Source organism: Puma concolor, chromosome B4, assembly GCF_028749965.1.
Source record: "Puma concolor isolate L17-30 chromosome B4, mPumCon1.1.hap2, whole genome shotgun sequence".
Taxonomy (NCBI): Eukaryota; Metazoa; Chordata; class Mammalia; order Carnivora; family Felidae; genus Puma; species Puma concolor.
Window position 1 is genome coordinate 64,661,036 of NC_141673.1, and position 237,552 is coordinate 64,898,587.

General features: G+C 46.5%; 6 protein-coding genes, 1 long non-coding RNA gene and 1 pseudogene across 28 annotated transcripts; 5 read left to right on the top strand and 3 right to left on the bottom strand.

The window, feature by feature from the left end:
* Positions 1 to 1,421: 1,421 nt before the first annotated feature.
* Positions 1,422 to 82,073, bottom strand: SLC4A8 (solute carrier family 4 member 8). 11 transcript variants are annotated; one of them, XM_086713343.1, is made up of 25 exons: positions 81,870 to 82,073; positions 66,472 to 66,553; positions 55,536 to 55,722; positions 54,900 to 55,035; positions 53,001 to 53,161; positions 49,301 to 49,489; positions 48,331 to 48,422; positions 47,209 to 47,366; positions 46,189 to 46,276; positions 44,882 to 45,028; positions 43,945 to 44,045; positions 37,880 to 38,054; positions 37,147 to 37,280; positions 35,863 to 36,108; positions 32,046 to 32,151; positions 31,283 to 31,444; positions 28,281 to 28,394; positions 25,745 to 25,906; positions 24,610 to 24,861; positions 20,933 to 21,001; positions 19,474 to 19,647; positions 16,303 to 16,440; positions 10,237 to 10,328; positions 7,981 to 8,088; positions 1,422 to 6,810 (listed from the first exon to the last, which is right to left on the bottom strand). In XM_086713343.1, the coding sequence occupies exons 2-25, from the start codon at positions 66,544 to 66,546 to the stop codon at positions 6,798 to 6,800; spliced, it is 3,279 nt and encodes a 1,092-aa protein (XP_086569469.1). In that variant the 5' UTR covers positions 66,547 to 66,553; positions 81,870 to 82,073; the 3' UTR covers positions 1,422 to 6,797. The 11 variants fall into 11 exon arrangements, with proteins under 11 accessions (XP_086569469.1, XP_086569465.1, XP_086569471.1 ...); XM_086713339.1 differs by having other exon boundaries at positions 55,536 to 55,703; positions 81,870 to 82,072; XM_086713345.1 differs by having other exon boundaries at positions 7,981 to 8,076; positions 55,557 to 55,722; positions 81,870 to 82,072.
* Positions 82,074 to 92,305: 10,232 nt separating this feature from the next.
* Positions 92,306 to 105,478, top strand: LOC112867475 (actin-related protein 2/3 complex subunit 3 pseudogene; annotated as a pseudogene).
* A 4,436-nt stretch (positions 105,479 to 109,914) lies between these two features.
* On the top strand, positions 109,915 to 147,631 carry GALNT6 (polypeptide N-acetylgalactosaminyltransferase 6). Of its 4 annotated transcripts, none has more exons than XM_086713349.1 (12): positions 109,915 to 110,121; positions 118,152 to 118,274; positions 123,779 to 124,372; positions 125,951 to 126,123; positions 137,789 to 137,938; positions 139,000 to 139,234; positions 141,428 to 141,545; positions 142,941 to 143,141; positions 143,896 to 144,027; positions 144,852 to 144,953; positions 145,973 to 146,125; positions 147,386 to 147,631. In XM_086713349.1, the coding sequence occupies exons 3-12, from the start codon at positions 123,882 to 123,884 to the stop codon at positions 147,497 to 147,499; spliced, it is 1,869 nt and encodes a 622-aa protein (XP_086569475.1). In that variant the 5' UTR covers positions 109,915 to 110,121; positions 118,152 to 118,274; positions 123,779 to 123,881; the 3' UTR covers positions 147,500 to 147,631. The 4 variants fall into 4 exon arrangements, with proteins under 4 accessions (XP_086569475.1, XP_086569476.1, XP_086569478.1 ...); XM_086713350.1 differs by lacking the exon at positions 109,915 to 110,121 and adding an exon at positions 113,923 to 114,631; XM_086713352.1 differs by lacking the exon at positions 109,915 to 110,121 and adding an exon at positions 113,923 to 114,560.
* A 7,434-nt stretch (positions 147,632 to 155,065) lies between these two features.
* Positions 155,066 to 172,643, top strand: CELA1 (chymotrypsin like elastase 1). The gene is made up of 8 exons (XM_086713368.1): positions 155,066 to 155,220; positions 155,900 to 155,982; positions 157,132 to 157,232; positions 158,335 to 158,460; positions 159,256 to 159,392; positions 160,655 to 160,800; positions 171,576 to 171,725; positions 172,489 to 172,643. The coding sequence occupies exons 1-8, from the start codon at positions 155,181 to 155,183 to the stop codon at positions 172,504 to 172,506; spliced, it is 801 nt and encodes a 266-aa protein (XP_086569494.1). The 5' UTR covers positions 155,066 to 155,180; the 3' UTR covers positions 172,507 to 172,643.
* Positions 161,260 to 174,919, bottom strand: LOC147579176 (uncharacterized). Of its 2 annotated transcripts, none has more exons than XR_015253627.1 (6): positions 174,807 to 174,919; positions 171,942 to 171,999; positions 169,186 to 169,306; positions 165,052 to 165,138; positions 162,097 to 162,213; positions 161,260 to 161,662 (listed from the first exon to the last, which is right to left on the bottom strand). It is a non-coding gene; the product is annotated as an uncharacterized LOC147579176 (long non-coding RNA). The 2 variants fall into 2 exon arrangements; XR_015253628.1 differs by having other exon boundaries at positions 165,052 to 165,991.
* Positions 174,920 to 175,466: 547 nt separating this feature from the next.
* BIN2 (bridging integrator 2) lies at positions 175,467 to 210,614 on the top strand. 4 transcript variants are annotated; one of them, XM_025930580.2, is made up of 13 exons: positions 175,467 to 175,584; positions 183,898 to 183,978; positions 194,133 to 194,187; positions 194,479 to 194,573; positions 195,153 to 195,248; positions 197,177 to 197,284; positions 197,595 to 197,680; positions 199,278 to 199,353; positions 200,808 to 200,890; positions 204,843 to 205,563; positions 207,532 to 207,612; positions 209,229 to 209,300; positions 210,103 to 210,614. In XM_025930580.2, the coding sequence occupies exons 1-13, from the start codon at positions 175,504 to 175,506 to the stop codon at positions 210,124 to 210,126; spliced, it is 1,659 nt and encodes a 552-aa protein (XP_025786365.2). In that variant the 5' UTR covers positions 175,467 to 175,503; the 3' UTR covers positions 210,127 to 210,614. The 4 variants fall into 4 exon arrangements, with proteins under 4 accessions (XP_025786365.2, XP_025786367.2, XP_086569492.1 ...); XM_025930582.2 differs by having other exon boundaries at positions 204,846 to 205,563; XM_086713365.1 differs by lacking the exon at positions 175,467 to 175,584 and adding an exon at positions 184,344 to 184,509.
* A 4,335-nt stretch (positions 210,615 to 214,949) lies between these two features.
* Positions 214,950 to 231,671, top strand: SMAGP (small cell adhesion glycoprotein). 4 transcript variants are annotated; one of them, XM_025930472.2, is made up of 4 exons: positions 214,950 to 215,083; positions 215,997 to 216,055; positions 230,109 to 230,189; positions 230,906 to 231,671. In XM_025930472.2, exons 2-4 carry the CDS (start codon positions 216,022 to 216,024, stop codon positions 231,082 to 231,084), a joined length of 294 nt encoding a protein of 97 aa, XP_025786257.2. In that variant the 5' UTR covers positions 214,950 to 215,083; positions 215,997 to 216,021; the 3' UTR covers positions 231,085 to 231,671. The 4 variants fall into 4 exon arrangements, with proteins under 4 accessions (XP_025786257.2, XP_086569497.1, XP_086569498.1 ...); XM_086713371.1 differs by lacking the exon at positions 214,950 to 215,083 and adding an exon at positions 215,144 to 215,282; XM_086713372.1 differs by lacking the exon at positions 214,950 to 215,083 and adding an exon at positions 215,406 to 215,686.
* Positions 231,672 to 233,059: 1,388 nt separating this feature from the next.
* Positions 233,060 to 237,135, bottom strand: DAZAP2 (DAZ associated protein 2). 2 transcript variants are annotated; one of them, XM_025930802.2, is made up of 4 exons: positions 236,982 to 237,135; positions 235,828 to 235,946; positions 235,268 to 235,436; positions 233,060 to 234,514 (listed from the first exon to the last, which is right to left on the bottom strand). In XM_025930802.2, the coding sequence occupies exons 1-4, from the start codon at positions 236,992 to 236,994 to the stop codon at positions 234,192 to 234,194; spliced, it is 624 nt and encodes a 207-aa protein (XP_025786587.1). In that variant the 5' UTR covers positions 236,995 to 237,135; the 3' UTR covers positions 233,060 to 234,191. The 2 variants fall into 2 exon arrangements, with proteins under 2 accessions (XP_025786587.1, XP_025786588.1); XM_025930803.2 differs by having other exon boundaries at positions 234,169 to 234,514; positions 235,191 to 235,436.
* Between the last annotated feature and the right edge of the window lie 417 nt (positions 237,136 to 237,552).

Here is a 237,552-nt window from a genome sequence, read left to right on the forward strand (position 1 = left end):
GAGAATACAGCCTCAGTGGTCCAAGCTACACAAGGGAATCCCGTCCCTTTTCCCATCTGAGAGATGGCAGGTGGCTCAGTGCCGACCAATGACATGGTGGGGGGCTCTGGGGAAAATTTTCCCCTTTGAAAGAGAGAGAAGCTGGAGAAATGCCCTTCTCTCTTGCTGCGTTTGGCTGATGTGATGCCTGGAAATTCTGGAGCCATCCCGTGATGACGATGAGGGGAGAGCCGAGAGAACTGCGGAGAACACGACCAGAGTCCTGATGTGATTGCTGCCGCATTTACCACCAGGCACCGCCTCCCTCCAGATTTCTTGTTACTTAACTATGTGCTTACCATGGGCCGCGTGCCATTCCAAGCACTTTTCACGTATTACTTAATGGAACCCTTCCCAAGCCTGAGGCTAGTCCTTGGGACACGAGAAGGCTAAATGCTCCCCCCCCCCCACACCCCCCAAGCCCGCATCAGAGCCGGCCCCACGTCCTGCACAAGCAGCCTTCCCATCCGCTGCCCATTACTCGATGCAATTTAAGCATGGATCTCCGAGACAAAATGACATAGTGTGTAAACCGTCAGGATGTTTTTGAATAGCCAAAAGACAGCAAAAGCCCCCAGAGCTAGTGAGTTCTAGGTCCATCGTCCAACTTGGCCTCGTTCTCCTTAATATTCACACTGCGCTCTGTGCTCAGGGTGCCCTCACGTGGTGCCTTTCTAGGAACTCCATGGTGCTTGCTGACTGGCTCTCCCCACACCCTTGCCTTTCACCCACTCACTGGTCTCTCTGTTCTTACGCCATTGCCTCCCTCTTCCCCTTTTCTCCAACCTTCCAACGGTTGGATTTGAGAAGAAGATAAATGGGGCACCCCCCTTCCCCCCCAAACCCAGAACACTCCAAGTGATAGTGATTGTTAAAATCTTGATTTCTTTTTTTTTTTTTGTTAAGGGAGGAGTAACTTCTTTTTTTTTTTTTTAAAGTAATCTCCACACCCAATGTGGGGCTCGCACTCATGGCCCCGAGATCAAGAGTCACATGCTCTCCCAACTGAGCCAGCCAAGCGCCCCTAAAATCTGGATTTCTAGGCAGTAGAGTTCTTAAATATTAGCAGTCGCTCTCGTCAGCCCGGTTGTTTCTCCAAGGGGGGCTATCTTTTCCTGCTCTCCTGTCCCCCACCCCAAACCTAAGTCTAGGCAGTCCCCAGGGAAAGGGCCCTAAGAGCCTCCCTCCGAGGCTCTGCCCCAAGGACTGCGCGGCGTCGACCCCAAGGAGGTGCATGTGCCCTGCTTAACGCACGCCCAGCAGACACCCCTCCCTCCTCTCTCCACCACCTTCATGACCCCCCTTCACTCTTTCCCACCTTCTGAAACTGGCCGGCCTTGGCTCAGCCCCTTGGTTCGGGCTCAAAAAATACCACAGGTGTGAACAGTTTACACAGACTTTATTTTTCACCCACTGAGCACAGGAAGGTCTGGGCAGGCAGAGGTGTCACAATCACCTCCCCTGGTTCACAGACACACACCGTGAGACCTGGTGGCAAGGGAGAGGGTCCTATTCCTACCACAGATTGCTATGGGATTATCACAACACATTTGTTCTCGGTTCTATTTACACCATGGAGGGTGGAGAGGGTCCATTTCTTACACTAAAAATATATACTTTGGAATCTCTAAAACAAAAATATCTCTATCTCTACACGAGACCTACTAGAAAGAAGAACATAGAAAACAAGAGAAATGTACCAGCACCTCGAGTTGTCCCCTTCCGCGGGAAGCGTGCTCTGCTCTCCACCTGACACCATTCGCCTAGGGCAGCCGTATCTAACCAATCAGACAGACAGAGATCAACATGAGGGAGGCTCAGCATCTTGGAGGAGGGAATATGCGAGAAAGGAGCGGGGAAGAGGATTCTGGCCTCTTTTGCAGAAGGAGTCATTGCACATTCAGTTTGGTACTTCTGCTTCCAGCATGATCGCATGTACGAAAACCTGCACGTTGGGGTCCGTTGCAAACCTGCTAGAGAAGCCCAAGCTACTTCCTGCCGGGCTTGGAGACATGCCGTGGGTAGCTTTTCTCTCTCTCTCTCTCTCTCTCGAAATATTAACGCCATCAGCTCAAAGAAAGCCTTCTGTACTCTCCAATGCTGAAAGTGGGTTAGGTGTAAGAAAAATGCCATTCCTTTTCAGAAGGATCAGAAACCATTCCGTTCCCTTTGAGCACAGAACGTCCTAGAGGAATTTTGCCTATGGATGAATCATTCCACTTTCTGAATTTTCCTATTGAAGAGACCCACATAACACCCCTTTCCTCTTTTCATGCTTCACGCACTGATACAGTTCCTTCACATCTCTTCTGGTTATGAAAATCAGCCTCCTTTCTAGCAAAGAAATGTTAACGGAGTCAGCTGCCCATTCTCTATAATTCGTGTAAGAGAACAAGGGCACCAAGAATCAAAAAGAGTAGATGTGGTTGAAAAACCACTCCGATTTGATTTGGGGATATCTTTTTCTGTTTCTATTAAAATATGGATGAGTGTGAGGGCTTGAGAATCTGTAGCCCCTCAGCGCAAGCAAGGAAAACAGAGAGTCCCCTTTCTGCCCAACATCCTCACCTCTCTCACCACCCCCAACTGGTGGTGGGTTTTAGGACCTCTGACTGCCATCCAAGGAGGAGTTGAAAGACCGAGGCAGAAAGGAGAAGAAAGGCTGCTCGACAAAGTGAGGAAGCCAAGGAAGCTGAGTCAGTAAAAGGGGCGGAACTTGGATGATGTCTCATTTGGCCAGTCAGAGCCCGCAGGAAGGATTTCTACATCACGGAGGCCTGACAGCCACAACCAAAAGAAAATCAAGAAGGCTGAGAACATTCAGTGCAGGGTTCCTGAATGTCCTGCCAGGATGTGGCTTGGAAACCTGAGAAGTCCGAGGGAAACGCAGTGACAAGCCAGCAAAGACCGCTGAACAGTCCTAGGAGGTGGTGCTAACGCTCCTGTAGAAGAAGAAATGAGGAGGCTGAAGCAGCAGCAGAGAGGACACACTGGATGGGACTTCTGATGCCAGTTGAAAGGAAAGCCAGGGTCCCTACCTTCTCCCCTGCTTCAGGAAAACCTAGAGGCTCAGAACACAGACATTAAAGTCCATAGAGAAGACGCAGGGAGAACCGTTGGTTCCTCTGCTAAGAGGGAAGTCTGGAGAGCGAAGTGGGTAGAAAATAAAGTAGACTCGGGAACTGTCTTGTTTGGATGCCCAGAAAGCACAGAGACTTCTTGAAGGTCACAGCTCTCACAGCCTGAGATGTCAACCAAGCCTGAGACTTAGCATTTACCAGATTTTTACCAAAGATTTGTGACTAACTTAAAAGCCAATCACATCCCAGACAAAGAGAAATAGCAACTATTCACACCATCTTTTGGAATAAATGGTTCCCTGCCCCTCTATCCCAAAGGCAAATTTATATGACTAAGGAGATGGGGACAGGAGCTGTATGTGTAAAGATCAGATCTCCCGAGAAGCCCGTCATCAGAAGTTGGAAATCTTATGTAGCCACAAAGAGCTAGCCTGCATTTTATGCAACCGAACGTATTTGGCAAGTTCATACTAGATTGCTAGGCTTTACCTTCTCTCTAGACCAACCCTTCCCTTAAAGGTCATGAGCTAGGAAGTAACCCAACCACTCAGCAACACCAGTTCTTACCATTAGAACCAAGATTTCACTTACCATCAGTTTCTTCAATCCCTGGCTTCCCTCCCTTCCTACTTTGACGTCACCAGCCCATCAGGGCAACAGCCTGCAAACGCTCAAACCGTTCCTGAAATCTCCCTTGTCATAAAAGAGGTGGACTGCTTCTCTGGCCCAAGGAGAAACCGTCAGTTTCTACTTAACGTTGAGTTTCAACATCTTTTCCTATAGACTAATCTGCCTATATTTGCCCTCAAGCTATTCTATCAGAGGAGTCTGAGAAGAGAACCCCTAGAGGGGGGAATGATCGTGTTTTTTTGATGTCCCCCTCCCAAATTAGGTACACAAAACTATTTAATAGCAGCAGTGACACCTCATGGACACACCCGTATTTGTCGATGAACACACATGCACACGCGCACACACACACACACACACATACACGCTGCTGCTGCTGCTTCACCTCCACTCCCAGTTTCCTGTCCCCAACACTGCCCAAACTGACTGTGCCACCATAGCCACCGGCCACAGTCCTGAGCAAGGAAGCATGCAGGTAGGACCGGGGTTGAGGGTTGGGTGGGGGTTGGGAAAAGGGAGACAATGAGAGTAGGGGGGAATGGTTTCTACCACTGAGATGTAGCAGAAATGAGGCTGGCTGTTATCTGAGAAAGATGTAATGGCCTAAAAGGATGGGCCCAGGCTTCCAGAGTAACTAACGTTCCTAAGGCGCAGTAACCTGGGAGGATGTGGCTCAGGAAGGCCTGAAAGTACACACATGGTCCGGTAACTGCACTGCACAGAGTTAATAAAGACAGGTTTCTGCTCTCGAGAGCCTACACAAGGAAGGCATGGTGAGACATCGATGAAATAGGAGAGATTTTTCTGAGTGATATCGCCACCTCATTTGTTGTACGATGGGCTCTTCCCTATCACATTCCTTCCAGCTGTGCTGAGACTAGGGGGATGGGAGAAGCAGCCACCAACCTTCCTACACAGAGGTGGCAGGAAAAGATGGGAGGGACAAGATGGAGGAAGAAAGTGGGAGTGTTCTCAGGGGACGAGGAAGCCAAAGGAGGAGGCAAGCTCAAGGAAGCTGCCGGAGAGAGGCAGGGAAAGTCAGCCAGCAGGAAAGCTTTCCCCATTGACAGGTTGCCTTTTGATTTTTCTACACTAGGTGGGTAAATGGGTACAATGATTACATTTCTCCTAAAGTGATCAAATGTGAAGCTTTGGTTCGCCAAGATTTTAATGCCCGTATAGTTCGAAGATGCATGCCTGTTCCTGTCTGCACTATATAAAGGGAAGCCAAGGCTCTGCATCAAACAGCCTTGTGAGCGGAAATTACACAAACCAGGAGCAATACCCACAGTTCAACGGGATGTCACTTTAATGTCCACAAGTAGCATGATGTTTGGTCACGAGGCACTGGCACCGCCTTGCACACTGCTTGCTTACAGCAGGCATCCGTTCTGAGTGGTTGGTGTCCATCCTGTACCAGTTGTTAAATATTTTGAAAACCATCTGTGTATTAAAACAGGTGTGGTCCTAGGAGATGTGGAAATGGTCAAGAAATGCGGGATTCCTTCCATTTCAAAGGCGTAAGGAGTCTTACTCCAAGGAGCAAGGCCAGAATACACTGATATGTTTTAAGAGGCTAAGGAATGCAACATTCAATGAAGTTTTGTAGCCAACTCTTCACCTACGAAAGGAGAGGAACCTGAAAGAACACCCCACTGTACAAAGGTCTTCCAGGATGGAAAACTGATAGGATCGAATTCCCTGGGTACCGACACGCTTACTAGTCACATTCTGTGCACAAAGGAAGGGAAGATATACACACTGGAGTCCAAACCCTTGATATTCATTGCAACAGAGAAAAGTAGAGAGAAACTATAAATATAGTTTTCAACCAAATACCAAAATTAATCTCACCACTTACAGTTCATTTCCCAGTGTGGTCTTTTACATCTGAGAGTCATACATCTGTCAACCGAAAGAAATTCATGATGATGAAGAAACCACATGGCTGAAGGTGGTTTTGGTCCATTGAGTTGATGACCGTTCGCTACTAAGGCAGCTAGGGAGACATTACGTAAGCACTTGGATCTCTCCAGGAGTGGAATCAGAATGCGTCCTCAAGAGACAGCGGCAAGACATGGATGTTTCCACAACGTGGCCAGTAAAAACACCTTATCTCTTTTTCTGCACAAACAACTATCATCAAACCTTTCGCAGGTGTCTAGAAAGCCGACACCATGACAACTCTTCAGGCTAGGAAGTCCTTCCTAGTGTCTAAACCAACTCCTTCTGTAGCAATCGAAGCTCGTTCTCTTGGTCTATCCTTAACGAAACCAAGAGAAGCTGCTCATCCTCGCTTATCATTATCGATTTCCCCCGACCTTCTTCCTGTCTGAGCTAAACAACTCCGGTGTCCCTCATGGCCCTTTCATCATCCAAGGCTCTTGCCGAGTCACACAGGCTGCTGCTAGGGAGCGATAAAGATGCTTCCGAGGCAGAGGCATCTTCTGGCTGTGGTGGTGGGCCCCTGCCGATGCCCAGGTTGCCGACTGTCCTAACGGCAGACCCTCCTGACAGCCTCTGGGTCTGACCAGCATCCCCCAGAGTAGGCATCAAACCCAGGCCCAGGGCTGCCTGGGGGCCTGCAGATTCTGCAGGGCGGGAGAGCCTTCCCTTTCCTCTCTGCTCTCCTCCTATTCCCCCATCCCATCCTTTAGGAAGAGGGAACTCATCGAAGGAACCCTCAGCGGCAGCATGGATCCATATGGCTCTGTTCACCAGCAGAGAGTTTCAGAGAAAATGTCTGGAAAATGGGAAGCTGGGTCTTCACTGGTGGCAATTCTGAAGAGAAAGAGAAAGGAAGAAGTACCAACAGGAGGTGGTCTTCTGCTTCATGTCCACATCTGGTGACTGGCTGCTGGTATGGGGATAGCTGGGTGCCCTCCAATGCACAGCACGGGTAACTGAATGCTTCGGCATGGCTTTGACATGACCACGGGCAGGGCCAGACTCGGTCTTGCTTCTTCTCTGAGAGACTCACATCTTCTCTGGAACCAGAACTTCCCTGAGGCACCTCACGGCCCAAATCTTCCTTCCCAGCGAAGACTTTTAGTTGAAGAGACTGAATAAAAGTGTTACAATTAGACAAAAAGGGAACACATGATTCATTCCTGCTTTTAACACAACACTTTGAAGATGTCACCACAATTTGGATCTGGCTATATTTTAAGTGCATTTACAAGTAGACTGGTTCTCAACTAAAAATAACCGTGTGCGTTATACATTTCGACAGCTGCCTGGATTTTCCTCTGAAGGAAACAAGATTCTATATTTCACTCACATTCAGCACAGATTTATTTTAACCCATTCGATGAAGAAATAACCTCCCACTACCGCCCGCTGGTGGCTGTGACTTTTCAAAGTACTTCAGCTCCTCCTCAGAGCATTCTTATGAGTGAGGCAGTTATTATTATCCCCATTTTACCGCTCAGTAAACTGAGTGCCAGAAACAGTAGCCTACCGGGTTACACACGGAATAAACAGTTAGACCAGGCCCCCTAATTCCTGGCCTATTGCTTTTTTTTTTTTTTTTAACTAGAAAAGTTGCCTTTAATAAGACCTAAGATTTTGCCTTTAATTAAAGGCTGACTTCTTAAAATGGTGTGTGGACTAAATTATTCAAGTAGTTTGGGTACATAGCCACCCTCGCTCGGTGCAGGCAAAGATGCCTCAAGTCCTTGCATTTTCTTCAGCAACCTGATTAAACTTGATCTATGCTATTGGCAAACGATACACAGAATTTTCATTTCCAAAATCGGAAACCTGTTTATAGTTTAATATTTCAAATCTTTCCTTGGCAACAGTTCTCATTATGGAATGACTGAAATAGGTGGAGTCTGTATTGGCATGATCGACACTCTCTGGACATTCTGGCCATTTTCCAGTTTGTGTGGTTCCGGTAACCAGAGAGATTTTGAAATGGGAACTTTTGGAAAGAGGATTCGGGTGACTAGATAGAGAAAGGCAATGTACGCATCCACATACTCCTTGGTTTGGGGGCTGGCTGTGTAAATGGGCAGCTCAAAACAGCACATCTGTGCAAATAGTTAAAAAAACATTTTTTTCCTTTTCTGAGGCATATAGCAATTCGCCAGGGGTTAGGCCCCAGTCCCGGAAGGGATATTTTTTAGACAAATTTAATTTTACAACTTAGATATATTTTACTTTCAACATGATTGCTATTTTTAAAAGCACGAAATACACAAAAATCAGCAACTATAGTTCTCTTTACCTCTTCTCCTTTGTATTTCCAGAGTTCATACTGAGAGCTTTCCAGACCGTAGTTTTAGGCATTTCATCAGATATATTAATCTCAGAGGGGTCACATCTGAAATCAATGCTTAGGACAATAAACATAGGACACACAAATAAAATACGTATCTCAGTCTATAGTGATCACACCCCACCAGGCGGGAAAGAGTAGGTCTGAGGGGGCTCAGCTAACAGTTCTCAGCAACACCAGGAGCCAGGTGGTTGGAATGTAGAGAGGCAAGGTGGCCCACGAGGTGGTGCTGAGGGCTGGGTTGCTGTGCCACGTGGCAGGCAGCCGTGCCACCGCCATCCTGCCCTGACAGTGCTATGATGTCAACAGGAGCCTCAGGAGCCACCCCCTACTGAACGCTCGCCGTGTGCTAGGCTCGCTGTGTGCCGGGCATGGGGCTAAGCAGTCTTCGTTGGTTTTCTCACTTACATGGCCAAATGCTTGCCATTTGTAGTTAACAAAGCACTCGTTACAATATCTTCACTATCAATCAGAGATGATTAACATCCTCATTTTGAAGGTACGGAAACCAAAGCTCTCAGAACTAAGTGATCACCCAAGGTCAAACGTCAGTAAGAGGACAATCAAGGCCTTGAATCGAGTCCTTGGTCTCCTAGAAGCCCAGAGTACTAGGAAATTTTCTACAAGCCAGTCTCTTTTTAAAGGGCCAAAAGATGGGGCGCCTGGGTGCCTCAGTTGGTTCGGCATCCGACTTCAGCTCAGGTCATGATCTCATAGCTCCTGAGTTTGAGCCCCATGTCGGGCTCTGTGCTGACAGCTCAGAGCCTGGAGCCTGCTTCGGATTCTGTGTGTCCCTCTCTCTCTCTTTCTACCCGTCCCCTTCTAGCACTCTGCCTGTCTGTCTCTCTCTCTCTCTCTCAAAAATAAATAAACATAAAAAAAATTTTTTTTTAAAGTCAAACTCCTAGGAACAGACAGTGGACTGGTGGTCACCAGAGGCTGGGCAGGTGGGGTGGAAGGGGAGATAGTGATCAAAGGGTATATATTTGCAGTTATAAGGTGAATAATTTTTAAAGACCTGTATACAGCATGGTGACCTAGTTGATAGTAATGTACTGTATACTTGAAATCTGCTAAGAAAGTAGATGTCAAGTGTTCTCACCACAAAATAAGGAATGATAACTATAAGAGGTAATGAATATGTTATTACTTTGATGACAGTAACCATTTCACAATGTGTCCAGATATCAAAACACCATGTCGTGCACCTTAAATATATTTTTTTATTTGTAAAAAGTAAATAAATCAAAATTGAAAAAAAAAATCCCAACGACGTGACTTTCCCCATCTTCCCCTCAGTATAAACCACAATGGATTCAATGATTTGGCAATAAATTATCCAGGATCTAGATGACCAAGATCCCCTCTCTCTTCCTTTTCTGCCCCCTCTCAGCCTCTGGGCTTCTTTCAGCTTATGTGTACCTCTTCCACAGTGGAAACAAAATGCCGGGAATAAAACCACTAACGGACCAATTTAGTGTCCCGTGTCCCGTGGTGAGCAATAGCTTAGCTAGAGAAGGCAGCTAAGAGCCTTGGCAGAAATTAAGGAATTTGGGGGACCCCAGTTTGGTTCCCCCTTGGCTTCTAGGACCACAGATGCCATGAGTCAAACTGAAGGGGCTGCCTCTGCCCCTCGACAAAGGCTTGCCCAAGCATGGGAATTCCACACCCCCCAGGCTGAGGACTCTCTGGAAACAAAGGCCATATCCTATTCATCTCTGGAAAATGGCAGAGAAAGGCAGAGGGAGCACTGATCTGATGAATACAAAGACTAGGGTTTGTCTCTTAAACTTTCTACTTAGCAGCATTGTGACCTTGGGGAAATTACCTAAAGCCATCCAAGCCTCAGTTTCCTCATTGGACAAATGTGGATAATGAGGCTTTTATCAGAGAGCTGCTGCAAAGATCAAATGAGAATACATAAGTAAAGCTTCCAGCACAGTCCTAGCACAGAGAAGACGCTCAGTATGTGGGCTCCCTTACCTCTGTTCTCCTTTCCCAGCATCTGGGGTGGTACCTGGCGTCTAGCAGGTGCTCAGTAAAGCATGGAAGGAAAAGGTGTTTTCCCAGCTTGGAATGGAGAGGCTCAACATTAGCTCTTTATACCAGTGATCGCATTTGTGACCACCCCCCACCACAAAGCCAGATTGTTTCTAGAACAACCAAAACAACAGTCAACTCCTTGTGGAGTTTGGGGAGTTTTACCTGAAACTGTTGTTCTTTCCAGGACTACTTAGTAACTTCCTGCTCTCTAAGGGGAACTTGTCTCCCCCCATTTCTAGCATCTTCTCAGCCTCCTGCAAGAGAAGAAGACATTACATCTGAGACCAAGGAAAACCATGAGTCTACACCACCCATTTTTCTCTTACCACAATTTCTACCTAATTTCTCTCACATTTATTATGAAAGAGTGTAATTATGTTCTTTCATAGATCTGACTCATCACAAAAAAAAGACAACCAGATATTTGTACCTGCGGAATAGTGTTTTTTAAAAGAAGAAAGAAAATGAATCTGAATAAGCCTCTAGATCCAACTACCAATTTACTAGAAACATAGGGGACAGAAGAACATGTTAAATGACACCAAGGGACATAGGTAGTAAAATCTAAATGGTGGGAAATCCTACAGGTCAGAGGCCTAGTTTCTTCAACAAAAAGAAAAAAAAGATAGAAAGGGACCCCTAAAGAAATTTGAGGAACATATCAACCGCTGCAATATTTAGGCCTTATTTGAATCCTGAGTCAAACAGATTATTAAAAAAATAATAAGGCAATTGGGAAATATGAATACTGACTGTTCTTTCTACTTTTGCATTTATTTGAATGTTCTATAACAAAATGTTGTCTTAAAAAAGAATCCCACTAATTTAAAGAAAATTACAGAGAAAAAAATACATAAAAAGATGTTTGAAGTAGTATATTTAATAATATATCCTAAAACAACTGTAAATTTTCACAAGGGAAGAAAGTTTAAATTAATTATGAGAAAATACTATAGAATATTATGCAGCCATTAAAACAATAAATATGATTATCTATTATATAGACACATAGAAACATGAAAGTGTCATGAAATCAAGATGAGAAGAAAAAAATCAGAAAAAAACACCTCCCCCACACAAATAAACAATTATTACAGTTACATGAAAACTATGTTAAGGACGTAAAGAGAACATAAAGAAATGAACATAAATATTGGATGCTGATGTGAAATTTTGGGGTGAAGTCTTCATTATTTTTCATTTCATTTTCAAAATAACTTCATTTTCATTTTCAAAATACATATTGGGGCGCCTGGGTGGCTCAGTTGGTTAAGCGTCCAACTTCGGCTCGGGTCGTGATTTCCCAGTTTGTGAGTTTGAGCCTTGCGTCAGCTCTGAGCTGACAGCTCGGAGCCTGGAGCCTGTTTCAGATTCTGTCTCTCCTTTTCTCTCTCTCTGCCCTTTCCCCACTCATGCTCTGTCTCTCTCTGCCTCTCAAAAATGAGTAAACATTAAATGTGAAAAAATAATTTAAAAAAATACATGTTTACTTCAGAAACTTTGCAAAAATATGGAGTAGAATGTTTACCAGCCACTTCAAACTTAACATCCCAAAGAGACGCCTTGGTTTTTCTCCCAAACCTGCTTCATAAGTAGCATGACCGCTCAACCAACTGTTCATGCCAAAAATCTAAGAGTTGTCCTTGATTCCTCTCATGCTTGCTATCCATTAGCAAAGCCTGTCAACTCTGTCTTCCAAATAAGTCCCAAACCAGCCACTTCACCACTTCTCCCCTAATGTAGGCCACCTTCACCTCTTGCTTGAGCTATTGTCACAGACTTCTAACTAGTGTCCTGCTACCTCTCTCCCTTACAGGCTCCCTGGCTTTCTTGTATTCCTTAAGCACACTGAGCTCATTCCTGCTTCAAAACCTTGGCATTTGCCATGCCCCTGGCCTAGAATGTTCCTACTCCCAGATAGTCTCACGACTTGCCCTCACTTTATTCAGATTTCAGCTAGGATGTGTCCTTAGAGTCCTCCCTGATCACCCTAAATAGAGTAACTCCCTCACCCCTTACTTTCTTCTTAAAACATATCACTACTGGGGCACCTGGGTGGCTCAGTTGGTTAAGCATCTGCCTTTGGCTCAGGTCATGATCTTGAGCCCTGTGTTGGGCTCTGTGCTGACAGCTCAGAGCCTAGAGCCTGCTTTGGAATCTGTGACTCCCTCTCTCTCTGCCCCTCCGCCACTCATGCTCCGTCTCTGTCTCTCAAAAAAATAAATGTTAGGGGCGCCTGGGTGGCTCAGTCGGTTAAGCGTCCGACTTCAGCTCAGGTCACGATTTCGCGGTCCGTGAGTTTGAGCCCCGCGTCGGGCTCTGGGCTGACGGCTCAGAGCCTGGAGCCTGCTTCCGATTCTGTGTCTCCCTCTCTCTCTGCCCCTCCCCCGCTCATGCTCTGTCTCTCTCTGTCTCAAAAATAAATAAACGTTAAAAAAAAAATTAAAAAAAAATAAATAAATGTTAAAAAAAAATTATGGGAATGCAAGCTGGTGCAGCCACTCTGGAAAACAGTATGGAGGTTCCTCAAAAAGCTAAAAATAGAACTACCCTACGACCCAGCAATTGCACTACTAGGCATTTATCCAAAGGATACACTTGTGCTGTTTCGAAGGGACACATGCACCCCCATGTTTATAGCAGCACTATAACAATAGCCAAAGTATGGAAAGGGCCCAAATGTCCATCGAGGGATGAATGGATAAATAAAATGTGGTATATATATATATATATATATATATATATATATATATACACACATACACACACACACACAATGGAGTATTACTCGGCAATCAAAAAGAATGAAATCTTGCCATTTGCAAGCCATTACATGGATGGAACTGGAGGGTATTATGCTAAGTGAAATTAGTCAGAGAAAAACAAAAATCATATGACTTCACTCATATGAGGACTTTAAGAGACAAAACAGATGAACATAAGGGAAGGGAAACAAAAATAACAAAAACAGGGAGGGGGCAAAACAGAAGAGACTCATAAATATGGAGAACAAACTGAGGGTTATGGGAGGGGTTGTGGGAGGGGGGATGGGCTAAACGGGTAAGGGGCACTAAGGAATCTACTCCTGAAATCATTGTTGCACTATATGCTAACTAATTTGGATGTAAATTTTAAAAAATAAAAAATAAAGTTTAAAAAAATTTAAAAAAACATATCACTACTTAAAATTTTATATAAATCAGGAAATAAAGGTATGTATGTACATATGTATGTATGTTACAAGCATACCTCAGGGATATTGTAGGTTTGGTTCCAGACTACCACTATAAAGCAAATCAAATCAATTTTTTGCTTCCCACTGCATGTAAAAGTTACATTTGTGCTATACTATAATTTATTAAGTGTCTAAAAGACATGAGGTCTAAAAACAACGTACATGCCTTAATGAAAAAATACCTTATCGCTAGAAAATGCTAACCACCATCTAAGCCTTCAGTGAATCATAAATACTAATCACATATCACCATAAAAATATAATAATAATGAAAAAGTTTGAAATACTGCAAGAGCTCCAAAGTATGAGACAGAGACACAGAGTGAGCAAATGCTGTTGGGAAAATGATGCTGATAGATTCACTTGACGCAGGGTTTCCACAAACCTCCAATTTGTACAAAACACAATATTTATGAAATGCAATAAAGTGAAGCATAATAAAACAAGGTAAGCCTCTGTGTGTGTGAGTGTGTAATTTTTAAATTTTGTTTATAGAGTTTTGGGATGCTTGAAAACTTCACATTTTGTGTAGTGATTTTCAGCAATCTTTAAAGTTTTCCTCCATTGCTTTTGTGCATCGAATTGTTAAAGCTTATTTAACAAGAGAAAACACAGGGCGCCTGGGTGGCTCAGTCGGTTGAGTGTCCGACTTTGGCTCAGGTCATGATCTCACACTCCATGAGTTCGAGCCCCGCATCAGGCTCTGTGCTGACAGCTCAGAGCCTGGAGCCTGCTTCAGATTCTGTGTCTCCCTCTCTTTCTCTCCCTGCTCATGCTCTGTTTCTCTCTGTCTCAAAAATAAATAAAAACATTAAAAAAATTTAATAATAGAAAACACATAGAACAATGTAACAGAATTAAGTGTCCAGAAATAAACCCATGCATATACAGTCAACTAATATTCAACAAGGGAGCCAAGAGCTTTTGGTGGAGAAAGGACAGTCTCTTTAATAAATGTTGCTGGGAAAACTGGATATTCATAAGCTACACCATTCACAAAAATCAACTCAAAATGTTATTAAACACTTAAATGTAAAACCTGAAGCAGTAAAACTCCTTGAAGATAGGGAAAAGACTCTGACATTGTTCTTGGCAATGATTTTGTGGATACGACACCAAAAGTACAAGCAACAAAAGCAAAAATAAATAAGTGGAATGACATCAAATTAAAAGCTTCTGTGCAGCAAAAGAAATAGTCGATAAAATGAAAAAACCTATGGAATGGGAGGAAATATTTGTAAACCATAGATGGTAAGGAGTTAATACCATAGATGGTAAGGAGTTAACTCCTGGTAAGGAATTAATATCCAAAATATATAAGGAATACATACAACTCAATAGCAATAATAATAATAATAATAACCCAATTTAAAAATAGGCAAAGGACCTAAATAGACATTTTTCCAAAGAAGATATACAAATGGCCAGAAAGCACATGAAAAGGTACTCAACATCATTAATAATTAGTGAAATTTAAATCAAAACCACAATGCGGTATCACCCTACACCTGCCAGAATGGCTATTATCACAAAGACAAGAGATAAGTGCCGGTGAGGATATGGAAAAAAGGGATCTCTTATGCACTGTTGGTGGCAATGTAAATTGGTGCAGCCACTATAAAGGTTCTTCAAAAAATTAAAAATAGAACTACCATATGATCCAGCAATCCCACTTCTGGGTATACATCCAATGGAAATGAAATTACTATCCTGAAGAGATATCTGCAGCCCATGTTCACTGCAGCGTGATTCATAATAGCCAAGACATGGAAACAACTGAACTGTCCATCAGTGGATGAACGGACAAAGAAAAGGTATATATATACAACTGAATATCATTCAGCCATAAAAAAAGAAGGAACTCTTGCCATTTGCAACAACATGAATGAAACTTGAGGGTATCATGCTAAGTAAAATAAGTCAGAGAAAGACAAATACTATATGATCTCACTTACATGTGAAATCTAAAAAAACAAAACAAAACAAAAACAAAACTGAAGTCATAGAAACAGAGAACAGACTGGTTGTTGCTGGGGTGGGGGAAAAGGGTGAAGGTGGTTGAAGGGGACAAACTTTCAGTCATAGGACGAGTAAGTTCCGGGGATGTAACGTACAGCATGGTGACTATAGTTAACAATGCTGTATTGTGTATTTGAAAATTGCCGAGAGAGTAAATTTTAAAAGTTCTCACCACACACACAAAAAATGTGACTATGTGAGGTGACAGATGTGTTAGCGAACCCTACTGTGGTGATCATTTCACAATATATACCTATATCAAGTCGTTATGCTGTATACTTTAAACGTACATAGGGCTATGTGTTTATTATATCTCAATAAAGCTGGACAAAATAATACAAGATTTCAAAAACTCAAGATATTAGAAAAAATGCCATTTAAAATGCATTTCAAAGGACCCTATTTCAGGCCCTAACTGTATTTGGAAACACTTTCCGGCTCATTCATTTCTTGGTCTGGGATTTTTGTTTTGCTACACATCCATTCTTGGCACGTACAGGCCATTGATTGAGGGTCCATTGTATGGACAGCAGATGCCAAGCGCTGAGGGAAATGAGGAAGGACAGAAAGTCCTATGCAAGTTGTCTTTGCATGGTGCCAACAACAATACCATCTGCCATTAGGTACATGACAGATAATAGGTTTTGTATAGTTGTCAAATTAGGCCTTTTAGGAGAACATGAACCCTTAGATCTGATAATAAGAACAGACTCTATGTTCATATTGTAAGCATGAACCTGGTGAGTAGACTGTAGACAAAGGGAAACACAACGGGTTACCGTGTCTAAAAATAAAGGACAGATAGGGACAAGAATCCTTGCTCCATTCTCGGCTAAAAACATCTTTGGAGTAATCTTCCCAACTCCTAAATATAACCCCTGGGATTCTAGACATGCTGACTTCTCATGTGGCCCTTCCTATGTTCTGTAATTTGAAGCTGCCCCCAAGTGTACAGTTGGTCCAAGAACTACGACCTCTTCCTCCTTGGCCTTCTTTTTGGCATCATCCAGCTTCTTCTTTTTACTTTCAGGCATGAGATCATCTAACCAGCTCAGCTCTCGTTTAGAGAAACAGAGATCCATGACTTTCCTGACAAAGACCAATGCCAAAACCTGAAGAAAAATAAAGACAGGGGATGAAAAGAGCTCATTTTCTTCCCGGAGTTAAAAGCAAAGTCTTATCTTCACAGCACACTAGGACATGTCAAGGAAAATCAAACTAATAATAATAATAATTAATAATAATAATAATAATAATAATAATTGCCTGTTACTGAGTGCCTTCTTTGTACCAGATACTAAATATTCACCTTCGTGTTTTATATACAATATTTTATTAAACTATCATAACAACCCTACAACTTAGAAAGCAACCAACTTAATTCCCTCCTTGAAAAGAGAAACCCTTCATCCTCAGATGGCCCTAAGAGTTGCCCTTCCCTGTCATGGGATGAGCAGGAAGGGCTGCTGGGCAGCAGTGGGCTGGAAAGCCTTTGCGGGAGCACAGCTATGGTGAGGCCAGCTGCACCCAGCCCAAGCATGCCTCACCATGGGATGAAGGGACCTTGAAGGATCACCTCAATTCCCTCTGATCCTCTGCCTATACATTTCCCTGCAAACTCCTTGCTTTATGCCTGCATCACGAATCACTAGTGGTTTTTGTCTCCGCCCTCTGGTCTGGCCTGACACTCATTTTATAAATGAGGATACTGAGGCTCAGGGAATAGAAAGTGACTTGCCTCTAATATCTGACAGCTAATTTCCTCAATTTTACAGGACAGGGTGTATCAACTGCTGTTCCACTTTTTTTTCCCCCGTAAAAGGCCATTTTTGCCAAAGGGGAATTCATAATAACCCAGAATGACCTGCCTGGATTGACAGGTGCTCACTAGCTACATCTGGTGGCTTAGGGAAGGAATGAGGCAAATCAGGCTTACTACCTTCAATCATATTTCTCCCTCATTTCCATAACTATTTCCCCAACAAATCCAAAATTGATGGTATCCCTCCCAAGAAGTTGTCAGGAATTTGCTGTTTCTTTAACCAAATGGTCAACCCCTGAATATAACACTTAAATACAGAAACCTATGTGTACTCTGACAAAATTGAGAAACCCATCAGGAGGTATACATGCAGAAGATTAGAGAAAAAGAATTCCCTGACCCTAGTTTCTTCACCTTTGAATATTCTCCGAGTAAGACAGAGCTCAAAAGTCCCTAAACAAATACCAAACATTAGCCTCATTGACTTTTCTCTCTAGAGGCCCACCCTTTGGGTAGTTTTCAAACAGCCCACAATTCTCAGCGTCCCCGTGAACAGGGTGAGCCAGAGAGAGGAGGCAACAGGAGGAGAAGATGAGACAGTGTGCTGGTCAGGTGGCAAGAGTTTCATCACCATCCCAGTGGCAGGAAGCAGCCTATCACCTGTTACACCATACACAGTTCAGCTTCTCTGGTCCCTTTTCCAAAGCCTCTGCTTCAGTTCGAAAGAAGGTACGGATGTCTCAGTCACTTATCAGTGATGGACCAACCTCTTCCTCTCTTCCAGTGGCTTAAAATAATGCATTTCCACCACTTTAGACACTTCTGACTGTAATAAATTCTAAACTGGAACTATAATATGCAAATTATTATAAACATGAAGAATCCTCTCCATGTCAGATTCATGAGAGAGAAGACAGAAGGAAGGAAGGAAGGAAAAAAGGAAGAAGGAAGGAAGGGAGGGAGGAAGGCAGGCTGACGGACTTGAAAGTAAACATGGCAACCTGCTACACACATGTATTCACACCTCAAAGTCCCCAAATAATACTGCTCCTGCAAAAGACAAACAAAAAACTCACCATTAATAAGGGATTCATATCCAGAATATACAGAGAACTCCTAAAACTCAACAACAACAAAAAATCTGATCTAAAAATGGGCAAAAGGGGACGCCTGGGTACCTCAGTTTGTTGAGAGTCTGACTTCAGCTCGGGTCATGATCTTGGTGGTTCACGAGTTCACGCCCCGCATCGGGCTCTGTGCTGACAGCTCAGAGCCTGGAGCCTGCTTCAGATTCTGTGTCTCCCTCTCTCTCTGTTCCTCCCCTGCTCATGCACTGTCTCTCTGACTGTCTGTCTCTCTCTCAAAAATAAATAAAAACATTAAAAACATTAAAAAATAAAAATTAAAAATGGGCAAAGGACTTGAAAAGATAGTTCTCCAAAGAAAATATACAAATAATCAATAAGCACATGAAAAGATGCTCAGCCCCACTAGGAAATGCAAATCAAAACCACAATGAGATAGCACTTCACACCGGTTAGGATGGCTGTTATCAAACAACAACAACAACAACAACCGAATGAACAAACAAACCAAACAAAAACCCCTCAAACAGAAAACAAACATTGGCAAATTGGAACCCTGTGTACTGCTGGCAGGAATATAAAATGATGCGACTGTTCCTCAAACAAGTAAAAATGGAATTACCATATGATCCAGCAGTCCACTTTTAGGTATATACCTCAAAGAACTGAAAGTGGGAACACAGATATTTGTACAATTCATGTTTACAGGAGCATTATTCCCGATTGCCAAAAATCGGGAGCAATCCAAGAGTCTATCAATGAACAAACAGAAAAACAAAATGTGGCATATACATATATACGTATATATACATAGATACACACATACACATATGTATATACGTATATACATATATATATATACGTATATATACATAGGTACACATAGAGGAATATCAGTCAGCCTTTCAAAGAGAAATCCGATGCATGTTACAACATGGATGAGTCCCCGGAGGCATTATGCTAAGTGAAATAAGCCAGCTACAAAAACACAAATACTTTATGGTTCCACCCATACGAGGTACCTAGAGTAGTCAGAGTCATAGAGACAGAAAACAAAATGGTGGTTGCTGGGGACTAGAGGAGGGGGAATGGGGAGTCATCGTTCAATAGGTACAGCGTTTCAGTTGTGCCAGATAAGAACGTTCCGAAAACGTACAGTGGCAACGGTTGCACAGCAATGTAAGTACCTAATGCCACTGAACTATACGCTTGAAAATGGTTAAGATGGTAAATTTTATGTGGTGTGGGTTTCACCACTATTTTCAAAAATAAATAATAATAATTTTTTTAAAACTCACCATCATTGGGAAGACAATGGCAGCCGGAGAGGCCTTGATGACCCAGAGTAGGACAAGGCAGGTCAGCTGAATGAGGGTGAAGAGGTGCACTTTGCGCAGGGGCACGTGCCGAAGATAGATAAAATCTGGCTGGTGCTTTGCAGGCATCCCAAAGAGCTTCAGACGGTCAAAGAACTGAAAGGAGGGAACCGGCATGTATTTTCAGGAGGTTTCTCTGGGTCAGAAGCCTTGTCAGGCCCATTCTCGTCTCTTATATCACCCGCTCTGAAAGGTAGGTAATACAGTTTCCACTGGACAGAATGGAAACTGAGTCTCAGAGAGGACAGGTAATTTGGCTAAGGGTTGGTAAATGACAGAATCAAAATTTAAATCCATCTTTTTTTTTTTAAGATTTTTTTTTTTTAAGTAATCTCTACACCCAATCTGGGGCTTGAACTCACAACCCTGTGATCGAGAGTCACGTGTTTTACCTACTAAGCCAGCCAGGCACCCCTAAATCCATCCTTTCTAATTCTAGAATCAGAAAATGTCTTTCTTCTATCCCACACTGGCTCCTGAGAGATCTTTCTCAGGGAGTGCTGAATACAAAATAAGCCAGTTCCGTATTTCTGCTGAGTATCAAAACCAAATCTCCTACTTGTTCTTTGAGGAGTCTGGAGTTTTTCATTGATTATTTATAGTAAGAAAATAAAATAAAACTTTGTAACATTCTGGAGATAGAATATATGACCAGCGTTATATTAGCAATAGGAAAACAGAGAGCTAGAGGGATTGAATAACCTGCCGAAGGTCACATGAAAACTCAGGGGGTAAGAGTGACCACTGGATATTCCATAAAAACAAAGAGGAACCAGCCACCAATAGAAGAAGAAACTAAGTTATCATATCATCTGGGGTACCCAAATGATCAGTGCCCAGTCCTGATTTTCCATGCAGAGGACTCAGAGGAATGAGTTGATGGATGGGAAAAGGCAGAGTAGGGCAGGAAGTAATGCCTGCTTACCTGGAGCAGCCCCCACTACTGCCGATCTCTTCACCAGCAGACCCCCAGTTGAGCTCCCTCTCTCACACTGTAGCCTAGCGCTAACACTAGTGTGGTCCATGTGTGGAAGCCAGTTTGGCTCTTGACAAGCCTTTCAGATCTAAGTTACTAGCATCTGACAAAGCACCTAGCAGTTAATACATGCCCAATAATTGTCTGTTGAATAATTAATGGATGACGGGTACCCTGAAATCAAGCCAGGTCATCCTATAAGTCTCTGTACCATCATCATGCCAACTTGACTGTCCAAATGACTTAGCGAATGTCCAAAGAAATATCTAAAATAGCTTAACCAGTAAGACTAGGAAATAGTTTCTCAAGAATGGATTTGTGCTTTTCCGGGAGAGCTCTCCCTCCCTGGTCAGGACAGATGAGCTCCCAGTGCAAAAACACTGCCCTGGCAGAAGCATGCCATACCTGAATTCCTTGTAGAGAAGAAACTCCCATGTAGAGGAAAACTCCATAGAGTACTGGCATTGGGATAAACTGAAGACAAAAGGGCAGAAAGACCAGAAATTAAATTTGGTACCATAATGCACTCAAGACTACATAAACTTTTAAATCTCCAAGGAAACAAAGTCACAAAATCACCACGTAAACATTGCATTAGTTTCTGCTGCCTTTGCATGATTTAGAAGTAGAAGCAAAACCAGAAGCTGACAATGATAACAATTATTTTGTTCTGAAATGAAATGATTACACATATGTGTAATCCAGCCCTAGTTAAATCCTAGGCCTCACATTTTATCCGTCAGGTTCTTTTTCCTCCATGGGGATGGGCAGACACACACACATCCCTCTTGTACAGAACCGATACCTTTCAAATTTTGTCTAATCATACAAGCAATCATCTTAGGGATTTGGTGTATTTTAACATGGACTAAAAAGTTTCCTTTTTGCTAACTAGAGACTTGAGGGTAGAAATGGGGAGGTATCAGAGGGAGAATGATTTGGGGAGAAACAGCAACATTATTATACTGCACTTGAATATATATACGCACCTATCATATCACACCTAGCAATCTAGGTAATCTTCAAGGCAACGCTATGAGGTAGGGAAATGAGGCCTATGGAATTAAGGCAAGGGAAGTCTCATAGCTGAAGACTAAACTTGACTTGCTTTTATTCTGAGGCTAAAGAACATTCTCAAACATAATTCTTCTCAGAACTAGAAAGTCCCCATTGGATTTTACGCTGTTTCAACTGTACAGTGAGTAGACATCTCAGTTTGGTGCTAACCTTGCTTGTTGGAACTATTGAATGGTTTTCTGAAAGAATCCTTCTGAGCCAGTTCTAGGAAGGCTAGGCGATGCCTACTCCCATGGCTTCGTGGTTACCTTCCTGGAGGAGCGGCAATCTTTGGGCTCCTCCAGATGGCAGGCAGACCAGAGGTGGGAGCAGGGGCTGGGCTGGGGACAGAGAGTAGGAGGGGGCAGGGGGTATGAGGAGAGGTGGCGAGATTGGGTGGAAAGTAAGGAGCCAGGAAGATGGTTCCAAATCCCTTCCCATTTCTCTCAGTTGTCACCCCTAAATAGCACTTGCAGTGCAGGCTGGGGTGGTTGAAGATTCACCAAAAAAGAAGGGGAAAGGAGGCAAGGGAGCCAAGTAAGTGCTCCAGAATGTTTGGGGTTTGGCGTTACAGCCATAGAACTTTCCTTTTCACCCCATTTTTCCCAGACACAAGCCTTCCACCCACAAAACTAAATATTTTTTTCTCATGTTTGAGGTGTCTGCCATCTTTCAAAAAATCCTCTTTTAACCCCACACCTCACACCAGCCACTGCCTATTTTCCATTCCACTTCACAGAAAAATCTCTTGAAAGAGTTGTCTGCCCACGCTGTCTTTACTTTTCACCTCCTATTTACTCTTCACTCCCCTGTAATTCAGCCTCTGCCCTATCACTCCACTGAATCTGCTCTTGTCAAGTCATGTTAGGCCTCCTCATTGCCAAATCCAATGGCTTGGTTTAGTCTTCATCTTTCTAGACAGTTTCTAACCAATCCCTCCTTCTGGAAAAATTCCCCTCATTTGGCTTCCCTGACACCACGCCCTCCTGGTTTCCCTTCTACCTTTCTGGCAGCTCCTTCTGAGTCTGTGTTGCTGTCTCCTCCTCTACCCAACTTCTAAATATTGGAGCTCCTTAGACTCTGCTCTTCTCTCTGGTCCTACTTCTGTTTTACATCTACCCTGCTCCCTGAGCGATCTGATCTACTCCCATGGCTTTCAATACCACTAACTGCTGTTGACTTCCACATTTATATTTTTAATCCAGAGCCTCCCTCTAGCTTTTTCACTCAGTTGCTTCCTGGATATCTCACCCAAAATCTGCCCATAGACCCACCACCTCTCACAAAATCATTTCCTCCTTCAGGCAGTCTTCTCCATCTTAAATATCACTACTCTCCATCCAGATGGTCAAGTCCAAAACCTGGAAGGCGCTTTGATCTTTCCATTTTCCACACTCCATTCCACATCCAGTCAACCGGCAAGATCCTTGGATCTGCCTCCAAGATACACAGAAGACATGCCTTTTATCCAGCCCTACTACAACCTTCTTTAGCCAAGTCACCATCATCTCCCACCTATAATATAGCCTCACTAGTCTCTCTGTTTTTCCCAACCCTAAAAACTTATTCTCTAGACATCGCCAGAGTGATCTTTTAAAAATACTAAATGGGGGAGGGGGGTGCCTGGGTGGCTAAGTCGGTTGGGGGTCCAACTCTTGATTTCGGCTCAGGTCATGATCTCACAGTTCATGGGACTGAGTGCCACATCGGGGTCCGCACTGACAATGTGGAACCTGCTTGGGATTCTCTTTTTCCCTCTCTCTCTGTCCCTCCCCGGCTTGCACGCATGCTCAAAATAAATAATAAATGTTTTTTAAAAAGAAAAAAAAAGTAATAAATAAAAATACTAAATAGATCATGTCCCTTGCCTGCTAAAACTCTTCAAAGGTTACCTTTACCAGACTCAACAAGGCCCTGCACGATCTGCCCCCACCTAGTCTTCACTCTCATCTCATTGTGTTCCTGCCTTGAGCCACATGGCCCTGATATTTCTTTTTCTTTTTTAATTTTTTTAATGTTTTTATTTATTTTTGAGACAGAGAGAGACAGAGCATGAGCAGGGGAGGGGCAGAGAGAGAGGGAGACGTAGAATCGGAAGCAGACTCTAGGCTCTGAGCTGTCAGACAGAGTCCGATGTGGGGCTCCAACTCACGGACCACGAGATCATGACCTGAGCTGAAGTCGGACGCTTAACTGACTGAGCCACCCAGGCGCCCCGGCCCTGATATTTCTTAGTATACATATCACTCCTTCCCATCTCAGGGCCTGCCTAGACTGCTTCTCTCCCTTCACCCATGCCATCTCCCACCATCCATGGCATGACCAGTTCCATCTCATCTTAAATACCATCTCTGCAGAGAGGCCTTCTCCGACCACACGGACTAAAACAGCACTCCCTTAATTCTCTATAGCACCAGAGAGCACCAAATATTTCCATTAATCATTTATCATATTCTATAATTACTATGTTTGTTTTCTTTCTTTTCTTATCCTCCCCCTCCTCTTTTTTTTTTTAAGATTTTATTTTTAAGTAATCTCTACACCCAACATGGGGCTTCAACCCACCACCCCAAGATCAAGAGTCGCACCCTCCACTGACTGAGCCGGCCAGGCGCCCCTCGTTTTTGTGTTCTTAACTAAATTCCTTTTTTTTTTTTTTTTTAATTTTTTTTAATGTTTATTTATTTTTGAGACAGAGAGAAACAGAGCATGAGTGGGGATGGGGCAGAGAGAGAGGGAGACACAGAATCCGAAGCAGGCTCCAGGATCTGAGCTGTCAGCACAGAGTCCAATGTGGGGCTCGAACCCACCAACTGTGAGATCATGACCTGAGCCAAAGTTGGATGCTTAACTGAGCCACCCAGGTGCCCCTCTTAACTAACTTCCTTATCTGCTTTACTCTGCTAGAGTTAGCTCTTTCAGGACAGATATTTGTACATGTATCTGTTTGACTATCACTGTATTCCCAGAATTCCTGACACAAATCAGGCAGTCAATATCCATCTAACGGGTGAATGAATAATTACCTTTAATATGGCCGTCATGAAGACTGAGCAGCCCATCAGCACAAAGATCATAAGGCCCGTCACTCTTTGTTCTCGGATGCCCAAGAACTTGGGTTGTTCTCCAGGAGCAGAGCACTCAGATTCTAGTTTGAGGCTGTTCACATGTGTGATGGACAGGACAGTTGCCGCCACAAACCAGGGCAAGCCCATGATGGAGCAGACACCCAGCATGATGGCCACCATCAGCAGGTCCAGGTGGTAGCCACAGCCTTTCTGTGGGGAAACAGAGTCTCTGTCACCACCAATGGGCTGGCTGTAGTGGGACACAGAACAGTGAGCTAAGAGCTTCAGGCCCAAAGCAGGAGGGAGTGGGTAAGGAAGAAGGGGTCCAGAGATCCCAGATGAGTCTTCCAGCCCCTCCTGGTTTGGAGGGAACAGAGAAGAAAAAGAGAAACCTTACCCTGTCATATACATGCCATATCCATTTTTCATTCAAGTGCCCCCAGATTTCACCCTGAGTCTCATGCATTCAAAGATTCATCCTTTCTTGGCAGAGTAACCAGAGGCCAAGGCACACCTTGACCATTCTAGTGGTAGACAATATAGGAGTTGGAGGTAAATGGCTCCACACAAACACCCCCAGATCCTTGCCAAATATGGATTTGCCTACTCTAAGTAAGGAAAGAACAGAGATGAAGGCATGAAGCCTCTCACCGATAAATGTGCTGGGCTCAAACCTACCTCCTTGGAATCCTTGGACTCAAGGTTCAGTCTGGAAACTCCAGTAACGGACACCAATGGGAGAATACTTGACTCTCGGAAACAGTGGCCCAAGCCCTGACCTGAACCTCAGAAAGACAAGCCTGTATAGGGACCACAAGGAACTGTGCCCACCCACCTGCCGCACAGGTTTGAGAGGAAACTAACAGAGTCCAAGCTCCTTTCACACCATTTCATCATGTTCTACTCTGGTTTCATCTCCAAACCAATCTTTGTCACTAATTGAGGAATCAGAACCTCTGGAAACATTTTATGAGCTCCTTCTATGACTGCTTTTATCCAGGTTCTATAGTTCCTTGTCTAAAGGGGCTTACCCTAAAAAAACAAAAAAGGAACCGGCTACCATTCGTCCTTCTAGGTCAGAACTTTTTGTTACCTTGAGCTTGTGTTCCTTCCTGTTAATGATGACAGCTGTGATCTGCTGGTCCATGAATATTAAGATAGTACAGAGAAGAGCTGGGATAATTGCAGCTATCACAGTCCACCAGGGATTGGGGCCAATGGGACTAATAATCCACCCTCGATCATCTCTTGTTGGCTAAAGGGGAAAAAATAAAGTTTTGTTTTGTACTTTTACTATAGTCATTAGGGCAAAAGAGATTAAACTGAATCACAATATCCATATTGTTTTTACTCCTAAATGAGAATCCTAACAACAACAACAACAAAAAGTCAAGAAAGTAACTCCTTAGTAGCAACTTCTTAGGAAATCTATGACCTTGTTCCAAATCCTCTTTGAGTCAATCCTCGATTATCAACTTCCTGTGAAACACTCATTAATACTTCACTTCCTGCCCCTACTCTCCAAACCCGCCACCACCTTTAATTTAACATTAGCCCAAGTAAAATAACAAGTCTATTGCCAAAAAAGAATTTAACACAATTATAATTAAAGCAAATATAAATAATTTAGAATATCCTCCTCATTGCTCCCCTCCAGAAGCCATATAATGCATGTCTACAGCACAAATAAAGGCAAAGTAGAGCCAGTTGCATGGAATCTCATGGGCTTAGATTGCGTCGGCCCAGGGGCCTTCTCCCATCAGCAGTAAAACAGGAGCCCAGGTACTAGAGATTTGAGAGAGGAGCCCAAGACTACTGAACTTGGGGCTTGTTTAATCTAGGACCCTCTCCAATGCTCCTATAAGACCACTACTGTTCATATCTTATTTGGGTGTTCATGACATACCTAAACTCTCTTAGGGTACTTTTGACATCCTCAAACTCCCCCAGGTACTCTGGGGAAGAAAAGTTCCCCTTGTTTGGCAAGTAGTAATGGAAGATGAAAGGCTGGGCATACAAACTGGCTCAGAATTGAACCAAATTCAATGAACAAAGCAAAGACTGTTGCATCCAAAGTACTTGGTTCCCCATTGGTCGTGACTCTAGGATTCAAAGACTCTTCAACAATGTCACCAGATCCCAAATCATGAATGGGCTAAGTTCTGAAAGTTTATAGGATCTATGTCTCCTTAGTAACAATGTTCTATGTGACAGTTAAGTTCTTAGGCCAACACAAAAATTTACTAAACTCTGACTGACATTAACACATTAATAATAGTACTAGCCTTCAGACTGGGTTTTCATCACTGGGGGCCATGTGGTATAACAGGGAAGGAAAGAAGGAAGAAGATTTCTCCTCTGCTTCCTGAAAGCAAGGCCTGCCAACAAGCAGCATTGTCTTTGACATTCTCCCATTTTCCCTTCCCATCTCTCCCCTACCTCCCGGGGCCCTTCTTCCCAGATGTCCCAGAAATTCAGCACTTTCTGACTATCTAAGCCTACCCGTCAGGGAACCTTTCCAAGGACTGCTTAAGGTTCTCAAATTACTTATTTTTACACAAAATCCATTCCTCCTGGAGGGCTGACCTCAGCTAGGTATTAGAAAGAAAGCTGATTGCGCTCATTCACACAAAGGTGAGAATGACATATTCTCAAAGGAATTATATTTTTAAGAAGGGTGTTTTTCAATCCACAAATTTCTAGCTGATGGCATTTCAGTGCATTTAACGAAATAAAATAAAAAATCTTCAGGCAATATGGAAAGAGATATTTTTAACCGGGCCTATTTCAGGGAGGGAGGGAGGGAGAAAGGGAAGACAAAGGCACAGGGTACAGGGATGTTTACAAGTCAAGGGCTGCCTTTCTTCCTGTTTTCTTTCTCTTCCCCAGCCTCTCCTGTTCTTCTCATCTTATGATTCTTCTCCAGTCACTGAGTATGCCCAGGCTTTCCCTCCCCTCTGGTCTGTGGGGCTCTATGGAACCCAGCTCAGCCTTCCCATCTTCTCTGTTACTCGGTGCCCCTACACTGAAACAGATCTGGAGTCCCCACATACAGATCATTTGTTTTAGTTCTTTTATGTATACATTTTCAGCAACATACTGTAGATTGTAGAGAGTTATATAAAGAAACGATGAAATAGGGTTGAAGAGCTGTCCCGGTTACTCTGGTAGGAGCATTAGACCGTGGGTGAAGCCCCCAGGCCGGCTCACCTTTTCACAAGGCAAGATCCTGAAGGAGAGGGGCCAACCCTGATTTAACTTCTTACCCCTTCCCAGTGCCCATACACAGCTGAAGCTCAAGGAAAGTGCTATTAATCAGACTTGTTCCAAGGACCCACATTTCCACTGTATGAGGTATGTATTTAAGTAAACATGCACATCCCACTATTGTAAATCTTAACTTTTCATTCATTAAACCACCTTAGATGTTCTGTTCTTGGAGTTTTGTGGCTGGAACTCAGCCAAGCCTTAAGAGTTTGCTCTTCTGAAAGGTAAGGCATGAGGGACAAAGTTTAGATTTCGGGGACTGCAGAATGCAGGATTAGGATACGGAAAGGCCTTTGAAATTTACTTGGGACCAGATTCTAGGAAACCACATGAGGGCACCAAGTACCCTGAAAGCTGTTTACCTTGAACACACTGGGAACTTGAAGTTTTGGTGATGGGATTCCAATCAAAAAATCAATAATCACCATTGTGAAGATAGTGAGGAAAACAGCAAAGTCACTCACCATGGAGCGTACCTGGCATGAGAAAGGATTGGAAAAGTGTTTTATTAGGCTCAATGCAGTAGAAGAGAATTTTGCATTGTAAAAGGTTTACAAGTCCTCAGAAGAATGCTTTAATGTTATAATTGAATTAATACAACCACATGTAAACAACAGGAATATGTTAATATGCCCAAGTTAATACCCCCAAAGGGTGGATATGATGAGAGAGAATGAACCATTTGGCAAACTCTAATGTAACCACCCTGACTGGGAAGAGCTCTATTTGGAGCATTTGTGCCCAGGTCTGGGCAATAGTTCTGAGAACTTGGAATAAGATTTTCTGGGGCCAGTTAAGGTCCATTTGTACCAGCCAAGGGCCTTGGTGACAGCATCGACTCTTCTCCCTCATGCCCGACACCTCATCTACCTGCATCCAAGCCCTGTTGGCTCTACCTCTAGAACAAATCCCGGATCTGAGCACTCCTCACCACCTCCACTGTTCCCATCCAGACCAAGGTCACCATCAGCTCTTGTCTCTCTTAAGTACAGCAGACACTTGCTTCAGCCCCCCTTTAAAGCCATTGGACTGACTATACAAGTTGGATTATGTCAATCCACAAAAACCCTGAAATGGTTCCTCATTTCACTGAGATAAAAACCCAAAAGACCTCGGCCTATGAGGCCCACACATTGAAATCATTAGAAGCCCAGCTTCTAACGCTCTCCCACTCGTTCACTCTGCTCCAGCCATACAGACCACTCCGTTGTGTATTTTCTTTTCTTTTTTAAAAAAAATTTTTTTAAATGTTTATTTATTTTTGACAGAGAGAGACAGAGACAGAGACAGAGACAGAGCATGAGCGGAGGAGGGGCAGAGAGAGAGGGAGACACAGAATGGGAAGCAGGCTCCAGGCTCTGAGCTGTCAGCACAGAGACCGATGCGGGGCTCGAACTCACAAACTGCGAGATCATGACCTGAGCCGAAGTCGGACGCTCAACCGACTGAGCCACCCAGGCACCCCCCCCCCAACTCTATTGTTTGTTAAACATCCCACCTTAGGGTCTTTGTACTTGCTTATCCCTCTTGTCTAGAATGCTTTTTCTCCAAGTAACTTCTTGGGTAGCTCCCTCACCTCCCTATGTTCATACAAAGATCACCTTCCCTATGAGATCTTCTCTGATGATCCTACTCGCAATTGGTCACCATTCTCTACTCCAGCACTGCCTATGCTCCTTTTCTGCTTAATTTTCTCCAAGCAAAACAGATGGACATAAGGGAAGGGAAACAAAAATAATATAAAAACAGGGAGGGGGACAAAACAGAAGAGACATAAATATGGAGAACAGAGGGTTACTGAAGGGGTTGTGGGAGGGGGGATGGGCTATATGGGCAAGGGGCATTAAGGAATCTACTCCTGAAATCATTGTTGCACTATATGCTAACTAACTTGGATGTAAATTTTAAAAAAAATTTCTCCATAGCACTCATCACCATTTTGTGCCTAGGAGGATGTTATAGTTTAGTTCAGCTTTAATAAAATACAATGCCTCTAAAACGCCCAGTGTCTGCCTTAATCTGAACTTCCAACAGAGACAGAGCAAAATATATCTTAGCCAAAATATATCTTAACCTGACTTTGCTTTCCTTTGAAACCTGAGGTTTGCAGCTTCCTGGCCCTGGTTTTGTCAATTCTCTTCTGAATGTTACACAATTCTCTGAACCTGTACCTGCCCCCACCGTCATGAGCCATCTTGGGTCCATCTGACCATCCTGGGGCCCAGTGGCCCTTCCCTCCTCTGAACTCCTATGACCCCTTGCATCCCAGGTTGGCGCCCAACCCTTTACACTGTATCATATGGACCTGTACATTTCGTATATTTCTCCTTCCTGTATGATGGCAGAGACCATGTTTTAAACTTCTATATCCCTGACAGCACTTAACCCAGGCCTCAGCAAGTAGCTAGTAGAGAACTGCCCTTATTAACTATTTGTCCACATCAGAAACAATGACCCAGAACTAAGTCAATATGTTTCCCTTAACTACAATGTAGCATCGCGGAAGTCTAAGAATGTGTTTTTCCTGCATGAGTGTACCATAGCCAGCTAATCAACTGAGCTCCCCACCCATTCGGACTTCCTGCCCTGCAAATGTACCTGACCGAACCCTCACTTCCAGAAAACCCACCATTTCTCATGCTTTGAACTCCTTTTCAAAGCAAAAGTGGCCCCTTTTCGCCGCTCTACACCCAGCCTCTGATTCCGCTCTACTAGAACTGGTCATGATCAAACAGCACCATTTGTATCAGATTACTGAGGCTTCAAAGAGTCAAGCAAACCAAGTCAGGAGTATTCTGGCCGCTGCAGTCAATGTCCCTGGTGATTTCACAAACTGCCACAAGAGACATCCCTGGGAAGAGACTTTGGGGTCCCCTACGTATCCAAAGTGATCATCCCGCTTTACTATATTTAGCAGCCAGCTCCAGCTATTGCATACTCCATCTCCCAGCATCCTGGAAAGGACACTTCACAGCACTCTGGAAATTGAGGGTTAAGAGCTTTTGCAGAACCCCCTTAAACTCCCCTGACACTTTTTTCTTTTTTTAAAGCAATCTCTACCCACCAATGTGGGGCTTGAACTTACGAGCCCAAGATCAAGAGTTGTGTGCTCTACTGAATGAGCCAGCAAGGCACCCATCGCCCAACACTTTTAATCGAAAAAATCCTGAGTATTAACCCCTCAGCGCACACCACACATTTATGAAAGGCTGCCAGACACTAGAAGAGAATGCCACAGTGGGGCTTGCCGGGACATCTGGAACTTGCCACCTGCCACTCTACTCAGCAAGCAGCATGGAAGCTGAGAATAAGGCTGTTATATTAGAATTCTAACGCGGAAGAAATGTATGAGGGTGCTACCTACTCTGGTTGGGAAATAGCGACTTGTCTTAAATGTCTTTAAGGTGCTCGAGAGGATGAAGGTGGTGAAGAAGAGAATGCAGGACCAAAAGAGCACATCAGGAGTATAGGGTCCATGATGGCCGCACGCAGATCCCGTGAACTCTCCGTGCATCTCCTGGCACTCCTGCGGGAACAAGCATTCTGGGTGATGAAAGGCAGGCACAAGGGAATAAATAGCTCTGGCCTTCTGAGCCCACCCCTCCCTGTTGTTGCTGGGGAGCGCAGGCTGCCGGCAGTGTCCATTGACCCGTGTGCTTGTGGCGCTCTCGCTTGCACAGGCCCCTTCTGAGTACGGTGACTACTTAGAGTCCTTAGACGCTTTGGAAAATGAAACCAGGATGGTCCCAAGCAAGCATGAAGCTCTGGGAGGGCTCTGGCAATTCGTATTGTTTATCTTACAGAGGACTTCCAAATCGGAATGTTCTGCCAGCCTCAGAAACCTGGGTGTGCCCCCGCCCTGCCTGGTTTCATCCCCACATATCCCTAGTGCAGGGACCCTGGGTAGGGTGTACGTGGGAGGGAAGAGAAAGGCAATCTTCTTTTCCCTTTATGTACAAGAGAACTTTTGCTGGGGAAAAGGGTCAGCAAGAATAGTTTAAATAAATAAATAAATAAACAAACAAACAAACAAACAACCTTTATTTTTGAAAACGCCAGACCATGCTGAAGGGCTACCACACTTAAACTTGGCAGTCACAGTGCTACAATACAACTCCCAGACTTACGCTAACAGTCAGGTTGGCCCAGTGGACTTCTGTTGTCACGATATTGTGGTCCTTCCAGTACTGCAGGGTATGGTTGTTTGGATTTTCTGGGAGAGTACACCTGCAGCTGAGGGAACAAGAAAAAAGGATTCCTGAGGAAAGCAGCCAAGTATTTGATTAAATAGTTTTAGCCATGACTGGACTAAAGCCCCTGTCAGAGCTTGCCTCGTTTCTCCTTTGCCCATCTCAGGTCCCTGAAATTGGTCCTGTTGCTTGAGGCCCATGGGTAAGCCCAACCACATCCTTATTTTTCAGTCAGCCATTATAAACACAGACACAAATCAGCACATTGGCCTTGAATTAAACTGTGCCGACCACCAAGCTTGGCACAGAATGGTTCTTGCTGGTCTCCTTGCTTAGTTTCTTTCGCTTAGGCCCTTCCCGTGAAATTCAATCTATAAAGCAAGGAGGACCTACTACCCCATTTGGCTCTCAACAGTCTTCTCCAAGCCTGGATATCTCCTGCTATCTATACCCTGCCACATTCTCAATATGCTCTCAATATCAGAGGCTCCTGGAATTGTGATGCAAGCTTGTCCCGACACTGCATTATTCCTGGTAATATCCCACCACCATGGCCTCCTCTTGTACCTAACCAGACCAGATCAGACTTGTCCCTCTGGCCAACATGCGGCCTCCCAGTCCCACAATGAACATAGCCATTCCCACTAATTTTGTATCCTCTGTGGATTTAATGAGCATACCTTCTAAGGATATAGTACAACAGAATTAAAATACAAAAAGATCTCAGTAGATTGTAATAGGAGGAAATCAACAAAATAAAACATAATAGGGAAAGCCATAAAGTCCTACATTTAGGTCTACAAAATCAATCCCAAACTTGGAAGCAACGAAGATGTCCTTCAGTAGGTGAATGGATGCACTATATCTATAACTACACAATGGACTATTATTCAGCACTAAAAAGAACGAACTATCAAGCCATTAAAAGGCATTAAAGACCTTTAAGGCAATAACACTAAGTACACAAAGCCAATCAGAAAAGCCTACATACTGCAGGATTACAACTATATGACATTGCCGAAAAGGCAAAATGATGACGACAGTAAAAAGATCAATGCTTGCCAGGGTTTGGAGTGGTACCGAGGGATGGGTAGGCAGAGCACCAAATATGTTTTTTTTGAGAGAGAGAGACAGAGAGAGAGAGACAGAGAGAGAGCATGAGCAGGGGAGGTGCAGAGAGAGAGGGAGAGAGAAAGAATCCTAAGCAGGCTCTACACTCTCAGTGTGGAGCCCAGTGTGGGGCTCCATTTCATCAACTGTGAGACCATGACCTGAGCTGAAACCAAGAGTAGGAGGCTTAACCGAATGAGCCCCCCCAGGTGCCCTCAGAGCACAGATCTTTAAGGCAGTGAACTATTCTGTATGATATTATAATAGTGGATATATTATTTATAGATTAATCAAAACTCATAGAATGTACAACACCAAGAGTGAACCCTAATGTAAACTATAGGCTTTGGGTGATAATGATGTCTCCATGTAAATTCATTATTTGCAACAAACTTAGCACTCTGGTGCACGGGATGCTGATAGTGGGGGAGACTGCACATGTGTGGGAGCAGGGGGTGGATGGAAACTCTCTGTATCCTCTGCTCAACTTTGCTGTGAACCTAAAACTGCTCTTAAAAAATCAGTTCCACATACTTGGAAGGTATTATGCTGAGTGAAATAAGTCAGTCAGAGAAGGACAGATATCATATATCTTCACTCATATGTGGATCTTGAGAAACCTAACAGAAGACCATGGGGGAAGGGAAGAGAAAAAAAAAATAGTTACAAACAGAGAGGGAGGGAGGCAAACCACAAGAGACTCTTAAATACAGAGAACCAAGGGTGGATGGGGGGTGGGGGAGATGGGAAGATGGGTGATGGGCATTGAGGAGGGCACTTGTTGGGATGAGCACCGGGTGTTGTATGGAAGCCAATTTGACAATAAAATATATTTTTTAAAAAATCAGTTCCACATACTAACATAAAATGATTTAAAGAGCTGGGGAGTTCTAGCTTCACAGCTCCTACGGTAGAATGCAACTAAGAAAAATCCCACCTTGAGCTGTATTAACACAGAATTACAGTGTCCAGATCCAAAGTCTACTCAGTCCAAGGCTGGTCACTTTTGTCAATCTTCCCCTACTAGGTCTCATGAGGGCAGATCCTTTGTCTGCCATGTTCACTGCTGTCTCCAGGGCCTAAAACCATGCCCGGCATATAGTAAGTGTTCAACAAATGTTTGTTAAACAAATAAATGAATGATTGAGAAAAAGGTCGAAGAATGAACCTTACTCCAATGCCAATCAGCAATCCACTAGGCTTCAAAGATTATACTCCCCTAATGGTTGTTATTTTGTAATAAAATAATTTCAAATTCTAACAAAAGTTTTTTATGAATTCTGACCTTAAAAGGGGGAATAAACGAATATGCAGAACCTACAAAAATGTATCCGTGACTAGTTGGCAGACCCCTCCATACAGTGTGCTCTCTGCTCAGACAGTTTCGGGTTGAAATTGTTCGCTTTACAACCAGGCCCTCCACGTCAGAAATTACAGCTAGAAGGCAGGGAATTTGATGTATGGAGCTAAAGGTTGAGGATCTTTAGTCATAATTTGGAGAATACTATTCCGGAGAAGAAGTGTTTCTAGGACCAGACTCTCCTGGATGGTTGACAACATGGCGAAATACCATGTTTCTTCTCCCCCTGATCCAAACTGTATCAGGCATGGGAAGAAAACAGTCTCTTGCGTTGAAATCTATGTAAGTAAATAGATTACTAGATCCTTAGGAAACAGAGTAAGAGACCTGTGGATCTGCAAAGAATTGTGAGTATATCTCTACCTAACGATTCCTAAGAGGAGCCTGTACATACATTCAGACGATCTTGATAACATGCTTCAGGGACTCACAAATCCTTGTAAAAAGAAGGTCCTCCCAATAACTCACTTGAATTCTCCCTGCTACCTTTGCAGCCTACTTTTGTCTCGTGCCTGGAACCAAAAGCCCGTGCTCTGGAAAGCATTCCTCATGTCCCCTCTGAGTTTCGTTCTTAGTCCATCCTCTCTGTCATCACTTCTGGCTGTTCTCTGGCAGGCCCCCTCGGGTCTCCACATCCCTATCTAAGCCTTATTTCCCAGAGGGGCAAGACACTTCCTTAACAAAAGGTGCAAGTACTGCCGGGTACACTGCATCAGCCAGTAAACGCAGGCCCACTGCTCAATTTAAAAAAAAAAAAAAAAAAAAAAAAAAAGGTGGGGCGCCTGGGTGGCGCAGTCGGTTGAGCGTCCGACTTCGGCCAGGTCACGATCTCGCGGTCCGGGAGTTCGAGCCCCGCGTCGGGCTCTGGGCTGATGGCTCAGAGCCTGGAGCCTGTTTCCGATTCTGTGTCTCCCTCTCTCTGCCTCTCCCCCGTTCATGCTCTGTCTCTCTCTGTCCCAAAAATAAATAAACGTTGAAAAAAAAATAATAATAATTAAAATTTAAAAAATAAAAAAATAAAAAAAAAAGGGGGGGTGCCTGGGTGGCTCAGTCAGTTAAGCGTCCGACTTCAGCTCAGGTCACGATCTCGCGGTCCGTGAGTTCGAGGCCCGCATCGGGCTCTGGGCTGATGGCTCAGAGCCTGGAGCCTGCTTCCGATTCTGTGTCTCCCTCTCTCTCTGCCCCTCCCCCGTTCATGCTCTGTCTCTCTCTGTCTCAAAAATAAATAAAACGTTAAAAAAAAAATTAAAAAAAAAAAAAAAGACAAGCAGAAAGCATACTTACTAATACAGGCTAAGGTGGTCCAGCTGGCTGTGCATGTGGATGGGGTAGGTCTCTGCCAGGTGAATGAGCTTTTCTATTGCTTCATAGATGAAAATAATGCAAATCAGGGAGGCAAATGCCTCTTCAGTGAAGCGGGTAATGTAACAGACAAGGGAACTGGCATCAGTTGCCACAAGGACAATACACAGGAAGGCAGTCCACAGTCCGATACAGGCTCGCAGGGAGAGGTACGAAAGAGCGTAATCTCTGAAACAAAACCAAAGTTCATCAAAAAGCATGGATGGGTGAATTACAAGACAAAGGGTCAGAAATGTGGTTAGTTCATCTCATCTCATCCATTCCAGTACCGCAACCCAGTTTACCCCTAATTCTGACTGTATTTTACTCCTAAATGCTGCCCAGGGACAGCTGTGACCAAAGATTTGCTCCACGGGTAATATTTGCCCCACAGGTAGTATCTGCCACAGCAAGGACACGGAAAGTGGAGAAGGAAGGAATCGGCCACACGCATTTCTGCCATTACTGCCCAACTTGATTCAGATCTTATTCTTACAGTTAGGAAAAAGGGGCTGGCCCATGTTCCACATGCTCCTACATCCAATCCAAAATGAAGAAAAAATTTGATAGGGAAAGGAGGCATTGCTAAGCCCCTACCATCAGTAGCGGGCTTCGTAGGGGGCCCACTACTAAGGGGGCGTCTTAGGCCAAATTAAAAATTCACTTGAAAGGGGCGCCTGGGTGGCTCAGTCGGTTGAGCGTCCAACTTCGGCTTGGGTCATGATCCCACGGTTCATGAGTTTGAGCCCCACATGGGCTCCGTGCTGATGATGGGGAGCATGCTTGGGATTATCTCTCTCTCCCTCTCTCTCTCTGTCCCCTCTGTGTGCGCTCTCTCTCTCTCTCAAAATAAATAAATAAACTTTAAAAAACTTGATTTGAAATGAAAATGAAGGAATTTGACTTAGCTAGAGAAAGAAAACTCCAGTACGACACTGTGTGTTAACTAACTTGAATTTAAATAAATAAATTTTTAAAAAAGAGAAAAAGTTAAGACTTCAACAATGGCTGAGGGACATTAATAAAGCTCTTTAAGATTAGGAGATCTACTATTTTAGGTACAGTACTACCTGGGGGCAGGGCAACAGACCAAATGATGTTCTTTCGTTAGGTTTTTACAATCCAGAGTAATATTTGCCTGATTATGCTCGCCCGGGATCCTGGCATTCAACCCTAACGGCACAATAACACATCCAGTTAGAGTTTTCAGAAAACCAAATGTCTTACTTGCAGAATTTGAACAAAATCTTTTCAAATACAAGCACTGGCCCAGTACTTCCCAGGATGGTGAGAGCCTGTCCCGCAAACAAGGAATAGGCAATCCCAGTCATGGAGGCTCCAAACAAGGATTCAATTGCACTCTGAGGGGGGAAAAAAAATCATCAGAGTCCATAGCCCATCTGTAACCAGTAGTGTGGGCTTATACACATTCCTGACTTAGCTCTCGTGTGTGCCCTGACAAGCCATTTGCTTGTATTTCATTTTAGCAAGAGTGAAGTATACACACGGTCTAATATTCCTGTAAACGGATACCGTCTTGATAATCCAGGTGCCCAAATCCAACCACATAGGACTCCTTAACTAAGTCCTGTTCTTCAGTGACTCAATTCAGTACTTAAATATACACAGAAAGCACAGTGATACCATTTGTACTATGAGCCGTCATTCAGAGTCACATTAAATTTCAAATGACATTGATCTATCATTTTCCACCCTTTTGAGCACCAGGCAATTCAACCGGGCAGTCAACTAGTGACATTGATGTGCTAGCAGACGAGAGTCGGTTCTAAAGGGAAAACTAGGTTGCTGCTTGGTATGAAATCAGAAGACCACAGTATTCAGTAGAAAGAATCCAATCTCCTCAGTCCTAGCCCGGGGGATTTTCCTCTCAGCAGACTTCCCTGCCAACACAATGTTTTAACTCCTGTTGGGGCCAAGAGAAGTGGTAAAAAGTCCTTACTATGCGTCCCTCAGTGGCTTCTCCGAGCAATCCCCCAAAGGTGATGACAGGTGACATGCAGGCACAGTACAGGAACAGAAAGGAGGCCAAACACTGTAAACTGAGTGCATCCCGGTAGTCGCTCCAGTACCAGGGGGCCTTCCGCTTGATGTCCAACACCAAGCCCCCAAACAGCCTGTGGAAACATGGCAAACAGGCTTCTAACGCAGTCCCTCTTCCACGGAAGTATTTGAACAGCGCACATTTGAAAGCCACTTCAAATGTGCTCTGAAGACATGCTTTGGCTTCGATTTGAGCCCCAGTACAAGAAATCTCTCCGGGGTCAGCACACATTCCATTTGCAAACAAGGGCATGAATTTGAATGATTATCCCGAGCATAAAGAGAATTGCTTTGGGAGTGCATATTGCCCATTCAATAAAGAGTTCCCAAAAAAATTAACGTGAAATTAAGTAATCGCTTCAAACCGCAAATTCTGAGCTGTTCGGAGGAAATGTGCAAAACCCATTCAAGGTATTAAAATCGTTAGTTTTATTATATATGTATTCTAGCCAAAGAGCCCCATCACATGCACTTCCCTACGCTGAACAGCTACCCACCTTACTGTTGAGAAATTAGCATAAGAATTCGTTCATGTGGTCGACAAGTAGTAGCAGATACTGTGCCAGGGACCGGAGATGCAGCAGGGAGCAAGACAACGCAGCCCTTCTCTAGCACAGGCGATAGGCAGTGCTGTGAGGGTGCCACGGCAGCATAGAACAGGAGGGAGATTTCAACGGGGACTCAGAGAACGGACCAGGAGCTAGCCAGATGGGGCAGAGGGGCTAGCGTGGGTGACACCTGGAGGTGAGAGTGCATGGCGGGGTCCAAGTGCTAACGCAGATAAAGCTCGGTAAGACAGTGTGAGGGGCAAATACCAACAGACGGGAACGGTGAAGCTGGAGTAGCCAAGTCACAGAGCGCCTTGCAAACTGTTTTAAGGAATTAGAACTTTATCCTGATGGCATGTCAAGTCACCGAAGGATTGTAAACAGGAGAACAACATAATTAAACGTGCATTCTGGAAGGATCACTCTGGAGGGGGTATAATGAATGGAACGCGGGGCAAGACTGGAGGCAGGGGATTGGGAGGAGGAGAAGTGGAAGGACTCAAGGGCTGAATCAGGAAGTCGTAGAGTCCACAGGACGTGGTGGCAGGACTTCTGGACCCCTCTCCAGTTCCCAAGGATGAGACAGATCAAGAGCAAGATATCCCACACCAAGAAAGAGCGTTCTCAAACTGGGTCACTTTTTCTAGAGTGAGGTCTTTGCACCAGAGTGAAAGTTGATAGGGGAGTCACAAAAAATGCCACTCAGCATTACAGGACAGATCATCTGGTCTCTTCTACAAACCAATGGCGTAGAAAAAAAGGAAGGAGAGCTAGTACAGAATGGGATCATAATAACCAAATGCAATCCCTGACTGGATGCTATGTGAAGAAAAAAAAAAAAAAAACTCTAAAAAGATGTGGCTAAGACAATCACAAAAAGTTAAATGTGAACTGAGCATTAGACAATTTAAAGAATTATTGTTAATTTTGTTAGATTTCATAATGGCATGACCGTTGTTTTTTAAAATGCCCTTATCAAACAGAGATACATACTGAAGTAGTTACAGGTAAAATGACACGATAGCAGTGATTTGGTTTAAAATAATCTAGAAAACAGAAAAATAAAACAATTACGTGGGGAGAAATAGACAAAACACGACTGGCAAAATGTTAGTCACCGTTGACGGGCACATGGGGGTTCATTATACTGTTCTCTCTTCTTACGTGTTTGAAACTTTCTATAATAAGCCAAAAGCAAAAAATGAGCTACTCTTGCATGAAAGAAGGCTTGGCCAGCTCTTTCCATCTCTCTGCCTGGGAGCCTGGAGGAGAACCATGCGACCTGGGGCCTGTACACCAGGGGGAAAGGCCCAGGCAGCTCTCTCTTTCCATTTGAATGCTTTCTCTCCCTAGCCAGGTGCAATGAGCGTGTTCGTGGACATGGGGCGGACACTGTTCTATTCTACCTATTTGTTCTTTTCCTCTGGTTTGGGTGGGTATAGCTGGGATTCACCGTCGTCAGTTTATAGCGGTAACATCACAATCTGGTTCTTGGCTTAGAGAAGAGAGGCAAAGCTCGTTTTGTTTTTAGTTTATCTGGCAAACCTAGCTTAGGTAAGGGGCTATCTATAGGGTCTAACCTAGAGTGTGAGAGTTCCACCTCAGAGTCTGGAACCAAGGCTCCAGTTTGTAATAAAGTGTCACTAGGCCTTGCTTTCTCCTCTGTGCAAACAGGACCTCACAGGCAGTTTTGATTGGTCTGGGGCAAGACACAAGTGTTTCTGGGTCTTTACCAAGACAGAACTAGTACCACGTGAATATCACCTCTTGATCACCCATGACCTTCCTCTGAAGGGTATTATTCTGGGAGAAGAATCTCCTTCTGTAATAATGAGCCTCACCCCACTTGGCAACCTGAGATGCTGCCACGATTGCTCAGCCCCTGGATGCAGGAGACCCTTCCAGGGAGGAACGTCTGTGAGTCAAGACAAAAGATGTATGTGAAATGGATTTATAAGAAGCCACAGAAAGGGGGGGGCATCTGCATGCCTAATAGTGATTAAAAGGGGAAAGAAAAGATCTGAGGCTCTTATGGATAATGTAACTATAAATTAATAAAATGATTTCTGACTACTATTTATGGAGTCAGCCTTATCCCTCACTCATGCATAGAATCAGACCATAATTGCACAGCTACCACAAGATCAGGCATGGATGCTTCTCTCCACATTTGAGACTTCCTTTCCCTTTCAACACTACCTTTGATGTTCAAGTTTTTTGGGGGGTAGGAGGCACACGGGGATACGAATTTCAGCTTGATGCAAGAAAGGACTTACCCGTGTAGAGGGTCACTAGGCTCTGGAGCACTGACTTAGGGAGACCTTCTCTGGAGGGTTTTAAGGACAGGCCAGCCATCCATTTGTCTGGTGTGCTTTAGAAGAAACCTGTTTGAAGTGTGTGTGTTGGGGGGGCGGGGAATCATCGAGATAGCAGCTCCTGGTTCTTTTTTTCATTAACCCTTCCCAAAAGCGGCAGCCCCAAAGAGGTACATAAATATGCCTTGGAAAAGCCCTTTCTTGGAAAACCCTTCTCTTCCCTGCGGTGAAACTTGTGACCTAGGAACACTCTAGTCAGACTTTTGTCTTTGTTATGTATGGGAATGCATCAGCATCACGGAGGTCCAACACACTGTGCTCCAGCCCGGCCTCAGGTTAATACAGGACTGATTTCAACTTGCCTCCTTTCCTGCCTTAAGAGTCTACACGCCCCCATCTTCATATACCTCCCCGTCCGACAAACAGAACATCCCCTAAGTCTCCAGGTTTTGCCCCAGGCCTTGCAACATGGTACACACAAGGCAGGTTTTCCACCTCGGAGAAACACAACTAATGGTATGAAGAATTATTTTTTGTCTGTGCAGTCCAGGCGGGTCCAGAAAGTTCTAGGATGTTCATCTATGGGGGAGGGTTTGCTTTGACTCCCTACAAACTTTGAGATTTGGAAAGAGAAAAGGGTTGGCACAGAAGCATAATCTCTGATGCAGGCATGAAGTCACCTGACCTACAAGGCTATAATAGGAGAAAGGCCATGTGTCTTGAGGTCTTTTACTAAGGGCTCTGAGGAAAATTTGGGGAACTCAGGAAGAGGAGGTATCTCCCATACCAAGCAGCCCTGGGCCCTGAACCTAGATAACCCTTCCTTTCAGCTTTATCAACTCCATTAACTTCCTGACAAGACATGAAGGGAGAACTTCCTCAAACCCTAGATGAGTTTGTGAGTAAAGGTACTTTGACACTGTGAGTAAGCATGTGATGATCCTGGCCACATGAGATCTTCTTTTGGGATGTCAGGCACCATTTCTGAGAATCGACAATTCTAGAGATCTAATCTAATGGTCTCCCAAACTCCCACGTGGACTGGATTATAAATGACCCCCTCAAAAGGCCTGGGACTTTAGTTTATTCTCCTCTAACACCAAAAGAAACCTGAAACCTCAAATCATTTGGAGGGAACCCTGTTGCCCTCATTTCCACTACCTTCAAACTCTAAGTCCTGGGGTATGAACACCATTTATATTCAAAAGATATATCACCACCCTGAAATACCATCAAACACCCAAGACCCTTTCCCTAAAAAACACCACCTCCTCTAGGACCGTCTCAATCCTGGAACCTATTCTAGGGACAGATGCTTCCCTTGAACTGCTTCTCAATACCAGGCCTCCCCACCCAATTCAGACCTCTCCCAACTTTAAAGAAAATGTTAAATTTGCTCTTGGAGGTTGCTCCCTCATTTCAGTGATCCCTTCCATCAAAGAACTGTTCTTTTCCTCCATGATCACTCCCCAGAACCCAATTATCTTTCCCCACCCTCAAATACATTCCTCCAGCCAGGAAACACACCCCCATTCTGGACACTGCTAGCTAAGTGCCATCTCTCCTGCTTCTAAGCCCCCTTTCCTATCTTCTCCCTGAATTTCTAAGAGTAGAAAAATAGATGACTGTCTACAATTCTAGAAAACCCGGAGTTTCCACTGGGTACTGAGGATAGAAAAATAAGGAAAGCAACTTCAAGCAAAGAAGAAAAAAACTAAGGTGAAAGCTAGGAAGTAGAGGACGTTACAAAGCTTCACTCCATGATCTGAGTCCTGTCCTGAGACTCTCCACCCAGCAGATCCTCAGAAACAAGTACAACTTATGGAACCAGAACTATGGTCTCAACCATCTCCCACCATCTGGGGAAACCCTAGATGTCACTCCAACCCAAAATACCATCCTCTTTCACCACCTTCTTACCTGGCAAATCAAAGTTAGTCTGGGAACCTGCTTCCCTAAACTTCCATAGAGGACCTCCTCCTTGGACATCTGTCTTTAGAGTCTGGGCCTAGAAGAGTAGATTGACTATTCTGAGACACACCCACACCCCTAAAATACTACTTATTTTCCTACCCTAGGGGAGTTTCTTTACTTAAAATAATCACTCAAGGGGCACCTGGGTGGCTCAGTCGGTTAAGCGTCCGACTTTGGCTCAGGTAATGATCTCATGGCTCGTGAGTTCAAGCCCCACATCAGGCTCTGTGCTGACAGCTCGGAGCCTGGAACCTGCTTCGGATTCTGTGTTTCCCTCTCTCTCTACCCTTCCCCACTCATGCTCTCTTTCTCTCTCTCTCTCTCTCTCTGCCTCTCTCTCTCAAAAATAAACATTAAAAATAAATAAATAAATAACCACTAAATATTTATCTATATTTAGTCCACTCATGCTACAGAACAGGGATCACTCTAAAAGTATTCATTCATTTGTTCATCAGATACTCAGTGCCCACTCTGTGCAGGGCACCGTGCTGGGTGCTAGGATTATAATGGGCACCCTGCCCTTACGGAGCAAACATTCTAGCAGGAAGGAATGAAGCAATAATGAAGCAATAATGAACAATGAAGCAATAATAATAAAGTACGGGAAGCAATAATAGCAATAATGCTATTGAAGCAATAATAATAACAAATGAAGCAATAATAATAAAGTATGGGAAGGGCTGTAAATCAAGGGGTAGGAGGAAGGTGGCAGACAGGTGAGGGACAAAGCTCAAAGTTGTGACACCACACAGTAGGAATACCTAACCTCATCTAGAGAGAGTCTTAGAAAGCTTCCCAAAGGAAGTGACCCCTAAGCTGAGACAAAGGTAAGTAGCAGTTAGCCAGGAGATGAGGGAGGGGACGAGTGTTCAAATCAGAAGGAACAACGTGTGGAAAGGACTGGAGGTGAGACAGACTGTGGTCAGTGGTTTGAGAAACTTGAATGAATGAATACAAGATCTGATAAATTCACAATACTTATTACAGTCAGTGGTTCCATTTGAAAAGTCATTCCCAGCCAAAATACTAGAGAGAAGAAGGCTGAAAGTGAAGACTATGACTCATTCCTTTACACAACTTCAGCCCAGTAAGCAGCATGAGCTGTGAAACGTCTCAGAACTTACCGCCCGGTGCGCTGAAGTTCTGGCCCGCTGTGGCCCCCATGTGGTTCCGGTTCTATGTGGCAAACATTTCCATTTGGAACTCCAGGCATTTTCCGCTTCTCCTTTCAACAGAGGAACACAAAATTAGTAAAGTCAGCCATCTATCCTGTCCTTCCTGTTAACAGCGGGGAGTGATAATGAGATCATCCAAAAACAGCCCCCAAATACCCATGTGTTTGTAGTTTTCAAATGCATTTACTGATTTGGGGCAGTTTATTGACTTTCCTGAAAAACAATAACAACATATAATTTCTCGCCCTCTCTACTAGTGCCTAACTCCTAAACCTGCGTTGCTCAGAGACAGAAATATGGAGGCCTGGACATCAGGTGGGACCTAAGTTCCAGTTTCAAATCTGCCTCTGTATAATCTCACTTCACCTTAAAACTCTGAAGATAGTTTCATTGAAGATAGTTTTATTTATTTGAAATATTAAGGATAAAAATACCTGCGTGGGGATGTTGCCGGGAGGGCTGAGTTAGCATCTGTAAAGCGCCAGGCCTGGTGTCTCGTGTACAAGGGCTCCTTGGCCACCTTCGATCTGTCCCAAAGTATGCGGGATTCCACCTGTTCTCTCTATACAACTTGCTCTTTTCGTCGCGTGGCTTCATTCACAATATACTCCCAAGAAATGTGCTTTCCTCTCCTATCCCATCCCACATCAAACCTCCAAAAGCTGGCTTTAAAATTATCCTAGAGTAATCCTGACTGATCGCATCACACCTGAGCCAATCTATGTTACTGTATACTCATTTTTTATAACTGCTCTGTTCATTCTAGGTGCTCAAAACAGGGCTATAGCTTGAGTTATTTAGTATATACCCACATGGTCTTTGCTTTGTCCATGGTGGGTACTCAGTAAGTGACACTTAAGCCACTTGGCTTATGTGCATACATTACCTGGGAAGGGACATTTTTGGGTGGCTCGATTCTAATGGAGGGGTCCCACTCCCCTGGAGGGAGCACTGTAACCTGGTCTAGGAACTCATCAATCCCCGCCAGGAGATCGTCTCGCTCTTTTGCCTTATACGCCACATCATGAAAAATCTACAGAGAAGAAAAAGCCCTTAGGAAAGTTGAAAATAACTTTACTTAAAACAATCCCCAGTGAAGGGCACCTGGGTGGCTCAGTCGGTTGTGCAGTTGAGCGTCCAACTCTTGATTTTGGCTCAGGTCATGATCTCACAGTTCATGAGTTCGAGCCCTTGCATCAGCCTCCACCCTAACAGCACAGAGCCTGCATGGGATTCCCTCTTTCCCTCTCCTCTCCCCCTCCCCAACTCATGCTCTTGCTCTCAAAATAAATAAATAAACTTAAAAACAACAACAACAATCACCAATGAATGTGGTGAAGGACACATACAACCTCATGATTTTTATCTGTCATGGGGAATGACACGACAATGTGGAAAACTTCAGCATTTAAAAAAGTGCAAGGATAAAAGCATAAAAAAATGAAACTAAAGATGAGATGGGTCAAAAAAGAACTAGATATCTGTATGCTAGTAGAAGATGAGACTCTAAAGTTGTATAATTGTTATCCCCCCAAAGAATGGGACAAAAGACAAGATACATGGGAAAATTTTCCTATCATAATGGTTGGAAAAAGTGGATGAAATTCCTAATGAAGGTCCTCCATGAAATAAGCTTCCCAATCAAAGACAGATGACAAAACACAACCCCCGTCTCCCTCTGCCTGCTAACACATATGCCTTAAAAACCCTACCCTGCAGCTTACAGGAGCAGTACAGTCCTCGCTAGGGCATGTAGTGGGGATTCAGCACCATGGCAGCCACAATGTCTGGTTGCTTGGGACATTCACATCTCAGTACCCAAGCTCATACCCCTGACCCTCACGTGGAATAAGAGTGAGGGTTCTTTATGTAAATAGCTTTTATGTATGCAATTAGCCATCCTCTCTAGAAGGTTGTCAGCCTTAACACCTTTCTCTCTAGGCATCCTAAGAGCCAATGATAATTTTCCCAGAAAAAGATTTCTCTGCATCCTTGGGAGAGATGATATAGGAAGAAATAACCCCAGAAGGTTTGGGCTTCCCACAAAAAGCATTCAGAGAAGTGACCTGCCCTGCTTCCCAGAAGACACTGCAAGGGTGATTATTTTATCCCCAACAGATAACTCAGGGTCTAGCACAGAGTAAATACTCAATACATATTTACGGCATGAATGAAAAGCAGAATGGTGCATACCTCATCTGTCATGATGGTGGCCATGGATCTGCCAATCTCATGGTACTGCTGACCTTTCCCTACCGGACCCAATAGGATAAACAAAAATCTGGCAACACACACAGAGGATGAAATTATAAACTATGTAAGCAGACATAAAGAAGTGGCATCTTATTCCTCTCCAAACAGCGAAACCTTTCTCTCTCCTATCAACCAGAAATCACTGTGGTAACTTCAATGAAAGGAGACAGACTAATGATGGAGCAATATAAGTGGCCTTGACCTAACAGCTCCACTCTGAGCATTGGACGTATTTGTATGACTCCATTCAATAATGCGGTTATAATTGTTAGGGTTTCCATAGACACAATTCCTTGCTATAGGAAAAAAAATTCTTTTTTTTTTTAATTCTTTTTTTAAAACATGCCATTGTTGTGCAAATTCAAGGTTTTCTGAATCTCATTCATTGCTCTAATAAGCAAATGATTGGGGGAGGAGAGGGATAAGGAAGTTGACATGATCAAGCCCTGTAGAGGAGTCGAAATTGTGTTCTGGACATCTGAATACTCTGTAATTAATGGGGCTCCGAATCACCTGAATCACCACCTTCAGAGTGCACGAATAGCCTTTTGAACAAATGTGGACATATTTGCAAACCATACAAATCCTGCCAGAACCGTGGAAAGAGACATCAGTACTTTTGCTCAGACATATTTCCCTGAGACACGGCTCTGTGGAACTGAGAGGGTAAGACTCAGGCTTCCCACCATAACAAGTGATTAGCCTGTGATACGCCCTTGGGATGCTCTTCAGTTCTCCACTCCCAAGGCTATAGTTACTTAAAAGTCATAGCCTTAAAAGTCTTAGAATTCTTCTGCGTGGAGGTTAATCCAACATACCCCCAGTGAGATCGCTGCTGAATTTTAAACAGCATTCCCCAGTTAATCCCAAATTTTGGCACTAGCTGGTTTCTTCTACCAGAGCTCACACAAATCTGTGCTTTAGACAGAATGCGCTGAGTTTCGCTGTCCTTGTCTTTACCTTGTTGGGATGGGCACTTCTGTCAGACCCGAGAGAAGAACGGCTGGAGAGAGCCTCACAAAGGCAACGATGGGGCGGTCCAGAGAATCCACCTCACCAACCAGGACATTTGAGGCCTCCGCCCCAGTGGGAATTTTTTTCATGAAATGAAGATCCACCTGAAAGTCCAAAAGAACCCTCTGACAACCTAGGAGTTGTTCACCTGTCACTTCACACATCAACCACCTCCCTTACCTTACATTCACCTGTCGTCTCATGACTTAACAAACGTTTGCTCACACTCTTTCATTTGACCCTTGCAATACCTCTGTAAAGTGGATAAAATAGGTCTTATTAGCCTCATTTTTTATTTACAAAAAAAACGAAATGACTGAAGCCCAGAGAGGTGAAGTTGACTTGCCCAGTGGAGACTTTAAGAGAGAGAATTTAAATCCAGGTCCTCTGATTTGAATTTCATTACACCACGCTTTCTCACCGACTGTTTTTGAAGCTCTCGGTCAAATTTTTTCCCTTTTAAAACACTTGACTGCTTTGTCAGAGGTTTCAGCTTTTCTAAATAAAACAGGGAGCCTTCCCAGCAGAGAAGTGACGCGACCCCATCTGTGTTCTGGCTAGTGTCAAGGACAGACCAGGCCAATGAGAGGCTGGAGGCAGGGAGATCGAGGCTTGAGCCAGAAGCTGCAGCGAGGCACTGCTACCGCAGAAATCTTAGGATGCCCAAGTCACAGTCCCCAAGAAGAGCCTCGACCGCAAAGTAGTTTTAGGAGACAAGAGCAAAAATATTGTTTCCGCAAAACCCTGGGAGGTGAGAAGGGGCTGCTGAAGAGTAAGCACCAAAAACAACTTTGGAAGAATCGGGAGGTCTGTGTCAGGGAGGCTTATCGGGGGCTCCTCTCAGTTCTAGCATCGAACCTGGTGGAATAAACTTGAGTCCGCCCCATGCAGGCTGGAGTGCAAGGGAGAAGACCCAGGCAGAGGGGCCTCCTTTTCTGCAGAAAGGGTTCTGGTCTTAGACAAAAGGTGTTGAGCTACCAAAGCTTACCCGGCTTCCAGCGATTGGACTCTCGGTTCCACTAGGAATACTCTTAGGCCTACAAGCCAAGCTCCCGTGTCTCTGCTCACCTTGCTTAAATCCACGGGACTGTGTTCACAATTCACGCCATTTTTTACTTCAAGACTCGTAGTTGGAACAGACTGAGGAGACACAGTTTGACCTATTCAGAGAAGACAGAATCCTCTGAGCCTCTGCCCTTTCCCCCCTTTGACACACCCCATCCGTCACCCGTTGGCTATGGCTCTCTGTCCTGCAAGGCCCATAGAGAAGAGCTAAGAAGACTGTGCAGATAAGACCCACACATACATGTCTCCTTACGGACTAGTAAAGGGAGGGCAGAAGTCTTACTACTTCCGCACCTTCTTCCTGAACATATTTGTGGTCCTCTTTTCTTCCTCTATTAAGGCAGGAATTCTTAACCAGGAGTGCATATCAGAGACTCCTTTGGATAACGTTTCAAATACGTAGATTCCCAGGCATATCCCCTGCACGTTGTGATTCAGTAAATGTGGGGAGAGGGAGACATAGAGATTAGACCCTGCCTGGCCACAGAAAAGGAAACCAAACAGCAGCTGAGATTCATGGAATGTCTACAACCCGTCACGTACCTGATTAAGGGATTTACGTAGAATCACGTATCGAAACCTCACATTAAACTGATGGGGCAGATGCTATTATCATCCTTATTTCACAGAGGAGAAAGTGAGACTTTAAGAGGTTTAGGAGGCTGCCTGAGGTCACACACTTTGCAAATAGTGGAGCCTGAATCTCAAGCCTCGACGTCTGACTCAAGAACCTATACTACTGTATTTTGTGTCCCTAATCTAAGATCAATCTGAGGCAACATCCCTAGGGCCACAGAGATAGATGGTCATCAGTCCCAGCCCCCCATCTTGCCAGTAACCAAACCATATTGTGTGTAAGTGAGCATGGAAACATATTAGACAAATATAGCCTGTACCCTCTGGTAACTTAGCATCTTCAACCAGTTCCTAAGTGTCTTATTAATAAAAGAACAGTCACTCCTAATAATCTTACCATTTTTATCCATCGAATGTGGATCTGACTGCTTCTTGCCAACCTCAGCGAAGGAGCGAACAATGGGAATGAGGTTATTTCTCTTTTTTTCATTCTGATGATGATGCTTCTTGAGAAGGGCTTCCCGTACTTTAACCCTCATGCTGTCATTCAGGTCACTGAACAGTTCTTGCTGGTCCAGGATCAGGTCTGGAAAGCAGGTGCTAACATGAGCACTCAAACTGACAGTCCGTGAACTCAAAGAGGCCCGCGTTGGGTGGTATGAGGGGTGAGGGGCGAGGAGTGGGAGAAACAGTTCCACGAGGGTCATTAAGGTACAAGGTACAATCATACCTCAGGGCCTGAAAGATCTATTTGACGACAGCAGCTGTGACAAGTTATACTTTATGCATATAACAGATCATTATTATTAGAAACAATCAAGCATTTAATAGGTGCCAGAACTATACTATGAACTTTACACATATTATCCAATCAAATCCTAATGAAACCTCTGAGAAGGAGGTGGTATTGTAACAATTTGTACAGATCCAGAAAACTGAGGCCCAAACGTTACAAAATTTCCCAAGATCTCACATCTAGTAAGTCGCAGAGCTGGGATTCAATCCCAAGACTATCTGACTCAAAAGCCCACACTGTTACCCACTTTGTTCTGTTATCTGCCAAAGTTCCTCTATATTCCCTTCCTCCAACATTTCAACATCGCTATACTCGTCAAGAGGAACGACAACTGTAGAACGCTCCAAATGACAATTTGAAGGTGGAACCGGCGTGTATGATTCAGTTAACTAAGTGCCCCAGGCAATTACCATCAACCTTTAACCTGTCAGACCAACACAGTTGAGGGGGGTTAAAAAATCCCAATAATGAGTATGAGTTCTAGAGGCCCACATTCTGTCCCACTTCTATCACTTTCTGTGTGAGCTTGGGCAAGTTACATAACCTTTCTGTACCTCAGTTTCCTCATCTGTAATACGGCGCTAATATTATTAACCATCTTCAAAAGTTGTTACAGAAAATTAATGGGATAATAAATACAAAGTGCTGTATCAGTAAATACTTGATACAGTTTATCTATCCTTATCACCAATATGAATACATCAGGTGCCTAATGTAAAGAACTATAGCAATTATACTTCAGTCCTACATCCCTATCCCCAAGCCTCCCCAAAACTTCAACCTATTCTCAACCCCAACTCCATCCGTGACTATCCAAGTCTAGAAGAAAATCTATCTTGAATATTCAAGCTGAAGATCCATGGTTTCTCTATATTTAACCTTTATATTGATGGGTTTATTGCTCCCATATTATAAACATGCTTCAGAATCTTTCATCTTTTTTTTTTTAAGATTTTATTTTTAAGTAATCTCTACAGCCGATGTGGGACTTGAACCCACAACCCCAAATTCAAGAGTTCACATGCCCCACTGACTGAGCCAGCCAGGTGTCCCAAGATCCTTCATTTTGAAAAAAAATGTAAAAGAAGAAGAATGTCCAACCCAGACCCTCCTTTCACTCTTGCACTCTGTCTGTCTCTCTCTCTCTCTCCTATCATTTACAGTTTTCAAAAGAGGGGCACCTGGGTGGCTAAGGTTGTTAGCGTCCAATTTCAGCTCAGGTCATGATCTCACGGTTCGTGAGTCGGAGTCCCCTATCAGGCTCTGCTCTGGCAGAACAGAGCTTATTTGGGATCCCCTGCCCACTCCCGCTCTCTCTACCCCTCCCCCACATGCTGTGGGCACATGCACGTGCACATCTTCTCTCTCTCTCTCAAAAATAAATAAACATAAAAAATAATAAAAATAAATTTTAAAATCTTAAAAAAATAAAATTAAAATCAAAAAATAAAGTTCTCAAAAATTTCTCAGTCCCCTGCAAATTTGGCTCTCTCAATGAAATTGCTTTTGATAAAATCAATGGCCTTCCAGTTGCTAAATTCAGTGGATGTTTACGTGACCTCTCCGCAGCATTTGACACTGAGGAGTTGAAACTCTCTCCCTTCTTAGCTTTTGTAACGAGCTGAATGGTGGCCCCCTCGAGACTTCTATGTACTAATCCCCCAGAACCTGTGACTGTGATCTTATTTGTAAAAAGGGTCTTTGCGCATGTAACTAAGTTAAGGATCTCAAGATCATCGTGGAGGATATTGACAAATATTCTCACAAGAGAGACACAAATGAGAAGTCCATGCGAAGACAGAGGCAGACTGGAGTTACGCATTCCTGAGAAGGAACACCTTGAGCCACTAGAAGCTGGAAGAAGCAAGGAATAACTTTCCCCTAGAGCCTTTAGAGGGGACACAGGGTCTCATCAGTGCTGACCCCTCCCCTGTTTCCCCAAGTGATCCCAGAGAGGCAGAATCTCTTGGACACTTGCAGAAAAGCTTGAAGAAATCTTTATTTCACTGTCTAGCCAAACAGAGCCAAGCTGAGGGAAAAACCTTCACATGCACCCAGGTGTTTCCCAAACGCCATTCCTAAAACATGGTAACAACACTCAACATCAGGAAACCCCATCAGACGTCTCCCATTGCATCTTGCTGAAAAAATGGGGGTACTGTGGCTCAGTTTCTTACATGTCTTCCCCCGCTGCCATGTTTACAAATCTTTCCTTAACACCTTTTTCTCTGCACAACTCCCAGTTGCCCCTTCCTCTAATTATTACCAAGACATATCTCTGTTGTTGCACTTACTTAAATTGTTCCACGGTTATTTCCCCCGTTAGAAGGTGAGTTCCTTGAGAGTAGGAACTATATCTTATTTCCCTGTGCCTAGCATATTAGCAAGTGTAAATAGATACAAAATAAATGTGTGCTAAATGAATAGGCAAATGGAGGACCCAACATCCTGTCATTTGAAATAGGCTGTGAAGTAGGTAGAGTGGTTTCTTAGTTTAAAACCCATCCCACAGGGCGCCTGGGTGGCTCAGTTGGGTGAGCGTCCAACTCTTGATTTCGGAGTAAGTCAGGATCCCAGGGTCATGGGATCAAGCTCCGCATTGAGCTCCACACTGACAACACAGAGCCTGCTGTTCTCTCTCTCTCTCTCTCTCTCTCTCTCTCTCTTTTCCTCCCCCCCCACTCTCTCTCTCTCAAAATAAATAAGCTTAAAAAAATAACAAAATTCAAGAGGTTAGAGTGGGAGAGAGCCAAAGCATAAGAGACTGTTAAAAACTGAGAACAAACTGAGGGTTGATGGGGGGTGGGAGGGAGGGGAGGGTGGGTGATGGGTATTGAGGAGGGCACCTTTTGGGATGAGCACTGGGTGTTGTATGGAAACCAATTTGACAATAAACTTCATATATTGAAAAAAAAAACAAAAAACAAAATTAAATTAAAACCCATCCCACAGCTGAAGACATTGAGGTCGAGAAGCTTTGTGCCATAATGACACAAAGCTACTTTATTCTTTCCTCCACACTCCTTTTTTTTTTAATGATTATTCATTTTTTTAAGAGAGAAAGAGAGAGAGGGGGTGAGCAGCGGAGGGGCAGAGAGAGAGGGAAACACAGAATCGGAAGCAGGCTCCAGGCTCTGAGCGGTCAGCACAGAGCCCAACACGGGGCTCGAACTCATGGACCCCGAGATCATGACCTGAGCTGAAGTCGGACACTTAGCTGACTGAGCCACCCGGACGCCCCTCCACACCACACTTCTTAATTTAAACAAACATTCCTCTGTTTTCTCTCACCTACGCTTACCTGAAATTTCTTCTATGCTATTTGCACGCATATCCAGAAGGACTGTTCCATTTATAAGGCAGCTCCTTAGCTCAAAGAGACTATGCAGTGAAAGGGTCGCCACATAAGGCTTGCTCCAGCGCTCTCCCCCATCCTCGACATCTTCTTCAAACTTCAGCCACCTGAAAGCGTGACAAACAACTAGATGCCAGAGGTAGAAAATGAAGGATTTTCACGAGAGAATTTTCTTTTAATTTTTTTTAATGTTTATTTGTTTGTTTTGAGAGAGGGACAGACAGAGAGCAAGCAGGGGAGGGGAAGAGAGAGAGGGAGACAGAATCCTAATCAGGCTCCAAGCTCTGAGATGTCAGCGTGGAGCCCGATGCGGGGCTCAAACTCACGAACCGTAAGATCATGACCTGAGCCGAAATCAAGAGTCAGACGCTTAACTAACTGAGCCACCTGGGCGCCCCTTACGAGAGAATTTTTAATGTAAGCCACAAAGAAAGACATCTGAATAATCATACTGAACGTTGTAATTGAATCTATATGTTCAGGGTACATTGGTAAGTGAAAAAAAAGCAGGTTATAAAACAGTGCAAAATTGAGTACAGTTTGATCCCATTTCTATTTAAAGAAAGATTTAAAAATACAAACACACATGTATAAGACACCAAATGCTGTATCCCTCATTATACCTGGGGTAGTAAAATTATACATAATTTTCATCTTCTCCTTTTTGCTTATCGTTATTTTCCAATTTTGTATAATGAGCACATATTACTTGTGTGACAGATAGATCTCAGGGCGCCTGGGTGGTTCGGTCAGTTAAGCGTCCGACTTCAGCTCAGGTCATGATCTTGTGGTTCGTGGGTTTGAGACCCCGCATTGAGCTCTGTGCTGACAGCTCAGGGCCTGGAGCCTGCTTGGGATTCTGTGTCTCCCTCTCTCTCTGCCCCTCCCCTGCTTGTGGTCTGTCTCTCTCCGTCTCTCAAAAATAAACATTAAAAAAAAAAAAGATCTCATCGGTATCATTTCGGTATATTAATAAAATGATCGTATTTTTCTTTTTAAAAAGCTCTGTGTGACCTTTAGAAGTTGGCAAAGACAGAATAACAAGACGAATTGCCTTTTCACTTGGTATCAGGTTGATTGGCTTGTCTAATCCTCTCCAGCCATGGCAAACGTCCAAGGATATAGCAGGGTTCCAGGAAGAGCTGTTCCAATAAGAGCTAGAGCCACACTTTGCTAGTTACCCAATTTGCCTTCTTCCCTGAGGCTCAGGCATGCTGGCTTTGTATTGTCCGTGAGGCTCACTGGTCAATTACAGAGGAGCCCCAGACATGGCCCTGGTTAATCGGAGGGCTCTTTTGGGGTTTGAGCCTCAAGCAAGCCTGGTCACTCTGCGGCTACCCCCAGAAGCCTACTGTCAGGTTAGCTATAACCTCAGGGGTCTCCGTGAGGTTGGGCTGTCTCAAAAATTCTGAAACTCCCAGTAAATTAAAACCCAAATGAATTAAAATTCTATGGTTCACCTTCAGAAAAGTCTTCACCTATGCTATATTTTCTGGGCTGGGTCCAAACCAAGGCAGTCCCATGAAGCATCTTCTAAGCCAGACCTATAATATCAAGATAGCCCAGGAACAACTCTGGGCCCTAAATAAGTTTGAGGACTCCCTAAAGGTTCTGTTGTTTCTGCCACTAATCCCAGGCTCAAGGTCAATTGGTACAGACGTCACCAGAGACATCACAAAGAGGCCGACATCAAGACTTCGCATAGAAGACTCTGGAACATTAATCCCCACGTCAGTCATTACTTCTCCCATGAAGAAATAAATGAAAAGCAGACCTGTCACTTGCTGAAAGGTCCAAGTTGGTCTACCCAAGCAAATCTTGACCCAGTTTATTTTAGGGCCTTACCTGGCTGTCTCCTTCCATTCAGCATCTTCTCCCTCTTTCATACAGATCTCATCCAGCTCTGTGAACAGCTCGTGAGGTACATGCTCTTCATCTTCCTCAGTGCCCAGAATGAACTGAACACGCTGAGATGGTGTGTCTGGAAAATCAACCACAGAGAAAGGTCTGCTCCCAGCCTCAACTTAGAACAGAAATAGCATTCTGCTATACTTAGCACATCTGGGGGCCTTATAACTTCAGGAACATAGAGAAGACAATCCTGAATGTAGATCAAAAACATTTCTTTACCACCTACCACCCCCCACCCCCAAAATGCTATTCTATGCAAGCAGTTGAAGGGAGGGAAAAATTATGAGCTAAGACCACTTGAAGAAAACCCACAACAAACTGGAAATCTGATTAATTTGATCAAAAAGCATGGATAATTTTCCGGCAAATGATTTCATCTATATAGTCATTGATTTGGGGGGACCTGAACTATATGAATTTTTCAGGAAGGTATTTTTGATTCTTAGAGGCATTTCTTCTTGGAAGCAAGCTCTGAAAACTCTACAAAAGGATTAGAGAAGCAAGACCACCTACTTGACGTCCATCACACATTCCCTCAGCCTCACCGAGGTCCCAGCCATGGACACCCACCCTCTGTCCCGAGAGTGTTACCGTGGGCCAGGGCCTCTGGGCCTTCCTCCCCCTGGCTGGCTCCTTTGCCCCGCCCCCGTCTCCGGTGCTTCTGGCCATGGGTTCGGTGATGACGATGGCTCTGCCGGCCCAGAGGCATCCGAACCCCCACATACAGAGTTCTATGACCTAGAACAAAGCAGAAGGTCTGTGCAAAGAATGCCTTTTTCTTTTTTTTTTTTTTTTTTTTTTTTTGGTTTTTATTTATTTATTTTTGGTAATCTCTATACCCAACACGGGGCTCAAACTCACAATCCCAAGATCAAGAGTCTCACGCTCCTCTGACTGAGCCAGCCAGGCACCCCAGAGAATGCCATTAGTAAAAGGAATTGAGCATATTTAAGACAGAAAGAAAATCATAGTTCTCTGGCCTGGTCACAACTCTAGTGGCAAAACTTCAAAGACTTCCAGGACTAAAGATGTATAGAGACCTTGGAGTTGACGGACTCCTTCACCCTACAGTGGCTGCAAGCCTCACAGGAGTGTTAAGATCAAAGGAAGTAACGTGCATGAACCTGATTTGCAAACCATAAAGGTCAACACAGATGCTAGTCGTTGTTATGACAATTTGAGCAATTGGAAAAAAGCAATACAGTCACTCTGACAACCGCAGCAAGTCTTGGAAGGGAGGTAGTTTAGAAAAGTGGTTAAATGCCCAAGTTAACCTGCCTGGGTCCTACACTCGACGACACCATTCACTAACCATGTAACCTGGAACAAGTTATTTAATCTCTGTTTTTAAAAAAATAATACTAAAAGCTTATTATTTAAACTCAGAGGGTTTTTATGAGCAGTAAATAAGATCACGTATGTACAATGCTTAACACAATGCCAATACATTCTAGAACCAGTTTCCATTACTTTTTTCTCCTTCGTTGTAGAATAAACAAGCTCAAATAGAAGTGAGAGACTAGTTACAAACCATAAGAAGCACGAGTCTGCGGTTGTAGGGAGAGAGAGTAAATATTGTACAAGAAGAGAAGAACATGAGAAAACAAGCGATCCCGCAGCATACCTGCATAGGTCCTCCTTTTCTACTCATTTGTTCCTTCTATAGGCAATATTTTATTCTGCTCGTGACTTCTAGGCCTCTCTCACCTCCACTGGCTTTCCCTGCTTTCCTGCCAGGCCTAAGGCGCAAAATCAGTAGCTTCTGGGATGCTACCACCCCCGACACGCAGAGCCTTAGTCTTCCCCCCAGTGCTGCCCAGTTACTGCCACTAGCATTCTAGATCCCGGACTGATCCCCTGCTTCTTCCATTACAGAAGCATTCCAATCTTCAGTCACTGTCCTTAAATCCACAAGCCTGATTGACACTTCCTCCCTCTGAGCAGGTGACCTCACTTCATATGTTACTAAGAAGACTTAGGCTCTCTCATGTGACCTCTGTCCATCTCAGCCTGGCTTGCTTTCTCTCCCAGCTTCTCCTCTTTGCCAGGCTAATGAGCGTGGCCTCCCATGCATCTGGAGTCCTACTCCATCAGCTATCCCCAGTCTCTCCTTTCTACCTACCCCTTCCACAGCTTTCTCTTGATTACAAGTCTCTCTCTCTCTTTTTTTTTTTTTTTAAGTAAACTCTAGGCCCGACGTGGGACTCGAACTCATGACCCTCAGAACAAGAGTTGCATGCTCTACCAACTGAGCCAGCCAGGTACCCCAAGTCTCTCCTATCTTAAAAAGAAACTTTCCCAATATGGTGCTACCCTCTAAGCGTCTACCTGTCCTCTTCCCTTCTCCATCAAACCACTTTTGGGAACAGTCTACCCACCTAGCTCCCTTTCCTCACCATCTCCTCGTTCCATAGCATCTACATGTGGCTACTTTCCACTGAAAGTGTCCTCATTAGGGACCACCTAATCACCAAATCTCTATCATCTTATGTCTCTCTCAAAAGCCTTTCTTGAGAGCCCACCATGTGCCAGGCTATCCCGGTATCCAAATCCCTAGACTACTTCCTCTCATGGATGGTCCAGGGTCCCTTAGCTCCTGTACCCCTGCCCTCCCTTGCTCATTTGCACTCCTCTGACTATGCTTCTCCATCCCTTCCACAATCCCCCAAAGGAAAAATCCCTAGGTTTTGGTCTTGGGCCCTTCCCTTTTTCTATTGGCATCTACTCTCACGATTTGAAAGTTTACTTCTTCAAACAACACCCAAATCTTTATCTATGGCAATTCAATACATCCCAAAGCAAACCCATGATCCTCCACTTCAAGTCAGGCTCATACCCATTTCTTCCATGTTTCTGTTCATGGCATCACCATTGTCTCCACTTTCCAGGCCTGAAACCTCAGAGCTATTCCCCATGCCCCTCAGTGTTACATCCTCCAGATTAGGGATGTCAAGGCTTTCTCTCCTCCCACTTTGACAACAGCAGGAGTCTCCTTCCTCCTCCCATATCGATTCATTCCTACAAATGAGTCTTCCTGAAGCACTGCTCTGATCACAGCTCACTTCTGTGCAGCCAGGACCCTCAGGCCCCAGTCTCCTTTCTAGTCGTTTCTTTACTAGGACAAATCGTGCATTCACTAGGAAAAGAAAGGGAAGGGGCTTCTAAAAGAACTGAGTGATCAGCTCAAGAGAGACTCAAGTGGAAATCCCACACACGGTCACCTCATTTAAAGATTCTGGAGGTTGGGGGTGCAGGTCTAGAGATGTACCCCTTCTGCATCCACCCCAGACACCCTGTCTCCTCTCCACAGCCTCAGATGCTTACACCTGCCACCATCTCACGTTCTTTACCTGAACCAACCTGCTATTCCACAAATGTGCCAATGCCTTCCAGACACGGACTTGGCTCACCTCCACAAGATTCACAGCAAACGCACCTTCCTTCCTTCCTGCTATTATTCCTGATCTCCCCAATCAGATGTGTTGTCTCCTCCTTCTAAATCCCCAGAGCCCTTGGCTAACATTCTCTCATGCACTTATTTTATGCCTTGAACTAGAATTAATACCGCCCACTATTCATCTGCAGGCTTCTCAAGGTCCCAGGTCAGACTTTCTTCCTCTTGGAATCCCTCACATAACAAAGCACAGTGTTTTACAGATGGCCATTGCCGCACAAATGTACAGAAAATGGAACATCTCTTAAGAGCCTCTCTCGGGAAGATAACTTCTCAGGAGTCCAAAATCTAACCTAAGAGGGCCTCTAATCTGAAAGGAGCCACAAAAGGAATGTGTCACCAAAGTGAATGTGTTTAGGGTAGAAGAAAGACTCACCAAAGCATGAGAGGATTGAGAAGGTCCAAGCCAACCTGAGAATGTAAACCTTAATCCAGGAAGACTTCCTGGATAGGGGAACTTTATGGAAAGAGTTACCAACTCTTCATCTTCTTTCCATAGCAATGGGGTTTCCTAAGACTGCGCTCAACTCTTTAGGGATTCCTCAGTAAGTGCTCTCCACTTCCAAGTGGAGTTAACATGCCTTTGAGTGCAGCTCTAACAGTCCTTTCTCTATGTCTCCCTCCTTTTCTTTAACCTCTCCTGCCTTCCAAATTCCAAAGCGATAAAGAAAAATAAAAAGAAACAGGATTATATATACATCTTCTCTATCCATTCATCTCTGGATGGACATTTGGATTGCTTCCATATCTTAGTTCTTGTAAATAATGCTATAATAAGCATAGGGGTGCATATATCTTTTTGAATTAGTGTTTGCATTTTCTTTGGGTAAATACCCAGTAGTGGAATTACCGGATCATACGGTAATCCTATTTTTAATTTTGGGGGGAAGAAACCTCCATACTGTTTTCCACAGTGGCTATACCAATTTACATACAAACGATGGAATATTCCTCAGTCATAAAAAAGAATGAAATCTTGCCATTTGCAACAACATGGATGGACCTAAAGGGTATATAATGCTAAGTGAAGTAAATCAGACAGAGCAAGGTAAACACCATATGATTTCACTCCTGGGCGGAATTTAAGAAACAGAACAAACGAACAAAGAAGAAAGAGACCAAACACACACTCTCTTAAATACAGAGAACAAACTAGTGTTTGCCAAAGGGGAGGTGGTGGTGCTGGTGAAGGAGATGATGGAGATTAAGGAGCACACCTATCATGATGAGCACTGAGTACTATACAGAACTGTTGAATCATTACATCGTGTACCTGAAACTAATGTAACATGGTATGTTAACTATACTTCAAGAAAAAAAGGAACAGTACTGGAGGGAAAGCTGACGAGAGATTTATTTGAATGCTGAGAGGCAGGAGGATAAAATATTCAGTATCCAGTGGAATCACACCTCCCATCCTCATCCTGTCTCAGGGCAATCCTGTGTTGACTCATGCACATCTCAGGACATTTCTGACAGGCAGATCTCCGAACATAGTGTAGTCACCTCATAACTTTATTGAGATAAAAATACAGAGCCAGAAGAAGTCGTCTGCTAAGATGTGGGATTCCAAACCTCTGACATTGTCAGTGAAAACTATAAAATGTGAAAATGACTAAGTTGAATGCCATCTCAATAAAATACCATCTGTTAACTAATAATGTTCCACTATAGTATGTTAATTAGTTCCCCGTAGTATACCGCTGAGACCGACCTGGGCTGGAGTCACATAACTGTTCCAGGTCCTGTTCCAAGGGCTGGGGATACAACAGCAAAAAGTACAAGGTCCCTGTCCTCAAGACACAGATTCTAGTTAGGGGAGACAGACACCATGAAAACAACATATTATTTCAAGTATTGATAATTATCCCAAGTAAAAACATGCTGAAGGATTTGGGGTAGAGGGTAGGATGAAGAAGAGAGATTGTAGCTAAGATGATCACAGGCGACATCTGAGTGATGAGGAGAGGCCATGAGAAGAGCAGTCCAGGGCAAGGCAAGATCAAGTGCATAGGCTCTACAGTGGGAATGTGCGAATTCCAAAGCCAAAGTAGGGCCAGTAGGGCCAGAGCAAGAGGAAAGAGGAAAGAAGAGGAGGAGGAAAAGGTCAGAGAGGCAGGCAGGGACAGATCATGAAGAACCCATGGGCAGTGAAAAGCATAGTTAGATCCCAGAGAACCACTTCAACCAGCCCCTAAAATAGTGACCTAGGGGGTTGCCTGGCTGGCTCCGTCAGTAGAGTGTGCAACTCTTAATCGCAGGGTCATGAGCTTCAGCCTCATGTTGGGTATTGAGAGTGCTTAAAAATAAAATCTTCAAAAAAAAATTTTTAACAAGAATAAAAAATAAAATAGTGACCTACGTGTTGTAAAACTGTGTCCAGGTCGAGCTTGGCTTGCGTGAAGAAAGGCCTCACCGAGGGGTGACTCTCAGTCCTTCAACAGAGGCATCCCAACCATTAGCTTCCTTTCCCAGTAATTCCCCCAGACGATTATTGGGCAGGCTAGGATCCCCACTTCTCCTTAAGCACATTCTAAATACTTCCACTGGGGGCTTTTGTTGGTATATTGCTAGTATTATGTAATTTTAAGTACATTCTAAATAGGAATTGAGGGGCAGTGGTTAGGTGTTAGAACCTGTTTTATCAGATCTCATTTTCTCGGCGAATTTGCTGTCATTATTAAAGTAAAACAAAGAGGTTGGATCAAATGACTTCTCATGTCCAGTCCAGGTTCTACGTCCAAACTAGGAAAGGCTCAGGCAAGGTCATTTTTGGAGAAGCCAAGATGGTTCACTTCTTCCCACTCTTCTTACTTGTTGCTGCAAAAAGGCACTCCAGCAGAGTCTCAGTAAATGTTGAGCGACTGATGCATGGTTTTGCTTGGTATCCAAAATTCCCACTGGGCAAGTCTAAGGATAGTGGGGAAGACACCCTTCAGATGCCTTTGGCGCCTTTATAGGAAGGTAAAGCTTAAATCTTAGGGAAGGAAGACTCTTCTTTCTCTAAGAATTTTTTTGGTCCGATCAGTTCTCACAAACACTAACCAACCACAGTGCCTACCTTTTGAAAATGCCAGAGACAGGCGGAAATGAAAACAAGCCCCAGCAGGGGTCAGAGCTAAGAAGGGCCAAGCGGCTGTCAGAAAATCAGGCCTCAGTTTCTAGGCTGAGGACTCTGAAACAGGGGCTTGGATTTTCTGGGTGAGATCAGCAGAGGTGAAGACAAACAAATGGACACTAGGAAATGAACACAGAGTCAATAAAATCTAGTCCATTTAACTGGACTCTGGCCGTCTGGTGACTTCACTAAACGAATCCTATGGTCAGTTCGCTGGCCATTCAACTGCTTTCCCATCCACAGTCTTCTTCCCGCTACCTACCTACCAACTCACCCAGACTCCACCTTCTAAATCTACTCTTTGGGGGCTACTTTTTTTTCTATGGTGGTTTAAATTTATTTTTGAGAGAGAGAGAGAGAGAGAGAGAGAGAGAGAGAGGCACACACACACACACACACACACACACACACACACACACACACAGAATCCGAAGCAGGCTCCAGGCTCTGAGCTGTCAGCACAGAGCCTGATGTGGGGCTCAAACCCACGAACCACGAGATCATGACCCGAGCCGAAGTCACATGCTCAACTGACTAAGCCACCCAGGTGCAAAGGGGGCTATCTGTACGCAAATACAAGTATTCGTTTGAAAGACTTATGGGAAAGGTGTGACGTTAGTGTGTTTATTTTTTATTTTTTATTTGTTTATTTTCCAGTTAGTTAACGTACAGTGTAGTCTTGGCTTCAAGAGTAATGCCCGTCGCCCACTTAACCCACCTCCCCTCCAACAAGCCCAAAATAAGTACACATACACGTACAGAGAGTAACCATCAGTGGACTGGTGCTGCATCGTGTGGAGCAGGACAGAAGTCACAGCTGTGACCTACCTTGCGGATGGAGACCAGGCCTACCAACACAGAGGGCATGTCATACACACTGTTTAGCCAGTGCCCACGCAGAACTCATTAGCACATACAGAAGACTGTTCCACCCCCTGGGCTAGAGGATGACTCAAAGTCAATAACCACAGGGGGGAATCTAACATGCGAAGCAGATGCAAGCCTTTTTTTTTTTTTTAATTTATAAATAGGATCAAAAGGCTCCTACCTCTGTTACAAACTTATTAGAGGACACTAAACCTGTTCTAGGATCCTTAAGTCTAGTAGTGAATCAGGAATAATGATCCGCCAGGAAAAATGGAAAAAGCCATTATTCCTGTAACTAAAGCAATGTTCCGTGTCCCTCTGGGGGCGGGACAGTCCACTGGAGCACATCATGGACGACTACTGCTCTTCATTGAGTTTATCTTTGGAAATCCGTTCCAATATTTGGTTTGGACTCTTCTTGTATATAAAAAGAATCAATGTCATGGTTTAATGTGCCTTCTCCTACTAATGGAATTAGCTTACGCCAAAAGACGCACACTTCCAAAGTCTGTAGCGACGTCCCAAGACTAAATCTCTGAAGTAATTCTGAAAAAGGGCGAGGGAATGATTTATGTGATGTGGAGCAGAAGGTAGAAAATTAAGGGGAAAGAAGACCCAGAGATTAATCTGCAGCCACAGAACCCTGTATCACGGCATACACATTGAGGTGGAACACAATTTACTTCTGTCTTCTATCAAAGTGGGACTGACTTTATTTCATGCCTTCGAGATGACAGCACTCAAGTGCAGCCCGAGTCCTAGGGCCTCCGTCACAGTCAGTCAGGGCAGAGCCTACAGCATGAGCAAGCCTATAGCAGACCCCGGCTCCCTCTCCCGAGCTGCTCGAGAGCCACATGAGGCCTGAGAAGTGGGCACCGTTTGTCCTCCATTTGCCAACAGTGTTTGATTTAAAAAGTGCTAACAGGGCACCTGGCTGGCTCAGTCGGCTGAGTGTCCAACTCTTGGTTTCAGCTCAGCTCATGGTCTCACAGTTCGTGAGTTCAGGCCCCGTGTCGGGCTCTGCACTGCGGAGCCTGCCTGGGATCCCCTCTCTCCCTCTCTCTCCCTGCACCTCCCCCGCATGCACGCACACTCTCTCTCTCAAAATAAAAACAAATAAACTTTTTTAAAAAGTGCTAAGATAAGATTCTAGTTTCCAAAAAGCTGTATGTATAAAGGACCATTTCCCAAGACACTATCCCTTCGAAATGACGTGATAGATAGCTTTCTTTTAGAGCAAAATGGTGAGTGCATAAGGAATAGATGATGTCGTCTGGAGAAGATGCTCCCACTGCCAATTACTCAGCTGACCTCTGTGAATGGAACCCGGTCCTCAGGATCCAAGAGGATTTACTCATGTTTATTATTCTACTCCCAGGCAGACAAGAGTGTTCATCAACGGTTACCTCCTTGCTGAGGGCAAAGGTCTGGTGAGCGCAGACAGCTGAACGGAGAACAACAGTGCTCTCGCGGTGCAGTGAGAAGGTAGAGAGGCAACAGGATTATCAGGGCTGAGGGAGGGGTGAGGCAACAAGAGAAATTCCCTGTGATGTTTATACCCTATAAAAATGTGTATGTGACGGAGCAAGACGTTGAGGCTGCGGGGCTCATGCTGAGTACTGTCCTTCCTTGCATTAATGCTGAGTGCTGGCCTCCCTCACAGGCCGTGTGCTGGAATAGAAAGGGCAGAATTCGGGGCGCCTGGGTGGCGCAGTCGGTTAAGCGTCCGACTTCAGCCAGGTCACGATCTCGCGGTCCGTGAGTTCGAGCCCCGCGTCGGGCTCTGGGCTGATGGCTCAGAGCCTGGAGCCTGTTTCCGATTCTGTGTCTCCCTCTCTCTCTGCCCCTCCCCCGTTCATGCTCTGTCTCTCTCTGTCCCAAAAATAAATAAACGTTGAAAAAAAAATTTAAAAAAAAAAAAAAAAAAGAAAGGGCAGAATTCCAGCCCAGTCTCACCCGCCATGAGGCTAAATGACCCTGAGCAGTTTCTCCACCTGTAAAATAGGGATGATACCTACCCACCGGGGCTGCCGTGAAGATGAAAAAGACAACGGGTACAAAGTGCCTCATCAAATGCCTAACACATGAGGGCCATTCAACACATGTCAGCCTCTCACCTCCACACCCTCCCCTTCTCCACTTTCTCCCGGTCGCTGAAACCCACATTGGCTCTTCTTCCGTCTGGTCAAAAATAACTTAGAAAACTTGACCTTGATATGTCCAACCTCCACTGACCTCCAGGAGCCACCCACCTAAGTTCTCATGGTAACAAACCCAGAGGCTGAGTCAGCCTCTACAGCTCTCACTCTCCCCATCCAGAGGACAAGTTTTCTCTGAGGATTACACAACTTTGATGAAAAAAAAAAAAAAAAAAAAGTCATGGGAACAAGCAGTACAGAGAGAACATTTTACATGCTGTTTCAGTCATTAGAAAGTTGCTGTATCATAGTCTTCCACATTGCAGGGGACGCTGCAGAGACTTAACGAAGGTTTTTGAGCCAAATGTGGGTTCTCATTAAAGCTATACTGGACACAAGCCTTTCTCTAATAAAACCGAACATCACCACTTATCAGGAAACCAGGTCCTATGGGAAAAAGAAAAAGGGAAGGGCACTACCGATGGTCATGTGGGGATCTAGGGGTGGGACAGGAAAAAAAAAGAGCCTTAATAAGGTAAAGTAGACAGAGCAGATCAATAAAAGCCCCTCTCCTTTCCCTTGCACTTGAGTTGGGTTTTTTTTTTTAAGTTTATTTATTTATTTTGAGTGAGAGAGAGAGAGAGAGAGAGAGAGAGAGTATGTGTGTGTTCTCGAGCCAGCGTGCATGTGAGCTGGGGAGGGGCAGTGAGAGAGGGAGAGAGAGAATCCCAAGCAGGCTCTATGCTGTCAGATGTGGGGCTCCATCTCATGAACTGTGAGATCGTGACCTGAGCCAAAATCAAGAGCCGTACGCTTAACTGCCTGAGCCACCCAGGCGCCCCTCAGCTGGGTTTTTTTGATGCCTGTTTATTTTCAGAGAGAGAGAGGGGAGGGGAGGGGCAGAGAGAGAGGCAGAGAGAGAATCCCAAGCAGACTCTGCATTGTCAGTACAAAGCCCGATGCAGGGCTCGAACCCGCAAACCATGAGATCATGAGCTGAGCCAAAACCAAGCGGGACACTTCCTTGGCTGAGCCACCCAGGCGTCCCCACTTGGGTTTTTTTAAATACAGTTCTGTGCTGTGAATTAGAGAATAGGGGTGTATGTCTTCTCTTGTCTTAGTTAGATAAAAACACCAGGCAGAAATGGGTATCATTAGAATGGGAAACATTGGAGATGGGGCAAAAACAGGGTTTTATAACCAAGCTGAATTTTTTAAGCTATCCGTATTTTATTTTCTTGTACAAACTGTGTACATGTTTACATTTATATTTGTGGGCAATTGCCAGGAATTGACAAGCTGACCCGAGTCCTTCACAGTCTCAAGAAGAGATCACTTGTTAATATTTCTATCGGACTTAACAGTGCTCAAAGCGCTGCCTCACATGTTATTAGAACCTACTAGTAAGGTATTAATATCCCTACTTTTAAAATGGAATTATAATTAACATACAGTTAATTATACAGTTAACATACAGGTGCACAACATGACGATTTAGCGATTCTGTGCATTACTCCGTGCTCATCATGGTAAGTGCAGTCACCATCTGTCACCAAACAACATTATTACAATATTTATTGTCAATTGTCACTTACAATATTATTGACTACATCCCCGTGCTTTTCATCTCCATGACTTATTTATTTTATAACTGGAAGTTTGTCCCCTTTATCTATTTCATCCATCCCCACTCCACCCACCTCCCCTCTGGCAACCACCAGTTTGTTCTCTGTATTAATATCCCTAGTTTTATTTAACAGATGAGGACATTGAGGCTAAGGGGAATTGAGTGATTTTCCCCCAAGGTCTGACAGGTAGTGAGAAAAGAGTCAGCGGGCTCAAACGCAGATCTCCTGATGGCAAAATTCTCCTCCCACACCAGGCTGCCTCTCATTTATTTTCCCCACCACAAAGAAGGGCAGTTCTTACCTTCCAACTCTTCTTTCTCATAGTGAATGTTAAGAATTGTACTGGTCCCACCCTGATCCACCACGGCTTCTTCATCTGGTCTCTGTTGAAATATAAATAAGTAGCCATAGTAATAAGCATACGTTCATTCAGACATCCACTTAAGTACCACATGTATGCCAGACCCTTTTTGCAACCCTTGGGGGAGAAAACACAATGGTTTACATACGTTTTTCATTTGAACCTCACAATAACTTTGAGATGCAAAAATGACAGCCATTCTCAGGGGTGCCTGGGCGGCTCAGTCCATTACGTAACCGACTTCGGCTCAGGTCATGATCTCACAGTTTGTGAGTTCGAGCCCCACGTCGGGCTCTGTGATGACAGCTCAGAGCCTGGAGCCTGCTTCAGATTCCGTGTCTCCCTCTCTCTGCCCCTCCTCCGCTCTTGCTGTCTCTCAAAAATAAATAAATGTTTAAAAAAAATTTTTTTTAATGACAGCCATTCTCTTTCTCATTTTGTAAATGAACAGCCAGAGACTTAGAGAGGATTAAGTAATTATTGCCCAAGGGCACAAATGTGGTAAAAGGCAGGGGTGGGATGAACTCTGGTCTTGTGACTGCAGATATCACGCCTTTTCTACCTCCCCACAAATGCAAGTGCATAGCATGTCTGCATTTTGCAAGCGGTGTCAACCACATGGTTTTTTTTTTTTTTTTTTTTTAAGTGTCGACTTATCTCCTTGATCTCTCTTCAGTATTTGAGCCTGTTGTCCTTGAAATTCTCCATCCTGCTCCTTTGATCAAGTCTCCCCTGTCTCATTCTAAGGCTCGTCTTCTTCCTCTAACCATAAATCCCAAGCAAGAGCGCTCTACCTTTGGTTTCCCTCACTTGAGTCTTCCAATTTCAACTACAGCCTGAGACTGTTGACTCAGTATTTGACAAACCATTGGGATGTTGACCACAAGACCCACGTTGTCTAAAACCAAACTGATCTTCTTTCCAAAACAAGCACCCTGTGCTCATTTACTTACACTTACCCACGGCAGGACTGTTTCTTAGTCCACATCTGAAATTTCAAATGCATTTATTTATCCGTTCCACGTGTATTAAGTGCCTATTATATGCCTTCAGGGAGATAGCTTCCTTTTCTTATCAGGTCCTCCTGTGCGATTGCTCTCAAATCTACTCTCATCTCTCATCTACTCTATGCCACACTCCTGTGCCCTTCAGTCATACTGGACGTGTTTTCAGTTCTGGAACCAGACTCGCTTTCTTCCTTGAGTGTTGCTCCCTCGGTCTAGAACTATCATCCTCTCCCTGCTAGCCCCACCTCCTACCACCAGCGGCCAATACTTACTCATCATCCCACAGATCTCAGCCTCAATGCACTTCCTTGGAAGGCTTCCCTCATCTGAACTAAGTGAGGTCCCCCCATTGATAAGCCCTCATTGCACACTGCGCTTCTCTGTAATGACATGTCTCTGCTCCTTGAGGGAGGAACCCTGTCTGCCTTCCTCACCACTGTTCCTCCAACACCCTACACAGACTTTTCACAGAGTAGGTGCTCAATAATTCTTTGTTAAAATCATGACTATAATGGCACCTACCTTATCAAGACCCTGAACTATTTTTTTAATTTTTATTTTATTTTATTTTATTTTTTTAATATATGAAATTTATTGCCAGATTGGTTTCCATACAACACCCAGTGCTCATCCCAAAAGGTGCCCTCCTCAATACCCATCACCCACCCTCCCCTTATTTTTTTTTTTAGTCTTAACTGATTTTCCTGTCAGTCTATTTCTCTGATCAAACCTGCAGCTCCAGCCAAGTTCACTGATCCCATGGGCACTCTGCATGTTCCCACTTTCACGCCTTTGCTCACATGTCCTGCATCTAACGTTCCCCCACCCGCCCCCCAACTCTCCATCAAATCCTTATCATCTTCCAGATCCTGCTCAAATTTCCAGCTTACTGTTCTAACACTTTTTCAAGCTATCATCTATGTCCTCAAACGAGGCAACTCTGAATATAAAGCAATCCATTTCCCCGATAAGATTCAAAAAAGTTCTTGAGGGCAACTTGAATAGACTAACTTCTAGGGAAGTAGATGAAAGTCAAATGTCTACATATATATGTATTTTTTTTGCTGCCCCCCACCCCGCCCCACCTGCGCCTCATAGGATTCTCTCTTTCCCTTTCTCTCAGCCTCTCACTCACTTGTATCCTCTCTCTCTCAAAAATAAATAAACTTAAAAAAAAAGAGAGTCTGGGTTTTTTGTTTATTCATTTGTTTCTTAAATTCCACATATGAGTGAGATTATATGGTATCCTTTTCTCTGACTGATGTATTTCACTCAGCACTATACTTCCTAGATCTATCCACGTTGTTGCAAACAGCAAGATTTCATTCTTTTTTATGACTAAGTAATATTCCAGTGTGTGTGTGTGTGTGTGTGTGTGTGTGTGTGTGTGTGTGTGTATGTGTATACACGATGTCTTCTTTATCCATTCATCTATCGATGGACACTTGGATTGCTTCCAATACTTATATAGTGTTTTACTTATGAATTTAGTTTATAGACATTTAAAATTTCATATTATTACTATCATGGAATAGTCTCCAAGATATAATATTAAGTTTAAAAAGCAACATAGAGAAAACTGTTTGCTGTTTGCTAACTTTTATCAGAGAAAGGTTGTTGGGATGGCTCAGTCTGTGGAGCATGAGATTCTTGATCTCAGCGTTGTGAGTTCAAACCCCAAATTGGGCATAGAGCTTACTTTAAAAAAATTATATATAAAAAAAGAAAGGGTGTTAGAACATAAGCATCTGCTTATACCTAAAAACCTATAAAGGAAGAATAAGTCATGAAAAAAATTTTAGGAAATAAATTCCTGTTGTTTATTTATTTATTTATTCTTTTCTTATTTTTTGAGAGAGAGAGAGAGCATGAGTGAGCAAGGGGCAGAGAGAGAGGGAGAGAGAGAGAATCCAATGAGGGGCAGAGAAAGGAAAAAGAGAGAGAATCCTGAAGTGGGGCACAAGCTCATCTGATGTGGGGCTTGAACTCACGAACCCATAAGTCCATAACCTGAGCTGAAGTTGGATGCATAACCAACTGAGCCACCCAGCTGCCCCACCATGAAAAAAATTTTTAAAGAGTTACCCATAGAGGAGTGAGGGAATAGGTTAGAGGAGAAAAGGACAGAAAATTAGACTTCTTTGAAAATACCTTATTTTGTAAATATCTTACATAATTTTATTTTATTTTTATAATATTTGCTTTTGGGGAGCGTGCACATGGGGGAGGGGCAGAGAGAGGGGGACAGAAGATCCCAAGCAGGCTCTGCACTGACAGGCTGACAGCAGCAAGCCAGATGCAGGGCTTGAACTCGCCAACCACGAGATCATGACCTGAGCCAAAGTCCGACACTCAACCGACTGAGCCACCCAGGTGCCCCAATATCTCACATAATTTTAAAACAACTAAAAATTTTAAAAGCAATTCCTAGAAATGAAAAATCAAATGAAAGCAAATGCCAAATTGATGGCATAACTATTCCAAGAGATATTATTCCAAGTAACTGTAAAATACAATAAGCTGCCTGAACATCCTCAGTGGTATATACCCTAAGACAAAAAGAGTTTAAGAATATCTTAAACTACCGTTTAGTTATCTGTTGGTGGGAGTGTTGGTGCTATCACTCTGAGGCTGTTGTGCATTGTGAGATAAACATATTCGTGATCATGTCAACTTGTTCTGTCACTCTCAATGTCATTGAGAACTGGCATTCTCAGCAGGGGTAAAAGGAAATACAGTCTTAGGACAGAAGTTAAGTAAAAACCATTCAGTCCTGATTTTGAATTGGATGGGTCAACAAGAATATAGAATACATTTTTATCTTTAAATGTTTTTAAATTTATAAATTTACATTTCCTAGCTCCATCCACTCAAAAGCCCTAGAAAAAATGATCAGCCAGTAGCAATGAGTATCCTTAGCACCCAGACTGTGGTCTCTTAAAATACCATTGTCGGGGCGCCTGGGTGGCGCAGTCGGTTAAGCGTCCGACTTCAGCCAGGTCACGATCTCGCGGTCCGTGAGTTCGAGCCCCGCGTCGGGCTCTGGGCTGATAGCTCAGAGCCTGGAGCCTGTTTCCGATTCTGTGTCTCCCAATCTCTCTGCCCCTCCCCTGTTCATGCTCTGTCTCTCTCTGTCCCAAAAATAAATAATAAACGTTGAAAAAAAAATTTTAAATACCATTGTCTACTAAAAGGCACTCACAGACCACTAGGGAGTCAACTTAAAGAGATCCCTTGCCTTTTAGGATAATTTGAGCATCAGTAAGAGTAGTAACTGCGACGGATTGAATAGATCAGATATGTTAAAATCTATGAGTTCACAATGTCACTTTAAAAATTAATTGGTGGGGCGCCCGGGTGGCTCAGTTGGTTGAGCGTCAGACTTTGGCTCAGGTCATGATCTCACAGTCCGTGGGTTCGAGCCCTGCATCAGGCTGTGTACTGACAGCTCAGAGCCTGGAGCCTGCTTCAGATTCTGTGTCTCCCTCTCTCTCTGACCGTTCCCCGCTCATGCTCTGTCTCTCTCTGTCTCAAAAATGGATAAACGTTAAAAAATACATAAAAAATAAAAATTAATTGTCACCATTGGAGAAGAATGCTAACAAACCAACCCATTATTTTCAAAACTGTTAAAAATGTATCCTAGCTTTCCTATATAAATTGTGCCATAGAGTAGTACCATAGAAGAGATGAGAGAAGTTTCCTATTATAGAAAAGAATAAACGAAAAAGGAATGTTAGAATTAGGACATCACCATTTCTCAATCCCTAATGGATTGCATTGATTTTCAACAGCCACTAACATCACAAGGAGAGACAACCAGATATTATATGCCTCCTAATGGGAGACTATATCACCACCCATTAGGTAATCTTAACAAATAAATTGTCCCTGAATCTGATCAAGCCTCTAAATCGAAATACCAATTTACTGAAAATACAGTGAAACAGAGTTCCACGGAAAAACACCAGCATGAGAATACAATCAGCAAAATTATAAAGCTATAGAACAAATCCTCTCTCTCCCTCCTCCTACCCCTTTTTTAAAACAAACAATTGCAAGAAGAGAAAGACAGAGACAGAGAAAGAAAGTAAACCAGTAGTTTAAAAGAGATTGGTTTAAAAACCAATCTCAATGTGCAGACTTTATTTGAATCCTGATTCAAACAAACAAATAATTTTTTAGCTATTTTTTAAATGATTTTTGTGAGACAATTGCCAATTTGAATATTGACGAGATCTTTTATGATAGTAAAGAAATTGCTATTTTTTCTTTAGGTGATACTATGCTTATTTTTTAAAGAATTTTTATCTTTTTTTTTTTTGTGGAAGTGTTAAATTGCTATATTGTACACCTGAAACTAACTGTACGGAAATTAAAATAATTTTAAAAATTTAATTGAAAAAATAACTCTTATCTTTGAGTGATACAGAAATATTTACTGAATACTAAATATTTCAATTGAAAATTTAATTGAAAAAATAACTCTTATCTTTGAGTGATACATAAATATTTACTAAATACTAAATATTTCAATAAAACTGAAAGATTACAGATATGTAAAATAATATATTAATTTAGAAATATTAATTTTTCACATTTTATAATTAGTTAAAATTATTAAAAAACCTTCTAATACATCTTTAACATCAATGTCTTCCCCACCACCATAGGCACTTTGAGTCAATTTTCCAAAGCTTGTCAGTTTCACTTCTATCTAAGCTCTAAAAACTCTCATGTAAAGATCTTTCTAAGGAATAACTTTTAGGTGGATAAACTTGCCTTTATTTTAGATTTGTCCTTTGTTTATCTAGCTTACCTTTTATTTATTTTTTTTTATTTTTTATTTTTTTAATATATGAAATTTATTGTCAAATTGGTTTCCATACAACACCCAGTGCTCATCCCAAAAGGTGCCCTCCTCAATACCCATCACCCACCCTCCCCTCCCTCCCACCCCCCATCAACCCTCAGTTTGTTCTCAGTTCTTAACAGTCTCTTATGTTTTGGCTCTCTCCCACTCTAACCTCTTTTTTTTTTTTTTTTCCTTCCCTTCCCCCATGGGTTTCTGTTAAGTTTCTTAGGATCCACATAAGAGTGAAACCATATGGTATCTGTCTTTCTCTGTATGGCTTATTTCACTTAGCATCACACTCTCCAGTTCCATCCACGTTGCTACAAAAGGCCATATTTCATTCTTTCTCATTGCCACGTAGTATTCCATTGTGTATATAAACCACAATTTCTTTATCCATTCATCAGTTGATGGACATTTAGGCTCTTTCCATAATTTGGCTATTGTTGAGAGTGCTGCTATAAACATTGGGGTACAAGTGCCCCTATGCATCAGCACTCCTGTATCCCTTGCATAGATTCCTAGCAGTGCTATTGCTGGGTCATAGGGTAGGTCTATTTTTAATTTTCTGAGGAACCTCCACACTGCTTTCCAGAGCGGCTACACCAATTTGCATTCCCACCAACAGTGCAAGAGGGTTCCCGTTTCTCCACATCCTCTCCAGCATCTATAGTCTCCTGATTTGTTCATTTTGGCCACTCTGACTGGCGTGAGGTGATATCTGAGTGTGGTTTTGATTTGTATTTCCCTGATAAGGAGCGACGTTGAACATCTTTTCATGTGCCTGTTGGCCTAGCTTACCTTTTAGATCATGGATTTCTTGATGGTGCCAGCCACAATTTGCCATCTTTATATTCTTAGAGCCCAATACAGTAGCTTACCACTGTAAGTAGTTTGCACGCTTGTAAGTTCCAGAAGTGGGGGTGCTGTCCCTATGTCCACCACTATGTACCTAGCAGCTAGTATAATGTCTGGTATGTGGTAAGTATCTAAAAATTGTGATGAGGGGCGCCTGGGTGGCTCAGTCGGTTGAGCGGCCAACTTCGGCTCAGGTCGTGATCTCGCAGTGCGTGAGTTCAAGCCCCGCGTCGGGCTCTGTGCTGACAGCTCGGAGCCTGGAGCCTGTTTCAGATTCTGTGTCTCCCTCTCTCTGACCCTCCCCCGTTCATGCTCTGTCTCTCTCTGTCTCAAAAATAAATAAACGTTAAAAAAATATATAAATAAATAAAATTAAAATTGTGATGAATAAATACTAGTTTTCTGAACTCTTTATCTATCATATGATCATATATTTTCTCATAAAACTTCATATATATGAATAATTTTTCGTATTGGCTTCCCCGCAGGTTTGTAATATCCAAAGGACAGGGACCAATTGGTAACAATGCTTAGCACTATCCACAGATACCTGGCATTACATAGAACACAGCAGGAATCTAGAGGAAGGAGGGGAGGGTGGCATAATTGATTTTATGACTCTAAGAACTATAAAAGCAAAATATGGAGAGCAAGGTCAATCACCTGAAATATTCAGGTTGAAAAATCGACTTGTTTCCGTAATTTAGATTGGTTAACCACAGCCTACATTCACTGAATAATTGTTCATCCACTTTCTTTGTCTTGCCAAAGAAAACAGAGCCACTGTCAAACACCATTAGCCAAAGCATTTGAAATGTCAGGCTTGAATGTGAATGTGTGGACCTCATTTGGATCCTGGTTCAAGTAAACCAACTATTTAAAAAACTAAAAGGCACTCCTAAATTAATTTTTTTTATCTTTTATTTTTTAACGTTTATTTATTTTTGAGAGACAGAGAGAGACAGAGATAGAGTGTCGGGGGGTGGGGGGGAGGGACAGAGAGAGAGGGAGACACAGAATCTAAAACAGGCTCCAGGCTCTGAGCTGTCAGCACAGAGCCCAACACAGGGCTCGAACCCACGAACCGCAAGATCATGCCTGAGCCGAAGTCAGATGCTTAACTGACCGAGCCACCCAGGCACCCCTGGCACTCATAAATTTAAACAACTACACGGACATTTGATTGTATTAAGGAGTTAACTGTTAATTAAAAAAAATAATAACAATATTGTGACATGGTAGTGATATCATAAAAAGAAAGTCCTTAATCTTTAGTGATACATACTAAAGGTTTTTTTTAAGCGTATTTATTTTGAGAGAGAGAGAGCAAACATGGGAGGGGCAGAGAGAGAGAGGGAGAGAGAGAATCCCAAGCAGGCTCCATGCTGTCAGCACAGAGCCTGTTGCAGGGCTCTATCCCATGAACCATGAGATCATGACCTGAGTCGAAACCAAGAGTCAGACACTTACCCGACTGAGCCACCCACGCGCCCCATACTGAAGTTTTTACTGATGAAATAATATGATGTCTGGGATTTGGAGAGTGTGTGGGGACATAATGAAACAACATAGGTGTGTGTTCATTGCTGAAGCCAGGTCATGGGTACATAGCAAGTCACTTTTACAACTCTTTCTACTTCGTTGTCTGCTTGAAATGTTCCATAAATTTCAAGTACTGTGTATACAAAGTTTGTTTAAAATCATAAAAAAAAAGTAAAGAATATCAAGTCTCATTGGTCTGTGCTTGTTACAGATTCCTCCCCAGTTGGCTATTATGTCCTCTGATACCACCATTATTTATGGCAGAGAGGATTTCTTATCCATAGATTTCCAGGGTTCCCATGAATGAACTTCAGAGGATTATGTGTGAGTGTACATTTTTCTTAAGAGGGTCCATAACATTCACCAGATTCTCAGGGAAGCTTGTGACTCAGAAAAGATTAAAATCATGAGAACCACGTTATATAAGTGTGGGAGAAAAAGGAAAGAAGGGAGGAGGGAAAGGAGAGTGAACTAGAGAAAAGGCAATGTTTCTAAGTCTCCTCTTTTCTGTCCTTCCTCCTAGCTCACTGACAATGACCCACTATGTAAATGTGAATTGATTTGGGTGCCTACCTCAAGGACTAGATAAGATAAAAAGAACTAAGGGGGTTAAATACACATTAAAACATTGAAATTTCAAGGCACATCTTGTTATGAGCCTTGAAAAATGAATGAACTATACCTGAGTAGCAGACCAGATTCTTACTTACAGTTAATGGACAAATTAAAAGGCAGGGTCAGGGCTGAGTCTTACATAATGGCTCCAGCTCCTGGAAGCAGCCTCGGAGGCTGCAGGGGAGGGGGAAGGTGGCAGGCAGTGGAGTCCATTTGGAGCCCTCTCTCTGACTCGTGCCCCCTGCAGCGCCACTCCGGACCTGTGGGGTGGTGGACCTGCCCAACTCAACTGCCCCTCCATGCCTGCAGTCAGTCTCCGACTTTTCACTTCCAGAGACCCCTGTCATCTTTTTTCCTAAAGATCCGATGTTTTCAGACATGGTGTATGACATCCTTCCACCCCTCCACCCTCCCATCCTTACCCCCAACAAAAAAGAGTCAAGCAGTTATTGAGTTCTGACACATTTAACCATTTTTAAAACAGCAAATACAGAAGTGACTTCCAGGGTTTCTGATCAGCAAATTGAGTTGACACAGTGAGTATCAGGAACAAATATTTATTGAGCACTTCCTATACGCCTAGCATTGTGCCTTACATATGTATATTACCCCGCTTAATCCTCACAACAGTCTTAAAATCAAGGCTAAGTAAGATCACACAAGAGGGAAGTGGGATAGGAGGAACTCAAACTCAAGCCTCTCTGTATTCTTACAATTAACATTACACGCTATCATTGCCAAAAGCAAAGAACCCAGTCATTTCAGAGAGCTCAAGTCACCCAATCATGCATTCATGTCCACAGTTCAAGATCTACATTATTGCCATCTTAAACCCATAGTGTGCCAGAACCTTGTACTTCAAACTTGTACTTTGCCCTTTTACTGACCAGACTTCCAAGAGTTCTCCATCTCATTTCCTTTCTCTTTAGCCAGCAAAGTCTCTGAATTCTGGTCCCTTAGACACCCTGTCAGTGAATCTGGCCCACAGATGCCCATGAATTTGACTTCCTCGCTGAATTCAGACTGCTATAGCGAGGGGGAAAAAAAAGGTTCCGCAAGGACTCGTGCAGCTGTTCCGGACCTCCTCTCAGTGGCCATGAGATCCTAAATACCCATGAGCTTCCTATTCTGACTCTTCAGCAACCTGCTAGGGCCTCAAATTTCAAAGTAGCTATGGTTTCTAAGTGATTCTTTTATTGAGCCCCACCTAGAGTAACTCCTGTTCTGTATTAAGATTGCTAGTTAGTACATTGTGGTAGGCAGAATAATGGCCCCCCAGTTAAGGTTACTGACGGAAGTAATGTTGCTAATCAGATGAACTTAAAATAAAGAGATTATCCTGGATTATCTGGTGGGCTCTATGCAATCACAAGAATCCCTAAAGAGCTGGGGGGGCGGGGGGAGCGGCAGCAGAAGACTTGAGTCAGAGAAAGAGATGTGATACCAAAAGTAGGGTTTGAGACACCCTATGCTGGCGGCTTGGAGTGGAGGAAAGGAACTAGAAGCCAAGGAAACAAGGTAGCCTTTAAAAGCTGAAGAAATCAAGGAAACAGATTCCTCTTCAGAGCCTCCAGAAAGAAGCACAGCCTTGCCAACATTTCGATTTTAGCCCAGTGAGAGCTGCATTGGACTTGTGAAGTAGAGAACTGAAAGATAATCAATTTGTGTTGTTTTAAGCCACTAAATTTGTGGTAATTTGCTATGGCAGCAATAGAAACTAATACACACATTAGGGTTCCCTAACTACCAAGACCAGAGTAAACTTATTACTTACTACCTTACAGGGAACAACCAACCTCCCCATTATCTAAGATTTGTTGCCGTAACCTGGCAGCAGATCTAGAATAAACACGGTTGCTTTCTGTGTCCTAATGATTACTAACTACTACCGCAGTCTTGACTGAGAGCCCCGGCTACCCTGCCAAGGCAAACTATGAGCTAAGGCAATTATCCACAAATTTTGAAGGAAGTAAATTTGCAGCCTGCATTGTCCCCCAGACTACCTCAGTTCTCTGTTTGTCAGGACCGCCCACCCCTCCCCTACCGAAGCTCCCCAGCAGAGCTGGGAAAGCCAGGTACAGAGAATGTTCGGTTTTCCCCACTCACTCCTAGGAAAGGAACACCTCCCGTCTGTCGGGAGGGGGCGGGGCCATACGGATTTGTACACTGCAATGTAGTGCGAGGCGAAACCGCTATGGCTGATGTTTTTATTCAACAACAATCAGCAGGTGTTGACTGGGCTCCGACACGTGCCAGTCATTGGGCGCTAGCATTCGGCCTCTGTCACGAACTCTTGGCTTAGAGGAGTTTTTTCAGGTCTACCATAAGGTACGGAATGTGACTGTCTTCTCATCGGCCACCCTTCCCAATCATCACCCATCTCCCAGGGCTCACTATGCTGAAGATTTCTGCAAAGCTTTCCATTCTGAGCAGGCCTGATTCACATAAAAACCTTGGTGAATACCCAAACTCACTTGCTCCCCCCTCTGTCACTTACACCGTCCCTGAACCTCCCTGCAGTTCCCAGAACCACTTGGCTGGAGTGCTGATGGTTCCAACCACTCCGGCCTTCTCCTCCAGTACTCCTTTCTGCGCAGTTCTGAAAGTGCTGATCAGGAGGACTCAGAAGATACAAGATGTCCTCAGTTCCAGTCCAAACTAGGGGCTCTCCCTAGAGCTTTCTGCTCTTTTTTTTTTTTTTTTAACGTTTATTTATTATTGAGAGACAGACAGATATAGAGCATGAGCATGGGAGGCACAGAGAGAGGAGGAGACACAGAATCTGAAGCAGGCTCCGGGCTCCGAGCTGTCAGCACAGAGCCCGACGCGGGGCTCGAACTCACAAACTGTGAGACCATGACCTGAGCTGAAGTCAGACGCTCAACTGACTGAGCCACTCAGGCGCCCCTGCCCTTCTTCCTCCCTTACTACCTAACCCCTTTAAGAGTTCACTGACTCCTAAAATTTCGATAACCACCTCCAGAGATCCCATCAAAATTCAGAAAGGCAGGCCTTCATTAACTCATCCTAAATTACAGCCTCCTAGCTGGCCTCCCTCAGTGCAGTCTCTTCCCACTCCAATGTAACCTTTGTATACCTTGCCACATAAATCTTCCCAAACAGTTATTAAGTGCTCGCTGCAAGCCAGGCATTGGTGTAGGTGTCAAAGACCAAGCTACAGTAATGCAGAGTGATTAAAGGCACATACTTTGGAGACAGTAATGGCCCTTGGTGGGTGCTGTGAGCAGAGAAGACTGAGTGATGAATTCTGAGAGTGATAAAGAGCCAGACCCTGAAAGCTAAATGGGATATTCTAGGTGAAGAGGAGGGGAAGGATTTCCCAGCCGGAACACCTGAGTAAAGGCACAGCCGCACACAAGGGACAGCTTTTGTGTAAGCAAGCATGGGCACCTGATGTTCCGTGCTAACCCCAAGACCGCAAGCTCCTGAAGGAGAAGCACGTTGACTTTGGATACAGGAAAGGCATTCATTCACTCATGCAACTGAGCGCCTATCTTATACCAGGAACTGTGCTATATGGCAAGATTTTCCGCCTAGTCCTTGCCCCCGTCAAGCTTCTCTCCAAAAAAGAAAATATAGAGATCAAACAAGAACACGTCAGACAAGTCATAAGTGCTACTAAGAACATAAAACAGGATCATATGAAAGACAGTGACTGTGGGGGTCAGGGAAAGCCGCTCTGAGGAGGTAATATTTGAATTAAGTCCCATAAAACCCTGGATAGAATCATGTCCTAGGCAGAGAAAACAAGAGCAAAAGTCCTAAAGTATGAAGGAGCTTGCCATATTGAAGAAACAGAAAGAAAGCCAGCGCAGGGGTGCATGGTGAGAGAATGGGGGAGAGGCAGTCAGAAAGGGTGGACAAGTCCCTGAGCACATTAAAGTTTGGTAGGCCATGATAAGGAGATTGGATTTTACTCTAAAATGCACTGGGGAGCCACTGAAGGGTTTCAAGATGGGATCAGGCATGGTTTGTGTTTTTGAAAGCTCTCTCTGGCTGCCATGTGGAAAGTGGACTATAGAAGGGCAAGAGAGAAAGCAGAGGGAAGTGTAGGAGGCTAGTGCAATAGTCCAAACCAGAAAAAACAGCCTAGACTTGTGATATTTAGATGTGATGCCTAGAATCTCTTTACAGCAAGTTGCACAATCCCTCTCTTTGCAAGGTCCATTCCGCCCACCCCACCCCCCACAGGCTAGTTGGCACATAGGAGGCTTCATTGGCAATTTTCAATCGGTTGACTTTTTGTCCCCCAAATCACCCCTACTTCTTTTCCCCCTATATCTCAAGTATCCATTTGCCCATCACCTGACCCAGCCTTCATGAGGTCCTACTGTTCCTACCCTATTCCTTTTTGTCTCCTCACCCCACTGATCATGAAAGTTACATGAACTAGATGTAAAGGAGATAATTATTTTCTGTGCGACCCCAGAAGCACTCAGGAATTATCAATTTCACAAAGCACTAACAGAAGCTTATGGGTTATTATGATCTCGACAATACGACTGGTACACATTCTGCATGTTAAGCACACTGTCTCCTCACACTCTTTCCAGCCTATTCTATTCTCCCCACTGCAGCCAGAGAAATCTTTCAACAGGAAAATCTGATCATGATTTCATTGGCACTTGCTCTCTCACCCCTCCCCACTCACTCTATGCACTTGCTCGAGCGTTCTTTCTCTCTCTCGCTCTCGCTCTCGCTTTCTCCTTCCCCTCCCTGCTTAAACCCCTTCAGTGGCTTCCCCTCGCTGCTTAAATAAATACCAACTTTCTCAGGATGGGCTATAATGGCTCTGTGTTTTGACCCCAGAGTATATCCCACACCATTCCCCTCATTGCTCTGTGGCTCCAGCCACGCTGACCTTCTTTCAGGCCCTCTAACTAGATGTGTTCCCTTTCTGCTATTCTCTTTGTCTCCAAGGTCCTTTGATCTCCCTCTTCCCTCAGTTGATACTTATTCTTTAGATCTCTAATTTTCTTCCTTAGCAAAATCTTCTCTCGTCTGAGACCAAGGCTGGAAACACTGAGAGACTGCCTCTCTGTCTTTGAAAACACTTATCACAGTTCATAATAATACACTTGTGTGGTTATTTGATTTAAACATGGTTATTTCTCTCCACCCTCCAAGACAGGAAGCTCCAAGGGGACAAGAACATTGCATAGTTTTGCTCATCACTGTATCTCCACCACATAGATTGAGTACGCTTTTAGGCCTTAGGGGGATCAGATATGGAAAGATTTTCCAAAATCTTAGATGTGGTTCCTTTTTTGATGGAGCAAGCAAAGAGGGAATCAGGGATCGTCTAGAGGCAAACTAGTACCAGGAAGAAGAGGAGAGTCCATGCCTGATGCCTAACTCAGAATGTTTCCCCTGCCTTCTTACAGAAACCATCCCTGACATCAACATGGCACTTGTTTCCAAGACTTACCATCCTTCCTAAGAAGGCCCATCCATCATCGCCAAGCCCCCCACTTCAGACTTGCCCCCCCCCCACAATCTCTCTTTCCAGAGCAGTAACAACCACCTGACAGTACAGGAAAGGGGGGAGTGAGAATTCAGTGACCTACCACTCTCTTACTGGTTGTCACACAATAGACATTTGACAAATAGCACCTCATTCAGTCCTCAAAACGACACTGTGAAAGCAAAGCAGGTATTCTCATTCGCATTTTACTAGATGGAGATACTGAGGTTCAAGGAGGCAAGTGACTTACTCAAGGTCACAAAGCCAGCGCAAGGCAGATGTAGGATTTGAGCCTGCAGTCTCTGACACCTAGCCCGATGATTTTCCTTACATTTGCCACCCCAACAGTTGAGCTGTGGCTTACTTAAGCCTGGTTTCCTCATTCCCTTAAATAAACACCTGTTCCTGACCTCTCAACACTTCCCCAGCCCATTCCCCCTTCCCTTGCCAGAAGTTGTCAGCTGTCTGCCCAATGGGATGGCGAGACTCATAAAGCTGGCCACACTAACGGGGTCTGGCCCCAGCCTCCAGCCTTTCCAGCTCTTTCTCTGAGCCGCTGAGGAACCAGAAGTCTCCAGAAACAACACAAAGAGGAGACCTGCCCCACCGGAGCGAGGTCCCTGGCCACCCTTTCTCCCACGTTCCAACAGGACACCGCCAGGCCAGAAGCCAGCCTCTCTCCCAAGAGGGAGTACCCGAGGAGAACAGAGGTCACCGCCCGCCGCCGTCAGGGTTCCTCTGCCGGCCTCGCAAGGGATGCGGCAGTGATCCGCCGGCTCCCAGGTTCGGCCCAAGGTCACCCTCTCGCAGCCCCGGCCCGATCCCCAAACGCCCGGAGCGCCCCCTGGTGTCCCGGGCCGGCCTCCCCTCGCCCTCAGGGAGTGGCCTGCGGAGCCCCGCTCGGGGGCAGAGGCAGGAGGGTGGGCAGAGGATGAGGAGGCTGAGCCCCGGGGAGGGGCGGGAGGCGGGGCCCTACCTGATAGCTGAGGACGCCGTCCGGCTCGTTACTCCCGGCCGGCATGGCGGAACCCAGCTAGCTCTCGCCCGCGGGCTCCAGGCCGAGCGTCAGCAGCCCGCGCGCTCCGCTCGGCTCTGAGCCGATCGCCCGAGCGGCGACCCCTACCCCGGAGCCAACGGTCAACCATCAACCGCCGCCGCCTCCATTGCCACCGGCCCGCGAGGCCTCGCCGCAGCCAATCAGCGTGCGGCCTGTGCGGCCAATCAGCGCGCGGAGCACGGGAGGACGCTGTCCGGCGGTACCCTGGGCTACCGCGAGGAGGAGGAGGAGGAGGAGGAGGGAGGGAGCCCGGGGAGGCTACAGCTCCCGGCCCGGTTGCCTTGGAAACCGCCTCCCTCCCTTCAGGGGCCTCTGGGCTTAAAGGTCCTTCCAACCGCTTGCTAGAAATCGAAAATCTCATGCTTCTGTTTGCGGCTGCACCTGACCCTTGAAAACGGAGAAAGTTTCTGTCTAATTCTGATGTTATTCCTTAGGTAAGGGTTCTTAAATTCTGGGGAAGCATCCCTTGGAATTGAAGAAGGAAGTAACTGACGATGAGGGGAAAGGCCCTTCTCAAATTACTTGTCAATCTCTGAACTAGTGGCCAGATAGACGAAAGAGCATTAAAGAGAAGCGGGCAGGCAGTGATCCGACCCCCCTCCACAGACTCCGTACGACCTAGGTCTTCTCCGTGGGTCTTAGGTTGGCAAGGAAAAAAGCACAGAGTTGAGCTCAGGCTGATGGTTGAAATAATTCCACAAAAACGCTTCCAACTTTTCCGAGAAATGATGTAAGACAAATTATGATTTAACAACAGAACTACTGATCTAAGGCAAGGTTAGAAAACCGTAAGTAATGCATTCAATTTGATTTGGGCTTGAAAGAAAAGAGGCTGGCTATAATCCGACCAACCCTCTGTCGGGTTGGAAAGAGGAGGAAAGGAGTCTCTGCTTTACACGCACTATAACATCAGACTGTAGGTGAATCCATATTATCAGAGAGGAGGAAAAAAGGTTGCAAATAATCCTTAGCCCCGAAAGAAACTCCATCTGGAGAACATGGGTCCACGTTAAAGTTTCAACCCCTGCATACCACACCTTGCATTGGCCCTAAAATTTGAAACGAGGTTGTGCTTCAGTGTCCCTGGGGCAGAACCATATTTCTGATCTCCTGTATAAGCCCCTGGTCCTGTTTCTGAGCCTTAGCATTCATTGCCACAGTCTCTATCTCTTCACTAATCCTGTCTTGAATTTGGAATTCACCCCCCTCCCCGCCCATTTTTGCCCATCAAAATCTTAAGCATCCTTCAAAGTCAATCTCAAAGGCCACCTCTTCCAAGAAACCTTTCTTTATCCCACTCTCTCCAACACTTCTTAGAGATGTCATCTCTCCCTTCTGTGAATCCTCATAGCATTCCATACATTTCTTCTATCAGTTACCATGCTGTGGTTAGTTAAGTACTTTATTTTCTAATTTATTTTTGAGAGACAGAGACAGAGTGTGAGTGAGGGAGGGGCACAGAGAGAGGGGAGACACAGAATCTGAAGCCGGCTCCAGGCTCTGAGCTGTCCGTACAGAGCCTGTTGCGGGGCTCGAACCCACCAACCGTGAGATCATGACCTGAGCTGAAGTTGGACGCTTAACCGACTGAGCCACCCAGGTGCTCCCAGTTAAGTACTTTAGTATATGTTGACTTTAACTTACAATAATATTGTAAGTATTTTGAAGATAGTAATTATTTTTATGTCCTTCTATACTCCACGGAGTCTCAAAGAAGGCTAGACATACAGAAAGTAGTTAACAAATATACGTGCTTTTAATTCAATTGAAAATATTTTGAATGCCTGCTATTTACAAGCCCAAATGGCACCAAAGATGCAGACAAATTTAAAATATAATACTATCTCCAAAAGACTTACAATCTGATCAGGGAAACAGAAGACATGTGAACATAACGACAAGATAAGACATAAAATAAGAGTGATAGGAGTGAGGCGCCTGGGTGGTTCAGTCAGTTCAGCAACTGACTTCAGCTCAGGTCATGATCTCAAAGTTTGTGAGATCGGGCTCCGTGCTGGCAGCTGGGAGCCTGGAGCCTGTTTCGGATTCTGTGTCTCCCTCTCTCTCTGCCCCTCCCCTGCTCACGCTCTGTCTCTCTCTGTCTCTCAAAAATAAATAAATGTTAAAAAATTTTTCACAAAAATAAGAGTGATAGGAGTAATGTCGACAACAAAGGTAATAAACAGTCAGAAAAGAAAATGATCGGGGCGCCTGGGTGGCTCAGTCGGTTAAGCGTCCGACTTCGGCTCAGGTCATGATCCCGTGGTCCGTGAGTTCAAGCCCCGCGTCAGGCTCTGTGCTGACTGCTCAGAGCTTGGAGCCTGTTTCAGATTCTGTGTTTCCCTCTTTCCCTGACCCTCCCCCGTTCATGCTCTGTCTCAAAAATAAATAAGCGTTAAAAAAAAATTTTTTTTTAAATAAAAAAGAAAAGAAAATGATCTTTATGACTTGGGACACTTCAGGAACATGACACAGAGGACATGGGTTACAGCTAAATCTGCAAATAATTGAGCCAAGGTAAGGAGAGCAAGCATCTTAGCTACTGGGCAAAGGCTTAATAACAGAAATGTACGTGGCCCATTCAGAGTAGCCATGATTTGAGCCAAAGCAAAAAGTTACAGAGAAGAGTAGTAGTGAAATACCAATTGTGGTTAAAAAATAAATAAATAATAATGATAATAAATAAAACCTAGGGCCAAATTATGGAGAACTAGCTAATTAATTCAGACTTTATTTTTCTCATATGATAGCAACTAAGACACTGCTAAAGGTTTTGGAACGTGCTTCCGTGTACCAGGCCCCAGGCTTTGTGGTATACATGCATCGTGTTATGTAATAGTTACAATATCTCCATTATTTCTCCGTTTCACTGTTAAGAAAACTGGGGCTTAGAGAAGTTCAGCAGCTTTCTTAAGGTCGGGCAGGTGTGAAGCTGGGCTTTGGTCATTTATTAATTCAAAATACATTTACCGAGAACCTGTGTATTCAGGCCTGTGTTACACGGCAGAGAAAGCATAAGAAAACAGGGTCATGCCCTCTTGAGCCTTAGGATCTAGTGGGGAGACAGTAAGCAAGTAAACAAACAGTAATCACAGATCATGAGGGCTGCTAGGAACTCAATAGCAAGGCTATGTGATAGATGGTAATTGGCAAGGGGGTGTAGGGTGAGCTCCTCTGAGGACGTGAGTCAGGGATGAGCCTGTCTGACTCTGGAGTTCTTGGCCACTACGCAACACGGCTAGGATCCGCCACAGGGGCAAGGTGGGTTGCAGGGGAAAACCTGGGGCAGGAGGTCAGATGGAAGGACTCTGGCAACATGGTAACTGAGGAGGGGCCAAGAACGGTGTTCAAAGGGAAGATGTGCCCCCAGATTGCCCACTCCCCAGAAATACGGCTCCCAGCCATGGGAGTGGGCATGAGTGGGTAGACTAGGGAGAGGCCTAAGGAGGTAGACCATTCCTGGGAGCTCTGGTGGGTCTATTTTCTTGCAGTTCAAATGTGGAAAAAGTCAGAGCCTCTGGCCCTTGACTCCAAGGTCAAGAGCCCCATCTTCTGGTCTATTGTGCAAATTACAAAAGGAATTAGGCCACAGAACCTGCCTCTGAGGCTGCCTGAGGCAGCCACTATCCGAGGCGCTGCAGAAGACAGGCTCTCCCCTAGCAGCACTATTTTGGTCTCTCCTTCCCAGAGGAGGCTGGCTCACTTGGCTCCACGCTCCAGGCTCTAGGCTCCTAGGCTCTAATTCTCCCTAAACTGCTTGGAAAAGTGCAAATATGCAGCTCTCAACCCGGCCAGCAAAGCGGTCTCTAGAGGAGCTGGAAGGAGGATAATCAGCCAAGGACACCACGTCGCAATGATCACTTTTCCAAAGAAAGCAGAAAAAACAGTGGGATCGAATGCAGGGCCTCTTGAGGCCTATACAGGTGCTTGGCCCAGAAGGAGGCATACGATGCACAGGAAAAAGCAAAGTATGAGTAGAGAAAAAGACACACACACACGTGCACACACACGTCCACAGGGAAGCAAGGAGGCATGCTACATGGATGACCTCAATCCTTGCAATCACTCTGCGAGGTAGGTTCTATCATCCCATTCGCTAGATGAGAAAACTGAAGACTGAAGCTTAGAGATACAACTTGCCCCATCATACAGCCAGCACGGTTAATAAGTGAAGAGGATGCTAAGCTCTGAGCTCAGGTGTATCTGATTCCAGAGTACGCAGGCTTAACCACTCACTGCCTCCCATGGGTCTGTCCGGGGCTTGCTTCCTTCCCCAACTTTTTTTTTTTTTTTTTTTTTTTTTTTTTTTTTAATTTTTTTTTTTTTTCAACGTTTATTTATTTTTGGGATAGAGAGAGACAGAGCATGAACGGGGGAGGGGCAGAGAGAGAGGGAGACACAGAATCGGAAACAGGCTCCAGGCTCCGAGCCATCAGCCCAGAGCCTGACGCGGGGCTCGAACTCACGGACCGCGAGATCGTGACCTGGCTGAAGTCGGACGCTTAACCGACTGCGCCACCCAGACGCCCCCTTCCACAACTTTTATAGGCTCCATCATGTCTCCATGGCTTCCAAATATGGCTATCCTTCCAGATTTTGTCTCCAGATCCTTCTCTAATACCAGCGGGGTTTCTTTTCAAGCTTTTATTTATTTATTTTGAGAGAGAGAGAGATCACACGAGCAGGGAGGGGCAGAGAGAGAGGGAAAGAGAATCCCAAGAAGACTCCGCACTGCCAGCGCAGAGCCCGACGCGGGGCTCGAACTCACAAACCTCGAGATCATGACCTGAGCAGAAGTTGGACGCTTAAATGACTGTGCCATCCAGGTGCCCCTAATACCAGTAGTTCTTAAACTCTGGGGGAAGAGAACAGGTCTTGAACCCACTGGGGACATGATTAAAATCTATGGGACTCTCTTTTCAGATAACTACACAAAGCCTCAAATTTTGCATATAATTGTAAGGGTGTGTTCACAGCCTTCCCAGGGAAGCACCAAACACCTATATTATCTTTAAATATTGGCTGAAAAACATTGAAATTCTTTTATTCAGAAACAAAAAGGCAAAAACACAAGAAACTCAAAATGTCTGAGCAAATTGCTCAGTCACATAACTGCAACCAATTTTTTTCATCAAAAGCATCTTAATTTCCCCATCATTTTACCATATCCCTTGCTGTGTTCAAACCATCAGAAGAGCCACCAGAACAGATTCCAGACTTCACTGGCTATTAAGTAGCTCCCAATTTCCAGCTGTGTCTTATACCTGATTCTGTTCTCCCCCACCCTTTCTTCTTAATTACACATCTAAACCCAAGGAAAGGTTAGAGGAAAAGACATCAGGATCCGAGGAAAGACTTAATTAGGGCTTGTTTGTGCTGTGGTCTGGGAGTATTTCCTGGGGGGCTGGGGGGAGAGAGGATTCTTTGTCTAGCTAAAAAGGTCATGCAGGTGCATGGTTTTGCCTTCAGCCCTTTGCCAAGTCACAGCATATCGGAAGAGACTACCGCATACAATTTCTTTGTTCACAGCCTGCTGCCAGCCTGAAACACTACACATCATAAGGGAAGAACAATGAAACGCCACGAAAGTGGACTCCTGACTGGGAAAATCCCTCCCCCGCCATTCGTCATCATCAACGTGGTCCACAGAAATTCCCCAGACTGTACTCATTCACACCTTGCTCCAGACCAAGTAGAGGGAACCCCCATAAGATGGCAAAAACCAACACTCTGCCTCATGTGGAATCACGAGTAAGATATTTGCACAGAGGCAGAGGTAGGAGGGAGCAGACCACAAGAGAAAAGCAGGCCTTTGAGGAAAGAAGCCTTGAGATTTCCAGATCCAGGTGGGCAATCATTCAGGAATTTAGGAGAAGTGGGTGTTAACCAAGATCCATTTGCCAAGTCCTTGATATCAGATCCAAACACATCTGTATTAATGAAATACACCTGTTTTATCCGTTTCTCGTCAAACGCAGATGCTTAGAAATCAGGCAGTTTCATTCCACATCTTATCTGCTTGGGGATAAGACCTCTTGAGCTTGTTATTATGCTAAGCAGGCAAGTTCTTCCCTTCCCTTTTAGCCAGTATGCCTAGGATATCCTTAAGGTGGCAGCACATTCAACAGCTCACATTCCTAGAATTCTATATACTCTTAACTTTTTTGTATCCCCTTCTCTGGATCTGTCTGACACTGTCTTCACCCATTCATCTGTCTATGGATACTCACGTTGTTTCCATGTCTTGGCTATCGTGAATAATGCTACAATAAACGTGGGGATGCAGGTATTTCTTAAACATAGTGATTTCATTTCCACTGGGTATATATCCAGAAATGGGATTGCTGGATTATATGGTAGTTCTATTTATTTATTTATTTATTTATTTATTTATTTATTTATTTGGATCTGTAAATGCACACAGAACATTTGACAGATTCTAAAGCTGAAGTGTGGCTGGAATAGGGACATAACTCTTACCTACTTATCTCTAGAATCGCATTATCTGACATAGATATAAATCCAAGCCAAGCTACTCTTGCTCCTAGGGAAACATCCCTTGAGGCCTTTTATTTTGCAGTTAATAAAAAAGAGACCCATTCAGACATTTGGGCTGGGGCAAAAGGGAACAGACACAGAATTTGAACGTATTTCCCTGATATGTCTTTTTCTACCCCTAATCTTGTGCCACATTGAAAAGGCCAGCTTCCTCTTTAAAGAAGGCAGAGGTTCTCTGGTCTTTTCTCATAAAATATAAGAAAGAATGTTTGCTAGATTTACCAAGGACACCCAGAGCTATGAGATGGCCAGCCAATGAAGAGCTGAGAAAAAAAAAAATCCAGCCTTAAAACAGATACAGAAACAATCAACTTTGTTTGGCATAAGCAAAATGAACTAATGCCAGCACAATTTAATTCTAACCTATTAGTTTGGGTCTCTCCAGAACTTCTGGTCCCTGTCCCCTAAGAATTGTTGGAAGGGACTTACAAAACATATGTATGTAAATTTTATACAAATTACTTTTAAATGATAAACCAATATAGGGGCGCCTGGGTGGCTCAGTCAAGCGTCTAATGCTTGATTTCGGCTCAGGTCATGATCTCACGGTTCATGAGTTCAAGCCCCATATCGGGCTCCCCGCTGACAGTGGAGAGCCTGCTTGGGATTCTCTCTCTTCTCTCTCATTCTCCTCTCTCTGCCTCTGTCTCTCAGTAAATAAATAAACTTTTAAAAATGAATGATAGATCAATATAGATATAGAAACAGATATGACTAGAGAGAGAGAGAGAGAGAGGAATAAAGTAAATATGGCAAGATGTTAACAATTCTGGAATCCAGAGGAGGCTTTACCGATGTCCATTGTCCTTGTTTTTCATCTCCCCACTATGTTTGAAATTTTCATAATTAAAAGTTGTAATGTATATAATTGTTGGATCTAATTATATATTGTACACCTGAAACTAATGTAATATTTTATATCCACTATACTGTAATTTTTTTAAATATTAAAATCACACCGTTAGCTCTTAAAACAAAACACAATTTTCTCCTGGGAAAAAAAATGTCGGGAAATAGCCAAAAAAGGCAGGGGATGAAAGTGAAATAAAGACATTTTCAAAAACACAAATAATCAAACAAAAAAAGGCTTCCATCAAACAGCCAAATCCCTAGGCCAGTGGGCACTACTTCAGGACATCGCTGCCCTGAATTGGCCAAAGGACAAAAGTACAAATTGCCACCGAAATAGAAGAGTCTCGCCCAAAGCAAGATGACTCAGTACGTTTTAAAGATAAAGGATGGGCAAAAGTATGCCACATAGGGGCACCTGGGTGGCTCAGTCAGTTAAGAGTCCGATTCTTGATTTTGGCTCAGGTCGTGATCTCACAGTTTGTGGGTTCGAGCCCTGCATTGGGCTCTGTGCTGACAGTGAGGAGCCTGTTTGGGGTTCTGTCTCTCTCTCGCTCTCTGCCCCTCCCTCCCGCCTCTCAAAATAAATAAATAAACATTTTTTTAAAAGCATTAAAGGGGCGCCTGGGTGGCGCAGTTGGTTAAGCATCTGACTTCAGCCAGGTCACGATCTCGCGGTCCGTGAGTTCGAGCCCCGCGTCGGGCTCTGGGCTGATGGCTCAGAGCCTGGAGCCTGTTTCCAATTCTGTGTCTCCCTCTCTCTCTGCCCCTCCCCCGTTCATGCTCTGTCTCTCTCTGTCCCAAAAATAAATAAATGTTAAAAAAAAATTAAAAAAAATAAAAGCATTAAAAAATATACCACATAGACAAAATAAAGAAAGATGTGGGGGAAGGTGGGGGGAAGGAGTAATGGAAGGAATGAAAAGCAGGAAAACAAGATCCTACCTTGCTAATACTGGTTTAAGGTAAAAATTATAGGCACTTTATAACAATAAAGATTTACTTTACCAGGAGGATTTAACAAATACCTGTGCAACCAAATAACATAGCAACAAAGTTTACTGAAAAAACAAGAAGGAATCAACACACATATTATTAGTGTAAGAGTTTATTTTACCCCTCTTAGCCTGTGACAGAACAATACAAAAAAATAAAGACGTACATTTGAGTAACAAAATTGATATGATTGATCTAATTGATATATATTGAACTCTATACTTTGAAAACAAAAAATACATCTTTTGAAGGGCTTATGGAAAATTCACCAGAATCGACTATTAGACCAAAAGAAAACTGAATAAATTCTATAGCTTAATAGACATTCTATTATGATAATGTAATTAAACTTGAAATAGGTAACACAAAGTTTTTTAAACTCTACTAAATGGAATTTTAAAAAGTCTTAAGTAATTAATTCATAAGAAGAGAAATTAAAACTGAAATTGCAGAAGACTAGAGACAAAAATATTTTATTGATTTAAATAGTAAAACACATAAATGTGAAAATGAAAATAAATGAATTAAACATCCCACTCACAAGGTTAAAAAAGGAGCCACAGAAAAACTAAAGACTTCCTAAAGATAAAACTAGAAACTTAAATGAGAAAACAGAAAAACAATAGAGCTTATAAATGTATTTGGGAACTTTTCAAACTATATCACAAAGCTATAGTGATCAAAACAGTATGGTACTGGCATAAAATCAGACACATAGACCAATGGAACGGAACCAAGAACCCAGAAGTAAACTCATGCATATTCAGTCAACTAACGTTTGACAAGAAAGCCAAGAATACTCAGTGGGGAAAATAGTCTCTTCAACAAATGCAGTTGGGAAAGTTGGATATTCATATGCAAAAGAATGAAAGTCTTCATTCACGAAACTTAACTCCAAATGCATTAAAGACTTCAATGTAAGACCTAAAACCGTAAAACTCCTAGAAGAAAACATAGAGAAAAGGTCCTTGACATTGGTCTTGGCAATGATTATTTTGGATATGACACCAAAAGCACAAGCAACAAAAGTAAGAATGAATAGGTAGGACTACATTAAACTTAAAAGCTTCTGCCCATCAAAGCAAATTATCAACAAAAGGAAAAGGCAGTCAATGGGAGAAAAATCTCAAAAAATTAAAAGTAGAGTCTACGGGAATGGGAAAAAATATTTGCACACCATATATCTGGTAAAGGGGTTAATATCCAAAAGGTATAAGGAATCCATGCAACTCAATGGCAAAAAAAATAAATCCAATTAAAAATGGGCAAAGGATATAAACAGACATTTTTTCCAAAGAAGACATGCATATGGTCGACAGGAATATGACAAGATGCTCAACATCACTAATCAACAGGGAAATGCAAAACAAAACCACGATGAGCTATCACTTCACACCTGTTAGAATGGCTATTACCAAAAAGACAAGTAACAAGTGTTGGTAAAGATGTGGAGAAAAGGGGACTCTTGTGTACCATTTGTGGGAATATATATTGGTGCAGCCACTATGGAAAAGAGTCATAATATTTCCTCAAAAGAAAAAAACTAGAAATAGAACTACCATATGATCCAGCAATCCCATTTCTGGATATATACCCAATGGAAATGAAATCACTATGTTTAAGAAATACCTGCGTCCCCATGTTTATTGCAGCATTATTCACAATAGCCAAGACATGGAAACAACCTGAGTATCCATAGACAGATGAATGGGTAAAGACAATGTCGTGTACACACACACACACACACACACACACACACACACACACACACAGGAATATTAGTTAGCTTATATAACCATTAAAAAGAGAGAAGGAAATTCTGTCATTTGTAACAATATGAATGGACCTTGAGGGCATTACACTGAGTGAAATAAGTCAGACAGAGAAAGACAACTACTGTAGAGTATCGCTTATGTGTGGAATCTAAAAATGCCAAATTCATAGAGAGTACCATGGTGGTTGCCAAGGGCTGGAGGGTAAGGAAAATGGGGAAGTGTCAGCCAAAGTGCACAAACTTCCAGTCATAAGATACATAAGTTCTGGGGATCTAAGGTACAGCATGGTGACTGTATTATATACCTCAAAGTTATGTGAAGTAATGGATGTATTACTAACCTTATTGTGGTAATCAGTTTGTAAATATATACATGTATCAAATCATCACGTTGTACACCTGAAACTTGCACAAAGTTTTATGTCAATTATATCTCAATAAATCTGGGAAAATATATACTCAAGACTAATTCTTTTCCTTTGAGTAATCTCTACACCCAACGTGGGGCTCGAACTCATAACCCCCAGCTCAAGAATCACATGCTCTTCTGACTGAGCCAGCCAGGTGCCCCTCAAAACTAATTCTTTAGGGGGGAAAAAACCATCAGCTAACCAAATCATAGCATGGGGGAAGGGTAGGTAAAGGGGAAAACATAAATGCAAAAAATAGTAAACAAGAATATGTAAATGAGACTATTTCTTTGATGCGAAGAAATTTTGCTCAACTCTGTGTAAGTAAAAATATCAATTAAATGGCAAATGCTCTATAAAAAGGAAGACTGTTAGAAGAAAAAGAAAATCCAGTGGATGGCAGTGGGGAGAGGGAGAGACAAGAAAGTTTCAAATACTCTCCACTGAAAAGATGAATGAGGGGCACCTGGGTGGCTCAGTCGGTTAAGTGTCCCACATTTGGCTCAGGTCATGGTCTCATGGTTCGTGAGTTTGAGTCTCAAGTCGTGCCCTGTGAAAACAGTTCAGAGCTGGAGCCTGCTTCAGATTCTGTATATCCCTCTCTCTCTGCCCCTCCCTGCTCACACTCTGTCTCTCTCTCTCAAAAATAAACATTAAAAAAAAGGGGGGGGTGCACCTGGGTGGCTCAGTCAGTTGAACATCTGACTTTGGCTCAAGTTATGATCTCACAGCTCATGGGTTCAAGCCCTGCATCGGCTTCGTGCTGACAGCTCAGAGCCTGGAGCCTGCCTCAGATTCTCTGTCTCTCTGGGCCCCTCCCCCCACTCATGCAACACTCTCTCTCTCTCAAAAATAAACATTAAAAAAAAAAGATGAATGAACTCAAGCCCAGATGCATTCATGTGTGACTCTAACCAGAACAACAAAGCCACATTATTCTTAGCAGGAAAACACTACAAGTATTCCCAGGAAAGTCAGAAACTAGTTAAGGATGATCACAGTCACCTTCATTACTTAATGGGTAGGAGGGATTAGCCAATGGACATTACTAACAGAAAAACATAAAACATATAAAAAATCATAAAGGAATACACTAGGTAATCATAAACCTGGAAAACCTACGAGAATCAACTGAAAACTGCCACAGACAAAAAGGCAATTCAGAAAAGTGGCTGGGCACAAGATTATTGTACAAAACTCAATAGCTTTCCTATTAACACAAAGCACAACTGATTAGAACAAGAGAAGATTCTTGTTACAGTAATAAGCAAAGAGATCAAAGGTCTTAGCAAACAAGTAATATGCAAGAACTATAGGGAAAAAATCAAGTTCTGCCGAGTGGCACAAAAGCCTTGACTAAACCAAAAGGCACACCCTGTTTGGTAGGAAAAACTTTTATTTTATTAAAGATGTTAATTCTCCTTTTACTCATCTATAAATTTTAGAACATAATAAACTTATCAGCTGGGTTGATATGTGCTCCCTAGCACACAGCACTGTACCCCATACTAATACTCTCTATTTCTTTTAAGGGCAAAAACATCCAAGGAAACTCAGAAAAAAAAAAACAAAAACAAAAACAAAAAAAAACCCAAGTATCTAGTGAGATCCCTTCCTCACTCCTTACCAGTTCTGGAAGGAATATGCTCCAGAATGAGCTTTACACTGGGAGCCTCTTTCCTCGAAGAACACCTGAGAAAGGGCCCCGTGATGGGTCCCTTGACGGGAATTCAATTCTACCCTCTCCCTCCAGACCCACAGCACCGAGGTCTGGCTCTGGCAGCCCCTGCTCCCTGCGGCCCACACCTTCCTGTGGCCACAATGCTGGACAGCCTTGGATCTTGTAACAGCCTTGGAACACCATGTTCCCGAGCTGCCACCTCTGAGCGACACTTCAGAGCACGGGGAGCTCCAGTCCTTACCATCGGAAAGCTCTGCCTTGTGTCTGAGAGACGCTGTCAGGGGTTTAATTGTGCCCTCCGCACCCTCCCCCAAATATGTTGAAGTCCTAACTCCCAGTACCTTCAGAATGGGATTTTAGTTGGAAATAGAGTCACTGCAGGTGTGATTATTTAAGATGAGGTCGGATCGCAGTAGAGTGGGCCCCTGATCCGATATGACTGGTGTCCTTATAAAAAGACAGCCATATGAAGACACAGAGAGACAGTCACGTGAACACTGAGGATTAGAGGGTTGTGTCTACAGTCCTAGGAACCACAAAGAAGGAAGCATTCTCCTACAAGCTTTATTTTTTTTTTTTTTTTTATTTTAGAGAGTGAGGGCACATGTGAGCAGGGGAGAGGAGCTGAGGGAGGGGGAGAGAGAGAGAGAGAGAGAGAGAGAGAGAGAGAGAGAGAGGCTACACGCTCAACGCAGAGCCCAACTCAGGGCTTGATCCCAGGACCCTGGATTCATGACCTGAGCCAAAGTCAAGAGGCGGACACAGCCTACTGAGCCACGCAGGCACCAACCCCCCACCAACTACAGATTTTAGAAGGAGCGTGGCCCTGCAGATTTCCCCAGGACTGTGTGACAATACATTTCTGTTTGGAGTCACCTCGTTTGTGGTACTTTGTCTCATAGCAGCCCTGGAAATTAACACACGTCTATGATCAGAAGCTGTGCACTCTCCACTCTCCCCCACCGGGGCAGGAAACGGAGCTCCTGGTGGAAAAACAGAGGGTTTTAAACAGGGAATGCTGACCAGTTCAGCTAAGAGTGTGCTTTCCTAAGCAAGGAGCCCAAGCTTGAGAGGCACACCCTCAGGGCATGACATCACCCCAGTACCTTTGTCCTTTCAAATGCCTCCAGTTCACCCAGCTTCCACCTAAGGACTGACGGGTGGAAGTCAGTCCCTGGTTGACTACCAGCCCTGTGCTGCAGCAAGGCTGCTGGGCCAGCACCACACTGGCCCTGTGGTTACTCAACATTGGTAACCCAAGGGTCTTGGGGAGAGAGTGGGCCTCAGAGGACCCCAGACTGTACTTCGGGATCCTACATCATTGCATATGGTGCCTGGAGCGCTAAATTCTGTGGACTCGCCGGGGCATGTTTTTTGTAGCCCAAATTGGAAGGGCCACCCGGGTGACACATACGCCCCTCACTCTACCTGCGTCTCTCCCACTCACCCACCTGGCAAACTTTTACTCATTCTTCACAAACCAGGTCATGGCCCCTCTTTCTCCAACAGGCGAAGTTAATGGCTCCCTCCTTCGTGCCACCCCCGGATCCCCTACATCCGTTCTTCTGTTACAGCTCTTCCCGCATTCTGAAGACATTGTCAAATACATTAATCTTTCCAACTGTGGGCAGAATGGTAGAACATTCTCGCCTGTTCCAGGACAAAATCTCTCTCCTGAGATCATTTTGTTTGTAGCTGGTGATCTCCCTCATCAAAGAGTTCCCTGAGAGAAATGTCCTTTGCCTTCCTCTGGTGCTACCCCCGACTTGCACTGAAGTTACCCTCAGGAAATGCAACCACAGCTGCTGTCTGCAACACTTCCTACTTCCAAGAAGGCACCCTGAGAACCCCGTTACTTCTCTCCGGTGCTTTCTAGCCCTTGTCTCCAGGGAACCAGGCAGTCCAATTTGTTTAATGCCATGTGATCTGCTGCATCCACAGCACATATTATGGTCTTAATTTAATTTATTATAGACATTGTGACATGAGTCTGTATTTCTGAAAAACAGGTCACCTCTTACATTACTTACTTGGCCATCAGCCTTCTCCTAGTTGACAAGGGTGGAAATCTGTATGTCTGTTTTCTAGTAATGGATAATATTTTCTGCTGGTATAAAAATCAAAAACCTTGGTAATGTTCATAACCTTTGACCCAACAAGTTCCACTTCTAGAAGTTTACCCCAGGAAAATGACCAGACCCATGCACCCAGGGGGTTTACAGCAGCACTATTTACATGCAACAGAGGAGATTCTAGAGGGGAATTTGGGTATAACCTTTCCAAAGCAAACATGAGGGACATATTTGGCCATAGAACATCAACAGGCTTGAGCCCAAGGTTGTAATGAAGTAGAGAAATGGTGATGTCCCTAGGTTGGCCAGCACTAACAGGGACTGAGGTGCAGCATGCCCTGAGAGGCTTGGAGATAGGCCAGACACCTGACCAGGCTCTTGCCTCTCTAGTCTTGGGGTCATCTCACCCCCCAAGGGAAAGTCAACCAGTTCTCCTGGCTTCCCATGTATCTCCAAGTTCTACCAGGGAGATTGGCTGGTTCAAGGGCATCTCATAGGATAAAGCCTAGGAGGATGGGTGGTCCATCCCTCCCAATCCAATATGTCCTCACCTTCTCCACTATTAGTCACCACTCAGCTCCCTACCTCTGCTCCCTAGAGATCCAAAAGCATCATTTTCTAAGTTTTTCTTGGAAGTTTCTCTTTGCTTCCTCCCTGCCAGGCCTGGTTTTAAGTGAACATAGCTCCCCGCCCTAGCAATACATTAATTCAGTGCACACACTATTTATTGGTCAGATTCTTTATTTGGGTTGCAAGTAACAAAAACACACTCAAAAAAATTTCAACCAAAACAAGGAAAAAAGAAGAAAAGGAAAGGAGGAAATAAGAAAAAGGAAAGAAAAGAAAGTTGAAGGGGGGCCTGGATGGCTCAGTCAGTTGAGCATCCAACTCTCAATTTCAGCTCAGGTCATGATTCCAGGGTCATGGGATCGAGCCTGCATTGGGCTCTGAGCTGAGCATGGACCCTGCTTAGGATTCTTCTCTCTCTCCCTCTGCCCCTCTGTGAGTGCTTTCTCTCTCTAAAAAGAAAGAAAAGAAGGAAGGGAGGGAGGGAGGAAGGGAGAGTGGGAGAGTGGGAGGGAGGGATGGAGAAAGGAAGGAAGGGAGGGAGGGAAGGAGGAAAAGGAAAGAAAGAAAGAAAGAAAGAAAGAAAGAAAGAAAGAAAGAAAGAAAGAAAGAAAAAGAAAGAAAGAAAGAAAGAAAGAAAGAAAGAAAGAAAGAAAGAAAGAAAGAAAGAAAGAAAACAAAGTTGAAAAGGGAGAAGTCTAGGAATAAATGACTTCAGACACACTTCCTCTCACTCTTTCCTTTATTGTCTGCTTTCTCAGTATTGGCTTCATGTTCAGGCTGACTCTCCTTCTCCTGCTACGGCCATGGTAGCTAGCCATTAGCAGCTCTCAACTTAATCCTCTTCTCAGCTAATGATTCCACAGTGGTCACGTGGGTGGAGGGTAGGACGTATGGGCAGGAGGGAAAGGTTTTTTGTTTTGTTTTGTTTTGTTTTTTATGCTGGTTTCAGGAAATATCTCAGAGGAGGCTCTGAGTAGTCTGCTTTGGGTACTATGCCTAACCCTAACCCAAACACTGTGGCCAAAGGATCGCAGGTTCACTGTTGGTGCTGGGGAGTGAGTTGGGCCTCATTTGAATTTCATGGACTAAGAATCAAAGGGAGGTAGTCCCCTGATGATATGCCAGACAAAGAAGGTGTGGTCCTTTACACTTGACTGTCCCAACCCCTGTGTGTCCTTGTGCATAGTCAAGCTTCCCAATCTCTCCTGCATTTGGTCAGGAGTCAACTTCCACAGACTAACATTTTTGTGCTCAGCAGGCAGCCCCGGGTTCCAAAGCTGTCATCAGGCTCCATGCAGCTCCTGACATCAGATTTGGGTGTATTCTTAGGGAAACAGCAACACTGACTAAGCAGTGGGATTCCTAGAGTTTGCCCGTAAGTCAGGCTTCACCCTGAGTGAAGCCCGCTTCCCTTGTCTACCCGGAGACCGAGTCCACGACGGCAGGCCCTGGACAGAAATGGGAACTCTGTCCAACATGTGGTTGTACAGCTTGTGTCCTGACACAGTTCTGCACTGGCCCAGAGGAAGGGGGAATTTTTCACAATTCATACAGCTTTTAAGAATTCACCAGGCTCCTTCCAGGCTAATAAGCACCTGTATGCAACATAGGTACAGATAAGGAGTGCTTGCACCAAGGGTGATACAGGAAGAATTTCAAGGCTTGGACTTAGACCCGAGCGACATGGCTCGAGTATCAGAATGATTGCTTTATGAGATACTTTGTTGTTCCTGGGTATGACGTGGCAGAGGTAGAAAGGTAACGAACCCATGGTCCTGTACTGTCTGGTCTGGCCAACGTCTTGCTCCCCATTGACTGCCGACACCTCCAGACTCTGGAGTGAGGTGTTTCTCTGGGAATTGACACAAGAGGCCGTGGGGAGTGGCAGCCACCCACCTGGATGTACCTTTGTCTCATTTCCCTCCTGTGTACTGCTTTCAGCTGCTTTAGGAGTAAACCAAAATGAAAGAACTTTGAGCAGGATCCAAGTGGTCATTCTTGCCCACTCTCAATCCCAGACCAAACTTCATGGGTCAGTCAAGCTCATGGAGCTGCAAGGCTCCTACTGAAACTCTGAAAATGAGTAAATAAAACTTTCGGGTGGAGTTATAGTCACCTACCAAGAAAGCCACACCTTGGCTCCACTGACTGTCCTACTCAGGCTTAAGTGGCCCCAGCACTTTTAGTAGAGTTCAATGGCTCTCCTTAGGTGGGGAGAGAGAGTGGCCTGGTGTGCCTGTGTTGTTGTTGTTGTTGTTATTGTTGAACACAGAGTGTTTACCATCTCTGAGCAAGTAAGCGATTTGTAAATATTATCTCATCTAAATTTCACAGCAGACCCTTATCATCTCTGAGGTTAAACAACTTGCCCACATTACAGAACCACCAGCAACTGAGGGACTTCATGCAGTCACTCTCTGTCTCCTTGAATTGGGGGTAGTTCTATCAGCCCTTCCCCCCCACCCAGCCCCATATACCGAGCTGCATATACCCCATTGCATTATGGGTTCTGTAGATAATTCTAGTTTTCGTAGACTCAAGGCAAAATCTTAAAGCCCACAGAGGAGGTCTAGGTCCTTTAGGCTGGTGCCCCCAGATTTCCCTTTGATCCAGTCAGCCCACTGGGTTCTCTCATATCAGAGACACCAGGGAGGGATGGATCCCGTGAGCAGCATCAGCTCCAGCTCAACAGTGTCAACAGGGACCCCGGTTCTGTTGTCCCTCTGCTCCACCCTGACATTGTGTGGGCTTTATTCTCAGGTAGGCTTCTCAGGGGCTGTCTTATTCTTGAGACTGTTTTTTCAAAAGGAATGAGAGCTTTCTCAGAGGTTCCCAGCAGATACTCTTCTTTGCCCATCCCTGGCAAGGAGAATGGGACCACAGGGTTGAGCTTAGATTAATCACCAAGGGACCAATAAATGCCAAGGGGTAAACTGCCCAGACCACTCTAGATATTATGATTGATAAGAAATATATATTGGGGGGGGGGGCACCTGGATGGCTCAGTCGGTTAAGTGTCTGACTTTTGATTTCAGCTCAGGTCACGATCTCACAGTTCATGAGTTTGAGCCCCACATTGGGCTCGGCGTTGATGGTGCGGAGCCTGCTTGGGATTCTCTCATTCTCTCTCTCTCCCCCCGCCACTCGTGAGCATGCTCTCTAAATAAATAAATAAATAAAGTTTAAAAAAAAAAGAAAGAAAAAATAGATATATTTGGTCTTCACCCACGGTTCCTGGCTCACAGCTCCCAAAACCCTTGCCATTTCTGGAAGTGTTGAGAGCTTAAAGGTGTCTCTTGTGTAATGCTAATGAGGTGACTTTTGCACTGCACCTAAAGATGGGGGTTAGTTGCCACGGGAGCCAACCATGTGATCAGAGGGTTGGAACTTTCGGTCCTACCTTATGACCTCCAGGGAGGGGGGATGGGCTGGAGGTTGAATCATTTCGCCAATGGTCAATGATTTAATCAACCCTGCCTGTATCATGAAGCCTCCATAAAATCCTGGAAGGACAAGGTTCATAGAGCTTCCAGGTTGGTGAACACACGATTTGGGAAGAGTGGTGTGCCTGGAAAGGGCTTGGAAATTCCACACCTCTTCCCACATCCCTTGCCCTATGCAACTCTTCCTTCTGGCTATCCCTAAGTTATATCCTTTTACAATAATCAAGTAATCTAGCAAGTGAAATGTTTCTGAGTTCTGTGAGCCATTCTAGCAAGTTAATCAAAGCCAGAAAGGGGGTCTTGGGAACCTCTGATTTAAAACCAGTCCATCAGAAGCACAGGTAACAACACAGGCTTGCAACTGGCTTCTGAAGTGGAGGAGGGGGGCAGTCTTATAAGATGGAACCACTAACCTGTGAATCTGATACTGCCACTGTCTTCAGAACTGACTTGAATTGCAGGATACCCAGCAGGTGTCTGAGAACCACTTGTTGGTGGGAGGAAGCCTACACACACGCACACACACACACGGACACACACACGCACACCCATGCAGGTACGAGCGTGTGTTGGAAGTGGGGCCAAGAACTTAATTTACCTTGAAACTTAGCGCCTGTGGGTTCAGCAAGATATCAAATGCCAGGACAGGATGACACATCACAGAGTCCATCAGGGCCCTAAAACTCCCTCCCCAGCTCCCTGCAGGGGGCCTGCTGCCTCTATGCTTGAGGCATCCTTGTTTGGTACCTGCTAAGTCACTGGGTTTGGTTAAGCCTGGAATAGTTTTCCATGAACCTCTTAGAACAGCTGAACCCCAGGCTATTTTAAGTCTTGATCATTCATAAGTGGAGCCAGTACCTTTTCAAAGTTTGAGTTCACCCCTTATTGTGGCAAAACGCCTGTCACATCTTACTGTAGTCTGGCAGAATGCGCATGTATCAAGGCACCTCTTCAGGTCCCTCTTCTTTAGTAGAAGATATGAAGAAGTGCATTCCTGTTCCTCTCTGAGTTTCTGCAAGAATAATCATGTGTAGGCAAGCGAGATAATCTACATCCCAGATCATTTTTTACCATGGAGTGGTTAAAGGCATCAGGAGTCCCTGAGATGTTCTGGAGCATCCCTTCAAGTTGATAAAACACCACGGACCAGTAAGAATATGTGGGGTTTTTTTTTCCCCTCACTAAGCATGGATTTTTCTTATGCCATTCCCCACTAAATACCAACCCCCTCTCTGGCAATAGGTCCCACCTCTAAGAAAACCCATGCACATTCCCACTGTGTCCAACTGTTCTACCCACTTACCACTGCGGGGAGTTCATAGGGCCTCAATGATAGTCAGTAGCTCTTCAACGAGTTTCTGTAAATCTTTAATTTTAAACAATAAAATCCACTTTCACTTGCTCTCAGCAAACGTGACCGCCACTCTTTCACGGAGAAAGAAAAGGTTATTCTAGTTTAGGGCTGCCTTTTCAGGCTCCGCCCTTGATCTCGGGGTGTTTAGAAATCACTGAGATCAAATCGCCCCGGATTTATCCACAGGTCCACGTTGAACAAACCCAGAAGGGGGTGGAGGGGTGGGACCTGGCCCTGTGTGGTCTCTGCCTACTCCTTACCACACCTGGGAAGGAAGGACCATTTTGTACCTACACACTGCCTTTGGAGAGCGCTACATTTTATGAAGGCTGGATTTAAAAATCAGACATCTGGTAGCTGGGAGAGCCAGAATTCAACCCAGTTCTCGCTCCAAAACTGTTTCCACCTTGCCAATATTATATGCTGTTGATATGTCTGTCTAATAGAAACCCCCAGAGAATCCATTAAAAAGCAGAGCCACAAAGAGAGCTCAGTAAGCTGACTTCTTTTATTTTTTTTTTATTTTTTAATTTTTTTTTTAACGTTTTATTTATTTTTGAGACAGAGAGAGACAGAGCATGAACGGGGGAGGGACAGAGAGAGAGGGAGACACAGAATCGGAAGCAGGCTCCAGGCTCTGAGCCATCAGCCCAGAGCCCGACGCGGGGCTCGAACTCACAGACCGCGAGATCGTGACCTGGGCCGAAGTCGGCCGCCCAACCGACTGAGCCACCCAGGTGCCCCAGCTGACTTCTTTTAATAACAACTTTAACCATTTCAGACAATATAGTGAAACAATTTACTAGTTAAGGTAACTGCTACAATCAAGGTGACCCCCTCTCTGGGCTACATCTCTGGAAGGAATCAAAAGGAACTGGTAACGGTGGCTGCCTCTGGGGAGCAAACCTAAGCGACCAGGAATGGAGTAGGAGGGAAACTCACACCTCACTATTCAATGTCTGATTGTTGTGCCATATGAATGTGTAACCTATTGAAAATCAAAATTCCACAGGATTAATAAGCAGTGAGCCAAAAAGTGCAGGGCACCTGGCTGGCTCAGTCAGAAGCGCATATGACTCGATCTCAGGGTAGTAAGTTCGAGCTGCACATTGGGTGTAAAGATTACTAAAAAAAAAAAATAATAATGATAATAATAAAAACTTTTTTAAAAGTTCAGGATATTAAAAAGACACTAGGGGGCACCCAGGTGACTCAGTCAGTTAAGTGCCGGATTCTTGATTTTGGCTCAGATCATGATCTTACCATCGTGAGATCGAGCCCTGCATCCAGGGCTCTGCACTGAGTGTGGAGCCTGAGATTCATTCTCTCTCTCTCTCTCTCTCTCAAATAAAATAATAAAAAATATATATCATGTCCTTTTATTTAAAAAATAAAAATAAAAGGACATTAGAACTACTGTTGAGTTGGGGCACCTGAGTGGCTCAGTTGAGCATCAGACTCTTGATTTCAGCTCAGGTAACATGGGGCTCTTTTCCAACAGTGTGGAGCCTGCTGGAGATTCTCTCTCTCCCTCTCTCCTTGTCTCTCTCTCTCTCTCTCTCGCTCTCTCTCTCTCTCACACACACACACACACAAAATAAATAAACATTAAAAAAAAACTACTGTTGAGTTATTCTATCACCTCTCAATCATTTTCAACCTAAAACAATATTAAACAACATTCAGATGATATCAGATAGCATTTCAACCCTCTCCAATGAAATTTACTGTTTTTTCAAATGTTTAAGAAGATAGGAACCTCTTCTATCTTTTCGGAATAGATTAACGAAGATTTTGCTGTCACCTGGGGGACAGTTTATTATTCCTTTTATTATTTCCCTCTGGGTAAAATGACTGTCAGGCTAAGATCCAATTACCTCTGTCTCAGAAGGTTCAATGCGCATATCTTTTTTTTTTTTTTTTTTTTTTAAGGAAAGCTATTAAACAATAAGATATCATTAACTTGGGGCAGAAAATGTTCTCACAGCAAAACCTTGTGAGCATTTAGATGCTTTATTCTTTGCAATTATTAAAGTTCTCTTTTGCCAAAGGTCCACATAAGATAGATCCTGGGCATCTTGAGTGCTTTTTTGGTTTTAATATAATTTATTGTCAGATTGGTTTCCATACAACATTTAGTGATTTTAAGAAGCCCTTGTGTGATGTAACTAGAAGAGTCCATAGTCACCCTTCACCAATCCCATGTGATTTTCCAAGAGAAGAAAAATTACTCATTGAATGATAGAAGGAGGCTTCTGTTATACAGCAGACAAACTGACCAAGCATTTCCTGCAGTAGGTAATATTTACAACAGCACCCAAAATATAAAATACCAAGAGATTGGGGCACCTGGGTGGCTAAGTCAGTTGAGCATCTGACTCTTGATTTTGGCTCGGGTCATGATCTCACGGTTCATGAGACTGAGCCCCAGGTCGGCAAGGAGCCTGCTTGGAATTCTCTCTCCCTCCCTCTCTCTCTCTCTCTCTCTCTCTCTCTGCCCCTCCCCTGCTCCTGCTCTGTCTCTGTCTCTCAAAAATAAATAAATGTTTAAAAAAAAAAGTTTTTTAAACCAGGTTCCACAGAGGATGAAGATGCCAGCCAGTTCTGCCATAAACGGGGCAGAGGCCTAGAAGGCTGGGCCTAAACCTGTGACCAGCCGTACTTTCCAGTGGATTCTCCATACTCGCCCGATGTCTGCAGTCTCACCTCATGCATAACCACTATATTGGTCAGGTTCTCTGGAGACACAAGATATACAGAGAGAGAGAGAGAGATTTCTTTTAAGGAATTGGCTCACGTAGTTGTGGGGACTGGCAAGTCCGAAACTGGCAGGGCAGGCCAGCAGGCTGGAGACTCAGGCAAATTTTCTATGCTGTAGACTTCAAAGTTGTTTTTTTTTTAAGTTTATTTATTTATTTTGCGAGAGGGAAAATGCAAATGGGGGAGAGGCAGAGAGAGAGGGAGAGAGAAAGAGAGAGAGAGGGAGAGGGAGAGAGAGAGAGAGAGAGAGAGAGAGAGACTCCCAAGCAGGAGCCTGATGCGGGGCTCGAACTCATGAAACTCAAGATCATGACCTGAAGTCAGATGCTTCCCGGATTGAGCCACCTGGGCATCCAAAAAAAAATCTTTTTAAATGTATATGAGGTACACCTTTTCTTTTTGCCTCAGGCTTCTATACGGCCCAGCAGGTCACTATCGTTTATTTTAAATTGATACTTCGGGGCACCCCCAAGATGTCAGTTGATCACTCTTCTGTCGCAAGCCCTGCACCAAACTCATTGGAATCATGGCACTGCTGCCTATCAGAAGTCAGTTCAAACAACCCACCCCTAGACAGACAGAAGGATATAGATATGACGGACAAAGCCATCTATTGCTTGGAGGCCATGTCTTGTTCAGAAACCGTGAGATTAGAATGAGGCTGACAGAAACTTGGTATTCAGAACTCTACATTTTGGAGCATCTTGGTGTCTCATGGAACCCCAAAAATGCGATTCCAAAAGCCACGGTGAGAGAGAAACGCACACCATGGGAATCTCTAGTCTTCCCATGCCTGGAAACCCGGTCTTCCACTTAATTCGGTTTATGCCAAACTTGTCAACAAAGGGGAAGGGGAAATGATGAGGGCCCACGTATAGCAGCTAAGGCAAGAGACTGGACTCTGGCTCTGAGACGCCGAGAAAGGTTTTGACCTTCAGGAGGATAAACCCGGCAAGTGGTGGACCTGCTTTGTAAAGACACGGTTCCTGAACAAAGAGTCTTTCAGGCTCTGAGTCTGGGCAGACGCTGCCTCAACAGCCGGGGGCAGCATTTGAGGGCGGATGTACACGGCTCTTGGCCTTTATTTGATAAAGGGTTATACAGAGACAAGGGAGTATGTCTTTACCTCAAGAGCTCTTTATTATAAAGAATTTGGGTGAGGGAGGGAAGAATGGGCTGTTGAAAGATAATTTGAAATGTTCTGCAATATTAAGCTGGTGCTTAATAAGAATATATAATTAGGGGCGCCCGGGTGGCTCAGTCGGTTAAACACCTGACTTCCGCTCAGGTCAGGATCTCATGGTTTGTGGATTTGAGCGCCGCGTTGGGCTCTGTGCTGATGGCTCAGAGCCCGGAGCCTGCTGCAGATTCTGTCTCTCCCTCTCTCTCTCTGTCCCTCCACCACTCACACTTTGTCTCTCTCTCTCCCTCTCTCTCAAAAATAAAGTAAACATTTAAAAATTAAAAAAAAAAAAAACATAATTACAAAAAATTTCCAGGGGCGTCTGGGTGGCTCAGTCGGTTAAGTGTCTGACATCGGCTCAGGTCACGATCTTGCGGTTCATGAGTTTGAGCCCCGCACTGGGCTCCACGCTGACAGTGCTTGGGATTCTCTCTTTCCCTCTCATTCTCTACCCCTCCCCCACTTGCGCTCTCTCTCTCTCTCTCTCTCTCTCTCTCTCTCTTAAAATAAATAAACAGAAAAAATAGAAACTTTCTAACATTTCAAAAGACCATTGTTGCTACTTTGTTCAAGATAGATTTTTTGCACTAATTTGGGTGTATTAAAATATCATATTAAATATTACTCGATTAACTGAGGTTTGATGTCCCCTTCAATTTTGCACCTAAGGCAAATACCTCACTCACCTTACCCTAGTACCCATTTTACAGATAAGGAAATTATCTGTAATTCCTATTGAACTAGGAGGTGAGTTAACTACACATGAGGGATTGTAGCAGAACTTGGGACAGCTCTGCCTGGGATCCTAGAACGTTTCTGGCCTTGCGTGTTTCTCTTTGGGGCGTGGAAATGAGATGAGAAGGAGGAAAGGGGAATATAGGGAGAGAAGATAAAGAAACAGATGTAGGGGCGCCTGGGTGGCGCTGTCGGTTAAGCGTCCGACTTCAGCCAGGTCACGATCTCGCGGTCCGTGAGTTCGGGCCCCGCGTCGGGCTCTGGGCTGATGGCTCAGAGCCTGGAGCCTGTTTCCGATTCTGTGTCTCCCTCTCTCTCTGCCCCTCCCCCGTTCATGCTCTGTCTCTCTCTGTCCCAAAAATAAATAAAAAACGTTGAAAAAAAAAATTAAAAAAAAAGAAACAGATGTAACAGAAGAACCAAATTATCATGCTTTCACATCAGTTATCTGCTCAAGCTTTACAGCAATGTTGGGCATCATTAACCCCACTTCTACCTGCCTGGCAAAGTCATGGCCGCTTCCTCTGTAACCCTGGCCTGCGAAGTGCAGCCAGCACCTGCCCTAATGGGCAAGTCTCGGTCATTCTGCCCCACCTAGAGGTGGGCATCCCCCTCACCAGGGACTACATGCGGAAGGAAGACACCTGATAAGGGCCAGAGCTGATGTCCTGTCAGCTGCCCTTGTCTCGCTTGCTTCAACCGATCTGCTCTCCACCACATTTCCTGCCTTCTGGGGGGAATCCCCAAAGCACAATAATGTAAAAAGCAAAACTCAGAACGCCCAGAAACAGAATCTAAAATGACCGAGAAATAAAAACAAGACTGTGAGAAAATAATGAAATTCACAGGATTTCTTGAGGAGCAAGGAATTCAGACCTGTTCTACAGAAGAGCTTAGTGATGGGGAAGAGTGGATGACTATGCGGAGGTGATTTCTGGAGAGGACTAGAGGTCTAAGGAGGGGAAAAAATGTCACTTGCACCGCATACCTTTTTATAGTGCTTGAAAAAAAATGTTTTAACCACATGCCTATATAAGTTCTTCAATTAAAGAAAACTTGTTTTCTTGGGGCACCTGGGTGGCTCGGTTGGTTAAGCGTCAGACTCTTGACTTTGGCTCAGGTCATGATCTCACGGTTGTGAATGGGAGCCCCGCGTTGGACTCTGTGCTGACAGTGTGGAATCGGCTTGGGATTCTCTGTCTCCCCCTCTCTCTGCCCCTCCCCTGCTTGTGTTCTCTCTCTCTCTCTCTCTCACAAAATAAATAGATGAGCATTTTTAAAAAAGAAAAAAGAACACTGTTTTCTTAAGTGGCTGCAACCAGTGGCTGGCTGAGGTCACGGTCACCATTCTGCAGCGGCTCACCTCCAGACCTTCCTGACCTCCACACCATCCTTCCAGCTAGGAGAGAATAGCTCAGTGTATGACACATCAGGGGTGGGTCACGTATCCTGCAGACTACATGCACCTCCAAATTAGGCAGCTAATTATTCTAAGGACTCAAAGTCATATCTGAAATTTGAGTCAGCTGAAGTAAAATGGGATGAGTAATTTGCTTCTGGAATGCGGCGCACACGACGCAGACTGATGAGGCTTCCTTGAGAAGCCCGACACCACCCTCTCGGGAACTCCGGGTTAGGGTTAGTGGTTGTGACTCTGCCATGACTTGGGGGAAGAACGGAGGCTGTGAGTCCAGCCGAGCCTATCACCCTCAGGTCAAGTTGAGTCCCGACTAAAGCCCAAGGGCCCCAGAGCAGAGTTAGAGGAACCCCAAAGACCGAAGGGTCAGATGGTACAGGACTGTCTAGCCCCAGAAAGCACAAATGAGGGGCAACAGCCCACAGTCTTTCACAGGAGATGCCATTCGTCTGAGTAAGACACCTGTCGAATAAGGTAAGTGACAAGAATGGTGGCAGCTGGAGCGGTGGGACTTCCAGCCCTGAGGGTCTGTAAAGGATCAAAGTAAATTCTGTAGATCTGTCTTCAAAAGCTTACACCCCAGGGTCTAATGTGAAAGCAAGGGAGTTGGGGATGGGAGGGCCTGGAGTTAGGAGAGAGGGGACCATGCCAAGAGTGAATGGGTGCCTCCCTTTTCGCCTCCTTTGGGGAAGTCCATCCTTCATGGCTGGGCAAGGTCTTCTCCAGCCTCCACTGGCCTCATCTCATCTCTCCAGACTCCATCACCCAAAAACCTCCAGCCTCCTTCTGAATAACTCAATCCTGCCTCGGGGTCCCAGATTTGAAAACAAGATTACTTCCCTCAGGTGCACTGTGGATCCCCAAGGGGCTTCCCTGCCCTTCCCAGTTCTTGCGAGAGCAGTCTTCTTGCTCAGATTTACCCCCTTGTGTACACGATGGCTCCCAGGTCTTACAGACTTAGAAACACAAATGCATTTAAACACTCAGACAAGGTGCGCCTGGGTGGCTCAGTTGGTTGGGCGACTGACTTCGGCTCAAGTCGTGGCCTCGGGGTTCGTGGGTTCGAGCACCCCATCAGGCTCTGTCCGGACAGTTGGAGCCTGGAGCCTGCTTCAGATTCTGTGTCTCCCTCTCTCTCTGCCCTTCCCTTGCTTACACTCTGCCTCTTTCTCTCTCTCATTCTCAAAAATAAATAAACATTAAAAAAAATAAACAAACACTCGAACAAAAAGAAAACCAGAATTAGTGGTCCAAGTTTCTACCATAGAAAATTTCTAAATTACTAGCTATTTGTGGTCATCCACGTTACTTCTCTATTACTGCGATAAAGGACCCAAAAGATGACATCACAGGACCCTATAGCTGGAGGGAAATTCTGGGGCAGCCCCAGGCTAAGGCAGGGGGATTCAGAGCTTGTGCTTCGGAACTGAATGTATTGATTCTAATTCTAGCCCTGCCCCTGCTTGCTCAGTGGGTCTCAAAGTTGAGCAGGCACCAAAATTACCTGGCGGACTTTTAAAAACGCAAGTTGCCGGGCCCCATCCCCCAGAGTTTCCTATTATTTAGGTCTGGGGTGGGACCCAACAATCTACGTCTCTAACAACTTATCGGAGGATGCTGAGGCTGCAGCTCCGGAAACCACACTTAGGGCATCACTCTAGCTGTGGGATCAGCCGCGTCCCGGGTACATTCTGGCTCATAACCTTCGCGCTCGCTGGGATTGGGGTTGACTCGAGAGCTGGCGTTTCAGAAGCCCCGAGCGCCGTTCGCGGCCCACAGTTAACACCTGCAGTCGTCGGGGGATGGAGGGGAGGAGTCATGTGCCCGAGACCACCCCGCCAATGAGAAGCAAACCTGGGACGGAGCCCCGGGGCTTCCAGCCGCCCGGCCGCTTTCTGTTCCTCCGGCGCCGCCGCCTCCCGGCCCGGAGCGCTCTGAGCCGGCGCGCCGCACGTTGCGGTTCCCTGCGCACAGTGCTCCGCGCCGCCGGCGGTTCGGCTTAATGCCTGTCGTCTTCGGAGCCACTAGGACCCTCGGATCTTTCTCGGCGCCGAGAGCCTGGCCGCGGGGACGGTACCCCTGGGTGGGCTGAGACCAGGAGAAGCTGGAGAAGCTTCTAGCAGCGGCGGGGCGGGGGCGGGGGGAGCCTGGGGCAGGGGGCGCGCCCCAGCAGGCCGCCGGCCTCCCGGCCGCCCGCAGCAGAGCTCCGGGCGCTGCGGGTGGCCGCCTGCCCCTAGCCCGGGAGCGGCGGGAAGTGCGCGCCCCAGCGGCCGTGCAGGGCCCGCCCCGGCCCCGCCCTCCAGGACGTCCCGTCGGGAAACCCGCGAGCCACACCGCCGAGCGGCTGCGGCTCTCCCTCCGCGCGCCAGGTAAGTGGCAGAAGCTGCCGGCGACCCTCGCAGGCCCTCGCGATAGACGACCCCCCCCCCCGCCCCCTCCGCCGGGCCTGGAACTCAGAGCTCTCCCGCTGCTTTCCCCCAGTCGGACTGGCTTCTGCCAGGTCCTTGCTCCCCACCTCCCTCCTCCGCCGACCTTCTCCTTCACCACTTCCTCCTCGCCACCCCCAGTAGTGAAATGAAGGGGTTGGGCCAGACGGGTCCTCGTCCGTGGTGGCGGCCTCTAGCTCCTCCCTCGGTACGACCCCCCCCCCCCCCCCACCTCCGCGCCTCGCTTAAAGACGAATGAAAAGTTCAGACCTTTGGGACGTGAAGGGGTGGGGTGGGAGAGGGACGAGCCACAGCAGCCCCTCCGGGCTTCTACAGCCTTTTCCCTTTACCCACCCACGTCCCCGTATTCTTTCCGTCCCCCTTCCTCCCAGAGTGGGCCACCCCACGTGCTCCACCTCGGAAATCTTTCAGAGAGCCATCCTCCTGCCAGCGCCACCTTGCTCCTGAGTAGAGGTGGGGTCTCAGATGTCCTCTCTCTGGAGTCTTGGGCCTTTGGGGAGTGGGAGCTGTGTGGTTTTTATGGGAAGGGAGTCTGATGGGTGTTCATGACTGTGACTGTCCCCAACTTCCCTATTTCCCCGTCACTTGTTCCGACAAGCCCCAGGCTAACTGAAAGGAGGAACAGTTTGTTACTTGCCCCCAAAGCTAGTCACCCCAGACCCTGACTTCTGCGGAGGGTAGGATGGGGCTGTCCTGTGTCTATGGAGGAAGGGGGGGTTCATTTTACCAGCAAAGCTTAAAACAGACCCCCTCTATTGGCTACGGTCCCAGGAAAGGTTTTAATGCTGCCCCTCCAGACCCACAGATGCAGTTCACAGGCACTGGGTGAGGTTAATAACTCTGGACACACCAAGGAACCTGAGGCTCATTTTACCAGAGATGTGTGTGCACTACACAGGCCCTATTCACCTCTCCAACACAGGAGCCTCATCCCCTACCCCTCCTAGGAAGGGTAAAAAGGATGAGACAGGCAAATTCATGCCATGGATAGTACAAGGTAAGGTGAGGGGGTTGAAATAGACTTTGGTTCAAATTATCCTGCAGAAGCCAGTATCCTTGCAGGTACTTCCCTAGTTCCTCAACAGTTCCTTCCTGTTCTTCAACCATTAGACACGCAGAAAGAACAAGAGCAAACTACTTTCAGGGGTGTCAGGATGGAAAGGACAGGACTGTCAAAGACAGAGAAGAGCTCATCTGGAGCCGGTAGAACCGTGAAGGATATTGAGCTGCCCGAGATGGCCTGGTCCTTGGTAATCACTGCTCAGGACAGCAGATGCCCACCCACAGCAGCATGGAGGAACATCACGGCTGATAAGGGGAGGCACGGATGCATGCTGGATGCCCTCTGAGATCAGAAACATCTTAGCCCAGGTTCAGGTGGGAGATAAACGAACAGGAGATACGGCCACAGTCTTAGTCCAGCTAACCATTGCCTAGAACCGAAGTCAGGAATAGGAGGGGGCAGCTAATCCTAGGACCAGGGGTCTCCCCGAGCAGGGAGGCAGTAGGTATTGTGGATCCAGGCGGCTGACTCAGCTCTGTCTCTAATTTAGCTGTCTAACTCTGGCCAAGTCACATAAACACTCCCTGGGTGGGGAGCAAATGAGAAGGTGTATGTGAAAGTGCTTTGGCGAAGCTCCAAGCACCAGCCAAATGGGAGGCAGTGCGGGGTCATGGTGAAGACAGTGGGCTTTGGAGATGTGGGACTGAGTGCAAACCCTGCCTCTGCCCCTTCCTTGCTATGTGACCTTGGTCAAGTTACTTAACCTCCCTGTGCTTCAGTTTCCTTCTGTGTAAAATGGAAAAGATAACTGTCCCTTGACTTGACGTGGTGAGCGGTGATATTAAAAATGGTGGTGGTATTGCCCTTAGCCTCCTCTGGCTCATGCAGACCTCACCAGCTCTGGAAGTGAAGCTGAGGATCAGAGAGGGTGTCCGTACACCAGAGGGACCCAATGAATGGCCGTGCCAAAGACTTGGGTGAACTTGGCTCTTCATCCAGCCCTCTGTCCCACTCTGAGAAAGCCCAAAATGTCCGTTCTCATTCAATGGGAATGAGAGTGAGGGTTTGAATAAATGAGAGGTCAAGTGCAGGGCAGTGCCTGTCTCTGTGTTGTGCTCAATGCTGTAATTGTGCTGTGTCAAAGGCTTGCACAGTGAACAAGGTTGGGTTCAGTCTGGGGAGAAAAGGGACCGTCAGAAGACTCTTTTGTGGCACCTGAGAGCCCTGTGGGGTCACATTATTCTCCTACACCCTTGGCAACCTGGTCCTGAGCCCTAGATAGATTTGAAGGGAGGAAGAAACCCAATCCTCACCCTCAGCTCTACCCATAAGAGAGAACAAAGGAAAGACAGAACAAGGCAGTAGAATAGCACAACCAAATTCCCCAGGGCTGTGGGATGCTGTGGGGCTTAGAAGGCTTAGGTGGGTTGGTTGGGGCTTAGAAGGCTCGGTGGGTTTGTCGGGGAAAACCATTCTGGAGGCAGAAGACCGAGGCCCAGGAGATTTAAGGACTGGGAAGGAGAAAGCAAACAGGATGTAGGTAACCTGAGTCTAGGCCTACCGGCTCTCCCTCTCTCACAAAATCTAGTGGGGAAGTCCCACCAGGGGAAGCCTGGGCAGTGAAATTTGGAAACAAATGCACCAGGATCCTGAGGGCGATAAGAGGCACCTTAGTCTTAAGAAGGCTTCTTGGAGGAGGGGAGCCTGAGGAAGAATTTGGAAGAGAATAGAACACAGCTTGTTGAGCAAGAATATAAGGGAAGGGCACCTGGGTGGCTCAGTCGGTTAAACATCCGACTTGGGCTCAGGTCATGATCTCACGAGCCCCGCATTGGTCTCTGCTAACAGCTCAGAGCCTGGAGCCTGCTTCAGATTCTGTGTGTGGCTCTCTCTGCCCCTCCCCCACTCACGCACGTGCACTCTCTCTCAAAAATAAATATTAAAAAATTTAAAATTTTTTAAAAATTAAAAAAAAAAAAAAAAGAATATAAGGAAAAGGCTGTGAGGAGGAAAAGGTAGGCCAATGAGGGTGAGTGGCAAGCAGGAAGCTGACAGCCCAGGCCGTCTTTGCTACAATCAAATGTCACTAAAGGAATAAGAATACAGCTGTTCAGATTGTAAAAGGGAGAGAGGCCTGAGGCAAAGGAGGCTGCCGGCAGCTTCTGCTTATCCTCCAGATGTTGGGAGATAAGGATTCAGTCTCAGAGGACGGTTTTGAGTGAGAGAGAGGAAGAGGAGGATCCAGGAGGCAGGGAATGAATCAGCAGGGCCCGGGAGTGGGCGTGGAGTGAACCTGACGTTGAGAAGGCACTGAAAGCCCTTGTACCTGCCTGGGAGCGGGGCAAGGGCAGGGGCAGGGGCTGTTTCAAAGGTTTCAATGCTTCTGGCAGCCTAGGGGAAATTGGGAAGGCCGGCCCACCGAGGGGGCAGGGTATAGACCCTGAGTTCAGGGTGTGGTGTGTGTGAGGATAGATGGTCCTGGACCGCAGTCCTACAGCCTGGAGCAAAGCGTGCGGTGAGGAGGGAGGGAAAAACCTCCGTTCTGCCCTCTCCCCTCACCACCCCCTCCTCAAATCTGGGGACCAGCCCAAGCCCTCGGGAGTACCCTTCCGGTTAACCCCTCCCCCCCTTCCATCCTCCCTCCCCCCCCACCCCCGAAGGAGCCAGCAGTCTCCAGGCTCAGTCCCTGCCCCCACCCGACAGGCCTGGAGGTCCTCCGGTGAAAAACCTGTGAGCTGCTCAACTACGGTCACGTATTATTTTGATCTGCAGTGGCTTTTACAGCCTCGGAGTAAATTAGCGAACATTCGCCGAGCACCGTTCGAGGTATACCCTGTGAGCCAGTTTGGGGTGGGTTTTTCAATGGAATATCCGTGTTTGGGTAATTTAGGCTTAACATTTTATGCAAACATAAAACGAACCTAGACACCATGGGGAAAAAAACTTGATAGACTAGCTACAGAAATAACTTTCGGGGCATCTTTCTGGGAAAATAAGCCACAGGACTGCCGCCTGAGTCTTAAGGAACAACTGAAGTGTCCTGAAGGTGTAATTATGGGGAAAGTGAAAACCTCCCAGCCTTCTGTAATCTGAAGGGTCAGGGGGGCGGGTTGGAGGAGAGAATTTGCTACTCATGAGAACAGAGGAAGTGAAATGCGTGCTGTGTTTGATGGCAAGAAGTGCTGGTGGCGAAGAAAGAATCCTCTGGCCCCAAACGGCCTCTCGGGTCCCCCTCCCCCTCGCCAGTAGCCTGACCTGTCCCCTCCCCAGCGGGATGTCTAGCTCCACACACCTGTGCCCTCGGTGAGAGAATGGCAACAGTCGGCACTTGTCGAAGAACCTGTAATTGAGCTGTAGGGTGAGTAACCTGAGCAAACATCCCCTTGGTGGTGTCGACTGCCTACTTCCTGGCTGCCACGTCTCCCGGAGGTGAGCAGCTTTGCTGATAAACAGAAAGAAACTTTGTTACAAAAAGGCCACCTGGCCGGCCAGGGCGTGTTCTGGTTGGCTGCCGCTGGTTTTCACAAAAGCTGAGCCTTTGCCTGGGACTTAGAATTTTGGCATCTTTAAAGCATCTGTCTGTAGTCCTAGGTAGGATCTGGGGGAGGGCAGGTGCCAGGGAGGGGAGGGGCGGTGTTAGAGCGGAGCAGTGGGTGGTGGGGAGGCTGGGGGGGGGGGGCGGGAACAGCCTGGCCCCTGGGGCCGAAGAGCCTAAACCGGTCTCCAGTTCCCCCAGGCGACCTGCAACCAGGAGGTCAGAGTGTGGGAACGGAGCCGTGGCCTGGGAGCTGGGAGACTGGCATTGGCCCCCGGGAGCCACAGGCTGTGTGATACTGTGTGAAGTCACCCGGCCACTCTGGCCTCTCCTGTAAAATGAGGGTGCTGGGCTCGCGGACAGACCTAGCCAAAGCGGCACGCTGATGTGTGACCACAGAATATCCTGTAACTCACATGCCTGCTGTGGTAAACGCATCCAAAATATCTTTCGGTGAAGCCAGTGCAGTGCGTTCCCTCGGAGCTTTGAACAGCTCACTTTAACCCCTCAGGCATCATCTCGTGTAACAAGAGTTTATGGAACATCTACTCCAGAAAAAACCCTGTGCTAGGCTTTGCAAGTGAGAACAAAGGTGAAAACAACCTGCCTGTCTGGCCCAGGAGTTCACAAAGGTGTGACAGAACAGATCTTGCAGCCCTGCTTTCAAACTTCTATGACTGGGCCAAAATAAGAAAGACATTTTTTTTAAGTTTATTTAAAAAAAATTTTTTTAATGTTTATTTATTTTTGAGAGAGAGAGAGACAGAGCACAAGTGGGGGAGGGGCAGGGAGAGAGAGGACACAGAATCCAAAGCAGGCTCCAGGCTCTGAGCTGTCAGCACAGAGCCGGATGCGGGGCTCCAACCCATGAACCATGAGATCATGACCTGAGCCAAAGTCGGGCACTTAACCGACTGAGCCACCCAGGTGCCCCTAAGTTTATTTATTTATTTTGAGAGAGAGAGAGAGAGAGCACGCACACACAAGTGGGAAGGGGCAGAGAGAGAGGGAGACAGAGAATCCCAAGCAGGCCCCACACTGTTAGTCATGGGGCTCGAACTCACAAACCATGAGATCACGACCTGAGCCCAAATCAAGGGTCCAACGCTTAACCAACTGAGCCACCCAGGCACCCCTAAAAAAGACATTTTACAAGACCTAGTGCCTGCTTCCATGTGACAGCGTATCCCCAAAGTCTCACCTTTACACTGTAATCACGTCAGAGGTATGAATTCTACAAACTAACAGGAAAGCATCATTTAAACATTTTTTTAATGTTTATTTATTTTTGAGAGAGAGAGAGAGAGAGAGACAGAGCTTGAGCGGGGGAGGGTCAGAGAACAAGGCAGACACAGAATCCGAAGCAGGCTCTAGGCTCTGAGCTGTCAGCACAGAGCCCGATGCAGAACTCGAATTCACAAACTGCGAGATCATGACTTGAGCCAAAGTCAGACGCTTAAGCGACTGAGCCACCCAGGCACCCCTAGAAAAAGCCTCATTTAAAATGTAATAATTTAGGGGCGCCTGGGTGGCTCAGTCGGTTGAGCGTCCGACTTCGGCTCAGGTCATGATCTCACAGTCTGTGAGTTTGAGCGCCGCGTCCAGCTCTGTACTGACAGCCCAGAGCCTGGAGCCCGTTTCGGATTCTGTGTCTCCCTCTCTCTCTGCCCCTCCCCTGTTCATGCTCTGTCTCTCTCTGTCTCAAAAATAAATAAACGTTAAAAAAATTTTTTTTTTAAAAAGGTAATAATTTAAATCTCCTTAACCTTTAAGTTTTATGAATTAAAAAATTTTTTTTAATGTTTTTTTATTTTTGAGAGAGGGAGAGAGACAGAGTGAGTGGGGGAGGGGCAGAGAGAGAGGGAGACAGAACCTGAAGCAGGCTCCAGGCTCTGAGCTGTCAGCACAGAGCCCGATGTGGGGCCCAAACTCACAGACCGCAAGATCATGACCTGAGCTGAAGTCAGACACTTAACTGACTGAGCCATCCACCACGCACCCCAAAGTTTTATGAATTTTAAATAACACATTTTTCATTTTAACTTTGTGTCAGGATATGTTTATCGTCTCCAATGGGTGGAGAACAGCATGAAAATAAAAATTTGTTGGGGCGCCTGGGTGGCGCTGTCGGTTAAGCGTCCGACTTCAGCCAGGTCACGATCTCGCGGTCCGTGAGTTCGAGCCCCGCGTCGGGCTCTGGGCTGATGGCTCAGAGCCTGGAGCCTGCTTCCGATTCTGTGTCTCCCTCTCTCTCTGCCCCTCCCCCGTTCGTGCTCTGTCTCTCTCTGTCCCAAATAAATAAATAAACGTTGAAAAAAAAATTTTTTTTTTAAAAAGAAAATAAAAATTTGTTATTCAAAATTCATAAAAATCAGGTAAAAAATTTTCAAATGATGTTAAATATATAGTATTTACCCTTCTGAAGTTGTTAAAGCTTCAGACTGCTAAGACACTCGCTGTACTGTATGTATATGTAATAACTGACATGAAATTTTAACAAAACAATACTCACCCCTATTGCATATGAGGCACTTTGAGACTTTCTTTTTTGTTCTATTTTATTCTGATCTTTTAAAGAATGTTTTTCATGCCGATTTGCAACACCTGAAATTTATTCCACAATCCTATGATGGGTTGTAATCAGTGCTTAGACAGGCACTCGGGTGGGTAAAACCTCAATTCCCTTATACCAGTGACAGAAGGTGAGTTCGTGTTCTGGCTGGTGGGGCCAGAGAAGCAGGTTGCATTTGTTCGATCTAGGAAAGCTTCCTGGAAGAAGAGGATTTCTGGCGTCATCTCAGTACTGACACCAAGATGGTTCTATGTGTGGCAATACCAAGGGTGGCTGGAGGAAAAAGAGTTGGGAATGAATGTGCAGCAGTAGCAGGAGGGGAATGAGTGGATGAGGGCTATGGGCACCCTTGCCCAGTGGTCCTGTAGGTCAGGCGTGGGAGCCTCAAAGTCAGGCGTGGGAGCCTCAAGGTGAGGGGCAATAGAAGACACTGGGGTGAGGATCCTGGGAAGCCCTGGACTTCACCAAGTACTACATACAATAGGGACGACTCCTTCACCAGGCTAGTGGAGGGCTGACTCCCCAGTCCTGCTAACCACACTTCTGGGAATCTCCTACGCAGAGGCCAGGAATCCTTCATCCCAAAGTCTTCTGGTTTCCATCCGATTGTGTGTCTCTTCTAAGGGACTCTTTCCTATTGCCCACATGCTGAGCAAACGAACCTAGAGACCTAGTCCCTTCCTGCCACGGCTAATCACAGGTGTCTCGTTTCATTTCAGGATGTGGTTAGTACCTTGAGGAACTGCAAACTTCGGAGAGCAAGGCTTAGACAGGCAGACTGGATTGAGAGCGAGCAGATGCCTGGGAAAGGACTCAATTTAACCCTAGGTCTCTTTCTCCAGGGGAAATAAAAGGAGCAAAGGTGAACCCCACTGCAAAGGACCACGAGGCAATGCCAGGACGGGGGAGTTGGAGTGACCTGGGTGATTCTGAGTGAATCAGTCAGGGAGGCCTTCCTGGAGGAGGTGAGTCTTGAGCACTTGGCAGCAGCTGGTAACTAAGCTGTTACCAAGCCTTTGTTCCTAACTGTGCGCCCTCTTTCTTGCTGGAGTCGGAAGGTACACAGAAAATATCAGGGAAGATGCAGCCTGCAGGATGGGGCAACACTGTCATGGCAAACACTTCCCCACTTACGGGCCCTGTTGTTTGTGTTTAGCTGGGGCAGTTCCAGAATTGAGGAGATGTCTAGCTCAACCCCTTGTGCTGGCCCAGCACGGCTCAACCTCTAGGGCAGAAACCTGCGTCTGCGCTGAATCCCCATTCCCTCCTTGAAGCCTCCTTCAAGCCCACAGAGAGATCCGTCTCCCAGCTCAGCCGTTACTGCCTGTGCTGTTATTATGAAGTTTTAATTTTATTAATTTTTGAATAGATAATGTAGTCAGGGTTCAAAGTACAGAAGGGTGTTCAGTGAAAGACCTTTTTTTTTTTTTTTTTTTCCCTGTTCCCGTGTCTTCCCTGGACAGGTGCTACCTGGACCCAGTGCTGGCAATTCTTATTCTCCAACTAGATTTTAAGATCTCTTGGAGAGAGGAATTCTCTCATACCGCTCTGTACCCCTCTGTGTCCCAACTGGGGCAGATTGTCCCGTCCCATCACCCACGGGAGCTTTCCTAGCACCGGGTCCTGCCTCCTCATCCACACTCCTGCTTTCTTGGGTCAGACCCTCACCGCCACCGACACGCCTCTCGGTTGGCCATCCACCTGCCAATCAGATCTATCTCCTGGACACCCTCCACCAGCTGTCATACTGTTTTCCTGTAATGCTGGGCCCTGGCTAATCTTTTGTTGCTCCCATACCTCAGGTCAAGGGCAAACTCCTTGGCATGGGGACCTACCTGCAGCCACCTCTCCAGGCCCATCCTCGGCTATTTTCATGCTCCCACCATACCGAACTACTGGCAGTTTTCTGCTTGGCCATGCTCTCTCCCACCTCCAGGCCGTAGTTGGTGCTGTTCCCTCTGCCTGAAAGATACTCACCTGGCCTGGCCAGCTCCTACTTGTGAGTCAGTGCTCAGCCCAAGCTCCTCCCCCCATGAGACCTCTTCACAGACGTCACCTTCCCCCACTTGCTGACTTTCCTGCATCCACTCTCCCTGGGCACCAAGGATGCCTGTCTCATTGGCTGATCTCCATTGAAAATCTGACTTCCCAGGTCAACTATACTTCAATTAAAAAAAAATCTGACTTCCCCAATTGACTGTATGCTCCTTGAAGGTTGGACTTGCCCATCACTGCCTCCCCCAGTGTGATGCGAAAAACAACTTTCGAGAAAGAAGGCTTTGTTTTTCTGAGTTGCCGCCTCGGCATTTTACAGCATGATAACCCTTCTCACATCCACAGCCTGGACATTTAGATAAGGACTCGAGTTTAGGATGCCTGCCAAAAGTTCCCACTTTGCTTTTAGCAGAGCACCTTTTATTTATTTATTTTTTTAATTTTTTTTTTTTTTCAACGTTTATTTATTTTTGGGACAGAGAGAGACAGAGCATGAACGGGGGAGGGGCAGAGAGAGAGGGAGACACAGAATCGGAAACAGGCTCCAGACTCTGAGCCATCAGCCCAGAGCCTGACGCGGGGCTCGAACTCACGGACTGCGAGATCATGACCTGGCCGAAGTCGGACGCTTAACCGACTGCGCCACCCAGGCGCCCCGCAGAGCACCTTTTAAAATGACCACTTAGGCGGCGCCTGGGTGGCTCAGTCCATTGAGCATCCGACTTCAGCTCAGGTTATGATCTCACGGTTCCTGGGTTCGAGCCCCACCTCGGACTCTCTGCTGTCAGTGTGGAGCCCAGTTGGGATCCTCTGTCCCCCTTTCTCTCTGCCTCTCCCCTGCTCCCACTCTCTTCCAAAAATAAACATTAAAAAAAAAATAATAACTACTTAGAGTTAAGCCTGGGAGAAGATAGTGACCTCTGCTCCGGTCGCCTTTAAGTATAGGTGCTAGCTAGCTATGTCTGTCTCCTGCTTCCTGGTGACCCCAGACAGAGGACAGCCCTTCCCCCTGGCTCATTGCGCCCCCTCGCTTCTGGGACCTGTAAGTAATAACAAATCTTGTGCCTCTGCTTCCTTTGTGTGGGTGTGTTGAAACTCGGCCTTCAATCAGAATAACCCCACGGGGGGCGCCTGGGTGGCGCAGTCGGTTGAGTGTCCGACTTCAGCCAGGTCACGATCTCGCAGTCCGTGAGTTCAAGCCCCGCGTCGGGCTCTGGGCTGATGGCTCGGAGCCTGGAGCCTGTTTCCGATTCTGTGTCTCCCTCTCTCTCTGCCCCTCCCCCGTTCATGCTCTGTCTCTCTCTGTCCCAAAAATATAAATAAACGTTGAAAAAAATAAAAAAAATAAAAAAAAAAAAAAAGAATAACCCCACGGGTTTCACTTCTGCCAAGTGGGACCTCAGATGCTGAGGGAGCTACCTACAGACGCCATGCGGGTGGTCTGGGCCACCTCATTCCGCAGGTCATAATCCGCATATTCTTCTTAAACTGCACCAGCTCCCACTTCTCGCCATCCCCAATCTGGCTGGCTGGGTACCTGCCCTATTCAATCACTGCTGGCGGAATTAACACATTTCCTCTCCTGTCTCCTAGACAACTCCTGATACAAAACAGTTGCTCAAAGAGGTTTCGTTTTATGTGACTTTTGCTGATGCTGTTGAATCTGACGTTGTAAAAGAAAACCACCTGTGTAGCCCCGCTCCCTCTGGAGATCATGATGGATGCGTATTCCACAGATCCCAGTGACTCCAGACACGAGGCTTTTCTCCACAGGCAGGAAGGAGCTTGTGTGTTTAAATTTTTTTTTTTCAACGTTTATTTATTTTTGGGACAGAGAGAGACAGAGCATGAACGGGCGAGGGGCAGAGAGAGAGGGAGACACAGAATCGGAAACAGGCTCCAGGCTCTGAGCCATCAGCCCAGAGCCCGACGCGGGGCTCGAACTCACGGACCGCGAGATCGTGACCTGGCTGAAGTCGGACGCTTAACCGACTGCGCCACCCAGGCGCCCCGGAGCTTGTGTGTTTAAATAACAGCGTTAAGTAGCTCAACCGGAATTACTTTTCAACAAGACATGCTACGGGTAATGAGTGTGGCTTTGGCCAAGGACCAGGTACTCAAGGATAATTGCTGGGAAGCTGAGCAGGGATTTATTAATTGTAATAATAGAAATAATTGATAGCATTTATTGAGGGCTTAGTACGTCCAGGCACTCTGCCGAGCACTGTACCTACGTTATCGCTGATTTAATCTTCATGGTGACCCTGTGCGTTAGGTATTAGTTACCTCCCACTTTACAGATGAGGAAATTGAGCCTTCGAGAGATGAATTTGTCCAAGGGTCACACAAGATGCTGATAACAGAAACTAACACTTTTTGAGAACTTGCTATGTGCAGAGATTGCTAAACTTTTTCCATGAATTATTACATGGTACTTTAATCCTTACAACGACCGTAGAAGGTAGGTGTTATTATTGCTAGAAGAGGCAGAACAGAATTTGTACCCAGGTCTACTGTCACCAATATCTAGAGTTCTCCACAGAAAGTTTGGCAAACGTTCATCCTCTGAGCCATGGGACCACGTGCCTGAGGACAGAAGCTGGTAAACCTATAAGCCCATCTCTGTCTGGAAGATGTTATAGAACCTTCGGGGTTTTTTTTTGTGGTTTGTTTTTTTTTAATGTTTATTTTTCAGAGAGACAGAGAGACAGAGCATGAGCAGGGGAGGGGCAGAGAGAGGGAGACCCAGAATCCGAAGCAGGCTCCAGGCTCTGAGCTGTCAGCACAGAGCCCAACGCGGGGCTCGAACCCATGAACCGTGAGATCATGATCTGAGCCAAAGTCAGACGCTTAGCCAACTGAGCCACCCAGGCGCCCCTGGGTTGGTTTGTTTGTTTGTTTTTAAATATAAGTAGATAGGTGTGCCTGGGTGGCTCAGTCGGTTACGCATCCTACTTCGGCTCAGGACTTGATCTCGTGGTTCGTGAGTTCAAGTCCCACATCAGGCTCTCTGCTGTCAGCGTGGAGCCCTCTTCAGATCCTTTGTCCCCCTCTCTCTGCTCCTCCCCTACTCCCCTACCCTCCTACCCACTTTCTCTCTCTCTCTCTCTCTCTCTCTCTCAAAACTTAACATTAAAAAATTAAATATGAGTAGATAGAAAAGAATATTTATAAAACATATGTCAGGGTATAAAGAATAACAGTTCTACCAGCAGCCACCATCCACTTAAAAAAAAAATGCTTTGTGGGGCACCTGGGTGGCTCAGTCGGTTGAGCGTCCGACTTTGGCTCAGGTCATGATCTCACGGTTGGTGAGTTTGAGCCCCGCGTCTGGCTCTGTGCTGACAGCTCAGAGCCTGGAGCTTGTTTCGGATTCTGTGTCTCCCTTTCTGCTCCTCCCCTGCTCACACTCTCTCTCAAAAATAAATAAAGATTTTTTTTTTAATTAAAAAAAAAAATACTTTGAAGTCCATGTGTGCCTCTGTTCCCATACATTTTCCTCCGTCTCCAGAAATTTTGGTTTTGTTATTCCTTCAGGGTTTTTTTTCCCCCTCATTTTTCTTTATAGCTTTACCACAGGTTCATTTAAAAAAAAAATTTTTTTTAATGTTTATTTATTTTCGAGAGAGAGAGAGAGAGAGATAGAGAGAGAGAGACAGTGTGAGTAGGCAAGGTGAAAGAGAGGAAGACCGAATTGGAAGTAGGTTCCAGGCTCCGAGCTGTCAGCACAGAGCCCGACGCGGGGCTCAAACTCACAAACTACGAGATCATGACCTGAGCCGAAGTCGGCCGCTTAACCGACTGAGCCACCCAGGCGCCCCGCTACATGTTCATTTTTGTATTCATAAACAATATATTGTTTAGTTTTAGGTGTTTGAATTTTCTGTAAGTGGATTCATACCGTATGTATCTTTCTGCAGCCTGCTGTCTAGACTCACCAATTAACACCATGTAGCTGCTTGTGGAAGCAGCTCGTCCTGTGTCACTGCCGTAGAATCCTCTGTTCTGTGGGTATTTCACACTTATTCGTTCTGTGGATGGACACTTGGATTGTTTCTCCTTTTTGCCATCTGAGTCAACGCTGCTAGACGCTTTCCTGCGCGTGCCTCCTGGCTCGTGTGCAGGAGGTTATCTGGGATGTAAAACCAGGAGTAGAATTGCGGGGTCGTAGATGTGTACATTTCCGATTTTGCTTGATAATGTCACATTGTTTCCCAAGGTGGTTACGTCGATTAAACCTCTTCATGCAGAGTCTCGGTGTCCTAGACCCATGAGTGGCACAGTCTTAGAGCAGGAAAGAGACACTGAGTCTGGCCTCCTCATTCTACAGAGAGAGCAAAGTCAGGCACAGAAAAGTGAAGTGACTGGGCCAGGGTGTTGTCAGCATTGAGCAACAGAGCCTGGCCTCAAACCTCGAGCCCCTTCCACACCTGTGCCTTGGCTCATTTCTCTCTCTCATCCCTTCCCTTCTCAGGCTGAGGCCCCAAGGTGTGGCCATCGCAACAGATCAAGCTGTTTCCAGGGTCAGGCCCAGCACTCAGAGCTGACCCAGCCGGGGTCCCCATTGGTCCCCGAGGATGCGTCTCCTCCGTAGACGCCACATGCCCATGCGCTTGGCCATGGTGGGCAGTGCCTTCGTGCTCTTTCTCTTCATCATGCACAGGGATGTCAGCAGCACAGAACAGGCCACAGAGAAACCGTGGCTGAAGTCTTTGGTGAGCCAGAAGGACCATGTTCTGGACCTCATGCTGGGGGCTGTGAACAACCTTCGAGATTCGATGCCTAAGCTCCAGATCCGGGCCCCAGAGCCCCAGGAGACACCGGTCTCCATAAACCGGTCCTGCCTACCTGGGCTCTATACCCCAGCAGAGCTGAGGCCCTTCTGGGAACGGCCACCACAGGATCCCAATAGCCCTGGGGCAGATGGAAAAGCATTTCAGAAGGACAAGTGGACCAGTCTGGAGACCCAGGAGAAGGAAGAAGGCTATAAGAAACACTGTTTCAATGCATTTGCCAGTGACCGGATCTCCCTGCAGAGGGCCCTGGGGCCGGACACCCGACCCCCTGAGTAAGTAGCACCCAAAGTCCTAGGGTGAGGCCAGGGCTCCGCCAAAAGCGTGGCTGGTATGGTCATGGCCACGGGCCAAATGCCAGGTTAAAGAGCTGATGGTGATCTTATGATGTGGGCAAGGATTTCTTCTAAGCCCTCCCTTCTTTTCCTGGCCAGTGCCCTTATGCTGGTGGTTGGTATTGTGGTCAGGCCGGAGGCCCAGGGATACTGTGCGAGGGAAATGTTGAATTATGAAGTTACAGTTATGAAAGTGACAGGTTACAGAAGGAGGGACTCAGGGCCTGGGGCCAGGGCCTGACACAAGGGTATCTGGGAGGGCTGGTTCCAGGCTGCGATGTCGGTGGCCTTGCCCCCTGCTGAGGCCTACCTGAGCCTGGAGCACTCTGCCACTGAGCTGCTGAGAAAGGGACATTTCCTGACGGCAGCCCAGATGGTCAGGACTGTCCTAGCACCTCCTGGTTTCCTGCCATGAAGGCCCACGGGGCCATGAATTCATTCCAACCTTTCTAGGAAGCCATTTGTACTTCCAGTCCTGGGCAGTGGACCAGCACTTGGATCCCTGCTCGGCCACCTCACACTGAGGCTGCCGTGGCCGTGTTCACACCGCCCTTAAGTCAAAGATGTTTTTTTCCCAACGCAAGAGTCATACACCCTTTTGGCCTTTTCTCGTGTGGCAGCTCCCATCCTCAGGTTCAGGGTTCCTCCGGGCTGTGAACCTAGGTTTCCTCGGACTTGGACCAGCTAGTCTAGTCCTAGAAGGTGGAGCCACTCGGAGTTATCGGGAGCTCCTCAGCAGGGAGGGGCGTCGGGCATGAGGGCAGCCAGTGGAGGAAGTTGGGGAGGCTCTTCTGGAGGGTCCATGAGAAATCTCTGTGACCCGCAGAGGGGGATAAGAGAGGCTGTCAGGCCACGTGATTCCTTGATAATCCAGGATTCACCCATTCCCACTCCCACCCAAGGCGGAATGTCAGGAGGGCAGCGGTGTGGCCACGTGCCCAGCATAGCTGGAGTAGATGAAGGCGGAGAAGAGGCCACAGGAAATCATGTGTGATAGTAGCATCAGATGACAGGTAATTAACGAGGAAATGGGTTAGAGAAGAACCGTACATTGCAAAGAGAAGAGCCTTATTCTCTCCTTGAGTGTGGAAGTTGTAGTCGCTTTTCTCGGATGTCAAACTCGCGCTCTATTACTTCCCCTCTGGGACCTCTGGATTGGATTACACTCTATGCAGTACGCACATTACTGAGGAACAGAGAGTCAGCCCTGGGACGTCCTAGAGCAGATGAGAGAAGCCGGGCGGGGGTGGTGGGGGGGGCGGGCAGGGGAGCCCCTCCGCATGGCGGCTGGTGCACGGAGCCAGCTGTGGGGCGGACAGGTTTTGGAGTGGGTCGGCTAGGACCTGTGCAGAGGCTCAGAGCAGGTAGAAAACCAAAGTAAGCCAGGAACAGGGAACAGCCATGCCCAAGCACAGCAGAGAGCAGAGGATGGTTACGAAAACCTACGGACAGAGCCCTCCCGCCCCTGGAACTCCCGGGGACCTGGAGAGCTCTATCTGTATGCTTCCGTCTGTCCAGGTGTGTCGACCAGAAATTCCGCCGCTGCCCTCCACTGCCCACCACCAGCGTCATCATTGTGTTCCACAACGAGGCCTGGTCCACGCTGCTGCGAACCGTGTACAGCGTCCTGCACACCAGCCCCGCCATCCTGCTGAAGGAGATCATACTGGTGGATGATGCCAGCACCGACGGTAAGGCCGGAGGGGGCCCCGGGGAGGGGGCCAGTGCCTCCCCTGGTCCTCGGGGAAGGAGGGCAGGTTCTCTCCAGGGAGCAGGCACCCTCACCACCTGTTGCCTGGCGTCACTGCTCACCATGAAGTCCAGGAGCAGGGAGAAGGAAGGTAGGGGACAGGGGGCAGGTAGACCACATTCCTAGAGCCTGGACTTTATTCCCACTTCAGCCAAAGAGCTCCAAGAGCTTTGACTCCCTTGGAGCTGCCAGGCCCAACCCCCAGTCAGAAATGCGGGAGAAGTCGGGGCAGACGGTGGGGATGGGCCTTCCCCGCTGTCTCCTACCTGCTAAAGTGCTCTTCTACTCTTGGGAGAATCTACCTCGGAAGCTCTCTTTGCGGTAGTTGGTAAGAGGTAGGTGAGGTTGCTCTCCAAACTTGCACCCTTCAAAGCAGTTCCGCAGACATCCACTGAATACGCTGCCCGGCACTGACCTAGGCAGAGGGGCTGCAGTGGCGAATGACATGGGACAGATCTTGCCGTGAGAAGGCCAACAACCCCCACAGGTCAGATGGCCTCTTATAACACCAGTCACGGCCGCATACAGCCCATAACATGGCCTTAACACGCATGAAAGAGCATGGACTTGAGGGTCTGACACCCAGGAAATCAGATCCTAGCCCTGACTCTTCCTAGCTCTGTGACCTTGGGCAAGATACTTACCCTCTCTGAACCTCCGTTTCCTCTTCTGAAAATGAAGATCGTTGACTCCCTCACATGTTGGGCGAGGAATCAGAGATGGGGAAGAAATGAGACAATCCGTGTGCCAAAGAGTGCTTAGTGTCGAGGAAGGGCTCCGTAAGCATTAGTTTTGGTTCACCCTTTGTATGGGAACGCTGCGCTGTGGGAGCACCTAGCCAGATGTTATCTCTGCATGGCATGCCGAGGACCGTCCACAGCGGAGACCAGATTGAAGCTGGGCTTAGGCAGGAGTGTCTAGGGAGAGAAGAGGCACTGAAGGGTATTTCTAGAAGAGAGAATGGCATAGCAGAATGTTCTAGAGACATAGGTGTGTTTGTGAAAAATTGAGAGGTCTGCCTTGGCCGAAGCTTAGGTTCATTGTAGGAAATGACACTATAAAAGATGCTGCATTGAAATTGGTGCCATGCTAAAAGTATTTAGGAAAAAAAGAGGACTCAATAAAGGTGTTTAAGCTGGAGAATGACCTTGTCTTAGAAGGGTGGCCGTTCTGGGGGGAGGGAAAGTGTCAGGAAGGGAGGCAGAGGACCCCAACTCCGGGGAGGAAGTTCTTAGAGTCACCCGAGAGTGGGATGATGGGCCAGAAGAGGACAGGGACTGTGGCACTGGGCATCTTCTCCTCCTCCTTCTGCGGCACACAGCCATCTGTGGCTCTCCCAGCTTGGCCTCCAGGGCCCGCACTCCCTTCTCAAGGGCAGGAACTGATTCCACACTTCCCGGTGTGTTCCCGGGGGCCATTCCAGTAGAGCCGCTGTCCCCTTACCTTCCCCAGTCTCCTTCCTGCCTTCGAGTAGGACTGATGCCAAAAAATGGAATAGGGCCAGGGAAGGCAGCAGAAGGAACTGAGTGTGAGCCCCACTGAGTCAGGGTGTTCGCATTTCCCCGGGGAGAACAGACACCTGGCAGCAGCACTTAACAAAGCAAGGACCGAGCCCGTTTCAGGGATGCAACGGGAGGGTCTAGTGGACAAGGAGCTAGAGATCGGTCTTCCAGAAGGGAGGAACAAAGAGTTTAGCAGAGATGGAAGGGGCATCTCGATAGATTCCTGCAGGGAAACTCGGTAGCAATGGAATGGTTGGAGCGAGAGCAGGTGGACCAGCTGCCCTTCCTCTCGAACAGGAAACCCTTCTCCCCCCAACCCTGTGCTGCCCATCCCGCAGAAGCTGCTGAGCTTGACTCACATGCGGTGGCAGTTCCAAACTGTTTCACCTTGCCACCCAGAATGTTGGGCGTCCGTAAAGGACAACCCTTCCGACCAGGCAAGACAAGTAACATCAGGCCAGCCTGGCATCGGTGGTGTCTAAAGGGCACAGCAGGGGTGCCCGGGTGGCTCAGTCGGTTGAGCATCTGACCGTTGATTTCGGCTCAGGTCATGATCTCCTGGTTGTGAGATTGAGCCCTTTGCCAGGCTCTGCACTGGGTGTGGAGCTCGGAGCCTGCTTAAGATTCTCTGTCCCTCTACTGCCTGTGCTCTCTCTGATGAAGAATGAATGAATGAATGAATGAATGAATGAATGAATGAATGGCACAGCAGCCTATGCCTGGTAAGATGGACTTTGCAGTAACCCCCGTGGCTCCTCCAAAGGGCCTGCCCCTCGCCGGCCACCAGATGCATGCTCCCATTCTCTCTGGTTGTCTCAGAGCCTGGTCCAGTGTCTCAGAATCACCTGCCTGAAAAACTAAGGCAGTCATTCTTATTTTTCTACGTCCTGGCCTCTTTGAGAATCTGTTAGAACTATGCCCCCTCCCTAGAATAGTGTACAATTGCTACATCAGTGTGCACACACCCACATTTTTGCAGGGGATTCCAGGGAATTTGTGGACCCTACGATAAACAACCCCACCCTGAGGGCTTTCGGACTCTTAGACATACTTTCAACGTTCAGATCAGCGGGGAAAAGGAAGAAACTCAGATCCGTGGTCAGAAATCTCCACAGTCCACCGCGGGATACAATTTCCCGTGTTTGACCGTTTGATCAGATTAACTGGCTCTCATTACACACGCACAAACAAGGGCTGTGTCTCTGCTGAAACACAATGTCCATGCTCTCCTGCCCTTCTACCCAGGCACCTGGCAGCAGATTTATGGCCATGACTATACAGGCATTTGATACTAGGGTGCGGGAGATGAGGCCTGGTGCCAGGCTGGGGAACTTTTTCTTTCCCGCTTTGGAGTCTGAAGCCCAGGCACATATTTCATTCCTGCATGGCCAGGTCAGCGGCCAGGTCCACTCCCGGTCTGGCATGCTCTACAAGCTTCTCGAAACTGGCCCTCGAGGCCCATGGGTCTACTGTGCCCCCAACCGGGCATCCCTATATTGAAAGTCCTGCCCTGCCCCTCGGGGAGGGGGAGGGGGAGAGAACCTCCACCTTCATCCTGTGGGAATTTGCTAGATGGATGGGAGGAAATCAGACACACTTAGGACCCAGAGAGTCAGGAAATGAACAGGACTCTCAGTGAGCAAGTTGCTCAGGAGAGAGGAGTTAGGAGGTGCCGTTGGGCAGCAGGGGGTGCTGTAGGAAGGGAAGCAGGTGAAGGGCAGCCCTGAAGTCAGGAAATACACTGCGAAGCCCAGGGAAGGAGACATTTGGGGAGCACTTTGGTTTAGCCCAAGAGTTCCCTCACTTCCACTTGCCGCTCAGAACTGAAGTAGCAGGTCGTCTCGTGGCCTCCTAAACTCCTAAGCAATGCAAGTCAGAAACTATTCAAAGCCTCTGATTTTAGTTGAATTACAACTTCAGGTGTGTATTTCAACAGGTAAAGTTGCTTTATCACCTTTATCTCCTACCTCTGTCCTTGTTTTATAATATAAGAAGACTTCCCCGTAGTAACTCTATGTCCTGGATTTTCTGGGAAGATTTCCATTTCCATATTTTCTTCCGTTTCTGTCCATAAAGAAATTCTGTTCCCACATGTTAATTTCATCTGCCAGTCTACTCCTTACACCTGGAAATGGAAAGCGGCCGACAGCGAATCTTGATTTAGGTTTGAAGGTACGGCCCTGTGTCCACATGTTCTATCTGGACCCGTGAATTGTAGGATATTCCCATGGGGTGTCACACTCGTTTACTTCTCCTTTTATCCTTCCAAATGGATTCATCAAGAAAAACCTCCCAGTTGCAGTTAGATTGAAGGCTGAATAAAACACAGATGGGCATGAACACAGAATAAAAACAAAACAGGAAAAATTAGTGAGGAAGTCCTCCCTATAAGAAAGGCTTTCTCTTGTTCTTTTCTAGATTTTTCAGAAGCCAAGGAAGAGGGGGACAGCCCACAAGAAAACAGTAAATAAAGGCGGCATTCACTGATTTGCTTATTAATAAGTATTTTTTTTTTTTTTTTTTTTAAATTTTTTTTTTTTTTTTTTTTTCAACGTTTATTTATTTTTGGGACAGAGAGAGACAGAGCATGAACGGAGGAGGGGCAGAGAGAGAGGGAGACACAGAATCGGAAACAGGCTCCAGGCTCTGAGCCATCAGCCCAGAGCCCGACGCGGGGCTCGAACTCACGGACCGCGAGATCGTGACCTGGCTGAAGTCGGACGCTTAACCGACTGCGCCACCCAGGCGCCCCAATAAGTATTTTTTTTAGTTATCTACCAGGCACCAGGCCATGGGGGTACAGCAGTGAACAGGTTGGCAAGGTCTCTATCTTCTTGGAGCTCACTTTTTCTTTTTTTTAATTTTTTTAACATTTTATTTTCGAGGGAGAGAACACAAGTGGGGGAGGGGCAGAGAGAGGGAGACAGGATCTGAAGCAAGCTCTGTGTTATGTGCACAGAGCCCAACGTGGGGCTTGAACTCAGGAACCGCAAGATCACGACCCCAGCTGAAACCAAGAGTCCACAGCTTAACCGACTTAGCCACCCAGGCACCCTTTATTTTATTTTATTTTTATTTTTATTTTTATTTTTTTGAGAGAGAGAGAGCGCATGTGTGCGCATGAGTGAGGGAGGTGCAGAGAGGAAGACAGAGGATCTAAAGCGGGCTCTGTGCTGTCAGTGCAGAGCTTGATGTGGGGCTCGAACCCACGAACCGTGAGATCGACTTGAGCTGAAGTCAGACACTTAACCGACTGAGCCACTCTGGTGCCCCTAGAGCTTACTTTTTTAATGGGAAAGACAGAAAATAAATAATTTCGGGTAATAAGGGCTATGAAGAAATTAGAGGGGAAAAAAAAAGAAAAGAAAAGATGCAGGATAATAAGCTCGTGAATAATTACAGAGCTCTTTTAGTCAAGGTAGCCAGGGAAGGCTACTCTGGTCCCGTGCAAAGGGAACAGCCATTAGAAAGGCCTTCAGCCTAGGTGTGTTAATAGGGCAGAAATAGGACAAGCGTGGCTGAAGAGAAGTGAGCAAGGAGACAAAAAGAACACCAGTACGAAGTGAGCTCAAAAGATGAGCAAAACTGAATCCCAAGACCTTTGTAAACAGTGGTCAGTGTTTGGATTTTTCATGTGTGTATGTGTGGTAAAATATGCATCACATAAAATTTATCATCTTAACCATTTTTAAGTGTGCCATTCAATGGCATTTAAAAAGTATTTTTAAAAAATTTTTTTTTTTTTCAACGTTTATTTATTTTTGGGACAGAGAGAGACAGAGCATGAACGGGGGAGGGGCAGAGAGAGAGGGAGACACAGAATCGGAAACAGGCTCCAGGCTCCGAGCCATCAGCCCAGAGCCTGACGCGGGGCTCGAACTCCCGGACCGCGAGATCGTGACCTGGCTGAAGTCGGACGCTTAACCGACTGCGCCACCCAGGCGCCCCTAAAAAGTATTTTTTAATGTTTGTTTGCTTTTGACAGAGAGAAACAGAGTGCAAGTGGGGAAGGGGCAGAGAGAGAGGGAGACACAGAATGCGAAGCAGGTTCCAGGCTCTGAGCTGTCAGCACAGAGCTCGACGCAGGGCTCGAACTCACGAACCATGAGATCGTGACCTGAGCCGAAGTCGGACACTTAACTGAATGAGCCACCCAGGAGCCCCTCCATTCAGTGGCATTTAATACCTTCATATTATTGTGAAACCATCACCACCGTCCATCACCAGAACTCCCTCATCTTCCCAAACTGAAACTCTGTACCCATGAGACAATGACTCCCTATTCCCTCCTCCCCCCAACCACTGTCAACCAGTATTCCACATTTGTTTCTTTATGAATTTGACTACTCTAAGTACCTCACGTAAGTGAAATTATTCACTATCTCTTCTTTTGTTTCTGGCTTATTCCACTTAGCATAATGTCTTCAGGATTCATCCGTGTTTAAGCATGTGTCAGTATTTCCTTCCTTATTAAGTTTTTAATTGTAGTATAGTTGACATAGAATATTTTGTTAGTTTCAGGTTTATAACATAGTGATTTGACAGTTATACACATTATGAAATGCTCACCACGATAAGCATAGTTACGATCTATCACCACACAAATTTATTACAATATTATTGACTATATTCCTTATGCTGTATTTCATCTCTGTGACTTATTTGTTTTATAACTGAAAGTTTATACCTCTTAATCCTCTTGACCTATTCACCTGTTCCTCCACCCCTCTCCCCTTGGCATTCGCTAGTTTGTTCTCTGTGTCTATGAGTCTTTCTCTTTTTTGTTACTGTTGTTTTGTTTGTTTGTTTGTTTTGATTTTGAGATTCCCCATGAGTGAAATCAGACAGTGTTTCACTTAGCATTCTATTACTGACTTATTTCACTTCGCATGATACCCTCTAGGTCCGTCTGGGTTATCACGAATGGCAAGATTTCATGATTGTTTATGGCTGAGCAACATTCCATTGTGTATATATATCACATCTTTATCCATTCATCATTCAGTGGACATTTAGGTTTCTTCCATATATATGTTGGCTATTGTAAATAATGCCGCAAATAATGGTGCATTCGTGTTTTTGTTTTCCTCAAGTAAATACCCAGAAGTAGAATTAATGGATTTTTTGGTACTTGTATTTTTAGTTCTTTGAAGAATCTCCAGACTGTTTTCCATAGTGGCTACACCAGTGCACATTCCCACCAACAGTGTTTAAGGGCTCCCTTTTCTCCACATCCTCACCAACACTTACTTCTTGTCTTCTTAATCCTAGCCATTTTGACTGGTGTGAGGTGATATCTCATTGTGGTTTTGATTTGCATTTCCCTGATGAGTAGCGATGTTAAGTGTCTTTTCATATGTCTGTTGGCCATCTGTCTTTGGAAAAAATGTCTATTCAGGTCCTCTGCCCACTTTTTAATCAATCAGATTATTTGGGTTTTTGGTGTTGAGGTATAGGAGTTCTTTATATATTTTGGATATTAGCTCCTTATTGGATATATCATTTGCAAATATCTCCTCCCTTTCAGTGGGTTGCCTTTTCATTTTGTTGATGGTTTCCTTCTCTGTGCAAAAGCTTTGTAGTTTCATGTAGCCCCACTTGTTTATTTTTGCTTTTGTTCCCCTTGCCTGGGGAGACATATCCAGAAAAATATTGCTAAAGTTGGTGTCCAAAAGATTACTGTGTCTTTTTTTTAGGAGTTTTATAGTTTCAGGTCTCACATTTGGGTCTTTTTTTTTTTTTTTTTTTTAATTTTTTTTTTTTTCAACGTTTATTTATTTTTGGGACAGAGAGAGACAGAGCATGAACGGGGGAGGGGCAGAGAGAGAGGGAGACACAGAATCGGAAACAGGCTCCAGGCTCTGAGCCATCAGCCCAGAGCCCGACGCGGGGCTCGAACTCACGGACCGCGAGATCGTGACCTGGCTGAAGTCGGACGCTTAACCGACTGCGCCACCCAGGCGCCCCAACACATTTGGGTCTTTAATCCATTTTGATTTTATTTTTGTGTACCGTGTAAGAAAGCGGTCCAGTTTCATTCTCTTGCATGTAGCTGTCCAGCTTTCCCAACACCATTTATTGAAGAGACTATTTTATTTGCACTGTGTATTTTTGCCTCCTTTGTCATAGACTTACCATATAAGCATGGGTTTATTTCTGGGCTCTGTGTTCAGTTTCATTGATCTATGTGTCTGTTTTTGTGCTTTTTTTTTTTTCTTTTTAATTTTTTTTTTTCAACGTTTATTTATTTTTGGGACAGAGAGAGACAGAGCATGAACGGGCGAGGGGCAGAGAGAGAGGGAGACACAGAATCGGAAACAGGCTCCAGGCTCTGAGCCATCAGCCCAGAGCCCGACGCGGGGCTCGAACTCCCGGACCGCGAGATCGTGACCTGGCTGAAGTCGGACGCTTAACCGACTGCGCCACCCAGGCGCCCCTGTTTTTGTGCTTTGAACATGATCGCTTGCAGTATAGTTTGAAATCTAGAATTGTGGTACCTCTATCTTTGTTATTCTTTTCAATATTGGTTTGGCTATTTGAGATCTTTTGTGGTTCCATGCAGATTTTAGAATTATAGGTCCTAGTTCTGTGAAAAAAACGCTTTTGGTATTTTAATGAAGATTGCATTGGGTAGTAGGGACATTTTAACAATATTAGTTCTTCCAACCCATAAGCATGGTAGATCTTTCCATTTATTTGTGTCATCTTTGATTTCTTTCAACAATGTCTGATGGTTTCCAGAATACACGTCTTTCACCTCTTTTGTTAAATTTATTCCTAGGTATTTTGTTCTTTTTGATGCAGTGTTAAATGGGGTTGTCTTCGCGATTTTCCTTTCTGCTATTTCATTATTAGTGTATAGAAACAGAACAGATTTCTGTTTATTGATTTTGTGTGCCACAATTTTACTGAATTCCCTTATCAGTTCTGATAGATTTTTGGTGAAGTCTTTAGGGTTTTCTATATGCAATATTGTGTCTGCAAACAGTGACAGATTTATTTCTTCCTTACCAATCTAGATGTCTTGTATTTCTTTTTCTTGTCTAATTGCTGCAGCTAGGATTCCCAGTACTGTGTGCAATAAAAGTGGTGAGAGTGCCCTTGTCTTATTCCTGATCTTAGGGGAAAAGCTTTTAGCTTTTCATCATTGAGTGTAATGTCAGCTGTCTGTTTGTCATGTATTGCCTTTATCGTGTTGGGGTATATTCCCTCTCTACTGACTTAATGTTGAGAATTTTTATCATGAGTAGATATTAAATGTTGTCAAATGTTTTTTCTGAATCTATTGAGATGACTGTATGATTTTTAACCATCTTTTTGTTAATGTGGTGTATCTTGTTGATTGACTTGCATATATTGAACCATCCTTGCATCCCTGGGGTAAATCTCAATTGATTATGGCAGAATTTCCTTCCTTTTAAAGGCTGAATGTTTCCTTGCTTGTATATACCACATTTGTTTATTGATTCATCCACCCTTTGCTAGATCTTGAGTAATTCTGTGTTTAATTTTTTGAGGAGCCCCCATACTGTTCAGATTTGTTTTTAAGTGCATTTTTTTTTCTTAAGTAAGCACTACACCCAACATGGGGCTCAAACTCACAACCCCAAGATCAGGAGTTGCACACTTCACCAACTGAGCCAGCCAGGCACCCCTTTAAGTGCAATTTTAAGCCACAGCAGTGTGATGATCTGATTTATAGTTTGAAGAGATAACTCTGCTGCTCACTGCGGCTGTTATGTCAAGAATGGCTAGAAAGAGTGGTGTAGAGTAGAGGCCAGGAGGCCAGCTAAGACATCATTGCTGGGGTGACCGTGGGGGTGGAGAGAACAAACTGGCAGCACTGGCTGATGCACTGATTGTGGTGGGTGAGAAGAGGGAAGAGTCCAGCATGACTCCTAGGTTAAAGCAGCTGGAGAGATGCCGCTACCACAGGCTGACATGGGGAGACTAGAGAGGGGAGGAAATCTGGAGTTTCATTTTGGGCGTGTTAGGTTTGTAGTTCCATTAGACACCCAAGTGAAGATGGCAGGGCCGAAAAAGACCTAGGAGCCATCTGCAGAGAGATGGTATTTCAAACCATGGGACTGAGTCAGGCAGGTGTGTTAGAGGTCACAGGGGTCTCATAGACTCCAGCCATGAGGAACGGAGCTGGGTTGGGGTGGTGGGGTTTTGAACCTGAATTAGGAGGATAACATCTAGGGGACATAAGAGAGTATGGATGGGCTCAGCTGTGTCTCCACCTTCAGCTCTGCTATACTCATCTCTGGGGCATGTGTCCAGTGGGTCCAAGGGTATGACAGGAAGGAGGGGAGTTGTCTCCCACCCCTAGAAGGGCCTGAGGGTGATGCTCAGACTCCCCAGGTCCAGCCTAACCACCTGAGACTGGAAGGAAGGCATGGGAGAAGGGCTTTGTAGAGCTCAGCACCCTGTGGGGTTCACAGCTCAGCACTTTGCAGTCTCTTACCACAAAACCCACTTCCTGTGATGTTTTGTCCTTGGGTTATCTCCACCACCATGAACTTCCTCTGAGCGCAGTTAAGCCCTAAGGGGAAACATCAGCCATGCTGAGAAGGTGAGGCTCCTGGTTGGGGTTCCTCCCTCCTCCTTCCTGTTAGAGCCGACCCTTGGGGCTATGGTTAGATGATGAGTCTAGGAGCCCCTTGAGGGCAAGAGCCGGACCAGGCCCGACTCTGCCCTAGATAATGTCTGACACCTGGGCAGTGTGTTAGCATGTGTTTGCTGAGTGAGTGCTAGACTCAAGCTGCCCAATGAGGCTAATTTTGACTTATAAACATCAGGGACAGTACTCCATATTTCAGAACATTTTAATCTTCGTAGAAAAGATTAAGTAAGAAAGTCAACGTGCAAGCACCTAGTTCAATGACTGGCACATAGTAGGCGCTCAGGTATTTGGGCATAGCGTGTGTGTGTGTGTGTGTGAGAGAGGGAGAGAGAGAGATATCAATCACACACCCCCAAAATTGATTTGGGGCCCCACAATTTGTATAATAACACTGCATGTAAAGCAAGGCCTAAGCCCTGGGCTGATCCCACAGCCCAAAACAGAAAGGACACACTCATCTGTCACATCTGCCTTCAACCTCCTCTTCTGAAACTGTAGGCCACTGCAGTATAGCAGTTAATAAGACATAAGGAGGATCTGGAATAGGTTTCAGGATGGATTGTTTCAGAATAGAGCTATTTTTAAAGCCCTGAGGATTTCAGAATGGATAACAGGGTTGTGAAGTAAGCCCGCACTCAGAAGGAACTGGAGATCTCAGCAGAGCCGTCTCTCCCTCCCTTCAGAGAGCCTTCCCCACCTCTCCCCAAATCCAGGATGATTGCATCGGCTGCAGGCTACCCCCAGCCCTGCACTGCTCTGGCAGGTCACTGATTACCTGCCCTGTAATCGCCACTTCCCTGGGCAACAGGCTCACTGTTGTGCCCAGCACAGGGCCGGCCCTTGGTACCTGGTTTTAAATTTGATTGAAAAGCGGCTCAGTGTCTTTTCATCTTCTTAATGATTCCTCCATGCAGAGGAGGAAATAGAGAGGATTCGAGTACGATTCTGGCTGCTGATCCAGCAAGCCAGAAATCGACATTGGTGTGTGCTCTACCTGTCGGCTCGCTCAGAGGAGCCTGGGAGACGGGGAGTCCTAGATACCGAGACATGACTGCCACAACCTCCAGGTGTGGAAAGGAGGCCGGAATCACGGTTCCCAGACATGGTGACCCAGAGGATGAAGAGACCAAGGGGCAGCTGGGAGCCTCTGTCGGAAGTTTAAACTTGATTTGAGACCAAAGAAACACAGCTCGGAGGCCCCGGCTCGGAGGTTAGGGAAGGTTCCTAGGTCAACAGGCACAGGATTGGCACAGCATAGCCAGTCTCCTCGCACGGTGGACTCGGGGTGGCAGGGTTTGCTTGGCCACACACGGGACTTCCTCCTTCCACCCCCTCCCATCCTCGGCGCCCGTGGAATTGCTTAGGTCGGTGGGGGTTCAGGCCTGCTGGGGGCCCGAAAGCGCCCGGCTTGGCGCTCACAGGGGGGTTAGGTTTGCCACACGGCAGTGAGCTGGCACCGATGCCCCTGTCCCTTCCAGAGTACTTAAAGGAACAACTGGAGCAGTACGTAAAGAAGCTGCAGATCGTGAGGGTGGTGCGGCAGGAGGAGCGGAAGGGCTTGATCACTGCCCGACTGCTGGGCGCCAGCGTGGCGCAGGCGGAGGTGCTCACCTTCCTAGACGCCCACTGTGAGTATGGGGGGACCTGGTAGGGGGTGGGGGTGGGGGAATGTCTGCTCCCCTCCCCCGCCCCCTGGTGGACCGAGGAGCCAGGGCCGGGGCATCCCCGAGGCCCCTGCCCTTCTGGGACTGGAGGTGGCTTGGGATTCACTTCAGCTTCTCGTGCCCTCTTCTCGTCCCAATCCCAAGGATGTTTAACCAGCAGGCACCCATGGCCTTAAAACAACGGTGACCCCACAATTGCTGGCATTGTGCTCTGGAGCCCCAGACTCCTCTCTCCCTCCCTTGCTTGCTCTGTACCTCATTCTGAGCTCAGCCCCTCAGGCCTCCCGTCACCCCTGGGAAGCGGTTTGTGTGGAGCTTTCCCGCAGGGCCACATGGGGACAAAAAGTTCCCCCCCCCCCCCATTGCCCCAAACCCAAACACTTCCCCGCCATTGTCTGGAAAGAAATTGTTCCCTAGAAGTGGTGATATGTATTAGGGAAAGCTCTAGACTGGGAGTCAGGACACCTGGGTTTGCCTTCTGACTCTGTCACTAACCGCCTCAGTTTCCTGATCTGTAAAGTGGGAATGAGGGTGTCGACCATACTCACCAACAGATTTACTACTCCAAATAAAGTAATCTGTGCAGTTCCCTGAAGATCTCAAAGGGCCAGACAAGTGAAAGGGATTATTATTCCACAAGTGGAGCTGGAGCTTGGGGTGTGGTCCCTCTGGGACAGGAGACACCCCCTTCTGAAATCCACACAGTGGATAGTTAGAAACCCTGAAGTCACCCATCTGGGGCCTTCCCTGTGCTTTGGATCGTTTGAGTTGACCATGTTACTCCCCGCCAGCCCTCCATCCTTCTCTTCAGAGTTACCTCCGCCTTTTGGTTGGGGGCGGGGGCCGGAGAGGAGGGTCTCGGGAGACCTCTCTGCTTCCTATAGCTGTGGAGCTTGCCTACGTTTCTCTAACACTAGGGAGTGTGTGGAAGGTTCTCTCGTCCTCCCGAGTCTCCCTGCGGGCGTGGGGCCTGGGCTTGGCTGTGGGTGCGACCCTGACTGCTGTCTCCCTGTCCCGGCTTGCAGGCGAGTGCTTCCATGGCTGGCTGGAGCCCCTCCTGGCTCGCATTGCTGAGGACGAGACGGTGGTGGTGAGCCCAGACATCGTCACCATCGACCTGAACACTTTCGAGTTCTCCAAGCCCGTCCCGAGGGGCAGGGTCCACAGCCGTGGCAACTTTGACTGGAGTCTGACCTTTGGCTGGGAGGCTCTGCCCGCACATGAGAAGCAGAGGCGCAAAGATGAGACCTACCCCATCAAGTAAGGACCATGGCCTGCTTAGCCCCACGCCGGCCCCGGGGGACCTGGACCGTCTTACGTCCACATTTATCAGGCACTCTAGGAAGCACTTGACATATTTTCCTTAATCCTCACCCCCTCTGAGGTGGGTACGGGCTGCTGTACAGCCTCCTAGTGATGAGCAATCAGCCTCAGATTAGGCAGCTAGCAGTTGGTGGAATAGGAAAGCCATCGTGGCCAGCCTGACCTGAAGCCCATGCTGCTAACTGCAATACCGCGCACTGCCTCACGCCGTAGCTGCTTGCTCTTCCTCACCACTTAGTGTGTGCCAGGCGCTGACCGAAGGCTTTCTGTAGGTCCTCTGTTTATTCCTCCCCACACGTGGAAGGCTGTGACTGGCGCCTGCAGAGGTGCTGAGAGATGGTGGGTAGAGGTCACTGTTGAATAGCCCTTGTAGGTCACCACCTTTGAAAAGACTGAAAACGTATTAAAAGAAAATGGACAAGTGTTCTGCGGTTGGGTACAGTTGGCCTGAACTTTCTTGGTAAAGGGCCAGATAGCATATAGTTTAGGACCTTCCAGCTGCATGCAGTCTGTTGCACGTTACTCTCTGTTGGTTTGGGGTTTTTTTGTTGTTGTTCGTTTGCTTTCGTTTAACAGCCATTTAAAAAGGTAGAAACCTTTCTTTGCCCAGAGCCTTGTGAAGCCAGGCCAGCTCTGGCCCATAGACCATAGTTTGCCCACCCCTGAGCTATAGGGTGGATGCTTAAAAGTTTACCCTCTGTTTAATGCCCAGCTAGGTCTGCCCCTCATTCACCTCCTGCCCTTCCCTCTCCGGATTGCCGGTTGGTGTTGCTAGAGACCACAAGTTTATTTTATTTTAATAAATAAATTGAGGGAGACCCTCAAGAAGAAGTAGGTTAGCTCCGAAGTGCTCACCTGAGTCCCAGGGCTTTCTGAGGCTTTCCAGGCCTTACTTGGGATGGCTTAGGATGCCTGGGAGAGGTCAGAAGCAGTGACAGAAGGCCCACCTGAGCATGACTCCTGATTGAAAGTCCTTCCAGAAAGTGGCTCTGGGAGCCAACTCCTACTTCAGGGTGGCGAGAGCATCCATAGGGTAACACTAAGGTCAGGCTCCTTGACCAATCAGTCCAGTGAGCACTGACTGAGCCCCTGCTGGATAGAAAGCACCTTGATAGGTTCTAGGTGGATAGAGAAGGTTTTAGGATCTTTATGCTTGATTGTAGCACATGGAGCCGCCCACTGAGGGCAGCAAAGCCCAATCCAAGCCAGGCTGGCCAGGGTGCAGATGCCAACAGCTAGTGATTATATATAGACTCCTGCCCTTGTCTTCCTCAGGCTCCGACCCTGCCTTCAACTCTTGGCCCCGCCTGTCTTATGAGCAACGTGGTATCTGAATTCTAGAAATGGGACGTTTCTACCAATTTCCCCTACAGTGGATCTGTACCTCTCTGCCTTTGTCTGAAAGCCAGAAGCTCCTTGGAACCTCCAAATGCTCCCGTTAGTCCAAATTGAGTTTAATTTCACCTCACTTCCTACTCTGTTTCCAGGAGCACCTGTTACCGGTTTCCTTTGTTCAAAGCAGCTGGCAGCTTTCCTGAAAGCTAAAATTTCTGGTGCGGAAGGACTAGGCCCTACTAACACGCCTTTCTAATCCCTAGAAAGGACTGGGGATTCTGAAACAGAAGGGGGTCCATCCAGGTCATATTCGTTCGTTCGTGGTTTGAATCCTATTTCCAAAGACCATTCCACCCAGCTTCTGATAACGGAGTTACTACTGTGCTCTAGGAACTTTGCTGCCCCAAAGCAGACAGTGGTGCTTCTGCCGTCTGCTTCTAGACTGAGCTCTCAGACAGTGAGAGCTTTCTAGGCTGCGTGACTAACGTGCACATGGGCCCTGGTGGCCGGTGCTTAATAGATCCTACCTTGAACGAACGCATCAGTGCCTTTCAGAAGGAGTGATGATAATCACATCTCTCCTTGACCTGGTCCCAGAAGGTGGAGAGAACACAACAGAGCTCTGTAAATGTTTGCTGAAGGAATGAGTCCATGGAAGAGGGGCTGCATATCCCAGGAAGGAAGAAAGGAGGCAGGGAGTGGCCGGGCTTTAGCTAACACCGGGTCCTCAGCTTTCCGCACCAGGCTTCTACGCGTCGTCCCCGCCAAAAGATGCTTCTCCCTCTGTCTCCCCAGATCCCCGACGTTTGCTGGCGGCCTCTTCTCCATCTCCAAGTCCTACTTTGAGCACATCGGTACCTATGATAATCAGATGGAGATCTGGGGAGGGGAGAACGTGGAAATGTCCTTCCGGGTGAGAGTGAAGAGGGCTTCATGGGGGAGCCACGGTGTCCCGGGGGGACAGCCTGAGGCCCTGTCTCTCAGGCAGCGGCAGCCTCGGGGATATCACATCTGGAGGTGGACTTAGAAGGGTGGCTGTTTCCTGTCCTGGTGTCCGTCCCCTTTCCTCTGTTCCCCCACCCCCGTCCGTGGCAATCAGATTGGACAACGTGGACCAAATTACTGGGCAGACCTCCTCAGAGAGAAGGGATACTAGTGGTAAAGGACCTGGACACCTGGGGACTGGAGACGTCTTTTGTGAGGTCTGTGGGAAAAGTGGGAGCATGAAGGTGGAACAGGGCAGTCAGCAGTTGCTGTCCTTTCTCAGGAAAAGTCGGGTTTCCCTTTCCAAGTTCGAGGGCACAAGCCCTGGTAGCCTTGGAAGTTTCCTACCCTCTGCTCAGAAAGCTCTGTGTTACTGAAGGTGACGGCCCAAACTCTCATGGACCCCAGAACTCTGAGGGATTCCAGGAATAAGGCAACTCAGGACTAGGTTAGGAAGAAAGAATTTCCTCTCCGTGAAATCCACACAGATCCCCGCACCGGGGGAGAGGTAATTAGCAAGTAGATGAGCTCGTTCATGAAGTCACCTCTCGCCGTGCCTGCACAGATTAATCACATCATTGATGCCTGTGTGACTGTGACTGTGGTCATGGAGCTCTGCCGCTGCTATACTAAAACGAATAACAACATGCTTACTAATCTAAAACCTAAGAAAGAGAGGACACAGGTGGGAGGGATGTCTTAAACCAGCCCACTGGCATAGAGAAGGGTCGCCAGATCAGTCACCAGAATCAGAAGATTCTGATTGCAGGTTCATCCATGAGCCTCAGATCTCTGTTCAGTCTCTTCCCTAGGCAGCTAATGTGCCAGAAGTCCGGGCGACTACCACAGCGCACCCGGGAGTTGACTACCCTTGCTATGATTGATGCGCCAGGGCTCTGATGGGGTCACAAGCCTCTTGGTTTGAGGGAGCTTGAGTTTTCAGTAACGCCTGGGTGAGCGGATAAACTCAGCATTCCCAGGTCAACACGCCAAGTGCCTAGAGCTTAGAGGAGGTATTCAGACACAAAGTCAGGCGATTGTCCTTTCTCTACAGTGGGCCCTGACAACCCTCAGGACCCCACAAATCTCCATTTGCTTAAATCGGAGTTGAACTAACACTAGAGCTAGAAATTGCATAGTCACGGCCTAGGAAGAATCCTGGTCAATGTCCTTTTTTTTGCCCCCCTTGGAAGAGAGAGCAACATTGCCCTGAGTTCTTAGACCTGGGACCCTAGTACCCTGGGAACAGAACAGAGCTACTTGGGGGAGGGGACAGTGACCCACTACTCCCCTGAAGGCCCTATCTGGTGTCCTCTTGTGGCAGGTGTGGCAGTGTGGGGGCCAGATGGAGATCATCCCCTGCTCTGTGGTAGGCCACGTGTTCCGCACCAAGAGCCCTCACACCTTCCCCAAGGGCATCAGTGTCATTGCTCGCAACCAAGTGCGCCTGGCTGAGGTCTGGATGGATAGCTACAAGGAGATCTTCTATCGGAGAAATCTGCAGGCAGCAAAGATGGCCCAAGAGGTGAGAGGAAATGGTGCTCGGGACGTGTTTGGGTGAAGAGAAGTGCAGAATCCCAGACCATAGTCAAGGGCTGAGTGGTGGAGGCCCACCCATCGCTACCATCTGGTGCCTCCCTTTACCCCTCAGACCCTGTGAGCTCGAGCCCAGAGAGGCCAGATTTTGAAGGCTAGTGAATGGGAGGAGCTTTTGTTGGTCCCGCCTAGAGAGTCTTGGCATTTTTTTTTTTTTTTTTAAATTTTTTTTTTTTTCAATGTTTATTTATTTTTGGGACAGGAGAGACAGAGCATGAACGGGGGAGGGGCAGAGAGAGAGGGAGACACAGAATCGGAAACAGGCTCCAGGCTCCGAGCCATCAGCCCAGAGCCTGACGCGGGGCTCGAACTCACGGACCGCGAGATCGTGACCTGGCTGAAGTCGGACGCTTAACCGACTGCGCCACCCAGGCGCCCCGAGAGTCTTGGCATTTTAAGAAGGGCTTTGCTCTGAGAGGCTCGGAATTGAGGTCTGGGAGAAAACTGATAGGCAAGTCAGGAGATGCAGGAGGAGGGGAGCTATGGGTGGGCATCCCAAAGCCAAGACAGGGAGCTTGGGTTTAGATGTGGGGCTAAGCCAGTAGCCCCAACAGGATCTGAGCAGGGATGAGCAGGAGACCCATTCTGGGAGAAAGTGGCCCCAGAAACTCTTGCCTACTTCAACCATATAAGAAGGTCAAGGCTGGTGGTACTCACCCTTTGGGGGCTGGCTCGGTTGACAGAAATCCTTCGGTGACATTTCGGAACGACTGCAGCTGAAGGAACGACTACATTGTCGCAACTTTTCCTGGTTCCTGCACAACATCTACCCAGAGATGTTTGTTCCCGACCTGAAGCCCACCTTCTACGGAGCTGTAAGTCTTAAAAACCAGCTTGCCCACCCATCATCACAGAAGCCCGGGGAGTGGTCCAAGACCACTTACCCCACAGACGGATGGCAAACAAGAATTGATTTTTACTCTCTACACTCCTTTATCCAAAGGAGTACTGGAAGGCCACTTTGGGGCTTCTAGAGATAGCTCAAACCTTGCAAGGGGGAAACAGCCCATAAGCAGTGGTTCTCAAACATTCACCTGCATCAGAATCACCTGGAAGGCATGTTACAACACAGATTGCTGGGACATCTGTGTGGCTTAGTCGGTTGAGCATCCAACTTTTGATTTTGGCTCATGCTGTGATCCCAGGGTTGTGGGATCGAGCCCCACATCGGGCTCCACGCTGAGCATGAAGCCTGTTTGGGATTCTCTCCCTCGGTCTCTCTCTCTCTCCCTCTGTCCCCCCCCCCACCCCCCCACAAACACACACACACAGAATGCTGATTCAGTAGGACTGGAATGGGGCCTGAGAGTTTCCGTTTCTGACAAGTCCTCAGGTGGCACTGACAGTCTGGGGATCCCACTTTGAGAACCATTGCTCATAAGGAAATTCACACATGCTGAGGGGCTTCTCCCAAGAGACCTGGCAGCCCGGGAGCTTGCCCAGCCTGCCTGTGCCCAGCCTTTAGGCGAAGCCCCTCACTTTGCTATGAACTCCTGGCATCTGGGTTGATGAGCAGAGGAGGAAAATCACAGAGGGGAAATCCAGCCCTGCAAATTTATTCCAGCTGAGCCCCACACCGCACACCAGAAAATTCCTAACTGTGTTATCCTCGTTCCCCTCTGTCCTCACCATTCTGCAGATCAGGAACCTTGGCGTCGATCAGTGCCTGGATGTGGGTGAGAACAACCATGGGGGGAAACCCCTCATCATGTACACCTGCCACGGCCTTGGTGGCAACCAGGTACGCAGCCGCACCTTACCGGGCAGGCCCCAGAGAAGCCTGCTTCTTGAACAACTCCTCTTTTCACAGACCCCTTTCTCCGCTCAGAATCATCCTTTCCTGAGGACTGGGGTCGGGGAGATCCAGGGAAAGGAGGAGATACCACCCCTGCCCTCAGAAAGCTCCCAGTCCGAGGGGGAATATATGATGCAGGCAGACAAGGTCTGAAGGATGAAGCAGGGACATCTGGGGAGCACTGGGCATCAGTGGTAGGTGCTAGAGAGGGAGTGGGAGGGGACGATTGTCAATCAGGAAGGCCTTCTGGAGGGTGCCAGCTACCGAGCGAAGTTTGAGAGGAACCGTGGAAACTTTCTGAGCACTTGCTCTCCCCCGCGCTCTGCTTCAAAGCCTCCCCTGCCCAGAAGCTCTGATTCTGTCACCCAGCAGTGACCCCAAAACAACCATCTACTGACATGTCACAGTAACCTGGCATCCTGGGAATGTACCCCGTGCTTTCCAGTGTCCAGAGCTTCCCTGAGCAATAACTAGTCCTCAGTCCTCCCCCCGCGCCCCCCCCCCCCAGTCCCTCAGTGTTTGGTAAGTAAGAGGCACCTGACACGGAGCCAAAGCAAGGCAAGGGATACTGAACAGGCTGCCAACATACGCAATCCAAACAAAATCATTATAAGCCATTTCCTGTACCGCTGGCCTGCGCGATGATTTGAGGTGGTACGTTGGCGAGCATTTTTTTTTTTTTTTTAATTTTAAACCAAGGAACTAGCATATCAAGCCCACGATCTCACAGATCGCAGGTAAAATGGAGTTCAGTTTTTAATGATTTTAAAGAAAAAATCTTAAGCAATGATTATTCCGGGAAAGCCTCGATATGGTAAGAGACCCGAAGGTGGCGCGGGGATCGCGGCAGTCTTGGCACTCAGTCACTCTCTTCCCTCAGAGGTCATCTCTGGCTGGAATCTTAGGGCGGTTGGCCCCGGAAGGTAGTGGGCAAACTCTCCGCCTCCCCTTGTCTTGACTCCTAGTACTTTGAGTACACAACCCAGAGGGACCTACGCCATAACATCGCGAAGCAGCTGTGTCTACACGCCAGTGCCGGCACTCTGGGCCTGCGGAGCTGTCACTTCACTGGCCAAAACAGCCAAGTCCCCAAGGATGAGGAGTGGGAATTGACCCAGGTGAGTCAGCAGCCCCGGGAGGCTCGGAATCTAGAACCTGAGGCCGCGACTGCCCCCCACCCCCTCCTCGTTTTCTGCACCTTGTGCCTGAGATGCCGTGTGGTGGATCAAAACGACGGAGGGAGGGGCACCTGGGTGGCTCAGTCGGTTGAGCGTCCAACTTCGGCTCAGGTCACGATCTTGCGGTCCGTGAGTTCGAGCCCTGCGTCGGGCTCTGGGCTGATGGCTCAGAGCCTGGAGCCTGCTTCCGATTCTGTGTCTCCCTCTCTGTTTACCCCTCCCCCGTTCATGCTCTGTCTCTCTGTGTCTCAAAAATAAATAAAACGTTAAAAAAAAAATTAAAAAAAAAACGACGGAGGGAGTGTGGAGAAAGTGGGCTCGGTCACAGGCAGGGTCCTCAGGGCCCAGGTAGCGTCCGGTGAAGTCTTAGTTCCGGCTGATAGAGAGCTGGGGTTAGGAGTTGTGGTTCATGGCCATCTCTGTCGTGGCTCCAGTATTTTTAGGCCGAACCCAACTAGATGAAGGTGAAGTCACTTATGGTTCCTGCCTGGCCTCCGTGTGCCGGTACATACACTGGGTGTGGGTAATCTTGCAGACCCTCTTCCCAAGTGGGTGGTGCCCCCACGTGTCTAGATGAGCCAGCTGGAGCTCAGCAAGTGTGTGACTGGCCCGAGCCCCATCACTAGTAAATGGCTGGCCTGGGATTCAGACCAAGATCCTTCTGGCTTAAAAGCACAGGTTCTTTCTAGTACACCACACTGCCTCAGGGTACCGAATGTCATCTCTATGATACTGGTCCCAGACTAGCACCGCCAGTGAGCCTCCATACCCCACCCTACCCCAATCTTTAGGCCTTGGCTTAGGGGAAAAGGAACCTAATTTTGGGCCTGCACGGAAGGGAAGAGTCAAAATATGATCAAAGGCAGAAAGTGGGGGTATGCAGCAGCGGCTCAGGGCTCTGAGCCTGGCCGTCCAGAGGAGGGGTTCTCGAAAGCATTAGCCCCACGGTCCTGCCTTCCTCTAGTCCAGCCGCTCAGGCTGAAGCCAGCAGTGGGGAATTGACACTGGCTACAGGTGGAAACTCAGGAATGCATCCCATCAGGGTATCTGGCATCCAAAGAAAGAAATTTGGAAATGTCCTCTTTGGGCCTTGCTGCATTTCCCTTGCTTTTTATTTATTGCCCCCTGTCTAATTCCCCGCCTAGTAGCACCGTTAGAGATCTGAGGCCCAGGCTGACCCTTTGCTGTGTCATCTTTTAGGACCAGTTAATCAGGAACTCAGGATCTGGTACCTGCTTGACATCTGAGAACAAAAAGCCAGCCATGGCCTCCTGCAATCCCAGTGACCCCCACCAGCACTGGCTCTTCGTCTAAGCTCCTCATCACCCCCACAGGAGTTCCCACAAGCCTCTCAGGAAACAGGACTTTGGGGAACCTGATGTTTGAGAACCTGATTATCAGCTTCTCAGTAGGCCTTAAAGATGGGTTTCTTTTTTCTTTTTTTTTTTTTTTAAGTAATATAAGGTATTTTATTATTGTTTTAATGTGCATTTCTTGGTGATTAAACACTTTTTCCACAAGTTTTGTATAATTTTTTAAAATTTTAATTTAAATCCAAGTTAATGGGTGCCTGGTTGGCTTAGCCACATCCAACTGCAGCTCGGGTCATGATCTGACAGTTCGTGAGTTCGATCCCTGCATCGGTCTCTGTGTTGACAGCTCAGAGCTTGGAGCCTGCTTCAGATTCTGTCTCCTTCTCTCTCTGCCCCTCTCTGCTTGTGCTCTGTGTGTCTCTCTCTCAAAAATAACTAAACATTAAACTAAACTAAACTAAAATAAAATAAATATAAAATAAAATAAGATAAAATAAATAAATCCCAGTTAGTTAACATATAGTGTAATAATGGTTTCAGGAGACTTTAATGATTCATCACTTAAACTATAATACCTAGTACCCCAACAAATGCCATCATTTTCTCTTTTTTAATGTTTATTTTTGAGAAACAGAGAGGAGAGAGACAGTGTGAGCAGGGGAGGGGCAAAGAGGGGGAGACACAAAATCCAAAGCAGGCTCTAGGCTCTGAGCTGTCAGCACAGAGCCCGATGCAGGGCTCGAACTCACCGGCTGTGAGATCACGACCTGAGCCAAAGTTGGATGCCCAACCAACTGAGCCAGGTGCACCCCAACAAGTGCCTTCCTTAATGCCCATCACCCATTTAGCCCATCCCCCCCCATCCACCTCCCCTCCAGCAACCCTCAGGTTCTATGTATTTAAGAGTCTCTTATGGTTTGTCTCCCTCTCTGTTTTTATCTAATTTTCCTTCCCTTCCCCTATTTTCATCTGTTTTGTTTCTTAAATTCCACATATGAGTGAAATCATATGATATTTATCTTTCTCTGACTTACTATTTTACTTAATACGTTTCTAGTTTCATCCACATTGTTGCAAATGGCAAGATTTTATTGTTTTTGATCGGGGAGTAATATTCCATTGTGTGTGTATGTATATATATATATATATATATATACGTATATATGTATATATATACGTATATATATATATATACATATATATACATACATATATATATATATATATATACACACATATATATATATATATATATATCACATCTTCTTTATCCATTCATCAGTTGATGGACATTTATCCCATGGATAAATGCCTAGAAGTGCAATTGCTGGGTCGTAGGGTAATTCTATTTTTAGTTTTTTGAGGAACTTTCATACTGTTTTCCAGAGTGGCTGCACCAGCTTGCATTCCCACCAGCAATGCAAAAGAGATCCCCTTTCTCTGCACCCTCATCAACATCTGTTTTTTCCTGAGTTGTTAATTTTAGCCATTCTGACAGGTGCGAGGTGGTACCTCATTGTGGTTTTGATTTGTATTTCCCTGATGATGAGTGATGTTGAGCATCTTTTCATGTGCGTGTTCAGCCATCTGGATGTCTTCTTTGGAAAAGTGTCTGTTCATGTCTTTTGCCCATTTTTTCACTGGATTGTTTGATTTTTGGGTGTTGAGTTTGGTAAGATCTTTATAGATTTTGGATACTAACCCTTTATCCGACATGTCATTTGCAAATATCTTCTCCCATTCCATCGGTTGCCTTTTAGTTTTGTTGACTGCTTCCTTCGCTTTACAGAACGTTTTTATCTTGATGAGGTCCCATAGTTCATTTTTGCTTTTGTCTCCCTTGCCTCAGGAGACGTGTCTAGTAAGAAGTTGCTGTGGCCGAGGTCCAAGAGGTTGTTGCCTGTTCTCTCCTCTAGGATTTAGATGGTTTCCTGTCTTACATTTAGATCTTGCATCCTTTTTGAATTTATTTTGGTGTATGGTGTAAGACAGTGGTCCGGATTCATTCTTCTGCATGTCACTGTCCAGTTTTCCCAACACCATTTGCTAAAGAGACTGTCTTTTTTCCATTGGCTGTTCTCTGTTGAAGATTAGTTGGCCATACATGTGTGGGTCCATTTCTGGCTTCTCTATTCTGTTCCATTGATCTATGTGTCTGTCTTTGTGCCAGGACCATACTGTCTCGATGATTACAGCTTTGTGATACAGCTTGAAGTCCAGAATTGTGATGCCTTCAGCTTTGGTTTTGTTTTCAACATTGCTTTGGCCATTTGGGGTCTTTTCTGGTTCCATACAAATTTTAGGATTGTTTGTTCTAGCTCTGTGAAGAATCCTGGTGTTCTTTTGATAGAGATCGCATTGAATGTGTAGATTGCTTTGGGTAGTATCGACATTTTAACAATATTTGTTCTTCTAGTCCACGAGCATGGAATGTTTTTCCATTGCTTTGTGTCTTCTTCAATTTCTTTCGTAAGCTTTAGATAGTTTTCAGTGTATAGATCTTTCACCTCTTTGGTTAGGTTTATTCCTAGGTATTTTATGGTTTTCGGTGCAATTGTAAATGGGATCGATTGCTTGATTTCCGTTGCTTCATTATCGATGTATAAAAATGCAGCCGATTTCTGTATGTTCATTTTATACCCTGCAACTGGGCTGAATTCATGTATCGGTTCTAGCAGTTTTTTGGTGGAGTCTTTCGGGTTTTCCATGTCGAGTATAAAGATGGATTTGTAAACCCAGTGGATATCAAGGCAGGACCTTCCTATTCCTTGCAGCATCACAGAGCCCATTCTCTTTGCTCCACATTGATGGAAGAAACACTCAGAACACGTGATGCTTGGCATAGAGCTTGCCTTCTGTCCTAGAAACATACTTCCAAGCAGGGAAGGCACGCTGGGTAGGGCCCAGGGCAGCAATGCTGAGTTCAAGAAAAGTACCTCTGAGGCCACGTCCTGGGTCCCTGGTCATGTAGAGCAGCCACAGAACTAGTGAAATAGTACAGAGGTCTACAGCAGTCTCCCTGCGAATATTGGAGCTGAGTAATTTACAGAAAGCACCCTAACAAGAATCCTTTAGCTTACGTCATCTGCACGGTAACCCTGTGAGAAAGACAGGAGGGGAACCACCTTGCCCATTTTACAGATGAGAAAGTAGAGGCAGGGAGAGATAAAGGGGCTTGTCTGTAGTCCCACAGCTAGTGGATGGCGGGAGCAGAGACTGAGACTTGATTTGGAATGCCGGCTGAGCCAGAGCTCCTTCCACCACACCACAGGAACGCTAGACACCTAGCCATCAGCCTTCCCATTCTCTCGTCCCTCCATGCCGACCACTTCTGACTGGCGGGTCTCTGTAAAGCCTAGAACGGTGGAGCCAGGTAGCCATGAGGGAGGCCATATTTGGGGATCCTGGGATGTTCGTGTTGAAAGCCAGCTCATGGAGCCCGGGATTCTCAGGTCTGAGTCCTAGAAGCCTTCTTTCAGTGCCCCATCTATACTGTAGATGAAAAGCCAAGTGGCAATGGGTGAAGTTGAGGGCAGGTGAGGGCAATGCCCAGCAGCCCCTGAACCTCTAAAGGTCTGTGAGCACCATTTGAAACCATCGTTTTGGTCCAGCCCTATCGTTTTCATATTGTGAAACCGAGGCCAGATAAGGGAAGTAATTTGTCCAATGCCACGCAGCAAGGTATTGGCAACCTGAGGCCCTGGGAAGTCTGAGGAAGTAGGGACAGTGTGTAGAATTGAGCATGACTGCTTAACTGGCCTTGAGTGCTGTGCCCACATGAAGTTTCCACGTCGAGCAGACCCAGCATGCATGTCAGCTCTTCTCCAAGCAAGTTGGACCCCACCATACGTGGCCACCTTGTCTGAACTAGAGAGCCCAGCTGCCTAGAGGAAGACTCACACTCCTTCCAGAAGGGCTTCTGACTTTCCATAGCAGGCTGTCATCTTGGGCATTACCACAGGAGGGTGCCATGGGACCGCAGCTGCCTCTCCCTGCACAACTCCCACAGCAGGAGGTCTCCTAAGTTGCTGAGAGCCTTCAGGACCCTGTGGAGAAAACATTCTGGGGGTAGCCTAGCCAGAGGGAGAGTGGAGAGTGGCCAGGATGTGGCCAGGATGTGGCCAGGGGTGGGGAAAGTAAAAACTCCTTGCTGGCAAAAATTAGACACGAGGTCCCAGGGAAAATAAAGGGTTTATGGCATTGGTAAAGGAAACTTACCCACTGGTTCCTCCTCCCCCATAGTGTCCCTTAGCTGATCTGTTGGAGAATCAGTTGGCTCAGGCTGTGTAGAGCCACACACATCACCTCTGAAAAGTTCTGTCACATCACTGTCTCTTGTCCCCAGACATCCCTGTGGCCCCTAATCTAGCCTACATCGTGTGTGTCAAGCCCATGTGGACACGAGCAGGTGTAAGATGCGGCTTCTCCTCCACGGAGCTCATACCCTAGAGCTGGCGAAGCAGCTGCAAGCAAGTCAGGACCAGCCTGGAGATGTTCAGAGATGCGCCAGGTGAGATGGAAAGAACGACTCCTTCCGTTTAGGGGAGTCAGGGAAGGCCTCACAAAGATGGTGACATTTGACCTTTGACCTCAGGGGTGGGTCCTTAGGTGGGATCCCACACAAGCAACCATCGAGACTCAGAAGAGTCACAGAGAGACAAAGGTACAAGTGGATCTGACAAACCAAGGGGACATCAGGGTGAAGGAGTGGTGGATGTAGAAGCTAGAGGATGGGGACCGCATTGTGACTTTCATGGGACCTAGGCCCTTTTGTCTTCATAAAAAAAAAAAAATTTTTTTTAATTACGTTTCACAACCGCATTGGTATAAAAATGAATATAATCCAGGCTGATGGTATTCATTTTATTTCTTCTGATTTTAAAAGAAATGAAAACTTTGTGGGCCCTAAAAGTGTTGTGGGCCCTAGGCACTGTGCCTGCTGTGCCTATGGGATAAGTCGCCCTGCAGAACAGTGGGTTGGGACCCAAGTGAGAAGACTTTGAAGGCCATGCTAATTCGGGTAAACCATAGGGAGCCAGAGATCCCAACTCTAATCCTTGCTTTATCTTTGGTTGCATTAAGGATCCAAACATTTATCAGGTGTTGATTGTTTGCCATTTATCCCATATCCTTCATGCTCTTATGGCTTCACTCAACAGCTCTCCAGCCAATATTACGATATACGCCCAACCAAGGTGGCCTGTTGAGTGCCAAGTTTCCTCACCCCTGTGCAAAAGCAGTATAATCTCTCCCAGGGGCAGTCAGCTAAGAGTAACTGACAGGGAATGAGAGGTGCAGCAGAAGAGAGGAAGAAACCACATACGACACCTAGAGAGTAGGTCCAGATTGGGGAGTGAGGGGAGGACTAGGGGAGATAGGTGGTCAAGAAGAGGGAGAGGGCACTGATGGGGTGATACAAGACTTTGTGGCCTCCCCTTAGCTGGGGCTGGCCTCACCCTACCCCAGTATCTGCACTGTTCCTTAAAATTCACCCCTCTGATCATTCTCAGAGTTCACCTAAAACCTTAACACCTTGCTTACGTCTTGCTTAAAACCTTGATGCTGTGCTCCTATCCCGATTCCCGAAGATTCTCACTGTAGCGTTAAATGGCTGGTCCCTCCTGGGGCTCTATTTCCTACTTGAAGAATATTGGCGCCATTGCCCAAAATAGCCAAATACCCCAGGAGAGATTCTTATTGTTAATTACAAAAGTAATGGTGTAGAGGAGCCAAACGATACTGAAAAACATGAGTTTAAGAAGTGAAATTGATCTTCACGATGCCTCCATACCTCTTGACTCATTTCCTAGAAGTACCAACTTCCGGGTATAAACCCTTTCATACCCTTTTTCTGTGAATAACAAGTACACACATACCCAGTACCGTATCATTTGCTATTTGATGTCTTCATCTAATATCCCAAGGACATCTTTTCATGTCAGTTCATTAAAGTCTAACTCATTCTTTTTAAAAGCTGGAGAGTGCCCCATCATTTGGTTACACCTAATTTCTTTCACCTTTCCCTGCTGATGAACACTTGGGTTTTTTTTTTTCCCAATCCTGCGACAACTTGGTGACAACCTCTACCATAACCCGCGTCCTCGTACATTTATTTTTGTGCCTGTGTCTCTTTCAAAAGGATTGCAATCCTAGAATTAGAATTGCTTGGCCAGAAGAAACACAATGCCTCAACATTTAAACCACAACTACTGTCTACGTCTGGCCCGAACGGTGAAAATGGGAGTGTGACCAGCAGTGGAGATGAGGCTGGGGCATGCAAACTAGGCACCGGTTGCTGGTTGCGAGGGCCTTAAGTGTTGTCCCTGAAGACTTTGGTTTTTATGCAAACACAGATTGGGTGGCCCTAGGCCAAGGGTATGGAGGTGAGTGTGACATCGACGGCGCCCTTAGAGGCTTACTTTGGAGTATGTGATATTGAGGGGTAATGTTTAGGTGGCCCTAAAGGCCTCCTCTTGGGCTTCTCATCCTGGACCTAGAGCTGGCTTCTTAACTAGGGAGGTGGGGAGAGGATGGCCAAAGAGGCCCAGTTCCCCAGCCCAGCTCAGCTCAGCCTCTTCCCCATCTGCTTTTATTGGAATCCTGGCAGTCAGACTGGAAAGGGGGTCCTCCGGGTGCCCCGAGAGCCATAATGTGATGGCCCCGAACTCTATGGCATGGCCTACGGAGCTCCTTCCTACAGCTTTCTCCAGGCCTCTCTTGCAACTGCAGGCATGAACCTTGGATTCTGGAAAGTGTCTAGGCCACAAAGACCCCCAGGTGAACCAGATGACTCTCCTGCCTCCCTCCAGGCTTCCTGGCTTCTCTTTGCCTCAATCACAGCCCCGCTCCTGGCCCTCTGCTCTGGGCCTCCCGACCCAAAGTCCTCTGCCCGCCTCAAGGCGCCCTGCCCCTCCCTCCTTTCTCCTCTCCTGACTTTGACAGTCAGGGCCCTTCATCACCTACAGGCCAGGCCTGTTCCTCACCTGCTCCCTCTGCCCTCCATGCTCACAGCACTCAGACCATCTCCCTATCCTGCGGCTCCCCCTTCTAACCCACCTCATGGTCTCCTTCTCTGGGAGCTCTCTGGTTGGCTTTCTGTCTGAGTCTCCCCAAACCCGTTTCTTAGAATTCACCAGAATTCGCTCCACCATCCCTACTTGGTTTAGTCCTCCTGCATTTACACCTCTGTCCTGGAGGCATAGCCCACCTTCCTCGTTGGGCAGGGGGAGGTCGTGGTCTCTTCTTTTTGCTAACTACTCTTCCCTCCTCCACACCCACCCCTTGCCTCCACCTCCTGGTGCACTGAATGGATCTCTGCACTTACAGTGTCACTGAGGACAGTAAGGCAGTGACAGACTGTGAAGGGAGCACCCTGATGGAAAGACCAGCCCTGGTTCCCTCTCTTTTTTCTGAAAAAAGAGTTCACTGGATGCCTTTCCACTGAATGCAGATGCTTAAGTCAGCCCTAACCTGACCTTGTTCTGCCTTTGAACAAGAGATATATTAGTTTACTTGAAAATACATCTTTTCATTTGTATTTCCACGTCACCTGTGATTTTCCCCAGCCTTCCATCTGCAGCCCTGACAGCTGGCAGCAAGACGGTCAGCAAAGCTGCTGATAAGAGGAGTACAAAGAGGGCTTGGTTCATGGCAAGGGGGCAGTGGTCTACTCGGCCGGCAACATGCTACGCTTCTTGGTGCTCGCCACCCTGGTCCTTTATGGTAAGTGGGTCCTCGGGCCTGACTTCTATAGGGCGGAGGATTTGGACAGCAGAGCCAAAAGCTATCCTGAAGTCCAGGCCTGCTCTCTATCCCAGGGTGAGATGGGACACCCTGTGGGTCTAGCAAAAACTTTACCCTCCTGGAATCCAGGGTAGGAGCAGTGAGGGCCACTCTCCATGCAGGGCCCTCTGGATGGCAGGGCCTTGAGCCCCGAAACAGAGAAGCCCCTTTCATGGGTCTGGGCTTCCTTACCACCCTCATCGACAGGAAGACATCCTCAGCAGGTGTCTGGATGGGATGTGCACTGCCGTCCTTGCCCCCTGGAGAATCCTGCCAAAGCACCGTATGTGTGGGTAGAGGGGTGAGAGGTCACCTCGGGCCATTGGGATGACCCCGAGCAAGGCTGAGACCACAGGGAGCCTCTGGGGCCCTAGCCCAGTGATGTGAGATGGGTCCTTCGTAGCATGCCAGAGTTCTGGGGACACCTGGGGGGTGGGGGGAAGCAGAAGCCACTCAGACTCCCCTGTTTGGCGAAAGGGCTCCCATAACTCTCAGCTGGGCCCCTCACTTGCTAGGGAGGAACTGTGAATTCGCAGACAAAGCACAACAGCCACCCTGCCCCCCACCCTGAGCTGACCCCATGCTTAGTCATCACTCACTTTTCTTCTGCCCCACAAAGGACACAGCACCCAGGACTTTCCAGAAACCAACGCCCGGGTAGTTGGAGGGACTGAGGCCCGGAAGAATTCCTGGCCCTCGCAGGTGGGTGTTCCTTCACAGCCCCAGACTTCCAACAAAACGAGAGCTGCATGTGTGCTGGTATACAACATCATGTGTGTTTGTGCACATCCTTACCCACAAGTTCTCTAACTGTCTGGATTCTAGAGGTAAAAGGTTGAACGGGTCCAGGCTTAAGGTGGAAAAGGCATACAAAAGGTTTGGGGGAGGGGAGCTGAACACCAGCCACGCTTACTTTCCCAGGCCCGCACCCAAACCCAAACCACATGTATGTTCCCAGTGGCACGCGCAAGACTGCATGCCAGACCCACAGCTCCGAGTCCCAATACCCTCACACACACACACACACACACACACACACACACACATCACTCTGCACTGTGTGCCTCTGCATTCAAGCACACCCCCACCCCACCCCCAAGTAGAGCATGTAGCTTATTTGGCTATTTAAAGCGTTTCTACTTTCGTCACAGGGCAGCTAGGCTTTGAGTTAAGCAATTCTAAATGCGTAAAATTGGCAAATTAACTGGTGAATAACCACACTTTGAGAGGAATCACTCCAATTGGAATTCAATTCAGTTCACTGAAGTTTGCACCCGAATTTTCAGAAGTAGAGCGATGGTGGAATACGAGGTGCTGAGGAAGATATGAACTGATAAAAATGAATATTCCAGTGGTGATTCTGAGTATTCCCTGAAGTGGGGGGACAGGACATATCTGGAGGTCATTGGAGGGGGAGCTCTGGAGACCTAAGCCTGTGGGCTTAGGTGATGGAGCCATTCCATGGCCACGTTTCCTTCCAAGAGGGAACGCAGGTCAAAGGACCTGGGTTCTCGGCCCTTTGCACCAACCCCGAGTGGGGATGTCAAATACGCTGTGTGTGTGCCTTTCCTCCCCCGTCCACGTACACAGCAAACATCACCCAACGGTGGAGCACTCCCTGCTGATCCCGGGGCCGTCTCCACACCCCTTCTCACCACCACTCCGAGGAGCCAATAGCGACCGATCAGCAGAAACTGACAGGTCAAATGAAACCCATTTGCCATCTCTGGCCCACAAAGCTGGAGAATGTTTGCAAGGATGGAAGGAATGGAAAGAAGTGTAATATGCAGTTTGGGGCAAAGCCTTTTAAGAAACGCCAACCTCTCCCTCCTTTCTCTCCTCCCCTTCTAGATTTCCCTCCAGTACCTCTCTGGGGGCAAATGGTATCACACCTGTGGGGGGACCCTCATCAGACAGAACTGGGTGATGACAGCTGCTCACTGTGTGGACCGGTGAGAAAAACAAAACCCAGCTTTGCTGAGCCTCTGGAAGGGGAAAAGTCTGGCCTTTCTGGAGGAAGATGTATCTTTGAGCACTCAGGACAAGCCTTTAAGGGGGTGTTGGGGGGCCTGTGGGGAGGTAGTAGACTATAATGAAAGGTACAGATTTTGGCATCGGGCAAGCTTAGGTTCCCATCCCGCTTCGCCTTCTACCTTTGTGCCTTTGGATGACTTCCTTAGCTTCTCTAAGCTCTCATTCTCTTATTTCTAAAATGGGGTCATAATACCTACTTTGCCGAGTTATTGTGAGGATTAAGTAGGTAAATATTTAAGTGCCTGGTCAATGCCTGGCTGGCAATCATTTTTGTTCGTATGTGTCTTGAGCAACTATTCTCAAATTTGAGCATGGATCAGAATCACCTGGAAGGCACAAATCAGAGCTTCTGATTTGGTGGGTTCAGGTTGAAGGCTGATAATCCGCATTTCTCACAAGTTTCCGGGTTATGCTGGTGCTGCTGGCCCAGGGATCATGCTTTAAACTATTTCTTTATCCTTCCCTCAAAATCTCTCTGTGGGCTGAGAGCCATTATTTCATTTATGTTCGCCACACCTCTCCCAGGTTATGAGATACTCAGCCTCTGCTGCTGGGCTTTAAAAATGGGGCAGTGAGGGGCGCCTGGGTGGCTCAGTCGGTTAAGCGTCCGACTTCAGCTCAGGTCACGATCTCACGGTCCGTGAGTTCGAGCCCCGTGTCGGGCTCTGGGCTGATGGCTCAGAGCCTGGAGCCTGCTTCCGATTCTGTGTCTCCCTCTCTCTCTGCCCCTCCCCCGTTCATGCTCTGTCTCTCTCTGTCTCAAAAATAAATAAAAAAAATAAATAAAAATGGGGCAGTGAAGTTGCTAGTAGTTTTTGTCACCGCCACAGGTTAGTAAATTCGAGAATGAGGGGGCTTGTTACTTCCTCGTCTTCCAGGCTTTTTCATCTGCCCTCTGCCTGGGCCAGTTACGATGAGTTCTTTTTCTAAAGATAAGATGTGAGATGGCTTCCCAACTCTTCTCTGATGGAAAAGAGCCCCCCGGATCACTCAGGGCTTCCTGCTCTTCTCTCACTCCAGCAAAATGACCTTCCGTGTGGTGGCTGGAGAGCACAACCTGAGCCAGAACGATGGCACCGAGCAGCGTGTGAGTGTGCAGAAGATCGTGGTGCATCCCTACTGGAACAGCAATAACGTGGCCGCCGGGTAGGGACAGGGCTGGGCTGGCCTTGGGCTGGAGGTAGGGGGCTGACTGGCCAGCAACAGGGGCTTGGCTTCCCTCACGTTCATTCGGAAGGACTCTGAGAATTTAGGTTTTGGGAGGCTTGAGAATTTTGGCAGGTCTTTGTCACTTGTTTGATCTAGGCTGGTTTGCGTGATTGGGTCCCCTGAAACTCCTCTGCAGCGTTCAAGGTTTCCATTTCTGCTGTTACTTAGTACTCATTTTAGGGAATCGACTCCGTCAGCAAAAGTAAATGTCTTAAAATGAATCTGATCTGAGAAAACTCGTGCCAGACTGAGCCGTACGCTTTGGGAAAGGAGGTAGTTAAAATGGTGGTCAGTACTGGGGGGCGTGGGGGGCGGGGAGCGGGTTCAAGGAGCTGGGATATCGCCGCGGAGTTTTCAGACCCACGCAGCACTGTAGGTCTTTCTTCCCTGAGAATTCTTCTCTACGGCCAAGATCACAGCACTCGGCTCCTTTCTGATTCCCCATTCATTACTGAGAGATGTAAGCCCCACTACCACCACCCAGGTCGCAGAGGCCACAGAGGCCACAGCTAGACCACAACACCAAGACCTCACCAGCAGGTGCTGCTGTTCGACAAGTAATATCCTACAATCCAGCTGTGTTTGACTGAGTCGGAGGCCGAGCAAACCAGCCTCCCGAGCCCTTCTCCGAGTTGTTCCTTTCGAATTCTATGGGCACACAAAGGCTTAGTGAGGGCCGCCCCGCGCGCCGACCTTGACGGAAGGCCTGAGCAGGCTCATTTCCTCCCACAGCTATGACATTGCCCTGCTGCGCCTGGCCCAGAGAGTTACCCTCAACAACTATGTGCAGCTGGGTGTCCTGCCAGCGGCGGGAACCATCCTGGCCAACAACAGTCCCTGCTACATCACAGGCTGGGGCATGACCAAGAGTAAGTCGCCTGCGTTGGCAAAATCCACCACATGGGTCTTGAGTAGGTAGCTGGGCTTCTGGGGAGCATTTTTCTGTAGCCCTAGGTCGCAGCCCTAGTCAGGGACGAGGAACCAGAGATCGAAGAACTGGTGCGTGAAATCGAGCTAAGAATAGGCCATGGAACAGTCGAGTCAGAGATTCATAGAGTCCTATAACTGAGAAACAAAACAAAACAAAACCTACCACATACCACCTTCCCTCACGGCGTATTTTTACAAGCCTCTCATCTTATAACCTGAGGAAACTGAGGCCCAAGAAAATTAAGACCACATGACTGGTTAGTAACTAGTTCGCTGGAGCCAGGACCCGGGTATCCTGGCTCCCACTCTGGTGGTCATTACACCATCACGCTACCTCCAAAGTCGCCGGGCTGTGGGTTGGGGTGACTAAACCAGAGGTAGCCGTAGGTCCAGAGGAGTGAAGGCAAAAGAGAACTCAGCTAGCTTTCTTCTCATCGCGGGAGGAGTTCTGGTAGGCAATGCCATCCAGACAACACAGAAAGGTAGGACGGGGTATGAGCAGAGATGGTTAAGAAGGGCAGGGACATTAGGACTGACACAGACATCTGTCAGCCAGGAGGCGGTATTTGAGCTCTGGGGGAGAGGCAAGGCCTTGCCACAAGCAGCTAGTCTGCTGGGAAAACCTGGAGCTGACAGAGAGAGAGAGAGAGAGACATGCTTCTAATGCAGCTGCTCTCAGTTCACTTAATATCATAGTGGTTCGACCTCCTGATCTCTATAACATGAAAGCATCATTGTAAGGATGCAGAGAAGTAATTCATGTGCAAAGGCTTTGAAAAGTCCAAAGAGCCAGATAAAGGAAAGCTGCAGCAAGCTCTTGGGAAATGAAAAGAAGGGTGTATGGTCCCGGTTCTGCTTCGTGGGATTTACAGTGTGAAGTGAAAGCAGGGGAGTTCTCGACAAATACGACCATTCCGGTGACTTTAAAGTGCTTTCCTTTTTTTAAGCAGCAGTAGGGAGATTGGAGGTTGGTGGTTTGGAGCTTGGGAACAGTGATCAAGGATGAGCCCTGAAGGAAGGGGCCTGTAGCTTGCATATAAAGTGGGGAGGGGAGAGGATCTGTGGCACGCCCTGGAAGGAGCTTGCCCTGAGTTCAGCTTTCACTGGAGCTTGGGAAGGCTTGGGAGGGTGTGGAAGGCTCCCCCCCCGCCGCCCCCGAGAGGGTTTGGGGCTGACCTCCAACGCTGTGTGTCCTGTTCAGCCAACGGGCAGCTGGCCCAGGCCCTGCAGCAGGCTTACCTGCCCAGTGTGGACTACGCCACCTGCTCCAGTTCCAGCTACTGGGGCTCCACCGTGAAGAGCACCATGGTATGCGCTGGAGGAGACGGAATTCGCTCTGGATGCCAGGTGAACACATGCAGGAGGCATCAGGAATCGCAGGCTGGGCCCCTCCCCTCTTGGCCTCCCAGCCCCCGCCCCCAACCTTTTCCTCACTCCCTTTTCCACACCTGCTCCCACCCCCTGTCCAGACTCCGCTTGCTACTCTGGCGTCTCAGTGAGAATGAGTCTGTGCCAGGAACTCGGCACTCAAGGAATCTCCTGAAATTCACCTTGCCTAATGCCCTGACCTCAGAGGCTTGGATGTGGCCCAACATTTGCGTGTTGGTGTATGTGTACGTTCTTTGGAAGTTGTTTGTCACCTAGACTTTTTACAGCCTGGAGTGGTGGTGGTCGTAACTGTGAATAAGAAAGCTCTGTTCCCATCGATCCCAGCTTTCCTTGTACCTCCTTCTCCACCAACCCTTTACCTCAGCAATATTTCCAGGAGTATATACGGATGAATGGGGCAGGGGAGAGCGCACAAAATAGTGTTATAATCATTTATATATATATGATACATGGGATCCTCTTCTATTTAGACAAAATCAATCAGCAGCGTACCATCTTATAGATTTCTTGATGCAGTTCAACAAATGTTCTTGATTACCTATTAGAGGCCAGGCACTGTGCTAAGTGTTAGGGATACAAAGATGACTCAAATACAGTGTTTTAGTGGAGGAATGGCAGGAGCAGACATATGATAGAACGTGTAATACAACGGGGGTAAGTATCATAATAAAGATACGCGTAGGGTGATATAGGAGCCCAAAAGATAGGCACTTACCTGTACCTGTTGGGGTCAGAAAAGACTTGCTTCCCCCCAAGAAAGTGGAGCCTGTAGTGAGTCCTGATGGTTAAATGGGAGAAAGCCAGGCATAAAGGGGAAAAGCTGTTCAGAGAGAGAGAGAGAAACAGCATGAATGAGGGCATGGGCCAAGAAACCATCTAGAACACTTAGAGAATTACAGGGCGTTCCCTACAGCTGGAGCAGAGGTCAGAGCCCACAAGCCTCCAAATCCACGGCCTGTTTCTCTGCAACCATTCTATAGAATGCTTTTTACATTTTTAAATGGTTGGGAATAAATGTACAAAAATAATGTCATGACACATGAAAAATATAAGATTCTAATGTTCATTAAAGAGCATTTAATTGGAACAAATACAGCCATACTTGTTTATTTACATATTATTCACGGCTGCTTTGATAGAGTTGAATAGTTGAAACAAAGACTCCACGGGCTGCAGAATCTAAAATGTTTACTATTTGGCCCTTTATAGAAAAAGTTGGCTGACCCTTGGGCTAGAAATAAACTATTACCATACCAGAGAAGGTCTGGAGAGGACACTGAAGGCAAGCAGGAGCCACATGACTTAGGGCTTCAAGTGCCATGTGCAGGGGAAGAAAATTTTTCCTTCTTCCTTCTAGGTTCTTTGGCTCACCTAATAATTAAATTGACATAGGACAGATTAGCAGGAGAAAAACGAATTTAATCTCATATGTGCAGGAGCTCATAAAAATATGAGACTCAAAGACCTTTTAGACAAAGAAATAATAAATCTGTGAAGCATTGGCAAGACAAAGAAGTTTGGGTTTGGTGAAAATTAGTGAAGACCCAACAAGGTGAGGTAAGAGGGTTTGTTCTATAGCCCTGAATTCTCTATATCCAGCCATAAGGATGTCTCCTTACCTCCTGGTGCGGGGGGGGGGGGGGGGTACCTTTCACATGGGACATTTATTTTCTGCTTTCTGAGAAACAAAGTAGGGTTAGAATATCCTTCTTACATTGTCTGTGCTTAAGTAACTTTAATTCAAAATAATCGATGTCCCAAGGTGGTATATTTCGGGGCAGCCTGCCCTAAATCTCCATCACAAGCTTAGGGACATGAACTTTATCTCTTGGGCACCGGGAAACCATTGAAGAGTTCTAAAAAGGAGAATAGCATTATCAGAGTTGCCTTTTAAAGGTATCATCTAATGACAAGGTAAGCGTGTCTTTGAAGAGGGGAAGGGTGGACGAGAGACAGGTTAGGAGACTATTGTAATTATCTAGGCAATAAATTTGAGGGCTTGAACTAGGGCAGTGGAGAGGAGGGAGAAAGAAGGAGGATCTGGAGTGACTTCCAGGCATCCAGTTTAAGTGATTTAGGGGAGGGGTTTGCTGCCTCCAATGACAGAAGGTTTATAGGATTTGGGAAAGAAGGTGATGAACTTGATTCTGAACAAGTTGAGTCTGAAATCCCAATGGGACATTCAGGTATAATTAACCAGTAAGTAATTAGATATAAAGAAGAAGAGAGTGTGGGGAGAGCTGGGCTAGAGATACAGCAGATGAGCTCCACTCCCCACCCCAGCCACCCCCATCCTGCAGGGGAAAGGTTGTAGAATGAGAAAAGAACAGTGAGTTGAGGAAAAACTATGATAACATGAATACTTGAATGCTGCAGGGGTAGGTGGAGGACAAAGAACCCATAAGACCTAAGAGGAATGCGAGGTGATAAGGGTTTTCCAGAGTCTCAGGAAATACTAACGTGTCATACACAGTATGACACAGTGCATCCAGGAGCCACAGTAGATCACTGAAGTGCCGACTTGGACAGTTGGTGGGTCACTGGTAACTGGCAAGAACAGTTTCAGTAGACTGGAGGGGGCAGAAGTTTTACTGAAGGTAAGAAATGAAGAGGCAACAAGAAACATAGTAAGGAATGGAGAATGCTCTTCCAAGAATCTTGGGTGAAAGAGAGGGACCAAAAAAAAAAAAAAATAAAAGTCTGGTAGCTTTAAGGAGGATGACAAGTCATGGAGGGGCTGAATATAGTATGTTAAAATTGAGTGTGTTAATAGGCAGAGAAGAAAGCATCTTGTAGAGTCAGCGAGAGGAAATAACGGATAGCACAAGATCCCAGAGGAGGAGCGATGGAACCAAGAGCGCAGGAAGAGAGACACCAAAATGTGCGCAGATATGAAAGAGTGTGCAGGCTGGGTGGCTGGGAGCATGCCAGGTGTTTGCATTATTTTGTCTGTGTACCTTATGAAATGGGAGTCGGGTTGGATGCTGATAATGAAGGTACAAAGGTTGTATGGGTCTGGATTAATTCAAGTGAGTAGGACGATGACTGACCTCCGAGATGTTACTGATAGAGTGAGGTTGCAGACCGCACAATGACTAAGTGAGCGTGTGATTCACTCCATTTTACTCAAGACCCAGTTGCAGGGATGCGTTCATCCAGGGCTGGGTTGTCCTGCATTACTGGAGCTAAAGGACAAGACTGCAGACCAAATGCAAGGTCCGAGCTAAGTGGAAAAAGAGAAGCCAGCTGTAGGATGGTAGGCTGACTGAAAGAATAGACTCAAAGGACCAAATGTTTCTGGTGAGCACCTAGAACCATGGAAGTAAGGTGACCAACTCATCCCAGTTTGCCCAGGACCCTTCCTAGTGTGAAAACATAGAAGTCCTGTATCCTGGGAGCCCTACATGCAGGTAGAGACTGATAGGTAAGCAGTTCTCTTCCAGGTCCTCACCAGCCAGCTTCCCCTGTTACCTTAAGGTTTAACCTTTCTGAGTTAATTCACTTTCCTTCTGCTCTCTCAGGGTCTTAAAGTCTGAATAAGTAGAGTACTTTTCTTTCTGCAGCCGCTCTAAGCTGACAATTCTCTGAGGCAGTTGTGTCTCCAGATCCCTTGCCACTGGAGTTTCCCAGGAGTGTGTCTTCTGGGTTTTCAGACTTCTGGGTCCCCCAACTCTTCACCTCAGAATGGATCCACTCATTCCCACCGAGCTCCTTCCCAGCTCTTCCTTCTGCCCTCAGATCCTCAGCCACACCCTCCATCTCTCCAGAGCCTGTGTTTCTTTTCAAGCCAATTAACATAAGATGATAGTGTTATATGTAATTTAATTACCTTCCATTCCTCTAGCCCAGAAACACTCTCAACCCTCTATTAGAATTTGGGTGGAAGATTTTTAGGTTGTTTTGTTTGATTTGTTTTGAGTGCAGTAGTCTAAAGAAAACATCCTCTTTTCCTAAGCAGTAGCTGGGGTGTGGTACGGCTAGTTCCTTTTTAAAAGAATCATCCCCAATTTGAACTTTTGGTGTCTTTTCCTTTTAAGCTTCAATTTTTAACGAGGCTATATGTATTAAATTGCTTAAGGTGACAAATAGAACTATGAGCTTAATGATGGAAAAGAACAATCATTGTGTTCCTTCCACTCTCCTAGATCTCCCTCCCCAGAAGGGACCACTTTCAACTCTTGTCAGCTGATTCTTTTGGGGTCTCCATACCTCTATAAAAATAAATGCTTGTATTCCTACTTTTCAGTTCAGGCATTATGGGTGATGTGGATCTCTCTTCCTTTTTCACAGAGGTACCTGTTAAATAACAAAAATTCAACTGAGTAAATTTGAAGATCAAAGTGGCTTTATTCAAGGACTCAGGAATTGGGGAGTACCCCATCTAGCAAATAGAAAGGAGCTCCATCAAGCTGCAGAAAAGGAAAAGGTTTTAAAGGCAGAGAGGGAGCTGGAATAAAGGAAATTATTAGTAAAGAATGCCTTGTTTTCAGCAAGGTTGTCCTCCCAAAGGGAACAGAGAGGGTCTCTTAGCAGATTACCTCCTCGTGCTGACCAGGAAATTCCAGTTTGGCTGGCTGAAGGTCACGTTTCTGAAAGAAGCTGAAGCTGCAATTAGATTAGGTGTTAAGTCTTGGTGGGGTTTAGCACAAGTGACTCAGTTTTGGATCTACTGTCTCCTTAACAATTCCTCGCTTTTGATCAGATTCTCAGCTGACAGGTATGATAAAAATTTATGGCATTAGTGCTACTCTCAGCAACTGCCCTGTAGTTCTCATACCTTTTTGTGAAATTTTGTTGGTCCTTTGTGTGGTATTCACAGGTCATATGGTTTTTTGCTTAATCTCTGTGATATTCACAGGCCATGACTTCAGATTCAACGATCTGTAAGTTGTTCGTTCTCTTCATTCTTTTTTTGATGTTCCCGTTTTGGGGAGATCATTTTCTTGGTGGTTAGTGGCTGTGAACATGCATTTAAAACATTTGACAGCGGGCGCCTGGGTGGCTCAGTTGGTTGGGTCTCCAGCTTCGGCTCAGGTCATGATCTCATGGCTCGGGGGTTCGAGCCCCACATCGGGCTCTGTGCTGACAGCTCGGAGCCTGCTTCGGATTCTGTGTCTCTCTCTGCTCCTCCACTGCTTGCAGTCTGTCCCTGTCTCTCAAAAATGAATAAATGTTTAAAATCAATCAATCAATCAATCAATCAATCAATCAATCAATCAAACATTTGACAGAATAACAATGGACAGGGGAGACTATTATGATTACTATAAGCAGAATAATTCCCAGTGTTTAGAATGCACTTTGGAGCCATGGTCCCCAACATCCAAACCAATCAAAATCAAATAAGTCAAAGAAAGACCCTGTTGTAGCAGTCACCCTTGTAAACCAGGTTGGCTTGCTCAGTGATCTTACGTAATTGAGTTTCAACTTCTCCAGAAGTGTTAATCCAGCATAACAGGTGGTATTGGCCACAGTACAGACATCCCCTCACTCAGCTAAAGGTAATTAAGGACTATCCTATCATCAAGAATAACTTATGGGGCGCCTGGGTGGTTCAATCAGTTGAGTGTCTGACTCTTGGTTTTGGCTCAGGTCATGATCCCAGGGTCACGGGATCAAGCCCCGCATTGGGCTCTGTGCTCTGTGCTGAGTGTGGAGCCTCTTGAGATTCTCTCTTTCTCTCTCTCTCTCTCTCCCTCTGACCTTCCTGACTCACTCCCTCTCTCTCTCTCCCTAAAAAAAAAAAAAGAAAAAAAAAAAGAACTTTGGCTAGAGAGTCTAAGGATTTTTATTGGGCAGCTATTGTCTTGGCAACAGATTCTACAGTATCTTTAAGAGTTAAAGAGAGGTTTCTGATCATATGCTCATGTACCTTTACTCCTAACCAGGGAAGTGTAGCCCTGCCAAAGGAAGTGAATCCTGAATCCTGAAAAATTCCTTTCTAAGTCAATGATCTAACTCGGTGATTCCTTTCTAACTCAATTCTTTCTCCAACTCGGTGATGTAAATCCAGGGCAACTGTACAATGAGGTGTCTTAGTTCATTTGTGGAAAGCCGAGGGGCACAGTTGGATAACCTAAAAGGCATTTCCTGGCTATGTGCTAGCTATCTTGTCATTCATAGGCCCAAGGGGAGTGATAATTACCACAAAGACAACCCCTCTCAGGGCACAAAACACTTCTCAGTAAGATGGCACTGTTAATGAATTCATTCTCAGGGATTGTTGCATTTGTCCATTCAAGCCAGGGCCCAGTTAGGTCTTCTCTCAGCCTGAAATAAAAAGTTGTTCTAAGTTCCAGAGGTTATTCCCCTTAGCCATCGCCCAGGAGATATGGATGATGGCATGATCTTTCTAGGCCAGCTCCAGAGGGAAGGAAAGAAAGGGAAGAAGAAAGGGTTTCGTATTTAGTCAGTTAAAGTATGAAGTCTTGATCTGGCATCTTGGGAGGAAGCAGTCTACTTCCATGTCAGCTACTTCTCTTCCTAGTCACTTTGGCTGGAACATCTCCAGTGTTTGTGTAGGACCCGATGTCAGGTGGGACCTTCTTCAGCTGTGAGATGCATGTCCAAGTCCCTGGAGTCTGACCACCATCTGGGTGGTGAGGAGGACCTGGGGTAGTCCCTTCCAAGGACTTTCAGGAGCAATCTGTGTTCTTATTGATTCCAAATCAAAAGGGTGAGAGAACATTGGAAATGTTAATTTGAAGAGCCAGAGCCAGATTTTTTTAGGAAACTAGAAGAATTCAGGATCCAGTTTATAAGTATGTAATAGAACCTCGGAGACAATTAACAGGATTAGAATCTAATACAGATGATAGTGTAAACATAAGTTCGTCTCTCTACACTTACCTTCATTTTTTTACAGAAGAATTAGTTTGTTTACATTAAACTTTGCCTGATTATTTACATAAGTGCAGCAAGAATAGTGACTGACCACGTAAGTTCTTTTTAAGACTGCTTTGCTGGAATCTTACAAGCAAAGTGCCAGGTCAATCTTTCCATGAGGCTTTATTGGCTCTGTAAAGTCAACCTTAGTTTCTTCCTTCCTTTTCTTTCCTTCTTTCTTTCTCTTTCTTCCTTCCTTCCTTCCTTCCTTCCTTCCTTCCTTCCTTCCTTCCTTCCTTCCTTCCTTCCTTCCTTTCTTTCTAGTTTTGAGAGAGAGAAAGAGGAGGGGCAGAGAGAAAGGGAGAGAGAGAATCCCAAGCAGGCTCCATGCTGTCAGTGCAGAGTCCAATGTGGGGCTCGATCCCACGAACTGTGTGATCGTGACCTGAGCCGAGATCAAGAGCCAGATGCTTAACCAACTGAGCCACCCAGGCACCCCAAGTTGATCTTAGTTTCTTGAAAGTGTCTGGTCATATCTGAGTCTATGCATAATGTTCTCAAATATGGTATTCCAGTCAGAGCTTTGGTAATATAACCAATGTTTCTAATTGTGTCTTGTTACAAGGAGATCAGATTCTCATTGAACCTATGTAAACAACTCACTGTAGCTTCCCTGGAACAACATGGGCTTGAACTGTGTGGGTCCATTATATGTGGATTCTTTTTTCAATAAATATACAACAGTAAGTGTATTTTCTCTTCCTTATGATTTTCTTCATAACATCTTATTTTCTCTAGCTTACTTTACTGCACGAATACCATATATAACACATCTAACATATAAAATATGTGTTAATTGTTTCTCTTATCAGTAAGGCTTTTGGTCAATAGTAGGCTACTAGTAGTTATACTTTGGAGGAGTAAAAAGTTATACAGGGATTTTTGACTACACAGGGAGGGACAGTCAGTGTCCCTAATCCCTATGTTGTTCAAGGGTCAACTGTATATTGTCATGAAAAGACTACCTGAGAATTTTTTAATTCTGGAGGGATCAGGTAGGGAAAAAACAAGTAAATGTTTCACCTTTGGTCATAAATGTATATCTTACCAAATTGTTGATAGCTTAAGAGAAAAGATAAAAAGGTTTCCTAAAATCTGGAAAAGAAAACATTAGACAACCAGTAGTGTTTTAAACAAGAAGTCATACAAATGATAATCATCCTCTCCTCCTCAATTCACTCATACCCATGTAATTAACATCTGTCCTATTTGAATCCATTTTTCCCACTAGTTCTGGAAGTTCTCACCCAGTTCAGTTGCTTGATCTGAAAGTTATCAGGAACCTGTATTCTAGAGTACCCGTTAGATTCTTTTCCATGAATTTCTCTGAGGATAAAACACATTTGCAGGAAGCTTTTGTAAAACAGTAACTCTCTGTACATGATAAAAGACCAGAAATGCCCATTATTAAAGATGTGATGAGAGTTCATTCTTAATGGAATTGACAGAGGGACTTACCCATGGCCCTTGGAAATGGTGAGAAAGACAGTAAACTCAGTGTTTGCAGAGTTTTATGCCTGTTTCTTGGTGTCCCCAAAGCTGTCAGAAGTGCCCTTTGCTCTGGCCTCTGCCACCAAATCTGTTAAATAACAAAAATTCAGCTGAGTAAATTTAAAGATCAAAGTAGCTTCATTCAATGATTCATGAATCAGATAGCATCTCCTCGAGCGAACAGAAAGCAGCTTCATTGAGCAAAGAATGCCTTGTTTTAGGCAAAGTGGCCCTCCTAAGGGGTCTATCAGCACATTGCCGCCTAGCGTTGACCTAAAAATTCCAGGTTGGCTGGTTAAAGGTCACATTTCTGGGAGAAACTGAAGCTACCGTTAGGTTAGGTATTAAGTCTTGGTGGAGTTTAGCATAAGTGACTTTATTTTGGGCCTGCTGTCTCCTTTTTAACAGTTGGAATGTTTTGGAAGAGTGCGTTGTGATCAAAAGCAGCATTATAAGTGAGATTACATATATCTTCATGGAGTTGACGGCTGTTCCTGGCTGTCTCCATCCTTTCAGAGACAGGCTTGGCACACACAAGCACGCATATGCTTTATTGTGGGTCGCTAGTCCTGTGTTCCTGTATTTCTCTTTCTTCTTTGATGCTGCAAATCCTTCAGTGAGTTCATGAGAAAGGGACGCGTTTTTGGGTTTGTTTTTTTTTTCCCGTTCCTCCCCCCTCCCCTTCTGGCCACTACCACTCTGTTCTCTGTATCTATGAGCTTGTTTTGTTTTGTGTTTAGATTTCACCAGTAAGAGCGATCATCCTGTATCTGCCTTTCTCTGACTGCTTTCACTGAACACACTGCCCTCGAGGTCCATCCACATCGTTTCAAATGGCAAGATTTCCTTCTGTTTTAAGGCCTGAACTCTTATCCATGTTGTATTCTAAAATCACTTTTCATTTCCTGCAGAACTTTGTTTTCCCTGGAGTTAAAAACTGTCTTTAAATCGGTAAAATATATGTCCATTTTATCACTGATTCGGCCCCACACTTCCCCACTAATTTGTTAAGTGACTTCTTTTACCCTCTCCTGACCCCAGTATTTTGTGTTTTTGTATGGGTTTATTTGCAGTCGTCGTGAGAGAGCCTTGGTGGGTTTTCTCATTTTAGAAACTCCAGAACTTTGGTTCTGAAAATGTTTGTTTGTTGATGACTTCTTTCCTTCCATTTTTTATAGTCTCTTTTTAGAATTTCTGTTATTCACCTATTTACCTCCTTAGACGGTCCTCCTATTTTCTTAGTTTCTCTATATTTTGTTTGTTTGTTCTACTATATCTTCCAATCCTTGCAACATTTCATTTCTACTATCATACTCATAATTTTCGAAGGCTCTTTTTGTTTTCTGAATGTTTCGTTTTGCAGTATGCTGTTCTTGCATCATGGATGCAATACTAATCACAGGTTTTTATTGCTTGTTTCCTTCTCCCTGCATACCCTTGGCTGCCCCTTCATTTTTTGTTTATTTCTTTGTCTCTTCGTTTTGAATTCTATTTTTTATCTTAGAGGCTTTCTTCAGATGTGTGGTACTCCTTGACCATCTGCTTTCATTTCAGAGTGAGGTAATAAAAAGCTGATCAGTAGCCATGAGCCTTCAGTGGGATTCATCCACGCTGAACTGGTCTGTTGGGTGACCTAGTGAAGGTCTGGTGGTTTCAGTGGGGGACCTCTAATGGCAGGATCTTTAGGTCTTCCTTCTTGTGCTGGTCAGATTTTCCAGAGAACTATCTTTTGATTTTCTGTCTGGAATTATAGAACTGGCATCCTGGGAGCTGAGTAAGGAGGAGAGTGTCCAGGTAAACCCAGGTTCCTCTGATTCTAAGCCTGAGCATGTAACCATTACCCAATGTATCATTTTCTCTCCCCTTCACCCCAGTTTAGTTTCATGTGTTGACTACTTACCCTGTGTCTAAAGGCTAAGTCTAATTAGAACCACTGGTCTAAATGCTGGGGATGAACACATCAATGAGGACACCCTACTCCCCCCACTCCCAGGTTCGATTTAAGTCAATAAAAGCTATTGAGCTTAAGAATTCAAACTTCTATGCCAGCACTGTGGAGAGGGAACGTGTCAGGAAGACACAGTCTCAAAAAGCTGTTTCAAACAGCTCATAGATAGGTGTGGCAGGTAGAAACAAATTATGAAACCAAAATACAAGGCAGAACATGACCTAAGTGCAGCAAAAGAAAGGACAGGAAGATGAGATTCATCTGGATTGTGGGGATATGAAGGAAGTAGGGATTTGAATTGGAGCTTTAAAACTGCACAGGGTTTGCATGCAGAAGTGGGGTATAAGCAAAAGCAAAGGTCCAAAGATTTTTAAATGGAGTTTTAGGACCCTCCTTCTCGTCCCTGCAGGGTGATTCTGGGGGCCCTCTCCATTGCCTTGTGAACGGCAAGTATGCTGTCCATGGAGTGACCAGTTTCGTGTCCAGTCTGGGCTGTAACGTCTCCAGGAAGCCCACAGTCTTCACACGGGTCTCTGCTTACATCTCCTGGATCAATAATGTAAGTGCTCTCAAATGACAGGTTGAAACAGGGTCACCTGGAGACCCATACACTGGCGGGGCTAGGGAGCGATAATTGGACAGGGAGGCCATCATCTTCCTTACCACATTCGTTTACTCCTTTCCCTTGCCTCCATGATGCATCTCCCCTCAATAATGCTGCCATCCCAAGTTCCCCTCTGCATACCCGCTCAGCCGACATCACCCAAGTGCTTACTGTTTAGGGTAAGGTGGTGACAACAGCAGACCTCAACCGGACATATGGCAGTGCTGTCCTAAGTCAAAGCCAAGAGAAAAACAGCTTCAGAAAGTCCTGCGTGCACCTGGGAAAGGGAAGAGTCACTAACATTTTCTCCCATGAGCTCTTTCTAAGGGCATTATGAGAATCTGCTCTACCCTTTAGCAAGAGGTTTTACTACCTTAGATGATGCTTGAAGGTTAGATGAGGCTTTACCTACACTGACCTGGTGGTAGCTTCACAATCATCCCACCTATGCCCTCTAGCCTTCAAACACACTCTGGAGTCTCGTGGCGTGAACTTTGATTCACAACCATTTCAAGGCCTATTCTTGCCACTAGGTGCTACATATGTGCCTAGAACGTTGAATTGTCCTGACACAGCTGAGACCTACTTCCTAACATACACCTAGCCTCCCTCCCCTCAGAAACCCAGGGCCGGGCTACACTCAACCAGGAGCCCTGAAGAAAACAGAAGGGAGGGAGGCAGAAGTTACTGACTGTGGACATATTGGCTTTTCCTTCAGGTCATTGCTTCCAACTGAACGTCTTCCCGAATCCCATGGCCTTCCCAAGATGATGCTTAGACCCAGGAAAGGACTTGAGGCCATCAAGGAAAAAAAACATTCTGAGAGGCCATTGAGCCAGATCCAGAAAAGCAAATAAAACTGAATATGCATGATCATCCTGAGTCTTTTTGTTCGCCATTAGGCCCTCTAGAGGAAATGGAGTTATAGGACCCAAGTTGGATTTCACATTTCTGTGCTGGATCTTCCGTTTACTGCCATTTCACAAACTACGCCAAGCGGGAGTGGTTTTACGTTACTCTTTTTTGCATCCTTTTAGGACCCACCTAGCCATTAATCTGCCCACCTGGTATTTTCTCCCATGTACATTTGCTATATGCAAAGGCACAGAGTGCTTTCGAATGTTCTTGAGTGACGAAGCGTGCCCTGACTCTCCCAGGTAGATTGTGGGCTCATCCTTCTTTTGTTCCCCCCTCCAGTGCCTAGAACAGGCGCTCGCCCCACGGTTCTGGGCGATGGTAACTGCTAGGAAACACTACAGATCGGAGGATAGGCTTCAGTAGTAGGTCAGATGCCAGCAGACAAAGAAAGTGACAAATTACAAAGGAGGCTAGGGAGGCGAGAATAGAAAAAAAAGGAGAAGATACCGAACGAAGAAAGGAAAGGGTTGAGCAGAACAAAAAGGGAGAAGAGACCGCAATACAGGGCCTCCAGCTAAGTGTGAGTCAGCATGTCAAGGCCAGGACTGAAATAGACCACCGGATCCAGGGTTCTGTAAACCACAGAGAACTGGGAAGCTGATAAGTCTGCCTCATCCTGGCCGGGGCTCAGTCTGTTGGAGTGGCCTACAATCGACCGAACAGGGAACCAGGGAACCGAAAGAAGGCTAAGAGGTTGAGAAGCAGCTTTTCATAGCGATCACAGAGGACCAGACCGGAGGGAATAGGTAGTTAACATTATAACAGGAGAAACCGGCTAAGACTGGTCCTGGAATGTGCAGGCTGCTAAGTCAGCAGAGGCCTCTGGAACAGTGTAGGCATGCACTGTAAGAAGCTGGGTCAGGACGTCTGCGTCCCCATCTCAATTCCAACACCGAGGAACCGGGGAGCCTCTGGGCAAGTCACCAGCTTTTTCTGACTCACTTTCCTCCTCTAGTTAACTTCTGAAGATCGTCCGTGCTCTAAAACCACAGGATTTGGTGATCATCAATTTCAGTTCCCAAGAGACTGGCATGGAAGAGAGTTTCTTAGGAAGCAGTGGCTGGGGGCTGTGTGGCTGAGGATGCCGTGGACTCCTGTGAGTGACATCGGTGTTGCCCTCCTTCTGCTAGTGACAGACCTGTTATCATCACCATCTTCTCTCAGTGTTCCCACAGCACCGCCATCCTCTGGCCTTCTCCCCTCTTCTTCCCATCCAACATCAAGTCCTTCCATTTTCTGTACTCTCACCCCTTCTAGAACAGCCCCACGATGAACATCCAGAATAAACCCTAATGATGTAGAACCTGACAATTTTGTATCCACCTCTATAAATGCATTAAGCACATAATATTATAATCGTCTGATGACCAGCCCATCTCCACCTTCAGACTTCAAGCATCTTGAGGTCAGAGACTGCATTTTTAAAAATTTATCTTGGGGCGCTTGAGTGGCTCCGTCGGTTAAGCATCCAACTTTGGCTCAGGTCATGATCTCACAGTTCATGGGTTCAAGCCCTGCGTGGGGCTCTGTGCTGACAGCTGGGAGCCTGGACCCTGCTTTGGATTCTGTGTCTCCCTCTCTCTGCCTCTCCCCCCCCCCCCAAAATGAACAAATGTTAAAAAAAAATTTTTTTTTTTTAATTTTATCTCGGTTTCCCAACACCCAGCAATGCCCGCACACAGCTGACCCTGAGGGCAGTATGTCTGTTTGGGGGAATGGCCTGTAAAACAATCGAAGACAAGCCTCCCTCTCCACACTCCTCAGGAAATTATTTTGATCCTCTTCCCTTCCTGGAGGAATGTTACCTCCGCTGTAAAATCTGTGAGTAAATGGTTCCTCCAAACCTACTGTTCCTAATTTCCAGCTATCCCCTCAAGGGAGACAGGAAGTAACTTCCTTTCGGGAACCTTCTCCCTCGGGAAGGCACAGATGTAATCTCAGCAGCCTCGTCCCCACTTTCCTGGTCTGTCTTCACTCTGCCTCCACCCAGTACAGGCCCTAGTCTGTCCAGCCAGAAAGTCTGCCCCCTCCCCCCCACCCCAGCACGAGCTTCCATTCTCTCCTCCCCAGTCCTTTTCCAGTAAGATCCTCTCCTTTCCGGGGGACCCCCATTTCTACCTCTGGCTCAGTTGTTGCTCCCTTTCAAATCCGCCTGTGGAGTCCTGTCCCTTTCCGCGCTCTATCCCTACCAGTTCTAGGCTTACTGCCAACCTCTCCGCAGAGGCTTTCCATCTTGAAAATCCCTGGCACCAGAAGCGCATTTTACTCGACAACCCAGGAGACGTGCCCGCGGACGTGAAACGTTTCCCCGATGTGGTCAATCCCCGTGCTAAGTGGAGATCGCGATCTTTTCTACCCCATCGTTCCAGTGGCTTCCCGGTGCTGAGGGTTTCGGCGAATCGGCTTTCTGGCGCGAACGTGTCCTGGCTCGCAGGAGAAAACTCGGTTCCCTGGGGCTGGCGCGCCTGTCCCTCGGGGCTGCGCAACACTGACGCTGGTCTTGACTGAGCGCCGCCTGAGGGCAGGCCCAAGTTTCCAGCCTCCTCCTGAACAGGTGCAGCCCCCAACCTGGGCTCCAGAAGTGCCCGGTGGCCTCGGGGCGGGGGGCTGAGCGGCGGTGGGCGTGGGGGCCTCAGGGCCACCGTGGCGGCGCTGGGAGGGGGCCTCTCGGAGAGCCCGTGGGGGTCTCGAGCGGCGTGGGGCGGGGCGGCCACGGCCACGGCCGGATGCGAGGCATGCTGGGAACTGCACTTCCTCCTTGGGGGCCTCCAGAAAACCACAGGTCGCTGGGCCCAGTCTACCCGGAGCCGGCAGGATGGCGGAGGGCAAGGCGGGTGGCGCCGCCGGCCTCTTCGCCAAGCAGGTGCAGAAGAAATTCAGCAGGGCCCAGGAGAAGGTATGTGGCCGGGTCGCACCACCTGCCCTTCCGGCCGGCCTGGCTCTGCGACAGAGCGGTGTGCGGTGGGGGTGTGTGTGGGGGGTGTCCGGGGGGCCTGGGCTGAACAGAAGGTCCCAGGCAGACGGGAATGGGAGTGGATTTTCCTTAAACTACAAAGAGTTGATAGAGAACAGAAAAAAGCTACCCGTTCTTGGGCAAGGGTAGGGAAGCAGAGGAGACCGCAGTCTCCCTCGGGAACCCTAAGTAATGCTCAGGCGACCCAGGAAAGGTGGGAGAAAGGAACCAACGTTGGCAGATTTGTCCTAGCAACCCAGCCAGGGTGCTCTTTCACAGAGGATGAAATTGAAGGTTGCAAGAGGGCATTCTCCCCAAAGTGATGACAGCGATGACCAGCTGTGCTGCCAGCGGGGACCGCCCAGTCCACAAGGACTCCGTAACCTAACCCCGCCTGGCCTCTGGGCAGTGTTTAAGCTGATGTGAGCAGTAGCCCGTATCTGCTCTCTGTGCGTTGGAAAGTACACGGTCCAGGATGATGAAGGAGCATCTCTTTTTAGATTGGGTCCTTGGTTGGCTCTGGGTGGCCTTACTCCAGCGTCAACATTGAGGTAGGCTGTCCGCCTGTAACACTTCTCTACACATTATTATTTTTATTTATTTATTTACTTTGAGAGAGAGAGAAAGGATGAGCTGGGGGAGGGGCAGAGGGAGAAGAAGAGAGAATCTGAAGCAGTCTCCACACCCAGCCCAGAGCCTGGAGCCTGAGGCAGGGCTCCGTCCCAGACTCTGGGATCATGACCCGAACTGAAATCAAGAGTTGAGGCAGAACTGACTCAGCCACCAAGGCGCTCCTCGACACATTTTAGTGACATTCTTGTTTCTTCCTTTTTTTTTTTTTTTTAATGTTTATTTATTTTTGAGAGAGAGAGTGCAAGTGGGGAAGGGACAGAGATAGGAGACAGAGAATCCAAAGCAGGCTCCGCACTGACAACGCAGAGCCCGAGGTGGGGATTTGAACCCACAAGCTGCGAGATCATGACCTGAGCCCGAGTTGGACACTTAACTGACTGATCCACCCAGGCGCCCCATGACATTCTTGTTTCCACCTGTCCAGGGTGTGTCCTTCCCCTTTAACCTGAACCTCTGCTCTCCACGTAGCAACACTCTGATAGATGGATCTCCTTTTTCTGCCTTTGAGGAAGCCGGGGTCATATGAAAGAGTGGAGGAAAAGGCCAGATTTTGTGTGGCTCGACTTCATTACTTCACCTTGCTCTGATTTCACCTTGATCACGATTTTAGCCTCTTCGAAGGCTGTCTCATTACAAATCTGATAGAGATCAGAGCCTGTGGGAAGGTCTAGTTAGAAGTGGTGTGGAAGAGGAGTTACCAGCTACGTGACGGGTTGGAAAAAACAAGAAAACCCAGGAGACAAAAAAATTCATGGATAATAGTTTGGTTTTTTTTTTTTTTTTAATTTTTTTTAATGTTTATTTTTGAGAGAGAAAGACAGAACACAAGCGGGGGAGGGGCAGAGAGCGAGGGAGACACAGAGTCCAAAGCAGGCTCCAGGCTGTGAGCTGTCAGCACAGAGCCCGACGTGGGGCTCGAACCCACAAACCGTGAGATCGTGACCTGAGCTGAAGCCGGACACCCAAAGGACTGAGCCCCCCAGGCGCCCCGATAATAGTTATTTTTAAAAGACACAGCAGTTGACTTTACCTCACTGTTTCACCTTCTGTCCTCATCCAGCCTATCATCAACACTGTGCCCTTGGGGATTTGTCTCCTTTTCTAAGCATGGACTCCAGAGCTTTAGATAAGTAACGTCCCTGCTCTGGGCTTCAGATTCTGCACATGTAAAAATGAGAGTGGTGATGCTTAGTGACTTGGAAATTCAATGCAGTAAGGATGCAAGAGTGAGGAGGGGAGAGGGTTCCTTGAACCTCAGAAGCAAATATTCCCCAAAGGGAGAACCAGCCACCCAGGTAACCTGTTCTTCCTGGTCTGAACCCTGAGAATGTGGAGAGAGGAGCTACCTCACCTCTGCCTTGGGGACCTTTCCAGGTTAAGGCAGAAAACGGGAGGATGCTCTGAACCTAGACATAAACACAAGGGCGGGCAGACATTGAACTTGGAGCAGTACAGTTGGCACCGTAGAGGCAGCGGCTGCTGCCTGGATAGAGTGGGAACGGCCTGGAATGTGAGGAGGAGCTCAGCCCAGCCTGCCAGAGTCCTTGAGTCTTGACACGTTATTGAAGGCAAGAGAGAGAGGGAGAAAGTTACAGTCAAAACAAAGGACTCCCTGGAACAATTTGTAGTTTTTGTATAAGCAGTTGGCTGTAATCTAAGTAATACGTAGCAACCACAGTGTCAAATAGATGTGTCAGGTATCGAGTGCCGATTGTGGTCGAGGCAGAGGACTTCAGGAAAGACACGATCTCTCTCTCTCTTTATGGAGCCAACGCTCTCGTGATAGGATCTCATTTCACCTTTGCCGCCCTTTGTGCATGTTATTAATATCCCAATTTTAGAAATGAAGAAGCGAGGCTCAAAAGAGATCGGCAAATGGCAGAACTGTCACTGAAACCCAGGTGTCCCGCCTTTGGATCCCAACCTCAGGCCCGCTCTGTCTACAAGCCTCCTGATAAACCACTGTGACATCTGTGCCTGCCCACTTCCTGCTGACCCTCTCTCTCAGGAGCAAAGCTGGGAGTAGAAACACCTTTTGCTCAGTCCCTCTCCTCTGAAAATCTAGGCGTGAAGGTCCAGTGGCCGTCACACACGAGGGCGATGAAGCATTCTTGTTTTATTTTCCAGTCTCCACCCAGACGCAACATGAGACTGAGTTGCGTCTTTACAGGAAGATGTGTCTTCACGGTTCAGATGAGTGCTTTCACCATCCACGATTGCTCTGTGGCAGATGGCTCGGAAGGGGCATTGTGTTACCCCTCCTTTGCTGGTCTTTTCCTCTACTGACTTTTACTCAACCGGTCTCCCAGAGGGTTCTGTCAACAATACTTAACCGAGAAATTCCTTTGCCCGGGATACTGGGCTGGACCCAGGAAGGAATTTAGAGATGAATAAGAGGCACTCTCGCCTGCCAGAAGCTCACAGTCTAGTTAAAAAAAGAAAAAAAAAAAAAAAATTGGTGAAATGAGTCACCTGAGAGGTCTGCAGTCTGTGGGAATTCAGAGGAGAGAAAGACTGAGGAGAATTGAGCGACGTTTTATAGCAGAGGCGGAATTTGAGGTAGGAATGATGGCCGGTTAGTAGTTCCTCAGGCAAGTGGGGGGGAGGGAACATGCTAGCTGAGGAAATGCCAGCATGAGCCAGGCAGGGAGTGTGGAAAACCGTTGAGGCAGAATAGTGAGAAATGCAGGTGAGCTGGAGTACAGGGATGGGTGGCAGAAAAGACGGGAGAGGAAATTTAGGGCCACGCTAAGGAAAAGCCTACTTTTTTTTTTTGTAATTTTTTTTTTTGTAATGTTTATTTATTTTTGAGACAGAGAGCATGAACGGGGGAGGGTCAGAGAGAGACGGAGACACAGAATCTGAAACAGGCTCCAGGCTCTGGGCTGTCAGCACAGAGCCCGATGCGGGGCTCGAACTCACGGACTGCGAGATCATGACCTGAGCCGAAGTCGGTCGCCCAACTGACTGAGCCACCCAGGTGCCCCAGGAAAAGCCTACTTTAACGTATATCCCGAAAATGAGGATTTCTCACAGAAACTGCAATTGTTATCACACCTAAGAAAAAAATTTTAACAAAAATCTGTCATCTCTAATAGCCAGGCCCTATTCAAATGACCCCAATTGAGAGGGTTAATGAAAATATCATAAATGATTAGGGGGAAGGGTCCTGGTAGGGACCTATAGCCACGAAACATCTGCAGTGAATTTTTTTGTAATCGCTTTTTCTCTTGTTCCTCTTCTTTCTCTCTAAACACAGAATTCTTAGTGTAGAACTTCAGACAACTGGCATTGGGTGCACTGTCATTAGGAAGTGAACCAAAGGTAGAATGTATTAATTCTTTCAGATGTTTGTTCAGCACTCTACATTCTCTTCCGTCAGAGAACTTTCGTTGCGGGAGAACATCTACAACACGGCGTAAGTGCCTGGATACGCAGCCCTGTTGCTTATGGCAACAAAGGACTTTGGGCCCAGGGCACTGGTTATGCTCTGAGGGCGATCACACTCGTCTTTCAGTTTCACAGTTGAAGGTGGGAGTGTTCAGTTCACATGCTCACACCCCTTCTAAGCCTTTTTGCCTTGAGCCTTTGGGGGGTTGGGGATATTGGGCATGCCACATTTACTCTAGCCGGGGTTTACTCAGCCCCTTCCACCTAAGAACACCCCCCAGCCCCTCCAGGCAAAGGAAGGGAGGAGTAACAGGAAGGAAGTGAGAGCTGCAATTACCACTTAGACAAGGTGGTTTTGCAACTTTCTGTTGTCTGGGGTGGGGGTGGGGGGTGGGGGTGCAGGGAAGATGGCAGACCGGGTGTACCCAGGGTCAGGTGTTCAATGAGCTGGAGTCAGAGACACAAACATATGGCTGAACTGAGAAGGAAATACGCACTCATAGGGAAGGGAGTGCAATTGGACATAATGCTAATGGATTTGTATTGAGCACTCACCAAAGGGCAGCACTGAGAATGTATGTCATTTAATTCTCCGGACAACTCCAGGAGATGCTGTTGTGTAAACAGAGGCTCAAGAGACGGATAGGCTTATTTGCCTAAAGGCTTAGAGCCATAAATCGAAAGGCCAAGATGGGGCATATATCTGTCAGACTCCAGAGCCCTTGATCGTAACCACTACAGAGAGAGCTCCAGAAGTTGGAGATGCTAACCACTGGGTTAAGAATGGGGACACATGTGGGAGTGCAAGCTGGTGCAGCCACTCTGGAAAACAGTATGGAGGTTCCTCAAAAAACTGAAAACAGAACTACCCTACGACCCAGCAATTGCACCACTAGGCATTTATCCAAGGGATACAGGTGTGCTGTTTCTTTTTTTTTTTTTTAATTTTTTTTAACGTTTATTTATTGTTGAGAGACAGAGAGACACAGAGCGTGAGCAGTGGAGGGGCAGAGAGAGAGGGAGACACAGAATCTGAAGCAGGCTCCAGGCTCTGAGCTGTCAGCACAGAGCCCGACGCGGGGCTCGAACCCACGAGCCGCGAGATCATGACCTGAGCTGAAGTCGGTCGCTCAACCAACTGAGCCACCCAGGTGCCCCCAGGTGTGCTGTTTCGAAGGTGCACGTGCACCCCAATGTTTATAGCAGCACTATCGACAATAGCCAAAGTATGGAAGGAAAGAGCCCAAATGCCCATCGATGGATGAATGGATAAAGATGTGGTATATATATATATACAATGGAGTATTACTCGGCAATCAAAAAGAATGAAATCTTGCCATTTGCAACTACGTGGATGGAACTGGAGGGTATTCTGCGGAGTGAAATTAGTCAGAGAAAGACAAAAATCATATGACTTCACTCATATGAGGAATTCAAGAGACAAAACAGATGAACATAAGGGAAGGGAAACAAAAATAATATAAAAACAGGGAGGGGGACAAAACAGAAGAGACCCATAAATATGGAGAACAAACTGAGGGTTACTGGAGGGGTTGTGGGAGGGGGGATGGGCTAAATGGGTCAGGGGCACTAAGGAATCTACTCCTGAAATCATTGTTGCACTGTATGCTAACTAATTTGGATGTAAATTTTAAAAAATAAAAAATAAAATTAAATAAAAAGAATGGGGACACATGGCAGGGTGGGGGCGCCTGGGTGGCTCAGTAGGTTAAGCGGCCAACTTCTGCTCAGTCCGTGATCTCACGGCTCAAAGGCTCATGAGTTCGAGCCCCGCGTCGGGCTCTGTGCTGACAGCCCAGAGCCTGGAGCCTGCTTCCAATTCTGTGTTTCCCTCTCTCTCTGCCCCTCCCCTGCTCACACTCTGTCTGTCTCTCTCTCTCTCTCTCACAAAAATAAATAAACATTAAAAAAAAAAAAAAGAATGGGGACATATGGTCAGGGCACCCGGGGTGGCTCAGTCAGTTGAGCCTCCAACTTTTGATTTTGGCTCAGGTCATGATCCCAGGGTAGTGGGATGGAGCCGCACTCAGCACAGAGCCTTTTTAAGATTCTCTCTCTGTCCCCCTCTGCCCCTCTCCCCAGCTTGCGTGTGCTCTCTCTCTCTCTAAAAAAAAAAAAATGAAAGAATGGGGACATGTGGGCCCAAGTATCTATGTAGAGCCTTCCTCACTCCCCAAGACCTGGGCACTCTTGCACGTGATTCAAAGCCCTTCATGACGAGACTCCAGTTTCCCTTTCTGGCTCCCTTACCCACTACTCCCCATAACACACCCTAAACCAGCCGTGCTGAGTCATCTCACAAAGCGGTGTGAATGTGGGTGGGTATTTCTGTGACTTTGTCCTCTTTCCACCCTCCCCCCTTATACTCTATTCCAGTCTAGCGAAATCTTAATTCAAGTCCCAGCCCATTGGTCAGTCTCCTCCCGTTGTCAGTCCCACTCTCCCTCCCGTTAGAAGTATTAAGTATCTCTTTGCTGGGTACTGAGAAATCTAGATGAGTATGCCAAGTACCCAGTTCTCAAGGAGCCTACAGTTTAGAAGGAGACATAGCTAGATAAACCTAAATCATAAAATGGTAATAGAGGGGCGCCTGGGTGGCTCAGTCGGTTAAGTGTCCGACTTCGGCTCGGGTCATGATCTCACAGACTGTGAGTTCAAGCCCCGCGTCAGGCTCTGTGCTGACAGCTCAGAGCCTGGAGCCTGCTTCAGATTTTGTGTCTCCCTCTCTCTCTGCCCCTCCCCTGCTCATGCTCTGTCTCTCTCTGCCTCAAAAATAAATAAAAACATTTAAAAATTTAAAAAAAAAACAGTAATAGAAATGTCTACAAGGTGTAGAAGTTGCAAACACTTAGAAGGGAGTGATTAACTCGATTAATGGGATAAAGCGGTTAAGTGTCATAAAGGATATAGAGTATGAATTTTTTTTTTTAATTTTTTTAAAGTGTGTGTATGCATGTAAATAATTTCTAGGGGCGCCTGGGTAGCTCAGTCGGTTAAGCATCTGACTTCAGCTCAGGTCATGATCTCGCAGTTCATGGGTTTGAGCCCCTCATTGGGCTCCATGCTAACAGCTCAGAGCCTGAAGCCTGCTTCCAATGCTGTGTCTCCCTCTCTCTTTGTACCTCTCCCCCACTCATGCTCTGTCTCTCTCTGTATCCCCAAAATAAATAAATGTTCCAAAAAATTTTTTAAATAATTTTTATAGCCAACGTGGGGCACAGACTCACAACCCCAAGATCAAGAGTAACTGAGACACGTATTGGGCATTTCATGCAAATTTGTTGAGCAGGCAAGTGGAGAATCATTAGAAGGTTTTAAGCAGATGCAGGAGAGCAACAGCAAGGGCCCGGAACACAGTTATGACCGCGAGACTAGAAAGCATGGGACGGTTTCCAGAGATGGACATATTGAGGGATTTGATGAAGGAGGTGAGGGAGAAGTAGTTGAGGGCAACTTCTGAGATTCTAACTTCGGCCCGGGGGCAGCGTGATGACAGTGCCTCCTCCCAACATGGGGGCTACAGGTGGAAGATGCAGGGCTTTCTTGCTTGTGTACAAGTGAGTGTCCCCTGTGTGAAGAGGCGCCGTATCTTTTTCATTTTCCTGTCCTTTATATTAGTGCTGAGACCAATATGGTGGTTGGCTCCCAGGAGAGAGGAGATAGCATTCATTTCGAGCTGGGTTCTAAATGCGTTGTGTCGGTCTTCTTCAGCGTTTTCCACAAGGGCTCTCCTAAGAGAACAGTCTCCTGCCTGCCTCTAACCTCATCTATCTAGAGGAATCTGGGGCTGTGGCTGGAAGACCATCTCTCAAGTGAAAAGTACCTTCAAGGCTCATATTTTATCGTTAGGGCTGCATATTTTACATTGTTATTAATCCTTGTTTTAATATAAAACTTTACCCCAGCCCACCCCCGGAACCCCACTGTAAATAATATTGTAATTCCAGGCATGTATGCCATATTTATTCTGGGCTTTGTATATACACCCTTGCACACTGCCAGATACCCTCAGGCATACCCCAATTTGAGAAGAACCACCAAATACGATTTTTTTTTCCAACAGTGCACTCTATATTTTTTAAATTCCATTGGGCTGATACGAGTACAGCCCTTTAATTGCATCCGAGACTCTGAGAAGCTAGGGTCATAGGAGGCCAACAGATGAGAGGGACTTGACTCCACCTCACTGACCTTTCCAACTTACATTCCCAGGTTCTGCAGAAGTTGGGGAAGACTGTGGAAACCAAAGATGAACGGTTTGAACAAAGTGCCAACAACTTCCACCAGCAACAGGTAATCTGGAGGGTGGGGAGGGGGAGCTTGGAGGAAGAAGGGAGACCTGAGGGCCGGGTAGCAGAAGAACAGTAGGTTTGGGCAAGCCAACAGGCATCCCTCCTACCCCACCCTCCCCCCGCGGTTGGGGGGCAAGGGCCACGGAGTAACCTGCTGCTTCTTGTTTCTCTGGGAACCAGAGACGCTTCCCTTTCTTGTTCCCAGCGACCCTGGGTTTTGGGAGACAGACAAGTGTTCTTTCCTCTTAGTGGTTCCCCCGGGGTACAGTGGCATCCCTAGGTCCTTGGACAAAGTTGGAACGAGCCCCTGCCACTTTAGTCTTTGGCTGATCACTTCCTCAGGGTGCCTCTCTCCCACCCTACTAGGCTCTCCCATCGTAGTAGCCCCTGATTTTCCTTGTTGCCCCTTTGGCCACTACATCTACCTGGCCGAAGCCCAGAATTCTAAATGATCCGTCCATCTTTCACCTGTCATTCTCACCAGCAAACCTCCTATTGTCTCGGTTCCTTCTACCTTCACTGGCTGCTATGGGTAATTCTCTTACAGAAAATTTACATTGAGAAGTGGGCAATAGGTGTAGGCTTCCATGGGATATTTCACTTTTTTTTTTTTTAAGTTTATTTATTTTGAGAGAGAGTAAGCACGAATGGGGTGGGGGCAGAAGAGAGGGAGAGAGAGAGGGGAATCTCAAGCAGGCTCCGCCCTGTCTGTGCAGAGCCTGATGCGGGGCTCAAACTCACCAACCATGAGATCTTGACGTGATCCAAAGTCAGACACTCAACCGACTGAGCCCCACCCCCCCGCCACCCAGGTGCCCCAAGATATTTCACTTTCCATCTCCATGTGCCAGGCATTGTGCATGGTGCTTTACACACGTGATCTCACTTAATTCTTACATGAGCCCTGGAGATTGCAGTCCCCTCTTTGTAATAGAAGGGGGTTATTGACTCACGTGAATACCCGGTTGTAATGTGGTCCTAACACTTAACTGCTCAGAGTTCGGCCACATTTCACAGGTTAAGGGCACTGTCCCCAACAAAACTGCTTCACTTCGGACACCAGCTGCAGGCTCCAGAGCTCCCAGGACACCCACACTGCTGAGCAGTGCTACAAATATTGGGGGGGGGGTCCTACTAGCCACTCAGTTCCTGTAATCCACAAGAACAACCCAAAGAACTCAGGACAGCGCTCTATTTACAATTACACTTTTATTATAAATGACACCAATCAGGACCAGCCAAGTGAAGAGGGACATGAGGTGAGGTCCAGGAGAATTCCAAACGAGAAGCTTCTGTGTTCTCAAGATGTGTCACCTTCCCAGCACGTTGATATAGGATTACCCAGCAAGGAAGCTCACCCAAGCATCAGGTGTCTAGAGTTTTTTGTTGTGATTTCATTACATGGTGAATCATGGGCCACATGATTGAATTTAATCCGTAGCTCCCTTTTCCCTCCCTTCTGCTGGAGGTCAGGCTGATATCACCTGTCTCAAAGCCCCAGCCCTCTAATCACATGGTTCATCTTTCCAGCCTGACCAGCCACCATCCTGAGCCATTTGTTTATTATAAAGTCACACGTGATTGAAGAGGCCCACCATGAAAAATGAACACACTCCCATCACTCAGGAATTCCCAAGGATTTAGAAGTTAACTACCCAGGACTGGGGACAAAGACCAGCCAAATTCATTCTTGCACAATATCAGTGCATCGAATTATATGGAAAGTAATTCTTTATGATGCTATTAAAGGGACACTAGCTATATCCTATAGAAATCTTTTGTCTTATGTTCATTTTTGAGAGAGAGAGCATGAGCGGGGTAGAGGCAGAGAGAGAAGGGGACAGAGGATCTGCAGCGGGCTCTGCCCCAAGGGCTGAGAGCCTGATGGGGGGCTCAGACTCGTGAACCATGAGATCATGACCTGAACCGAAGTTAGACACTTAACCAACTGAGCCACTCGGGCGCCCCTAGCTATAATCTAATTCAGCAGTTGATTGTATATCAGGATCATTTGGGAAATATTTTTAAATGCAAGGTCACCTGTAGTAGGGCTTGGGAATCCGTAGTTTTAAACTTGTTTTAATGGAAGATTTCAAATATACACAAAGATAGGAAAACCTGTATGATTAATCCACATGTACCCATCACCCAGCTTTAATAATTAATCAACTCATTTATGTCTCCACCCACTTTCCCCCATCCTTGATTACTATGAAGGACATTCTGCATATCATATCATTTTTATCCATAAATATTTCATTATTAATCTCTAAAGATAAGGACTCTATTTTTTAATTTTAATTTAATTTTTTTTAAGTTCATTTATTTTTTTGAGAGAGACAGACAGCGTGAGTGGGGGAGGGGGAGGGGCAGAGGGAGGGAGAGAGAGAGAATCCCAAGCAAGCTTCTCACTGTCAGCGCAGAGCCTGATGTGGGGCTCAATCTCACAAAACTGTGAGATCATGACCTGAGCCAAAACCAAGAGTTGGATGCTTAGCCAACTGAACCACCCAGGCACCCCAGTTTTTTTTAATTTTTTTTAAGTTTATTTATTTATTTAGAAAGAGAGAGAGCTGGGAAGGGGAGGAGAGAGGAGACAGAGAATCCCAAGCAGGCTCCATGCTGCTAACACAGAGCCCGACATGGGGCTCAAACCCACGAACAGTGAGATCATGATCTAAGCTGAAATCAAGAGTCAGAGGCTTAACTGACTAAGCCACTGAGTTGCCCCCAAGATAAGGACTCTTTTAAAATATAACCACAAAGCCATTATCACGCCTAAAAATATTTTTCTATAAGACGTTTACTCATTACAACAAACCAGAAAGGACAAGAAAAATATGAATTAAAAAATCATGATTTTGCACCCTCCCATGCTACAACCACTGTTGTTTCATATCCTTACGGTCACTGTGCTATGTATGTGTATGGTAGCCAAGTAAATCCAGAATAAATAAATATAAGGTTCACAATAGTGAGATTATTCTGTTTGTAATGGTTTCATAACTTGCCCTTTTCAGTTAACAACGTAATACAAATATCTTTTCAGATATTTCAGGTTAATCACCCCACTAAAACATAAGATTAAGTGATACCTTTAAAAAATAGCAATAATTTCGGGGGCGCCTGGGTGGCTCAGTCGGTTAAGCGTCTGACTTCGGCTCAGGTCACGATCTCGCAGTATGTGAGTTCGAGCCCTGCATGGGCTCTGTGCTGACCGCTCAGAGCCTGAAGCCTGTTTCAGATTCTGTGTCTCCCTCTCTCTCTGACCCTCCCCCGTTCATGCTCTGTCTCTCTCTGTCTCAAAAATAAATAAACTTTAAAAAAAATTAAAAAAAATAGCAATAATTTCATAATTCAAAATGTCCAATGTTCACTCCCCTATTTTTTTAATCCCCTGATTTGTTTAAAAAAATTTTTTTTAACGTTTATTTATTTTTGAGACAGAGAGAGACAGAGCATGAACAGGGGAGGGGCAGAGAGAGAGGGAGACACAGAATCTGAAACAGGCTCCAGGCTCTGAGCGGTCAGCACAGAGCCCGACACGGGGCTCGAACTCACGGACTGCGAGATCATGACCTGAGCTGAAGTCGGACGCTTAACCGACCGAACCACCCAGGCACCCCTCCCCTGATTTGTTTAAATCAGCACCTTGTGGACATGTTTAAGTCCCTTAAAGTTAAATCTCTTCATCTGCAGGTTTCTAATCCCTCCCTTTTTGCGGTTTACTTGCTGATCCCGGGTTGTTTTCCTGAAGTTTCCTGCAGGCTGACTGAATCCCCGTGGTACTGTTTAACATGATCCTCTGTCTCTTGAATTTTCCATAAATGAATAGATTTAGAGGTTTGATGAGATTCAGATTTTGTTTGTGGCAGGAATACTTGATATTTTTCTAGGTGGGATATTCTCTCATCTGGAGGCACATAACATGTTCTTATCTTTTTTTTATGTGACACTAACAGTCATAGTTGATCATTAACTGGAGAGTCTATGTTGTATATTAAGCTTCTAGTAATTATGAGGTGGTAGCCAGTCTGAGAACAGCATTTGGCAACCACTGACTTTAGTCTGAATTGGGGGGGAGGGGGGCGGAGGGCGGGGAATAGGATCTGAGAGGGAGGTGATTCAATCAAGGTAAAGCACAAGGGCTACAGAGCGAGGATTCAAACGTGAACCCTGTGCTTTTCCCCCTGGACCGCACGAGGAGGCCTCCCTGGGCCTCTGCTCAATCAAGGTTACCCTTCAGCTTTTAACCCCAGTATGAAAAGAACAGGAGTCAGTAAGTCAACACCCACGTTGAAAGGTTTCTGTAGCTCGGTCCTTTCTCCTCCTCTCGGCCTTAAAGGCTGGATCTACCAATGGCAGGTGTGTGGGAAGGAAGGGTCAGCGATGAAGGAAGGGCCATCTAGAAGAATAAGAGGATCAGATGAGACAGTCCCCTCAGAATCTCCTGGGTGAGCCCACCAGCTGAACGTCACTTGAAGGGGGGGTGGAGGTCTGTTTGAGAAAGGAAATGGAGGTAGATTAGGAATAAGGGAAGCTTTTCTCCTGAGAGAATGATTTACCCGTAGTGACTGGTATTTGAGCCTGCCTGAAAAGTTCACTTAACAAGCGAGCCTGCTGTATGCCAGGCTAGATCCTGGTATTTCAACACAAAGAAGACAATACGCCTGCCCTCAGGCATTCACCGTTTAAGGAAAAAGACAGTAACAACACAGTCAGCTCTGAGACAGGACCGGGACCTCGGATAGCTCAGACGAACAGAGGGGGGAAAGACAAGGTCAAGGAGATTGAAAGTGAAGTATTCCAGAAGTTGGACCAGTTGGTCATGTACCCAGTCCCTTACCGCAATCAGCTTGTAGGTATATTTTTTTATCAATAAATAAATATTCCCAGGGGCGCCTGGGTGGCTCAGTCCATTGAGCATCTGACTTCGGGTCAGGTCATGATCTCACGGTTCGTGAGTTCCAGCCCCACATCGGGCTCTGTGCTGACAGCTCGGAGCCTGGAGCCTGCTTCGGATTCTGTGTCTCCCTCTCTCTCTGCCCCTCTCTCGCTTGCACTCTGTCTCTCCCTGTCTCTCAAAAGTGAATAAATGTCGTAACAAATTTTTTTATAAATAAATAAATATCACTCCCAAACTTCCCAGCCTGATTTCAAGGGCCTGGCCGCTTGCCCAGGTTCCTAATCAAATTTCCATAGGTAAGTTTTCTTTGAAGGCTTTGTTTACTTCCCCATTTCCCCCTCCCCCCTTCAAAACATATTATAGAGGAAGAATTGTTTTCCCCAAGCAGCATTTTAATCTCTTATTTCTGGTAGTGACAGCTGCTTCCAATTCATTGCCTTTAAAATCAAACCCAACAATCCAGCTTCTCGTCTCCCCTCTGGGCCTCCATTAGATGGAGCATTTCTAGAGCTTGCTCCTGGACCTTCAGGCTACTTACTATTGTGCTGAGCGTTTGGGTTTCTCTGAGTCCATTTCTCTCCAGCAAGTGGAGAGCCCCAGGACAGGGACTTTCTTCTCCATCCTCAGTACTTCAGTCTCTTAGGACACAGCTCTGTCCACCTGAGGGTTTAGGACAAGCTTCCACAGCGAATGGTCCGTTACCTGAGGGCTGGGGCTGTTTATATAGGGGTTGGAAGGACCAAGTCAGACTCTTTATGGTGATGCCAAGAATTTGGCCGGGTATTCAGAGAGCGGAAGTGCTAAAATGATAAGATTTAGGGCTAGAAATGGTCTGACCCGACATTTATAGATGAGGAAACTGGAACCGGAAAAGTGGAATAACTTGCAAGTCTTTGACTCACAGACAGGGAGGAAGCTAAGACCGTAAAAGTCACACCTGAAGAAGAAGGCTAGGATTGTTCAGCCTGGAGACATTTCAGGGTAGGAGGGCAGACAGGTCAGTGAAATAAAATGACACCCACAGGCGTCCCGCTACCCCACTTCCCATTACCGCTCCCCCCCCATACACACACACACACACACACACACACACACACACACACACACACTTCATCTCCTCAAAGGAAAGAGCAAGAGCCTAAAGGAAGAACTTTGACCTGGAAGCTTGATCCTAAAACACAGAAGGGGAGTTAGGCTTTTGTGAGGTGCCACGGAAGGCAGAAGGCATTCACATTTTATGGACTCTGGTATCAGTAGAACCCCCTGGTTTTGAACAGCATACATACAAGTGCATGGTCATGCACGGTAGCCTTGATTACTGGTCGGATTTGTCGGGCCATATAATGTCTAATGGGATAAAAACAATTTGAATTTCATTTGTAGAAATTATGCAAGATGGGGGCGCCTGGGTGGCTCAGTCCATTGAGCGTCCGACTTCGGCTCAGGTCATGATCTCGCGGTTCGTGGGTTCGAGCCCCGCGACGGCCTCTGTGCTGACAGCTCAGAGCCTGCAGCCTGCTTTGGATTTTGTGTCCCCCCTCTCTCTCTGCCCCATCCCTGCTTGTGCTCTGTCTCTGTCTTTCAAAAATGAATAAACATTTTAAAAAATTAAAAAAAAAAAGAAATTATGCAAGATGGTTTAACAGGTTTTGTTACTCCAATATGTACTTTAGAGACCAAATCTTCATGGTGAAGTAAAAAGTTGAGTTCATTTTGTTTTCTTTCAAAAAGGAACTTGAGGGGCACCTGGGTGGCTCAGTCGGTTGAGCATCCAACTTCAGCTCAGGTCATGATCTCACGGTCTGTGAGTTCGAGCCCCACATCGGGCTCTGTGCTGATGGCTCAGAGCCTGGAGCCTGCTTCCGATTCTGTGTCTCCCTCTCTCTCTGCCCCTTCCCTGCTCATGCTCTGTCTCTGTCTCAAAAATAAATAAAAAACATTAAGAAAAAAAAATTTAAAAAAAAAAAGGAACTTGAAATCCTTGTTAATTTTTATAATCCTCAAAACTCTTTCAAACCTTGGCTGTCACATTTTTAAAACTCTCAAACTTACACCCACCTACCATTTCCATCTTTAAAAGCTTTTATGCACGTTTAACATCTTAGGCTGTGTCAACTTTTTTCCCATGAATGAAAAAGCAAGAAGGAAGTGAAACATCCTTCCTGATGAATGCTGAGTGTTTCTGAATTTTGGTGGCTGACTGACCGTCTCCATCATGCTATTGAAAGCACTTTCTCAAGATTACCAGTGACCTCCAGTTACCAAGTCCAGTTACTGTGACCAGTTGTTCCTGCACTCTAACCTCTCTATAACATCTGAACCCACCTCGCCCCCGCCCCCCCCCCCCCCCCCCCCGCCGCCAGTCATTTCTCTGATGTTCTCCTGATCCTCACTTGCTGTGAAGTACCGCACAATGCAGGTTCTTTTCCCACTTCCCTGACAGTGTCTTAGACGCCCTTGAGACTGCGTGTTCATGTCCCTAGAGCCCTGGCATTCAGCTCCAAGGACTTGACTTTTCTTTTCTTTTCTTTTCTTTTCTTTTCTTTTCTTTTCTTTTCTTTTCTTTTCTTTTCTTTTCTCTTCTCTTCTCTTCTCTTCTCTTCTCTTCTCTTCTTTTCTTTTCTCTTTTCTTTAATGTTTATTTACTTTTAAGAGAGAGAGAGTACAAGCAGGGAAGGGGCAGAGAGAGAGGGGGACATAGGATCCAAAGTGGTCTCGGTGCTGACAGCAGAGAGCCCGATGTGGGGCTGAAACTCACAAACTGCAAGATCATGACCTGAGCTGAAGTCAGATGCTTAAAGGCATCCCAGCTCCCAGGACTTTCAACCTGAAGTATGGTGAAGGGTTTGGACTGGCTGGGGCGCCTGGGTGGCTCAGTCAGTTAAGCGTCCGACTTTGGCTCCGGTCGTGATCTCGCGTTTCATGAGTTCAAGCCCCGCATCAGGCTCTGTGCTGACAGCTCAGAGCCTGGAGCCTGTTTCCGATTCTGTGTCTCCCCCTCTCTCTGCCCTTCCCCCGCTTATGCTCTCTCTCTGTCCCTCAAAAAATGAATAAATGCTAAAAAAAAATTTTTTTAAGTTTGGACTGGCTTAGAAGTAAGCGCTGGAGGCAAAAAGATGGATGAAATAATTAGTCCAGTTTACTTTGACCCTGAGTTGACCTAGATTTTCTGCTGTGTTCACAGTAATCATCCTTCCTGCAAAGATTTCCACAGATTAAAAAAAAAAAAAGTTTAAGTTGTTAGACTTTTCTGAATTTTCAGTTTTTCCTCCCATACATTTCTTTATACTTTTGGTATGCTCAATAGCCTATCTAGTGATGACCACAAACAAATAAAATAAATGAGCAAGTTCACAAGTAGCTTATGGGTATACTTCATAATAATGCATCGCAACTTAAATACCCCTTCACCTGAGCTGGCGTGAAGGTCACTGTCCTGACCCACAGGTCTGGCCCCAGGAAACCCCCTCAAGTGGACTGCACCTTTCAGTCCAAGCCCACGTTCCTGAAGTCAGGCTCCAAGAGGTCAATGGTCTAGCCTCAACTCCCAGAAACTGGAGTTCACACAGAGGCAAGAGACCAGAGTCGGAAGGAGCTTTAAATAACACCATGAGGAACAACAGAGGAAGCCTTTGAAAGAGAAGACTTGGTGCGGGGTATGTGACAGATGTCTTCAAACATATGTGCAAGAGAAAGCAGATCTACTCTGAGTACAGAAGGCCAGCCTAAGACCAGTGGGCACAAGTTCTAATAGAACCTTTTTTTTTTGAAATTTATTTATTTATTTTGAGAGAGAGAGAGACAGACAGACAGACAGACAGTGCAGGGGGAAGGGCAGAGACAGACTCCCAAGCAGGTTCCACACCGACAGTGTAGAGCTCGACACGGGGCTCGAGCTCACGAACCGAGAGATCACGATCAGAGTTGAGATTGAGGGTCAGACGCTTAACAGACTGAGCCACCCAAGTGCCCCTAGGGCTATTTTAAATTGAAGCACAGTCTCAGCAAGAAGTCACGAGTTTCTGGTTGCTGGATTCAAGAAGCAGAGGCTCAGTGAACATTTGTCAGAGTTAAAACAGAAGTGGGTCACCTGTGGGGTTGAGAGAAAAACTTCCAAACTTAAATGATACCTTCCTCTCTTTTCTCCCCCCCCGCCTTTTTTTTTTAAATTTTTTTTAACGTTTATTTATTTTTGAGACAGAGAGAGAGCATGAACAGGGGAGGGTCAGAGAGAGGGAGACACAGAATCTGAAACAGGCTCCAGGTTCTGAGCTGTCAGCACAGAGCCCGACGCGGGGCTCGAACTCACGGACCGCGAGATCATGACCTGAGCCGAAGTCGGCCGCTTAACCGACTGAGCCACCCAGGCACCCCCCCCCTTTTTTTTTTTTAGGGAGGAGATCTAATCTGTGCTTGGGAGTCCTAGCCTTAAAAAATGAGAATTCAGGGGCACTTGGGTGGCTCAGTCAGTTAAGCATCCGACTTCGGCTTAGGTCATGATCCCATGGCTCATGAGTTCCAGCCCCACATCAGGCTCTCTGCTGTCGGTACGGAGCCTACTTTGGATCCCTTTGGATCCTCTGTCCCTCTTTCTGTCTCTACCCCTACCCCACTCACTCACACACTTTGTCTCTATCTCTGTCTCTCTCTCAAGATTAAATATTTTTTAAAAAATGAGAGTTCAGACACGGGAACAAAGAAAGAATTGGGTAGATGGATAGAGCTATGGATGAAGCTATTGATGTTGGAACAGGAGGAGAATCAGTGATGAGGCTGTTTGAAGGAGAGTGTAAAACATGTGACTGATGGAAGGGAAGGGTAAAGTGAGGCAAGGCAGAGAAGGACATCAGGAGAGGAGAGGAATGGTCAGGGTGCACAGGAGGGAGAAGACCTACTGTCTTAAGAAGATGGTAGCAATGTACTTAACCCAGAGAGGAAGGTATAACCCACAGGGTCACGGAGGACACATATTTCCAGCAGAGGAACCCGGGGCGTAGGCTTTTGTTCACTGGATGGGAGAACAAACAGAGGAAAGAAAATCTGCCAGTGCCATGGGAACAATCTCCCAACTTAAAGATCGCCCCCAAAAAGATAACCTACAACTTCTTGGTAAAGAGAACAGAGGCTCATTTATAACATTTGCGGATTCCAGGATTGACGTCTGCTTTGAGCCTACTTTTCAACTTTGACCTCTAAGGCGTCTTTCCAAACGTATCTGTTCGGTCACTGAAAGCACTTCTCCCTTTCAGGCAGAAGGCCAGAAGCTCTACAAGGACCTGAAGAACTTCCTTAGCGCCGTCAAAGGTGGGTATTGCGTAGCACAGGGGATTCGAGCTCCTGAGAAGTCTGAGCGCGGAAAGAAAGACAACCATTCTCAGGTGTTTGATCACTTACTTGCCTGCCCCTGAGTCCTGGGGCTTGTGGGCAGAGCAGGAGCAACTCATGGATAACCCAAACCTTCCTCACGGATAACCCAAACCTTCTTGGTCTGCGTCCTTCTGAAGTAGACCCACTGATTTTGCCTGTCCACCCGTATGATTATACCAGCCTACTTTGGGGGAAACTTTATGGTAGACGTGACTTCTCTCCTCTCAGTGATGCATGAGAGCTCAAAACGAGTGTCAGAAACCCTGCAGGAGATCTACAGCAACGAGTGGGACGGTCACGACGAGCTGAAGGCCATCGTAGGGGTAAGAGCGTTTGGACTAGACACCTCTTCTGGCACTGACTCCTGCCCTCATCTCAGCCTCATCTTTGCTTCTGTATCCCAGCAAATGGATAAACAAAGGAGCCAATCCGCATCGTTCATTTATGTGGCCTCGGTCACGGGCGGTAGCAAAAAGCAATAACTATGGAGGTCAAAACAAGTTTTCCCTAGTCTACGGATTCCTCCGTTGTTGCCCTTCTCCCCCTCCTAAAACCTTACGGAAGTTTCCGTTCCATAAAACCCAAGTGGTTGGTTTTGAAAGTTAACTTCATGCAGTTTTGTGCTCCCAAATTTGCCTGTCCTCCAAGTTCTAGAGTCCAAAACTCTGACCATCTCTTCCTGTTCTTAATCCCTGAATGTACGCCCAGTGTCTTATAGGGCAGCCCCTTCGGGAAGGGCTGTTCCTTCACCTGACTTCTTCACCGGAACCCAACGTGATATTCTAAATACAGCGCTCCAAAAAAGGAAGTCTGTGGCAGGCAGAATTTGGGCTTTCCCTTGGTAGGCGGTTGTTGCTGAGAAGTGGGGCCCTCACCACTGCCCTCTGCCTCTGCCCCCACAGAACAATGATCTCCTTTGGGAAGACTACGAAGAGAAATTAGCTGACCAGGCAGTGAGAACCATGGAAAACTACGTAGCCCAGTTCAGCGAGATCAAGGTAATCGGTTTGCAGAGTCCAGGATGGGTCACGGGTGGCCCCTGGAAGTTAGAGAACATACAGGGTAAACGTCCTACGTAGAGTTTGAGCCCACAGTCGGGAATGAAGCTCAGGAAAGAGGATTAAAAGTCTGGGGTCAGACGGGAGGTTAAGGTGGAAGGTTAGAGCTGTGTGAAGGGCATGTTTAGAATTAGATTTGGGTGAAGAAGATTGGAGCTGTTTTTGAATTAGATCTAGTTCAGGGCATCCCTTTTACTTGTGGAAAAAAAACCCAGCCCATCTGTATATTGTAGACAAGAAGAAACTTGGAGGAGTCATGATAACTACATCCGATACTTGGAAGTCTGCTAGGTAAAAGAGGGATGCAACCTCTTCTAAGCTGTTCCAGAAAGCAGAGTTAGAGTTCATTTATTCATTCAACTCCTATTTATTAATTTTTTTTAACGTTTATTTATTTTTGAGATAGAGACAGAGCATGAACGGGGGAGGATCAGAGAAAAGGAGACACAGAATCGGAAACAGGCTCCAGGCTCTGAGCTGTCAGCACAGAGCCCGACGCGGGGCTCGAACTCATGGACCGCGAGATCATGACCTGAGCCGAAGTCGGCTGCCCGACCGACTGAGCCACCCAGGCGCCCCAACTCCTATTTATTAACCATCTACTCTGTCAGGCGCTGCACTGCTTTTAGATTAATAGGGAGAAATTAGGGGCGCCTGGGTGGCGCAGTCGGTTAAGCGTCTGACTTCAGCCAGGTCACGATCTCGCGGTCCGTGAGTTCGAGCCCCGCGTCAGGCTCTGGGCTGATGGCTCAGAGCCTGGAGCCTGTTTCCGATTCTGTGTCTCCCTCTCTCTCTGCCCCTCGCCCGTTCATGCTCTGTCTCTCTCTGTCCCAAAAATAAATAAACGTTGGGAAAAAAAAATTAAAAAAAAAATAATAATAATAATAATAGGGAGAAATTAGAGGGGTCCTGACTTCAGTCTGTCATCAAGCTTTCAAAAAATGAAATCTGCTGTGAAGTTGGGAATTGTCCATTCTCTGTTCCAGCAGGAATTGGTAAACTACTTATTTGGGATATTGCAGCTCCACGTGTTCAGTAGGAAGCTGGGCCAGATCATCACTAGTCCTTTGAAAATCCATGATTGAGGGGCGCCTGGGTGGCTCAGTCGGTTAAGCGGCCGACTTCGGCTCAGGTCATGCTCTCGCGGTCCGTGAGTTCGAGCCCCGCGTCGGGCTCTGTGCTGACCGCTCAGAGCCTGGAGCCTGTTTCAGATTCTGTGTCTCCCTCTCTCTGACCCTCCCCCGTTCATGCTCTGTCTCTCTCTGTCTCAAAGAGAAATAAAAACGTTAAAAAAAAAATTAAAAATAAAATAAAATAAAATCCATGATTGAATATGTAGTTTGGATGAGACTGAGTAGACGGTCTCTCAGTGCACATAACAAGTTACCATTTTTATTATGCTTCAGGATTTGCAAAGCACTTTATAGTCCGCGTTTGAGCTTTCAAATAACACCGTAGGGGCAGATGAGGCTGCTGATGTTCCAAAAGAGACGTGCCTTGCCCTCCATCACGGGGCTAATAAGTGGCAGCACTGGGAGTAAGACCCAGCACCCCTGACTTTGAATTTAGTTAGATTCTCAAGGCCATGTCTCCTGGAGGCTGAACCAGATTCTAGTGGGTTTATAGGAAGTAGTGATGTGTAGTGCAGGCTTCCACATGCTCTGTAGGGTTTCCCTTTACTCTGCCCCCCTCCCCGAGAATTCCCATTCTTTCCAAAGAGCGAGGGAGATCCCTTGGGCACAAAACTGTTAGAAAGTGCAGTGCGATAATAGGAGCCAGTCATCGTGCCTCTGTGTTTGACACTCTGTCACCTGCATCCTGGCCACCGAAAAGTGACTCTCGAGGCCTCTCTCCTACCTCTGGGCTAGGAAAGAATTGCCAAGCGGGGTCGGAAACTTGTGGACTATGACAGTGCCCGACACCACCTGGAGGCGTTGCAGAATGCCAAGAAGAAAGATGAGGCCAAGACTGCCAAGGTAAAAAACAAACAAAAAAAAACAAACAAAAAAAAACTGATAAAACCTTCCTGCCCTCCTGCTGGGCCAGGCTGGGTTTAAGAAACGATAAATCCAGCATCCAGCGTGTCCTGAAGGAAATCCTGTGTTCCCTGACACCAATGCTCTCAGGATAGTCAAACACTCATGGCTTGGGAGGGCACGGGTCTGGGGAAAGAGAGGCTCGGTTCCCAGGAAGTCCCTGAAAAGCCGCAGAGGATCAAGGAGGCACAGCGTCTCCAGCCTTAGACCCGGGACCGAGGGCAACGGCCCTGTCTGTTTCACCCCCTAGGCAGAGGAAGAGTTCAACAAAGCCCAGAGTGTGTTTGAAGACCTGAACCAGGAACTGCTGGAGGAACTGCCCGCTCTGTATCACAGGTAATGATTGACCTTCAGAAAAGGCCTGGACCCCCGGGGCCGCTGGAGGCCCGGGTTACCTGGCAACCCAAACGTGTCACCTGAGCTCTGGTGCAAGAGTGGGATGTGTAGCCTCAGCCCTGCCACTGCCTTGCTGGGTGACATTAGGCAAGCTGCCTTATCGCCCCAGACCCTGCTTACTTCACCGGCGGTACGGAGCTAACCATGCCTGCCCTGCCAGCTTTTCCAGTTTAAAGGCAAGCTGCTTCTTGGACAGGAGCGATCTTGGCAAGTAGATGGCCGTCATCACGCGAGCCAGGAGTATATGGTTCCGTGCCTCGGTGTGTACTGTCTTGGCTTGGCTCACGAACATCCAGCTCGTGGAGACGCTAAGCCACGGGATGATTATTTCTATTAATGATGTCTTTGCTTCACAGGAGGTAAACATGTTGTAGACGTAAATCTCCCACATTGGGAGGAGGCGTCTGAGTAGAAATTGTCTTTGTGTCCGACTTTTCATTGTACGAGATATGCTGTAATGGCAGCTGTAGTCGGTATTTTATATTGCCACTTAATATCAGTCTCTGTATGATGGAGCCTTTTTTTTTTTAATGTTTATTTATTTTTGAGACAGAGAGAGACAGAATATGAGCAGGGAAGGGGCAGAGAGAGAGGGAGACACAGAATGTGAAGCAGGCTCCAGGCTCCGAGCTGTCAGCACAGAGCCCGACGCGGGGCTCGAACTCACGGACCGCGAGATCATGACCTGAGCCGAAGTCGGCCGCTTAACCGACTGAGCCACCCAGGCGCCCCTGGTGGAGCCTTTTTAATCACTACACGTATTCTAAGACACCAGTTATGTGACTCCTAATTTAAATAGCGTTGCAATTTCATACAGTTTCTTTAAATGTAAATTTCCCCCATTCACTCACAGTAGAATTCTGCCAATGTGCCTTCAGCTTCATCGAAGCCCAGGTATTGCACAATGAGAAGAATAATTATTTATGATAATAATTATAATGGCATGTCCTTATATTTTTACAGCACTTTAAAAAGTCTTTAGAGGGGCGCCTGGGTGGCTCAGTCAGTTGGGCGGCCAACTTCAGCTCAGGTCATGATCTCGCGGTCCGTGAGTTCGAGCCCCGCATCGGGCTCTGTGCTGACAGCTCGGAGCCTAGAGCCTGTTTCAGATTCTGTGTCTCCCTCTCTCTGACCCTCCCCCGTTCATGCTCTGTCTGTCTCTGTCTCAAAAATAAATAAACGTTAAAAAAAAATTAAAATAAAAATAAAAAGTCTTTAGAGTACTTTCATATCTACGTTAGTACCTAAAGGGCCTGGATCAAGATAGCTTCACGCACCTAGAGGTCTCGTGTTTTGGCATCAGCTGGGCCGATAAGTGTCTCCCCTGACCTTCCCACTCTTCTGAGAGCCCAGTGTGCTGCTGGCCTCACCCTGACAAATCCAGATCACATCCTGAGTCTAGCGTGCAGGGTGCTTTTCTCTGAGGACTCTTTGTGTCCACTGGTGTTGGCTTAAGCTCCTCCCTTGTATCTCAAAGACTTCCTTTACCACCGCTTACCTGCATGTGGTCTTGTTTTTGTTTTTTGGCCCCTGATAGTCGTATTGGCTGTTACGTGACCATCTTCCAGAACATCTCCAACCTGAGGGATGTCTTCTACAGGGAGATGAGCAAGGTGAGAAACATCTTGGCGAATGTGGACAGCTAGGTGGGTCTTCCTAGGAAATGTGAAAGTAGCCCTAACTTACATAAGCTCATTAAATATTGATATTGGCAGCACGGGTTTTTACCTTTTTCTCATGAGGAGATAATAGCACTTGACTGACATTGTTGAACTGGGTTAAAGCACCTGTACACAACCTCAGAGGCCCCTCCCCATCTCCATTAACAACTGAATAATGGCAGCCAAACTTGAGCTTCAGATGAATAAAGGAGGCAGGCCTTTGGAAGGAATAGCTGACCTGGGGAACCAAGCTGTGAAATCTTTTATTTTTATTTATTTTATTTATTATTTTTTTTAACGTTTATTTATTTTTGAGAGAGAGAGAGAGCACGCGCACACAAGCAGGGGAAGGGCAGAGAGAGGGGGAGACACAGAATCGGAAGCAGGCTCCAGGCTCTGGGCTGTCAGCAGAGAGCCCGATGTGGGGCTCGAACTCACAAACCCCTTAACGGACTGAGCCACCCAGGCGCCCCTTTATTTTTTATTTTAAGTAAACACTGTGCCACATGCAGAACTCAAACTCACGACCGCAAGACCAAGAGTCACGTGCTCTACCGACTGAGCCAGCCAGGAGTCCCAGGCTGTGGAAATCTTTATCTTCTGTTGCTAGGGAGCAAGGAGGGCGGTGGGTTTTTTTATTTATTTTTTATTTTTTTTACATTTATTTATTTTTGAGAGACAGAGTGAGACAAAGTGAGAGCGGGGGAGGGGCAGAGAGCGAGGGAGACACAGGATCGGAAGCAGGCTCCAGGCTCTGAGCCGTCAGCACAGAGCCTGACGTGGGGCTCCAACCCACAGACCGTGAGATCATGACCTGAGCCGAAGTCGGACACTCGACCGACTGAGCCACCCAGGCGCCCCAAGGAGGGCGGTGTTTAAACACAGGTCGGTTTCTCAGGTAGTTGGGCGTGAATGGAGAAGGCCAGTCCTGTGCAGTGACAGGCAGCCACACAACATGACCTCATGGGGTCTTTTCTAGTCCTGGGATTCCAAGACTGTTTGCTATTAACAACATTAACTGAATTCGTGCACACATCCACATGTTCCTGTCCGCAGTTTCTTGAGCTAAATTATGGTTTGCCTCGTTAATATTACAGTGGGTTTTTATTGCCTGGATTACCTGAGAGAAGCTAGAACCTCAAATCAAACGTCAGACATCAAGGACCCAGCCTTGAGGGAGGGAGCTGCCAGTCTGATGGAAGAGACAGAACTTAGGACACAGACAAGTCAAGGAAGAAGGGGTGGCGGGACAGGACCCTGGACCCTAGTGCAAAAGAGATGAGGAGGAGTTTTATAGTTAAGGGTGGGGAGGTTTTATCTGGGGAACTGTCTGAAAGGGAGAAGAGAAGGGATGTGCCAGTCTCAGGTTCCCTCTGGCTAGCAACCGTCTCTCTTGCTGGCTCTAGCTGAACCACAGTCTCTACGAGGTGATGAGCAAACTGGAGAAGCAACATTCCAACAAGGTCTTTGTGGTGAAGGGAGTATCAAGGTGAGCAACTTCTGAGACTCTTGGCTGCTTCCCTTGTCCTGTGAACACTCGCAGCACTCCCATTTCCATCCCCGGTCCTGGCCTTCCCTTCACGGTCATGTGCATGATGTTGGTTGTTACTTGTTTTTTGTAAAGAGTTTGGGCTTGGTTTTTTTGTGTTTTGGTTTTATTTTGAGAAAGAGAGCACGCGTGTGCACACACAGGCAAGAAAAAGAGGAGGGGGGGGGAAGAGGGGAGGGAAGGGCAGAGAGAGAGGGAGAGAAAATCCCAAACTCACAAACCACGAGATCATGACCTGAGCGAAAGTCAGACCCTTACCAACTGAGCCACCCAGGCGCCCCACTTTGTTGTTTGTATTATGCCTCCTATAAATTCTTGTTTTTTTGTATGAAATATTTCAGCTATCACTAAAGGTATAAAAAAATACAATAAAAAAAGAATAATACAATAAATAGCCATGCAGTTACCACCAGATTTAAGAAATCAGCTATTATATGTATTATTGAAGCACACGGTGTCCCTTCCCCACTCACTTTCTCTTCCTGCCCCCCTCCAAAGGTGACCACTGTCTTCAATTTCGTATTTCTTTTTCCCATGCATGTCTTTTTACTTTTCTTATACACATACACGCACGCACAGAAAATACCGTTTTGCATGTTTTCAAACTTTATAAACTGGAATCATACTTGACGTGTTCTTTTGCAACTTCTTTCTGTTCTCTTCGTACCGTTTGTGACATTCGTTTATCCTGTTGCTACGTGTTACCAGCTCTTGTCTTTCCTTTCCCCTGACTGTGATGGATGCTGTTGTGTGGCTGTCCACAATTTATTTTTCTGTCCTCCTGCTGATAGACATCTGGGTTGTTTTCCAGTTTCTTGCTATTACAAATAATGTTACAGCGGACACATCTTGCATTTCTCTTTTTTTTTTTTTTTTTAATTTTTTTTTTTAATGTTTATTTATTTTTGAGACAGAGAGAGACAGAGCATGAATGGGGGAGGGTCAGAGAGAGGGAGACACAGAATCTGAAACAGGCTCCAGGCTCTGAGCTGTCAGCACAGAGCCCGACGCGGGGCTCGAACCCACGGACCGCGAGATCATGACCTGAGCTGAAGTCGGCCGCTTAACCGACTGAGCCACCCAGGCGCCCCTTGCATTTCTCTTTGTGTGTATCACCAAGAGTTTCTTTAGGGTGTACATTTGGGGGGGGGGGAATTGCTGAGTCATAGTCTGCGCATGGGCTTCTTCAGCCTTGCTAGGGATTGTCATTGCCAAATGGCTCTCCCAAGTGACTGCTGGAATTTACAACTCACCAGGAGTAGTAAAAGCCCCCCAGTGCTCCATGTTCTTGCTACATATGACACTGTCAGACCTATTTAGTTTTCTAAACTAATGGGTATGAAGTGGAATTTTTGCAATTTAATTCACACTCCACAATCGCTGGTTACCCTGAGCATCTTTTCGTGTTACTGGCCGTTTAAGGTTCCTTTCTGTGACTTTCCAGTTTAACCTTGTTTTCACATTTTTCACTTGGATTGCTTACCTTTTTCTTAAAATTTTTTAAATGTGTATTTATTTTCGAGAAAGTGAGAGTGAGTGCGTGAGCTGGGGAGGGGGCAGAGAGACCAGGACAGAGGACCTGAAGCCGCCTCTGCCCTGATAGCAGTAAGCGCAATGTGGGACTCAGACTCACAAACTGTGAGATCATGACCTGAGCGAAAGCCGGATGCTTAACCGACTGAGCCACCCAGGCGCCCCTGTTTACCCTTTTTTAAAATTGATTTGTAGGAGGTATTTTTTGTGTTTGTTCTGGATATTAATACTTTAATGCTATGCATTGCAAATATCTTCTCAATTTTATGACTTTCTTCTCGTGTGTGTGTATGTGTGTGTGTGTGTGTGTGTGTATGTGTGTGTGTTGTCTATTGCCTTCATACATTCTTTATGCTGGTAAACATAAGCAGTTCAGTGGTCCCTCAGAATGTGATCACTTTCTCATTCTGGAGCCTTTGATTCCTTCTACGTACAAGGTTTTATGCTGAGAGTTAGAGACCCAAAGACATAGGAGACTTGTCCTTTCCCTGAAGTGATTTACCAAAAGTTGAAAGGACAGAAAATGTACCCATGGAGACAAGGAACAATATAAGCTTGCACACATAAGTACTCAATGAGACCAGTAGGAATTCCAGAGAAGTAAGTATCTGCCATTGCAGGGATGGTCAGGGTAGACTTTTAAAGGAGGTGGTGAAACTGATCTTGGGACTTAAAGGAAGCATCAGGCTCACATTTGTTATTTGTATTATCCATTTAGCAATCTGTTACAGCAATTTGTTTAGTGATTACAAATCATCACTAAAGGGTCAATGTAGATTTCCTAGACGAATTCCCTTTTTGCTCCAAAAATTCTGTTTCTCCATTTCTCAGCATTTAGAGACAGAATTCTCTGTAGTGGTCCATTTGTCTGAAACTTACTATCACTGACACCAAGATGTCCCAGAACCTCGTAGGGAAATGTGGTTTTTTTCTGGCTATGTCCCGGGCCTCTAAAGCTACTGACCCTAGAATGTCGGTGTTAGAAATAACCTCTGTTGCTCAGCTTATTATCTCACATCAGAAACTGCCACAAGGCCAGAACGAAGTTTTTCTCTTTCTCTGCCTATTCCCATCTCACATCCTTGCACCAACATAATTGGTATCTGTCAAGTAAATATCTGTGGGTTGCTTAATCAGTTTGTAGACAGTACATAGGAGGCCCCTGAGGTGAGGAGGACTCAAGCTGACGTTGGCCATACAAGCACTTGGCACAGTGTCCGGCCTACTGAATACATAGAGTCAGTTTTCATTATTCATGGTCATTGTGTTCCATAAAGTCACCGTGACCACTGGATTAGCGAATACTGAACCATTACTCCTAAGGGAGACACGGAGTTAGGTTCCCATAAGACCCCACTCCTAGCATTTTCATCAGCCAATCAGTACGTAACCTTGTCTTGTGTGTGTTTCTGTTGAAAGACACCTTGTTGTTGACTCCTAGCCCACAACACCATAACTCCTCCCTGAGGGAAGCTTATCTGAGGCATTTTTTCCTCTGTGAGGCACATCACAGTCGTCTCGCTCTAAGCACTTTACTGCTATACTTGGGAGGCCATTCTAACAGCAAAATCACCAACGAAAAGCACACTGTGAGAGACATGGCAAAAAGGACATGTTTGCGGTTGTAAGAGCTAAAACCAGGCGGAGGGTTGCCTGGTTAGACCTTGGCTGGGAAAGTGCCCTTCAGGCACCCACTTTTCAAAGCTCGCGTCGTGTCCGTGGCTGGCTGCAAAAGAAAGCATCGTGAGTGTTCATTTTGGAGTTACAAATCAATTTTGGGGACCAGGTGAATTTGCAAATAGAGAGTCCACAAGAATCAACTGTGTATCACCTGTGAATCTTTTCCCCAGAGAAAACATCCTGTCAGCATTTTGCTATGTTTCTTTCCAGTCTTGCTTTCTTTATATATTTTTTTACGTAATTGAGATCGTGATATATATAACATGTTATAGCCTCTTTTGCACCATATAACAGAAGCATTATCGCAAAGTATACAAGCTTTCTCATGTCTTAAATTTTTTTAATGTTTTTGAAGGAGAGAGAGACAGACAGACAGAGCATGAGTGGCGGGGAGGAGCAGAGAGAGAGGGAGACACAGAATCCAAAGCAGGCTCCAGGCTCTGAGCTGTCAGCACAGAGCCCGACGCGGGGCTCAAACTCACAAACCGTGAGATCATGACCTGAGCCGAAGTCGGACGCTCAACCGACTGAGCCACCCTGGCCGTCCCCAAGCTTTCTCATATCTTAGATGGCTTTGTTCTATTTTCTTATGATGTGCATGCATCATTATTTACGTGGGGGTATTTAGGTTGCTTCCAGGTCTCAGCTCTTCTGAATCTGAACGCTCTTACTTTTTTAGCAGCAGCAGACGCTCTTTAGTCATCTCTTCCCCAGTTCGAACATCCACAGTCTCCAGCCCTCTCACCTCACCTACCAGTCCCTCCGCGCTTGCTTTGAAGAATGAAGGGGAATCCATCTCAGTAAGTGAAGAAGAGCTGGCATCTGATCTGGCCCAGCGAGAAGATGATGCTGAGATTAAAGAGCCCTTAAAAGACCAGGAAGAAGAAGTGGAAGAGTCTGAAGCTAGCTCCTCCGAGGAGGAAGAGCCTCTGCCAGCTTGCAACGGCCCCGCCCAGGCCCAGCCCTCTCCCACCATTGAGGACGGCAAGTCCCAAGAGGAAGCGCTCTCCGGCTCCCCACCTCCATCACCAGGCGGACCCCTTCTCCCTTCAGAACAGCCCTCATCTCCCCCAGAAGTGGTCCTCCGAACCCGCACCTCAAGTGAAGGGTCCGAACAACCGAAGAAGAGAGCCCCTGTCCAGAGGACCTCCGCACCTCCTAATAGGCCGCCTCCGCCCAGAGCCACTCCCAGCCCCAGGCACTCCTTGGGGAACCTCCCCTCCAGCCCTCCAGCCTCTGAACAGGGCTCACCCACCAGTCCTAGGGCCCTCTTGGAGGCTTCTCCTGACCCCCAGGCACCAGAGAAGCCAGTAAGAACTCCTGAGGCCAGAGAAAAGGAGAACATCGGCAATCTGAACCCAGAAGAACTTTGTACTTCCCCTACCTTGATGTCCTCTGAGGTGAGATTGGGTCTGGTTGAGTCTTTATTCCCTTTTACATCCTCCATGTAGATCACCTTTACTACAGTCAGCTTGCCCCAGGTGATAAGATCTTCTGTCATTAGGTTACAGTTTCGAGGATATTCTCGGACACCTTTTTGGTCCTGGGCATCGTTTCACAGATTCATAGCGACTAATTTAGTGACCTGTACTCTCAGGGTGGTTGACTTCTGCAAAGGGCTTATCTCTCATATTATTATTATTGTTATGAACAGATTCTTATTCATTTCTTTCTTTTGCTCCCAAGTTCTGGGAGTTCCCAAGGTAAAGAATCTACAGCGGGGCTCCTGGGTGGCTCAGTCGGTTAAGGGTCCGGCTTCGGCTCAGGTCATGATCTCAAAGTTTGTGGGTTCGAGCCCCGTGTCAGGCTCTGTGCTGACAGCTCAGAGCCTGGAGCCTGCTTCAGATTCTGTGTCTCCTTCTCTCTCTGTTCCTCCCCTGCTCACACTCTGTCTCTCTTTCTCTCAAAAATAAATAAAGATTAAAAAAAATTTTTTTTTAAAGAAAAAGAATATACAACTGGCACACTGAGCTTTACATTTTTTAGTAGGGACAGGGAGGAGGGTCTCATTCCAGTTCATCATACTTGTGACTACAGTAAGAAAAATGCAAATTTCCAAGGTGCATCTTCTGTGATGAGAGAGGCGTAGAAGAAGGAACTCACAGGGGAAAGTAAGGCAAAAGGGATGGTCTTTTGAAAGGTGAGGATATGGATGAGAAAAGGATTGTGTTAAAATAGAGAAAGAGACCTGTGGAGAGCGACCAGTTCTGTAAAGGATCTGGAAGTCAAGTTGTATTGTATTCAAATTACACGGAAAAGCTATATCATATCAAAGAGAGATTTGACTTGTTCTATGAGATTTCTGGGGGCAGAACTGTGTGTAATTTTTTTTTTCAAGTACGTTTTGGATCAATATCAGGTAAATATTCAGTGATTAGCTCTGTTAAAAAATGATATGGAAAACCCATTTCAAATATAGGGAGTAGGAAGCACAGGGACTTCCAAAAACCAAAATAGGATAGGCCACCTTGAGAAATAGCCCCCGTCCCTTGCTGTTGAAAGCTAAGAACATATGATCACCTGTCAGGTGCATTATAGAGAAGATTATGGTGAGACACCTCACTAGATGGCACCGAGGTTCATTCATTCATTCATTCATTCATTCATTCCATAATTACTTACTGAGTCCCTGCTATGTGCCAGGCACTCTTCTAGGAGGTGGGATATTACAGTGAGCAAAACACAAAATTCTCTGCCTTCCTGCATCTTACATTCTAGTGACTAGGGGGTAGGGAAAATAAGGGAGATAGGCAAGAAACGATAAATAAGTAAATTACAATTTAGTGTTGATAAGAGATCTAGAGAGAAATTAAGTAGGGGAAGGCACAGGGAGCAAAGGCTAAATTGGAGGTTTTTTTTAAAAAAATTTTTTTAATGTTTACTTATTTTTGAGAGACAGAGCATGAGTGGGGGAGGAGCAGAGAGAGGGAGACACAGAATCCAAAGCAGGCTCCAGGCTCCGGGCTGTCAGCAACAGAACCCGACACGGGGCTCAAACCCAGGAGCCGTGAGATCATGCCCTGAGCCGAAGTCAGGCGCTCAACTGACTGAGCCACCCAGGCGCCCCGGCTAAATTGCAGTTTTAAACGGAGTGGCCAAAGGAAACATTTGGGCAATGAAGGAGGCCGGGGCATGAGCCACGTGGCTATCTGGGAGTCTGAGATTCCTGGTGCCCCTCGGTTCACACCACCCCGTGACTGCCTGTGCCTCACTGAGGGCTGACCAGGCTACCTTGAGAGCCTCCTGGTATCTGGACATAGGCACCATGCCAGTACTGTGGGCACCAGCTAACAGACAAAGCATCCAGGGTGGCATCCAGGGTGTGAAGGCGTGGGACTTCCTCATACATTGTCCGCTTTGATCCACAGGTTTTTTCAGAGTCTGACAAGGCAAAGAAGATAGAAGACAAGGAAGAGAACAAGAAGCTGGGCTTCGCTGACTCCCCTGAGGTACTAACATCTAAGTCATCAACGCCCTTATGCCCTCGGTCTTGATCCACGTGAGCCACTGAAGGTCCTAACGGGGCAAGATCTAGAACTTGCCCCTTGTTGGCTTCTCGTGTGAGGAAGCTATGCTGACTGGGAGAAAGGCAGGACTTGTGGACGGTGAATAAGTGCAGGCTAACCGTGGGATTTTGAATGGGTAAAGTGTAGCCACTTTTCACTTGCCTGCACCACAAAGAGCAATTCAATGGCATGGAAGGTCCAAGATCAATTTAAGTGTGACTGTAACATATTACATGATTTTGGTATGGGGTCAGCAATAGAATGGCCTCTTTGGCTCTGGCGGATAAAACAGGTTTGCCTCTTTGGAGTAATCTTATTGGAGGGGCGATTATAGGGGCCGAGATGCTCTCTATTTTTGAGGAATGCGCTAGTAACACTGTCCTCCTTGGGAAAGAGATATAGGACGCAACCTGCTCCCCGCTCCTCCCCTCCTTATGTTTGAGATTTATAGTATTTCCTTACTCCCAGCCTCTCCTGGGGGATTGCTCAGTCCTCAGCTAAGGAGGCATATTTTTGCTTAATCGCCTGAGAGAGAATGAAGGTTCTCTGAAAGAATAGTACTTTTCTGGGAGGCAGTATTACCTTTGGGGTAATTCACAGCCTGGAACTGGAGGAGGGAAGAAGAAGAAGAAGAAGAAAGATCCCTGAAAGGAGAAACCACAGACTTCCAAGTGGCTGTCCCAGACTGTTAGAAGTTGGTCCTGCTTTTCGAGCGAGTGAATTTTATAGTGTGTAGGTTAAATTTCAATTAAAAAAATACATTCACTCCAAACCTTAGAATGCCAAGGTCTCCCCCTGGCTTAGCAGTTCCTGGACAGGGCTTTCCGTACTTCGGGTTCCCATCTCAGAACCCAGAACTCTTCCCCAAAGAAACCATCATACCACTTGGCCTTTCCAAACCGGCACAGCCGACGATCATCTCAGCGTGAGAGCAGCAGTGCGTTCTCAAGGAGGGTTAGTCTAAAAGTGGTGGGTAGTGTTTTTAAGACCTACATTTAGGGGCGCCTGGGTGGCTCAGTCGGTTAAACGTCCGACTTCGGCTCGGGTCACGATCTCACGGTCCGTGAGTTCGAGCCCCGCGTTGGGCTCTGGGCTGATGGCTCAGAGCCTGGTGCCTGCTTCTGATTCTGTGTCTCCCTCTCTCTCTGCCCCTCCCCCGTTCATGCTCTGTCTCTCTCTGTCTCAAAAATAAATAAAACGTTCAAAAAAATTAAAAAAAAAAAAAGACCTACATGTATACCCTCCTAGACTCCCACATAGATTTATATACAGATGCATGTCACACGGATCACACAGTGTCTGATCAGGGAGACAACGGGAGTCCCAAGACCCGGTTCCCTGTCATTTCACCTTTGAATCTGGGTCTCTTGATCTGTAACAGAGCATGACAGTAAAGCCTTCCCCGATGCTCTCAGGCCATAGTGAAACAACACTGTACGTTTGCCCTTTGTGTTGTCTTTGCCCCTTGTAAAGTGTAGGGCACAGAAGACCCTTCTAAGCTGGGGAGAGGCTGGGGAGGTGGATCCACCTCTTAACCAGCAGAACTCTTCTTTTTGTAGAGCCAAGATCAGCTTCACGTCTCCGCAGTTCCAGAAGAGAGCGACGTCATGGCACCCGAGCCTCAAGAAGAGGTAAGGAGGCCAGATCCACAGAATGGGATGAGTGGGAAGATTGGGCACTAGGGGTGGACAGAGGTTTGGTTACAGTCTGGAAACCTCACCGTGGGCTACAGGGGGAAGCCAGCAGTGAACAGTATCCTCCGGGCAAAGTCAGGCAGGTGGGAGCCAGAGGAACCAAGAATAACCTGGGCCTTTGTGGTTTCTGTGCCCATTTCCCAGCCCTTGACCTTGAACCTCTGGACCTCTCGCCTAGCCTTATCTCCTAAATATGTGTTTAGTTGTATGGGAACTTATTTCAAAAAGGAGTTGAGATATATATAAAAGGCACACAAAAAGGTAAATACGTACACACGCACAGCATACTCAGAAGTATATTAGTAACCATGACATAAAATGGAGCCATGAACTAGGGAAAGACAAAAAAGCATTCTATAAAATAAAAGTACCAAGGATGGACCACAAAGGTGGTTGCAACACTTTCTAACATCCCAGGAGAAGAGGAAAACATGATCAGCTCATTTAGTTCGTGCTGCCCACTCCTCAAGAGAGCAACCGCTCTTGTTACTAAGACGAAAAGAAGTTTCCCCTGTGAGTCCTCGTAAAGAGATGGCAAATGAACAGTATCTGCACCCAGTCTTTACAGTAATCCCAGCAACCAGTTTTACATCGCCTCCCTGGGTACAGCCCAGTGCCTTACAAGAAATACAATTTGCTGGAAGCAAACTGAGCTCCTCCACCCCCTCCTCCCCGGGAGGGAGTGGTTGGTGAGAGGGCAGGTCGGCATCTAACCCAATCACGTTTGTTTGTTCTCCAGGTATCTACAGTGCAAAATGACTAACTCTGAAGAGGGACTGCCAAGCCCCCCCCCCCGCCCCCCCCCCCCCCCCCCGCAGCACACACCTCCCCAAGAAGCTCCTCAGCTCAAGGGTACACAGGTCAGAGGGACTTAAGATCTAGCATTCATTTTTAGGTTCTCCACCCGTGTGAATGCTGATGGTCTCTAAAGATCTAGCATTAATGGGGGCTGAGGAGCAGACTTAGGGGAGGGAGGGAGGCAGGCTTGGGAGAAGAAACCATTAGACTCGGGGAGTATTGAACTCAGGCTTTAGCATTGTCAGAATAAGAAGACTTTGTATGTTAATTAAAGTAGGTGGAAAATGACCATAAATTAGCAAAAGCATCTATAGACACAGACACGTCCGCACAGAGACCCATAACCACACGTACTCAGAGAACAGCGGACAAATCTTTGACTCACCACTCATTGGCAAGACCTCGAGCCAGAAGAACAGATTTGCAGACAGTTAAATAAAAGTATCATTCGAACCGTGTGTGGATCCTTATTTTAACACAAAGTTGTTCCAGCCCAGCGCACTGTTCTCCGCTTAGGTCGTATTGCATGTACCCCTTGTTCAGAAAGCGTCAGTCCCATCCTTGACCCCCAGCTCGGTCAGAATGCTGCCGGGGGGGGGGGGGGTGCACAGGTTCCTTTCCTCAATCCAGACGCTTTACTGCATGCCCTCTCTCACTTTCAGTTAATAAGCAAATGCCCTTGGAAAGGGGTTGCATTTTAGAGCTGTGTCTAGTGTTTACAATGTGGTCCTTGGCGTAAATAAGCATCTGAAGGGCGCCTGGGTGGCTCGGTTGGTCGAGCTTCCGACTTCGGCTCAGGTCGTGATCTCATAGTTCATGAATTTGAGCCCCATGTTGGGCTCTGCGGAGCCTGCTTAGGATTCTCTGTCCCCGTCTCTGCCTCTCCCCCACTGGCTTGCATGCCCTTTTTCTCTCTCAAAAATAAGTAAATAAACTTAAAAAAAAAAAAAAAGGCATCTCAGCGGGATGGAAGAAGAAATGGAACTCCCGACAAAATACGATAATATAATGGAAACGGCATTGAATTTAGAGTCCGAAATCCAGGATTCACGTCCTATCATTTACTTCTGTGAAAACATTAAAAACTCACTTTGACTTCCTGCCAGCCTAAAAACACACACGCCTACATCTTTGCTTTTGTGTCTGGGGTTATGGACAACGGCACAATTCAGTCATTCAGCAAGCATTTACTGAGTACCTACTCTGCACCAAGTACTGTACTAGGTACTAGACAAATAATGATGAGGGAGAAGCTAAAACTTTATAGAGACAGAATATTGATCAGGGAGCAGAATGGGCAGGATTTAGCAATGGGTTAGAGGAGGACACATGACTGAAGTTTTTCAGGAATTACTCTGGGTTAGGCTTGAGAGACAAGGATTTGGGGGTGCCATTCTCTGAAATGGTGATCACGGGAGGAAGGTGGTGGCTGCGTGCGGGTTCTCTGGTTGCAAACAACAAACGGCCACAATTGAGCAATAAAGAACATGTTGGAGGGGGCGGCGCCTGGGTGGCTCAGTCGGCTAAGCATCCGACTTCGGCTCAGGTCATGATCGCATGGTTTGTGAGTTCAAGCGCCACATCAAAAAAAAAAAAAAACCAAAAAACAAAAACACAACATTGGAGGGATATCAGGCAGCTCACAGAACCGAAAGAACAGGAAAGGACAAGAGCCAGCCCATGGGTGTCTGTGGCAGGAATGTGTGGACCGTCCTTTAGGGAGGACTCAGCCTCCACCACCTTCCGCCACTGTGTCCTTTCCAGACTCAGACTGCCTGGAGAAAGAATCTGGCCCAGTTGATGGAGAGGCAGGTTAGCGTCTACGATGACAGGGAGACCAGTGGGGGTGGTGGGACGACGAGGCGGTGGTAATGAAGATGGAAGACAAGCACAAGGACACTTCTAGAGCGATGGAAACATCCACAGTATTGTGATCGTTTAATGAGTACCCACACGCGTCAGAACTGATCACAGTGTATGCTTTCTGCGCGGTTTATTGGGTGTCCCCTACAACCACGGGCTACAAGGAGCTCGAGAACTTGCAGGACCTTCCAGTAAATGCGTCTGTTGGGGAGCTGGAAATCAGTGTTTGTATTTAGGAGTTGTTTTTCTAAGAGCTAATCCTGCTGGTCTTATTTGAAAGCCTTCAAAAGGTCGCTCCTGCCAAAACGGACAAGAGGTTGCATGCCGCCCTGTACGAGCCCTACTGCCTGTATTTTAACACCTCTCCTAGAAGGCATCCCATCCCTGCGGCCCTCAGAATCACAACCGGGAGCGATGCTCCAAGGCTACCGGCAGGGGTGACGCTGGGAATACAGGCCCTTAGCTGTCCAAGGCCTTCCATGACCTGCTTGGACTTGCCCCTCCCACATTCATCTGGCAAAATCCAATTCATGCCTTTTCTCCGCAAGGCTTTCCTGCCTGGGAAAGGGGTGTGCCAGAGAGGACTTCTAGGGACTTATAGTCTTAAGGGGGGGTGGGGGGGGAGGCGGGGGGGAGCACCCAAAGTAACTGGTACCACAGAGGCACTGCTGACATGCAGATATTTACTAGATTGTGAGATGGACACTTGATCTGCATATGGTCCTACAGGAGGTTCCAGGAAGACAGGGGAAAGGGCCAGTATGCTGGGCATTAACGAATAATTTTGCTTATTTAGGCAAGATAGTCCCGACAAGGAACCAAATCGTTTACCCTGATTTACAAAACGGTAAAGTTGTCCAGGGGAAAGGCTACGATTGAGAAGACTGCCGTCCTGGCAGCAGCACAAGAAGGGGCTAGAAGCCAATACCTTGGGCAGAGATGAGTATCTCTTATTCCCTGCCCTGAGGCCCCTGAGGTCTGTTGACCAAAGAATGGCTGCTCCAGTTTCTGAAGTTTAGCATTTAATCCTTAGAGAACACTCACCACCAATGAGGCTCCATTCGTCATCTGTCTGTATGCATCTCCATATAAAATCAATTGCAAGAACATCACCCAGTCCCTGCCTTCCAGTAATGTGAAGGACAGTATTGACAGACTAGGTGAGATACCTAGAGAACACTGGAAACATGACACATCCAGGATATATAGGCTATACCGAAGAACAGAATACACCTGATGCTTACGGTATTGCTGTTTTATGCTCAATTAGGTGCTGAGCATATGCATATTGGATCTCCTTCTTCTGCATGTTTATGCTTTTAAAATGAATGGTAGGTATGTGCCAACACGGATAAAATCACGTACCTGCAAACCTTTGGGGGTTACAGACCGCTAGTGGGGGAGGGGCAGAGAGGGGGACACAGAATCCGAGGCAGGCTCCAGGCTCTGAGCTGTCAGCACAGAGCTGGACATGGGGCTTGAACTCACGAGCCATAAGATCCTGACCTGAGCCGAAGTCAGATTCTTAACCGACTGAGCCACCCAGGCACCGGCTAACTTATATACATCTTGCCTCCATGTGACTTTCTTTGTCTTTCTTGGCTGGATTGGTAGTTTTCCCACACATGGGCTTTCTTTTGCCTCACTGATACCTACTGTGCCTTTAAAGACATATTTAAATAAAATGAATTTCATCAACTTACTCTTTTCCCTCTGTTTTTTACCAACCAAATAATATCTTTAGGAATGAAAGCAACTACCCTTGCTTATTTGTGTCTTTGCTTTTTTTCTCCCACTATGCCTCTATTCTGAGACTTTCTCCGTCAGTCTTTGTTCCCCAAATGAACATGCACAAGATCGGTCCATCAGTCTATATAAATACTGATTTCCAAAACCAGAGAACTCCTCACCGGAATAAGGAAGCAAGGAAGTCTGTATCACTGGAATGGAAGGCAGAATAAACCACTTGAGTTCTAAGTAGGAAGTCAATATAAAAATGGCTACCATTTATTGAGCACTTACTATGTGCCAGGTGATGTTCTAATGCTTTAGGTGTATTAACATTCCATCCTCCACCACCCCCAGTAACTCCAGGAAAGAGGTACTGCCCTAGATGGAGAAATGAAACCAAGGTCGCTTGTCCAAGATCACACAGCAGGGCGGATGGCAGAGCCTGTGTTTATACTATTACATCCTTCCTTAGTCATTGAGTTCATTAATATGAGAACATTTCCTGCCACAGAGAAGTGAGTCAAGATGGCTTAAGGGTGGCACTGATTAACAGGTTGAGATTCTTACCAGGTGCTAGAAGTGTGGCCGTGAAATGGCTTCATTTCAGGGATGAGAGAACAGATTTTAGAGATGTTAAGTAATTCGCCCAAAAGTCATACAGCTAACAAGCCGCGGCGCTGGGACCGTTTGAATCGAAAGTCCGTGACGCTCTTACCCTCTATACTATACATGTAGCCTCGGAAGAAATGTCAGAGGAGGAAGATCCGGATGGGGCCCCGCTTCCCTCCCTCCCCCTCCGAGCCTCCCGGCTTCCCGGCCGCGGGAAGCTCCAAGCTTTCTGGACGCGGACCTGTTTACGTAAATGAGACGCAAACGCAAGTAAACGTGATTTTCCGCATTTGCTGGGAGTTCAAATTCCGTCGATCGGGGGAAAGCGGACAGATCTCCGTTATCCCAGTTCCGATCCCACGCCGTCTGGAGCCTCGGGACGAGGGAGGAAGCGGCTCCGGATGGAGAGGAAAGTGACAATCGGACGAGGAAAAGCAGCCTTTCCTCCCGGGGGAGCAGCGGCGGCCGGGCGGGCAGAGGGAACCTGCAGAGGGCGGTTTCTCTCCTCTTTTCCTGTCCCACCCAGTCGGCCGGCCCCCCCACCCCCACTCCCGGCCGGCCTCCGCAGCTAGCTCCGCGCCCCGGTCCGCGGCTTCCTCCCGCTCGGTGTCCCTCGGCGGCCCTCGGCGAATCTCCGCCGTTCCCGCCCCCCGGAGAGTTCAAAAGGACGCGCGGAGCGGCGCCGGGCCCTTTCCGCGGCAGCCCGTCCGACTGGGAAGGTGAGCACGCGGAGGAGGGCACCTGGGGAGGGCGGGAGGCCCGGCCGAACCCGGGGGCCGGGAGCACACGGCAGTCGCCTCGGCCGCGGGAGCGACGCCAGCCCAGAGCGGCCGGAGCCTCCCGTCGCGGCCGCTCGGAAACGCCCGCCCCGGACGGCCGGTCCCACGCGCCGCGGGCTGCCCCGGGAGCCGTGTGCCGGTAACGCTGGAGGGGCGGGGCCGAGGCCGAGTCGCCGGGTCCACGCCGCGCCAGCCCCGACGTCCGCGCGGGGCCAAGAGGGGCTCTGCGTTAGTGGCCGGCGGGCGGGGTGCGGCAGGGGGTGCGCGGACGGCGCAGCGTGACGGGGAAGGGACGACTGAGGGGAGCGGGCCAGGGCCCGACGGCGGCTGGTCGGGGACGGGCCCGAAGGCGACTGAGGCCCCTCACCTCCACGTTCTGGTGCCTGGCTCCCCGCCCCCAGGCCCCGGCCCTGCCCCCACGCGGGCCCGGGAGCCGGTGCGTCCTGCCCTCCCGGCCCTCTCCTGACCCCTAGTGGACGGCTGGGCGCAGCCGCCAGGCTCGCGAAGCGCAGAGCACCCGTGCCTGTGGCCGGGCGAAACTGGGTGCGCTGCTAATTTGCATACCTTCGCCTAACTTTCTCAGGCCGGGAGAGATCCCTTAGGTAAATGTGGTTGGTGGCCGAGTGAAAGGATCTCGGGGTGGCACGTTCAAAGGCAGCGTCCGCCAAGTACCAGAGATCTCGGCTCTGCTCTTGGTACCTCCAGCCCGAAGATGTGCTCAGGGAAACCCAAAGAGAAGGGTTTAGGACTAGCCCCATGAGCGAAGGGACCCACGAAAACCTGGCCCCAAAGGCTCTCCAGCGCCAGGTAGGGGCCCATCCACCTCATGCCGTCTTTGTCCCTCTTCCCACAGATCTGCTCTCTCTCCACTTGCTGCGATGACTAGCCTGCTAACCACGCCTTCTCCAGGAGGTAGGTGAAGGCCTTTCCTAATACTAATGGTAGAGACATTCATCTACCCCCAGCCCAGGCCTGGAATTCCCTGAGGCCTCAGCCCAGATCTCCGTGCTCACCTCCAAAGGGCCTGGAAGGCCCAGAGGGCAACCAGAGTGGTTACTTTGGTGCGGTTTGAATCTGAAATCATGGGGACCTGCGCTGGTCCCCGACACTGCCACTTAAAACTTTGTGACCTTGAGTGAGTGATCTACCCTCAAAGCTCCAGTTTTCTCATCTGTAAAATGGGGGAAATAGTGCCTATCTTGCGAGGTTATTATGAGATACCACATATAAAACACCTAGCAACAGTGTCTCATATCTAGTAAGCACTCAGTAACATTGGTAACAAACAAGTGCTTGTTAGAGACCCACATTTTCCTGGAAAGGAATTCTGTCTGTTTTTGTTTTGTTTTTTTAAATGTTTATTTATTTTTGAGAGAGAGAGCGCGGGGGAGGAGCAGAGAGAGGGAGACAAGCAGGCTCTGCGCTGTCAGCCCAGAGTCCAGAGCCCAATGTGGGGCTTAAACTCCCAGATCGTGAGATCATGACCTGAGCCGAAGTTGGACACTTAACCAGCTGAGCCACCCAGGTGCCCCTGCCTGCTTTTTAATTCCACTCCTCTGATCCTACGCTCCAGGATCAAAACCCATTGTTTCTTGCAGGCAGGGATCCACCTCTCCTCACTCTGAGAACAGATTCCCGCCTTTTGTTCCGTAACCAAGCTGAGCCAGACAAACCATCAGATAGTCACTGATTGTGTTTTCGTCGTGTACTCATTTAGGGTCGGGGCGGGGGGGGGGGGGGGCAGACAAAACCTTGGTTGGTCTATACACCTTTGTTTTCATATACACAGCCTCATTCGTCATTAGGACCGACATTATCTACTATACTGATGTGGCATGTGACAACCCCAGGGAAGTCTAAGACAGTGTCCTCTGTAACTGGTGATGCGCACTATTCACAATGTTCGTTGTCCAGTGAGAGATGAGGAAAGGGAGAAGTGGCTAGAAGTCCAGATTGGTCAGCAAAGGCTTCGTGAGTGGGGAATGGAATGGAGTACTTACGCTTAAAGAATCGATGAGGTTTGTACACAGCAAGAAGGGCACAGTGGGTATTCTGGATCAGGTTCGTGCCTTGTGCGAAACCACCAAGACTGCATTTGTCCTGGATGCTGTTCTGGAGGAGAGGGCAGAGGACCGCGAGAATAAACCTCCCCGAGGGAAAAGAGGTGATGCTTGGGCAGCTAACTGAGGAATTAGGACTTGGGTAAATTCTTTTCTTTACTTTTTTCAATTTGTGGTAAAATACAGATACTATAAATGTTACGATTTTAACCACGTTTTGGTAGCCCAGTGGTATTAAATACTGATTAACATTCACACTGTTGTGCAATCATTGTGACGGCCCATCTCCAGAACTTTGTCATCTTCCCACACTGAAACTGTGTATTGATTAAGCAATAACCCCCCACTGCCCCGCCCTCCAGTGCCTAATGACCAGCAATATACTTTCTATCTGTAGAAATTTGACGAGGTACCTCATGTAAGTGGAATCATACAATATTTGTCCTTTTCTGTCTGGCTCTCTTAACATGTCTAGGGTTCATCCATGCTGCACCATGTGTCAGAATTTCTCTCCTTTTAAGGCTGAATAATAGCACACGTACATCATTATACATACATATATGATACATCATTTTGTGTATCCATTCACCCATCAATAGATTGCTTTCACTTTTTGGCCACTGTGAATAAGGCTGCTGTGAATATGAATGACTTTTCGAGTACCTGCTTTCAGTTCTTTTGGGTACATTCCCAGTAGTGAAATTGCTAGATCATGTGGTGATTCTGTTTAATTTTTTGAGGAGCGGCCATACTGTTTGCCATCGACGCACAAAGGTTCCAATTTCTCTGCATCCTTAACGGCACTCTTCTTTTCTTTCCTTCTTTTTTTTTTTTTTTTTTGCATATCTCCTTTGCAGATATGTCGATTCAAGTCCTTGGCCGTTTTTTAATTGGCTGGTTTTGTGGTTGTCGTTGAGTTTTATATTTGTATTCTTGACCCAACGAGCGACATGAATGAAGAGGTATTCTGGGATGTATCATACAGCCCCCCATTCATGGGGTTCAAGCAAACAAAAGTTCCTTGACAAGGACAGGGAAATCACAGACAGGGGGAGGGCTTGTACTTTGAAGGATGGGATAATTGAGAGTCTTGCTTGTGGCTTCCCCGCCTCCCCACCTATGCCGCCTCACATCCCTTTTCCCTAATCTATAAAGATGTCCTAAAGGAGATCCTTTGGGAGTGCTGAAAGTGAGGACACGTTATGGCTTTCAGAGGCCCTTGGTACTTTTGCCTTTGTGAGCCCATTCCTCCATTAAAAAATATATTTCCATTTACATAAAATTGTAGTTTTTAAGCTTGCATAGTGGCTGTATCACAGCCAACGCTATGATATTGAAGGTGTGACTATTGCCAATTGAAAAATTGTTTTACAACCGTGTTGGTATAAAGAAGAACATAATATTGATATAATGAAACCATTATTTTATATTTATAATTAATAATTGATTGATATAACAATACGACAGTTTCCTTGACCTAACATTCCATTTTTTTCTTCTGATTTTAAAAGAAATTAAAATCGCTACAATTAAAATCCTCAGAAAACACTTTGATGGGCTCCTAAAATACTGTAGACCCTAGGCATTGTGCCTGCTGTGCCCAGCACACAGGCCGCCCTATTGAAAGCAGGGTGGAGTGGAAACTGGCATTGTGGGCTGTGTCTCCCCCTGCCCCTCGCCAGGTTAAGCCCGTCTCTTTTGCCACCTAATTACACAGCCACATCCTAGGTTGTCTTCCCTCTGAATCAGACCCCCCCCCCCCCCGCCTTTTTCATCTTGCTTATTCCTACTCACAGCCCTGTGAACAGGTTTTATTCTCATTTTGGAGAAGCAAAACCGGACGTTCGGGGCAATGAAGAAAGGTGCAGAGATTAAATTCTCGCAAGGTCATGTGCCTAATAAAGGCCGAGGCAGGGTTTTGTGCCAGGTCTGGTTTACCCCAAAGCCCGTGTTTTTCCTGCCTTCGTACATCGCTCTCAGAGTCTCGCTCCACCCCGTTGGCCCAGGCACGTGAAAGAGAAGGGAGCGGACTTCCAGGGCGGGTTCCCATAGAAAGGAGAACTGGGGGAGCCGCCCTTTGTTGGGCAAGCTTAGAGCAAATAAGTAGGTTGGCAGACTGAAGTGGCAAAGGATCTGATGCCTCAGTGATAAGAGATTTAGCCTGCAAACAGGGGTCACAAGGAAACCGACAGCGATCTGGGTTAACAAGAACCAAAAAAGGGTAAATGGGCAAAATAGGTCTTGAAGTTCATTTGCTGTTGGTTAGGATTTGGGTGGCGCCTCAAATCTTAACTGTGGTCCCGTACCCTAAGCCTCCCGCCTGAACGAAAAATGGTGTGACAGTCCTCCCATGTCTGAGAAGGGAAGGAAGAGAGTAGCATCATTCTTCCTTTATTTGGACAGGGAGACAGGAGAGAAGCAGGGTAGGAACAGGAGATGATGGTGGGAAAGCTATAAGCCATTTACCCCCTTTTTCTGCCAGGCTTCCTGAACTTAAGTTTACTTGGTTGTTGTTTCCTTTTTCTTTTGTTTTAATTTTTTTTTTTTTAATGTTTATTCATTTTTGAGACAGAGAGAGACAGAGTGCAAGCAGGGGTGGGGCGGAGAGAGAGGAAGACACAGAATCCGAAGCAGGCTCCAGGCTCCGAGCTGTCAGCACAGAGCCCGACGCGGGGCTCGAACCCGCAAACCTTGAGATCATGACCCGAGCCAAAGTCAGACGCTTAACCGCCTGAGCCACCCAGGTGCCCCTGTTGTTTATCTTTTCATTAAAAAGCTATTACATGCAAGACGCCTGGGTGGCTCAGGCGGTTAAGCGTCCACCTCTTGGTTTCAACTCGGGTCGTGATCTCACGGTTCGTGGGATGGAGCCCCGCATCCCGGTAACAGCACAGAGTCGGCTTGGGATTCTCTCTCTCCCTCTCCCTCTCCCTCTCTGCCCCTCCCCTGCTGGTGCTCGCTCTGTCTGTCTGTCTCTCTCTCTCTCTCTCTCCAAATAAATAAATAAACAATTTTAAAAATTATTTTTTTAAAAAAAGCTGTGCCATGCCACTTAAGGAGTAGCCTTCTAGACCTTTTCTGTGTATACGCAGACATATGTGTATGTGTGTGTGTGTGTGTACGTTTATAGTTTCATTTTAATCTACTTTTTTTCAAACATGTAATCATATTACACATTACTGCCCTAGCAATTTGCTTCTTTCATCTAACCGTATATCCTGTGTCAGTAATAGCAGATCTAACCACATTCCTTTTAACAACTGTATAGTGTTTCCAGAATGAATGGCCTGTAATTTATTTAATCATCCCCCTGCTGATAGACATTCAGATACGTGTCAACTCTTGCGAACAGTGCTATAGTGAACACCCTTTCCGTTCTGCAGTAAAACTCCGGGAACCAAACCCAGTGGACATGTAAACAAAATGGTTAGCTGGGAGCAGAGCGGAGATGTTTCCAGAACCTGGAGAGCTGGTACTGTGCGGTGGAAAGAACCTTGAAATAAGGAGGTAGATTTGAAGCCCAACTCAGCCAACTGCCGAGTAACTCTGGGCTGCTTGATGCAGTTTGCTGAGCTCCTACATAATGATAACACCAACCCTGCTTACATCACCACCGTGGGGTGGAGAGAAAATAATGTACGTTTTATAAAGTATAAATTGCAAATATAGACTACAGTTTTGTTTTTTTTAATTTTATGTAGGCTCCATGCCCCACATGGGGCTTAAACTCACAACCCTGAGGTTAAGGGGCACCTGGGTGGCTCAGTCGGTTAAGCGTCTGACTCTTGGACTTGGGCTCAGGTCATGATCGCGAGGTTTGTGAGTCTGAGCCCCACATCGTCTTTGGGCTCTGCAGTGATAGGCCGGAGCCTGCTTGGAATTCTCTCTCCCTCTCTCTCTGCTCCTCCCCCGCTTGCTCCCTATCTCTCTCAAAACCCTGAGATTAAGAGTCACAGGCTCTACCAACTGAGCCAGCCAGGCACCCCCATGGGTTACAGTTGTGACACTTGAAGCCTGAAGGCCCTAGCTCATTAGCACCTAGGATACCCCGTGACCTTTAGTGGAGTGGAGTTCAAAATTTGATTTAAAAAAAAAAAAAAAGTAAACATTTTATTTTGGAGGAATTTAGATTTGTAGAAAAGTTGCAAAAATAATACAGAGAGTTCCCATGTACTCTTCAGCCGGTTTTCCTAATGTCAGTATCTTACACGACCATGGCACGTTGCGAAAACCAACACATCAACATCGGTATAATCCTGATAACTAAACTAGAGACTTCACTGAGATTTCACCAGTTCAGAAATTTGATTTCGAAGAAAATTCTAAAGGAACACTTTCACTTTATAAAAATTCCAAAATTGGGGCGCCTGGGTGGGTGGCTCAGTCAGTTAAGTGTCCCAACTTCGGCTCAGGTCATGATCTCAAGGTTTGTGAGTTCGAGCCCCGCGTCGGGCTCTGTACTGACAGCTCAGAGCCTGGAGCCTGCTTCGGATTCTGTGTCTCCCTCTCTCCCTGCCCCTCCCCTGCTTGTGCTCTGTCTCTTTCAAAAATAAATAAACATTTAAAAAAATTTTTTTTTTTTAATTCCAAAATTAAGGCTGAGAAAGTTCCTGCGGGTCAGCTAGTTCACCCACCCATTCTGTGCTAAAATTCTCTCTCCAGTACCCCATGAAGCATGTGACCCGTTTTGCTCTTCCTGCCCGGAGGGGAGACCTCTCTCTCCCATTAGTTTCCGCCAGTGGTCCTCTTGCACAGGCCATCCATCGGCAAATTTGAAGATAGCATTCAAATTCTGGGCTCTCCCTAAGTGTTCTGTCTGGACTTTGTCTTACAGGCTTTCCTTATCTGATACAGTTTCCAAACCTTTCATTATTTTGGCTGCTCACCACATAATTGTCACACCCTGATGCAGCTCTGCAGTCTAAGAGTGGCACAAAGTAGGTCCACATTGTTACCTCCATTATTAGAGACCATATTTATATTAACGGGGGCCTAAGATGACAGCAAGTTAAAAAAAAATTTATTTATTTTATTTTATTTTTGAGAGAGAGAGAAAAAAAATACATGAACAGGGAAGGGGAAGAGAGACAGAGGGGGACAGAGGATCCAAAGTAGACTCTTGCTGACAGCAGAGAGAGAGAGCCCAGTGCGGGGCTCAAACTCATGAACTGTGAGATCATGACCTGGGCTGAAGTCGGATGCTTAACCAACTGAGTCACCCAGGCTCCCCTAACTTTTTTTAAGATTGTAAAAGAACAGGTGACCCTTGAACAACATGGGGATTAGGGACACCAACCTCCACACAGTCAAAAATCCATATATAACTTTTGACTCCCCCCCCAAACTTAATTACTAATAGCCTACTGTTGACCAAAAGCCTTACCAATAATAGTCCATTGTATATACATATAACATATGTATATATGTGTGTATATATATATATATACACACACACACACACACAGAACATATATTCTGTATGTTATGCATACTATACACTGTATTCTTACAGTAAAGTAAGCTAGACAAAAGAAAATGTTATTAGGAAAATCATGAGGAAGAGAAAATACATTTACAGTACTATATTGTATTTTGGGGGGGGAGTCCTCCTGAGAAGTAGATCCACGCAGTTGAAACCTGTGTTGTTCAAGGGTCAACTGTAGTTATCACCGTAAGAGATTGAGAAGATAAAGGAAAGCATGTAGAAGAAATTACAAATCATCGAAAATTCCACCACCTAGCTATCACTCTTGTTGCCATTTTGGGGTATATCCTTCTAGTACCAGTTGCTTTCCATTGATCTCACTGTAAGTCTTTATATATGCTACTGCTAAGCCATGGCGCCCCCCTTCTTTCTTCGTGAGTAGTTGGTTTGCTGAACCTAAGACCGAGGACTCTTGTCGAATTCTCATCTTGTTCAATTTGGCCCATTTCTGCAGTCAGTTGAAATCTCTCTGTTCATCAGTTTACTGGTTGCCCCTCTTGCTTGGAGACTTGCACAACTTTGTGGAACCTTCCCTGGGCCTGCAGGAGTCTGCCTTTACCCAAAGGGCACTGAGCCCTTCCACACTGAGCTCGTGTAGAAGGCACCAGTAACGTGGATCACCAAAAAAAGATCCTAAAGATCTTGCAAAGGATTTACCGTGCAGTGTCTTACAAGGCAAGCAAAAAAGGCAGAGTTACTATCAGAAGGGAAAAATGATATTGAACTTTCTTATACCTATCTTACGACATAAGATCTTTATTTTGAATTACAGAGGGACCTTAAATTTAGAACCGGCGTGGTTTGACATAATAGTATCAATTCAGAAAGAACCGAGGTCAGATCCCAGCGGAAGGCCCTGTGGTTACACGCGCATCGCTTCGTTCCTCGATGGTCAATCACTTCTCCACTTAGGCCTTAGAGCCAGCCTGTACTGCTCCGCAGGACGTTAGAAACAGTCTTACCCACGCTCTGTGATAAGAGGCTATTTACTCCTACCGCACCTTTCAACTCTCCTTAAACTCCAGTCCCCATCCTCACTGTCAGTTGATGACCTTGCGTTCTATTTTCTTGAGCAAATTAAACTTCTCAGAAAGAAGTCTGCCAGAGGCTCCCACCGCCCCCGCGCACCTGCCGCCTGCCCCCGTGCCCCTGTGCGTGTCGGCGACGCCAGATCTCTGCTCCTCCTGCAGCCAGCCAGTCTCTCTGTGCACTGGGTCCCGTCCCCATCAAGGACGTGGTTGGAGCCACTCTCCTCCCTCACGTATCACCAGCTGTTCCCTCTCTGAGTTATTCCTATCCATAAATAAACATGCTGTCATTTCTCCCATCCTTAAAAAAATAAACAAAAACCCTGAACTCCCATCCCCCTCCCACTACAGCCCCATTGCTCTGCTCATATTTACAGGAAAAAGTTTATCTATATTCTGCTCCCAGTTCCTCCTCTTCCATTTTTTTTTTTTTTTTTTTTCCTTGAATCCACTGTAAACCAGGGCCTTTGACGCCGGATTTCACCACAGCTTGTGTTGTCCGGGTCATGACAACATGTGAGCCCTGCATGGTCAAACCCAGTAATGCTAGTACCTGATCTGTTTGGCTGTTACTCCTCAGTCTCCTTTGCTCTTTCCTTTGTGGGCTCAGCCCTTGGGCCTGCAGATTGGTACTTGTTCCCTTGGTGATCTCACACACTCTCATGGGCTTCAATATGCTGACTTTTAAAACCTCCAGTCCAGACCTCTTCCCAAAATTCCAGTCTTAACATCTGCACTTGGATGTCTAATAAGCAGTCGTGTCCAGAATTGAATTCTGATCTTCCCTTCCACATCTGTTCCTCCTGCAGGCTTCCCATCTCGGGTGACACCATGCCCTCCCTCCCTCCAGTTACTCAGTCCCAAAACCTTGCCCTTGCCAGAATCCCACCACTTTCTCACTGGGCTGCCGCTAGACCCAGTCAGTGCTTTCAAGCCAGTGGAAAAAGTCACCCCTTTTGGGTGGATGCAGCTGTGGCCTTGGGGAGGGTACAACAGCCTGCTTCCACCCCTGTCCTATCTTCCCACAGCCCCTTGTCCACACGGCAGTCAAAGGGATCCTTTAAAATCAGTTTCTGTTTGGGGGCACCTGCAGGGTCGGGATTCAGTTGGTTAAGGGTCCGGCTCTTGATCTCAGCTCAAGCCTTGATCTCAGGGTTGTGGGTTCAAGCCCCACACTGGGGCTCTAAAAAAATAAAAATCAGCTTCTGTTTCAGTTACCCATTGCTGCATCACAAACCTCAACAACCAGTGGCTTACAATAAGAACAATTTTATTATTTCTTACAATTCTGTGGGACTGCTGGCACACTTCTGCTGGTTTCGTCTGTGCCCATTCCCGCAGCTTCAGTTGGCTGGAAGGTCTGCCAGGCTGGAAGGTCCAAAACAGGCTCCCTCACACATCTAGCAGCTGCTGCTAGCTGTCAGCTGAGCGTGGGGTGCCTCAGTTTCCCCACGTGGAGCCTCTCATCCTCCTGTGGGCTACATCGGGCTTCTTCACAACATGGTGGTCTCATCGTTTCAAAAGTGTGGTCTTTGGGGACGCCTGGCTGGCTCGGTTGGTTAAGCGACAGACTTTGGCTCAGGTCATGTAATCGTGTTCATGAGCTCAGTTCATATCATGAATTCGAGCCCCCGGGAGTCAGGCTCTCTGTTGTCAGTGCAGAACCCGCCTCAGATCCACTGTCTCCCTCTCTCTCTCTGCCCCTCCCTTTGAGCGCTCTCTCTCAAAAATGAATAAACATTTAAAAAGAAGAAGAAGAAGGAGAAGGAAAAGGAAAGAAGAAGTGTGGTCTTAGGAATTTCAGCCCCACCCCACCCCCCTGCCGTCCCCAGACCCACCAAATCAGAATCTGCATTTTAACAAGATCCTCAGGAGATTCTTATGCACCACAGAGGCTGAAAAGCACTGCTTTGAGATATAAATCCAGTCCCTGCTCAAAAACCTCTAAAAGGTTCTCATTTCAGTCACTGAAAAAGCCAAAATATACAGCCCCTTTAATTCCATCTCCTCTTGCTGGCACTCTCCCCTCCACCATGACCTCCGTGCCATGCCTTAACGCATGCCAAGCGTTCTACAGCCCCAGTGCTTTCCAATATTGTGGATACCCTCACCTCCCACTTGCTGTTCCCTCTGCCCAGATCTCTGCCTGGCTGCCTTCCTCGCCTTCCATAGGTCTTTACTCCAGTCACTTCATCAGGAAGACTCTCCGTCTACCCCTATCCACAGGCCATGCCCCAACCCCCTTCCTGCTCTTTTTTTCTACATAGCACCAATCATCATCTAATACAGTATATCTTTAACTTACTTAGTTTATTGTCCATTTTTCCCTTCTCAGAATGTAAACTGTATAAAGAAAAGAGTTTTTTTTAACTATCGTAAAATTATACATAACATTTACAATATTGTGTATATTAAGTATATTCACATTGTTGTGCAACCATCACCACCATCCATCTCCAGAAATTTCTCGTCTTCCCAGACTGACACTCTTGTACCCACTAAACAACAACTCCCCATCCCTCCTCTGCCCAGCTCCTGACAACCACCATTCTACTTCCCGTCCCTATGAACTTGACTGTTCTAGGTACCTCCTATAAGTGGAATCCATTTTGTAACACGTGTCAGAATTTCCTGTGTCCCATTATTCAGCCCTAAAACGAAGGAAATTCCGACACGTGCAACAAAATGGATGAGCCTTTGTTCCTGAGAGGTGTGCTTCCTCCTTTTAGAAGTAGATTCCCAAGAGCCTTCACTTCCAAAAGAGACCATTTGCATCAGAAGTAAAAATCTGATGTTGGGTCCGCCTTCTTCATTAATCCGTTGTCTTCATAGAGAGGTAAATTTCTTTGTACCTCCTTCATTCGTACTTCCTGCCTCACCAGATGGCTTTGCGTAAATGGAAACCGACCAAGAACGGCATCCAAGGAAGGCACTTCTGTTGAACCTTCTGTCTGTGAAGGTCTATTGCTGAAATGTACCCTTTAGTTGTAGCCAGCTTGCCTCTGATCACATCCAACATTAAAGTCAGGGAGGTTGCATATGAAGCAACGTGGCTCCCACATCACGCTGACTTCACTCCCCGCTTACCAGTTGCCCTTAAGGATGCATTCTTTGTGGCACCACAGCGTGTCGTTGATTGTGGCCCGCTGGTTCTTCCTCCGCCTTTATCCGTATCTTTTAAGCCCTTGAACTTTCTGGAAAGTTTCTTGTGCTGCCTCATGGTTACCTTTCATGATCTCCTCCTCTCCTTCACTATTGGAAAAAAGAGGAAAGGAGGGTAGTAGGAAGTGTTAGTGTAAATACCTTGCTCGGGCTTTGGAGCGGGTAGTCCTGGATTCAGAGCTTGGCTCCATGCACTGTTCCTTCATGTGTGACGTGACTCATGTCACTTAACTCCCCCAGGGCCTCCGGGTCCACATTAGCAAATAAAAACACCTACTTGGAAGTGATTGATGTTGTAAGGATTAATAAGCATGTATATAAAGCACCCAGCACAAAGCAGGGACTTAGGAAATAGCAGCTGTCATAATCGGGATCGTTTGCAGAATTTCCCAAATAGGAATCATCTTCCGCCCCAGACTCTTTCCAGGGAGTCATATGTATCTGTCCACTGAACCCTCACTGAGATTGAGCTCCATGGTCCGGTCCCTGGTTGACCTCATCACTGTCACCTTTCCCAGCATCTATGACTCTGCCTCAGGTACCCAGTCGGTGCAAAGTAAATTGCTGTTGGTGGATTGAACGGAATCCTCTTAATTTTTATACTTAAGATTCTGTACATAAACTGTTCTTCTCAGGGCTTTTTGTATGTCTTATGTTTTCTCATGTTTAGGAAAGGCAAAACTGGGATGCTTCGGTGGCTCAGTCAGTTAAGGGTCCAACTCGATCTCAGCTCAGGCCTTGATCTCTGGGTCATGGGTTCAAGCCCCACATTGGGCTCCACGCTGGGCATGAAGCCTACTTAAAAGAAAGAGAGAAAGAGAGTGAGAGAGAAGAAAAAGGAAGGAAGGAAGGAGAAAGAAGAAGAAAGGAAGAAAAAGAAAGAAAGAAGAAAGAAAGAAAGAAAGAAAGAAAGAAAGAAAGAAAGAAAGAAAGAAAGAAAGAAAGAGTCAAAACTAAGAGCATCTGTACAGAATTCTAGAAGGTGGAGTGCAAAGGAGTGCAGCCAGCCCTGGGACGTTTGGGGGAGGAAAGTGTACGTGTTAAGAGGCAGCAGTCAGAGTCTGACCAGGAGGGTAAGTTCAGGGCGTCTATCAGAAATGACATCCCATTGCTTTTGCTGTATTCTGTTTGTTAGAAGTCACTGGGTCCAGCCCACGCACAGGGAGAGGGGCTTACACAAAGGTGTAAATAACAGGTGGCAAGGATCGTCTGGAGCCATCTCACCAGCTGCCCACCATACTCCCATTTTGGAAATCAAGAAACTGAAGCTCAGAGAGATTTAGTAACTTCCTTAAGGGTCACCTAGTAATTTGTCGGTGCAGGGTTCCAACCGAGAGCAGCTTTTAATCACTGAGCACATGAACAAAGTCACCTTAAATAATATATTGAGTAGTAAGCACTCTGTGACGCGTCCAAGCTCTTTCAGGCTTCACCCTCACCCTGCAAAGCTGGTTAATGTCACTCCCCATCAGCAACACTAGAGCACCTGAGTGGATGGGAGGGATGTAACCATTTGCCCAAGGCCATGGAGTGGCTGAGCTATCCATTCCTAAAGAAAGAGTGGAGAATAGTGGAGAAGGGTTTGGCCTGGCGTGGCGAGGGTGGGTGCTGTAGGCGACTCACCTCTGCTTTGTTGCAAGACCAGGTTCATCAGGCCTCTTCTTGGCCTGTGTAAAAAAAAGACCCCTCACCACCACTGGCCCCTTTCAACACTGCTCCCAGGCTCCCAGGCCCACCACTGGTGACTTCATTTCACTTGCCCTGAATGGAAACCCGCAGGTGTCAGGCATTAGACAGGAGTCACGCTCTTGCCCTGTGGTCCAGCCGCACCGGCTCTTGTCTCAGAGCTTTGACCTGGGCTCTTTTCTCTGCCTAGAATGTGTCCCATCTCTTGTCCCTCTTCCCCTGTAAACACCTACCCCTGCTTCGGCTCCCACCTCAAATCTTACTTCCTGTGGAGGCTACGCCTGCTGGAAGACTAGATCAAGCCCAAGTCACATGCTTTTGCCCGGCGATTTCCTTTGTTTCATGTATCGCAGTCATTAACTGTGAACCGTGGCATGGTGGAGGGTAGGCTCTGGGAAGGGACACCATTTTGCTCACCATTACATCTCCAGTGTGCCTGGCACAGTACCTGGCAAAGGGTAGGCAGTTAATGAGTGCTGCTATTATTTATTGAATGAATATTGAATAATGCCCCCTGTTTTCCCCAGGATACCTCTGTCCTGCAGTTAACTGAACCTGGTGCCTCTTCAAATCCCTACATGAAAATGCTAACTGGGGCGAGAACTAAACGGGCTCCGTCTCCCTGACTGCCCGCATAAACACTTAGAAGGGACTTCTGGAGACCTGTAGTTCTGAGTGTTCCCACCCTAGGTAATGACCTTAGTGGCGGGACTTTCAGGCTCTAAAGGACAGATAGAACAATAGCAGGAGGAGGTAGGAGATGTATTTTAGGGTAGGAGAGGCCTTGTTTCGGAACCTTTTAAATTACAGGGCCTACTCTGGAAGTGTAGGAAAGGGTTTTAATAAGAGAGGAGCATTCGTTTCATTATTTTAAAATAATGTTTACAAAGAGTTTGTAAGACCATGTATTAACACTCATTTATTTTTGAGACAGACAGACAGAGCACAAGTGTGGGAGGGGCAGAGAGTGAGGGAGACACAGAATCCGAAGCAGGCTCCAGGCCCCGAGCTGTCAGCACAGAGCCCGATGCGGGGCTCGAACTCACGAACTGTGAGATCATGACCTGAGCCAAAGTTGAACCCTTAACTAAGCCACCCACGTGCCCTACAATAGCTTACCTTTATTGAGTTACTTACTACCTGTCACAACAAGCCTATAAAGTAGATACTTTTATCTCCATTTTGCAGGTGAGGAAGCTGGCACATCCGGGGAGGGGGGGGGGTAGGTAATTTTCTGAAGGTAACAGCCAGTAAAGGACAGAGCTCAGATTCGAACCTCATCATTTAGGCTCTAGAGCCCATACTCTTAACCACTTAACCACTATATTAGGCAGAGAGAAACCCATCAACTTGTTCATGGTCTTTGGATGGTAGTTTATTTTCTCTTCTATTCTCCAGGTTTTTCTATACGGATTTACTACAGGAGTTGAATGATAACTTCTTTATTAGGGAAGAGGTGGGGTGGTAAAATTTGAAGGACGGATGTATGTTTTAGGACAGAAGAATTCACCCCATTTCCCTTTTCACTTTTCTAAATTTTCCAGAAGAGCCGATGACCACCCCAATCCTGCAGGCCACTGAAGCCCTGTCCCCCAAAGCCGAGGCCAGCACAGCACTCATAGCAGGTAACAAACGCCCTGAGCCAAATCCGAGAGACCTCTTGAATTCCACGGCTATCTCACTCCACAGATGGGGAACCCAGTGGCTGAACTAGGATTTTCCCTATGCAGGAAAGCACCACAGATTGGAGACCAAATCCAGTAATGGGCTCGTTTGGGCACATAGGTTATCTTACACACGCACACACGCAAGGCTGTAAAAGACTCTCAGAGGCTCTGTGCCAGAGACACTGCCGGTAAATGTGGGAAGCGGCCACAAACAGATGTAAGCGCGTACGGGCGCTACACTCCACTATGCGGCGAGAGATGAGGATGTGTGTGGTTTGTCAAGTGGGTGAGGAAGAGGATGGGAGGGATCAGAGAAATCCCTGCAGGAGGCTGTGGGTTTTAAAATGCCTTCCTCTTGGGATAAGGTATTTCCTGTTTCCCTCCTTCCTGTTTCTATCCTAATCATCAGGAACCGGTTGAGAGGGAGTTGTTTTGTCAGAAATCAAAAGCCTTGTGTCCTTAGCTTAAGTACCAAGGTACTCCGGGGGTCATGCACCATGGAAGTTGGACTTGGGGAATATGGATTTGCAAGTGGCCACCGGTTAATTAGAACCCTGGTTCTTAGAAATAGTGAGGGTGCTTATAAATAGTGAGGGAATCGCCGAATTCAGGGGGCCCCATGAATTGCTGAGACATCCTCAGTCCTGAAACATGTCTGCATTTTCCCTCTCAAGTTGTTATCACCGTGGTCTTCCTCACCCTGCTCTCGGTCGTGATCTTGATCTTCTTTTACCTGTACAAGAACAAAGGCAGCTACGTCACCTACGAACCTGCAGAAGGCGAGCCCAGCGCCATCCTCCAAATGGAGAGTGACTCAGCCAAGGGCAGGGAGAAGGAGGAATATTTCGTCTAATGACTCCCGGGCCCCAAGGAGCTTATCCAGGCTCCGGTGTTAACACACTATTTAATTTATTAGGCGCAAGTTTTATCTGAAACCAGTGAGAAGCACTGATCGATATAGGCAAACCTGAGCTCTTTCTAGGACACAGGCCCAAATGAATGCCAGCGTCACTGACACCAGGGACACAGAGGAAACTGCTCATGCTGTCGTTAGCCAGGCCTTTCTAACATGGCGGGTTTCTGTGGCTGCCCAAGAAGGTGGTGCTGTACCAGACAACATGAGTATGTGCCCAATCATCTTCAGTGTTTTCAAGGTCGAAGGGAAGGACAGTTAAGAGTCGCTGGCTGCTCCCCTATCCCTTACCTGGTCAACTAGTTGACAGCCTGAGCAGAGATAGTGTCTAGTCATACTAGTTCTTGCCAGGTGCTGGATACCACAGTAAAAGGCCAGACCAGGAGGGACAGACTATGGAGACCTCACCTCCTGATGAATGTGCTCCATCTCCTGAGCCTTCTTCCTTTCCATATTCCCCAACAACCTTACACTGATGCTACTGTTTTTTTCACAATTAAAAATGTTTATTGATAATAGAAATCCGATTCTCGTGTGCAAGAAATAACTACCTTTATATTTTGACTTATCCAGACTTAAATTTTTTTAATGTTTATTTATTTTTGAGAGAGAGAGAGAGAGAGAGAGAGAGAGAGAGAGAGTGGGGGTGGGCAGAGAGAAAGGGAGACGGGGGATCCGAAGATACAGGGCTTACTTAATTAAACCCATGAACTGCGAGATTGTGACCTGAGCTGAAGTCTGACGCTTAACCCAGCCACCCAGGTACCCCCAGGCTTTTTTTTTTTTTTTTTTGCTTATTTAACTCTTGCATATGTTCTCTCCCAAGCAGTAAGAACCCCAGGGAAGTTTCAGAAGTTCCAGAACCATCTCACGAGATTGAAACAAAAATGGTGGTGGGAAGCTTGTCCCAGAGGCGTGTCATTAGAAACATCCCTGGGGTGAGGAGTTGGTTTACCTTCCATCCTGGCAAGGGCCAGAATTTCTCAGACCCATTCTATGTATACAGAGAGGGCACCAGGAACTACCTCCCTACCACTTTACCCACCAATGTCCTTTGAATCAAGCCCAGAGAAGCTTCTTGGATCTTAGTCCCAAAAATTAGAGGTGTTTAAAAGATACAGTGTTTCAGTAGGAATCCTGGCTCCCCAGGTACTGTTTAGTTGGAATTAAGCTAAATCTCCTTTGAAGTCTATAAATTGTATTGCTTCCATCATCCAAACTCTGTTCCTCCCACGGTTAAGACCCAGGAGTTGAGGAATCAGTCTTGATAATCTGTTTCAGTATTTCTCCACACAGAACTTTGGTGAAATTGAAAGGTCACCCCGAACTTAACAAAAACTGTTACACTAAAACATTTTTCTCAGGGGCGCCTGGGTGCTCAGGCATTAAGCATCTGCCTTTGGCTCAGGTCATGATCTCATAGTTCATGAGTTCGAGTTCTACATCAGGTGAGCTCAAGCCCGTTTTGAAAGCGAGCAAGAAGGGGAGGAACAGAGAGAGAGGGAGTGAGGAGAGAGAATCCCAAGCGGGCTTCTCGCTGTCAGCGAGGCTCCTGACTTGGGGCTCAGTCTCCAGAACCATGAGAATCATGACCTGAGCCAAAACCAAGAGTGGGATGCTTAACTGACTAAGCCACCCAGGCGCCCCCTTAAGTTTATGTTCTGAATACCTCTGGCATAACAGGCTTCTAAAAATCTGAAAGAGCTTAGGAAATAAAGAAAAGGAAAACATCTAGAACGGGACTCATGAAAATGGTCAAATCTTGGCCTTACACTCCTGCATTTATTTCAAAGGCTTCGTTAAAAAACAAAACAAAACCCAACAGAATGACAACAGTACCTATTTGAATTTTAGGTGGGATATAAGATATATAGAGAAGAAACCTAAAAACAAGCTGAGTAAAGAATCCTTGAAGTGAGGTGTAATGCAACTTCATCACTTTATTCAAATCTTCAAAATAGTCTTTATTCTACATTTTTAGTATAAAAAATCCACAAGTTAAGTGCACCACAGTGTAGAGAGAGACATACAACGCTGAACTTCCATAACAGTCAATGGTACAGTCAAACATCACATGTACAGAACACAAAATTTAGATGAACTGAAATTATAAGATAAAATAAAATCCAATTTCAGAAAACAAAAATCAAAATATTAAGGATCCCTGAAATATTCTTAACCCTAATGAGATTTCACTGGACTCAAGTCATTTTGTAGTGAGGGATTCCTAATATGACCCCATTAACCCAGCTTAGGAGTTCTTGGGAGCCGTGCATGACTGCCTACATCAGATACTCTGACGATAAATGGTGACCAATTTTTGGATGGGAAATCGTCCCCTAATTTGGCTCTAACGTCATCAGGCTTTTGAAATGCATCCCCCTCCCTGCCCCAACATTTTAAACAAACTTGTTTACAGTACAGTTTGCATTGATACCCTTTGTTCAAATACAGCTCTCAGGTTTTCTGGCACCGAAGCAAATTTGGGTTTAGTTCACGGATGAAGAGACAGCCTACGAGGAAGGTCCGAGAGGCACCCTCCACTTTTGCCTGAGGAGACTCAAAAAACAGAAGTGATGGGGTCCGTGCTTGGGGCACAGAAGGGGTTTCAGAGGATCCTTGTGAAAGACTAGTTAAAAGATGGCAAGTGGGGAGAAGTGCAAGGAGAGAAGGAAGTTAGTCTGACTGGCTTTCTGTCCTGCACCATTGATTCAATGGAGATTGGCGGGAAGGAACTGGAAAACTAGGGTTGAGGGTGGGACGTGGGGCAAAGGATGGAAAGGGAAAGGCAGACAACTAATGCGTTTCATTTATAACAAGTAATAGAAATCAAAGACTTAAAGGAGATTAAAGACCAATCAGAATAATTTGGCAACTTTAATTCTTAGGAAGATCAAAGTTCCCTCCAAACCTAATTTGATGTTTTATTACTAAGAGCAAAGACCAGTATGGTACAGTATTACTCCAGAGGAATTCAAGGAAGATCCTTAGGGCTGCTTCACCCACATTCATTTTATGAATGGATGCCTCCCCTACCTCAAAATGCTTTAAGGAGGTACTGCTACCATTACATGGTTCCTTATTAAGTTTGAAAAGTGCCTGAAAGTTTGGGCACCAGAAAGACACCCCAACAACATGTGTCTAAACTGCAACTTCAGGTTAATATGACTAAAGCAGTTACATTGTGAGAAGTGCTGAAGGTATGTGATGTCTTTCTCGGCACAGAGGTGGCCTTGGTTCTTCACCAGATGGTGTAGCCACCATCTGAGCCACCCATGAAGAAGTTTCCCTTCCGCTGAGTTACGAGGACATTGGCTCCCTGCATGACTGCAAGCTGAGCAGCATTGGGAGGGCATCCAGGGGGTGGAGGCTGAAAGGAAAACACAAAGGTTGACTGGGCATAGGGCAGCTGAGACGAGGGAAGTGGGCACAGGTGAAAACGGGATCCGTTAAGAAGACGGCAGTATGCTGACCAATCACATCTTAGAGCTAGTTCTGCCACCAATTTGGATTGTAAAGCCGGTCTGGATTTTCTGTGAACCCAAAGATGCAAACAGGAAAGAGCCTACCACTCATCCAAAGGCATTCCCACCTCATTTCTAGTATATGGTTTTGAGTGGCTGGCCCTAGCAAGAGCCATTTGGGCTCTAATTCTTACGCAAGGGGGAGAGAAGCAGGAAACATAACTAAAATCTCTAGTATCTTTCCAAATGCTACTTAATAGGGATTATGGCAAATTCGAAGTAAATGCTTATGGAATGAATAAGGAGTATTACTAGCCCGGTACCAGAATGGAGCAGAAAGAGCAGCAGACAGCACTCCTAAGACAGGAAAACAAAGGAATCTGGTTAACTGAGACCCCAGGGAATGTGCCCGATGCTACTGACTTGCCACAGTTCTCCAACCCCTCACACCTGACTCCTGGATATCAGTGCTCACACCAATACCACAGCTACTGCCCAGGCGTGGCGAAAGGATGAATACGTAATCTTTTCAGAAAGCTAAAAGACACAAGAGCTGAGTTTTTCTGATAAGGTCATACTCACAGGAATGTTGCCAGCAGCAGCCCCAGCTCCAAATCTGGCACCTGCATCGTACCCTCCTTCCACCAGCACTGCTGAACCAGGTGGATAGATGGGACCAACTGGATAATAAGCCATAGGGATTGTGGAACCTAAAGGTCCAACAGCCACAGATTGGGCCATGGGAAGATACAGGGAGGCTCCAGGAAACGCAGCCGACATGGTGGGGACTGTGGCAGCCCCTGGGTGCACAAAGCTCGGACGATAGAGCTACAAGAGGCAGAAGAGAAGGCCACATGTTACTTCATGACATTCCAATTTTAGAGCTCTTAATTCTCCTTAGGTAGATTACACTCTAAGTTACACAGGCTGCCTTTCCATTGCCACTCAATATTCTCCTGGATCGCTTCCTGCTATAGCTAATGTTAGATTCAAGGAACACACACTCATCTTCTTAACCTCAGCCTGTGCCAAAAGATATAATCAGATAATGCATTCTCAACCCCAAAAGAAACTGCTGAAGTGTACAGGGTTTCAGTTATTCATGGCAGCACTCTCTCCTGTGTGTGGAGAGTAAATAAATATGTGAAGTCAGGCTTAGCTCAGGGCTGAAAATGTGATCCGAAGAGTATTCAGTTCAAGTCGAGTAAACTGGGAGCACCTCTGAGTAGGCAGGCGGGGCATCAGTATAGGGTGGAGCCTGAGGAAGATGCAAGGTCTGAGGGTACACTGGATTCCCAGGAGGCTGCACAGGGTAGGTTGGCTGTGTCGGATATTGACCTGGAAGACAAGGGGTGGGGGGAAATGCATATTGCCTATCACACAGAACCACCAAAATGGGGCAGAGCATACTGGGTAACTAACCTAGCGGCAACAAGCAGGAGATGTGGGAACAGACTGCTCTGGAGGGCCTGATTTCTGGAACCAGGAAAATAAGCATTCTCTTTGCACCCTCTTCCCGGCCTATACCCGAAGATGCTGGATTCTCAATCGACAGGAAGGCGCTCTTCCCGTTAGCATACTGGTGTAAGGGAAAGTCTAGCTGGGCCCAAGTTTCTTTCACAATGCAGGGCAGGTCTGGGCACCCGTGCCTGCCAGTGTACCAACGGTCTATCCTGCCTCTGCTCTAGGTGGTCTTCATAGGCCTGGTTGTAACTGGCCAAGACCTCGTTGAGTCACAGTGGCTACGATTATTTACCCCATCGATTTCCTACTCAAGGTCGACTTCCAAATAAAGTGAGTGGTGGAAGTGAACCTTCAGACCCGAGAGAAGGTAAATGTCCTGAGGAACAACAAAGAATCGTATTCTGATAAACACTAGTGCAATCACAGGAGCCGGGAGAAGTCCAGGCCTCCATCGGAGGGAAAGGCGAAAGAGACCTTTCTGGCCCCCTGGCCCGCCCACCAGCGCCGGCACCTCACTAGTTAAGCCCGGGCGCCAGCCTCTGGTTCCGGAGCGCGGCGCCCCGCCTCCGCTGGCTCTCCATTGGCCTGCCCAAATCCGTGCTCTAGCTCCCCATTTGCTCCTGCACATGCCTATCATGACAAGCCTTTCCCCCCACCCCCCACCCCTCCACCCGAGCCCGCAGCTCCAAACTGCGCCACAGAGTTTAAGGGGGAAAGGGCCGGGAAGGAGCGAGCAGCCGTAGTTCGGGGATGACGAAGGCTTCTGGCGCAGCCCCCGGAACTGCAGCCGGCCCAGGAGCGAGGCTCAGCTCGCCCCAAGCTTGGCGTTTGGCGACCCTGGGGTCCGGGCCCGCTCGCTCCAGGCTAGCGCTGTTCCCCGCGACGGCCCCAGCCGCCCCCTGTCCTTGCCTTTGCTGTTCATGGTGGCTGCTGGTCCGGTTCGGCTCGGCGTCGCGGACGGTTATTTTTTTCGTCCTCTTCCTGTTCGTAGTCACTTCCGTGTCACGTGACGACTCGTCCGCCTAGCGTCACCCGACGCCTGAGTGCCGCTGCTACCGGAAACTCCGCCCCTTTGCCCGGCCTCCAGTAGCCAGAGGGAGGGCTCGCGTGGTCCCGCCCGTCGCGCGCGTTGGCTCCGCCCCTTGTGTCATGTCTTCCAACCCCCACCCGCGTCCCAAGACGCGAAGAAAACCAAATACAGGTATTGTCTCAAAACAGGATTTTTTTTTTTTTTTTTTCTCTTTTGGGCGCTCGGAGGCAGGACCATGAAACTGTTCCCCGGAACTTTTTTCCACCTACGCGCAGCAACTCAAGGTCACCTCACCTTAACAGCCTTTCCATAAAGGGCATAGATTGCTACTTACTTCTCTACCGCCCTGAAATGTGCTCCCCAAACCTTGGCCTATCGCGCAGTTTCCCTCTTAGGAAACCCAGCTTAAGCTTCAGCTGGGTCAAGATGTATTTTGCCAGTCCAGCTGTC

Coding starts and splice junctions, on each gene's coding strand:
- SLC4A8 (XM_086713338.1), bottom strand. CDS start 66,730: ATGGCTGTCATTTTTGCATCTCAAAGTTATTGTGAGGTTCAAATGAAA. Junction 28,395..31,282: donor GTCGCTATTTCCCAACCAGA/GTAGGTAGCACC, acceptor TTCTCATGCCAG/GTACGCTCCATGGTGAGTGA. Junction 25,907..28,280: donor AAGTTCCCAGTGTGTTCAAG/GTAAACAGCTTT, acceptor TTTCCCCTTTAG/CCAACAAGAGATGATCGAGG.
- GALNT6 (XM_086713349.1), top strand. CDS start 123,882: ATGCGTCTCCTCCGTAGACGCCACATGCCCATGCGCTTGGCCATGGTG. Junction 124,373..125,950: donor CCGGACACCCGACCCCCTGA/GTAAGTAGCACC, acceptor CCGTCTGTCCAG/GTGTGTCGACCAGAAATTCC. Junction 139,235..141,427: donor GATGAGACCTACCCCATCAA/GTAAGGACCATG, acceptor CTGTCTCCCCAG/ATCCCCGACGTTTGCTGGCG.
- CELA1 (XM_086713368.1), top strand. CDS start 155,181: ATGCTACGCTTCTTGGTGCTCGCCACCCTGGTCCTTTATG. Junction 155,221..155,899: donor CGCCACCCTGGTCCTTTATG/GTAAGTGGGTCC, acceptor TGCCCCACAAAG/GACACAGCACCCAGGACTTT. Junction 159,393..160,654: donor AGGCTGGGGCATGACCAAGA/GTAAGTCGCCTG, acceptor TGTCCTGTTCAG/CCAACGGGCAGCTGGCCCAG.
- BIN2 (XM_025930580.2), top strand. CDS start 175,504: ATGGCGGAGGGCAAGGCGGGTGGCGCCGCCGGCCTCTTCGCCAAGCAG. Junction 199,354..200,807: donor TCTACAGGGAGATGAGCAAG/GTGAGAAACATC, acceptor TGCTGGCTCTAG/CTGAACCACAGTCTCTACGA. Junction 200,891..204,842: donor GTGGTGAAGGGAGTATCAAG/GTGAGCAACTTC, acceptor TTACTTTTTTAG/CAGCAGCAGACGCTCTTTAG.
- SMAGP (XM_025930472.2), top strand. CDS start 216,022: ATGACTAGCCTGCTAACCACGCCTTCTCCAGGAG. Junction 216,056..230,108: donor AACCACGCCTTCTCCAGGAG/GTAGGTGAAGGC, acceptor TAAATTTTCCAG/AAGAGCCGATGACCACCCCA. Junction 230,190..230,905: donor CAGCACAGCACTCATAGCAG/GTAACAAACGCC, acceptor TTCCCTCTCAAG/TTGTTATCACCGTGGTCTTC.
- DAZAP2 (XM_025930802.2), bottom strand. Junction 235,437..235,827: donor CCCCGCCTGCCTACTCAGAG/GTGCTCCCAGTT, acceptor TGCCTCTTGTAG/CTCTATCGTCCGAGCTTTGT. Junction 234,515..235,267: donor TGGTCCCATCTATCCACCTG/GTTCAGCAGTGC, acceptor TTTTCCTTTCAG/CCTCCACCCCCTGGATGCCC.